This window comes from Pseudochaenichthys georgianus, chromosome 9, assembly GCF_902827115.2.
Source record: "Pseudochaenichthys georgianus chromosome 9, fPseGeo1.2, whole genome shotgun sequence".
In the NCBI taxonomy this organism is placed as follows: domain Eukaryota; kingdom Metazoa; phylum Chordata; class Actinopteri; order Perciformes; family Channichthyidae; genus Pseudochaenichthys; species Pseudochaenichthys georgianus.
In genome coordinates this window covers 33678630-33940039 of record NC_047511.1, presented here as the reverse complement: position 1 = coordinate 33940039, position 261410 = coordinate 33678630, and the positions used below count along the sequence as shown (strand labels likewise).

Here is a 261410-nt window from a genome sequence, read left to right as displayed (position 1 = left end):
TGGAATGAAACGAACGGTCCACAGTCTCTTTACCACTTCATCATAGTGTCGATCCAAATAGTATTCATCGGTAGGGAATAAACACTCGTGCTGCCTCTGACTGGGGTGATCGACTTGACATCCGTTACATGTTTCCTTTCTGTAAAGGTACACGACTCTATCCAACAGATGAACTACAACCGCTTTTACCGTGTTCAGGAATGCCGATGTCCTAATACGTTCTGTAGCATCACCCTTGGGAGCATAAGGAAAGCATGGCGAATCAATGCCTACTGTTGTTGTTGATTCCTCTGGAGACTTGGATGGAGGTTGAGGCATATCCAGCCACCCCGTGATATCAATGTCAGCCATAGCGCTGTCCAGATCTGGTGTCCAAAATGTTGGTGAGGATGGCGGTCCTGTAGGTGTTTGATCCAGGCTGCAGATCGTGGTTTTTCTCAGATCCATGGTTGCTGCTCTCTAAAAATGTCCTTGCGGGGTCCTTACTTTTTAAATGATCTGCTGAGGTGGGTGGGACTTGTTATGTTGACTGGGGGGGGGGGGGGGGGGGGGGGGGGCGGAGTCCTCTGCAAAAGTGAGGGTCTTTTTCACCAGTATAATGTCCATCGATGTCTGACTTTGACCGCTTTTAGTTTCCCAGACGGTGCCTGTCAGGACTCTTCTCCCCTCTGGTTGTGTGGGAATATCTCCTTCTTCTTCCTCCACATTGAGGGGTAAGGATGCAGGCTCTTCTTTAATCTTGCATGCTGTTTGTGTTTCTTTGTTTTTCTTTGCAAATATCTTGTACACCTCTGGTTCCACGATGGTTTCTTGATGCACTACTTCTTCCGATACAATGGTTGCTTGTAGATCTCGGGAAGACACCAGAGTTAACACAGCCCAATCTGTTGAGGTCAGTGTCCCTTTAACACTACGGGGTCCATACGTTTCTCCATTCTTCAGATTGTAGAAATGCAGTTCATTAGCCATATAGTTGAATATATAACCCCAAACATCGCCATTTTTTAGAATCCATTCTTCGTGAAGTTCTTCGGCTGTAGGCGTCTGAACCCGGCATACAAACTGCATTCGTTTCTTGATTGGAGCACCCAACGGATGGCTGTAAGTTGTTACCGGTGTCTCGCTGATTAAATTCATATCAAGACGTCTCTTGGCCATTTTCTCTCGACTTGAAAAATATTTAAGAGTGACTAAAGACGATGGCTTTTTATTTAGACAGAGGGAGAGGGTGAGGGGCGGGGAAAGTGTGTGTGTGTGTGTTCCCCCTCCTCCACCATATGTTCTCTCCCCTCATGTCCTGTCATGTCCTGTTTGCAAAAACAGAGAGGTTTAAATATATGTTTTAAAGATGCCTTACTTTTGGGATTAATTTCATGTTATTTGCAAGTATTTGTAAGTTACATTCGATACTGTATACAGGATTAACCACACAGGAAGTGGTAAGGAGGCGGGACATATATCCTAGACATATTAATTGATTGAAAACAACGGCATTTTATTTTTCTCATTTTTTTAATTTTAATTTATTTTTTATTTTTATTTTGAAAACCGGAAGCGGGGGCGGGACATCCGCCGGAAGCGGGGGCGGGACATCCGCCGGAAGCGGGGGCGGGACATCCGCCGGAAGCGGGGGCGGGACATCCGGTCGAACGAGGCGGGACTTCCGGTCGAACGAGGCGGGACTTCCGGTTTCAAAATAAAAAGGCGGGACTTCCGGTCAAATAAGGCGGGACTTCCGGTCCAAAAGGGGCGGGGCGACCTGTCACTTTTTCTGCATACTAATGAGATTGAAGTGGCATTTGTATCACTACTAGTGATTGCTGAAGGTGAGATGGATTTGAGATTTCTGTAGGTTATTGTGCGTTTTTGCTTTTGGGCGGGGATGGGGACTTTACCTTTAAGCAGAGACTCAAATAAATGTTTGCATGGTTTTTGACTCTTATCTTATTCTCATGTCTTAATTTATGCCACTTTTTACACTTAATAAAGTCGACCACTCTTCCCAGCTAGAAATGTTTGGTTCTAAAAACATTCTGAGAATGTTAGTCATTGTTCGAGGAAGGTTTTCAGCGGGAAGTTTTTGTTCGGTTCCCAGAACGATCTTCTGAAAGGTAGGATAACGTTCTCTAAATATATTCTTAAATGTTTTGGTGATAACCTTCTTCAAATGTTTTTGATAACATTGTTAGAACATTATGCCCTACTATAATTAAAACGTTTTCAGCGGGAGGTTTTATTTTGGTTTCCAGAATGTTCTTCTGAAAGATAGGATAACGTTCTCTAAAAACATTCTTAAAATGTTTTTACTAACATTGTTAGAACATTATGCCCTACTGTTTTTAAAACATTTTCAGCTGCAAGTTAGATTTGTTATGTTGCCAGAATGTTATTATTTTAAAGAAGGATAACATGGTTTATGTTAAAAAAAAGTATGCAAATGTTCTGTGGTAACAATTTACTAAAATATGTTTACATTATTAGAACATAAAGACATAATATTCCTGTAATTGTTCAATTCAAAATTCCTGGGTAAGTGGACTGACCACTGTGGTCATTAGGATGATTTTGATAGTTTACTTAACTATTGGAATTGTAAAAGGATGACTCGGAATCAGCTGGTGAAAATAACATTTGTTTATTAGAAAAGGGGAGCTGGGAGTGGAGGTTGGTTATGGAGGCAGTGGGAAACAGTTGTTCCAGGGTGGGTAGAGAGGCCTGGCTGGTCTTGGGAGTGTGGAAGGCCTTGGATTCCTCCTGGGAGAGACACAAAAATGAGTGTGAGGCAAAAGCAGGCTAAGTTGTCAAAGAATATGCTGGCAAAATGCTAGAGCGGCACGCAACAAACCCAATTGGTTAGGGGGAACAAAAGGGAAATGACATGACCAGAGTAGTATTGGTATAATTATAGGTGATTTATTTATAAAGCAAGGTGTAACAAAATGGCAGGCAGGCAGCCTGAAACAAACAAAAGGGGCCAAAAGGGCACAGGTTGACAGATAACCAAACTAAGGGAGGACTCAAAAGGCATACAGGGAAAATACATACTAATATACTAAAATAGAGAACAAAACAAAACCTCACTTCAAGAGTGGTACAACTAACAAAGGGAGTCTACACAAAACACACAGCTAAACTAAAAGGCAACAGTCACAAACTCCTAAGCTACTCGAAACACTAACTAAACTACTCTACACTCTAACTAAGCTACTCTAGACACTACTACTCACACAAGTTTAACCACAGTGAACATAATTCTATAATAGCAAGTAGCGAGAGGCGTCTGTCCACATGTCAGAGCCTCCAGAGTGATGATTGTCTGCAGCCTTTGTACTCCTCCCCAGCAGGTGTGCGCTGCGATTGGACGACGTCATTCCAATCCCCATCTTCAGAGGCGGACCAGGAGATGGGCAGCCAATGATGTTGGCGCAACCACATAGCTCATTTACATGAATACACACACACCGCTGAAAGCACTCACAGGCAGATTAATGAGCAGACAAACAGCATCCGTAACACCCCCCCCCCCCCCTTAAAACACAAACCCCACAGGTTTTGTGAACCTAAAACACTAACGAACTCTTAATAACACACACTACCATCTCAAACTCAACCTGGACAAGCATCGGCCAACACGTTCTCTGAACCCTTTAATGATGGGTGTCTACTGTGGTAATCCCGCACAATCGGAGCCCAGTGCAGGAGACGCTGATCGTGCTTGGACACGCTGGAGCAGAATATAAAGGGGTTGTGACAGTCGCAGATTGACCTTAGTGTTTGTTATAAACTGTAGGGGCAGGGGAAAGGGTTAAGGCATGTAGTTTAGATTCAAATGAAATGAGAATCTATGATGCATGTGTATTATCCTCGCAACTACAGTCGTTAAAATGTCCACTTTTATATTGGTTTGAGGGTGTGGTTCTGCAAGCCTCATTTGCATATTCACCTGTCGCGGCGCGCCCAGAGGCTTTTTAGAGGGCACGTCAACAGGATGCCAGGTGTGGTTCTCACGGGAGGAGGAAGCCTGTGTGTGGTGAATGCGGGTATTCAGCGGGATGGTTACGGTTTCTCAGCATGTGTAAAAATAGGGGAAGTAACTGAAAGTAACCGTATGTGGATATTGCATCGACCGACCTGGAAGCACGTCTCCTTGGAGAGGACGCGCACAGAGAGAGAGATATTCTCTCCGACACAGGGTGAGATCGCTCCTGTGTGCCACGCAGGACCTCGTGTTTCTTTTTTGTGTGGAATATAGCCGTAAAAGGCCTACAAACATTTCTGTTTTTGCCGCCGACGGGCGCAGGAGCAACAGTTTTTTTTCTCAATGAACAATAGCCTGGATTAGGCAGTAAAGACACTTTTTGTGTATCCCAGAGTGGACTGTTTTGTTTTGTTTGTGTTGTGTGGCTGGAAAAACTGTCAATATAATGGATCCATGCATGAAATCTGTCTCTGTTTATTTTGTTTAAAGGAGCAGATTATCCGTTTATTATTTCTGTTTACCTTTATAATCTTGTTTCATTCAAGAACCCCTTGTGCGTTTAATTAACACAACTAGTTTAGATAGTTGATCGTTACAGATGGTGGCCAGTATGGGGAATGAAATGTGATTTAAAAATCTGATATTATTTAAAGAGAACATTTTTGGAGATTTTGAAACTGCCAATTGGCATATTTTTTGTTTACTGAGACACTAAGCCTATGTGTTGAATTGTAATGATTGGATGAGAAGAGAAAAACGTGTTCTGTACTTGTGTAAAATAACCATAGTCAGGCAATGGCTTCTGAAGAAAATGTACAACAGAATATGGAAGCACAATTAGAAGAGAATGAGTCTGAAGAAGGTAGTATAGCACAGGAGAACAGTGGGCAACACCATGAGAATAGAGGTGATGCATGGATAACAAGAAGATCTATTACTGATGTTACCTCTTTGATCGGTTCTCTTTATATATCTGATGCAGAGCAGGAGGAAAGTGTAGGAGATTGGGATAATACATCTTACCAGGCATATCCTGCTCTTGCATCTTTCTCCACAGACTTGGGAACAGTTATAGAGAGAGTTAACTCCCTTGAGGCTGATTTTAGAGATTCAGTTAATAGTGCGCTAAACCGAGAAGATAGCATCAGAGGCTTCGTGAATAAGAATGTTGAAGCACTGGAGCATCATGTTATGTCAACTTTGAAAATCTTTGAAGAGAAACTGGTGGACTGTTTACAAAGGCGTGATGAAAAATGGAAGGCAGAAATCCAAAGGCTGAAGCGCGCCAGCCTCCCTGCTGTCCATAGGCCCTTTGTCAGTGCTGGTGCTAGTTTTCAGACGTCTTATGGTCGCACCACTCCAGCTCAAACACCTCTCATTAGTGCCTCTCACACCCATGCTCCTTCTCTTGGTACTGACACTCAGGTGTCCGGTCCTCATATTAGTTATCCCACTCCTAATCATTCAGTTCCCTCTGCTGGGGTTTCTGTCGGCCGAGCAGAGATTGCCAGAAGAGAACCTGATACTATTGATGCTGCGCCACACGGCAGGACATCATTCACTGACCTACTTCCGCTGGGACAACCACCAGGAGTCATTGACAACATAAACCCCATCACACCTGTAGGAGCAGTATACCGCCATCCAAGCAGTACGCCGGTGGTGTATTCAAAGCCTGTCATTCATATGGAGTTCCCCTCGTTCGGTGGTTCCAGGGAGGTTGGAGAGGTTTTGAACTTTGTAGATCGCTGTGAAACATTCTTTGAAGTTAGGCCATTAACAGATGCAGAGCTAATAGGGGCTTTATCTGGGGTTCTTAAGGGGCCAGCGCATAGTTGGTGGTGTGTAGCAAAAAGCACAGTACACAACTGGCCAGAATTCAAAGAAGCTTTTCATGCAGCTTTCCTACCTCCTGATTACCTCATGGAAGTGGAGGAGAAGTTGAGGGATATGGTGCAGGTACCCGAACAGTGTTTGAGGGATTTTGCCTATGATTACCGAGCCCTTTGTCTACGATGGAAACCCGATATCACCGAGGCGGAGTTGGTGAGGAAAATACTCAACAACTGTAATCCCAGAATAGCTGGTTGTCTTCGGGGCACTGTCAGAACCGTGGACCAACTGGTGTCAATTGGCACATTAGTGGAAAAAGATTGCACAGCTGCAAAAGAATATTGGGGGAAAGTGGATCAACAAAAAGCAAAAGAGAAATTGAACAAAAGGCCCCAGGAAAAATGGAGCGCTAAGAAACCTGCTGATATAGTGACCATGGTGCAGAGAGGGAAGAGAAATCCAGTAAGTCTCTTACATGTCCCCGTAGAGGTGAGAGGAATGCAGTGTAAAGCTGTTTTTGACACTGCATGTACATACTCCCTCATGCGACACAGCCAATGGCTGGATGTAGTCCGTAAAGGAGAGCAACTGAAGCCCAGTGAGGACCAAAGCTTTGCTTTGGCTGACGGGAAGACATGCCATGGAGCCTTAGGAAAGGTACAGCTACTCTACGGCTGGCATGAGATGATGTGGTCGCGAGAAACATACATCATCGATGACAACAACCTGGCATTCCCCATCATTCTAGGCTTGGACTTCCTTACCAAGACCTCAACCATTATCAACCTGGGAGACCGAACATATGGAGTAAAGGGGCCAAGGGATTATGTGTTCTATTCATTCCTTTCTCAACCTGCTGAGATCCCGGCAGCTCACCCCAGTGTTAGTCTCATAATAGCACTTCCGCTATCCAAGTCATTTCCTATTCAAGAAGAGACTGCCCCAGATTTTTCAGCTCATCCACCAGAGGTTAGAGAAATCTTGAAGGCTTGGCCAAAGGTGTGTTCAGGCAGTTTAGGGAAAACTAAGGTAGAAGAGCACAAGATATTTACTACAGACGAGGTTCCAGTGCGCTGCAAAGCATACAGGGTATCACCCCACAAGCGTCAGATCATAATAGACCAGGTAGAGCAGATGCTTAGGGATGGCATTATTGAACCGTCAGTCAGCCTGGGTGTCCCCAGTGGTCTTGGTGCCAAAACCTGACATGTCCCCAAGATTTTGTGTTGACTTTCGACCTCTAAATGCTAAGACTCGGCAAGATGCCTATCCTATGCCACTTATTCATGAGTTGTTGGAGTCATTGCATGGAGCCGCCTTCTTCAGTACCCTTGACCTAAAATCAGGCTACTGGCAAGTGGCAATGTCAGAGGAAAGCAAGGCCAAGACAGCAGTAATCACACCGATAGGCCTCTACCAGTTCAAGTGCATGCCATTTGGGCTGAAGAACGCCGGTGCATCTTTCCAGCGATTGATGGAAAAGGTCCTGGGAGAGCTGAGGGGAAAATTCTGCTTTGTGTATATTGATGATGTCATCATCTTTTCACCCTCACAAGAACAGCACTTCAATGATTTAAACGCTGTGATGAAGAGACTGCATGAGGCTAATTTAACACTCAATCTGAAGAAATGCCATTTCTTCCAGCAAGAGTTAAAGTTCCTTGGCCATATAGTGTCTGAGAAAGGGGTTCAGGTGGATCCAGAGAAAACACTGGCAGTGAAAGAATATCCTACTCCCACAAATATCAAGTCACTGCAACGATTTCTGGGACTTGTGGGATGGTACCACAAATTCATTTCCCACTTTGCAGATATGGCAGCTCCCTTGCATCGCCTGACAAGGAAAGCGGTGGAGTGGATATGGAGCGAAGAATGCCAGCAAAGCTTTGAACACTTGAAACAGGCTATGGTCAGCGCTCCCATCCTAACACAACCTGACCACTCAATTCCTTTTGAGGTGCACACAGACGCTAGTGACGCCGGTTTGGGTGCAGTCTTAGTCCAAGCTACGAAGGAAAGGGAGCAGGTGATAGCTTATGCTTCACGGGGATTGAGAGGAGCCGAGTGTAACTACTCCACATCAGAAAAGGAATGTCTAGCTGTTGTATGGGCTGTTGAAAAGTGGCGACATTTTCTTGAGGGAAAAGAATTCACGGTATACACAGATCATGCTGCTCTGACTTGGGCCTTCAACTGTCCGAAGACCTCTTCCCGGCTTACTAGGTGGATCTTACGACTCCAGCAATTTCAATTTAGGGTCCAATACAGAAAAGGCCTGCACAACATAGTGCCTGATGCTCTGTCCAGAGCGATTGCACATACATCCACAACTGCGTATGTTGCCTCAAACACCTCTCACTGTGCTTCTGACTTACCAACCACCCTATCAGACATACGAGAGGCCCAGGAAAGGGACCCTGAAATCAGTGACATGTCAAAACAGTCTGCTGCCAGTTGTAAGCCAGATAGGATAGGGTACACTGTGTTACAGGGTATTCTGTATCGGCGGTCTCCTGTGAGAATAGGGGGAGACAAATATCAGCTAGTGGTTCCCAAGAGTCTAGTAACATCTTTTCTGGAGTACTTCCACAACCATCCCCTGAGTGGACATCTGGGCAGACTTAAGACTCTTCTTAAGATCCTTGAGGTGGCTTGGTGGCAGTCTGTTAGGAAGGATGTGTGGGCCCATGTAAAGTGTTGCAACACCTGCCAGGCCTACAAAGCGGATAATCAAAAACCAGCGGGGTTCATGCAGCCTACCCCGGTGGAGGAGCCCTGGGAAAAGCTGGGGATTGATCTTATGGGACCATTTCCCCGCAGTAAAAAAGGCAATTGCTTTCTCCTCGTGGTTGTGGATTATTTCACAACCACGAGGAGAAAGCAATTGCCTTTTGCAGGTGTGGTTCTCACGGGAGGAGGAAGCCTGTGTGTGGTGAATGCGGGTATTCAGCGGGATGGTTACGGTTTCTCAGCATGTGTAAAAATAGGGGAAGTAACTGAAAGTAACCGTATGTGGATATTGCATCGACCGACCTGGAAGCACGTCTCCTTGGAGAGGACGCGCACAGAGAGAGAGATATTCTCTCCGACACAGGGTGAGATCGCTCCTGTGTGCCACGCAGGACCTCGTGTTTCTTTTTTGTGTGGAATATAGCCGTAAAAGGCCTACAAACATTTCTGTTTTTGCCGCCGACGGGCGCAGGAGCAACAGTTTTTTTTCTCAATGAACAATAGCCTGGATTAGGCAGTAAAGACACTTTTTGTGTATCCCAGAGTGGACTGTTTTGTTTTGTTTGTGTTGTGTGGCTGGAAAAACTGTCAATATAATGGATCCATGCATGAAATCTGTCTCTGTTTATTTTGTTTAAAGGAGCAGATTATCCGTTTATTATTTCTGTTTACCTTTATAATCTTGTTTCATTCAAGAACCCCTTGTGCGTTTAATTAACACAACTAGTTTAGATAGTTGATCGTTACAGGGTCATAACAGGCAAACATCACAATTGGCCAAAGACTGGGTCCAACATGAATCTCATTCTGTAGAGCTAACACCAACACTAGGATCCGATAAACGAGCTGACGCTCTCGGGTTACCGGGAGAGTCGGAAAGTCGAGAGGCTTGTCTGAGCCGGCGTGTTGCACTGGTTTCACGACATCCTCTCGAGGAGGAGAGGGAGCCACAATTTCTGGCTTCTCCTCGGACACAGCTTTATCTGAAGACACAGGCACAATCACAGACTCAGATAATGAGACATCAGGAACACTTTTACTCGCCTGTGCACGGGTATGGGTGATCAGACCAATACCGTTTGGCGCGGACATATTCGGCCGCTGTTCTTTACGCTTCAGAGCTGCGCAGTTGGCGATGACATGTCCAGATTGGTGACAGTAATAGCACTCTCTCTCTCCTCTCTTTCTACGTTAAAGGAATGGTCCACTCATTAGATAATTAATCAAAACTTCAGTATTTAGTGAAACGTTATGTTTAAACCATACCCTGAAGAAATCAGCGATATTCCCCGGTAAATAATGATTTTATAGCTCTTTTTTATCAAGACCTGTATATTCCGTCTGGCCGCCGCCATGTTTGCCATTTTCAGTAGTCACGTGATGGTCGTGACGTCATCCATGCGTTCACTTTGTCAACACACGGAAACATGGTGGAGTATTTCAGTTCGGACTCGTCAGCAGAGGAACAAGTTTTGACCAATGTGAAGAGATTGGATGGGGGAATTCAGCCATACATATCAGTATGACAATACGACACCCTCTGTCCTTAGTCCCTCACATCGTACAAGGAAAAACTTCCGAAGAAAACCCACAGTTTAAAGGGAACATGGGAGAAACCTCAGGGAGAGCAACAGAGGAGGGATCCCTCTCCCAGGACGGACAGACGTGCAATAGATGCCGTGTGTAAATTGAAAAGATAATACATTTGCAACATAGGTAGTCCAAATGTTTGGAAATGCATGTGTGTGTATAATGGGAAGATGATATAAGATACTATATGTATGCATGTGGTACCACCCTTGCTACCGATTCCCTCTCTAGTTTAGCATACTCAGCTTCGTTGTCCCTGGCCATAGAATCACGATTTTATGGGGCCGGAAAAAACTGGGGTAAAATACACACTAGCCGGTACTACGCTATATGGAAAGGCCATCAAAAACTGTCCTGGCCTGGACGTTAAAACGGGGCTAGCCGCTGCAATGGAAATGCGCTATAACATACCTTATTCTTACTCCGAGCACTACTTCTGCTCCTCCGTCGCTTCACACTTGCAGAGGGCGATTTCTCAACTGGCCGAACTGGTGTCCTGGTCGGTGATGACACCAGAAAGACCGATGGTACTGCATCTCCATTAAGTAATGGTTGTTCCATAAATCCCATGTTATGTTTTATCATACTCTCAGAGTAGTCGTCCGGAAATTTGAAATGTTCGCTGCATACATGAGCCTGTGAATCTCTCGGTTCGGGCCGGCCACATTTCGCTAGCCACTGCCTCTGAATGTACTTCTTATGCTTACCTTTTGGCAACAGATGGAACCGAGCATTCCGTGGATTGTTCCTATCAGAATTGTGGCAATATTTCGCGATACAGTGAGGCATATTTGAAGAGAGAAACTACAGTAAATAACATGGAGATCAACGTGTCCTCGAAAACCAAACGCATGGTTTACGTCATGTCCGGAAAATGGCGGCGCCCACAGTAGTGATGTTATTTCGGTATATAATCAGTTTAAAATCACTGATAATGTCATCGGATTAAAAAAAAAAAGAGAGAGACTGGCAGAGACTGGTCTGTTTTATCGGATGATAATTATTTAAAAATGAGTGTCATGAGCATACCATTCCTTTAAACACATTCCACGGCTCAGTAAAGGGTGCGGCTGTTACACGGCGCGATCTCTCAGTAGAGACCGGGGAAAACACAGATTTATGCATCAGCACATACTCATCGGCTAACACAGCCGCAGCAGAGAGGGAATTTACTTTTTGCTCATTCACGTACATAACAATGTGCTCAGGCAAACATTTCTTAAACTCCTCCAACATAATCAATTCCTTCAAGGAAGTATAATCTGTAGCTTTACATGAGGCAATCCATTTAGCAAAACACATTCCTTTTACGGAGCGTCCACACTACAGCTCCAAAAATAGCTTGGAGCTGGGCGTGTCTGGAGCTTGGGGATTTTATTCAAGCAACACGGCCAACAACCAATCACATGAATCTCCCGCCCCCGACATACAAAGCAAAAACCCCCGGGGATTTTATGCGAGCAATATATATATATAAACTCCCCAAACAGGCGAAAACCTACCAGTTTCCCCCACTGTCTCTGCCACCTCCCTCCATGCCTGGTTCCTACGGTTTGTATCCCGGTAGGTGAAGAGGGTCTGGTCATACAAAACCGGGTGATTCGCTACGGCGATAGTTAGTTTCTCCTCCGACTTTTTTTGAAATATAGAAATGAACGGCGGGATATCTCTCCCAGCTTAGACGCGGTTTGATTGGCTAGCGCTTCAGCTGTCAGATTTTGGGAAACGGGATTTGATTGGCTGGCGCTGGCTACTCCGGCGTCCAGGCGACCAGAAGTTGAACAATGTTCAACTTCTGGTCGCCTGGGACGCCTGAGACGCCTCGCTCTGCTACCCACAATTCAGTTTGGCGAAAAAGCGCGGCTACGTGACGTCACCCCATTGAAAGTGAATGGGCAGCTTGGAGCAGCTTGGAGCTTTCGACGCTGTCGACGCTGTAGTGTAGACGGGCCGTTACTCTGGCCAACTCCACATGAGTTTGGTGAGGACCCTTCCTAAGGTGTCTAAACTGTTGCCGGTAAGCTTCGGGAACGAATTCGTATACTCTGAGAATGGCAACCTTCACTGAGTCATACTGCAGGCTGTCCTCTAACGTGAGAGCCGCAACTGCTTCCTGAGCTTTTCCATGTAGTTTACACGTTACCATCAGAGCCCAAACTTCAGCTGGCCACCGCAACGCTGTAGCAATGCGCTCGAAGGCACCAAAATAGGCATCCACCTCAGTCTCCCTAAAGGTTGGCACTAATGATAGATGTTTACTCACGTCAAAGGCGGGTGGATGAGGGCCTACAGCCGGGACAAAAGCGCCGGATGCGTGCAGTTGCGAGTCCAACTCCAGCTGACGCAAAATGACTGCTTTGTCGGCCTCAATCTCCAGCTTCCTTATTTCCAGCTGAAAGTGCATTTGTCTGCTCTGCTCTTTGTCTGTTGCCTCCAGCTGAAGACGAGCGAGACGGACCTTTAGTTTAGCCCCCTCTCGGGAATCTGGACTGCCAGGAGACGGTGGACTATAGCGAGGCGGCGCGGACGGTGCTTTACACTGCTCGCTCCCCTTGCTGTCACTACCCTCTCCTTTAGCAAGGACATTAGGCACAGTGAGCTCAGCTTGAGCAGGCAACACCAGAGAACCCCTTTCCACCAACTCATCCACCACCAAAGCCTGTAATTCCTTTTTTTCCATTTGCCTATTCACCGCGAGACTGAAATGTTGCGCTATCTCATATAAGTCGTCTCTACGACACTGAACTAACTGCTCATGAGAAAGACAGACCAAAAACGACTCCAAATCAAAAGTTGCCATACTCAGCTAAACTGCACACAACCTTACCAAATTGTTTTCAGCAATAAAAAACCACTTATAACCCCAGGAATTAATTAATTTATCCCGGACGAGTCCCCATGTGTTACGTTGCCAATTGGCTAGGGGGAACAAAAGGGAAACGACACGACCAGAATAGTATTGGTATAATTATAGGTGATTTATTTATAAAGCAAGGTGTAACAAAATGGCAGGCAGGCAGCCTGAAACAAATAAAAGGGGCCAAAAGGGCACAGGTTGACAGATAACCAAACTAAGGGAGGACTCAAAAGGAGTCTAAAGGCATACAGGGAAAATACATACTAATATACTAAAATAGAGAACAAAACAAAACCTCACTTCAAGAGTGGTACAACTAACAAAGGGAGTACACAAAACACACAGCTAAACTAAAAGGCAACAGTCACAAACTCCTAAGCTACTCGAAACACTAACTAAACTACTCTACACTCTAACTAAGCTACTCTAGACACTAGTGATGTTACGTATTGCGCCGAGACTTCGGAGCGTGTGTCGAGTAATCCCCGAAGCTTTTTGTGAAGCATGTATCGAGGCTTGTATCGTTTTGGGCCAGTGACGTCATCGATGACAAACGAAGCCTCGCTGCCTGGCGACACCACGTGACTGCTTCAGGAAGCAATTCAGATCGGTTGAACCGTTGAACCCATACAGTCTATGGTTGAACCACAACGCTCATAATACCCATGGATGTATAACAAGAACCATATTACCCCTCCTGTACCCGGGCCCGGTGACACGATGGAATTAAGAGAGCTCAGACCCTCACTTATATAGAGGTCGGAACATGTCATATATAAATGGATGCAAGCATAAATAAATGTAGGAATAAAAACATCAATAAAAACATCAATAAATACAGGAATACATATCTTGCAGTGTTTTCAGGGAGCTTTAGTGTGTGTGCTGTGGCTCAGCTGGAAAGCAGTTGACTCACGACTGCACAATACGTATTTTTTTGTTGTTTAGAAAAGCTACAGCTAAATGAGACAATGTAGTTAATAAATGTATTCTTTGATATGGTTTAGCCTTTCTCAGGCTACAACAAGTTTATGAATATTATTAAGGAATACAAATCCCTCTTTGCAATGTTTACCAGCCTCCTTAGGCTTTTAAATCACAATCATTAAACTGGAATAAATACAATATTGTTAACATGAAAATATGATTTTATGTTCGTTGTTTAGAGTTATTCTAAGGCTTTACTCAATGGGAACTCGGTATGAGATAGATCACACTGTTGAGATGTCCAATCTGCCTGTTTTACACACTTTGACCAACAGGGGGTTTGTGTTCAAATGAAGCCCATGATGAAGCCTCATGAGATGAACCCTTTTGCGAACCAATTGGCTCGAAAGCTTCAAAGCTTCATCTCACCATCACTCTAGACCAGTGGTTCCCAAACTTTTTGTGCCCAAGGCACACCAAAGGACAAGTAAAAATCTCAAGGCACACCTATTGTGCAAAATAGCCCTTATAACACGTGTTATCACTCATATCATGTAAAATATCTGTAAATGTGCATAATTATTTACTAATGCCAAATAAAATGTGACAGACAACTATATTACTCATGAAATATTTATTAACGAAATATTTCATAAATTAATTTGAAACTGTATCAAATTAGGCTTCATCAAAGCAGCAACACACTCATTTAAACCAGACAGGTCACAACATTAAAAATGAGGCAAAGGAAACTCAGCAGAAATTCAGCACAGAGAACTGTCAATGCAAGGAAGCTGCATTGTCCATGGTCCTGAACTACAAATTATAAATGTAACATTTCAGCAATCAGCATTGAAACATGTGCTATTGTAAATATTTTTGCCGACTTACAAATTAGTGAGATACATGTGCCTGTCGGGGCGCGCAGAATGTTGTAATCCTTGGTGGCCACTCGCAAGTCCTGTTCAACAGAGAGCCGTGACCTCCTGTTGTTCTTCATGTAAACCAGAGTAGAGAAAGCCAACTCCAGAGATGGGGTCGTTACTAAAAAAATGTAATATATTACTTAAAAAAAAAAAAGTAGTAATATATTACACTACTTCGTTACCATCTACATAAAGTAACTCGTTACTTTACTCGCCAAGCACGTACGAACTGCGCATGCGTGAGTGGCAATAACTCTCCTTACCAGCAGGCGGCGGTAGTGTGTATTTATCATTCAAAACAGGCAACAACCGGAAGACAGAGAAGAAGAACTACGTGATATAAACAAAACAACAAATAGCGTGTGCGGTAGCTCCACGTTAGCATGTGTTCTTAGCAGGTGCGTGTTGAGGTGTGACGTGGTGTTTACAGCAGTGGATAACAGCTTCTGGCCTGGACACAGTTTGCACCTCACCGTCACATTCCTGTCTATTCTTCGGATGAACTCAAAATAATGGGCATACCTCCACCCCTCGAGAGTTATTGCTGACTCAGCCATGTTTATGCAGCACTGCACACGGAGATGTGGACGCGCAAGTCGTGCAGATTACGTACATATAAACCTACAAAGTACTGATATAGTAAATTAAAAAATTATTATTTCTGTGTAGTTGTATATTGCAATAATAATGTATGGTTGTCACAAAATCCCACGGCACACCCGGACTTGCCTCACGGCACACCAGTGTGCCGCGGCACACCGTTTGGGAACCACTGCTCTAGACACTAATAATCACACAAGTTTAACCAGTTAACAGAATTCTATAATAGCAAGTAGCGAGAGGCGTCTGTCCACATGTCAGAGCCTCCAGAGTGATGATTGTCCGCAGCCTTTGTACTCCTCCCCAGCAGGTGTGCGCCGGCTGTGCGCTGCGATTGGACGACGTCAATCCAATCCCCATCTTCAGAGGCGGACCAGGAGAAGGGCAGCCAATGATGTTGGCGCAACCACACAGCTCATTTACATGAACACACACACCGCTGAAAACACTCACAGGCAGATTAATGAGCAGACAAACAGCATCCGTAACACAGGGGTTTCGGGACGGGCAGTGATAGTCGGTCCATTCTTCTAAATGTCTGTCTTTGGTTTTCTAAGTGTTATTCGATCCATATGACCATAGAGATATGTGCATAAACAACAGAAACACTTGGGGTATAATGTTCGAACAATGTTATCACCAAACATTTTAAGAATGTTTTTAGAGAACGTTATTCTACCTTTCAGAAGTACATTCTAGGAACCAAAATAAAACTTCTCGATGAAACCATTCCTAGAACAATGAATGGTAACATTCTCAGAATGTTTTTAGAACCAACAATGTCTAGCTGGGAACTCAGACATGCCTACGCAAACATGCAATATCATGAATTACGTGCTTGTTTTTTTCTAAAAACGAAAATGTGGTGACATCAGATGTCTTTTAAACATCTATTTCAAACAAATGCAGCAAGTTTGTTTTTTAAAGCGCACTACAAATAAATCTGACGTTGACCATAACCGTGTTAATATTTCGCATCACAGGAACATTTTATAAAAAAATAATAACCTCCTGAAAACATTATCCAAATGTTGCTTTCAAAATGTTCTTCTTTGGTTATCAAGTAACATTGAGGGAATGTTTTATAAAGAACATCTTTAATGTGTTACCCAGCAACGTCCAAAACACATCCTTAGAATGTTGGAGGGAAAACGTTCCACCTTTGTTAACATATCATATTAAAGGAACGTTTTATAAATAAACTTTCTGTCATCTCAGGCCTCAATAACATCCTCAAAACATCCTCTGAATGTTGCAGTTAAAACGTTATGTCTTAGTTAACCTTAAACCTTATAGGAACATTATTTGAAAAAATAAACATCCTAAAAAGGTTCTTTGAACATCAGATTAAAACGTTTCTTTAAAACCTTATTAGAACCAATAGGTAACGTTAGCCAAAGTTGTGAGAACGTTCCCCGCTAGCTGGGATACCTTATCGTACCCCCTCCTCTGTGTTAAGACACACACACGCACTCTCTCTCAAAGGGTGTTGAAACTGGGATTAATTTACTCTAGTTTCACATTAAGGAAATAATTTTCTTCTGTGAATGGATTAAGGTATAACAAGGGGATTATGCTAACTGAATGAACAAAAATAATTAACTGCGAGAAAACACAGGGGGGGGATTTGCTGTTTATCCTCGAGAGGATGGCAAGCGTTGTTGTGTTGGAGCTTATTCCTGCGGAGTGAGACTGGTTTTATAAAATAAATTCAGAGGCTCAACCACACTTTCTGAAAGAGGTAAATGAGATGTGAAATTAATTCATACAGGGATTTCAAGGTGACTCAATTAAAACAGTGTTACCTGCCTTTGAGGTCAAATTCTCTTTACAATAGTAAAACAAATCTTAAAATACTGGTTTAGGACAGATACAGTTTGTAACATGTTATAATACACTCCAGCATTGAACTAAATCCAAAACTGACCATAACAACACACTCTCACTCCCTAAGCGTCCAATAGCAACGTTTGGTCAGTGTCCGTGGCGTCCAATTGTGACGCTCCTAGGCTCCTTCAGCGTCATAAAGGGACGTAAATAGCTTTCAACTGATTGCAATGTATTCCCATCTGCGTCGGGATTTGATGCTCATGGAAGCAAGGCATTCGTTTATGTCGGCTGCCCTTAAAGGTAATGTGAGCGTCCATTCCCAGGAGTAAAGGATGGCAGAAGACACTACACTACCCAGAATCCCCAGCTATCGTTTGAACTACACCATGTGCTCTGTTTGACAAACCCCGTGATAGTCCTCAAGCTCTGTGATTGGAGAGTGTGCTTCGAGGGTTAAGCCGATTCTCGAACAGCACTTGAAATGGGATGGAACCACGGCAGACTGTCCAAAACTGGATTTGAACGGGTCCACCGCGTCCCCCCCTCCCCCACCCCGTCCCCAGAACTACACATGCTGGCTATTCTGTTTCGCAACATGTTCTCTATGGCACGTCTCTACTGGGAGTTGTAGTTTTAAAAGACGTTTTCGTATTTCCCATAATAAGAAGTTGCCAGTATTAAACTGTGTACATCCCTGGAGGTTTAGGGGACAGGAAACACTCACATTTAAAACATATAATTAATAAATGGGTGAAAATTGCTTGTGCCCATAATGGGCAGTATTAATATATATACCCACACGCCAGCTAAGGTCAGAAGAGCTTTATTTAACAGCTGGTCTTATGTGTGTGACCCCTGTGATAACATTACATTACATTAATTGATAAGCCTGAAACATGCACTTGTCAAGGTTCAGAGGCACATTTTGCAAATATGGCAGTAGCCATCGATCAGCTTAAGATAAGATATACTTTATTGATCCCAAGTTGGAACATTTGCGTTACATCAGCATGTGTAACAGTTAAATATGCAGTTGTGTTTATTTGAAAATCATTTAGTATAATCACACAAATTCTGTGTTTTATATTCAACAATTCTGTGTTCTTTATTTATTGATTGTTCAATACCTGACAAGGCCGGAGATGAAATATCTACATACATCTTATAAGAGTATAATACATTATGTATAATATCAGTTAAAATAAGTGCTTCAACATAGTTAACATTGCTGGAGGTATGCACAAATATTGATAGATGTCTTGTAATGCACTATTGAGGAACCTGCAACCCAAGTTTTTCATTCAATGCAGAACTACACCACAGTTGTGTAGGCCTATATGATATGTCAATAAACCTTAGAACATCTTGAAATCTTGAACGGGATGTGCAAAATAGTCATTACATACAGTCTTTAATTAACTATTAGTAGAGAATAACGAGTAATGAATATACTTTATAGGGATCGTATTAATATCTAATAATAAAAATAATTAAATTCAATAACATGCTTTAACCACCAGGTGTCCCTTTATATCAGCTGTGCACCTTTATGGTGTAAATACAGCCTATCTACCAATTGGATCAAATATAAAAGTGAGCCGAATTAGTGTTGATACTGCAAGGAGACGTATTGTGTGAAAAGAAATGTAAGATGTTGTTTAATGGCTGATATATTTATGATCCACGTCACGTTTTCAGTTCCTCATGTTTGTCTTCTCATCAGGGCTCTATACATACAGAACTACGGCAGATATGTAATATGTAATGCAGCCGAACCGTGTATTACAATGCCATTATGTGATGACTTTCAAAGAGAAAAGCAAGCACACTCGGAATAAAGTATTATTATTATTTTTTTTAAATGTTTTCGGTCTGTTTCCGGTATTTGTTAATGACGATGTGCTGTGAGATGTGAGACTGGAATTGCACAGGGGAAAATAACGTAGGCTATCTTTAGATGCAGATTTTGTTAAACTAATATGTTTAGGCTGTGGACCAACATTGACGGGGAAGGGGGTAGCAATAAAGATAACACCATTAAACAGTTACACAACATAACAGAAATAATATCGATAGCAGCGTCCCTAGCAACCACCTTGGTAACAATGAAAACGTCGCGATTTCCTGAAGTAATCTTCGTAATAACTAGCAAACTAAAGATCTATAGGTTACTTACGTAACCCCAGTCTGAGAGTAACATGAAGTGAGATGTCTCACTATGGGATGCGCCTCATCGCGGAGCAAACAGAAGCATCAATCTCATTACGCCAATCCTGATTGGCCGGTGATTCTTGACGTCAACGTCAGGGGAAATCACCCCCTATAAGTAGCCTGCGCGACGACGCATGCGTCATTCAAAATAAGCACCTCTTCTCGCTTCACCATAGCAAGGAGGGCCGTCTGGTGAGACATCTCACTTCATGTTACTCTGAGCACTGGGGTTACGTAAGTAACCTATAGTTCTCATTCATAACACTCCGTTCGATGTCTCACTATGGGATATTGTAGCTCCCGTATTGCCAGACGAGCTTATCTCGAAGATCACCGATCAACCAGAATTTAACAGGTGGAGTCCCGACTCAACAAGGTGCCCAGCACTGCTCGGGCCACGCTTGGAGCGGAGACGTCCAGCCTGTAAAAGCGGACAAAAGTGAGTGGCGAAGACCAGCTTGCCGCTGCACAGATATCCTGGATGGAAACACCCTTGAACAAAGCCCAGGATGTAGCCAGGCCCCGAGTCGAGTGAGCCCGCAGACCCGAAGGTGCTTGCAGATTCTGACTCGTATAGGCCAAAGCAATCGCCTCCACGATCCAGTGGGATAGTCGTTGCTTAGTAACAGGCTTACCCTTGTGAGGTTTAGCCCAGGACACGAAGAGTTGGTCATTAAGACGAAGCTCTTTTGATCTGTCCATATATGTGTGCAAAGCCCGGACTGGACACAACAGATCCTGCTGCTGCTCCCCGGAGGAAACCAGCGGCGGAGGAAATGCCTCAATGTCAATCGGGGTACACGAACCAACCACCTTTGGTGTAAAGGCAGGGTTGGGTTTCAACAACACTCTCGTGTGCCCTGGGGCGAACTGAGTGCATGAGGGATGTACAGACAGTGCATAGATATCACTGACCCGTTTAGCGGATGCCAGGGCCAGTAACAGCACTGTCTTGAGTGACAGATGTTTCATGTCAGCTCCCTCCAGGGGTTTGAGCCCATTTAAAACCACTGCCAGGTCCCATAAGGGCACCAGCGACCTGGAGACAGGGAGGAGCCTGCGCGCTCCCTTCATAAAACGGCCAACCAAAGGATGTTGGCTAGCCGTCTTACCCTCAAAGCCCACATGGCATGCAGCAATAGCAGCCAGGTACACCTTGATCGTGGAAAAAGCTCTGTGTTTATCGATCATGTCCTGTAGGAATGATAAAATCACCCCGACAGGACATTGAAAAGAGATGTGTCCTTCTTGAAGGCACCACTCCTCAAACACCCTCCACTTACAGTCGTAAAGAGACCTGGTGGAGGAAGCTCTCGCACTCTGAATAGTGTTTATCATCTTCTGAGGGAGTCCCACTGTATTCAGATTGTACCACTCACGGGTCAGGCCCATAGTGCCCCGTGCTCTGGGCGTGGGTGAAGGATCGCCCCCCCCGCCTAAGACAATCTGTCCCTGCGTGGTGGGGGCTGCCCGCACAACAGCTGATATATCCCCGCCAGCCCGTATATTGCGGGCTAGGGTGGAAACATCAGAGTACATGTGTGGCGTTGCTCTTTCACTCTGGCCGGAGTTAAGGGGAACAGAACCAGGGGTGGGAACGTGTACAGAGGACCCGGAGGTCAATCGTGTACGAGTGCGTCCCTGCCTAACAGTGCGTTTAAATCGTGCATTAAAGAGAACAGCTGTCATTGAGCATTTTCTCCCTTTGCGAACAGACTTAACGCGGCTCCGCCGTAACGCACCCACAGCGGACTCCCGATCCTTGGATGAGGAGTCCAGTCTGCATAGAGTGGTGCACCCTTTGACAGTAATTCTGTCCCTAGGTGCATAACACCCGGTACTTGTGTCATTCTCAGAGAGAGGAGACGTCTGCCACTCCAAGGGATCAGTTTGGGTGCCAGTGTGTGTGACTGGAGACTACGCAATCTCCCCTGGCGGTTCATACACGATATCGTGTTGTCTATCCTCACGGGGACATGAAGTCCTCTGAGAGAAGGCAGGAAGCATTTTTGGGTGGGGAACACCGCTAAAAGCTCCGGGTAATTTACGCGTGCCCGCTGGAAGTCTCTGTTCTAGAGACCTCTCACCGGGCGACCCTCGTAAGTCCCCTGTCAGCCCGTCTGACCTGCGTCCGTGGTGACCACCTTCCGTGAAAGGACTGCACCCGTAGGCGCGTCCCGCACTGGAAAAGTCGGGTGTAGTGCCACTACGCATTTCATAATCACCAAAACTCTCCCTAAGCCGTGGCGTTCGGGGTTTAGTTTTATTATGAGGCCCATGTGGAGCGGGTGCTTTACGAGAACATTTTCCTCCGTAATCTGACTCCGCTCGGTGGGCTTTATAGATAAAACCCTTCTTTCTGGGAGAGAGAGAACCTTTCTCTCCAGAATGTGGGTTGACTCTCTCTGGGTTTGTGAAAACAGATACATTATAACTGTTTTGAGAAGCCCAGGCAGACATCGTGAGTATCTCCTGCTGTATGCTCCTTAGAGCCAGCTGGGATGTCACTCTTATGGCTCCGACCGGCACTGCGCATGTGCGTGACGGAGGTGCCTTCACAGCTCCAGCCGGTACTGCGCATGTGTGTGCCGGTGGTGCCCTCACGGCTCCAGTCGGCACTGCGCCTGCGCGTGCCGGTGGTGCCCTTAAAGCCCCGGCCGGCACTGCGCATGTGTGTGGCGGTGGCTTCACGGACCCGTCAATAATCCGTCCATGAGAGATGCCGTAGCTGCTCTTGAAAGGGGAAGGATTGACGGGCCGTTCTTTACAGCTCTAGCCGGCACTGCGTACGCACGTGGCGGTAGTGCCCTTAAAGCCCCAACCGGCACTGCGCATGCGCGTGGCGGTGGTGCCTTCACAGACCCGTTTATTATCCGCCTTTTGAGAGAGGCCGTAGCTGCTCTCAGAAGGGGATTTATGGTTAACGGACTGTTTATTGTCTTTCTTTTCATTTTTTTGAGCTGCGCCCTTGGCCGGAGCCTGGATGTGTCAGCGGAAAATGGTTTATTCAGACAGAAAGATGTGACATGTGTTTTATGCGGACTTGAGGATGACGTTGAGGCATCTCTCGAGGCGGCGGGAACACATTCACGGAGGGGAGAAGGAGGGGCTGTCACGCCGCTCGCTTCTTCTTCCTCGACTGCTGGCCGAAATTCTGGGTTGGCTGAGCCTGAGCTGCAGCCGGAACCGGAGATTTTCTCGGCCAACTTGCCCTCGTCTCCAGCCTGGGCTGGGGACTCGGGATGGGCTGCGACCTCTGCGTCTTCGGTGTTTTAAACCGAGCAGAGTTCGAGGCAGCTTGGGTGTCGTGAGTATCTCCTGCTGCATGCTCCTTAGAGCCAGCTGAGATGTCACGCTTACAGCTCCAGCCGGCACTGCGCGTGGCGGTGGTGCCTTCACAGACCCGTCAATAATCCGCCTTTTGAGAGATGCCGTTGCTGCTCTCAAAAGGGGAGAAAATTGGTTTTATTGATTTTCTATTCATTTTTTGAGCTGCGCCCTCGGCCCTCGGCCTGAAGCCTGGATGCTTCAGCGGCAAATGTTTAATGACAGAGGAATCAACCAACGTGTGACATGTGTTTGTGCGGACTTGAGGATCGCGTTTAGGCATCTCTCGAGGCGGCTGGAACACATTCACGGAGGGGAGAAGGAGGGGCTGTCACGCCGCTCGCTTCTTCTTCCTCGACTGCTGGCCGAAATTCTGGGTTGGCTGAGCCTGAGCTGCAGCCGGAACCGGAGATTTTCTCGGCCAACTTGTCTAGTCTGGCTGCAGCGCGCTGACACACGGCTTGTAGGTCCATACTGAGACAGGGCGAAGCTGGTGTGCTATCGCCGAGAGAGCAGCCATCGCTCCCGGCTTTGCAGCCTGAGCTGGTGACACGAAGACGTCGTCTTCTTGCTCATCCGAGTCAGACAGGAGGAACTCAGAGGTGTACTCTTCGTCCTCCATGTAGTCTAACTCCAGGACATCTTCCGCGGGTGAAACCATGGTGAGGTCCAGTCGGGAGCCCCAGCTTGGTATAGCGTCGGGCCCCGTTCCCGCGTTTCTTGCCGCCACCGGATCTCGGCCTGATATGGCGCGGGATTCCGGTTCTGCGGGTGCCGCTGTCGGTGAGCCCCAGACCGCAGTGAGGGGCTCCATCTCTGCGGCAGACGTCCCCGTGTCTTGATTGCCGGTCGGCGGATCAGTGGACATGAGGGTGTCCCGTCCCGACAGGTTAACTTGTTGCGCTAACCTTCGGTGGAGGCTCTTCACGGTGAGGCGGGCACAATGTCCGCACGAGCCGGGGTTGTCGATGGCCTCCTGGGCGTGTTCCAGCCCGAGGCAGGACGAACAGATCTGGTGTGAGTCTGTGCCTGACACTTTCAACCCGCAACCGCAGCGCCGAGCCTCCGAGTTCCTGACTCCTCTGGTGTGAGGGGGAGAGGCATCCATCTCGTTCGCCGTGAGGCGTGGAGAGGGTCCGCTCATGACAGGTACGTTCGAGAAAAAAATGTTTACCGATCTGTCTTTAATCCGGGGGTAAAAAGGACAGCGTGGGTCTTTTCCTCTCAAGGATATTACCTGGTATGGTAATATTCCTGTAATCCTTTTCTCCTCCGTGGAAGAGAGAAGAAAAAAGTGTCCTCGCTACCGTGGTGTCGGTAGTGAGGGAAAAAACACAAGTTAGCAACTGGTGTGTTGCTAACTTGAAGTCAAAACCTTACCTTACTCCAGAGGAAGAACGGCGAGGTTGACTATAATACTCTTCTGTGAGAGAATCGGGTAGCCGGCTAACGCCCGTCGACCGAAAATTAGCTTTGGGTTCAGTCTGTGGACTGTTAAGCTAGCCCGGCTACCGTTCGAGATGTGCTCTGAAGCGAGAAGAGGTGTTTGAATGACGCATGCGTCGTGGCGCAGGCTACTTATAGGGGGTGATTTCCCCTGACGTTGACGTCAAGAATCACCGGCCAATCAGGATTGGCGTAATGAGATTGATGCTTCTGTTTGCTCCGCGATGAGACGCATCCCATAGTGAGACATCGAACGGAGTGTTATGAATGAGAACATGTACATCCACTGCACACATAATCTGAAATAACAACTCATATTTCTCGCATCAAATGACATCAAAACGCATTTTAATGGCCAAACTAACTTTAAAATAGGCATTTTCTACCGAGAATAAAACGAATTTCGGCCATGTTTTCTTTTTCTGCAGGGAGAAATTTGAAGATCACGTGACATAGACGCCAGCCATCGGAATGAATGGTGAAAACAATAGGCTTGTTTGAGACGCGTTGCGGCTCGCCTCGAAAGTAGACGAGAGTAGCCGATCGCAGCCGGGGGAGGTCTCAAAAAGCTCGCCTGAAGTCGGACAGCTCGGAGTCGGCTTCTTCATCTTTTTCTTCTTCTCTCGGTTTTTTGGCGGATTGCAAACAGCTTGAAGGTGCATACCGCCACCTCCGGAGTCGGCTTGACTCGGTTTGCATTTATAAAGAATGCACACGTGTTTAATCGTTAATGTCAGATATGTACTAAGTAAATACATTTGTTCCTGCTCAAGATTAGATTCAACTTTATTGTTATTGCACATATTACAGGTACTGAGACAACGAAATGCAGTTTAGCTTATAACCAGGTGCAACAAGCAGTGAAGTGGAAAGTAATGTACACAATCTACAGAATAACATATAGAATGAATTGAATGATGAATAAACAGTGGGGTATGAATACACTAGATATCAGCCTGTGAGCAGTATGAACAGTGTGTATGAATATGCTAAGATATATAAAGTATGAAAACGGTAAGCAGTATAGTATAAAATATATAGATATTAATTTCATGATGATAAACATTGTGGAACAATGATGAAAAATGGGAATGGATGTGGCGACGTAAAACTGACACAAAACAACAACAAACTTTTGCCAGCCAATTGGAGAGTTTCATCAGCAGCACGTGGTAAAAACCACCAATGAGCGCTCAGCTCGAGATACCAGCGAGCCGCTTCCCATCAAGCATTTCGCTTCCGCAGCTCGTGGAGAGCAACTGCGCCGCCTCGCCTCGCTCTCAAGGCTGCGGGCGTCTTTGTCCCGCGAGATTTCAAAGTCTCATGTGGGCGAGCCTCCAGAGCAAGTCGGACAAAATGACTAACCATCATGCAACGCACTAGCAAGACGTTGATCGCAACTGCGCAGGTCTGCGCAGGTCTTGCTTGTCTCAAACAAGCCTAATAATAGAGTCTGGCTGCAGACCGCAGCAAGGAGGCGTTTCCTATAGGGGCGTTTCCTATAGTGAACGAGGGGAGCCGGTGTTGTGCCGTAGATTGGAGCCTTGCCGTAGATTGAAGCCCTGTTCGCGGGGACGCGCAAACGTGACGTCATCGCCTGTATTGAGCGTTCGTCTAGTTTAATAAGCTTTTGTCTCTCTTTTGAATGATAGATTTCCCATCAGATTAAACAGCAAACGGCTGAATAAATAATGTGCATACAATTGCGAGGAGGGTCGTTTTAAGGACACTTTTCAGATAGTCACAATCTTCGTATTGGAACAAACTTCCGTTTTTGAGTGTATAGTCCCACTCTGCTATATTCCTCCTTCCTACAGAACAGACAATGACAGGATAATAATTATGTCATTTGTCAGTATAATCCTATTTCTTAAAACCCTCTCTGTTGTTTAAGTGTCTGATAACCACGAATAGTAAGCAATCATATGACAGAAATAACATCAGACACTGTGTTATTTTCAAGCAAGCCTAAAAGATAATGTGTTCAAACTGGCTTCACTCGCTTTAATTGCTCCTTTGAATGTAATGTTCCTCTGTGGTTTCCTACTCAATACATGTTTGTATTGTAATGCCACTCATATTTTTATTGTATTTTAAGGTGACATTGAATGCTTTGAAAGGTGCCCTAAAATAAAGTGTATTATTGATCTTATATCTGTGCCTATATCACACTATTAATGTTCCTTATTTTAGAGCTGCACTGTTCTCTATAACATGTTCAGCAGAGCAGGTATTTCTCCTGCCAGATATGGCACCCCCCCCCCCCCTACAACTTTCTCCAGGACAGTCACAACGTCACCAAAATCACACTGGTGTTGCATGTTCCCCTCTAGTTTGTGCTCACCAAAGCATTTCACTCTGCGCCCTGCAGGTGAAAAACTAAAGAGGGGCTTCCATATCCGGCAGTGCCGTTGCTAGCTGCCGGATTTTGAAGCGCCCTCTGTAATTTTGGCCAGGAAAGTCACAATGTCACCAAAATCACACTGGTGTTGCCTGTTCCCCTCTAGTTTGTGCTCACAAAAGCATTTCACTCTGGGCTATAGAGGGGCTTCCAAATCCGGCAGCACCAACACCTGATCTGCCGGATTTTGAAGCCCCTCTTTAGTTTTTCACCTGCAGGGCGCAGAGTAAAATGCTTTGGTGAGCACAAACTAGAGGGGAACAGCCAGCACCAGTGTGATTTTGGTGAAGTTGTGACTATCCTGGAGAAAGATGTAGGGGGGGTTCCAAATCCGGCAGGAGAAATACCTGCTCTGAACATGTTATGGAGAACAGTGCAGATCTTCCCTATTGACACCAGGATGAACCTAGTCTAAAATAAGGAACATTAATAGTGTGATAGAAAATGATATGTAATGTAATAGAGGCACAGATATAAGATCAATAATACACTTCATTTTAGGGCACCTTTCAAAGCATTCAATGTCACCTTAAAATACAATTAAAAAAAATATGAGTGGCATTACAATACAAACATGTGTTGAGTAGTAATATATAAAAATGATATTCAAAGGAGCAATTGAAGTGAGTGAAGCCAGTTTGGACACATTATCTTTTAGGCTTGATTGAAAATAACAGTGTCTGACATGATCATGTGATATCATTACTGTTATATCATTGCTTACTATTCGTGGTTATCAGACACTTAAACAACAGAGAAGGTTTTAAGAAATAGGACTATTGACAAATCACATATTATCCTGTCATTGTCTGTTCTGTAGGAAGGAGGAATATAACAGAGTGGGACGATACACTCAAAAACGTAAGTTTATTCCAATACGAAGATTGTGACAGATCTGAAAAACGTGTCCTTAAAACGAGCCTCCTCGCAATTGTATGCACATTATTTATTCAGCCGTTTGCTGTTTAATCTGATATATAATTCAAAAGAGAGACAAAAGCTTTGAAAAGGGTGAAAAAAGCTTAGAAAACGGCGAACGCTCAAAACAGGCGATGACGTCACCTTTGCGCGTCCCCGCGAACAGGGCTTCGGCAAGGCTTCAACCTGCGGCATAAAACCGGCTCTCGCCCGCGAACGAGCCGTTTTTTGTTTTGTTTTTGCGGAGGGATCTAGATCGGCATGAAGGCACATTATGCAATGTGCAATGTGGACATTATCCCGCTTATTACACATGGCCACATTCTCAACAAAGTAACGACATGACTCCCAATAATAATTGAAATGCTTTTATGGATTTAGAAAAAGATTTTATTGATTTAAAACATAGTTTTATGTATTGATTTAAATTGACATGCATCCGCTAAGAAAAGTAGTCCGTTGTTACCGTTTGAACTAACGTAACAACGGCAGGAACTGCTTCTATAGTGTTTTTGAGGAGCTTTTTGATTACAGATTTGAAAACATCGTTGCTTGCTTTAAAAGTAGCACGATTCATTATGTCAAACCTTGAAAGATATCCCTGCCCTAATGCCAAAAGTAACTGGCAACTGAATATGTGTCGCCGTAGCTATGATGTCTATGTCTGGACCGCTGCGTAAAAAGGAGGGTTTCTGCCCCATTACTTCTCTTCTTACTTCTATAAGAATAAAACACGGAGGACGGAGATCTCTTTTTGTCCCCCTCTTCTCCCCGCTGCAGCCAGCGGATCTCAAAGCACGCTCCCCTCTCCTGCAGGGAGAAAAACTATATATACTTTATATAGATTTATACAGTAGCCCCTTTTTTTAAATACTTTTTATAGGTGTTGCCATCTGTTTTGTGTAGCGTGGTTCTACAAGCAAGTCAATGCATTCATTGGGTGGTATCAGAGAGTCTGTAAATGCAATGAAAACAATTGGCCACAGCAAATAATTTATATTAAACATGTAATTTTTACTTTTGAATACTTTAGTACAAAGGATGTCTTGAATAATTTAAGTGATATATGTGTAGGCATACACATATAAATCATTAGTCAAAACAGGGCTACATTTGATTTAATTAAAAGGTATAATATGTGGTAAACTGAAGAGCCCTTTGGGAGCCGAAAGAGCCGGCTCTTCTTGGTGAGCCAAATGATCCGGCTCACCAAGAAGAGCCGGAATTCCCATCACTAGAACAGTAGGCTTGTTTGAGACAAGCAAGACCTGCGCAGACCTGCGCAGTTGCGATCAACGTCTTGCTAGTGCGTTGCATGATGGTTAGTCATTTTGTCCGACTTGCTCTGGAGGCTCGCCCACATGAGACTTTGAAATCTCGCGGGACAAGGACGCCCGCAGCCTTGAGAGCGAGGCGAGACGAGTTGGCGCAGTTGCTCTCCACGAGCTGCGGAAGCGAAATGCTTGATGGGAAACGACTCGCTGGTATCTCGAGCTGAGCGCTCATTGGTGGTTTTTACCACGTGCTGCTGATGAAACTCTCCAATTGGCTGGCAAAAGTTTGTTGTTGTTTTGTGTCAGTTTTACGTCGCCACATCCATTCCCATTTTTCATCATTGTTCCACAATGTTTATCATCATGAAATTAATATCTATATATTTTATACTATACTGCTTACCGTTTTCATACTTTATATATCTTAGCATATTCATACACACTGTTCATACTGCTCACAGGCTGATATCTAGTGTATTCATACCCCACTGTTTATTCATCATTCAATTAATTCTATATGTTATTCTGTATATTGTGTACATTACTTTCCACTTCTCTGCTTGTTCAATCAATCAATGTTTATTTATATAGCCCAATATCACAAATGATACATTTGTCTCAGTGGTCTTCACAGTGTGTACAGAATATCAGTATGACAATACGACACCCTCTGTCCTTAGACCCTCACATCGTACAAGGAAAAACTTCCAAAGAAAACCCAGTTTAAAGGGAAAAATGGGAGAAACCTCAGGGAGAGCAACAGAGGAGGGATCCCTCTCCCAGGACGGACAGACGTGCAATAGATGCCGTGTGTAAATTGAAAAGATAATACATTTGCAACATAGGTAGTCCAAATGTTTGGAAATGCATGTGTGTATAATAGGAAGATGAATCCACGAGGATATCCATCCAGGACCTATGATCCAGGACCACAGCCACGACTCAAGATCCAGCGCTCGCGATCCAGGACACAGGACCGCAGGATCATCCATGACTCCGGATCCCAGCGTATATAGACACCAAAAAGAAAGACATTTGGGGAGGCTGGGTTAATCGGAACATGAGTGTACACGGGTATAGACAGAGAGAAGGAAGAAGTAAGATGTCCCCCGACAAACTAAGCCTATATCAGCAAAACTAGGGGCTGAATCTAATCAGCCCTAACTATAAGCTTTATCAAAAAGGAAGGTCTTAAGCGCACTCTGGTTAGAAGCTAAACTGCATTTCGTTGTCTCAGTACCTGTAATATGTGCAATAACAATAAAGTGTATCTTTAAGTTAAACCAAATCATTAAAATAAAATCTATTGTAATGTAATGATTTGGTTTAACCTTATTTATTGAATACATCATTTAAAATGGCAAGATTAAATCAAATTACATCCATGTTGTACACATCATAAAGCTTAAAGTGGCAGCTAAAGAATTAACACAGCAGCAGGTCTGTTCAATTCATGCTCATTAAGCTTCATGTGTGCGGATCTGAAGGGACTGATCATATGTAGCCTGTCCACCTATCAGTTTTGCAAACATTAAGAGGGAGGAGCATTTCTAATTATGGAACCCACTCACTGGTGTGGTTCATCATCATGACTGAATTAACAAACCTATATAAAGCAATGGAGATCACCTTTGTCTACAGTGGGTAAAATGGAATTTCCGCCATTGCAAACCCAGCCAGTCAAGCCGACTCCAACTCCGAGCTGTCCGACTTAAGACGAGCTTTTTGACACCTCCCTCGGCTGCGATCGGCTACTCTCGTCTACTTTCGAGGCGAGCCGCAATGTGTCTCAAACAAGCCTAGGCTGAAGTCGAATAGTCCATTTAGCTTAGGAACCTTCCTAAAGGAGTGAAATGACCCGGAAGTCCCTCAGTGGCAGCCATGATAAGTGCTGTTCGAATTCTCTAGAATGATGAGAATGATAGGAAAGGAGGTTTCAAACTTCCTTTATAACCTCCTTTAGCTTAGGAACCACTGGACCTCCCTAACCGACAGGAGAAGCGAAAATGCTGCCCCACAATGCCTTGCAGCCGCAGCATTTGCCGTCACTCAACAGTCGGCCGTTCACGGAAACAACCGATTATGACCGAGAAATGATATCATGAAAGTTACGGTGCGTATTAAGCATTTTAAAACGTAGGTGGTAAGTTGCCAAAGTGCTTTGTTTTGAACGTTCATCAGTATTATAATCAAAAAGAGAAATATGAACGTTAGTTTTCACTGAAGTTATCAAATAAAGTCAACATTTCAGTCTTTACTGAGCTGTGTGGGGTTTGTTCAACTTTTAAAAGATGTTTGAATGGTGATATACACAGTGATAGATGTTAAGGACTAACGTTTATAATAAATACATTTGTATTGATTTTAAGATCTTTAGTTCATACAATCATACGTAGGCCTATTGGGATCATGTGTATTAATGTGGACCGGAGGGAGAGGGGGACGAGCAGAAGTTTTACTTTCCTTTTGTATTTCAATTCCAACTTTGGTCATGAAGAATATGTTTCTCTGTTGTCCCCGTTCATAAAGCAAAGCAGCAGCATCAGAGCACGGTGCAGAGTCTCTAGATGAGTTCACAGTAGTCCCTCGTTCTTATTAAACATCCATGTTGTAGTCCGCTGTATAGAAAACTGTGGTTTCCATGGTTTCCCCACAGCAGCAGACGCACACAATGACGTCCGCTGGCGCATCATAAACACGTCGGATAGTGAAAGTGCATTCGGATTTTCTAAAGTACCGCAGTCTCTTCTCCTAAGTCCTTTTGAATTCTCCTATCCACTATCCCTTAACCCCGTGACGTTTCACTCAGAGGTCAAGGAATAGACGATAGGGTTAGAACTTAGGAGCTGATTTTTAAACTATCCGACTGCAGCCCTCGTGACTTCGTCTGGGAGGATTTATAAAAGCAGCTGGAATCCCTTAAATTGCTATTGGATAAAAAAAGTTAGGAAACGCCCCTATAGGAAACGCCCCTATAGGAAACGCCTCCTTGCTGCGGTCTGCAGCCAGACCCATCTCGCGAACGAGCCGTTTTTTGTTTTGTTTTTGCGGAGGGATCTAGATCGGCATGAAGGCACATTATGCAATGTGCAATGTGGACATTATCCGGCTTATTACACATGGCCACATTCTCAACAAAGTAACGACATGACTCCCAATAATAATTGAAATGCTTTTATGGATTTAGAAAAATATTTTATTGATTTAAAAAATAGTTTTATGTATTGATTTAAATTGACATGCATCCGCTAAGAAAAGTAGTCCGTTGTTACCGTTTGAACTAACGTAACAACGGCAGGAACTGCTTCTATAGTGTTTTTGAGGAGCTTTTTGATTACAGATTTGAAAACATCGTTGCTTGCTTTAAAAGTAGCACGATTCATTATGTCAAACCTTGAAAGATATCCCTGCCCTAATGCCAAAAGTAACTGGCAACTGAATATGTGTCGCCGTAGCTATGATGTCTATGTCTGGACCGCTGCGTAAAAAGGAGGGTTTCTGCCCCATTACTTATCTTCTTACTTCTATAAGAATAAAACACGGAGGACGGAGATCTCTTTTTGTCCCCCTCTTCTCCCCGCTGCAGCCAGCGGATCTCAAAGCACGCTCCCCTCTCCTGCAGGGAGAAAAACTATATTTATATACTTTATATAGGTTGATACAGCCCCTTTTTTTTAAATACTTTTTATAGGTGTTGCCATCTGTTTTGTGTAGCGTGGTTCTACAAGCAAGTCAATGCATTCATTGGGTGGTATCAGAGAGTTACACGGGTCTGTAAATGCAATGAAAACAATTGGCCACAGCAAATAATTTATATTAAACATGTAATTTTTACTTTTGAATACTTTAGTACAAAGGATGTCTTGAATAATTTAAGTGATATATGTGTAGGCATACACATATAAATCATTAGTCAAAACAGGGCTACATTTGATTTAATTAAAAGGTATAATATGTGGTAAACTGAAGAGCCCTTTGGGAGCCGAAAGAGCCGGCTCTTCTTGGTGAGCCAAATGATCCGGCTCACCAAGAAGAGCCGGAATTCCCATCACTAGAACAATGACTTCGTGCGAGGATTTATAAAAGCAGCTGGAATCCCTTAAGTTGCTATTGGATAAAAAAAGTTAGGAAACGCCCCTATAGGAAACGCCTCCTTGCTGCGGTCTGCAGCCAGACCCATCTCGAAAAAAACGGGGTTTGTCAAACAGAGCACACGGTGTAGTCCAAACGATAGCTGGGGATTCTGGGTAGTGTAGTGTCTTCTGCCATCCTTTACTCAGAAAAAATATTTGTTTCTCCGAATCGAAGGGGAAAAATACAAAAGCATTGCACACAATTTAAACCAATCAATGTTGTGTAATTAACAAGGATAATCTGGTGTTTTTTAGTCGATGAGTAGTGCAGATATCACTGTAAAATCAATCGACAGTAAGAGGAATACTTACTTCCGGGTGTACAATTCTCCGTTATCCAATGGGAATGGACGCTCACATTGCCTTTAAGGGCATCCGGCATAAACGAATGCCGTGCTTCCATGAGCGTCAAATCCCGACGCAGATGGGAATACATTGCAATCAGTTGAAAGCTATTTGCGTCCCTTTATGACGCTGAAGGAGCCTAGGAGCGTCACAATTGGACGCCACGGACACTGACCAAACGTCGCTATTGGACGCTTAGGGAGTGAGAGTGTGTTGACCATAAATGACCTTAACACTCACACTGATTCACCCTGCTCTCAGTTGTGTTTGTGGCACAGCAAGGTAAATCACTGTGATGGCAGCACATTAGCTGTGGAGCAGTGGTCAAGCATGTCCCATTAAGGTAATTGAATACTCAGAGAAAGTGGGTCGCCGCTGTTAATCCCAGGCTTGACCAGCTACAGGAGTGGTGCAGTACCTCAATTACCTTGACTCAGCAGAAACTGTGGAGGGTAAAGGTCAGATCACTGAGGCTGCATCACAAGATGGTCCAACGTCACGTTACAGCATGTGTTTGTCTGTTTTTCCAGATTTATTATGATCTTGGAAAGCTGGAGGCCTCATTGTCAAAGCATTCCCAGAGCCAAAAGAGCTCCATGGCTGATCTGCAATTTAAACTACTCAATGACAGGTAAGGCCATGCATTAAAGAGGAAGCTCAACCCAAACACACATAGGTTACTTGTTTATCACACTAAAGCATGTGTAAGTCTGATTTATTTGTATTTATTCCCCTTTTTCTTTCCATGGACTGACACCCATGCACAGTGGTACTTATGTAGATGAACTGCAAAATAGCTGTGATTATGAGTAAAAGTAATAATATAAATAAATAATAAAAAAGGCATCAGATGACTCACAACTAATACTGCACAAAGCAGCTTTCCTCATAGTGCACGTGGTTTATGAGGGATTTTATACTGCCAGAATATATTCAAACCTATGCAATTGAGGGAGAGGGGAAGAGGTTATAATTTCAACATTCAAGATGGTTCTCTAGTGTTACTTTTAAAACAACTGTATTGTAGAAACATCTGTGAGTATGCTGCTGGTGACTAGGATAGTCATTTTATTTTTGAATTAGCATTTCAGCAGCATTACCTAATTGATTGATTAATACCTTTTTATTCTGGCCAGATCCACATAACAAATAATAATCCAATATTTACTAATTTGGTTATCAAATACTACCCCCTGTGAGTCCTCCTGACTCATAACAAGTCTCAATCAGCAGCAATGTGAAGAACGAATCACATAGTTCTGCAATGGTAGAACAGAAACAGAGAGACATGAATGAGGAATATGCTCTATTTAGTATTGCGGTGGATCTTTTGTGGAAACCAGGTCACTGATGATGCTGGAACCAAAAGAACAGTAGATAAAATAGATGAAAAGCAACATTGTCTGTGATTCTGAGCCAGGTGGAGTAATGACAAAACAAATAGTTTGCGATATTATATCTTCTATCCATCCAGGGTGCTCCTTGTTTATTTACTCTCATGTACATCTATCCCAAAGTGGGACCTCAGAAGATTTGTTATCCATTTTGCATTTTGTTAAACTTTCAAAGTGAAACCCTAATCTCTGACCACCTAATGTATTTTAAATAATCACTATTACTAGATAAACAATTTAGTGCCTAAAAAATCTCAAACAAGACATCTGACAGCCTCTAACAATCATCTTCGACATTACACACTATACTCAATAGAAAGGCCAGACACCCACATCATAGAATACATGGCCACTGACAAAATAATCAAACCTGCTTGATAATAGGTTTCAGACAAGCTCAAAAACACGACAACAGCAAAGAATGGAGGCACACTGACCCTGTTACAATTTTAGTCACATTTTACGTGGCCAAATCAGCCGCCCTGTTGTCTAGTATTCACCGCCTTAACAACTGTCAACATTAGGTAGATTAGCCAGCCTGCGTGGAGATAACATTGAGGTATCTCTATAGCAGCAGACCTAGCTATATAATTTCTTTAGCAGCAGTCTGATTAGTCTGGCTGTTAAACACAGACACACATAAAGTCCCGACATGGGTCTCATTGATTTTCCCATTTAGCATGAATTCTTAGTATTGAGAGGAAAGTAGGTACATTTAATTGAAGTGCCAATATGTTTTTTTACATTAGAAATATTTGATGAGACACTATGCATTGTGTGTTATGGTACAATACAACGACTGCAAACAGCTAACCTATATAAATGGCAACCGGTCCAATACAACAGGGAGATTTGTTTTGCTTTACCAAAGAAACAGCGCAGTAAGATCAACATCAAGGGTTTATTTACTTTGTATGCACCATGTAAGTCTATGCGAGTATACACATATAGTTGCAGCACCTCACAACAGAGTAAAAGTGTTCTGCCTACTAAGGCTGGCACCAAGTAATTTTAAACCAAAAAATTCAACATAATGCATCCTGCTTTTTACATAAACTGGCAGAACATCAATTATTGATTTATGATGGATGATTGTTTTCACACCAGTGCTACTCCAATGCCAAGCAGCAAGCATGAGCTGTATGAAATGGGCCTTACATAAAGCCTTCTAGGTAGCCTATTTGTAAAAACCTTTCTAATTATCTAATCTTATCTACTAATGGCTTTTTCGTGTCTTGTTTGAAATAAAGAAATTCAAATTGCAGCTTCTTAACTAAGAGCCTTCTAGATTATTTCCTTTTTATTCCTGATGACTTTGCAGGATGTCAGGGGAACTGAAGGGAGCCAAGGAGCAGACCGATTATTTGAAGAAGTGGACAGAACAGCTCAATAGTTTGGCCCAGAATCATGCGGATCGCAGCCAGGAGCTCCGCACACAACTGCAGGACAAAATGGTACGGCAGCTGACAGTATGATCAACAATTTAATTCCACAATAACAACTTGCAAGTACAAACCAGGCTTTATTCAGAATAAAGTTTATCTGTAAAATGTCTCTTCATCTGTCTTTGCTATGCCCCATTTATTATACTATTAGGACCTGCAAGATATATATTTCATTGTGAGTGGTGTTAGTTCAGCAACTCTTTTCATGTTGTCACTCTTTACATTTAAAAATGATAATAAAGAGAGACAGATGGTGAGAAAGCTTCAGCTAAAGAGAGTCCTTTCTATGGGTGAGTTATTCAAGATGCCATGAGAGACATTTTTAAGCAATGATCATTAAATTGACATGAGACAGGTGCTATAATGACAGACTTAAAGTAATATACCAAAAATAAATATGGAAATTAAGTTGTAAATCTTGCATGTGTGTTTGAAGTTTTAGTTGTTATATGTTTGTTCTGTATTCAGTTAGAGGCAGAATCTAGATTAGCTGTGCGGCTACAGGCTCTGGAGGTGCGTGTGGAGCAGTTTGAGGCCCAGCAGGATCAGGCAGACCGGCGTCAGTCAGATCATCTGAAACGCTCTGAAACAAAACTGAGAATGAACTCGGTGGAGAGCAGCCTTCATCAAGAGCTGCAGCTGCTCAAACAAGAATACCACAAAGGTGGGTTAGCGCTGTCTGTACCAAGCTGTCATCAGTGGGTAAACACATATGTTCCATATACCTCAAGGAAAATGCTCACATGCAGGAAAGCTTCACAAAAGAGTCAGAAAAAGAGACAGACTGCAATTACTCATATTTTGAAGTGAACTGATTACTTGATTAAAACAGTTCATTTATTTCTCCCACAAATGAGACGCTTAATATCAATATAAGTTAACTTTATTTGAATTGTACTGACAATAAGGGCAGCAGGGCTTTTTACACAGGAGGCAACATAAGAAAGTAATTAACTCTCACATCATGTTGTTTCATTAAATGTTTGCATTGTGTACAGATACTTTTAACAATATTGAAAAGTTTGTATACTTATCCCAGGTATCTTGAACTACTTGACAGGCCAGAATAGGATGTAAATTCATACATGTTGACTCATAAGTCTTACAACAGAGGTTAACGCCTATATAAATTGTGTTTGAGCTACATCTGCTTTGTGTGGCTACCTCAAATCTAATAAACTATGGGTTATGTCATGCACAACCATCTAAGTAAGCCAGCACAGAGCTCCACTCTGCATCATTCTGCTGTTGACATCCATCCCCATCTCACTGATTTGCAAATAGGAGTCTCATTTCCCAGGAGCACAAGACCTCAAAACCTTTCCCACTATCTGTCAACCTCTCTCAGTCTCCGGCTCTTATTAAAGTGTAGACAAATACAAAAGAGGCAAAGACTCCCTGCAGTAAATAACAGCAAGAGAAAACTGCTCTCTGAATCACTGCTCTCAGTGCTAGAAAGCCATCCATCCAACACTCTATTTTAAGTATAGGATGAAAAGATGGACGGAGAGGGAATTACATGGGAGAAAAGCAATACATAATTGATGAGTGTCGTAAATATACTTGGCAAGACAGGCGTGGAGTCAAAAAGAGAAGGATAGTGATTTAATATCCCATCATTGTTGGAAAAAGTGTCCCTCCACCCCACAGAGGGACTGTAGTCCCTGGATTATACTTCTTAGAGTAGATAAAGTCATGATAATTGATGAAAAAGACATTAGGACGTAGAACTATATTAGTAACAGACAGCAGAAGAACAATAGAGAGAGCCAAACTGATTCTCTACACCCGGCTCACTTTTGAACAGGTTTCCTGTTGGTGCATGATGCCATCGAGTCCCTGAGACAGATAGGTGATATCAAATCCCGCCTTAACAAGGAGAAGCTACAGAAGGATATCAGGCACGTCTGCAGCAAGGTGGCAGAGCTCCATGACTTGTGACATTATCAACTGAAGAGGAGCTCCAATGTTCCTGTTGTATCTATACTGAGGCAGTCGTCTTAAAGTTTGACAGCATGCCAGTTAGTTAGAGTGTTAACTGTTATCTCACTGACTTATATTCACATCTTATTGAATGAGCTCTCAGCTACCTGTGCTATTGCAACATGTCATTTAATCAATCTTCACATGAATTATCACATGAGAGATATTTTCATTTAAAGTAGAAAAACCTTTTATATGTTTGAAATGTTTGGCAGCATGCGGACCTGCTTACGACAATGCATTGTGTTTCATTTTAAAAAGAGAAATGTAATCATCCATCTATTTTACTTGAACTCACCACATCTGTTTTTGTACTTTAGAAAATACAAGACTCAACCATGATTCAGCCATTTATACCTATTAACATACAAAATGATTTAAAAAAAACCGATAGGCCCTATATACTGGACACTTATCAAGGTAAAATCAAAGTTTGTGAGTATAATACATGTCTAGTTTTTACAGGTATGTTTACAAGGAATTTGCTTTGGTGTATGATGGTTCAGAGTCTGAACTTCAGACAGTATTACACTAAATTAAATATACAACACAAACAAATAAAAACAACTTAGCAAGTTAATATATGACAATGACTTTCAGAAAGGGGACATTTTATGTCGATATTGACGTTGTTGATATCTGAAGACTTGCTTTTCTGAAGTTTGCCAAAACATAGACCGTAACATCAGAAGCATGATCAGAAACAATGAAAAAGAAACCCCTGCCGAAACCAGGGATCGAACCAGGGACCTTTAGATCTTCAGTCTAACGCTCTCCCAACTGAGCTATTTCGGCTTGTCTGTCAACCTCAAAGCTTGTGACATTAAGTAATTACTATCGGACCTGTGAAATGCGTTCAAGTTAAACTATCTATGGGATTATAGGGCTTCTTATAGAAGCGTAGTCATTATTTAAACTGACGAGACGGCCCTGAATGCGAAATAAATGTCTGCTGAATGCCCTATCCAACCTAAAACTAACTTTACCGATGTTTCCCAGAAAGCCTACAACAACAGTGTCGCTCGGATTACGCGTCATCATTCTCAGCTGACTGCGACTGCAGCTCGAGACAAGAGTAGAAATGCTTGTGTGTGATTGTGTTTTGCTCAAGTAAATCTATTAAATGTGTTTCTTTCATTGCTTGCATACAATGTGTAAGCCATGTTGTGGTTAACTTGACCACTCGGTTAATCGTTTTATAACGAGCACACAACGCTGCCATGCTCAGTTGCAGACATGCAGTGGAAACCATTTTCTGTCTTTGCGTTACTTCTTAACATTACCAGAACTTCAACAACTTCATATGTCATCACAGTGGATGTGGGGAGACCAGTAGGAGATCTTAAACACTTCTGGACAAGCACTGGTTTCTGGTTGGTTAAATCAAAATTATTATTCCAGTAAAATACAGAGACAGTGGTGATCAGGAAGCACTGAGGAAGTGGACAATTTGTTGAATTAGAAAATAAAAGTGCTTATTTACACAAAGAATCCACCAGAATACCTGTTTATCTAGGTATTAGATATGTTTGTATCAATTAAGCATCTTCAATAAACCTCAGATATTATTTTAATAGGTTTTTGACTGGCAGTTTTTTTAAGGACCCACTCTGAAACTGAAATGATCTACACTTTCGTAATTAAGTAGAATATTTATTGTATTCTCAATCTATGAATGCATATCTGTGTAACATATGTATCACAAAGATAAATTGGAGGCTCTTCTTTGTCCTCAGCCCCCCGCTGCCTCACACCCAGGCCCACCAGTTTGACCTGAGCGTAGACCAGCAGCAGAACCTGGCTCATGTGGGCTCAGTCCCTCATGGAGGGATCCAGCAGGTCAGGATACACTGGATGTTGGAGCTGGTCAGTGCACAGTAAGTGAACTAGCTCACCACCTAAGTGTAGTTTAATATTTGTCTGGTTTTTAATGATGCATGTTTTTAAAGGGATATTGGAGGACAACCCCAGTACAACTTCACTAAACTGGACCAGCTGATAGATCTCTTGTGGATAAATGGACTCCGACCAGGTACCTCAACCCCAGTCTGTAAAATATCACATTATATTTGTGATGCATATTTAAAGTATTTTTTTCCCAAGATAAATGACAAAAGTATTTATTTCATAAAGAAACCTCAATGTTTTTAACCACAATGTGGCGACACATATTTTAGGTTTTGAACTCATGGGCAGTGTCTCTAACTACTTCACTGACTTTGAGGACAAGTCACAAGTGTTTGAGTGGAGAAATCTGGTTTATCTCATAGCCAAGAGGTACATCGGTGAGTGAGTGCCATTGTTTTGTCCCCATTATGTTTTATATGTAGTTTGCACGCCATGTAATCATGATCAATAAAATGACTTGGAAGTGCTATTTAAAGTGTTGAAATATCTTTCTTTAATATGAATTTAGCTATTTTTGAAACTAGGTAGAGCTTGCAAACCTAATAAAACATATTATTAGTTTCTTGTGTAATTCAACATAAAGTGTAACAATAAGTGAACTGATACACACTTAATCTGCACTCTATGACCCTGCTGCTACGTAATGTAATTGTTCTCATGTTTTATTTAATGACAGAACAGTACGGCCTGGGGACTGTCTCTCAGTGGAACTTTGAAACATGGAATGAGCCAAACAACCACGACTTTGATAATGTCAGCGTGTCAATTCAAGGTAAACCAATAATGCATCATTTTCGATTTTTTATAATCACTGTAAATCATTTATTTTGTTATAATTGTATCTCATAGATGTAATATTACTTGTGGTTATGTAACTACTATTTATTTAAAAATAATTTGGATACATTCTTTTTTGCAACTGGTTGATTGCATTTTCAGTCATAGATATTAGTCATAAATATGTTTTGCGACTTGAAAATGATATATTTGTAAAAGGTTTATCTTTTATTGTTTTTTTGTGATGAAAATGCTCACATTTCACAGATGTATTATTGCAATATTGAACTTAGAAAAAACAGACACTCCACTGCTGTGCCCATGATCAGTTCTTTTTGATAATACATCTTTTTTTAGGGTTTTTAAACTACTATGATGCCTGTTCGGAGGGTCTGCTCGCTGCCAGTAGTCTCCTAAAGTTTGGGGGTCCGGGGGACTCCTGTCATTCCCCCCCACACTCACCGTACTGCTGGGCCATGCTGCAGCACTGCTTCAACGGTACCAACTACTTCACTGGAGAGACGGGGGTCAGGATCGACTACATCGCCCTGCACAAGAAGGTGGGCTTCCCTGAAATTAAAGCATCTGAATAAAAAATGACATCTTCATTGCCCAGACTAGTTGTTATATTAATGTCCGAAAGCAAACAAATTATACAAAGGTATAGTTATGTCATTCAAATATTAAAATTCAAATCCCCTGAGTTAAGTAAAACTATATTTATTGATGCGTACACCAGCTTAATTATTGTTGACTTTGACTAACTGTTGTCGTCCTAAAGGGAGGAGGCTTCTCCTTGCCCATCCTGCAGCAGGAGATCCAGACCATGGGGGAGATCCAGGAGCGTTTCCCCCGGTTCAGCAGCCTCCCTGTTTACAACGACGAGGCCGATCCGCTGGTGGGCTGGTCCCGGCCCCAGGAGTGGAGGGCGGATGTGACCTATGCCGCGATGGTGGTGAAGGTGACGAGAGCACCATGAAAAACAACCAGTTTGAATACTGGATATTATAAATAAAGGGCATTGCAAATAATGCACGCATTTGGGTATATGCATGAATGATTAACCATCTGGAGGGCATTTATATTATTATTATGTTTTCTAAATAAGTGACAAGGATCTTTAGTGGCTGCTATTTTGGTCAAATAATTGCTGCTATTCAGTCACCTCGAAAGAGCCATACAAAAAATAAAGTGACATTCATTTTTGTTTCTTCTTTAAACAAAGTTGTGTGCCATTTGTGATGCAATTTAAAAAAAACTTGCGTCTTGACAAAATGTTACGTTATTCAAGTATGTTTATTGCCATTTCTTGCCTGTTGTTTAGCATATTTTGATGCTTTTTCAGGATCATTTTGTGACTGCAATTATTTGGACCAGGATAAATGTGTTATGAATTATTTACCCTTGCCTAGTTTCTTACATTAAGAATGTGTCTAAAAACAGAAGTACAAATATAGCACATACAGTTTGCACTACAGGGTGAAAAATAATATCATCTCTTAATTTAACTCATCTCTCTACCAGTTAAATCACACTGAACCAGTTCTCTGTCCTGCTCATCTTAACAGGTTATAAACCAGCACCAGGACCTGCTGCTGGCGGACCCAACAAGCACCATCAACTACACCCTGCTCAGCAATGACAACGCCTTCCTCAGCTACCACCCGTACCCCTTCACCCAGCGCACGCTTACCGCTCGCTTCCAGGTCAACAACACCCAGCCGCCTCACGTGCAGATCATCAGGAAGCCCGTCCTCTCCGTCATGGGCCTGCTGGCTCTGCTAGGTGACCGTCTTTTCCTAAACACTAAACACTCCTTTACCTCCATGGAAAATGTCAATAAATCAGAGAGAGGATGGTATCTTTGGATCGTATAGTTATTGTCTCATAGGAAGTTTTCTAACTAAGTCGAATGACCCAAAAGTGTCTTAGTGACAGCCATGATAACCACTTGAAATGTTCTTAATGCAAAGGAATTGTGTTATTTTCATAGAGTAATGTCTCCTAAGAAGGATGTTTTTAATTTATCCATAGGAATTGCAAGGAATTATGAGATGGCTTTATCTCCTTTACTTTCATAAAGGACCGTCCAGTGTATCCTGCACTAAAGATATGGGATAAGAGAGAAAGCATTTAAATCCCCTTACCTTAGCATTCAGATGAATAAGAGAATTATACCAGGTCTTATTGCCTAAATACCTCCGGTCTAGATTTTTACTACATGTAAAAATACCATATTACCGCAATGTTGCATCTGTTATAGTTATCTGTTCAGATATTAGATATCTATTTTTATACACATCTGTTTATACGACCTTTTCATTCATAACTTCCCATATATCCGTATACAGCATTTTATTATGTGAATTTAACTTTAGTAACCGTATTATATATTTCAAAATATAAAATACAGAATTGTTGCATTTGTATACCTTCAGTGCTAGGCTGTATCTGTGCCTATGACAATCAAGCCTTTTAAAATCTTTAAAATGTTGCTTTCTCATCTCCTCCCAGTCGTATTTGAATGTTGCCTCTTTTGTTTGTGACTCCTCTCTCAGGAGAGACGCAGGTCCTCTCTCAGGTGTTGAGCTCCGCAGGTACTAACAGCACAGTGGGAGTTCTCGCCAGCATCCACAGCCCTGTAACAGAGCGCGGCTCCGACAGCTGGCAGGCCGCCCTGCTGCTGTTCAACAGTGACGACAACAGCAGCTCCATCGACACTGATGATGTCCGCCTGTCTCTCAAGGGACTGGCTGCACAGAAGGGTGGGTTCAACTAAACTCTCTCCCCAAACAAGCAGACTGACAACCCATCTGTTCAGGCTGCAAATACATCTCTAAAAAATATAAAATGAAATACTGCTGCCTTTTAATATTATTAATAGGTTATGCGAGTTTCATTTATATAGCAAAAATAAATGATGAAATACAAATGTGCTTTACCAAAACCTTTAAACGCAAGACATTTTAAACATTTAAATAAAGTGATTATAAATTCAAGAGAATATCAATTGCAACAAGAGAATATAAAATGAAACATGGAATATAATGCAAGAATAAAACTAACAACGCTGTGAAAGATATGAACAATTATTTGATTAAATAAAAGACAGCAGCATCTTCATCTGCAGCAAGTCTTCATCCTTGATTTCAAATAAGTGATGGTTGCCATTTCTGTGAGTTGGATCCAGATTTGTGATTCATATAACTGTCCAACAGACCATGATTTCTGCAAGTTGAGTTAAATCTGAGTCCTGATTGTCATCTGTCTGTTTGCTCTGCAGGTCTTGTGTATGTTGCATATTATATTGACAACAACTTAACCAACCCGTACGGGCTGTGGCAGAGAATGGGTCGCCCCGACTTCCCCACAGCCGAGCAGTTCAGACGCCTCAGGAGCGAGCAGGTACACACCAGGGAACAATGATTCTGTAAAAATGTATGTTTATTATCATATTTATGTTTTCTTTTAATACACGTTGTGATTTATAAGTTGTTTACAGTTAAGAAACTCTGGAATTTGAAAGAAACACACTGTTTTTTTTACTCAAAATTACATATCTTTTCCCGTTATATACTATATAAATGTATATCTTTCACTGTTAGATTCTCTATTGATTTAGGTATTTACTGTTTATTTTATAATGTTGATATTTATTTACTGTTTATTTTCTGTTATTTGACTTTTCATTCATGTGCAATTCCTTGTTTACATGCTGCTGTGACTAAACAATTTCCCATATTGGGATCAATAAAGTAAATCTAAACTTATTTAATTACCTTACTTTGAAATATTTTACTATTTTAACAAAACAATGTATTCCCCTATTTATATAATACTAGAATGATAAATATCTTAACCTTGGGTAGATGGCAAGCCAGCTGTGCTCATTTATATTCTCAGTGTTGTCACCGGGTATTTCCATGTAAAAGATTCTTGCATCTTTAATCAACATGTTGAGCTCCACTTTCTGATACCGGCGCTATCTTATTAATGAGATGGTGCAGCAGAGCTGATTCCTTTGATCTATTTTTGGCTTTTCCTTCTCAGTGAGGTGCTGTGAGACATTCTTTGATCCACTAATGATTTGTCATTGTTTTCAGCACCCTCATGTGGATGGACCCCTGGAGGTTCCTGCTGGGGACACTCTGACTCTGAGAGCCAGACTCTCTCTGCCCTCCGTCCTCCTCGTACATATCTGTGCACGACCCAAAGCTGAGCCAGACCAGGTCAGTATCAACTCGCAACCACAAAGAAAAAATAAATGTGATCTTTTCCTCTTGTTTGCATGTGTTTCACAGTCCACCTTAAAGAGATCATAAAAGGTCTCTCCATAGGTTAATACTATCTTATATACAGTTAAGCATATGTCTGTGTCAATGCAAGTAAGACAAGTAAATGAGTGTTTTATGATGATTATGTTCTGAATGTTATGATAAAAGCCTGATGGATCTACGTTTTCAACAGCCAACAGACAAACACCTTCATGGTACTAAGCTGCATATTTCAAAAGAGATGAACTCTCAACTATATTTGATTTCTGTTTAGGTTAATGGGTTACGCTTCATCAGGATCACCAAGGGCCAGGTCCTGATCGTCTGGTCGGACCACTGTGTTGATTCCAAGTAGGTGACATAATTATTCCTTTATTTTTGTTTTCACTGCAAAACATGTGAAAGTATGTAACCATTTGAAGGTTCATTTTCACATAAAAATGTATATAAACGACCACACCTCAGTTACAAACCTTGTAAAAAATTGTTACCTATAGTAGTTTTGTAATAGTTTTGTACCTATGTTATCCCAAACGTTGCTAACAGTTTTCAAACCCAGATAAATCTGTAGTTTCTATTAAAGTAAGGGTGAGATTTGACTTGGTCTCCTGTAATGGTGACATATCCATCTTTGCACACGCGTCAGCACTGTGGTTGTCTTCAAGAAGCTGTGGTAAACACATTTATCAGTTTTCTCAGCAATCTTAAGCAGTTAGCTCGCAGAACCTCAATCGCCTCAAAGAAACAATGATTTGAAACATGAATCTGCTTTTTCAGTGTATTTACCAGATCTGTTGTTTTCTAGAGGAGGTTACCTCTGCGGATAATTCAGCTTCTGTACAGAAAAAACTGCGGAATGTCTGATTCTTAGCTATCGGAGAAATAAGCTGAGAAAACATTAGTGGCAACTCGGTTTGCAGTCTGATTTATTAAAAAAAAAGACACACAGTGTTGTGCGTTTTAAAAATGTTCCTTCTCATACTGCTTGCTGCATTACAGTAGATGAATAGTTAATATGTAGTATGTACTTTCAACTGGTCTGTACTTGTTATTAATGAAACTGATATTGATGAAACTGATTTGCTCGACTGTCTCTCAAATTGTAATGATTGTGTGCATTGCTTGAATTTCACTTAACAGACTATATGTGGTTTGTGTTGTGTGTCATGTTTTGCATTTTGTTTATGTATGTCTATAAGTTGTTGCTATTGTCGGGACCCCCTTGAAAACGAGATGGTGCATCTCAAGGGGTTTATCCCAATGAATAAACATTTCTATATACGTGCATGGACTAAGAACAAGAAAGCCATCGCTATGCACTTTAACTTCTCTGTTTCTTTGCAGATGCATTAAGACTTTTGAAGTGGAGTTCTCCCCAGACCACGAGGAATTCAGCAGAATTAATACTCAAAACACCATTTTCACTTCTTATGTGTATTCACCTGGTAAGGATTCCCAGGAAATGATTTCAAGATTCATGATTTCATTGACAATATTGTCAATGACTAACAACCTTTCAGAAAAATGTCTTCACCTTTTTAAAAACTAAATACCACCATATACCCTTTTGTGTTTTATAGTAGACCTGCAGGTGGGCGGTCTGTACAGAGTCCGTGCTGTGGACTACTGGGGGAGGCCCGGCCAGTACTCGCTGCCGGAGAGGTACTCAGAGGAGAAATAAACTTCTAAATAATTTTCTTAACAGTTTTCTACCATGTAAATACATTTGATAGAGATCACTGTGCTGATTGGATATGTGTTATACAGTATGGGTGCTGTGTCATCTTTGTCATCACATTGTTAGCATACATTTATCATTTATGCTCATGATCTTTGGGACAGATGATAGCAGAAAATGCGACCTATTTGTACGAAAGGGAAGAGATAAGTAATGAACTGATGACACTGTTAAAAACTGTTAGAATCAGAACAAATGTAATGGATTCATGATGATTTTGTTATCTTTTTCAAAATGTGCAATACTCTATTTTATTTATACTCTTTTATATAAATGTGGAAATATCTTTGTGCATAAGATAAGTAAAAGTTGGATCACCAAATTTAACATGGCAGTTTTTCCAAAGACACAGACAACAACTTCAAGTTTCTTTACAAAATGTATTGTCACCAATACAGAATGATAACACAGATCAGATACATGGTTGCTTATTCATCACATTACCTCAACCAATAATACTTTTCATTGAATTTTGGTAAGTACATTAGTATTAATCTTGTCATTGGCAGTGTTGATTTAATTCTTCCATGGGACATTTCATTTGATGTGTCCGAAGGCTCTGTTATGACGTTTGAACATCATAAGCATAACATCATTATTATTCTTTCTTTAAGAAGGGCTATGTCTTCATTTTGGGCAGGATGATCATCCGATATATACAGAAACTCCAGAAGAAGAAGTTTAGCAGGCTCCTGTTGAAAAAAGAGAGAGAAACAAGTGTCAGATTTATTAAAATGTAACAAATAAAATTACAAAAATATTTTCAAATTAGTTGTTAAGATCCAGAGATGAATACTTGTCCACGAAGTTAACTTTTTAAAAGCTTTTACATTCAGTCTTGTGATTTTTCTAGACTTGCCCGATTGTAATAAACCAAAAAGGTCACGTTCTTATTGTGAAGTGAGTCATTTCGAGGGCGTAGTGACAAGACATTTTTAGAATATGACAATATTAATAAGCATCCCAATAAATGGCGAGAGGTATTAAGTACAATATTGAGTTCCAAAATGTAGCACAGTAGAAGTATTAAATATAGCATAAATAGAAATACTCAATTAAAGTAGAAGTACCTCAAATGTATACTTAATTACAGGAGTTGAGTAAATGTACTGAGTTACGTACCAGTCTGCAGCACAGGTTGAAACTCGCCGACCATGCAGATTTCCTCCTGTTTTTGGCGGACGACCCTCTGGATGGCGGGGGGGAGGCCGCGGGGGTTGCGGGAGAAGAGCAGGGAGTATCCGTCGTCGCAGCTTCCATCGTCCTTCAGGGTGCGGCAAGCGTAGGTGAGGGCGTAGTTCTCGTAGTCTGTGTCAATGATCCAGTAGTTGTCACCTGAAAGAGCAGAAAACAAGAAGTTACAGTAGTCTCTGCTGTGTGAGAAAGAGACTGAGAGGATGTGTGGGTACAATCCTCTCCTCAAACTTTTTTTATATACAGTAGCAGTTATCTGACTAAAAAAGGTAACACAAAGTACATAAAGTGTTTAGGCATCAGTGGCTCAGGCCTTAGAGACTTGGCATGGGAACCTGAGGCTGGTCCTAAAGAAACATACCTCCGCTGGAAAGGTAGCTGGCCAGGCCCTGGTAGTTCATGAACATCTTGCCGGGGGACGCGGGGTCGGGCACGGAGTACTGAGCGGCCATGTCGGCGCACACCACCCAGAACCTGGAGCAAAAGAGAAATTGCACTTTTGCAAAAGGGCCTTAAAGTTGTATTTAAGTATAGTTCTTGGGTGGAAGTACTTAATTACTTTCCACCACTTAAATACCCACCCAAAGAGAGTAACTCTGCCCTTGGAGGCGGCGACCATGGTTCCATCTTCTCCGATGGTGTACTCAGCAGAGATGTTGTCCTGCAGGAACAAACCCTCAGGGTCCTTCTTCTGCAGAGCGTACCACTTTCCTGCATACTGTGGAGACAAATCATTAGGGAAAATATGTTGAGAGCCATTTCATCAGTACAATATGTATATGCACTTGAAAAAATAAGGCTTATTTTGAATGTGATCCATCCCCTCCTGACCCAGAAAACGACACAACTTCTGGCCCAGGCTCTCGTCATCTCACGCCTAGACTACTGCAACTCCCTCCTGGCTGGTCTACCTGCATGTGCCATCCGACCTCTGCAGCTCATACAGAATGCAGTTGCTCGTCTGGTCTTCAACCTTCCTAAATTTTCCCACACCACACCGCTCCTCCGCTCCCTCCACTGGCTTCCAGTAACTGCTAGAATCCACTTCAAGACACTGGTACTTGCGTACCATGCTATGAATGGATCTGGCCCTTCCTACATCCAGGACATGGTTAAACTGTGCACCCCAGCGCGTGCACTCCGCTCTGCATCAGCCAAACAGCTCGCTGCACCCTCGCTGCGAGGGGGACCCAAGTTCCCATCAGCAAAAACACGTGGGTTTGCTATCCTGGCTCCAACATGGTGGAATGAGCTCCCCATTGACATCAGGACAGCAGAAAGCTTACACACCTTCCGGCGCAAACTGAAAACTCATCTCTTTTGACTCCACTTCGAGCGATAGAATTACTAACAAATAATTACTAACAGAGCACTTATATACTAATAAGGGACTGGCTTATCTAAAGCCAGTTGAGTAGCACTTGAAATATTTTGGCTCTATGAAACCTGATGTACTTATATGATTCTGTTTTCTTCAAGTTTGTATCTTCCTTGTCGAATGCACTTATTGTAAGTCGCTTTGGATAAAAGCGTCAGCTAAATGCAATGTAATTCCTATACCCCAGATTTTAGTAAAGAATACATACATCAAGTGTATTTGAGACAAATGCTGAAACATGATTCCTTTTAGGCTAGTATTATATATATTATATTTTGAGGTAGAAGTATCCGGATTTTGTAATCTTGTTTTTGCGGGTTATGGAATGTAGGACTACACTATACCAAGATTTCTGACCTGATTAGGCCTGATCCTTTGGCACAAAAAAAGAAAATGTTGGCCTATCCAATCACTGATTTGTACCATTCCGTTTTTAATTGAAAGGTCCATAATCCTTGGGATTCATTGTTATGTAAATCTCAGTGTATGTTGTATAATAATGGAGGATAGTGCACAATATGCAACATTATATTCAATTGTTTGCGGATGATGCATTGATGTACTTTGGAGGATGTTGATCAAATTGTCCTCCTTGTTCATTTAGCTCTCTGCCCTGACCCTACAGATGAGTATACTGTAAACGGTTTTTAGTTACAGTAACTTGCACTTGAACGGATTTAAATACTTTAAAATATTTCTCTACTCACTCTTGCTGGTTCAAAGTCGGCTTTCACAGTGAAGCTGTCCACCACGCAGGAGGCCAGGCTCTGCTCCACACAGGCCAGCAGCAACATCGCCAGGGAGAACATTTGGAAGTCCATTCTGGCCAAAAAAAAGTGAGCAGATTTTAATTTAGTATGAATTTTCATTATTTTAGAGCAACTTGCTGAATCTGGCTAAAAGAAAACTCTTGCAACTCCTCATTTAGTTTGTAAAAAAAACATTTGGTCCCCACAAAGCAGCGTGTTCTTACCTGAAGTGCTGAAGAAGTTTCTGTCGCAGTCTGAGCTGTGGTGAGGAGACGCCGTGTGAGCCTTTTTATATGAGATGCTCAGACAGGCTCACTGATTATTTTCACTCCTTGAACCTAAATGCAGAGTTTAATCTGTCGCTAATCCTGTTACCAAAATCCCCTGCTAGTAAGCTGTTGAACCCTCACATTCAGCGGTGTGTGGGTTTTATGTAATTGTTTGCATGACCCTGTAATGGGATACATAACGAAGCGGTGACCTGAGCCTCAAGTCACACGTCCATGCCAAATGTTTACATGACCAAACTATGGAGCCAGAAGTGTTGTGGCATCATACCTGCTGAATAAAAAAGTGATATAGTGCAGCAGAGTGAATAATAGATTAATTAAAGATGAGATAAGATTTTATTTTGACACACCAATCTTTTCTTGGTTAAAAAAGAAAGAAAAAATGTATACATCTTTAGGTAAAATGTTCCCAAATCTCTGGAAAGTATTTAAATAAAGTACAATGCTTATGACTGGACGGTAAAGTTTTCCTTTTTTAATCTACTTTTATTCAGACATGTAAGCAAAAGGTATGTAAAAACAAAGAAAAGGAAGCATTTCCACATGTACCCACACCGGAAAAAAACAAAACAAATATGTTATGTAATATAATAGTCTGCAGAATAATGACACCCAGTCATGAGACGTCAGCTGAGGCTCAGGTGGTCACTTGCTCTGTAACGTCCCAAACGCTGCAAGAGCTTCAACATGTAATCCGCGGGGGCAAAGTGTGAATTATAGAAAAACATCTGAGTTATATTAGATGAAGTTTAAACGACTCACGCACCAGCATTGGAGCATACAAATGCCAAAGTGAGTACACTTTACAAAGGTTTAAACTAGAGTGGGGTATCTTACCTTAAAGAATGTTTGCTGCAACAGATGCATTGACAGACTTAATTTGCTTTTGCACTCAAATTGTCTCATCAGTATATTTTCCATTATTTTTCAAAGCCTTTTTGTAGATTCCTTTAATCATTTGTAAAATATTTTTCCCTCTATCATCCATTTCGTTTTTCTACTTTTCATTGACTGACTAATTTTGTCCTAACATGCAATTTGTTTAAAGTAAAAACATGCATTAGCTGATGCCTTAGTTTTTGAGTTCCATAATCTGTTGATATGGTGTATTCCAACTACTCTTACTGTAAACTACAGTAGTTGAGAGTAAGTAAACACAACTAGCATGCCAGTAAGTCTGTACTGTGTTTACAGCAGGCCCTGGCATTGTTTTTACTCTAATAATAACAACCTGTCTTCAGTATATTAGGTAAGGTCTCCAGGCTTTGACATCCGTGCAGGATGTCAAAGCCTCACCTAACCTCCTGCTCAACCTAACACGTGACATGTCAACAGTATTAACTCTGCATCTCTAATCTGAAAACAAAAGCTAGGTTTAAATGATCCAGGACACAAAGACGCACTCTTGCTTAACTGGAGGTGAGCTCGAGTTCAGCGTGTTTGGATTTGAGCCATGTCAAGTCTCCGTTAGGTGTTTAGCTGCTTGCTCGGAGAAAACACAAACATCTCCGTAAGATGTATGGTTCAGTTGGTATCTGAGCAACTATACTGTCAGCATGGACCTTCACTCTGAAAAACATAAGACCCAAAAGTGACTGCAGGAAGTATATTTAAAAAAGAAAATCCCAAACTGTATCAAACTATTGTGGGATTTTTTCGAGTGTAAATCATATAACATTTGGAAATACTTCTGCGACAGTAAAATTTGGAATTTCTTATTTAAGATATCTAGGCACTTTATCCACCAATGCTCAGAACTGAAGGAAATTATTTTTACAATCAAAGTAATTTTTCAAACTACACATACTTTTGAAGTGCAGGAATTGTGCGGTCTTTTTTTGTGATACTTGGCTCAGTGTTTGGGGCTTTGTGTTGTTTGTCAGACAAAACTAAATATGACATTACTTATAGATTTACTATATGAAATAGAATTAAATACAACTTTGATAAATGTATCTCATGTAGTTTGTGCACATTCATCTTGTATCAATATAATTAGCACTGTAATGCTTCTTACATGTTAAAATACAGAAAAATAAGTGAAGTAGATTTTTTAAATGTGAACCAGTGCTCAAAAAGATGTTGGCGAATAGGAAGCAACTGAACATTATCCAATAGCAACACGTGACAAACTTCTTAACTTAATGAAGATGGTGTTTTTCCATTTCATATCATTTTAATATAACGTCCATCATACCTGTACTGTGTCAGTGGCTTTATGGCAGGCCTATTCAAATGGCGGCCCGCGGGCCAGATGCGGCCCAGAACCAACTCCCGAGTGGCCCAGCCTCTCGTGGCCAAATTCCTACACTAGTACAGACCATGAACGCAACACTCCGCGTTGCTAGAAACCACAACGCAGCACGTTTTTTGAAAGTGCATCTAGTGGTGCTAGTAACGGTGGTCCTATGATAGCAACTCTAAAACATGTCTCTCTCAACTCTGAAGTGTAAACAAAGACAAAACGGTCATTGATCTTGTGGAGCAGATGCGCGAGTCATTGCCCAAGTCAAGCTGGACCTTTTCGCGACCGACTTGAGTACGGGTCGGATGCTGCATTTTCCGATGCTCCACAAACACATCACATCCCCGGCACAAATCACGGATGTGATGACACAGTTCATTGCGAGGTTGAAAGAGAACTTTGGTCAATTGGATGGACTTGCTCTGCCCATAGAGGTGATGGGCTTTGTCAGAGACCCCTTCACTGTTGCAATGGAGGGGGGCGTATCCACCAGAGCAAAGGAAGTGGTCCCCTCCATCGACGAGGGGAAATGTACACTGAAACTTATTGACATGCATTCATCCGTAACCGGATGCCCCAAGCGCAGCGCACTAACGGGCCAGCGAAGTTTTGGAGTGACGTCAACAAACGGCAGTTCAGAGGCGGCGCTAGGGGGTGGCTACTTGGGCTCAAGCCCCGGATGTTTTCTGAAAAGCCCCGGATGTTTCACTTAAAAAAATAAAATTAAAAAAAAATAATTTTTTTTTTTTTTTTAAATGTCTCGGGAGTAATGTGCAGTACCGGAGTCCACCAGAGAGGCAGCCGCTGCGGGACATTAGCCTGCGTACTGCGTAGCCTTCCCTGCCCTGAAGAAGAAGTGATCCTTCCTAGTGCCTGACAAGTTTTAAGCTAATAGCCTATAAAGTTATGGATATTAGAAAGTTATTTTCATCGAAGCAGGCACCACAAGCTGCAGCAGCAGCAGCAGCAGTATCAGCAGCTGACAACAATGTCATCACCAGCAGTGAAGAAATGGATGATGTTTCAGGTTTGTGAATCTAATGGTGATATCTGCACTCTGGCTGACTCAGTAAGAAGTGAAAAAGAGTGATGTACTGTAACGTTAATCTTATAGCTAGTAAACATGGAGTAACCAAGGCAAGGCAAGTTTATTTATATAGCACCTTTCAACACAAGGCAATTCAAGGTGCTTTACAAAAATGAAAGACATTCAGACAAAGGCATTTAAAAACAGTAAAAGATAATAAAAGAAACATTAAAAGAAAAAATACATGAATAAAAAGTTACAGTGCAGTTTAAGATATGAATAGTTCACACAGAAGTTCCACTTTACTGATGAACACAAAACGCAGCGACAAAAAGATAAACCACACTAAGTCAATACCCTTATATGTTAGTATGTATACAGAACATGACTAAACATTATTCTAAGATGTAATGTTAACCCTTCATACCTCAGTCTACTTTTAAGACACTAAAATAACGTATTCCAATTTTTATTTTGTTTTCGCGCGTGGAATTATACCGGCTCTCGTTTCAGTACACATAACAACGGAACCATAGCAACGGAACTGACAGGCAACACTCTGAATCCGATTGGCTGTGACTGCATCCACTCAGAGTGCCCGATTCAGAAACGTGACTCTTACACTCTTTACGTCACAAACAAAGATGGTGGATGAGAATAGATCTATAAAACGATAAGCAATGCACAGTGGATCGGAAGAGGACGGTGTGTCGACGTTGTTCGATAGCGGTGCAGTATGCTAATAGGAACACACGCCAAACATGCTAAATCACATCAGAAGGCATCACCCAGATTTGCCAATCACCGGAGCCCGGCAAAAGACAACAGCAGTTCAACAGCTGATCCCCGCTGTTTTTAAGAAGCCAATAGACATGAAAGCCGAGAGACCAAAATAAATAACGGAAGCTTTTGGCATATTTTTTCAACGACTTGAAACACTTTCTTATTATTTATGATGTAATATTTTCAAGACATTCTTTTTAGTTTTACAGCTTGATGAAATCTTTTGTTTGACATCAGCCATTATAGATACTATGGCCATCTGAGTGTGTGTGGTACTGTTTGTGGTTTGTCTTTAACTGTTTAATACAGTTAATTATTCAAAATGTTAGAGTTCCTTATTTTTAAACTGAAACTTGCACTACTGTTCAAAAGTAAATAACAACAAACCTGGAATTATGCATTTGGGACTTGTTTTTGCTTTTTCTTGTTGTACCGAACCGTACCGAACCGTGACCCCCAAACCGAGGTACGAACCGAACCGTGACTTCAGTGAACCGTTACACCCCTAGTCCCCAGTGTTCCAGGGAACTCACCAAGTGTCAGAAAACACAACCCTCTCTCTTTTCCTCCGTACCCAAATCTCTAAAAACGGGGCTGCAACGGATCTGATACAGACTGATCTTGAATTATTTTCTACGTCACAGAAGTGGTGCTCTGCTTATTGGTCAATTCTCCACCTATCAGGGGAATGTGGGGTTGGGCTACGGCCGGCTATTGCGCTGGAGACGCTGTAGTACATATGCCAGGCCTGGAAGTGGTGCTGTAGTCTGCCACAAAAGCAGCGAAGAAGACATGGTTGCCCTTCTGTTTATACTCTGCTCTGGCTCTTTCTCTCCCTCCCAGAGGCAAGCGTTTGCTCCCTCGCTGTAATTCTGTCCGGTAGTCCACCAGCAGATGACAAACACCCTCCTCTCCGGCTCTTCCAAGGAACGAGGGGACCGTGCGGCAGAGTTTCAGTTAGATTTTTATTTCGCCGGTCAACATGTCCGTTAAAGTTGAAATCTTCCGGACAAAATTAGAAAAGTGCCGGTCAAAGGTCTTCTTTGTTATTTATTGAGCTTTAAAGCAAATGAATAACGACTCTATATAAGAATAATATAAGAATAAAACACGGAGGACGGAGATCTCTTTTTCTCCCCCTCTTCTCCCCGCTGCAGCCCAGCAGCTGATCTCAGAGCATGCGCCCCTCTCCTGCAGGGGGGCGTGGTGCAGCTCACAGAATCAGCCCCCTGCAAAAACAGGGCTGGAAAGAGCAAATAGAGCGAAATGAGGCATGGCTAAAATGCAGGATCCGTTTGGTATTTTGAAAGAAAAACTATTTATATACTTTATATATGGCCCTACAATATATTGTTCAAATATAGCATGATATGTCCCCTGTAAGGTATTATTAAGGTAGGGTTAATGTTGCTCTCAAAGTGCACCAGCTTGATGCTTTTAACTTTAACTTCAATATTTAAAAAAAAATCTTCCCGGGGGGAGCATGCCCCCGGACCCCCCTAGAGGAGGCGACGACCCCCCTAAAGGATGTTTGGTCCACCCCCCACTTGTAAAAAAAATAGCACTTTACCCCTGCACCCCCCCAACAACTCCTGGGCTAAGCCCCGGATCTCCTACAATCCGCCTCTGCGGCAGTTCCCTTCGTTCAGAAATTAGCGATCTGAGTGCTCAGTATGTTTGGATCAACATACAAATGTGAGTCAAGCTTTTCACACATGAACTCAATCAAAAGTAGCACTCGCTGCTCCCTGACTGACAGCACTCTTCACCAATGTCTTAGGATTGCATTGACATCCTATGAGCCAAATATCACTGCTCTTGTTCAAAACTAAAAATGTCACTTCTCCCATTGAGAAAGTCAGCGATGACAAATCACACATGCGGTGATAGTAAGCACCTAGTTTACCATAGTAGACGTGTAGTGTAGTATTCATTCATGTTAGTTACCCTTATCCCTTGTTATGGGTTTGTGCACTGAAGGGTTTGACAGTTATTTTTGTATTTAAATGCACTTTGTAATGTGTCTGGGTCGAAAAAAATGATCTGAATATTTTACTTCTAAAGCGAACACATGTAATGCTACAACTGTGCACTTTTTTTTTTATGCACTTTGAGATGCCTCAGATTCTGTTAAATTAATGCTAATTTGTTGTGTTTTTATGCACTTTTGTTAGATGAACAATGAATACAAATGGCATGTTTTTCATCGCAGTAATATGTGTTGGTTTAAAATGTGTCATTACCCGCTTTTTACAGGCCGCTGAATGTCTGGCCCAGCTGAATTTTGTAGTTATAAAATCTGGCCCAATTGAATGTGTAATTGAATAGCCCTGCTTTATGGGAACACCAATCCAAAGGGCACAAAAAGGCAAACACCAGTGATCATTTCAATTTGTATTTATGACATTGTTTCATTACAAACACTTTATTATCGTTTGAGTGCGGTTGCATTTCAAGTATTACAATGCCGAGTTCAAGATGGTTAACTTAAAATCACTGCATCTGGCAATCCAGGGAGGGGTTGTAATATACAAGGTAACCATGAATGCATCCAGAAAACAGGAAGTGTTTGACTAAAGGCTACTAGGCTGTTGTTATTCCAGGAAGAAGAAGGGAGAGGTTGGGAATATTACATGGAGACCTTCATTTGCTTTACTTCAGGATACTTTCTTGATTTGCTGTAAGGACAGAGAAAGTGGGATTAGTACACGTAGAATGGGTTGTGCAACACCAACTGTATTATAGTGTACACTGGTATTGCCTTCACTCCCTGTTGTACAGCATGCAGGTATATGCATGTACAGACTGAACATTTTTCATGTAAAGGAAGCAGATATGGTTACCTTCGATCTCCTTGGCGATGCGAATCTTCTCCTCAAGAGCCTTTTTCTCCTCCTCTGCTATCCTCTTATCCTCAACCCCAAGAGGCTTCAGGTACTCTGTTTAAAAGAAATATACATGTATTATGGGAAATGATCTGAAGTACATATCCTGTTAATATGCACTAAGCAAGAGTTGTATATACACATATACCTGACCAAAGCCTGAATTGTCACATCCCCGTAAATAAGATGCCGCAGGAACTCAAAAGACTTTAATATTTCATTTATTTTAGAAATTGCCATGTTGCTGTGAAATCAAAAATGCAGCTAAGCTTAAGCCTACCAAGTTCATTACAATATATAACTCTTGTATTTATTTTGCAAGTTTATCATTAATCAAATGTTACCTCTTAAGTTTTCTTTTGTGTGTTTACATTATGGCAATCACTTAATGCAACTTTTACCAATATGAAAACATCATTATCTTATACACACTTAACTCTGTTTTCCTTGCATTACCTGCTATATTGACTTCACACACACAGCAGACTAGAATATATCCTCAAACTAGCGTCACTATATCCTAAATCAAGAATCCACTTCAAATCAAATTAGGACCCCAAGAATCAAAATCAATTGATGGAATCCAATCCACTGGTTTGGAGTCTAAACTCTTCTCTTTATTGTTGGATAACCTATTGTTATATTAGAGTACACAATGGTATTTTAAACTCATTGCACTGTTCCAGTAAATAATAAATAAGAACTTACCATATCTCTGTTTGCCATAGATGATGCCGGCAATCAGAGCTGAATACCTTGCGGTCTGTGAAGGACAAAACCATGCAAATGAATGCCAATGTTACATTTCCTACCAATTAAATGCATTATCAGGTGACATAATATCTACAGACCACTAGTAGCTCTTGCTTTAGAAGCTGTTGTCATCATCACTTAGTTTTGTTATAATGTTACTACACACATTGATCTCTTTACAGTGCTGCAGGAATGTATTGAGACCTTGGTCATGTCACTGGTCATGTCAAACTACACATTTAAGAGAGTTTCCAGATTGGTTAAGAGTTTCATTCTGCCAAAACAGTATCCACTGAGGAGCATTGGTTTCATTAAAATCGTATCTACTTTAACAGACTGTCCACCTGTTTACAGTATGTCACCCCCAAACAGTGGACGACAGCAAGGACAAATCGAAACGAAAACGCTAGTAACAGCTGAAATCAATAACAATTCATTTTAGGTTAACTTGGTTTAAACCAAGATAAAAGATGCCATAGTATTTATATAATGTTTTCTTATAGACTCAAGTCATTTAACCCAAGGACATTAGCAACATGTTAGCTTAAACGTTACGTCGTTTCAATTGAGACACTAAAGTGTGACTGTTAGATATCAACGTCGAGGGTGAATGCACATCACAATATACAATGCAATGAAACAAATGCATTGTTAATAAAAACACATAAATGAAAGGATTAGCTTTTGTTTACAAGCTGTTGTAAAGTTAAGACTAACGTTAGCTGCTAGCATGCTAACAGTTAGCTTAGCAGGATAGAGTGTGCTGTGTAGCTAGCGAGCTGGAATACGATTTCAAAATTAAATTACAGCAAAACATGAGTAACTTTCCTACACATTATATACTGCAAAACAAACCTTTATCAGAGGCGACACTGCAACTGGGGGAACCATCGTGGTAGAGAGACTGACAGCACCAGAGGTCACTTTACAACGGAGGAGAAGGTCTTCTTCTGTGTGAGGATTTACTGCAGCTGCGGTGCTCTTTATTGAACAACCGCCGCCTGCTGGAGGAAATGACCAACTTCAGGGGCAATTTATGGAAGGGGGCAAGGACGGAACCTGCTAAAATCAAAAAGGTAATACAAAAAATGTAACAATTGGAAGTGTTTGTGATATACGAGATTAACATAAATTGTACTGTTCTTTATATGATATTGAACATTATTACATTTACTAGATTCCTTTTCACATTCAGTTTTTTCACATTCAGTTTTTTCCTTTTCAAAGAGTCCACCAAATAAATAGTTTTTGTTTTGATGTCTTTTAAAAGTTCTTAATGTATATATTTTAGCCCTATATTTTAACTTGCCAATTCCTACCTATGGGTTTGGACAACATGTAGTAAACAGTTTATGAGGACTTCCTTCTAAAAAATAAAACATTTGAATACTTTCTTTCCAGAAACAAACAAAGATTCAGAAAACACAGTCATATATGTGACGAATTATACAATTGGTTGACATAACCCTTTAATGTTGCACTGAGGAGTTCTCCATACATTTATTCAGGGTAAACAAGCCTGGTTTCATGAGCACTTTTGTGTTTTTGTTTTATGCATCTGACTGCCATTCAGTGGTCATTTTAAAGCATTGCAAGAATGTCTACATTATTTCGCCTAGGAGTCCATCACGCTGTGTTAAAATCACCAGCAGTTATGGTGCTAAATAACTCTTTAGTATAAAACAAAGAAAGGTCCAAGGCACTGTTTTGGCAAAGGTTAAGAAGCCTTTAATCAATTTAAAACTCACGGACATGCTTGTACACGTTAAAATGTTTTTTGTGACTTTTAACCTTGTTGCTGTGGTCCTGAGTCCTGGATCCTGAGTCCTGGATCTTGAGTCCTGCCTCCTGATTCCTGGATTTCGAGTCGTGGCTGAATCGGTCTGCGGTCCTGCCAGACTCTCACCATACTACTTCCCTGATGGCTCCCACAGGATTGTTGACATCCTCGTGGATTCATCTTCTTATTAGAGACACATGCATTTCCAAACATTTGGTCTACCTATGTTGTAAATGTATTATCTCTTCAATTTACACACGGCATCTATTGCACGTCTGTCCGTCCTGGTAGAGGGATCCCTCCTCTGATGCTCTCCCTGAGGTTTCTCCCATTTTCCCCTTTAAACTGTGGGGTTTCTTTCGAAGTTTTTCCTTGTACGATGTGAGGGTCCAAGGACAGAGGGTGTCATATTGTCATATTGATATTCTGTACAAACTGTGAAGTCCACTGAGACAAATGTAACATTTGTGATATTGGGCTATATAAATAAACATTGATTGATTGATTAACCAGACCTTTTCTGAACTTCTTTACACCTTCCTTACACTGGGTTGAACTTATGGGCACTCCAGACCTTTATACTTTATATACTAGGTTGTTTCCCCTTTTTTATTAGAGGGTGAACTGGATCGGTGCACCTTTTTACACACAGATAAATGTTTTGCAATAGCAAATCTTTTCAGTGGAGTGTGCAGGTGACGGTTTAACATGGTTTAACATTAGGAGGAGAATTGAAAAGTACAGCGTTTCACAGTGCAACGTGAGACTGGCAATACAAAGCAACTTCAAATCATAATTTGTAGTCTTAACTTTTAAACATTGCAAACACATGATAAGCAGCTCCAGTTTTTGAAGATGTAGTATAGGCTTACACTTTGCACGCCCCTGAAGATCTCCTGTGTGAGAACACATGATTCAAACATTGCACCTGCAATTAAAGATTAACTCAAAGTTTGGGCTCTGGTCTATACTGGCTCTAGGTTAAGTGTATGTTTAAAAATTAGTAAGACAAAGAGTTATTTTGTAAATAAAAATCAAATTCTGTGAGAGCTGCTTTGGTGATAGTAAAGGCTTTTTCGTTAATAACCCAGTGCCCAGGACCCAGTAAAGCTTGAACTCTTCACCCAAACAGTGTGATATTGACAGCATTTAGTGTAATATGACAATTTAATACACAAATCATATTTGCTTTTTAGATATCATACATTTCAATTTTAAGTTACAAAAAAGCATCTTCCCACATTGAATGAAAATATCAAATCTAAGCAGTCACTTAATTGCAATACAATAATACACTATGTTCCTAATATCATTTATTGAGAATTACAGTATTCATTAGTATGAAAATTGACCTTATAAGTAATAATTATACAATGTTTTATATTGCATGATGATTATTGTTATACAGGGTTATCTGTGAGATTGTAATGCATTATAGAAATGGAATCATTAACAATATGTACGTGAATATTTTATGACATCAGTAAGACATATTGCAAAATCTCGGCGTTTTGACCTTCGGTCGTTTTAAAAGAAAAATACAAACTACTTTGAGAAAATGCAGAGGTGCCAATTAACTGTAATACACTTCCAGATGTGCTTCCACTGGGGATGTAACCCTCGTCTTCTGTCCCTGTTTCATCTATTCGTCCACAGCACATGCACCTTTGTTTGCACAGTTTCACAGTAAACCTTATTCCTTTATAAAAGGTCACATAAGATATCAGCATGTGTCACAGGGTCAGTTTTCAAAGCAACGGTTGAACTTTTTCACTGTCCTGTAGGTTAACCTCACCTTCCCTCTGTTCTTCGTGGAGGCTGTGTACCGATTGGACTTGAGCTTAGCGTAGTAGTCTGAGAACTTGTTGAAGAGGATGGATATGGGCAGACCGTTGAGGATGATACCAAAAGAGATGCAGATGAAAGCAAAGAAGCGACCCAGTATGGTCTCTGGGTAAATGTCTCCGTAGCCCACAGTGGAGATGCTGACCTGCAGGAAGGAGAAACATAAATAACAAACAACAGCAGCAGTGTCCTAAATATAAGACCTGTTATATATTGACCATCTAGTCAATTGGGGCATGTTCCACCTTTATGCAGAAAATTGCATTTTGTTTTATCAGACAGGTATTGACAGTAAAAAGCATGAGCAAGTAAGGAAACACTTTTTGTTTTAGGAATGTGGCATAGTTATTTTTGATAGAAAAATAGATAGCACATGGTTTTCTGGCCTAGAAACACATTTTCTTGCAGTGTAACTATAAACTATAAATATATTGTCATACTAAAGACACTTTTTCTGTATGTGGCCCACAATTAAATAAGTGTTTCCTCCTCTGCACGATACATTTTGAAAAAGTATGAACTTACAGCAGCCCACCACCATGCGTGAGGAATGCTGGTGAAGTTAGTGTTCGGCATGTCGTGCTCCACGGTGTAAACCATGGCGGAGAAGCTGAAGATGCCCATGGCGATGAAGAGGAAGAGGCAGCCCACCTGCTGGTAGCATTGACGCAGAGTGAAGCCAAACGCCCGCAGACCTGTGGAGTGTCGCGCCAGTTTCAGGATTCGAAAGATTCGCATCAGTCTCATGATGCGCAACACTTGGCCCAGCTTTCCCACCTGCGACACAGCCTGCATGTCGACCTCGTGCTTCGTGTAGTTGTCCTTGTTGTCGAAGAACTCCAGGAAGGCCTGCAGATGCTGAGGCAGGATGGCGATGAGGTCCACGGTGTTGAGCACGCTCTTGCAGAAGGATTTCAGTTTAGGGGTGGACACCAGACGCAGCAGGTACTCCATAGTGAAGAAGGCGATGCATATGGACTCAACATGTTCCCAGTACGTCTTACCACTGAGCTGACCTTTGGGAGTTATGAACTGCATCTCCTCCACTGTGTTGAGAGTCATCGCCACCAGGGAGCCCAGGACAAACAGGCTGGAGGCCACCGCCATCAGCTTGGCCTTGACGGATGAAAACGGCTTCTCCATTAGGTTCCAGATAGCTCTGCGCTGCGGGCCCAAGAACATGTCTTGAAAGAGCTCCTCGTCCTCCTCGATCTCCACTTCCGCCTCCAGCTCCCTCTGGATCTTCAGCTGCTCATTCAGCTCGTCCTGCCGCTCCTCGAAGGAGATGCGGCAGCAGCGGTTTGTGTTCTTCATCCTCACACCCCAGTAGTGGATCTCCTCCAAGAAGTCGCGTGGACACATCTCGTCCCTGATCCACAGTACGCCAGTCCTGTAGAAGCTGAAGATGTTGTGAAAGACATCAGGGTCCCTGTCGAAGAAGTACTCATTGTTGGTCATAGTGTAGTCGTCGCACAGGCCCAGCTTCAGGTTGTGGTCCGTGTATGTGGCCAGGCGCCCTATTCTGGTCGTGGGATACTTAGCTGCTGTCTTGTAAGCTATCTTGTAGATCTTCCCCCCTACATTGATGTTGATCATGTAGTTCTTCTTGGAAGGGAAAAACTGCTTTGGGGAAGTGTCCTCCACTTCGTCTTGATACTCGGCATAAATGTCATAGATGTCCCTGGTCAGCTCCGTCATAGAGGTCCATGACTTCACGCAGCTTCCCTTGTCAAGTGGATAAACAATATCTGAGGGTCTTCGATTCACCTCTGCAACTTTGTAGTTAGGGAAGAGGCTCTGTCTCCTGTTACACAAGTTGGCCGTCCTGCTGGTGCTCCCCATGATGACCCACCCCAAACTACACAGCAGACAGAGGGCTCAGACCTTCCAGCATTACTTCTGTCTAATACCCCCACCTCAGCATTGAGGACATGAGCAGCATGCCTCTTGTCCCCATTAATGTTGCTGACTGAGAGGATCCGTGTGCTTACAGGACATCTAAATACTATTATCCCCTCCTGAGCTGCCTGGCTCACGTGATGTTGTCTGTGTAAAGTATGTCAATGCATTAATTCACCCTCTTTTAAATAATAAATATTTTAAGACATGAGTTAATAGTACTTTTCTGGTGATTTTAAAGACAGAATAGACAAAAACCATTGTTGTTTTTCCTATTATTTATTTATTTTATTAATGCATAGCTACTGTGCCATACCTTAATCTTTTGCAATCCCATGCAGATTACACAAGAAAGTCAAGTGGAAAACTGTGGAAAAGACCATTGGGTGTCTTTATTCTGTGGGGAAAACTAAAACACTGTGATAATTTTCTTCCATAAAATACTGTGCAACATTTTTGTTTCAGCTAAAGTGTCTTTGTTTGAGTTGGTTTTTAATAATTTCATAATGTAATGCTTTAAGGTGCTGATACTGGAGGGGAACAAAGGGAGGTTGGTGGATAAATAAAAGAGGATAAAGGTTTAAGATTTAGCCTACTTCCTAATTCAGAGGAGGTGCAGAAATCTTCAGAGTTCAAGTGAATCAAAACCACAGACTCAGAAAATAATCTTTAGTTTTTACATTAGGATTTTACACAGTTATCATCATGATTGTGACATATTATTAACACATTAACTCAACGGCATAGAGGCATAGAGATTTAACCAGATGGAATTGGAAACATAACTTAGCTTGCAGCTGAATCCTCTTATTGGATATCAGATTATTGTCCTGATGAATTAACAGAGATGGTGTGCGGCACGGCCACAGGTCAATGACATAATGAACTATACAGTATGTACACCTTTATTTAAATTCCTGGAACCAACCACCAGGGACTAATAACATTTGGGAGTGTCTTGTTAGGTGTCAAGAGAACATAAGGGGAATTGTATTTGTCATTCAAGTCACAGGGTCACACAACACAACAAAAAAGAGGCCACAGATAAAACAATATATGTTAATATAAAATATACTGAATGAAATTATTTGTAAAGCTTCATGAACTTTTAAGTGAGGCCATTTAACTTTTTGAAAAAGAAATTAAAAAAACCTTCTCTAAGAAAAGTTGAATTAACTTCAAGAGTGCAGATTTGTCTCCCTTTCCCGTACCACACCATCACTTAGGGCTATAAGATACCAAAAACAGGGATTTTCTTTTTGATCTTGTAGCCCTAACTTTAGTGAATAATAACATATCAGGTATGTAGTCTGCATACTACATATGCTCAGGTTCAAAGTATGTGTTTAAGCCACAACAAAAGCAAACATTCGGCCTTTTGCAAATGAGATTGTCATGTCTGCCGATATCTGTTGTTTTTTATGTCTGTTCGTTTGAATCTGTGTCTATGTTGTTGTCAGTGACGTATGTCTTATCTTTTTAAATGCCTTTGTGATGTGCTGCAACCCATTTTCCCCTCGGTGCAAAAAAACAAATACTACTACTACTACTTCAACAGAATAGGTACAGTAAGGCTTATTTTTAGCCTAGCTGATTGCCAGAAATGCCTTTTGCTACTGTAGACATCTAGAACATTTTCGCTTTAAGCAAGTCAATTACTTTACAAACATCATATGTGGACAAAAAAGATTAGTCTTGCCTGTTTGGGTTTTTTTATTTACTGTAATACACAACCAGCCACCCCTGCAGTCAAGTGGTCTCCTCCAATCCAAATATTTGCAAAATAATTAATTAATTTAGATTCCTATTCAACATGTTCTCCTTTTGGACCCAGTCATAGTCATGTAAACAGGATTGTGAAACAAAGCATCAATAGATATCTTTATTGTAGGATTAACATAATCTGCTCTCAATCTCTATAGGTTTCGGTCAATTTGATTTACAGATCAAATTCAGTGCCCACAAGCTGCTTAGTAAACAGGAACTTTAATTGAAATCCTTCAAGTAGGTTTATAAAGCATCCTGCCACATACTGTACATCCTCTGGTATTTACTGCTGGAGGATCCAAACACAGATTGTTCAGTCACAATAAATGGTAACCGCCTTGACCTTTGTTGATGTAATTGCGCACATAGAAAAAAAGCACACACTTGAAATCCGTATCATTCTTATTTTGTGCGCTTCTCAGAAAGCTGCAACAAGTTAGTTTAGATGCATTTAAAAAAGTAATCTGCACATATTTTGATAATCAGTTAATCTACTTCCATATTTAAAAAAAAAATGTAAACAATTGGTGATTCAAGCTTCTCAAATATGATGATTTGTAGCTTTTCTTTATCACATCTGATTATAATCAGATTATGTTGGCGTATTACCTAAAACTAGTGCACCTTTTACTACTTTCGGAAATGTTACTATTTGTCTATTATATACATTTGGACTATCTATACTCTGACTAAAACATCTTTAATATATTTACATGTATAACATCTGTACTTTGTCAATTGTAGCATCACTCATTCTGTAGTACTTACTTACTGCACTTTCTGAAAATTATTATACTATGCACATGCACTTCTGATTAATTGCCTATAATTTTCCATCTCAGTATTCATTTGTTTTCCACTGAATGAAGTCACAGATTTTAAATGTCTATGATGAAGTTTAACCCCAGAGGAGCAGCTGAGGCTTTGGTTGGACAGCACCGATGTGTGGGTGGGAGTCTTGTGTCAGAGATAATTACTGTCATTAATTGTGCAAATAACAGCTATGGCAAAAAAAAAGCCTTGGATGAAATCCAGAGGTCTTTTTGACAATGTAGTTTAAAACCCCTAGGGATCTGTAGTTTTACTAAATATCTTGTGCTGTGTGTTTCACAGAGCCATCAAGAGCCAGATATAAATGTTTATTAGCGTTGAAAACGGTGTTGCTATTAAAGGTTTTGCTACTACCTAATACTCAGTAACAGGAGTGTAAGGGATGGGATTTTTAACAGGTTTGACATCTTTGATTTTGAAGCACTTCTCCACCATAGCAGTGAGATCACACACCCATTTAACAAGCAGCACAATACACAGGATATAAATCAACACGATAACTGCATGGCTGGGATTGAACCCATTGGCTGGGATTGAACCTATACCGACTGACTCAAAGTCAAAGTCCTCTCAGCCATATCCTATTTATGGGCTGTATTTCAGAAATGATGAAGTCATAGCCAGAATGTCCCAATCGAGATAACCATTTTGTTGATAGAATGGATTTTTTTTTTTTAAACAGGAACTAAACCTGAAGTTTGGTAAAGTTAGAAAGAAACAGAGGCTTAAATCCAGTTTTTTTAAAATGACATATTCAGGAAACCCGGCTCCACACTAGCCTTGAGTTTTTCTGGAACAAACGTGAAAAATGGATGGTTGCTACTGGTGATGAGTTTTCAAACAAATGTTTTTTTAACAATATCTTTGTGTCGCCTTGTAAATCTAATAAATGTAGAAGCCAGTCTTGTACAATTTGACTGGAATATGTACTGGTGTCCATGGCTGAAGGAGTAAATGGATGCCTAACAACCAGAGGGTTGGTGGTACACATGTGAGATAGTATTTAACTTGAGTATTTTAATTGTATGCTACTTTGTACTTCTACTCAACTACAATTCAGAGGTAAAGTGTGGACTTTTACTCCACTACATTTAATTGTACACCTTTTGCTACTTTGCAGATTGGGATTATTTAGGCCTATGTGAAATATAATCAACACTTAAAGGTGGGTACATTTGAGAAACCGGCTCGAGATACACTTTTTGTTATATTCCATGGAATGCTCTTAACATCCCGATAGCAATGAATATCTTAAGTGCTTTGACAAAAAATCCATAAAAAAATGTCATCTGTGGAAGCAGATGACTGTAAAAAGCACAACTGTAAAAAGTACTGTAAAAAGCACGACCAATCATTTTAGCCGGCCCGGCTAAAATAACTGGATGGCCTACCCTACCTGCCTGTCAGCCTTCCATCTGTGCACAAATTTATCTCGTGCCCTCATTGGTCTTCTGAATTTTCAAATTCTAGCCACTCGAGCTGGTTTCTCAAATAGTTACATAATAATAATAGTTACAGCTGAGCTGACAAATGACCCTGCAGCATACAAAGTAATTAAAATAAGCTCTATGTTTACCAGCTGTAAACACATTAATGCATCAATAATTATAATCAAAAGTGTAAAATATATATTATTAGAAAATTGACCAATCTGTTTAATTAGTACATTTTGATGCTAATACATTTGTACGTTTACTTGAGTAACATTTGCAATGCAGGACTTTTACTTGTAACTGAGTATTCCCAGACTGTGGTATTTTTTTTATTTGAGAAAAAAGTCAGAATTCTGACTTTAATCTCAGAATTCTGACTTTTCCCTCAGAACAATTTTTTTGGACTTTTTTCTCAGAATTCTGACTTTTTTCTCAGACAAAAAAAACGTCTGATATTATAGTCAGAATTCTGAGATTAAAGTCAGACAAAAAAAACAACATTTTTTTTTCAAATCCTCCCAACATTTTTTTCATTTGGCCCTAATCCTCTTCCGTACACCTCTGATAAAGAATCGAAATGTACTTTGTATAATATTCGATAAAGCTTTTCTTCCAGTCTTATTTTGAAAAGCCCAACCGGAAGTCATTTAGCGGCTAGCATCGTCTGCTAAGAAAACGCTGTTTTTTTAAAGGGAAACCAAGGTTGTTGAGGTCTGTGGTGGGCTAAGCAGGTTGAAGGTAGGTGGTCTGCTCCTTTGCGTGTACATACTGTTCCTTCTAGCGCGAGTGTTGCTTTCCATTAGCTGTCTTAAGTTTAGCGCCTTATCGCCTAGGTTAGCGGAAATCAAGACGCGGGCAAGTCAAGACAAGTGGGAAAGTGCAAGCTAACTGGCTAGCTAGGTTGAAGCTAACAAGGCTAACGGTTCCGGTAACCGTTAAGCCGGTAAACGGGAGCCTGTGCTGGGATGCTGTTCCGCTTGTTTTTCGCAGTAGCCAACTATGGATATATTTATTTCTGTATTTGTTTAAGTACATTGTCACAGTGTTATCTAATCTTACAAGTACAGGGGCGAATATTTTTCGATGAATGGCTGCGGGGGTTGGGGGTGTAATGGCTCCCCGTACAGATACGATATACACACACACACACACACACACACACACACACAAAACACATAGCATTCAAAGGCTTTATTGTCATATGCACAGTGTAGATATGGAAATTATATATTAAGTCCCTGGCTCCTCCAACAATGCAACATAAACATATATATATATATGACATAACACAACAATAACAAAAATGGAGTAAGAAGAAACTGAGTAGTAATAAGATAAATGTTGCAGAGAATGTTGGCAGTGACCAAGTCAATAAAGAGGTGTATACATGTCAAATAGAACAAGGTAAACAGAGACCGAATGTCAAGTTAAATATTGTACAGTGGAATAAATACAGCTTGTAGTAATACATATAAGTGTGAGATGCAAATGGATGAATGCTATGGCTCTTTCTCTCAGGGTAGTTGTGAATTAAAAAATAAATGTCAATATTAGTTATACTATATATCTTGCCTTCTTGAAATCTATTACATGTGCAACTGGTTTGTGAACTTTCACTAGTCATTCCTGATTAAATCTACTTTCAGAGGTGTAAGAAGTCATCTTTTTATTTCAGTTAAAGTATCAATGCTACAGTATACTCTGTCTTGCATTCATAATTGTATTCAAGTAAAAGTACAACATTTTTCCTCATCAACATATACTTAAAGTACAACAAGTACTCATTTTACAGTATGGCAGTACAATTATTACATTGTTGTATTATAATAATGAATGCATTAATGTCAATGTTGAATACATAGCTTAATTTATAATCTTACATGATTCATTAGTTGTTTTATATTCTGTATGTATTATAAATCCCTACCTGCAAAGTAGCTAGTTACTATTAATCAAAAGATTGCCTCTAACATGTAGTAAACTAAAAGTATAAAGTAGCATAACGTGAAAATACTCAACTGAAAATTGTGCTTGTACAAAAAAGTACAGTACCTGAGTAAATGTACTTGTGTTACATTCCACCACAGTCTACTGTCCGTACACTGTTGTGTGTATTTGCAAGGTTTGTTACCGTGTTGTTGTACTTTATTTTGATTGTAATAATATTTAAAAGATGTGTAGTAGCATGTCAACTCGCCGACTGTCAATGTTAACGGACAAGGTATTTTTAAATTGAAAAACGAATTGAGGAGCTGCTTTTTTGATGACTGACATCAAAACACAAAAAAGAAATGTTGAATCGTTAATCTTTACAAGTTATTTATCATCCGGTATTTTATTTTTCGCACAAAGTTATTCTATTTGAAGCAGATAAAGAATAATACCGGGCCATTTTGTAAAAACATGTGTATAGTCTCTCATGAATGCATTCACACCACATTTTTACAAGTATTAGGATCTTAAAGTGACTATTTGTCGGCTGTATCAACCCAGCAAAACACTTTTCACCTGTTGTGGTTCATCAATGTCAGGCGATTGGCTGTTTTGTGTGACCTAAAGCTGCCTGTTTTTATATTTTCTTTATGTCTTCTACCTGCTGAGATTGGCAAGCGTCACTATCTGTTGTGAACACTGTAAAACCACCTTGCTCTTGCAGTGAGTGTTATTGCCTTTGCATAGAGGGCCATATTTGACGGTACTTTAAAAGCCTTTGTAAGCACTCTTCCGCTACTTACTATATACATTCAGAAGAGTGAACATTTACTATTAAGAAGAACCTTGAGAGGAAATGGCTACACGTCAATGTTTCGTGCCGGAGAGCAACATGGAAACCTGCATGTGGACACATCATCATGCATATCTAGTCTCCGTGCTTGTTTATGTAAATTACCTGACAAGAAGAACACCATTTAAATAAAGGAATTCATCTGGAAATGTAACTCAAGGGATAACATGTACCTGTAATGTAACATTGTTGACTTGAATTGCAGATTATGGGGAAGCTTTAACCCTTTATCTTTTTTAAATAAATAGGATAACCTTTTTTTTGGCAAACTTAGAATTTCTAACTGCTTGTCCATTTATTTAATTTTTTTAAGTAAAGGTCAAAATACCCTATGTTGGCTGAAGGTTTACATTTGACGGGAAACCATGGTTACAACCAGAGCAACCTGTAAATACCCTGTCAAATATATTAACCTGTTTTAGATGAGAGTATGGAGAAAACCAAAAAAGGTTTACAAGACTCTTGCGAAACTGTGACAAAACTGGCCAGCGGCACAATCCAAATAAACTGATTAACAAAAGCTGTTGAACTGCTGCCAGATGTGATGTTGAGAGCAAACATTTGAGTACTCACTATGACTCAAGGTCTGTTTGTTTAATGATGTCCATGCAGATGGAGGAGCTTGTGTGGCAGATGGCCTTGGGACGGCACCATTCATTGTCTCCTAGAGTATGGAGGGTATCAACAATAGAGTGGTGCAGTGACGAGTCCTAAAACCCGGAAGTGAGTTAGCATTTTACCACTACCGGTTCCCTCGTCTGATTCAATGGGATTTCTCCATAGGATTTTGGAAAATAGCTGTAAATAAGGTCTGTGGTTGACACAAATTTAAGAGACGGATCACGTTTTGTTATACGACATTAAATACATGAGCAGTGACCCCACTGGTGATTTCTGAAGAAACACCCAGGATCTCCTTCAGTGGCCGTTTCCCAATCTCGAGGATGCTGGCTTGGTAGTCGCGTACTTCCAAGTCACTTCCTTCAGAAACGAAGCAAGTATGCTTCCAAGCCACGGCTTCGGAAAACGAAGAAGAATGGAATAGGCTAACAAGTGTGCCACTCTCTCTAACGGTTTCAACATAAACTGTACCGAAGATAAATACCTCACAATGTCTATCTAATTATGAACTTGCTTTACTTTCACGGAACACATTTTTGGTGATAACAAATGTAACAAAGTAACATATTTACCAACACATGTTCTACGCCACTACATACTTACTAGGGGCTTGGCCGATTATCGGGGCCGATATTCCGCATTTGACTGATTATCGGTATCGGCCTCTTTTTTTTTCAAATTGCAGATAAAACTTTGGCTCTGATGCGGCCGTTTCTCTGGCTGCAGTCACCACACGAGAAATGTCGCGCCCACAGCGCTATCTGATGGGCTATTACTGAAGTGCCAATCAACACTGAAGATTTTCCGCCAGAGAGGCGGGACCTTCTCAGATTACAGGCAGGTGCGAAAGAACGCAGACTGAAGCAAGCAGCAGTGCTGAGCGGCAGAGCCATACATGTGTTAAACCAAAGTTCAATAAACATCCCAATCCCCTCAGCTGAAGTTGCAAAAACACCACGATTTTATGATCCAATTCTATCAGTTTCCCAGTTACACAGGGATGCGGGAAGTCAGTCAGAGTTGGGGGTGCGTCCAGCGTCTCGCAGCGGAGTAACTGGTGCGGAGGGGGGCTGCGAGTGGAGCCTTGCAGTTTTTCAGGTTGATATGTGAAGCTCATTAGCTAATGTATCTAGCAAATGTTTAGCGGAATATTAGAAGTGAGGCTACTAGACTAACGTTAGGTCTACTGTAATAGCCTCACTTTTAATATTTTGCAAAACATTAGCTAGCACTAGTGTTTTGTAGTTGCTAGCAGCTTATTGGGATGTTATTCTAGATGGACAGGCATTGTTTTGATATAATAAATTAAGCATTATTGTTAGTTAAGCATGTCAGCCTGCAGCCCCACTTCTTGTCTCTCTCTAACTCATTGCAGATGGCTGCACTAAAGAAAAGGGCTCGGAGAGGAAACCAGTTGTAAGATGTTTAAAAGTTCTTTAAACATAATATATGCTTAAATGCATTTCAAAGAAGTTGTGTTGGAGTTTGTGTTGTTCTACATTTTGACACCAAGATTTTCTGATTTTACTGCAAATGTATATCGGTTCCAAATATCGGTTATCAGTCTCCTTGATTACAAATAATCGGTACCGGCCTTGAAAAAGCCATATCGGTCGATCCCTAATACTTACATTTAAATGTATGCTGCGTCGGTTCAGCCATTCTCCGCAAGGGTTTTTAAAATTGGTCCGTGCGCAAAGCATTGTGGGGATTTTAAGGACGTGAAGTCTACCCATGTGCAGCCTCGACATGTCCCCCAAACCAAGGACGCGGCCTCGGTGGAATTCCAAGTATGCTGGAGATTGGAATAGTACTTCGGCGGCACTCGATGACGTAGCATTCTTGAAATATTGGCTTGGAAGCCAGTATCCTCGAGATTGAGAAACGGCCACTGTCCTCTATTTACACGTCTTGCATGCTAGATGATGAAGATGCACCTCCCCCTGTCTCTTTTTAAGCCTCCGATTTGCTTTCTCCAAAACTTGTTGCCAAAACTGTGAAGTCCTTGCATTTCCTGAGGTCAAGTGGAAGGATCAAATACTAAGAAATTATCACATGCCTTGAAGTCATATCTGATTTCAGATGTGGGAAGTTATTAAGTACACTTATTCAAGTACTGTACTTAAGTACAATTTTGAGATATTTGTACTTTACTTGACTTTTATGCTACTTTGTTCTTCTACTCCACTACAGTCCAGAGGTAGATGGTGTACTTTTACTCCACTACATGTATGTAATACCTTTAGTAGCTTTACAGATGTGGATTAATGTGAAATATAATCCAGTCTTAAATCAGACTTTAGTTCCACCTGGAGTAAATTCACAAGCTACCCTGCAGTATACAAAGTCATTCAAACTAGCTGCACCTTTACCAGCTTTGATAACACTTTAATGATCAATCTTTATAAAACATATCATTCTGAAATGGACCAATCTGCACAATGACTACTTTTACTGTCGCTACTTTAACTACATTTTGATAATACTTTTCTAATTTTACTTGAGTAACATTTTGAATGCAGGACTTTTACTGTAACAGAGTATTCCTACACAATATCTGAGTACTTCTTCCACCTCTGTCTGATTTCAAACTCTTCCATTAACACCCTAAGTAAGTTTGTTGTAAACGAAACTGCAGCAGCTTGACCACAGAGCGTGAGCATGTTTGTATTGAACAGGTTATTAAACAGTGGAATTAAACTATTTTAAACTATTGGAAAGCGCGGAAAATGTGTGTGTATTGAGATTAACCATTAAGATGACATAAACATGAAGTCATGAACACTAACCCAGACATTAGTTGTCTAACTTGAACCTAAAACACTTGTAGCCAGTCTCTGCATTCCCCTTATTCCACAATAAGGGGAATGTCAACACGCCCGCACTCTGCTGTTCCTCAGCGCCACTCCTCCTCCCTCCCGCTGAAATTATGAATGAAAAGCGTAGTAATCATAGATAACATGGCAGGATCCGTGACAGTTTGTTTTCATCTGATTTCAAATAAACAAAGTCTTGGTTTTAAGAATATTAAACTTGTTTCGCCAAATTCAGATGATAAATACAACTTTTAAGCTTGTAAAGGCATAATTACAAGAGGCAACTTAACGTCACAGCAGACATAACAACAGCCGGTGTTTCTTGTGAGGGTTTCCCCGGGAAACAAACACAATACACACAAATGCGTCACTATTTTGCGGTATTTGAAATCATGTACGCAGCTCGCGACGTAACTAGGAGTCTAGTGGACGGTATCAGTACTACAAGTAAAACAATTACGTTGTTTATAAATTAAAGAGGGCCGCAAAAAGAGGAGGTGCGGGCCGCATGTGGCCCGCGGGCTGCCATTTGCCCATCCCTGCCTTAAATGATGACTTCTAGTGAATTTAGGGGGGGGGACCCTATAGTGCCCTGCCTCCCCTTTCTATGACAACACAATAGAGAACCGCAGTGACGCGTCCTAAAACCCGGATGTAAACTTCTTCCGGTTCCTTCGTCAAAAACGCAATGCAATTTCTCCATAGGATTTTGGAAAATAGCTCGAAATAAGGTCTGTGGTTGACACACATTTAAGAGAAGGATCACGTTTTGTTCAGCTGGATAATCTCCACATGTCTCCCCTACTTTTATAATTTTTGAATCATAAATCTAGTCGCCAAAAGCTAAATGCTAACGTTATGCTATAAACGAACTACAAGCCAGTACAGCAGCAGGGTCGCACGACTTCAACGTCACGCCAACTTAAGATCGTTTCAACTGACTTGCACTGAAACTGCACTTTGAACACTTTAAATATATTAACATTTTAAACTGTATACCCCGTTTATCTAGGCCCTTTTTGTTTTATGTATAGGCTACATGTCACACTGTGGGAAACGATATTTCTGGATGTATAACACATGTAGAATTTGTTTACAATAAAGCTGACTTTGACTTCCGCGTGCTTGCATATTTTAACAAAGCTTTTCATTTTAGCCACACTGAATTTAACTAGAAGTCATGGCTGTGTCAATTACCAGTCTGATATCGTTTTACAAAGATGACAAGAAGAATGGAGATAGAGGAGAGAACCACTACAAGTCAGGACACGTGCAGCCTCGATGAAGGTGTACTTACCGGTGTTGTCAGGGCTAGCATGAGGGACAAGGATTATAGAGTGTCGGTGAGTAGTTATAGCAAGAGTACCGTTAACCTAGAGTTAATTTATTCACATTAATTCCCATCAACAAATCCATTTTATGTGTCACATGAAATCTTTATTAGGCAAGGCAAGTTTATTTATATAGCACTTTTCAACACATGGTAATTCAAAGTGCTTTACAAAAAAATGAAAGACATTAAGAAATGGCATTTAAAACCAGTCATAAAAAGAAAAGCTAATAAAATAAACATTAAAAGAAAAAATACATGGATAAAAGTTACAGTGCAGTCTAAAATATGAATAGTTCAATTAAAAGCAGCGACAAAAAGAAAAGTATTTTTGCTGGATTTAAAAGTAGTCAGAGTTGCAGCGGACCTGCAGGTTTCTGGGAGTTTGTTCCAGATATTTGGAGCATAATAACTGAACGCTGCTTCTCCATGTTTAGTTCTGACTCTGGGGACAGAAAGCTGACCAGTCCCTGAAGACCTGAGAGATCTGGATGGTTCATAATTTAGCAGGAGGTCAGAAATGTATTTTGGGCCTAAACCATTCAGTGCTTTATAAACCAGCAGCAGTATTTTGAAATCTATTCTTTGACACACAGGAAGCCAGTGTAAAGACTTCAGAACAGGAGTGATGTGATCCACTTTCTTAGTGTTAGTGAGGACTCGAGCAGCAGTGTTCTGAATCAGCTACAGCTTTCTAATAGATGTTTTAGTGAGACCTGTGAAGACCCCATTGCAGTAGTCCAGTCTACTGAAGATAAAAGCATGGACAAGTTTTTCCAAATCCTGCTGTGACATTAGTCTTTTAATCCTAGATATGTTCTTTAGGTGATAGTAGGCTGATTTAGTAACTGTTTTAATGTGACTGTTGAAACTCAGGTCAGAGTCCATGACTACACCTATATTTCTGGCTTTATCTGTTGTTTTGAACATTGCAGACTGAAGCTCAGCGCTCACTTTTATACGTTCTGCCTTGGCTCCAAAAACCATTACCTCAGTTTTATCTTTGTTTAATTGGAGAAAGTTCTGACACATCCAGTCATTGATTTGTTCAATGCACTTACTCAGTGTTTGAATTGGAGCATCGTCTCCTGGTGAAATTGTTATGTAAATGTGTGTGTCATCCACATAGCTATGGTAACTTATTTTGTTGTTCTTCATTATCTGAGCCAGTGGTAGCATGTAGACGTTAAAGAGAAGAGGCCCCAAGATTACAAATATTACACACCAGAAAACACAGAAATATCCATGAAATAAACATACAGTAGGCTATAAACAATTAAAGGGATAATTGGGAAGGCATTACAAATGTAAATATATTTTAAATAATAAAACAATCCCACCACCACAGGTATCACTATCTACAAGAGAAGAGGGAATTCTCTCCACAAAATGTGAATGCCCATGTGGAGAATGGAAATGCAGTCATGCGGCTGCATTAGCCATCTTTGCCATCCACAGTTTCAGCTGCACTGACACCCCCTGTCAGTGGAAGAAGCCAAAGGCAGCTAAACGTACGCATTCAGTGGAGGAGCTATTTCCTCCAACCAATAACTCATTCAACCCGCTGACAAGAGAGCCCACCTCCGAAGATCGTGACTGGCTGAGGGACAGACTCGGGGGCAGGTTCTCAGGAATGTCTTGGCTTCTCTCCCCCGAGCCAGAAGAGGAACACTACAGCTTGGAAACACTTACTGTTCCTGAAATTCTCAAATCTGTTGGGCATCAGGGACGTGAGGCAATTGTGGCAAGCATGGCATTGTCTGAGGAGCAACAGAGGGCAATTCAGGTGGCTACCACTGGTCAGCGAACCAACCCAAACCGGCATTTGTTCAGGAAAGGAAGGTTGACTGGCAGCAACTTTGGAGCTGTCCTGAGGTCAAAGCGTGTGACTGCTTCCCTTATTGCCAGGGTGCTAGGGCAAAAACAGGCCCTTGATGGTGTTTTGTCTGTACAGTGGGGGACTATGAATGAATGTGAGGGCGTCAGGGCATTCACCACTGCAATCCATGAGTCAGGTTTGTGGCTCTCCCAATCAGGAGTGTTGGGGGCATCTCCAGATGGTCTGGTACAGTAGGTTCTTCCGCTGTGCTGGAGGTAAAGTGTCCCTACGGAGCCAGGGAAATGACAATTAGTGAAGCATTGAAAATCAAGGGCTTCTGTGTCAGTAAGGAAGAGAAACATTCAGCCTGCGTGAGGAGCATCCTTACTGGCACCAAGTGCAAGGTCAGCTTCACCTCACTGCAAGAAAGAAGAAGACATTAAGAAATTGTGAATCGTTTTTAATTTACATTTACTCGCCTTTGCAATGTTGTGGTTGTTAGAGTGTTAGGCTTCCTGTCAGCTCGTCTGTTGGGAAGATATAAAATATTAGTTTCATGGAAGTCACATCGTCACAAATAAGAGCATTAAGACATACAGTACATAGGCTAAAACAAAACATCTAAAGATATAACCTTGCACTTTGTCTCGTGAACATTTTCACTATTTTGACATTTTTATAGATCAAAATTGAACTAAATAAATAAAGGTAGATTAATCCATATTGAAAATAGGTGTCAGCTGCTACACTGATTATAATAGTTATATTTCTTAATTAATTAAGATATTACTGTATTGATCCCAATTGGGGAAATGTTTGTGTTGCAGCAGCATAACAAGAAAAACAAAATATAAGTTATTATATATACAAAAGTATGTTAGAGATGGAATATTAAATTGAATATAAATGTAAAATGTACATGTGATTTTACGTCCAAGAGAAGCTATGGAGCAGAGAGTTCTCTGCCAGGCAGAGGTTATTTGTTATTAGTTCAATATGTCAAACTGATTTCCCTGACTACAATCTTTAGTTACATGGTGAAACGTTATGCTGCTTGTACTAATTAGACTTATCATATAAGCCACACAGGTTTTAATAGGATGTATTCATTATCTTTACTTATGTTGCGGTCTTTTCAGCAGTGCCATCTCTAAAACGGCGATACACTACCCATCATTTTACGTGTTTACATGTGTAGGCGTAATGACGTACAACGGTCTCGACAATTTCTGTAGTCCTATTCAGCCACTCGGTAACAACCATCGTTTTTGAGACACGTAAACTCTTCAAAAATCACCAGTGGGGTCACTGCTGATGTATCTACTGTCGTAGAACAAAACGTGATTTATCTCTTAAATTTGTGTCAACCACAGACCTTATTTCGAGCTATTTTCCAAAACCCTATGGAGAAAATACATTGCTTTTTTGACGAAGGAACCGGAAGTGCTAAAAATGCTAACGTACTTCCGGGTTTTAGGACGCGTCACTGCGGTTCTCTATAGAGATTAGGGGTGTTGAATATAATCGTTTTTACGATGCATTGCGATGCGGACGTGGACGATTCGGTCTCGATGCAGTGACGGAAGATAATCGGTTATAGAGTAGTAACGTTGCTTCCTGATTTTCCGGCCGCGTCTTTACTATAACGTTTTTTCTGTCACTTTAATATCAAATCGGTCGGTGACGGAGAGATCAGGGAACAGACGTGACAGCGGCACAGCAACACCGAACACCGAGCAGTCTGCTTTATCCACCAACACAAGAACACCAGTCCAGAACCAGCAGCAGAAGGACCCGCTCTGAATCACTCCGTGTCGCTGCGGCTCAGAGACACAGACAGGGATTTATGTTTTTCAAAAATAATCGCGTTACAATCATGTCAGGTTTTTGGTGGATTTAATTAACTCTTGGATTGCAGAGTATGAATGTCCTCTAGCAATTTTCAGACGATATATATGTGTGTAAAGTTTGTGAAGGCAGGAGGAAAAAAGCTTCCGCGATCACCGTCTCCTCTCCGTTCCTCCAAGCCCCGCCCCCTCCCTGAGTGACAGGCTGATAGTGACCCGATAGAAACTTTATTATTCACTTAATCACTGAGATATAATGAAGCTAATTTAATCTCATACATTCATGGGATTTATGTAACAGTAAGACAGAGAATGTAAGTGTGCACCCACATGCAGTATTTTTGTTTGTATATGCTGTTGTAAATCCTCCTGTCTGCTGTGTTCAGACTCAAGTCCTGTGTGTGATGCCACATTCAGGACATTCAGTGTCCTTTCTTAACAGAAGGCCGTTGCTAGAAGCTGCAGCTCGACTGCAGAAGCATTAGCTTTTTGTTTTTGAGGATGGAACAACTTCACACACGGAGGCTAGACCTATACAATCCATTTATTTTGGTTTATAAATTAATGTCAAGACATTTATGTTATTGATTTCTGAAGCACTTTCTAAATAATAAAAAGAGAGTTCATATGTATTTACTGCATGTATGCATTGATGGAAAATAAGCCATGTGCAGTAATATAGAAAATTGAGGATGCAACGCATTGGTATGAATCGTGATGCACCGGGATATCGAACCGAATCGAATCGTTGACAGGATAATCGTAATCGAATCGTGAGACCAGTGAAGATGCACAGCCCTAATAGAGATAGGACCAGATGAGTCAACGGCATCTTTTCTTGGGCTTGTTTCTCCCACAGATTGACCCTCTGATATGACTCCCTGATAAATACTGCTATGTCATTGATTAGGTTGAAAAGTGTTCCACGTTCGATGACAGTTTGGGTAGTTTCAGCCAGGACAAGATTAAGAACATGAGCATAGCACCACACATGGACATGAGTGGGTGACTGGTAGGTCATCAGTGCAGAAAATCCTTTGTACCGGCCTTGCATATTGGATGCTCCATCTGTTGCATTACCTATGCACATGCCCTTGTCCAGTTTCAGATGCTCTAAGACAGGGGTGGGGAATCTTTTTCCTCTCAAGGGCCATTTCAATTTTTCCAACATCCTCCGAGGGCCGTACAAATGATTGACCTCTGCTTAAAAATACTAAAATCACAGCCCATTCATTTCGCCTTTCTTTCATGCTGTGCAAAGAAAAAGCAACCTCTTAATCCAGATATTTTACCATGACTCGTGCATGCACATGCACGGTTGTGGCATGACCACCAAGACAGAAAGATATGGACACAAGATGTGTTCAAATGTATTTAGTTTCCTATCCATGTGAACATGATTTAAGTGTGGGGGGGGGGCTAACCTCCTCTAGGGGGGTGTTCTCCCCCGGGAAGATTTTTTTTAAATGTTGAAGTTAAAAGCATCAATCTGGTGCACTTTGAGAGCAACATTAAGAGATCTATGGATACATCTCTCAACACCCATATGACACAACACCCTTTTTCTTTATGGATATTTTACAAATCACTCCCCTTTCAAACTATTCTTAATAACAACTTTTTTTTACAGTCATATAGTATTGTATACCTGTTTACTTTATTCTCTTATTTTTTATAACTATAATGATCATATAAAGATGTGCCTTTACCTCACTGGTTGTAGAAAAAGCTTCTTATATTCGTTAGCATAGCTAGCTAACTAGATGCCAATAACAACAAAGTTATTGACTGTATGACAGATGAACAGATCGCCACTGGGCTTACAACAAAAGACACAGCCACGCAAAAACTGCAGCATGTATACAGCTCCTTATGGGTACTGCAATTTGTGGAAGTGGCGGAGCGGCGTTCTGGTGCTCTCCGTCAAAACTGCATCCCTGTCAGACGAGACATATACCACGTGATGACACGTTAGGCTCGTGATGTGTTCAAGGACCCTGACCTCGGCCAGGAAAAACAGGCACTCGCTTGTTTATTTTTTTTGCGGTCCAGATTTCTTTAATTTTTTTCTTTTTTGCGTATGTTTATAAATTACCTCGAGGACCGTAGCAAATGGTCTCGCGGGCCGTATACGGCCCGGGGGCCGGAGGTTCCCCACCCCTGCTCTAAGACCTCTGAGAGCAAGTTCACAAAGTATTGTCCAGTGGATGCATGGCACTTCACTAAAGCCACAAGCCTCTCTTGCACAGTCTCATTGACATATCTTAAGATTACTGAACACTGATCCTGAGAAGTTATGTCTTGTGTTGTTTTCAGGTCCCAAAAGACCACTGTTGCCCTTATAACCAAATAAGTAAATAAACTAAATAAAACAAGCTGACAGTAATTGTTCATGAATGGTGGTTAACAAAATAATGACATTCTTTCAATGAGACAACGTATCGGAGTCCCATTAAGCTATATTTTAACTTGCCAGGGAAAACCTAAAAAATACAGCTTACTAGCTTGTAGGCTAACGAATGTTTCTCTTATAATATTTGTCTTATTAGTGCTTCATCAAAGGGATATTAATGGGTTCCAGAACTACAGAGTATCATAACCTTAATAATATTTTCCTAATTTTCTTAGCTTCTGCTTACCGCGAGTTCTCCTCCCTCTCCCCACTCGCGCTGATCTCTCTCCCTCTCGCGCTGATCTCTCTCCCTCTCATCATCTGCCTCACCACCAATATCGGCCACGGGGTGCTGAAGATGGACCTGCACCTGTACTAAACATGTTGGTTATTTTGACACAAGCGGCAGCATCAGCACGAAGGGTCTGCTTTTTTCTTGCCCGCAATTTTTATGCTCCCCCTTTTCGCTTGGCCTTCGCCTTATCCATTTCTAACTCGAACTTTTTTTTTTCTCGAAAAAAAAGGCAGTTTGGCTTCGACGGCCGGCTCACCTCCTGGGGCCGTGATTTAATGATGCACACCGAGCGGCCCAAAGGGAGAGGTGATTACAGATTTGATTGGGCCGGCCCAGTGTCAATTACTAAAAACATTTAAACAGAGGGCCAATCTACCAGTCTTATGGGCCGGGACTTCAGAAAAAAAATAATGACGTGTCGGCCCAAAATGCACATCGGCCCACCGGGAAAATGCCCGGTATGCCAGATGGCCAGTCCAGCCCTGGGTCTGGGTGAAGTCCATTCCACACTCTAACTCCGATTATGGATAAGCTGTGTGATTTGATGGTTGTTCTACAGGGCTTGCTACACAACCAGTTAGGATGCCAGGTTGGGTATTTCCTGACTGTGGTTTGGAACTGCTTTTGAATGTTAGTAGGCATTTTGTTATGGTAAATGTTGTGCATAATCAGTACTGTTTTAAGCTTAACTATATCAACACATTTGAATAGATTGAATAGACAATTCGTAATACTTTTTTTTTAGATGTTATTATTTTTTGTAGATTTGTTGCGTACGTGTTTCCCCATATTTCTGTTATAAAGAGTTCTGAGTATTTTTTCCTCGAGAATGTTCTTAGTACGATACAAAATACCTATTATTTTTGACAGTTTAGTTTGTACATAATTTATATGGTGCTTCCAGTTGAGTTTTTCATCAACAATGAGTCCTAAAAATGTACATGCACCAACTTTCTCTATCTCAGTATTGCAAATCCGTATAATACAGTCATTTCTACTCTCGGACTTTGTTTTGAATAACATGTAATTTATTTTGGCCACATTAAGGGATAATTTATTAACTGCAAACCAGTTACATAGTATTTCTAATTCTGCATTAACAATTTTAACAAGATCACCAAGATTATGATGAGAGCAGAGAATGGTGGTATCATCGGCATTTAACATCATGAAATGAAATTCAGCCAGTTATAGTCCCATTCTGCTACATTATAAAAACAAAACAACTTACAATTATTTCTTCAATGAGTCAGAGGTGTTGTCCTGTTGTGTCAGTGCAACACCTAAGGATATTTACTTATAGTATTACACAGAGAAAACGGCAAATCTCCACATTGCAGGGGCTGAAGAGAAGCATTTTTGCTATTTACATATATATATATATATATATATATATATACAGCGTTTCCCCTAGGATGGAGTCATAGCAGCGGTGCTAAGGCACGTGGGCCCAGTATAATGTGAGCGCGGAGCGCATGGAATTTTTTAGTGTGTGCGAAGTGCGCCACGCCAATTTGTTTCTATGTGTCAGCACAAGAAAGGCTCTTGAGGCCTAGTACCAGGGCCGGTTCTAGCTAATTTGCTGCCCTAGATTTTATATGTGAAGAATAAATGAAAAATCTCTACAAAAGGCAAATACACTACACAAAACAGAAACTTGTTGACATAGGTCATATCCGTCAAAATGGCTTCAAATGTATTCAGTATTGTATGAGCTTGTTTTAATTGGGGGGTGGACGTCACATCCTCTAGGGGGGGTCCGGGGGTATGCATGCACCCCCGGGAAGATTTTGTTTTAACATTTTAAAGTAAAATGCTTCAATCTGGTGCACTTTGAGCACACAATGACTGAGACCTGATCTAGGGGGTACAACTCTAAACACCCATATGAAAAAGATCGGTTTACATTTTAATAATCAAATAAGTATGTGAACATAACCAATAACCCACCATAGCCAATGACAAATACATGTCACTTATTTTTATTTTTGTTGTTCATTCATATCTTATTTGACCTAGTTAACATTTATTTATGCATATTTTTGTATCTCTCCAACTTTAAACGATATTTTTGGTTTACTGTCCTATAGTATACATTCATGGAATGATTTGAAACCTGTTTTTATTTATCCTAATCATTATAAAGGAGTGCCTTGAAAATATGTGTTCAAAACGTTTGAGACCCAGATAACTTAGACTGAAATGAACTATCTAAACACGGAGTCCTTTACCTCACTGAGCCTCTCTGTCTGACAGGAGAGCTCTCCTCCACCCTGGTTGTAGAAACATCTACTTCTTATATCCGTTTGCGCAGCTAGCACCAGATTCTAATAACAACAGTATTACCGGTACCGGTGTGCCCTATCTCCCTCGCTCGCTCTCTCGCTCCCACGCTCGCACTTTGGCTGTGAGCTGCAGGCGCCTGATAAGCCAACATCCCCCACTTTCATCACTTACAGCGCCTATCGTACAGGGCAAATGGAAAGTGTAACCGGGGTGAAAAGGGTGTTATATTTACTTAATTATGAATGTTGTTACATCAAGGCCGAAAATTAGGATGAGCGCCAATGGTCAAAAATGTTTTTTCCCTCCCAGAGCTACCAGTGCAGCGCCCCCCAGATCTGGTGCCCTATACCAAAAATCGGCTCTGCCTAGTACATACAGTGGCAATGTCTCAACATTTAGCAAAATACACCTTTATTGAACATACAGTAACACAAATACTACAAATCCACATAAACAATCAAAAATGAAAAAGGGTCGCCACTTATTATTATTTAAAAAAAAATTTTTAATGATTTTTTATTTTTTTTATTTTTTGGGTACCTAGCTGGCGCCCACTAGCAGCGGCGCGCATATTTCAGCAGCGGCGCTGCGCCGCCACTATTTGTATATAGGGGAAACACTGATGTATATATAAAATGAAGCTAATTGAACAATAACTCAATTTTCTAATAATAATAATACTTTTTAGATAGATAGGCACTTTATTGATCCCAATTTGGGAAATGTTTGCGTTGCAGCAGCGTAAAAAACACAAGTCAATATACATAAGAGAAATTAAGACACAAGAAATAAACAGTCCAAAATATTTCAGAAATAGAAATAAAATAGCATTAAAAAAGTTAAAGAATATAAAATTAAAAATATATATGCATATGGAAATACAAATGTCCAGTAACAAATATAATGCAGGATATTATTGTGTAAGAATGGATTATTCAAAAATGAAATAGAATATGAATGTAAAATGTACAGTGGGAGTTTAAGTCCAATTATTACGAGAAGCTATGGAGCAGAGAGGTCTCTGCCAGCCAGAGGTGATTTGTTCTAGAGTTACTTTCTCTGTTGATTTACTGATCTTTGCAGCGCTACTTCCTTACACAGTAACTCCTGATGTGTACAGATCAGTGCAGTTGGATTGAGTGTGTATAATATCATAATATCTAATGAGACCCTCCCCTCTCGTTGCAGGTTGCTGCTGGCTGCAGGGCCCTGTGGAGCAGAATAGCTGTGCCATTCCCCCTTTTTTCCTCTCATGTCCCCCCCTGTGTGTTTCCCTGTGTGTTAGTGACCCCACACCCCACCCGCCCCCCACCTGATCCCTCCTGTCGTGTCGCCACTCCAGCCCGAAGCCCCCCTTTCACCCCATGCTTGGAACAAAGTCCGCTCACTGCCAGCCCGATGACTGCCTGGATCGTCCTGCCTGTCAGCCTGTCTGCCTTCTCCATCACAGGGATATGGATAGTGTGAGTGTACACTTCCTGCATCACATGGGCTGTGTGAGGGCCTTCACACGTGAGCTTTTCATTTGTCACACCTGTAAGTCCAAAATAAGCTGTTGAGGAAATGACAGTAAGTATGCTGCTATAAAAACAGTTGCATCTGTTTTTCTTCTGCGGAAAGAAAATCTATTTTTTTCTTGTATTTTATTTGTCCAGTAACCTCAAGCTCTTTTATTTTGAAATTAGTTTCAGTGATGGGACAGTTTTGTAATAATTTGATTATTTAGGAAGTTGTTTAATAGTCAGTGTTTTATGATGAATAACCATCTGAACTCCTACTTTCCATTAAAGAAAAAGTACAAAGATGTTTGTGAATGCTGTCAGGAATAGTTATTTGAAAGTAAAAATATCATAATCAGCAGGTCAGAGTTATAAAATCATGAATGGACCAAGAAACCTGCAATGGGTGCAGCTCTAATCACAAGATATTCACATGATCAACAAATAAAAGACAGCGATGCATAAGGGAATGTGTCGATGCTCAGATATTCAACTGAAATCTTCACACTGTCGAGCACTATTTGAGTATTTTCACACGCTCCTGTGAACATCCTTTCACGCTGGATGACCTTTTCCCCTGAAGCCCAGTGTAATCTAGTTTCTTGATAACACTTTGTGTCATCAGGGATCAGTACCCCGTGTTTGACATTTGCCACTTCTGTGTCCTTGCCCCTCAGCTATGCCATGGCTGTGATGAATCACCATGTTTGTCCTGTGGAGAACTGGTGAGTGATTCTCCTCTCTTGATCTGATGAAAGGGGCACCAGGCCCTTATTATCCCAGATTGTGGACACAGTCTGATTCCACATCATTAGAACATGTACTGAACTAATTGTGTGTCTGCTGCAGGTCTTACAATGTAACGTGCATAGAGGAGCTGGCCCGACCAGGCTTCCCCAAGACGTGCTGCACCATCCAGGACATCCCCCTCATCAGGTCAGATATTCTTCTTCCTTTCTGCAGAACATAGAAACACATTTTGCATGAATTAGCACCTTGTTATGTTGTGGCTCTGTCAGTCATTACCCCACACTCTGCATCAACTGCATTAGTTTAATCTGCAAATAAGCCTCTAACCACGGGCAAGCACAAAAGCACTCTTGTAAAAAGGCATCATGGGACCAACTGACATTTCTTCAGTGTTTGTAGAGGAAAGGTCTCATAGATATCATCATATTCTTGAATAAGGACGCTCACGTAACTCATGAGTAATCAAAATGACTTAATTAGTTCATATTCATTCTGAATGTTCATATACTGTATGTCTTGGTAGAAGTACAGACAGATGGTAAAAGGACGGAGCTATATTTAGGTATAGGTTATACTACTACCTTTTAATACTAACAGCTGTTGTGTTTTCATTTGCTCCAGTAAATGTGGCTCCTTCCCTCCCGAAAGCTGCCTGTTCAGCTTGATCGGCAACGTCGGGGCCTTCATGGGTAAGGCATCTTTTGAACTGGAATTATAACCATGTAGTTCTGTAATTAATAGAAATGATGCGTGTGCTTGAGTTCTGTCTGTATGTAGGAATATATTTGCCATTTTGCTTATTTGCCCTGGGTTGATAATAATAATAATAATGGGTTCCATTTATAAAGCACTTCATATTTGATTTCAAATCCCGAAGTGCTACAAGTAGTGAGCATGAACAGTATAAATAAACATTACACAACACGGTAGAATTAATAAAAAAGCAATACAAAAAAATTAAATAAATAAAAGGGTGATAAAAATGTCTAGGCAAAGGCTCTTTTGAAGAGATGGGTTTTGAGGCCTTTTTTAAAAGCCTCCACGGTCTGTGGTGCTCTCATTTGGTCGGGGAGAGCATTCCACAGGCTGGGAGCAGCCGAGCAGAAGGCCCGGTCTCCCATAGTACGGAGCTTAGTCCTGGGGGGTTTGAGGAAGTTGGAGTTGCTGGAACGGGTGGTCCGCAAGGAGGTATGGGGGGTGAGGAGTTCCTTGAGGTAGGGAGGGGCAGTTCCATGGACACACTGGTGGGTGAGGACGGAGACCTTGAATTCGATCCTCAGTTCCACGGGTAGCCAGTGTAGTGCTTTAAGGATGGGGGTGATGTGTTCATATTTGCGCACCCTCATCAGGATCCTAGCAGCGCTGTTCTGAATGTATTGGAGCTTCTGGATGCTTTTGTTAGGGATCCCGATGAGGAGTGCATTGCAGTAGTCCAGCCTGGAGGAGACAAAGGCATGGACCAGCTTTTCGGCATCAGACAGAGTGAGTGTGGGGCGGAGTTTGGCGATGATGAGTTTAAATCCACTCTTATGTCTCTACAACACAATGTCAGATTATAGCTTGTCATTTTAAAGGAGACATGTCATGGCCATTTCCACTGATCATAATTCCATTGTTGAAGTCTACTAGAATAGATTTATACTGTGCAATTTTCCAAACTCACATTGGTTTCTCATACAGCATCTCTGTAAACTACGTGTATTCACTGAATTTCACTCTCTGCCTTTCACGGCTCGTTGGAGCTCCAATAGCGCCAGCCCCCACCCTCCCTGTGAGCACAGTGTGCTCTGATTGGTCGGGACGTTGTGAATCGCGCTGAGCTCCGTGGAGGTGTGGTTTCCTTGTTTAGCGATACACATCGAAACACAGCCAAACTCACCCTGAGCACACACAAAGTCACAGCCGAAGTAAAAGCAATAAGTGTGGCTTGATATTGAGTAAGACAAAGGTTGATAAACGCTGTGAGAATGGGTCTGCAGAGAGAATTTCGCCGCGATCCCAACTGCCTGTTATCAGCCTGCAGCCAGGGAGGAGAAATCAGCAGAGCTGCCTGCACTGAGTGTGTGTGTGAGGAAGTCTGTGGATTGGTCAATTTGCTGGTGGACTACCTGAGAGATATACAGCAGGAGAACACGCCGTCCACCGCGGAGAATAAACAGAAGGGCAACCATGACAACCATGCTCCGGGGTCTTCTTCGCTGCTTTTGGTGTATTTTGTGGCGGCAGCAGCGCCACTTACAGGCCTGGCATATGTACTACAGCGTTTCCAGCATTTCCAGCAGTCTAGTACGGAAGACTTTTTTGCGTTTGCGTTTTACTGTATGCGTCCTCGTGGGGCCGGGGTCTAAGCCAAACTATATCCGGTCACAGAGATCTGCTATTTTAAAGTAAGGTCAACACATATCGACCCTAAATATAGTCTATATTAAGAACGAGAAAAGTCTTAACATATATATCGTTTTTTGTAAACATATGACAAATGTGTGAGGGTGATGACGACAGAGAATCGTCCTATGTGCTGGGCTTAGCCCCGGACAGCCCCTGCCCAATTTAACCCCTGGGTATTTGTGAGGGAGCTCCTATATGGCATTACCCTGCTGAAGCTCACCAAAGTTTAATATATTTCATAGTTCAAAGTTTTGTCAATTATTTAGTTTATTGGTCAAATACTGGTTTCTAATGGTTTCTGCTGACCTTCACAGAGAGGTTGAAGTTCATGTGGAGAGGAGGCTTCAGTAGTCTGTCTGCACTCTGTTTAGTTGTGCTATATTACAATCAATATAGTAAATGTGAGGTAAAGTGTGTCGCCAATGTAACCGCTTAGAACTCGAAGTTGCGATGAGGTCTTAAAATGTATGGAAAGGGTCTTAAAAAAGGTCTTAAAAGGTACTACATTTGACTTCAGGATTCCTGCATATACCCTGCAGGGTGTACTTTGAGGGTTTTGACTCTGCAGACCGTTTACATGCATAAAAACCTTCATAACACACATGGGGACGGGTAATAACCGGAAAAGCATGACATGGGACCTTTTAAAGTTAAAACAAAAGTCATAGTATAGTATGTCATAAATACTGTGTGGACCATAGTATATATAAAGGAGCTTCAGCACGTAATTTAACATAAGACAACCATTTTCTTGTATTTACCTACTTACTGGTAGGTGGATTTTTGACCATCTGATAAAACATCCGCCTTGATGTTTCCAGTCTTTGGGCCAAGCTAGGCTTACTGTCCCGTAGCTGTAGCTTCAGTGTTCACATTTATCAGAGTGGTATTGATCTTCTCATCCAACTCTTAGCAAGACAAAGAGTTGGCATCAATGCTACAAAATCTGTAGGCTATTTTTATGTACAGCACTTTGGCTCGACCAAAAATTGTTTATAAATGTGCTATATAAATAAAACTTGATTTGATACAATGTACTGGGGCGAACGTTCTGTGACAGTTCCTTATTAAATACTGATAATCATGGAACAAACTGGTGATTTCCTCTACATTAAATAGGACTGCTGCCTTCTGTCCTTTGACACACAGCACTGACTGAGCACAGCCGAGGTGTTTGATGTCCATTACGTGTCATATTAACCTCCGTGGTGCCCACAGACGTCAGCTGAGAGGAGCTGAAGGCCTTGAAATAGCCAAGCTCTCTAATCAATAATGAATGCGGCTTCCCTTCCACTTCCCCCGGTGTCCTCTGACTCCTCTCCCCCGTGTCCCCTCCATTGCCTTCCTCCTCTGCACCTCCCCCTCCTGCCCTTTGTCATCACAAGCTTTATCACTTGCATCTCAACTGGTCTTTTCAGTCTGGATCTGTTAAAAATGTAACTTTTCTTTGTATGCATTTACTTTTTTCCAGACTTTTATGCTGCATTTCATTTTTATTTCCACATTTTATTTTTGTCTCAACTCATCTTTCTAAAGTGTATGCTTTTATTTGAGTTTTCATCCCCTACTGTTGTTAATCTGTGTTTTACTGACTTGGTGGTTCAGTGACAGGCAGCATCCTGCAGGGTTGTAGTTTTCAAACAGCGCTGCTAAACCCGTCCTGAAAAGCCCCCCCCCCCCCCATGCTACATCCGGCAGCAGAAAGAAATCTGATGGTCTTAGCTCAGCAGAATGGAGTCTCATGACAATCCTCCATCTATGTATACAACTATAAATCAGAAACGGTCATGTTTAAAGGATTTAGAAATCTGAAAAAGGTGTATAATACCTTAAAATCTCCCCTTGCAGTATGAAGACTGAAACACTCAAATCCATTTCACTACCTACAATAATTAAATCAACTGAACCATGTTGATTTAAATGTTCCATCTACTCTCTGTTTTCTTTAAAAAAACAAAGGTTAATAGTTCTATTGTGCAGTATTTTTCTCTTTTGTGTCTTGACGCGTTGTAACTGTGTGCGTGTCCTGCAGTGGTGATGGTGTGCTTCCTGCGCTACGCCCAGGTCATTGAACACAGCCACCAGTGTTGGATCAACACCAGCGCTCTGGTGTCGGGCTGCACCAACGCCGTGGGCCTGGTCATGGTGGGAAACTTCCAGGTACATATTCAACATTCAAAGTTGTTATTGTCATATGCACAAAAGCTATAGGGCAGGTTAAGCAAGTCCCAGGATCCTCCAACAATGCAACATACTACTGACATGAAGGAAAGCAAAGAAAAGAGGCACAATGGTGCAAGTCAGATGCAGCAATAAGACGTATGTTGATTAGAATTGGATCAGACAGAATGTAAAATGTCCAGTAGATCAAATCCTGATGTGTTTGAAGCTGCAATCCTTCTGATGATAGTTGTCTTGTTCTCCAGGTGGATCACGCCAAGTCTCTGCACTATGTGGGTGCGGGGGTGGCGTTCCCGGCGGGGCTGCTGTTCGTGTGCCTGCAGTGTGTGCTCACCTACCGGGTGGCATTGACCGCCCTCGACTACTGGATGGCCCATTTCAGAGTGGCTCTGGCCCTGGCGGCCATGGTCTCCCTCGTCCTCAGTATCCTTCACTTAATGTCACTAAATACATCTGTTCAAATCAACAATTATATCCTGCTCTTACTAAATTTATTTAGTACGAGCATGGATGGAGTCTTTTCCATTTAATGCTACTTTATCCTCCTCCTCTACTTCAATTCAGAGAGATATCTTCCTTTTTTACTCCAATGCAGTTATTTGTTACGTACAGTTACGCTTTACACTTAAAACATACGATGCAGTTGTAATATACTACGTATCTCCCCAGTGGTATACAGAGTTGGCCAAATGTAAATGCTCTTTCATGCATTAGTGATTGATAACACTGAAATAAAATCACTGAATTAAAATCTCTAATAATATAACACTTTGAAAAGAGTGATCCTGCATAATGAGTACCTTTTTATGTATTTGTATTTAAGTAAAGGATTAAAGTATCCCTGCTAGCAGGAGCCGTCGTTAACTCTATGGTTACAACCTGATCCAACAGAAAGAAGGGTTGAGTATGAGAGGTGTGTCCCGCCCTGTCACAGGCCGTTAGCTCAGTCCTGGCTCCACTGTGCCGTCATGGGATCACTGCTGAACATTAGAGACTCTTCTTGGTGTCCTCTCATCTCACTCCTCTAGCCTCGAGACACGGCTGCACAGAAAGAGATGATTGTCCTTCAACTTCAAGTCCGTGATAACATCTCTGCGGCCTCCCCCTCTGGTTTAACACTTACAATGCTGATGGTTCACTTTTCTCTGTGCTGCTTGCCTCTCAGTGGCTTCCAGGGCGACTGCTCCTCCTCCACCAATCAATATCCACTGCACTGATGTTAGGAGACAGGGATGAGAACCATTCAGGCTCTCAATATTATCCGACTGTCCATCAAAGGTTAATATACTGCAGTCACGTCCTCCTTTTAAACACATCGGTTTAATAGAGCTGCAAAGCCAATTTCAATTGAACTCTAATCAAAGAATGAGTTCCCATCCAGAGGTTAAGCTCCTCGTCATACATCTCATTATATCCTGGATTTATCTCATGGCATTGTTCATGTACTTCCTTCCTCTGCCTCTGTCCGGCAGTGGCTCAGTCAGTAGGGGCTTGGACTGGGAGCCGTAGGGTCGCCGGTTCAAGTCCCCGAACAGACCTAAATATTGAGAGTGGACTGGTACTTGGAGAGGTCCCAGTTCACTTCCTGGGCCCTGCCGTGGTGCCCTTGAGCAAGGGTGCGGTGGGCAGCTATTGTACGCACCCTTGCAAACTCCTAGTACTAGGATGGGTAAAATGCACCGTGTCTGCGGAGTGCAAGTATGTGTGACAATTAAAGAGGGTTTCATCCTCTAATTCTATATTTATATAAATTCAGTGACAGGAGAAGGCTCAGATTTCCCTCCTGCATGTCCCACAGATGTTTGTCCACCTTAACCCCCCCTCCTCCCAGGCGGCATCTTCTTCGTTCACGAGAGCTTCGTCCTGCAGCACGCCGCCGCCATCTGCGAGTGGGTCTTCACGGTGGACATCCTGGTCTTCTACGGCACCTTCACCTACGAGTTCGGCACCGTCACCAGCGAGACCATGATGGCGGGCCTGCAGCACTGTCTCCACCACGGCTCGGGGATCCTCATGGGCCCCAGAGCGCGGGGCTCGACACTGGGAGGGGCCACGAAAGGCCTCAAGTCCCCCGGGGGGAGCAGCACCTCCACACATCTCAACTGCACGCCAGAGAGCATAGCGATGTTGTAGCTCTGAAGCCGGAGGTGGAGGAGAGGCTCTGACATGTTTAAACATTGGACCTACACCAGGTGACCCATCTGTAATGCTGTACTATCCCTCCCTTCGTTTCCAACGGTGACGCTCGCCGCTACAGGGAAGTTTCCTGTAGCCATGTTGTAAAGAGAGGCTGAATGTGTGGAGCCATGAATGTTTTCCAAGATGGCAGTTTGATTTTTTTTTTTTTCCTGAGCGACACTTTTTCCTTTTTCTAACTTTGCATACCTGTTGTGCCCACAAAGCCCCCCCCCCCCCCCCCCCCCTCACCCCGACACTCCTTCATGAGGCCCCGATGCTTTGCGCGGCCCACCAGTTTTTGGCCTTTTGCTTATCTCTGCACGGCACACTTTTTCTGAATGAGAGAATAGCAGTTTTATGTTTTTAAATTTAGCGTAGTTAGTGGATAATATTGAATGTTTGAGAAGTGAATAGTTATGTTTTACATGCTTTAAGCATATGGCCTTTTTTTTTTTTTTCAATCAATCAACGTAATTATGTCAAATGATTCGCAAAAATATCTTTATTTCAATCGACAATATTGTTTTGATTGCACAGATGATTTTGAATGCAAATTTTGATGGTATTTTGAGTTGTTTTCCAAACGATGTATAGTTGGAGCCACTATCATTGTGGAGATCATGTGAGTGTAGGACGTTAACACAGCAGCTGTTCTGAGGTCTGCATCACTGAGAGTCTCCAAAGCCCCTCGATGACTTATTCCAGTATCGTCCCACCTGTCGCATGATTTCTTTGTATCGTTTTACATTTCATGCTGCCCTTTTTTTTTATTCCATTGACTGTCATGTCCGGTGCAATAATTGTCATCAATCATGAGATAATTTCCGCTCCGCTGGAGTGTATAATGCCTTTTTCAGTGTGTTGGGATCTTTGTTTTAGTTTGTATTTGAGTTGACACAAAGACTTTTGAAGTGACCTACATGTTATAGTAAATGGGTGATGGTAAATGTATAATCCAACTAAAAGTATAACAAAGTTGTCGCCCACATGCTGATTTGATTCCAGGCTGGACCCTTGGAAGCCGTATCTGACTTTAGAGAAAAGGTTTTCTGTTACAAAATGAGTCCTTTTTTAGGGGAAGTTCATGTATCTGATGCTTTTAGACCTCATGGCGTTACCAGGGTGACATCACAGTGTTACAAACAGACACTAATAGGTTGTAGAGTGAAGAATGTTTTTGTATGATTTCCTGTTGCCAATTTCTTTTAAAGTGATACTTAACACTAGACTGCCACAAACTACCACTGCTCAAACTAAAGCTGACCAATGCCTCCAAATTTAGATTAGGATGTTTTGTAGTCAAATGAATGAGAAGTATATTCCCTGTTAACACAGTATTCTGCCCTCTAGTACATTTGAACTATCTAACCACTGATGCCAGCAATACAGTCTTTTTTAAAGAAAGGTCACATCACCTACCTCTTTTTGTGGGTTTGATGTTCCGAGGCAAAAGTTAGACTTCCAACATGTTTCTCCATCTCACAGCGAAGAGTTAGAGAACAGTATTTAACATCGCGATGGTGGCTCTGCAATCCACAGTCCAAAGTGTCTGCATTTAAGGAAACTGTGGGTCTGCTGTTACACCGGCTGCGTAATCATGTGTCAGGTCAGTTTTCTTTACTTTCTGTGCAAATTATTTATCTCGCCATTGTTTCTGCGATTGTGTTGTTCTGCAGATCTTGCCAAAAAAGACGGGAGTCCTCTGGAGATTTGATTGGTTTTCTGTGCGTCAGCAGGAGGTGTATGAATCGTTATGGGTGCACTGTTTTAGCCTTATCCCTCGTACTGTGCCAGGGAACATGATCATATTGCTTTCTTTTTATCTCGTGTTCAGCTGTAGCCAATTTCACCAAACTGTAACAAAGTCACATGGTGTGACTGCAAATGGCAGCTTGTATGAGCCCTCACGTCAGGGCTGGATTTATTCTGTAACATCTCTTACATAACGCCATCTTCCAGAAGCCAAAACCTAACGGTGGATTTGACCTTTTTGTTTTTGTTGTCTCTCACAATGTACACCTAAGCTTTCATATGGTATCTTTGTTGGTGGGAGAATCCTATAAAGAAAGGCTGCCTGACCTGTACACACCTTGAGCTCTTCAACACAGAAACAATGTCTATTCAGAAATGTATTCATATTTCCTAAATCTTTGAAAAAGATGTTAAAGAATGGTAATGGAGTCAGACAAGACAAGTCAACACAGATTATCGTTTCCTTTTTATAAAATCTGTAAATATGTATGATTTGTCTATCATTTAGGGTATTTTCATTTGACAGAGATTTATATTCAAATATGAAATAAAAATGATAAATTATTAAATGTTTGGCATTGGTTGTTTTTTAAACTAACAAATAGCTTGTGTCAAAAAGCTCTTTATTTTTCTCATACTGCCTGTACTGAAGCACCCTTTCACCCTCTGTCTGAAACCAGAGCCCAGTCTGCTCTGATTGGTTAGCTGGCTAGCTCTGTTGTGATTGGCCTAGAGATGTCCTGCCATATAGCTTTGGGATTTTAGCCTTTTCCGACCACAACAACCTATATAGAACGCAACACAGTAAAGAAAGGGTGTCTAGCAAAGGGACACAAAGACATGGTGACTGCTTTTTTCGTCCTTTTTTTTGGAGACACATTTATAAAAAGGTATTGTATCTTATAACAAATCAATTCAAAGTGATAGTATAGTATGCATAAAATGTCCTGATCATGTCATAAAAAGTAAGTAATGACGTAACGGTACATGCTTTTAAAAATGTAATAAGGCTGGTGATGGAGTCAGAAAGAATTCAACAGATTATTTTGTTTCCTTTTTAGAAATTCTGTAAATATGTATGATTTGTCTTTCAAGGTATTTTCATTTGACAGATTTATATTCAAATATGAAATAACAATTACAAATTGTTAGATGTTTTGCATGGGTTGTTCTTCAAACACAGGCCTTTTTGTATTTTTATAAACAACAAATAACACGGTAAGTTGGTGTTTTAAACTTGACATCATACAGTACTTGTGGAATCGTTTCAGTTAACACCTGCTAACAGGGACATTTGTAAAAAACAACCTGTGGAGCAGAAAACTGAAAGGATGGCTTGCATAAACATTTACTGCTCGTTGAAAATGACAAATATATCCTGGTTCAACAGATTTTCACTAAGGAAATTGAATGGTTTAATATAAACTGCATGATGATAAAAGTAGGATCCGGTATCTTTGGAGTTCAACCCTCACAGGGGATTTAAGGTCAGGATATCTCGGCCTCTTCTGCTTCCATTTACACATTCCTACCTGTGATCTGCCTTCAAAGAGCACATGACGTGTGGAAGTGTCCACTGTTTATACTGCATTGCTGAAGTGCATTGTAAAATAAAATCTCTGAGTAGCTGATAAAAATATATTTGGGTCTTTAAATAATTCCTATTAATCAGACAAATACAGCTGTGCATTTAAAGCTCAAAGATTTATATTTAAAAGGCATAAAGCATCTGAACAGAAATGACTCAAAAAGCTTACTCATCTTAAAATATAATCACTCTAAGAAGCATTTATCCAAACTTTCAAATTATTTCAGGAAGGTCACACAAATGGCTAGCCCTGTGTTAACACCAAATGATGTTGATACATATTTGTAATATTGTATTGTATTTAGATAGCGGTGCCAGGTGTGGTGGCTTTAAAGTGTGCAGTTTTGTTGAGGGGAGATATTTGAGATTAAATGTATATATATCTGACTACAAATATAAAAGGTAAAGAAGGGTTTATTCCCCACTCATGCTTGAAATCACATTCTGTATTCAATTATTTCGGTAAAATGTCACTGTGCCACAGACTTGCACCACAGCGGAGTCTCGTCATGTGTACATGGAGCCATGGAGGTCCTCCAGCCGGTGCTCCCTCTGCCTTCTCCTCTCCTGCAGGACACAAACACACTTTGGAACCACGGACTTATGCCACATGGAGAGGCACAGCTAAAAGATGAGGATGTACCATGAAAAATAATATTCACACACTCACCTTGTCTTTTTTAAACTCCTCATACTCCGGATTATCAGTCGGTAATTCAAGCCGGCAGAGCGGACAGGAGTTAGTCTGTGGTTGCAAACATGAAAAAGATTCAAAAGGATTTCTACGTAGCCACTCAAACGTTTCCATTTACAATCAAGAATTTAACTCTGAATTAGAAAATGTGAAGCTCTACCTTTCCCAACCACGGCAGTATACATCCCGAGTGGAAAAGGTGTTTACAAGGCATCTCCCGAACGGACTCCTCCTCCTCGAACTCCAGCAAACACACAGGACACTTCAGACCTTTGTCTGTGGGAACAAAAAAACAAAAGAAAACATTGGATAAATCCCGCCCTACTTTCACCAAGCATTATCTCTCCCTCTGCCATCATCAATTCCTTCCTCTACATTCGTTACATTTAAAAACAGACATTTTGAAGTGGGGTTGTATGAGAAACATATCCATAGTCAGTGTTACCTACAGTAGCAGAGTAAAAGTCTCCAGTTTGGACGAACAGACAGTACAAAAAAAAGCAATATACTGCTTTCAAGAGGGGCAGCAGCAAACCAGAATACTAATGGATTTAAGTTTTAGTAATATATACTTTTTGAGTACTTCAACGCATTAACTTGTGGTCAGACAGCCGTTTTTCAGTCAATCTGCAAAGCCACCAGATTGATTGACAAAATCTTCACAGCAGTACATTTCTTTACTTCCAGGTCTGTTTAAAGATCTCTTATCATGCTATTTTTAGGCATATATTATGGGTCTCAGATATTACAAATATATAAAAAATATGTCTATGATGTGTTTTGCTCAAAATACGATATCCGTCTGCTCTGTTGCAGCCCTGTTAGAGCAGTGCTTCTCAAAGTGTGGTCCGTGAGCGCCCCCTAGTGGTCCGTGAGTATATTGATAACATTTCACATTTGAAATAAATACATTTAAGTTTTCCGCACTCTCACGGGAATATCTCCGCAATGGAGCGAGCTTAAGTTTAACTTTCAATTACATGATATAGCCCAGCGCAACACCTTCATCACATATGTTGCCACTTGTTTGTACTATTTTCCGGCGATTTGTAATCTGTTCTAGAAAAACGATGTGTTTTTTGATATTTGTGGAGTTAGGTGGTCCGCGAGTGTTTTTTTGTATTGGTTAAGTGGTCCTTGGTATGAAAAGGTTTGAGAAACACTGTGTTAGAGAATGGCTGATCCTCGGTCAGTAGCTGCTGGCCCCACCCCCTTTTGATCACCAGGCAAGCAGTGAGGTCTGTGACGAGCAGGCTGTCTGCTCTGCTCAGATAAAGCTAAATGCTCCTGTGATTAAATGCCATATCATGTTCCAAACCACTTCAAGGATGATTTCTGAAACAGTATGGAGCTCAAATGCTTCTTTTCTTGCAGGTTTACTACAAGGTGAGTTCCTTTTTTTATTTCCCGCTTTTTGACACATGCTCTCTCCAGTACAGGTTAGCTCTCAGTGTTATTGAGGCTTGCTAATGTAAATAAAGACCATATTATGTCCAAAATACATCGTGCATTGTTTCTGATAGCAACGTTTCTGATAGTGCTGTGGGTCCACATTGCCGATATGACATCAAATCGCCGCAAATCTCGATCAACTCCGTTGTAGCCCCGTTTTTAAAAATGTGGGTACGGAGGAAAAGAGAGAGGGTTTTGTTTTCTGACACTTTGTGAGTTCCCCGACACATGGGACACATATTTATGGTTAAAAGACATCAAGAAGTGCATTTTGCATGATAGGACACCTTTAAGTGAAAGCCACCTGCTCTAGGTAATACACTAAATATGGATAGGTACCTCATACAAGCGTACTTTCAAAACGTTAACCATCCATTTCCTTCTACTGGAGCAAAAGTGTGTCACCTGCTTGCTCTAGAGAGATGATGACCACAGTGAGCGTCTGAACAGCAGTTTTGGCCGCCGGAGGAGGAAGACGCTGGTCCCAGTCCGACAAGTCGAACGCTCCGGAGTCAAATAAGTCCAAGCCCTGCATTAAAGACCTGCACACAGACCAACACTCAATCTCAACACTGTACACTGTACACTGTACACCACACACACACACACACACACACACACACACACACACACACACACACACACACACACACACACACACACACACACACACACACACACACACACACACACACACACACACACACACACACACACACACACACACACACACACACACACTTTCTCACCTGGCCAATTCAAGCAGTGCATTCTGGCGATACTGCTCCTCGGGGTTGGTGGGCTCACAGTTGTGTTCATCAAAGTACGATGCCATCTTGATCCCACCAACGTTTGTTCTCGCATTAAGATACCTGCAGACGGACGGATACTGAAGGTTCAAGACAACTTCTTTTTCTGGCATATTCAATTGTCAAAAACATGAAAACCAAGGCTGATATTTAACATTTAGGGTTGAGAGTTTGTGAAAGTGGCCGAACTTGTGAAAGTGAAATGTTGCTATATCAATACCTGTTAACTAATGGATTGTAGACTTGTTGTGTTTTTTAAAGGTTTATTAGTAGGCCTAAATAATACATTTATGTACTAATAAACCTTTAAAAAACACAACAAGTCTTATACTTTTAGTTAGTTTATTTCACATTCATAAGTCTTTAACACATTTGAATACTTAGTCATTTATAATCAATTTCTCAGAGATATTAATACACTTGTAAAAAACGAAAGTGAAAGTGTTTCGTTACATTTATATTTCCCGTTGCCGCTGAGTAAGCTATATTGAAGGTGTTTTTATGTCATTATTTATTTATTTAATATTTTATGAGATTGACATTACTTTTCATTCACACTGAAGTCTTTAATTGTGTAAAAATAGCCAGAACCTACTGAATGGCATTGGCAAGCACAAAGTTCAATAACAGACACAAAAGGATTTGACAAAATGTGTGACATAATTTAACATGAACATATTTACTAAAAGACATTTAAGGAACATACCGACATTCATGAAACAAAAACTACAATGGTTAACTCTGAAGTGTAATGTTTGAGCAAGAACAAAGAGCCGAAGTTAAACTAAAACACTTACTAAAATATGTAATATATTAAATAGAAGCTCAAACTATAACAGATGTACCGATAAGATTAACATTGCTGTTGTTGATGTTTAAATAAAGAGACTATTTTAAAATACAGTGATAGAGGCACGGCTGCGGCTAAAGTTTGACTCTAGCATGACCTTAATCTTTATTTGATGTATAGAAATAGACATAACGTGCTTTAGCAGAGAATAAGTTAACATGTTATCATCCTTACTTTACAAATGAGCTCCTCTTACCTGACTGTTAGCAACGATAAACAAACATGTCATTCTTCTGGGTATGACTATTAACCACGTGATTTTTTTGTCCAATCACAGCAAGAGTTCGCTCCGTTTATTCTTCTTCTCTGTGTTTTATTGCGGTTGGCAAACAACAATGATGCATTACTGTCACCACCTGGTACAATGTATGTATTGCCGTTATAAATATAGTGATATTTTATGGAGTCCGTGGTTTCTCAACAAAAACAGCTGGTTTACGTTCTGATTTTACAGGTTTCTACATTCTACATTTCATACAGGTTCTACATTTATAGCGAGAAACTAAAGGCAACATTTTTCATTCTGTGGTAATTTTTTGATTTTGTTGGTCGTCCATAATACACGTTATTTAATTGTAGTGGAACAAAATATCTAAAACACACATTTAGGATTATTTTACTTAATTATTATTCTTAGTCAAATGAGCACATATTTGATATAATTACTAACAAAGAACTGCTAACAGAGCACTTATATACTAAGAAAGGACTGGCTTATCTATAGCCAGTTGAGTAGCACTTGAAATGTTTGGCTCTATGAAACCTGATGTACTTATATGATTCTGTTTTCTTCAAGGTTGTGTCTTCCTGGTCGAATGTACTTATTGTAAGTCGCTTTGGATAAAAGCGTCAGCTAAATGCAATGTAATATAATGTAATGTAATTGACGAGATAATGCCTTATTTGCATATTTAAAAAAAACATTCTAGAAAACTTGTAGTAAAAAAAATTATTTATGAAAGAAAGGTCTTTCCCATTTGATCAGTTTGAATAATGTTTGTGTTTCCATTAACTTGAGTGTAAAGTTGAGCACAAAGCATATCGCAAATAAAGCACAATATTTTTGATAGCAAAACAGAATTTATTTGCGTAATCAGACTAGAAGTGAAGAAACATTTTGTCCATTACTATTGACATTCGGAGAGAAAAGGGAAAAAAAAGTGTTCAAAGATGGTATGGCTTTGGTTAAATCACACTCCACTAAATTTATTTGAAAAGACAACTGTTACATGATATCTTAAATAGAGTGAGAACATATTTAAGGCTCTAGTATTCCCTGAACAAGACAAAAGGCACGATATATGTTTCTGTATCTGATTACATGTATACAGTAGATGCGACTCAGATGCTGAGTCATCAACAAACCACCACTTTACAGCCGACATTTTTCAGTGGACTCACAGACTAATAACATGAAAACACAACTGTGGACTATTGAACTGTAATTAGTGTACTTGCTGAAATGGCCAGTGTTATTAGACATGGTACTGAAACAATGGCACAGACAGATATAATCAGACATTACAAGCTGATTCATAGTCATTGGAATATCACAGACAAATCCTCTCGTATTTTGCACTTCTTCAAAGTGAACATTAATCAGCTTCTCAATACAGTAATGACACCAACAATATCAAAGTATCTCTGCCTTCAGCCCTCTCCCTCTGAATGAGTGGTTAACACATGCTAAGCATGCCAGTACTGCAAAATGTAGCTGCATTTGATATTTACACAAGAACTCCTCAGGATGTACCTAGAAAGAGTGCTATAGATGCACCGTACACTCCCAATACCTTTGTGTGATTCCACTTCACTGCAAAGAGACAAAGGCAATAATCTGTTTTCAGATTATTTTCTCTTTTCTTCTGTGAAAATACAAGGAATGATTTGGCAGCACAAAAACGAGAGGTTGGCTCAAACATACGTAACTCAGTGAATACTGCAGCTACTGCGGGATGGTACATTTTGAGTTTCATAATTGATGATATCAAAACAATATTCAACCAGACATGATTATCTTTGAATAAAGGGTGTATTGGACACTCTGAATTTAAAAACTGTATTCAAAGTATTTATAAAGTTAAAACTTTGTAAACTAATGATTATTTTATATGGATCAATCTTCAGATTAATTTAATAATGATTAATATTCAGTCTATAAACTGTAAGAAAAGAGTGAAAGCTCTTTAGTGATTAATGTCTATAGACTGTTGCAGCTCTGGTATCCATACGAAGAAAATGTATACACGTGTTTCTTGAGTCTGTAAAATGGTATAAACCCTAGAATCCATTTCACACATACAACATTATTGTAAATGCTGAAGAAGCATTTCCAGTATATGGACTCATGGATTTATCCTCCTGCTCTGTCACAACATGATGGGGGGGAAAGCCTTCTACCCTCCTTTGTAGTTTAATTGTTATGTTAATAAACAACTGCGGTTTTTCTCAATTGATATATTTCTGTTGTTTCTAAAATGACACGCTCAACCAGTGAGCAACAAGGTCCCACATGCAGAGCATCTGCACAGGGTTCAGTTGCACCATCTAACCACATACAAACTAAAAGGATTCACACACGGCTATTTCCTTGTTGAAGTGATCCAACACATTTCAGAGGATTAAGAAGAAAATCTTGTTGTGTGCATCTCAGTGTTGATTTATAAAAAATGTAATGTCACCTTAGTGTATCTTTTTCCCACTTCCTGACCAACTCCAAACCTAGAAGAGCTTTGAAGCCACATCGCTGTCAGTCTGAAAACAGGGACGTCTTGAAAGTATTTAAGTCTGGCAGAGAGAGTCTGCTGCTTCAACCACATGCACATTCCTAGTCCATACACACTTCCAATGTCACCCTCAGATCACAGACCACCCTCTTTGATATAAACACTATTAACCCCCCCCCCCCCCCCCCCTGTGCTAAAGATGCTCTAGACGCTGACCTCAGCCCTGACCCATAAACGCACTCTCTCTCCCTCTCCCTCCCTCCCTCCCTCTCGCTCTCTAACTGAACAGCTTGACGAAGCAGCCGTGGCAGTAGGGTTTGTCGTTCTGTTCTTTGAAGGTGCCTTTGTTGAGCTGCTTCAGGCAGAAGGCGCAGACAAAGTGCTCCGGGTGGAACTTCTTAGCCATGGCGGTGATGCAGCGCCCCGTGATGGGCTTCTGGCAGCCGGAGCAGAGCGAGCCGCGCCGCTCGTGGTAGTGCACTTCACAGTACGGCTGGCCGTCATGCTCGAAGAAACTGCCGTTCACAAACGGAGTGAAGCACTCCTGAGAAAGATAACAGAGGGCCGAGGAACATGCCGTTATTCACATACTATTGTTATTATTATTGTTACAGTGGAAACATCTTTTAGAAACAGGGTTTCTAAGAGTCTTGACGATAACACTGTCCCTAGTTGTGTGACATTACTGTGAGAGGCATTCTTTAAATGGTTAAAAGAATAAGATGTTATTGATTGTTTTACGATTTATAAAATCCTATTTCCCAAGTATTTTGAGTACATTTTTAAGATGCTTTAATACCAATAACCTGGTCTTCTCATTAATGATTTCAAAGCCTTTAGGACTTTTTTCCGCATGAAACGTTTGTGACCATGTAGGTCGGGTCAAATTGATCACTATAAACGCATTATTATAATTGTTGTCTCCGTTTCTAATGCAGATTACCATTACATTTACATTTGTATATTTATACAAAATAATACAGAAGTATAACTATTAAATGGAAATGATTAAAAGGATTTACTCAAGTATTGTGCTTGCTGTGTATAATTAAAATACACTGAAGTACCTGCTGTAAATAAAATAATATTTGAATCATCAGATCAGTGTACACGCTTTTTGATCCATATAAGCTCTTGATCACTGTACAACGTCTTTAGAGGCACTCCAGCTACACTCATGAAAACACACCAGAATGAGAGGAATAAAAGATACACACCCTGCAAACAAAACACTCAGGATGCCAAAGGCTGTTCAGCGCTGAGATGTAGTTCTCCAAAATGGCTCTGGCACAGCCGCCACATTTTGGTGCAAACATGTCAAAGTAGTCCTTCCTGCAAAAGGCTTTCCCGTCCTTTTCATGAAAGCCTTTAAAGGAGGAACAGAAACAGACAACACATCTTAATCCTTTGAACTACTATTTATGTACTGTACATATAACTCCAAAAATAAATGCCAGTACCTTCTGGGCCAAAGAAGGATCCACACTGAGCGCAGAAGAAGTGTTCGGGATGCCATGTCCTATCCAGCGCCGTCACAACTTTCTGAAAAGAGACGACAACATGTTTTGTTGGATGACTGTAATCTCCAAAGAGAAATGAGCACATGTGAACACAGCAGGGACTCACATCCAGGATGGGCCCGTTGCAGTAGTGGCAGCGTGGGGAGAACAGGTTGTGGTAATCCGTCTCGCAGTACGGCAATCCTTCACGCTCAAAGAAGTTCCTGGAGCCGATCTCCTCTTGACAGTGAGTGCACACAAAGTGTTCAGGGTGCCATGTGCGCCCCATGGCGGTCACCACCTGCACCAACAGGAGAGTGGATTGGGAATTAGGGCTGAAACTAGGGCTGGGCAAGTAATCGTATTTTAAATCGCAATTACGATTTTGGCCTGCCACAATTACGAAAATAACATAATCGAAAAAAACAATTATTTTGCTTTGCTAGGTTGTGACAGTGCACTGCATCAACACATTTGATCTAATTTATTTTGGTCTAATTTATTTTTATTTATCATATTAAAGGTGGGGTAGGTAAGTTTGAGAAACCGGCTCGAGATACACTTTTTGTTATATTCCATGGAATGCTCTTAACATCCCGATAGCAATGAATATCTTAAGTGCTTTGACAAAAAATCCATAAAAAAATGTTGATCTGTGGAAGCCATGGCGCTGTAAAAAGCACGACCAATCATTTTAGCCGGCCCGGCTAAAGTAACTGGATGGCCTACCTGCCTGTCAGCCTTCCATCTGTGCACAAACTTATCTCGTGCCCTCATTGGTCATGTGCGCGCTCGTGTGTGTTGGAGGAGGGGCTCTGTAAGGAAGTGGCAGATTTTCTCCGGTTGTGTATTTTCAAATTCTAGCGCACTCGAGCTGGTTTCTCCGAAATTACCTACCCCACCTTTAATATATGTTTAGTAGCTTGTGGAAGTGCGCTCCAAAGTATTTGCTGATCTTGTTTATTGGCATTTATTACTTTGATATTATTTATTTAAATTAAAAAATAAATGTATCATTTATTTGATCTATTTTAATATTGGTTTTTCAGTTGAATAATACGTTCAGGGTAATCAACAGTTAAAAAGATACTGTTCAAATTATTATTTGTATTTGTTTTAAAGTTCAATAAATGGATGTTTTAGTTAGTGAATAATCGTATTTAATAATCGTGATATCAATCATTGACCAATATAAATCATGATTATGATTTTTGCCATAGTCGAGCAGCCCTACCTGAAACCAAAGATACAGTTGATAATTCTAAATATTTTTTTCATGTCTATTTTTTTTAGTTTTAAACCCAATATTTATGCACACTTACAGATCAAGATAACTACAGACGTCATGAATATTTTAAGTATGACATTATTTGTAGAATAATATTCCAGTGGTGGCTGTTTAGGATGCTCATGTAAACCAAACATTTTCCATAACTTGTAAAGTTGTTTTTAAATCCAAAAGTCACATTTATTGAGGAAATATAAAAGGTCATTTTCAAAATTCAACAGATATGTTACTTTAATTAAATATTCAGCATCAATCCACTTTAAACTGTGTTTTAACTGTGGTCCAAAAACAGTTTGCTCTCTCATATGCTACACACAAAGGGTGTCTATTTCATCTATTTGAAAAGGGACATCCAGGAGCAGTATTATATTATATATCATTTTTATAACCACAAAACACCTTTATCCTCCCACATTTCATTTAGGCTGAAAAATATGATGACAGATTATAAGCTTTATTTCAAAACCTTAATAGAAGCTTCTGTACAGCCCTACTATGCAAACTCTAAACATGTTTATACAAATAACTTGTTTGTATTATTTGTCAAATCCAAACCGCATCTTACCTGTCCCACAATTGGCTTGCAGCAGGCTCCGCAGACCCCTTTAGCCACCGTCTGCACACCCAGTTTGTTGAGGTCCGACTGCAGGCTGCCCAGCATGTTGTCCAGCTTGTTGACCTGCGTCGGAGGACCACCAGGAACACCACCCTTCCCCTGGGCCATAATCTGAAACGGTTCAATTATGAAGACTGATACACACAGGAACATCACTAAAATATGTTTGAGGTAACTACGGTTAAACAGTTCAAAAGTGGAAATAAGAAGAAGGGGTAAGAGAGGGGGGTTCATGCCTGCATTGGAGGGAAGATTGGGTCATACTCAGTTTGGCAGCCTACTGACACCAGGACTTTGGGTGGAATCGGTGTGACCGGCTTCACAGGTGAAGGGGGGGGTGGGCTTTTAATAACACGTGGAGGGGGCTCTGGTTTGGGAGCAGGAGGTTCCCGAATTGGGGCTGGTGGAGGTTCTGGTTCGCGGAGATGGGGAGGAGGTGGAGGGAGTGGTGGAGGGATAGGGAAAGGCGGCTGGTGTACTATGAATGGTCGCTTGGGTTCTTCTATGATAGGAGGGCGGCGGGGGTTGGGGGGGGAGGGAGGGGGGAGCACCTTCCTCACAGGGACAGGCGACTCTAGGTGAATTATGATCTGAGAATAGAGAAAAACAGAGAAGGAGGGAACACAGAGAGCAAAGTGTGTAGAAAACTAAAAGGTGAATTCATAGTGAAATATTTGTGGTTCGGCACACTGAAGCCAACCTTGTGCACCTCGCTGCCCGCCCCCTCGGGACGGAAACGCTGAGGTTTGGACGATACGATGACGCCATCCGTCATCCACTCGTCGGACTGTTTACGTCGGCGCTCTGAGCGACCAATACCAAACTTTCCCTGAAGCTCCTCGATGAGGCGGTCCTGAGAAGAGCTCTTGTTTACAATGACGGGTCCCACCTTCCTGCGCAGGTGACCGTCTCGGAGCATGGGGTGGACGTTGGGAGTCTCCTTAGTGCGCCTAATCACTGACTTTATCTGGGAGGGAATGGTGAGCACTTTACCAAAACGTCCACACCAAACACGAAGCAGCTACAGCAGAGCTCAGAGGCAGCGGGTGAGGCAAATGCTGTTTTAATAGGCCGATGCTGTGGTCAGTGAGCTCAGAGTCACACTTCATGCACCTCTTGCATGCCTTCAACAATAAAGCCCTTACCGATCAAATCTTTTCCAGCCTTTGTAGTCACTCAAACAACCACAGCAGGGCGTGTTAGGTCCTTCACACACAACTGGTGCAACAGTGTCATGCTGAGTAGTGCTGTCCTGTCAATCAGTGGGTTATTTATAAGTGCAGTTTCAAAGCAAAAACTGTCACTACACAGAGGGTCTTCTGAGCTAGCTTGTACTCCATCAGCTTTGTTTTGACTATCAATATTCATATATATCCTTTCCTTCCTTTTTTGAGAAGCTCAAACATGATACGGTTTCTGCCCAGATCAATGTTTATCTATTACTATTGATGATGCTCAATAGTAAGGCGAATTTTTTTTTAATCAATCAATTATCTATGAAAATAAAATAGAAACTAAGAGTAAACAATGGAAGCCGGATACAGGTTTTTTGACCAAAGATAAACTGAACAAAGTTATTTTTTGCTATACACCAGAATTTAAGAATAATCCATTATTGAAATATGATATAATATTGCATAACAATTCCCTTCTCTGTGTAAAAAGGACACGTAGATAAATATTCTGGATCATGTTTCAGCTTTTCAAAAAGAAAACCCCTTGAAGCAGGGGGAGCTTCACACTCTAAAGCAAAACAATGTGAGCAAAACAAGCCCATGTGGTGTCAGGCAGGAGTGGAGATGCATACATGTCCGGAAGCAGACACTCTGTCTATAGTGGGCGTCTGCATGAGGGGCAGGTCCAGGGCCACGTCGGGGGTCCCGGGGCATGTAGACGGGGTCATGGAGCCATCCATCCAGCTGGCCTCTGTCAGCGGGGTCATGCTGCCATCTGTGTACGGCCTCTCGGTGAAAGGCGTCATGGTGCCGTCCAGCCCGTCGTGGAAGGACATGGAAAACTCCTCATCCGCCCAATCCAGATCTCCATCCCCGTTAGTGCCTCCGTCCAAAGAGCCGTCTGTGATGATGGTGTTGGTGGCGCTGGTGAAAGTCTCAGGCTGCACGCTGTTCCTGTCCAAGGGCAGGATGAGCTCCTCCTGCACCTCGAGACACTGTGCGTCCATCTTTAGCTCCTCCACCTGCGAGTTATTCTGTGCAAAACTCATGGCTAGCAGCTTGTCCAGTGCCTCGTCCAGGGTCGGATCCCCCATCGAGGGGGGCTGTGCAGGGAAGGGGCTGCTGGGGCTTTTGAAGGCCGGTGGAGCGGGGGCCTTATATTGAGAAACTGGAGATGGCGAGGATGTTTTTGAGTAAGCATGTGCAGCGACTGGGATGGGTGAAGGAGTCTTTTGAGCTGAGGGAGAAGGGGTGACGTTTTTGACAGGAGGTGGAGTGGAGAAATTCAAAACGATATCTTGAAATGAAGGACCCTCCTTGCTCGTAGGCGCAGGAGAAGAAGGGAATTGACCGACAGTATTTGAGGGCGAGACCTGCTCTACAGACGGACTGGGGGACTTGGAGGACTTGTGGTCCAGGACAGTGTTAACAGAGGTAAGGGAAGGGGTGGTGGTGGTGGTGTTGGAAGGACTTGGGCTATTTCTCATAAGGTTGGAGTTAGAGGAAGGGGCCTGAGAGAGGACTAGCAGGGACTTGGTTTGGGAGGACAGCATGGAGGCAGAGACGTCTATGATAGAGTCCTGGTCTAAGTCACTGGCTGCAGAAAGAGAGGATATAGGACTGTGGCGACAGAAACGATTTATCGACATGCCACCGTCTCCTCCGTCCTCGTCTATGTGCAGCTCAAAACCAGCAGGTGAAGAGAAAAGAGGAGAGGCACAGGTAGACGAGTGGGACAGGCTAGGAAAAGGAGAAGCCACTGGGGTGACGGAGGAAGAAACTGGAGGATGAGGAGAGGTGGAAGAAGCTGGATCCAGCAGAGAGCCCAAAGAACTGGGCTGAAGGAAAGAGAAGAAGAACAAAGGTAAGAGGGAGAGGACAGGAGAAGGGTTTGTTGATAAGGTGTTCACTCATGCGGCTTTGTACCTTAAAGTCAGACAGAGAAGCCATCAGCTCGTCTAGCTCTCTTGTTGCACAGGAAGCTGAAATTCTGGCTTGCTGCTGAGAGGGTGTGTCCAAATCACTGTGGCGGGCAGAGCAACTGTAAAATACAAATTGTGATGATTTGTAAACACATCAAAACAACAAAGCCTTAGTAAAAGCAGCACTCAAAATATCTATTGTCGAAGATTAGAATCAGTCTCAGGTTTGTTTACCTTTGGTGCAGGCAATGCATAATCAAACACTGGCTAAGTACTGCAGAAAAACAAGAACTGACTGTTTTGGTCAAAGGAGTCTGGTGCATATGTGGATATAATGTTAGAAAAGGGCTGCCGGCAAGTTAAAGTGGTGTACATTTTCTAAATATAGAGTACAACCAGCTGAGATTGACTTTTTTAGGGGGTTGAAAAATGTTTTGGTGCTGCCCCGGTCCACAGAAGGACATTGCTTAACTCCTCTGCAGTAACTCCAACTGCCATCTGCTCTAGGTATTACACGGACTATGGACAAGTACCTCATATAACCTCACTTCAAAACATAATAACTTTCCCTTTCTACAGCTTTCATAAAGGGATGTTCCCGTCCAATCTCAAAGATTTGTCGCGGCGCCCATAAAAGTATTTTTCCAACTGATTGATATGGCCTACAAAGAGCCAGAACCCATCTTTTTTTGTTTTCAACATCCAAGCAAAGCTTTCATGCACAGCAACTGAAGGAATGCAGATTGATTTTGATACAAAACATTAATGTAGTTGCACTATGCATCTATATCATAAGAAGTATCAGATCAGGACTTGAGACATCCCTACTTTTATATAAACACATGCCAATTGAGGGCCCATGTCCACATATTGCCTCTTTTTCCAGCACCAGCATCTTTTTCCAAATGTTTCCAATCAGGAGTGAGCACATTGTAAACAGAACAGCCCGTTTGTTGGGTGTTGCTGCCAATGTGACTTTTATCTCCGTATGTTGATCGTCCTCCTCCCTTGCTTTACAGCAGTGAAGCTCATTCATACAAGGTCTCAGAGCAAACGTGTTTCTCATGGTGAAAAAACAATGTCAAACAAATATATAGTAGCACCGTCTTCGTCACCGTGCCTACGTCAACCACCTCCTCCCCCTGGACGCGCACCAACACCCCCGTCACCATGCCTACCACAATCATCCGGACCAAAATGTCCTCGCCCCCCTTCAAGACTGCTGTCTCCGAAGCCTGATAAGAATGTGTGTGTAAACAACGCAAACACTGACTGATATATGCTGGGTCCAGACTCAAGGGCGTATGGCACTCTCAACTCTTTCCAGGACATGCCGGGGCCCTGCCTGCCGGTAGCTTTGCCGATATCTGTGTTGATATCCAACTTTAGTTTTATGAGTCAGGAAAGAATGCATAAGAAAGGAGGTGGAGTTGCTATTTTGTTCAATGATTCCCTTCAATGCAGGAAGACATCTTATGGGAACTTTGCTTCTTTTGAATATGTGGCCCTTCAGCTGAAATGCTCCCCTCGAGCTCTGTTCCGTGTGCAACTCGATTTTGACAGGATAACAACTGGTGACTTCTAGAATTGTGTGAGTAACATTCTGTTTTTAGACTTCTCTGTTTCAGTGTGTGTACTCTGTATAAATGCTCTGTAGTTGATCTGACTAAAATTGGGATTTTAAATCTCAAAACCGCTACAGTATCTGTCAGGCAGAAACTTGGGACAGGTAATTTGACTGAAACCTTAAAACTGAACTAACTGACTGCTAGGGTTAACTTTGATTTAAACATTTGTAGAATACTAAGAGCTTTATTGAGTAGGTGTAACTGTATTAAGGGTTAAACTCATAACTTTATAACTTAGGGTTTAATGTAATTGTAAAACCATTGGGCCACTGAAAAGACAATAACAACTCAGGAGGGAGCCAGTCTTGATTTCCTTTTGAGGGCCACCAGCTGCAGAGAGTTAACTAATTAAAGGGACGTGGCCCCACAGCTGTGAGAACTCAGCAATCAGGTGTCCATTTTAGGTAGCACTTTCCTGGAGCGTCAGACAGACGAAGACTGACAAAGACAAAGGAGTCCTGCTGGAGTAAGACTGACAAAGACAAAGGAGTCCTGCTGGAGTCACGAGGGTGGCAAAGAGGAGGCAAATCCTACTTTGATTGAGCTAAGTATCGCTGGTGTTTTATTTTATTTGGTTGTTTAGCCCCTCATGCTATAATCATGTGTATTTTCTCCATTCCTGTTTATGTGTCTTCTCGCAATTATCACTGGCCCCGTGTATCTCGTAATCGATATAACCGGCCTGCTCTCGTCTATCCCACATGCTCCACTGACATCCAACATCTAGTTTCAGGCGGCCTGTGGAACTGCCAGTCAGCTGTTCCTAAGGCTGACTTCATCTCTGGCTACGCTTCCCTGCAGTCTCTGGATTTCCTTGCCCTCACTGAGACGTGGATTACTCCATCCAACACATCCACCCCAGCAGCTCTCTCCACAGAATATTCCTTCTCCCATATACCCAGACCCACTGGCAGAGGAGGTGACACTGGTCTCCTGCTCTCTCCCAAATGGAGCTTTTCCCTCTTCAAGCTACCTAACTTCGCTCTTTCCACCTTTGAATTCCATGCCGTCACAGTAACCCATCCTCTACAACTAACCATTGTTGTTCTCTACCGTCCACCAGGCGGAGGAATTAGATAATCTCCTCTCACACATCCCTGAAACTGGCCCTCCCGCTGTACTTCTCGGAGACTTCAACCTCCAGACAGGGAGGATAGACGAACTAACATCTCTGTTAACCGCCTTTGCTTTCTCACTGTCTCCGTCCCCACCAACTCATAAAGCTGGCAATGTCCTTGATCTCATATTCTCAAGGAACTGCACTACTTCTAACCTCTCTGTAAACCCGCTCCACACCTCCGATCACTTCTTCATTTCATTCTCTCTACCCCTTTCCAAACATAAGAAACTAATCTCATCCTGCACCTGTCCGCCGTAACCTTCGTTCCCTCTCCCCCTCTACCTTTGCCTCATCGGTGCTCTCAGCCCTCCCTTCCTCTGACTCGTTCCAACTCCTACCTCCAAACTCTGCTGCAGAAACTCTCCTCTCTACTCTCTCATCCTCTCTGGACTCTCTGTCCTCTCACATCTCGGCAGGGTCGTCAGTCCCCTCCTGCTCCCTGGCTAAATGACGCACTGCTTGCTAATAGAAACGTCCTTCGGGCAGCAGAGCGGAAACAGTGGAAATCCAAACACCATGACGACCTCCTAACCTATCAGGCTCTCCTCTCCTCTTTCTCTGCTTCGATCTCTCAGGCAAAAAGCACTTTCTTTCAAGATAAGATCCAATCTTCTTATTCCAATCCTAAAAAACTATTTTCCATCTTCTCCACCCTCTTGGACCCTCCCAAAGCCCCTCCCCCCTCCTCCCTTCTGTCAAGCGACTTTGTTAACCACTTTGAAAAAAAGGTTGATGATATTCGCTCTTCTTTTTCTGACTCACCTTTACTCACCGCTGGGTCACCAGACCCTCCTTTCACCCACACACTGACCTCCTTTTCCCCTCTCTCTCCAAGTGAGGTTCTTACGCTCATTACCTCTGCCCGCCCTACCACCTGTCCTCTGGACCCTATCCCTTCAAACCTCCTTCAGACTATCGCTCCTGATATTCTACCGTTTCTCACCCATTTCATCAACACTTCTAACTTCTGGTAACTTTCCAAACAGTCTCAAGGAGGCAAGAGTAAACCCTCTCCTAAAGAAACCCACTCTCAACCCGTCTGATGTTATAAACTACAGGCCTGTCTCTCTCCTCCCGTTCCTGTCTAAAACACTTGAACGTGCGGTCTTTAAACAACTCTCCTGTTATCTCCATCAGAACAACCTTCTGGATCCGCACCAGTCTGGTTTCAAGGCAGGTCACTCCACAGAAACTGCCCTCCTTGCTGTCACTGAGGAACTGCACACGGCTAAAGCAGCCTCGCTCTCCTCTGTCATCATCCTGTTGGACCTGTCTGCTGCATTCGACATGGTGAACCATCAGATCCTCCTTCACACTCTTCAAGAACTTGGAGTTTCAGGCTCTGCACTTTCCCTCCTCACCTCATACCTCAAAGACCGCACCTACAGGGTTACTTGGAGAGGGTCGGAGTCCGACCCTTGTCAATTAACTACAGGGGTCCCTCAGGGCTCTGTTCTTGGTCCCCTCCTCTTCTCCTTGTACACAAACTTGCTCGGATCTGTCATTAGCCCGCATGGTTTTTCATACCACTGCTACGCTGACGACACTCAATTAATTCTGTCCTTTCCCCGCTCAGAGTCCCAGGTCGCCGCACGCATCTCTGCTTGTCTAGCTGACATCTCTCAGTGGATGTCTGCTCATCACCTCAAGCTCAACCTTGACAAGACTGAACTGCTTTTCCTTCCGGGAAAAGATTGTCCCACTCTTGACCTAACAATCAACATCGGCACCTCTGTTGTTTCCCCGACTCAGACTGCAAGGAATCTGGGCGTGATCCTAGATAACAACCTGTCCTTCACTGCAAACATCGCTGCTACAACCTGCTGGTGCAGATACACGCTTTACAACATCAGGAGGATATGTCCCCAGCTGACCCAGAAAGCGACGCAGGTTCTGGTCCAGGCTCTCGTTATCTCACACCTAGACTACTGCAACTTCCTCCTGGCTAGTCTACCTGTATGTGTCATCCGACCTCTGCAGCTCATCCAGAATGCAGCGGCTCGTCTGGTCTTCAACCTTCCTAAATTCTCCCACACCACGCCGCTTCTCCCACACCACGCCGCTCCTCTGCACCCTCCACTGGCTTCCGGTAACTGCTAGAATCCACTTCAAGACAATGGTACTTGCGTACCATGCTGCGAATGGATCTGGCCCTTCCTACATCCAGGACATGGTTAAACCGTACACCCCAGCACGTGCACTCCGCTCTGCATCAACAAAACGGCTCGCTACACCCTCGCTGCGAAGGGGACCCAAGTTCCCATCAGCAAAAACACGTGGGTTTGCTATCCTGGCTCCAACATGGTGGAATGAGCTCCCCATTGACATCAGGACAGCAGATAGCTTACACACCTTCCGGCGCAGACTGAAAACTCATCTCTTTCGACTCCACTTCGAGCGATAGAACTATTAACAAAGCACTTATATACTAATAAAGGACTGGCTTACCTAAAGCCAGTTGAGTAGCACTTGAAATGTTTTTGCTCTATGAAACCTGATGTACTTATATGATTCTGTTTTCTTCAAGTTTGTATTTTGTTGGTCGAACGCACTTATTGTAAGTCGCTTTGGATAAAAGCGTCAGCTAAATGTAATGTTCCTAAATATCTATAGACCACCCAAATACTGTGCAAGCTTTTTTGATGACTTTACTGAACTGCTGTCTATAGTGTGTATTGACTTTGACATCTAGTCATTGTTGGTGATTTTAACATCCATGTTGACAACCCCAAGGACAGAGGGGCTAAAGAACTGTTGTGTGTTCTTGATAACTATGGACTGACTCAGCATGTGACGGAGCCCACGCACAATAAGGGGCACACTCTGGACTTAATTATCTCAAAGGGTCTGTATATCTCTAAGGTTGTGGTGACTGATGTGACCATTCCTGTGTTTTCTTTGAGAGCTCTATTTCTGTTCACAAAGATGTTCAAAAAGAGGTAACCACAAAGCGATATTTAACTGAAAATACTAGGGAAATGTTTACTCAGAATTTTTCTTCCACACTTGCACCTGCTAACATCTCAGTAAATGAGCTAGTAGATCATTTTAATTAAAAAATTCAAAATGTTATAGATGCAATTGCTGCAACTAAGGTAAAGGAAGTGACTGGGAAGAAAATATCTCCATGGAGAAAGGCCATGACCGTGAGAACAGAGAAAAAAGAATGTCGAAAAGCTGAACGCAGGTGGCGAAAAAACAAATCTCCAGGTTCATTTTGAAATCTATAAAGAGAGACTTGGCCTTTTATAATTTGGAATTGAAAAATTTGCTCGACAGTCTTTCTTCTCTGTTATCATTGCCATAAACAAAAACAACGCACATGCCTTGTTTGATACCGTCGACAGACTAACTAACCCCCCAGTGTCAGTAGCCTCTGAATTTCTATCCACCAGGGCGTGGAATACATTTGCCTCCTTCTTCACTGACAAAATTCAGTAAATCAGACAAGCAGTCAGTGCCTCTGCATCAGGTACAGCAAATGTTTTGTCTCTGTGTCCACTTAAAATCAATTCAAACACCATGACACAATTCCATCAGATTAATGATAAAAACCTAGAGGACATTATACAACTTCTGAAATCCTTCTTCTGCTGCCTAGATATTATTCCAACAGGGTTTTTCAAAAATCTTTTTCCTTTGTTTCTATAGGTAAATACAAATCTGAGTTGACGAATATGACATGTGGGGTTCCTCACGGCTCCATCTTGGGGCCTCTTCTCTTCAACATCTCCATGCTACCTCTGGCTCAGATAATGAAAAACAACAAAATAAGTTACCATAGCTATGCGGATGACACACATTTACATAACCATTTCACCAGGAGACTATTCTCCAGTTAAAACACTGAGTAAGTGCATTGAACAAATCAATGACTGGATGTGTCAGAACTTTCTCTAATTAAACAAAGACAAAACTGAGGTAATGGTTTTTGGAGCCAAGGCAGAACGTATAAAAGTTAGCGCTGAGCTTCAGCCTGCAATGTTCAAAACAACAGATAAAGCCAGAGATCTAGGTGTAGTCATGGACTCTGACCTGAGTTTCAACAGTCACATTAAAACAATTACTAAATCAGCCTACTATCACCTAAAGAACATATCTAGGATTAAAAGACTAATGTCACAGCAGGATTTGGAAAAACTTGTCCGTGCTTTTATCTTCAGTAGACTCGACTACTGTAATGGTGTCTTTACAGGTCTCACTAACAAATCTATTAGAAAGCTGCAGCTGATTCAGAACGCTGCTGCTCGAGTCCTCACTAACACTAAGAAAGTGGATCACATCACTCCTGTTCTGAAGTCTTTACACTGGCTTCCTGTGTGTCAAAGAATAGATTTCAAAATACTGCTGCTGGTTTATAAAGATTTTAATGGTTTAGGCCCAAAATACATTTCTGACCTCCTGCTAAATTATGAACCATCCAGATCTCTCAGGTCTTCAGGGACAGGACAGCTTTCTGTCCCCAGAGTCAGAACTAAACATGGTAAAGCAGCGTTCAGTTATTATGCTCCAAACATCTGGAACAAACTCCCAGAAACCTGCAGGTCCACTGCAACTCTTAATACTTTTAAATCCAGGCTGAAGACTTTTCTTTTTGTCGCTGCTTTTAATTGAAACTGAGTCGTTGTGTTCATCAGTAAAGTGGAACTTCTGTGTGAACTATTCATATCTTAAACTGCACTGTAACTTTTTATTCATGTACTTTTTATTCATGTATTTTTTCTTTTAATGTTTCTTTTATTATCTTTTTTTTTTAAATGCCTTTGTCTGAATGTCTTTCATTTTTGTAAAGCACCTTGAATTGCCTTGTGTTGAAAGGTGCTATATAAATAAACTTGCCTTGCCTAGCACAAACAGATGATCAAATCCAGGGGGGCAATGCTAGTCCTTCTTACAACTACTGTCACAGTTTGACGAGATATTGGTTTCATAGAAACAATAAAAAAGTGCCCAAAGGTCTTCTTCATGAAACGCTGGAAGGAGGCTCTATCCAGCTCCTTTCTGCCAGATGAAGGTGCTCTGTGGACTCAGGCCCTAAGAGTGAAGAGTGTACCTGGGTGAAGGCACTGAGCCCTCCAGCTCGTCCAGCAGACTCTCCATGCTGGGTCGGGCCTCCTCCAGCCTCGTGCCGTTCCTCTTGGGTTTCTCCTGAAGGGGAGGGCTCACCCTGATGTCAGGGGCGCCGCCGTTCTCGTAGTGCGTGATGCTGCAGGACGGTAAGGGTGGAGCGGCCTCTTCTGTGGACACATGACGGTACAATTAATCCTGCTCACTACAAACAGAAGTGATAAAGCCGAGGGCGTCTGTGTTTACCTGTGGTGGGGAATGAAGGGGAGCTCTGTTGCACCGCGTTGAGTTCCAGCAGCAGCCTGTCGAGCTCGGACAGGTTACTGCCCATGGCAGAGGTCATGGCTGCTGTTGACGAGTCCGAGGACTTCTGTTTGTTTGGAAAACTAAGGAGGAGACAGACAAACAACTTTTTATGGTAGCTACAGCTGAAAGAGAATGACAGAGGATACACACAATTCTATACACAAAAGCATTCAAGTGTGCAAATGTTACCTGTACACGTGGTCCTCTTCAATGTGAGACAATGAAGGGCTGCTGCTGTCCCTGGACCAGCTCTTCTGGGCTGAACCTAATGACTGCAGAGGACACATCTGTCATACAGACTGACAAACGAGCTGTTAACGGTGTACACTGAACATCCTGGCTGCGTTTTGTGCCTGTCAAATGTACAAGCATTCAATGGTTCGTTCTCACTTGATTCATCAACTTCAACACCACTTTAAAAGTGGCCAGCGATGTTTTCAAACCATAAGGTCAGACTTCGGCAAAGAAAATTGCATCTTTTATATAGCAGACAAAAATCATACTCCTTTTTACTACATTTTCCCCACATCTACAAAGTCTTATCTTGTGTTATGTCACTTCCTCTCGTGCTTGTTAAGCACTTCACTTTAAACAATCCTGTTTGTTAAAAAGTTCATGTAGAAAGATCGTTTCTACTATAGAGACCTACATGTTGAGAGGAGTGGGGGGAGTCCTGCTGATCGATCAGGGACCCGTTCAGAGCCTCGGCTGAGGGTGGCGGAGGGACTGGAGGTGGAACAGACACATCCTGGTAGGAGTGTCCTCCGGTGGGAATGGAGTAGGGAGTCTCCTCAGGAAAGAACACCGGACGCTTTGCGATGTAAGACGTAGTGGATTCCAGGTCCGCCAGCAACGCATCTGAAAGATTAGAAAGGTTTTGTTGCCAGGTGTACTTACAACTAGGAGAAATAAAGTACCACGAAAATACACATTAGGTCCCAATTAACATGATGCTGGTCAAATAACTACGCATACTTGTATTTCTCAATTTAATTTATAAAGCAAAATCACAAACAGTCTTCATGGTATTGGAGCTTGCCAGAGGAAAACTATCCTTAACTGTTTGTGACATACTTCAACCTGCGAACATGGTTGTGCTGGAGATCAATTCATTCTTTATTGGGGTTGTTGGAAGCTCTGAGGCGACTACCGACTGTGGTGTTGGCTGTAAAATGACAATGGCAGCCTGTCTGAGTCAATCTCTCATTCCAACTTGTCTCTAAAAAAAGCTTTTCCTCAGCAACGATCGTTCAACAGAAAGGTTAGGACCTGTCACCATCACAGCATGGCACACTGCATCACCGAGCCAAACTTCATACATGAACACATTAGGATTCATGAAATATCCCTCGCAAATCCCCAACATACTTTTACCATCAGTACACTACACACTCAAAATACGACCCTGCTGACAGTGAGAGCTCCCTGTCTGTGAGCTTCATCCGTCATTTCTAAATCTTATACAGTACCCGTGTAAATTATTCAGGACTCAACAAGAAGATGAATTTAATGTTGGTTCATAAAAAACATGTCTCTCTGAACTGTAAAAATGGGCAATGTACATGGAACAAAAAGAGAGACAAAAGCCAAAAAAAATAAAAGGGTTTATAGGGGCAAGTAAAAAAAACTAAACATTAACATCATTGACCCCCGAAGAATTTCTTCAAATAGTCCCGTGAGAATCAGTGTGAACTTAACAAGAGAGTCTGATAAGAACAAAAAGTGTTTCTGAATCTAGGCCTGGGTTTGGGGGGGGGGGGATGTGAAGCAAAATAGACTCTTACATCACACTATCCATCCATCCTCAACCCGTCCAGAATAGACCGCAATCGCCCGCCTGCATACTGTTACACTACAGAGGCTTGGCACAGATACAGTCCGTTTCATGAGATCTCTGCACTTTGAAACTTAGATCAGCAGAGATTCAGGCTCGAAAAAAGTAACCAGATGGTTGCTCAGATCTATAAACAGGCTGCCAAAATATCAATTAGTAAAAAATGGTTGCCTTACATTTTAAATCTGTTTAATGTGTAAAAACATAGGAATTATTTCAAAAGACAATATAAATCTGCAAATAGAATACATGTAATTCTTGAGGTTTCGAAACATATAAATACAAAAATAATAGAAGTGGGACTTTGGTGAAGAGATGATGGAATCCCACTGTAAATCAGTAGCTAAGTACGTATTTAACTTGACACTTAAGAGCCTAAGCTGATAATCAGTTAGAGACATGGAACAAGTCTAACTTCACACCAGTGAAAGCTCATGAAGCAGTTGCTCATTGATTATTGAAACTGGCAGACACTACCTTCACAATAAGGTAACCATAAAAAAAACATATGTATATATCAGTATATCTGGATAATTAAGTGACCCTCTCAGGCTTACGATAGACTAGATACATCATGTAAACATAAAAACATCACAAGAATAAAGCAAATCCCAGTTCTCTAGGTAAAAAAACTAAAGCTATGTTTTGTACTCACATTATTGCTTCGTATCTGTAATATCTTTCAAACAGAATGTGTGTATATATATATATATATATATATATATATATATATATATATATATATATGTGTGTGTGTGTGTGTGTGTGTGTGTGTGTGTGTGTGTGTGTGTGTGTGTGTGTGTGTGTGTGTGTGTGTGTGTGTGTGTGTGTGTGTGTGTGTGTGTGTGTGTGTGTGAAGCAGACAGCAGCACAGACAAAGATGGTGTGAGAAACAGTGTGACAGCATGTTGCCAGTCTACTGGGTCCGGGGGGAGTGGTTTCAGAGCCAAAATTGGGTGACAGTACATTAAGAGTGCTGCAGGGATGACGTATTGTTGTAGGCCAACCGAGGAGTTAGCTTAGCGCCTGTGCTAGATAACCCAATGGGATTTTTTCATTTGATATTGGACAGTTGCAGAGAATAAACTCTGTGGCAAACAAACTTCAACAATATTGAAATAGTTTTTATTAATTCAGCGTAGGTTATAAAGATAATACTACTGTGGCGCGATGTTAACCACAGCAGGCTTAAGGGGGACTGGCATTCGGTGTGTAACGTCATCTCATTTAGCCACTTTGCTTGAAAATTCACATGTGGGATATTCATTTACCAACATCTGTTATGTTGTAGAACAAAGCTGACAATATTGTGTTGACCAAAGACCTTATTTCAGGCATCTAACCAAAAGGTGCAATTACGCAAACTTATTTCCAGGTTTTATATTTTTGGTATCTTCAAAGTGCACCTCTTATAAACTAGGGATGCACGATAATTATCGGCCCGATAATTATCGGTCCGATATTAGGAATTATGACGTCATCCCGATAAACCCGATACCAGTATTAATAGCAATAATATACAATATATTTTTTGGGTACAAAAAAAAGAAAAAATACTGCGGTGTGGGTGGATTGGGATGAGGAGCGCTTGTTTTTCACTCGGCTCCTCCCGTTTTGCCAGTACTGTGGTATTAGTGGTTTAGGAAGAGGGTAGTTCTTCACAAATCCAGCGCTCCCTAATACTTCGAACCTGATCAGTCACCTGAAACATCGCCATCGCTACATCGTGTGTTAAAAGCGTACGAAGACAATAATACAATACAGTGTGTGTGTGTGTGTGTGTGTGTGTGTGTGTGTGTGTGTGTGTGTGTGTGTGTGTGTGTGTGTGTGTGTGTGTGTGTGTGTGTGTGTGTGTGTGTGTGTGTGTGTGTGTGTGTGTGTGCGTGCGCGCGCTGGAGCTATGTGCAACTCAAGGCATATGCTCGAACCGGAGCTGCCTGGAAGCTGCAATCATGTTGCACTATCCGTGCTGACTGTTCGTATAATGTCCCGCTGTCTGGCTTCCTGCATAAAGTCAAGTGCTCGGCGCAGTTGTGGCGAAATGTCGCTCCTCTGTTTTCATTTAAACAGCTCCTTATATCCGTTAGCGCAGCTAGCTAGCACCAGATGCTAACAACAACAATGCACGTAAGGTCTCTCTCTCTCGGGCCACACATACACACACCCTCCCGGTCCTCCCGATGGCCAGTCGGTGCCTGCCGGTGAGCGTGGAAGTGTGGTCTGCCACAAGCGGGCGGCAGGAGCGGGGCTGTCAGCATCAGCTTGTAGATGGTATTTTAAACTCGATGCGCTCTGAAACTACAGGGCGGCCAAGGAAAAAAAATACACATGCGTTAATCGCGTTCAAATAATTAGTGGCGTAAATCTTTTTTTATTATCGGTTATCGGTATCGGTCTTGAGAAGCAGGAAGGTATCGGTTTCAAAAACCCAATATCGTGCATCCCTATTATAAACACTGAAAAACTGCCGGATAAAATAACTCTCACCCTCAAATATGCATTTATAAATAAATAGGGCCAGCAGGATTGTAACTTTATATTAAGTTAGACTTATGTCTTGTGTTAAATTGGCTCCAAATGGAAACAATTGCAACCTAATATATGTTCAAATCAGATGAGCTGGGATAAGGTTACAAGTAAAGTGTGATAAACTGGAGACTCTCAATAGTCTCTCCTACCACTCTTCATCCAAGTCAACAGTCTGCAAAACGAGACCCTGACCGTGAAGCTAAATGTTTAAGTCATGAAGTTTGACATAAACCACATGGGAGCACACACGCCTATTTAAAGCGGTAAGCTCAGCGAGTTGCCCCGTCTGTGCAAATGTGCTGAAATATCATGACAAGCTCAAAATAATCTGCACCTGGTGCTGACATGCTGAACAAGGTCTCACTGAAGTTGACTTTGTCGCTCGTAAAACAAAGACCCCGCATAGAAAAGATACCACAACTGGTTATAGGTCAAAGGTCAGTCATATAAAACACAGTGTAGGATTTAGATTTTCTCGTGTAGCATAAAAGATCTTAAAGGCTGTCAAATGAAAAATAAAAAAAGGATCAGGAAAGACTAATTATGGCAATGGATTCCTAGAAGGTCTTTCATGGCCTTGACAGAGAGGACAGCCGTACTGCCGGAAGCCATCCAAAATACTTGGAGACTTTGGAACTTGTACTATAAAAGGTCTATCTGCTCCCTTCTCCCACCTGCTGATACTACACATATACGTCATGTTCATGCACAGCTAGATGCATTGTTTAAACGATAATGTCTAATGCAGTATGCCTATTCATTCATGCTGGAAGACAAAGAGCTACAGTGTGTTCCAATACCGCTTCGGGTAGATATATTGTGTTTTTGTTTGTAGAATAATTGGACATTCGCAGTGACATGTGTGGTGTATATGTGTTGTTCAGCCCTTCATTGTCAGTGAACGTGACTTAAATGGGGATCAAGAGTTGCCCTACACAGGGGCTTTGAAGAAGATATATGTATTAGAGCTGAAACAATCAATAATTGAATCGATCAGATGCTGAACAGAAAATGTATCGCGTAAGTCATATCAATAATGAACTAAATAAAATGAAATAATAAAATAAAAAATGTCAAGCGAGCATTCTCCTGTTCCGGCTATAGCATGTGCTGCTTATAAACTAAATATCTTTGGGTTTTACACTGATAGTAGGACAAACAGTCATCTGAAGGTGTCACATGGGCTTCACATAATTGTGATAATGTGTTAGTCAAATCAGTAGATTAAGCATTAGTATTATTAATGTTAGTTGTGGCCCTAATATGGATGAAGCTTACTGTATCCATCATTGGGGGTTGCACCATACTCAATTCTGCCATTTCTATATCAGGATAAGGAAAGATTAAAACGAGTTAGAGAAGACCTGCCAGCCACACTTTTAAATTTAGCATCAGGAAGAAATATTTATAAATCCCAAATTTACAGCTCACATCCTTTTTTAGTTTTTGACGCAGCGCGCATGCACACGCACGCACACACTAATGAATGCAGGACATAGAAGGATAAAGGTTGAAGTTGCTCCTGAAATTGTCTTGCCTCCATCGTTTCCCCTGAGGGGGGCAGCATTGCGCATGACATGAGGACGGACTACAAGTCTTAGTCAGTCCTGGATACGTTTGGTCCAGGCAGAGCTAGAATCATTAAGAATGCAAACGAGCACGGTAAGCCAAGTCACAGGCTAATCTTTTCCATTTCAGACAGGGGGGGTAGGAGCCACAATGGACAAAGTCCAATTCTGCTCCAACAGCATCCTGACTCAATAGTTCCTTGTGTACAAGGTGTGGAGGAATAAAACAGTCAACAAAAAAATATATGATTGGGTACTAATAATACAAGATGGATTCATGAGACGTCTGTCAAACAATAGCACAGTAGCTCACTCTGTCAGGGGAACCATCTGCGGTCACACTGTGGTATAGTCTTCATTACGCTCAACAAACAACTCAAGCTATGTGGATATGTACACATTCTTGTGGCAGTGGGTACATGTACAGTCCTGCTTATGCACGCCCCCCCACCCACCCAAGGCCCTGCCACAGTCCTGCAGTGTTTATCAGATGGGAGCGAAGGTGCATGGGGAATTCCACACATTCCTCTGTCCGCTTCTGAGGGGGAAAAGCAATCGGGCAGGGACACAGGGAAGGTGGCTCTGGGAAGGCTGCATACATACATTTGCTCTAATCCAGGAAAAAGGCATAAACCTGGAAACAATGGTCTGTAATAAATTCTACACATCAGAACAGATTCCTTTAATACTGAAGGAGCCTGCGGGATGTGCTCAAACACCAAACACCATCTGTCAGAAAATGAAAATAATATGTTGACAATTACAGGACCAGAATCGCTAACTACAGCGTGCTTTGAATTCCAGGGTAAGGGAGATGTCAATGTTTTTACTGCCCATTTCCCACAGTGTGGAGTACAATGCAGGCTGGCTAGGAGAGGTGGGGGGCGCGGGGGGAGCAGTGCTGGCTAATCTTTTCTATTAACATGTGGGCAATGATGATGGGCCTCCAGGGTCCACAGCTCACCTGTTTATAGCCAGGGAGCAAAAGAGCAGAACTGGCCAGAGCCCCTCAACGAAACCCTACCCCACCAGGCCAGCCCGACGCGATATTTATATCAAACAAGACAGACAGGGGCCAGGAGGAGGGGGAGATACCAGTGAGACAGGCAGGGGAGGCTGGGTAGAAAGAGACCAGGGACAGAACAAACTGAGAGAATATGGACAAACAGCAAACAGACCAAGAGAAATATTGAAATGTTAAGGCTTCGAGATGGCCACCTGTTGGACGCACTAGACATGGGACATTGTGTAAATGTTCATGTTACGATAATTCTGGCCAAATTAATTGCATTTATGATTTTCCTAATTGAATCAGGTTATCTTCGGTTAAGTAGGACTTTTTTTGTGTGAACATCCTTTTTAGTAGAAAATAAACTCACTAAATAAGGTAAATCATACATCGTCACAAGTTCTCCTTGAATAAATAAAGTACCCATATTGAAAAAGCTACGTCTGTTAGGACAGGAAAATAATTCCTGTAATACTCACCCCCTGCTCTATTATTCAATTCTCTATCATGATAGCTTTTTCAACTCCCTCATGTGAGGATATCCATGATGTAATACTCCATACTCCAACATGTAAACTAACCACAATCAACTTGTGTTACTTACTTTACGGCGATCCACAATGAAGTGACACACAGTCCCACCCAGACAAAGGATGAGTGTAATGCGGTGTAATGGCAAACCATCCGAAAGAAAGACAGAAGCATCTTAGGGTGATTACTTCAAAATAAACACACCTAAAAATACTCTGCCAAGCAACCCTTTAACTGAAAGATGACACGCTTCTAGAGAGAACGCTGGACTCAAAATAAAAGCACTTCCCCACAGCCCAGTAAATCAGATGACAGGGGAAAGTCTAAAGACTGATGTAGCACCCAGTCACTGAGGACACATTCATCGCCACGCATGTGTGACGACCGTATGTCAGCGAGAACTCAGAAGGCTTTTGTGCCATTAGAGAGGGTGAGGAAGACCCTCAACGAAAGGCCATCTTGTCTCTAATACTGAATGAAAACACCCAACACACAAGACATGCTCCAAAATCATTCTATAGAAGTGCAGAACATTAGAAAGCAAAGACCTGATGGATGAATGTGTCTACACTGCCCACTCAGCATACGGCTACAACTATGAATTAGTATCCTTACCAACTAATATGTTCATTATTTTCTTGGCTGGATAAAATGCCAGTAAATAGTAGAAACTTTTTTTATTTGGCCAACCAACAGTCCACAACCAAATGCTATTAAGTTTAATATCAACGAAGACTAAGAGAACAAGCAAATATTCACATTTGAGAAGTCACTTCACAATGTTAGGGCCTTTTGGCCTGAAGTAAATAACATCAATAATGTATCATTTAAGAAACACAGCGATTATTAAGATTGTTTTTAATGATTCCACAAATGTCTGCCATATTTTAAATTACTTTAGAGTTTTGGACTTACCAACGCTCTTATTGGAGTTGGTATGGAATTATTTGGATCACACGACCAGTGGCGTTTTATATGTACAAAAGTGGTGGGGCACAAAAAACTTAGATGTCTATAGATGCAGATGACACACAAATGTACGTAACAATTTCACCAGGAGACTATGCTCCAATTCAAACACTGAGTAAGTGCATTGAACAAATCAATGACTGGATGTGTCAGAACTTTCTCCAATTAAACAAAGATAAAACTGAGGTAATGGTTTTTAGAGCCAAGGCAGAACGTATAAAAGTGAGCGCTGAGCTTCTGTCTGCAATGTTCAAAACAACAGATAAAGCCAGAAATCTAGGTGTAGTCATGGACTCTGACCTGAGTTTCAACAGTCACATTAAAACAGTTACTAAATCAGCCTACTATCACCTAAAGAACATATCTAGGATTAAAAGACTAATGTCACAGCAGGATTTGGAAAAACTTGTCCATGCTTTTATCTTCAGTAGACTCGACTACTGCAATGGTGTCTTCACAGGTCTCACTAAAAAATCTATTAGGAAGCTGCAGCTGATTCAGAACACTGCTGCTCGAGTCCTCACTAACACTAAGAAAGTGGATCACATCACTCCTGTTCTGAAGTCTTAACACTGGCTTCCTGTGTGTCAAAGAATAGATTTCAAAATACTGCTGCTGGTTTATAAAGCACTGAATGGTTTAGGCCCAAAATACATTTCTGACCTCCTGCTAAATTATGAACCATCCAGATATCTCAGGTCTTCAGGGACTGGTCAGCTTTCTGTCCCCAGAGTCAGAACTAAACATGGAGAAGCAGCGTTCAGTTATTATGCTCCAAATATCTGGAACAAACTCCCAGAAACCTGCAGGTCCGCTGCAACTCTTACTACTTTTAAATCCAGGCTGAAGACTTTTCTTTTTGTCGCTGCTTTTAATTGAACTATTCATATCTTAGACTGCACTGTAACTTTTATCCATGTACTTTTTCTTTTAATGTTTAATTGAACTATTCATATTTTAGACTGCACTGTAACTTTTATCCATGTATTTTTTCTTTTAATGTTTATTTTATTAGCTTTTCTTTTTAATGACTGATTTTAAATGCCATTTTCTTAATGTCTTTCATTTTTTGTAAAGCACTTTGAATTGCCTTGTGTTGAAATGTGCTTTTTAAATAAACTTGCCTTGCCTTGCCTATAGCTTCTGCAGTGAGGTTCATGGCTGGTGAGGCACTGGCACTGACTCTTCAGGTTTACAAATATTATATTTTGACCTAAATCAAAATATAATATTATTTTCAAAAGCTTCAATTAATTTTAAACGGACAGTTCAACAAAAGGATACCCAAAAAATGTAATTTTATCATTTAAATGTTGAATTGTTCTCTCTTAGTAAGATCCCATTTTCAATAAAATTGCAGTCTTACCTTGACTTGAAGATTAAGTCCATTTGCCTATCCTTCTGGACAAAAATCTCTATTACTTTTTTGTAAAAGTCCTCCTTATGTTCTTGTAGTTTCAAAAGTCTATCATAAATCTAATCTAATCAATAGATTTATGATTCGAAAATTATAAAAGTAGGGTAGACATGTGGATATTATCCGGCTGAACAAAACGTGCATTTATCTAACAGCTACGTTTCCCACAGATCTTATTTGGAGCTATTTTCTAAAATCCTATGGAGAAATCTCATTGCTTTTTTTGTCGAGGGAAGCCATGCGCAGCTTACTTCCGGGTTTTAGGACGCCTCACTTCAGCTCTCTCTCCTCCTCTTCACACACCACACTTTTCGCGGCACACATACTTACAGCCAATCAGCTCTGAATTATGTGAGATGACGTATGGTGGGGATGGCAGCTCAATGCCCCTATGGTCATTATTTTTTTGCCACACACATTAAATAGGAAAATATTCTGAGCAGGCGCAGTGTAGTTTTTACAGTCACCGTTCACTTAGACCAGGGGTCTTCAAGTAAAATTCAACGAGGTCCAGTTAGAGAAAATCTCCCCATGCAAAGGTCCGGAACATCAAAATGTCTAAGTTGCTTCATGAATTAGTGTGATATATTGAAGTGACCTGTACCTTTATCAACGTCTGCATGTAATCAACAACTGACTGCCAATCAAATAAAGAAAGTACAATTCAAAAACAACAATATTTATTGTCAATTAACATTACTTAAATACTGTGGATATGTGTAATGTTTAAATATTGAAGTTAAATGCATCAATGTGGTGCACTTTGAGAGCAACATTAAGAGATCTATGGATACATCTCTCAACACCCATATGAAACAGAACTGTAGCATATTTTCCTTTTAGGATATTTTACAAATCACTCCCCTTTTAAACTCTATTCTTGTTATTTTTAACAACTTTTTTGTTGCTGTCATATAGTATTTTATACCTGTTTTTCATTTAGTCTCATTAATAACTATAATGATCATATCAAGGTGTGCCTTAACCTCACTGAGCTGAGGTTATTTGAGCCTCTCAGGAGAGAGCTCTCTTCCACCTGTATAAATTCGTTAGCATAGCTAGCTAACCAGATGCTAATAACAACAGATCGCCACTGTGTTTACAACTAAAGACACAGCCACGCAAACACTGCGGCATGTGTACGGCTCCTTATGGGTATTGCAATATTTTAAGGGCTGGAGCGGCGTTCCGGTGCTCAGCACTCCTTTTCGTGTTGTGTTCATGAACCTGTCCTTGGCCAGGAAAAACAGGTACTCGCTTGTTTAATTATTTTTGCGGTCTAGATTTCTTCTTCTTTTTTGAAGTGAGAAATTGTCCGTCTGTCGGACTGACTCCCTCCCCCCCACCCCCAAAACGAAAACTCTTCGGTTCTCCACGAATTACACAAGTCACCCAAATCAGCGTTAAAAAAGCGGGAGGTGCCGAATAATCCCTTATTAATGTATTGATTATAGCTCCGGGTCCGTGTAGGTCGGCGTCTGGGTCCGGATCCGGACCGCGGTCCGCCTGTTGCCGACCCCTGACTTAGACAGTCAGAGGCAGGGGCAGGATCGGGTTTTGTCCCACATGGCTCTAAACAGCTCAATAGGCACACACTGTATACACTAATTAGAAGAACACAGACTAAAACAGCAATGTACAGACGAATCAGATGATTAAACATGATCTTAAAATATATTTTTTATTTATTTTTTGCATTTTGTTGTAATCATTATTTGTAATACTTTCTGCTGCTGACACTAGGTGGGGCTGTGCCCCACCTGCCCCTAATGACCAGTCGCCACTGCACACGACACAGAAACAATTCTACGCATCCACCACTGGAAGCTAACTCGACAAATGGTTTCGAGTATGAGATAATCAATTCGATATATTCGTTATTCAGTTCATTCTCCCAGGTAGATTATTTGACCAAAGTGAGCTTCCCTGCCCCACTAACTCAGAGCTTCCCTGTAGTCCATGCCTTGGGGTGTCCCCAGCTTGAGTAACGCTAGAAAGATCCAGCAGGGACTCTCAGATTCCTACTACATTACCCAGATCTGATAATACTGGAAAATAATCTGCATTGTTCTTCGAGCCAAGTTACTAGGCCAGGGTAAAAGGAAAGCTTGGAAGCAGCGTAAAAAGAGGAAGCAAGTGGAGGGGTGCTGCAAGTGAACCCACAATGTGCTACATCAGCATTTAGTAAAGAAAGCCGTGTTCTGGCAGCCGGATCACACACTGAAGGCCCAAGGCTGCCCACTCTACCAGCCTTTGGCCTCCAGCTCTGACTCTGCTGTTCATTGTTTTTCTCCTCTGTTTCCTCAGGATGTGGGGCAGGGTCTGTTGCCTAAGCGATGAGGTCAGCCATGCGGCCTTCTCTTCCCCAGACCCAGGACAGGATGGGTGTGGAGCTCGGCAACAAGACTGATTTACAGTCAGCAGCTTCCCTCTGGCGGAGCAGGCGAGCCCGCTGGTTAGAGTAGGTATGCACTAACCTTGCAGCGCTCATTGGGTGATGAAAGCTGCTGTGGTAACACTAACTCTGTGTTGCTGCTACTGCCGCCGACTCACCAGGACACAGAAAGCACTTCAGACCTTCTAAGATCTTTCGGTATGCTGTGCAAATGCTGTAAACATTTAAGACCATGCTGCCTCTATAACAGCCAGCTTATACTCCTGCCTGGAGGATAAGGGCTCCCTTTGCAAGGTGATCAACTGACAGTAAAACTAACAAGACTGCAGTGTGTTTACATAAGCCACGTTTAGCAGGTGCTGCTGTGTGTTTCTGCCTACCTAGCTATCTCCCGTAGGTCACATGAGCATTGTAAGCTGCACATTAGAGCCGAGTGTCTCACACGGCAGACATCAAAATGGAAAAGGTTAACACCAGTTGGACATGATTGTTGTATGATTCAATACAAGGCAGTATATCAAATAAATATATATTTTACAACTAAACCCTCTTCAGTTATGACCACCTAGGGCTTATGGCAAAAATCATAATCGCGATTATTTGGGTCAATAATTGATATCACTATTATTAAAAACGATTATCCATTTACTTTGAAAACATCAATTTATTGAAAAAAAAATGTGTAGTATGTTTTTAACAGTTGATTACCCAGAACTTAAAGTGTAATTCAATTGAAAAACCAATACAAAAAATTATATTTTTTTAAATAAATAATAATTAAAGAAAAAAAAAAAAATCGTTTTATTTCGATTATGTTGTTTTCATAACCGTTGCAAGCCAACATCGTAATTGCGATTAAAATACGATTAATTGAGCAGCCCTATGACCTCTCCAGTCACTGTTAACCTGCAGACATGACGCAGGGCCTCCACAGCCCAGTGAGGTCAGTCTGCCTGAATCTCACACAATCCTGAGGAATTCACAGAGAGCGGGGATAAGCTTCAAACCCAACAAACATGAAACACAGGAGCAGGACAAACCAAAGGACAGTGTGTCACATGTGGTCTTAACTTGAAAAGGGCCACATCAGCCAGAGCAGTGAAGCTCGGCCTGGCTGCCACCTGGTCTGAATTGTGAAAGACTGATGAGAGGAAACCTGTGGAAAACTCTGACTCAGACTGGAGGAGGGTTCACACCATGCTGAGGGAATTCCCTTCCTCGAGTGTTAAGCAACGTGGGCAGATCAATATACACGGGAGATGGAAAGAGTGGAGTCTGATCAGGTTTCCAAACATGTAGACTTGTCAGTCATCATGAGCCTCAACACATGGACGTGTGGGAGGGGCGCTTGTTAGCTGGGGGGTTACTGGAAGTGCAGTTAACCACAGTCAGAAAGTATTAACAAAGATTGAACATGGTTTAATATTGCATATGTATGGAGGATATGGTAGGGCTTTACCACATAATGTAGACAAGACATTTTAAACCTTAACAGTCAGCAATTGTACTTCCTGGCTCCGTCCTCATCAGGCTACCAGCCCTTAAGTTCAAGATGTTTTTAATATACTATAAGTGTCTGTAGGGATAAAGAACACTTGTAGACCATCCGGATATATAAAAGGATATTTTTCTTGTATTTGTATTTTTGCAGAACATCACCTTTGTAGCAAACAAACATTCATAATATTTACATCAATCATTAGCAAGGTAATCCCCACGGTCTCATGGCTTCATGTCAAAGTAGAGGAAATGTCTCATGTTTGGCATGATGACGTTTGTTTTCCCTGACAACCTCTGTTATCTTATTTAGCCACATTTTCTAAGATGCTTAAAAAGGTTCGAAATTCCCAATTGGGGCATTTCCTGATATGTCGTAGAACAAAACAAATCACATCTTTTAGACTTGTGTTAATCACAGACTTTACTTCCAGCATCTAACCAGAAAGTCTATAAATGTGCTGGTATGAGTCTGAGAGTATTGGTACGAGGTGAGTCCTGACCAAGGGAGTATTTGGCCTTGGAAACGGACACACAGTGAAGTTTCACATTCCTCAGCAGCCTCGCCCCTCCATCAGTTCACGCTGCTTCAGTGAGACTACGGGCTCCCTCTCCAACAACAATACGCCCTTTCAGTAGCCGATAGCAGCCAGAGCATCTAATAAGTATTCTCAGATCGGGCCAAACTCAAAATACGTCCCATCATCTCTCCACTTAAACAATTCAGCAAATCCACTTTACTGTCTTTCTGCTCTGGGAGTACAATGGGAGTATTCCCTGCAAATACCTGACATAAGTAGTGAATTGTTATGGTAAATATAGCAAGCAAGATGACCAGCTGGTGAAAAGTATAAAAACCAGAATTAGAAGTTCAGAGGTTTGGTGCCAAAGGTCAAATGAGGCACACAAAATAGAAAGAGCTGATAGACTGCACGGAGCTACAAGCAATTTGGGGAAATAACCAAACATGATCAGAGGCGATCTTCCATTCTAAACTATCTGACTTTTTTGTAGTAATAATAAATCAGTGAGTTCTTTTTTGCTTGTGGACTAGTCAGTCCCTTTACATATAATTAACAATTATAAATAAATAAAAAAGCAGGTTGTGCAGCATGACGGCTTCTAATTCAAGGTCTGTGATGCATGGACATAGATGTGGCAAAGTTACACCAATATTTTACATTCTGCCTTGCAGCAAAAATCTAAGCGATATCAGCACGGTGTCAGGAACAATCATTATTACCACTGTTTCAGCTTCTGCAGAAAGTTGACAGTATTTTGCACACAATACATTTATGATATCATTACATTATTGTCACATTAAATTTAAAAGGAGGAGTGTTTTTCTAAATGTAGTGTTGTTTAGCTTGTAATTCTCTGAGAGATTATTAAGCAATCTAACCTATAGTAATATTCTATATTGTTGTTATTGTGTACTACTATGACTTTCAGTCTGGGCTGTAAGATAAACATAGTGGCCTAAAAACAACAATAGTTACTCTTAACTTGTAATGGAGTAGAAGTATAAAGTAGAAGGAAACTGCAATACTGAAGAGAAGTCAAAGTATAAAGTAGAAGTACTGATTCAGCATCCTGTTTCAGAACAATAGATATTGATTTATAATTGATACAATAATGGTTTTTCTATACTGAATATACTGTTGTCTAGCTAATTCATGTCACTAGTTCATGTCAAGTTTTATCGTAAAATACAATAAAATATGATAGATAATATTTGTTGATCTGATTCTTTAAAGTAAAAAATCTTGTCAGATAAAAGTAGTAGACTAGAGCAAAGATAACTTAAATAAATAAGACTTTAGTTATACGTGGAGTAACATTCACAAGCTACCCTGCAGCATACAAAGTAATTCAATATATCTGCACCTTTACCAGCTTTGATAAACACATCAATAATTATAATCAAAACATATAATATATTATTCTGAAATGGGCCAATTTGCATGAATTCTTTGACTTTTGGTATATTTTGAGGCCAATACTTTTGTACTTTTACTGAAGTAACCTTTTAAATGCAAGACTTTTACTTGTAACAGAGAATTCCTACATAATCTACTACTTCTACCACCTGTGGATTGTAGTAAAGTATCAATAGCCCCATCAGACTGGCTCACTGTGTGCTGCACTGGGCAGTCTAAAAGGGGGAGGCCTGTTGACTCCACCACTTCAAAGCTGGAAGGAATAGCCTGGGGGCAAAAGTTGAGGAGGTAATATTGAAGCTCTGTGTCAAAATGTCAGCCAAACATCTCCTCCCTCTGGCACTTGCAAAATAACGTCTTTTTAAATGTGCGTAGAAACGTTACTCACGTTCTAAACCGTTAGAGAGGTAGAGTTTAAAAGGAGGAGGTTGTAACGGCTAATGACGTCAAACCGCTACTACGATTTGTAGAAAAGTCAAAAAATGGTCAATTGTAGGCTACCACAGAGACCCAGAAACGTGACTTTTCAACATTAAATCTCAGCATACCTCAACTTGTCCACCCTTGACTGTAAACAAAAACAACAAAAGTGTTTTAAAAAGAATGTAATGACTTACCTAAATCGTCCATGGTGGCTGCCTGGCTTTGGCCTGAGTCAGTTTTATGTTTGAGCTCCTCAACTGTTTACGAAGTCTGATTTTTCCTCCAAACTTCACCGCTGACGCGCTGCACTGGAAGTTTTGTCAGGGTAGATCTCGTGAACGCGCTGCGATATGTGCATGTGTACTTTACGAGAGCGCGCACTGTGACTGAGGTGGAGTGATGAGCGACACCTAGCGGCCAGAAGCTGTAGATGGATGGATGGATAGATAGACAAGCTACAGTTGCAAATTGCAATGATTCTGAAATGGGATGTTGCATGCAGAATGACCACTTTTACTTTTTGTTTATTTTCATGGTACTTCATTTGTACTTTTACATAAGTAGAATTTCAAATAGAGGACTTTGTCTGAGTACTTCACTAAGGATTTTAATAAATATGTTTGCCACCTTTTTACTTCCATTCCCCAATATTTGAGATGGAACCTTTTACTGTACAACATTTATGACAGTACTTCCTTATCACATAGATAGATAGAAGTTTTTCTGCTGGCTCCCAGACATCAACTCGTAGATTTCATGAGATTAATGACTGAATCCAAATCAAGAAAAAATTGGAGGAACACTTAGATATGAGACAATGCATTTATTAAATATAGTTCATAAAACACCTTTGAATGAGACCATAACGGGCATCACCTCTTCCCCGGAGATCAGTGAAGAAGAAGCAACGCATAAAGAAATGTAACATGCCATTAGTGAGAGCTTTCATTAATGTTGAACATTCACAACCAGCTCACTTCAAAAACAACAAAGCTGGTCATCCTTGTCTCAGCTCCTCACTTAGCATGTGTGTGTAAATATGAAGTATTTGGAAATCCAGGTGATGCTTCTATCCAATAACCCCATGATGAAAATGACCTGAAGAACTCAACATGGCACAAAGCTTTACAGACAAATTATCCTGTTATGTGTGTAATACAGAAAGCAATGAAACAATTTAACACCTTTATAACCACTGGAAAATGTGTCTCCACAGTATCTCAATGATCCCTGGTTATAAACTGTGAATAGGTTGTGCGTCGTGTGAAGATGCTCATTCTTATAACAAAATATACCATGCATAACTTTCAATAAATATTAAATGGATGATGAATGAAAGAAAAACAGTTGACTTTCTATTCTTCCTCTTATGTTAAAGACAAAAAACATGGTTTATTCTAAAAGTAAAAATCCCTCCAGTCTTTGGTTAATAATACAGTTGCTATCTGTGGTCAGAAGTGGACTGCTTTCAGCTTCCTCTCCTCCTTCTCAGTGAAGGGCTGCTGAGTGAGGATCTTGTCGTGCAGGCGGTGGTGTTTGCCGATGCCCAGCTTCGGCAGCCCTCGGTTCAGACCCTCCAGCAGCACGCAGGATTTGCACAGACTCTGGCTGGAGATGTAGCCGCAGCGTTGGCAGGTTCCCTGCACCGGCATCTTCACCCCGTCCCGCACAGACAGGTTCTCCCCGGAGTGGATGATGTCCATTATAGAGCTAGGCCTGACGCTCTCCAGGTCCTTCAGAAAGGTCCTCGCATGGCCACGATAAGCATTGGGGGAGTAGATACATTCAGTGGAAAAGTAGTCCAACTTCTTAAAGTAAGCGTACAGAACAATTTCTTTCTCATATGCATATTTGAGGGGCTTGCAGCGCGGCACGACCCCATCACCCTCGCTGGATGTGGAGATGGCCGTGCAGCGGCGCAGACGAGCTATGTCCCCTCGCAAGACGTTCATCACAACAGTCTCCGCGATGTCATCAGCATTGTGACCTGGGATAAACACAATAACACAATATTTAATCTTTGACATTAAAAGAACATTATGTCATTTTTTTTGCCACTAGGGGTCTAATTTAAAACAGCACAAAAAGGCATATATAATAACACCAAAACAGGAGATCGAAATAAATCATATTGCCTTGATTCAAATGTCTCTAGATTTGAAAACTAGTGGAAACATTTGGTATAAAGATCAAAACTCAAAAAATGATATACCAGCTGTTTATAGATATATTTGGAAATGTCACGTATTATATCTTTAGTCCTAGCTCTTCTTAGTCACATTTCAAAGTGGAAATTCTTGCATTCACAGTAAGTACAGTGTTTCCCATACATTGATTTATTTGTGGTGGGCCGCCACAATTAAATATCGTCCGCCACAAATGGATCTCATAGAAAAATCTTTTTTTTAATAATTTTGGTGGTCTAATAATGGATAGTGAGGTGGGCTGATGACCGGAAGGTTGCGAGTTCAAATCCCGCCTGGAACACCACTACTAGTGTGCCCTTGAGTAAGGCACTTAGCCCTCAGTTACTCCAGGGAGAATGTCCCTGTAATTGGTCATTGTAAGTCGCTTTGGAATAAGGCATTGTAATTTTACAATGCCTAAATTGTAAATTATATTTTTGGGAGAATAAACCCCACAGATCCTCAACTCCGGTGTGTCTCACTCATTAACAACGCAACACAGAGCAACAAGAACGTTGTCTACAGTAGCCATGAACTTGCATGTGGGGGGGGGGGTGGATGCGTGGGCCACCCGAATAGGTTAAGGGACCTTTGGCTTTTCTTGCCAGGGGGGGTGGGGGGGTGCCCCCACAAATAGAATCAAATACTGTGGGAAACACTGAAGTAATAGTTCTTGGAGTTACCTGTACATATCTTGTCCACTTTCAGCATGAGGGCTCCTCTGTCGAGCGCCTGCCTTCTGAACACGCCGCAGAAGGTGCAGTTATTCTTCCGTCCCACCTGCTTCACTATAGCGTCCATAGTCCAGCCATACAGCTCCTCATACGACACAATCTTCAGCGGCAGCTCATACTGTTGCTGATTCCTCTTCACTGTCTCCAAGGAGTCATCTCTGTAACCTGAGATACCCTCGTCCACCGAGAGAAGCATGAGTTCAAGGCCGTAGTTGAATCTCTCATTAAGGAGCTTCATGACATGTGCGAGCACTGTGGAGTCCTTTCCACCCGAGGCAGCAATCCCTACAATTTCCCCATGTTTGAACAGATTTGCTGTCACGATGGTCTGATGCACCTCTTCCTCGAAGGCCCAGAAGAAACACGCCTTGCACAGCGAGTGGCCGGTTTTCGGACGTTTCAGCACAGCACGCTTGTCACCACAGCTACTGCAGAGGACAGGCATCTTGACTGTGGGAGGAGGTTATGGTAAAACATGTTCAAAATTAGTTAAACAGATATTTCAATCTCTCACATAAAGTGCAATCTTACAAAACTCTAGTGACCCAAAGGTTTTAGTGTCAAGGACGTTTTTCTTATACATATATTTTGCTTTCATCCAAGTAATCTTACACTGTTGTTAAATCTGTATTTAGTTTACAAAATGTGTCCGTTGTTTGTTGATCAGCTTTTGTTATAACATTAAGAAGCCATTGCCCCGGATGTGAACTGCTAAATATGTTGGCACTTTTATAATTTACATTATATATAGTTTACTTTCAGTAACGTTTTTATTTTAGTTCTGTCAAATGCAACCGCACATATTCTGCTTTATTGTTATTTTCCTTTCTTGATTTGTGATATAAATGTTCCTGACTGAAATGTTAATAAAATACAGACAACAACAATACAGTTTAGTTTAAAAGGGAGGAAGTCACTGAGAAACTTGTACATTGTCCCATAGGTTTATGGGACAATGTATTTGAGGCATGCCGAATATAAGAGTTGAACAAAACGATTAATAAAACCTCTTTGAACAATTACACAGTAATGTATTTTGGCAACCAGCATAGCTAGTTTACTTGTCAGTTTGTAAGCTTAATAAGATATACAATACAACAAAAATTAGTACAGAAAACCCCTATAATTAAAGCAGATGGTGTTATAAGCTAACTGGTTTCATAACATGATTACATGAACAGGTCTAAATTAGCTAGCTAGCCGTGTAAAGCTTATAAGTCACATTTACATTAGGTAAAATAATCATACCAACGTTTCCGATTAACCGAAGTCTGAAGTGAGAATGTAGCGATGAAGTGTACTTGAAAAATACAGCTTTTCTTACTCAAACAACGTAAGAATTACAGGGCTATGAGTTAAAGTAGCATGTTGTTTCATCATGTGTCGTTTGCTCTTCTTCGCTGGAAAACCGGAAGTGACGTCACCTGCGTTTGCCCCTTCAGCACAACGTAGCGGTCGGAATTGCCCAGTGCACAAACTGCAATTAAAATGGGTTTCCAGGTACATTTATAGATCATTTTAATGACATAATCAGAGGTGTTAAAGAGTTAACTACATTTGTTCAGGTACTATACTTAAGCACAAGTTTGAGGGACTTTACCAGAGTATTTCCATGTTTTGCTACTTTGTACTTCTACTCCACTTCAACTCACAGGTAGGCTAAATCGTGTACTTTTACTCCACTACATTTATTTTATACCTTTATCTACTTTGCAGATTTAGATTAATTATATAACATTTAATCAGCTACACCTGGAGTAAATCCACAAGCTACCCTGCAGTATACAAAGGAATTAAAACTAGTTCCACCTTTACCAGCTTTGATAACACTTTAATGCATCAATAATAATATTCAATATATATTGTCGGGGAAACTTCTGTAGCAATTGGAAACAGAGACACGAGGAGAGCTGGAGCTTTGATGGCAAACACTGACGGTTTATTTGGAGGACATGTCACGGGCCACGGTTTGACCACACGGTAAGATGCCACAATCAATTCTGAAGAACCTTCCTGTAGTTCCAGGTTTTAACTAGTTGAGTGTAATAATCAACCCCGAGAAGAATGTGTTCCAGGTGTCCCACAACAATAACTATCTCTGACCGAGAATTGCCCGGTCATAAACTGGTAACAACAACTAAATGCTAGGGCAGCCCCCCCTTAAGGGAGATAACGGCTGCCCAAGGTTGGGCATCTGCGTCAGAGGGCAAAAGGCAATCATGTATACAGAATTATACCCTAACATATATAATAATATAATTCTGCAATTGGGCGGTCATTCCTGCTCTTTGGTAGTTCTACTTTTACTTAAATACACAATCTGAGTAGGAGACCAGGGACAGTTGCAACACTTTTTGGGTTTTTCCCCAATAAGTAAAAAACCATTTACAATAGGATAGCCATTTTGCTATATTATACATTATCAATATGTCAGCTACTGAAACAATGTATTTAAGATGTTTTTATTAAATAAGTACAGGTTGGAAAATGTATTTTTTTTTTAACTCAACTGTTACAACTGTCCTTGTGTACAGGGACCGTTGTAACACATGCCAGGCACGGTTGTAACATGTTAATAACGGTTACCTTTTTCACACTACATGACAACAAATAGGGAAAGCTGTCAAATTCTAAGGCAACAAGATTTGAATGGGGTTTCACACATCCTCCAACACACAATGAACAATGAACAGGATAACAGATAACACACACAGCATCATCCTCTGTGAAGGATTAAACTCTTCTGAGAGGTGCTTCTACCTTAACTATGTAGACCTGCCTCCTTTGAGCTGAGACCATAATATAAATCAGCTGCCTCCATCAGGTAGTCTCTCAAAAGCATCTCCTGCTCTGTTGAGAACACCTTCTTTGGTGTCCAGTAGCCTACTCTTCGGGGTGTTTGTGATCCCTGACTCTCCAACCTCAGCCTCTTTGTATGGAACCGGTACAGGGGGACATGGCATATATCCAGGGACTTTGCCACTTCCCTGAATGATTTGCCCTTCTCAACTTCATTTGAGGCCCTCTGCAGCAGAGCAAGTGGCACTCCCCTGTCTGTCTTCCTCTTCTGACATTTGGCATACTGTAAACACACACACACACACACACACACACACACACACACACACACACACACACACACACACACACACACACACACACACACACACACACACTTTAGGCCTACTGTATAGTATTATATTCTGTTTATTTTTACAGTGACAATGCACACCATTCAACAATACAACTGTTTGCTTGAATGAACAATTGATCATTCAAGCAAATGAGCCATCATTGTAAATGTGCCATGTTACAACCGTCCCGTTACAACCGTCCCAGGACCACCAGTCTTGCTTCCACCCCCTGTGAACCTGCCTGATTGCTAGCTTGACCCATATGTAGCTAGTTATATTTGTAGCTTACAAAACAGTGATTCTAATAATACTAGTTTGGATTCCTAGACATTTGAACTCAAGACAGTATCCAAAAAATACATCATATAATTGTAGTTAATATTTTACCTCAGAAACACACTTTTGCTGATATCTTACGTGAAAAATTCAAACGTGGCTCCTTTTTTTCTCAGCGATCTTACCATCTAACTGCGCATGTGCAGAGTGAGTTTCATCACTCTAGCTTGTTTGTGATTGGAGATATTGAAGGTGTTATAACCGACCTGTGTTACAACTGTCCCTGGTCTCCCTACTTCTTCCATAATGAACGTAACTTTAATTGGCAAAGACACATAGATACATCATACAACACAGTCAAATTTAAGCAATAAGGTTTTATTAGTTTGCTTGAAAGAACGTCACTACTGCAACAGCTGCAATAGATATCAAAATGCTTTAAGGTGTAAATGAAGGACAAAGGGGGGGGGGGGGGGAGCCAGGTTCAATGACAGGAAAGAGTCACTAGCTTAGTTGACGGGTTTGAAAGCACCCCTCTGATGCCACTGCATGTCTCTGACGCGCCGGACAGACTGGATCTGAGGGGTCTCGGCTCCGAACTCAGAGCTATCCTTATACTCCCCCTTCTCAAACAGGTACTGATAGCCTCTGTAGCCTGGATACTGATATCCCACCCAACTGGAGCACAGAGAGAGAAAATAGATCAGAGTTATAGGTAAGAAGAGACATTCAGTTGGTAATTTTCAGTATGACATAACATCTGTATCCGATGGACTCACGTGCCACTCTGCACCCGGACAGAGGAGACCTTCTCCTGGTAGCCGTGTGCGTGAAAGCTGGGGACATCATCATCTATGATTTCTATCTTCTTCCCTGCAAAGCTGGGGTTCTCGTAAAGGACAATCTTGTGCTCCTGGCTGTCCTGTAAGCGAGGAGAAAAGTATTCACAAAGTGGATAACTTATTAGAGGAATACTTCACCAATAAATTGGCTGTTTGTATCAATTTTAGAATCTGTGAATGTTGATCTCGCAGGCCTCCATGGTGAATGAAGAGTCAAAAAACAAAGAAAGGTCTTGATGAAATAGATGTTTTGTTTAACAGCAAAAGCATATCAAAACATCTGTTTGAAAAAGCTCATAAAACTTGTGTGGTATAATCAGTCTTATTGATCATAATGTATGCTCAATGTGCATTTTCACTATAAACTTACTTTAAAGCACTTCTGCATAAACAGACCCACTCTAATACAGGCATGCAGGTAAGAAGTGTTTTAAAAGGAAGGTTTCAGCAAAAATGAAGGACTTGATTTATAATGCACCAGCTGTATGAGTTTGTAAAAATATGTTTTGTTAAAGTTCTGCTGTTCAGTTTTTAAAACGCTGCGCCTGTTTCCTTCAATTCATCTCAAACTTTCTCTGTGTTTTGAGTCTTCGTTCACCTGGTAGGCATGTCCTCTTCAGGAATTCAAGTAAGCATGGGGAATAAAATAAAACTGTGTGGGACAACTGGCGGATATACTAATATATTTTTTAACGTTAGTTTGTATGTTTGTTACCACTTTAATCGGGCGGAAAGCAAGAATGGTGTCGCTGCGCCTGCTGTTGGTCCAGGAATCCCAGCGAGGATACTCCCCCTTCTCATACACATACTGCTCCCCCTTACAGTTGGCCTGCTCGTATCCCACCCATCTGTGCGTGAGGAGAAAGAGAGAGATGGTTGAGTGAAAAACAGTCAAAAGAACACATTTAGTCGTTACATTACTGGTAATTTTACTCCCTTATATCATCCTAAATCACTGGAGCTGCCATGGCATGACGACTTGTCAATAGGTCAATTCACAGAGAAACATTTGAATAATCTTCAACATATTTTTCCATTCAGCAATGTCAGAAATTGATATTTTTAACCCTATCAAAGTGCTTTTTTTGAGAAACTATTACACAAATATTTATATACTATATAAGTTCACAGTTTTTTAAAAGGTTTTAGTCTCTGTCTGTCTTTGTGCCACACTCACGGTCCACACAGCACCAGTATGGAGCCCACTTTCTCCACGCCTGCTTCCTGGACATTGTTGCAGGGACCAGTCAGCTCATGGCAGCGTCCCTGGAAGTTTTCCTGTTCATAGATAACCAGCTGTGCACCAAAGAGAGAAAAGGGGAAGCATTTTTGTGAATTTCTGGTCTCTAATTTTAAGATCTGTTTCCAATTATGTTTGGAGGAGGCAATGATCCAGAACAAGAAGTTCTTGCTCCGAGGAGGAAGTTGTAAATTGTTTTGTAATCTCATTTCCTCCCACCTTAAATGCACTGGTGCCTGGCTGCTGCTGCTTGGATGCAGGGTTCTGGTGATCTGCGGCCATGGTGAATAGATCAGTAATCGTGAAACTGCAAAAAAAAAATACAATTAGTTTATCCATGGATGTCTACATGATTTCTAAATGTTTACATTTAAAATGCAAGTAGGTCAAACTCCTGCTAAACCCACTTTCATATATTTAGTTTCATAATGATTTACCCTTTCAAATGCATGCAAAAATGAACATCACTCTTCCTCAAAAAGTAACTTCATATTCTTCTCACACAAAATTACAATACTGCAACATGGAAAAGAGTTTGTAGCAATGACAAATAAAAACACAGTATTACAATGAAAACAAATACAGATACACTTTAGAGGAAATACAGTGCTACGGACATGAAGCTCTTACCAGTACCTGTCTGTGCCAGTTTGCCAGTGTGTTGTGATGGCACGAGGAGCTCAATATATACGGGACGCCCAGGGGTTGAAACTCTGCCAACAGTACCCACTGTGTGCACACCGGCTGCAGGTCGGCCTGCCATAGGCCCAGGGCACTGAGATGAGGGGTGACCATGTAGCCTCCCCCCCCCTCCACCCCGGGGGGTCACACCCCCACAAAGTTATTTCATTAGTTGTCGTTTTGTGCAGCCAGTCATTGTTCGATATCCACACGAATCAGCACAAACAGTGCCAAGAGTCCCGCACCTACAATGAGAGCCGGAGAGAGAGAGATGATTGTACAAAATCTGTGTACAGTGCTGAAGAGACTGAATAACAATCCAAAAACAATGCTAACTGTTTCCACAGGAGTCGGTTTATTTGATTTATAATTCACTATTAAGGGTTTAATGTCAACATGTGTTGCCTCTGCTGTTTAAAAACTCCAAAGCATTTTTGTTACCAACCTGTTTACTATATGCTGCCTTTCTCCTGTTTGCAGTAACAGAGTTTAGTGTCCATTACATTAAACGAGATTAATTAGCTGCTTTAGTTTTATATTTATTCATCATTTTGCATTACCAGTATTTCATTTGAACATTTGATGAGACTTCATATGTTGTTTACTACCTGGAGCTCTTTATTTATTCTAGTGCCCCATTTATTTAAAAATGTTTGTTTTATCATTATCTTTTTGATATTTTATTACAATACTTTTTGATATTTTATTTCATTTTCATTTTGTATTATTTAATTATCTGATTGTTTTTTACTGCCTCATTGCAGTCATGAAATGTTTTAATTATTTGTCCAACATCATTTTGATATTTATTGTATTAGATAGGGACAATGCAATTACATAAAACTGATGCTTTACAATAAAAACCTTTCATAAAGACTTACAAACATCGACGATTGATACACCTTTCTTCTGCTGGGCCGAAGAAAACAACTATTTGTATGGAGAAATAGAGTACTATTATAATTAAGTAAAGAGCTATAGCCCCTCTCTCCACATCTGCTGGTGCTTCAGGCAGTGAGTCTAAAATAACATCTCTTTATAAAGAAATAACCACCTGTGTAGCTCCAGGCGTGTTAAACTGACCTTGCACTGACCCAAGTGAAGAAGTACAAAGAGAAACATGAAACATGTGGAAAAACAGATCTCAGTTGCCATTTGTTCTTAAAGCTGTGCTTGCCTTTCAAAAACAAGTCTGTTGGCAACTCATACAGATCTAACAAGTATTAACAGAGTATTAAATAATCAACACATTGATTATGTAAAACCCAAACTCAATGTAATATGTTTTACCTTATGTAATATTTGTATTTATTTATTAAAGAAGGGATAATGCACATTCATTAACATGAGCACGTGAGTCAATGTGCCAGATTTAGCCATAGAGGCTCATCTCCATCTGCAGTCCCTGGCAGGTAGATGGCATGAGAAAAGAAAACATACAAAAGCACAGAAAAACACACACATACCCTCATTGTGTAATAATCTGCTGCACAGCCTGAACAAAAATGTATAATAATTATAAAATGATTAAAAAATGTGCTAATTACAAAATGGGAGATTTGCACTCTTTCTATGTCATAGATTGATTCTGTTATCTTTAATGGCAATATTTTCCCACTCATTTCGTCCTGATGCCGATACCAAAATGTGGGAATATACACTGTATACTGAGATCATTTAAAGCCTTTGTGTGCCAATATCATTGTGCATACTTATATATATATAGCATACCGTTTTTTGAGGGTACTGTCAAAGTATTTAAGGTTGCTAAATCAATTTGTTGCAACTTATTTGAGCAAATCTGAACAAGGATCTGGGTTTTAGAGCGCATGCCAACAAGGCTTCATGAAAACAACGGATTTAAATTCAGGAAAATCACACTGCAACTAACAAATACTCCAAAATACACATTGAAATTAGAATATTTCAGAAATCCACAAATCAGTATGAGGACCCTTGAACTAAAATCTTCAATGAGAGCTTCATCTTCATTAGTAAACTACAGATGTGCTCACAGCTGCATGTTGTTTTTGCAAGCTTTCATTACTGGCATGTGAGAACAAGTATAGTAGAGCACTGCAGGAGACACATGGAGCTGTTCTGTGTCACTATTATCTCAAATTTTAATAGTGTTGCCATATAACATCAACATCTGCTAAATAAAAGCCTGAATGTTCAATGTAATGTCTTAAGAATCATACAAAGTAATCATGTCTGCAGATGACCAAAACTATACTTTATTGTAGACTAATATGTGCAGGAGTTCATCAGTTCCTAATGTTAACTTGTTCACTCGCCATGAACCACTAAATGATGATGACTATCAGAGAGAATGCAGTGCACTCTGTTTTAATAGGAAGCATGAATAAAGTATGACATCAGCTCACTTGCTGTAAAGCAGATGCGTCTCCACATATTTGCTGAATAAGTCATGTGCTCCAGAGATGCACGAGGCTTTGAGATGTGTGACTACAATGTAGACAACAAGCAGAGAAAGTGGCACACATGACTTGAGAGTTTTACGCATGGTGGAGAGAAACAAAGTACATTTAATGAAGTATTGTACTTAAATAATATTCATACATACTTGTACTTTACTTAAGTATTTCTATTTATGTTACTTATACTACTGCTCCACTTCATTTTGGAGGAAAATATTGTACTTTTTAACCCACTACACTCATAGTTACTAGTTACTTTGTACATATAAACACATTCGTTGCTTTTATGATAAGATGTAGCACGGTACTACGGAAGTACCTTGTATCTCAAAAGTTACTAAACTAAAATTGGCTTAACATGACAGACACAATATTTGTATTGTAAACCACTACGAAAAGAAGAATTCTGCAAACTTACTTTTACTTTTAAAACTGAAATGTATATATATATATATATATTTAACCTTGGTCACATATCTGTATATATGTTCATTCACCTCGTCAGAGTTATAACTCATGTTATTTATATTCATAATGTTACTACATGTTTATTCATATTTGTATTTTTATTCTTATTATACCATGTGTACTATCTGTGTTTCTCTCTTATTATGTTGCTGCTATAACACCTGCATTTCCCTACAGGGATCTATAAATGTCCATCTTATCTTATCTTAAAGAACATTAACCCAAGAATAATTCTGCACTTGTACTCAAGTAACACTTTGAATTCAGGCTTTGTACTTGTAATGGAGTATTTTAAGATCATGGTAATTCTACTTAAGTCAAGGATCTGAGTCCTTCCAAAACTTGTTTTACTTTACAGATTTCCCAATGTGTTAATGCCTCAGTTTCATTGACTGAAAAGCAAACAATCAGCAACAAGCAGCTCCAGGTCAAACATCTTTTATTCGCCAGTGAAACATACATGGCACTCCTCATGGGCACACGCGTTTGCCAAGGTCAGGTTAAGGCACTGTCGGCAGCGTAGGGAGGGGGGTACTGGGTGGTGGAGGTAGGGGGGTCCTGCTCAGTTGGCTCCAGCTGTGGCAGGAGGTGCAGGAGGTGCAGGAGGTGCTGGGGTAGGGTCGGGGTCGGGGCCAGGGGCCGGGGCGGGGGCGGGGGCGGGGGCCGGGGCGGGGGCCGGGGCCGGGGCCGGGTCTGTGGCAACGAAGCAGCCCTTCTTGTGCCACTGCATGTCCCTCACACGTCGGACAGACTGGATCTGAGGGTCCGGGGCATTCCAGTCGTTCCAGTGTTTGAAGTCTCCTCTCTCGAAGATGAACTGGCGCCCCCTGTATCCGGGGTAGAGGTAGCCCACCCATCTGCAGGGAGGGAAAACAGAGAGCAGGTCTCATAAGACAATAAAGCAAGGCTACCTCAAAGCCAGATTTAATAATGTATTTTTTACCAGGCATTGTTTGAATACTAGAGTCAGTCTAGGCATTGTGTCATTTGCCTGTTTTTAGGGTTTTTGTGAGTATACTAAGGGGTGTAAGGTAACAAAGACAATTCAAAGTCCTTTACGTGGTGAAAAAGTATAAGTTTACCTGTCCCTTACAAGTAAACGCATTAAACAGTTATTTGCTTTGGGTAGGTAAAATAGAAAACTAGACAATGAAAGTGGGGATTTAGTGAAGGTCTTACGTTCCGTTAAGTGCCTTCACACTTGCCACACGGTCCTGAAAACCGTGTCCCCACAAACTGGGCACATCATCGTCAACAATCTCCATCTTTCTACCGGTGAATCCTGGGTTCTCGAACAGGTGCAGCTTGTGTTCAGCACCGTCCTGTAGAGGAGAAACAGACACAGGCATCTTACAAATGTCTCCAGTGTGTTAAAACAATGATGTTTGGCGTGCAGCTCACATGACTCTTATTATTGACTCTTTCAATAACCCTGAACAATTTGTATATACATTTTACTATCACTCTCAACCTCATGCATACTTGTACAATGTACATAGAATCCTATTTTTATATTGTATTAGAAGTAGGTTGGTCTACTACAATGTATTCAAACTGTATATTTTATATATATTTATTAGATTTTTAAATCATGTGCAATGCCTTGTTTACATGCTGTTCCAATGGGTTTCCAATTTGGTACCAATAAAGTCCATCTAATCTAATTCAATATGCATTTCCTGAAATGTTGCCTGACAGGAAATAATTGCTCATTATCGGTGCAAGATTAAGTCAATGGGTAGAAAAATAATAACCAACCTTTTTGATGATATGTGATAACTGATGAAAAGTAATTATTCATGAAGAAATGTCAGGAAATGCTGTTTTCAGCCTCTGGTTTATATCATGTTAAACTGAATATTAACAATTGACATTTAAAGACCTTAGATGGGGATGGACATTTGTCCCTATATTCTGACATTTGAAATGCCAAACGATGAATCCAATAGAAAACAATAGGCAGATTAATGGATAATCTAAGTGTTTGTGTAAAAAGAGTCAGTTTTGTATTATACTGTTCACCCACCACTTTGAGTGGCCTTAGAGAGAAGAGGGAGTAGCTGTTCTGACTGTTGGTCCAGGTGTCCCAGCGCGGATACTCGCCCTTCTCCAGAATGAACTGCTCCCCTGTGAAGCCATGCCGATCGTAACCCGCCCAGCTGAGAGGGGAGAAATGGGAAAAGAGGAGCTTTATTTTGCCTGACACATAACATTACATTTTGCTGTCGCTTTCATTCAAAGCGACTTCAAATGAACCATGAAGATACAAATTCAAAACAGCAAGAATCATCAGCTTCAAAACAGCCAAACCAATGTCAGTGCTGATACAATTACAAGTGATATGGGAAACTGTATTCTTACTACTAAGGCAGGGCAATATATGGATATTAAATCGGTATTGTAATGAGACACAACTTCTTAGATTTTGGATATTGTAATATGGTTGACTATTTTGTACTTTTAAAGGCTGTGTAGGCATTTTGTACTTTACTTTACAGTAAAGGAATGTCATTTTCTTTCTAATTTGTAGATTTGTCTTTAACCTTAAGTCCTTATATCCACAGTACTGATGATTATTTATTAAAACATCCCATTGTCTAAATATGTTGTATCAAAGCACAAATAAGCCACCCAACAACATTGTTATCGATATCAAGGTTATATCAAATGATTGTGATATTTGATTTACTCCACATCGCCCAACCATACTTACAGTGTATACATATGTTTGGACCAGTACTTACGGTCCGGACTCGACTATCACAGATCCGACTTTCTGCAGTCCCTTCTCCATCACATCTTTACACTCTACAGAAAACTCCGCCTTGCAGCCCTGGAAGTTTTCAAACTCAAACAGAAACACCTGGAAGACAAAAAGCTGCAGATTCACTCCCTGTTTAACAACAAGTCAGTGTCCATGAGGTGTGGTTTGGATATAGGCCTGCATAAAGGGGCTAATATTGATCCTAAAGAAGTGATTTTACTTGACCAAACAGTGGGGGGGTAAGTATTCAAATCCTTGAATTATAATACACTAAAATACTCTGTTAGTCTGTTAGTTAAATCCTGCATTTAACGTGTTACTTAAGTGAAATATGTAAAGGTTACATTTCACCACTGCCAAAGAGATAATCCAAAATACCCACTTACAGCAACATGTATTCTTATGTGTGTTCACCAGGTCACATTGATTTATTTATTTTTTTAACTAAGGAGATTTTGATCCTATAGTAAGACATTTTGGTTCCTTCCCTGACCAAACCAGGTTTCCAGCCTTGCACAGATTCTGTTTCTCAGCACCTTATACGAGGCTCCAGCTCCTCCCTGGCTCTTCCCTGCCGCCTGCTGCTCTGAGGCACTCTGCTGCTCCGACATCCTCCTGATCCACTGCTCATCCACTTTGTGCCAGCAGCAAACACACAGGCAATGCACCATCCATCATGCATGCATGTTCAGGGACGGAAACACAGACAGGAGGAAAAAAGCTCAATGTCAAGATTACAATGTATGATTCAAGTAGTGGATTGTATTATTGTAAGGATAATCATTAACTGAATAGGACACAAAAGATGATATCATCCCTTAAAGTATGTCCATGATACTAAAATCATCCAAACCTTGGTCTCCACTTGTTGCAGCACCATCTAACTCCATTGCATTGGATGTATTACTTCGCCTGTGTCCACAGTGAGCTTTTTACCTGGGTATGTCTGCTAGGAAGTGGTACTGTCCCTCTTTGTTCGGTGTCACTTGCTGTATGGTGGGGTTGAGCCATTAAAGGGAAGAGACAGGGGGGTATTTATGGTTTATTTCTGGCCACAACAGCAGAAAAGGGGGAGCTGTTGATACAGCAAGTCTGTCGCTCACATTGTGTCCGTAACGCTGCCTCTCAATAGGCAGCTGTGTTGGCACGCGCTGCCCTGCCTGTCCGCCCGCTGCCAGCGAGCACTGTGTGCGGGCACGGGGAAAGAGAGCCAAGAGGATTCAGCAAACAGCCCCGCTCAGCACAAACACACACACACACACACACACACACACACACACACACACACACACACACACACACACACACACACACACACACACACACACACACACACACACACACACACACACACACACACACACACACACACCATGTATACATCACTTCAGGGGACATTACATTGACTTACATGCATTTCCTGGAGACTTATCCTAACCTTAACCATAACCAACACATGCCTAACCCTTACCCTTAACCTTACCCTTACCCTAAACCTAACCAAGTCTTCACCCTAATGATTCCCCTTATGGGGACCTCCAATTTGTCCCCATAAGGGAAGCCAGTCTCCACACGTGACTGTGTAAACAGATTTAGGTCCCCACTAGTATAGTAATGCTAGACCACACACACACACACACACACACACACACACACACACACACACACACACACACACACACACACACACACACACACACACACACACACACACACACACACACACACCACTTCAGGGGACATTGCATTGACTTACATGCATTTCCTAGAGACTTATCCTAACCTTAACCATAACCAACACATGCCTAACCCTAACCTAACCAAGTCTTCACCCTAAAATGAATGATTCCCCTCCAATTTGTCCCCATAAGGGAGGCGAGTCCCCACACGTGACTATGTAAACAGATGTAGGTCCCCACAAGTATAGTAATGCTAGCACGCACGCACGCGCGCGCGCACACACACACACATTCCTCTTAACCCAAATGTAGGTTAGTGGTATCACAGGATTCACTGTGTAGTAAATCTGTGAATTGTGAAATCATTTATAATAAGGGTATCGGTAGAAAATATAAAACCCTTATAATAATTCTGACAGTCAAGTTGTTTTTGTCGAGCCTTTTGTCTCGTTTCTGGCAAATAATTACACCGCATGAAAAATATTTGTTTTAAATTCCCCGATTAATTTATTCTGACCTCTTTTGACCTCAAAGTAAGACTTTCCGTAAGTTGTTTGAACAAAAAATAGTTTCACATGTTACCATCCCTGAGGAATACCTACAGTGGCCTAAACATGTTGGCTTTTTAATAACTAAACCTTAACAATACAATCTATTTAATATATCTTCCTTGTGGTTTCCTTTCCTAAAATGTTTCTGGAGGAGGTTGAGTGTCTGAATCAACTTCCTGTTTTTTCCAAAAGCACCTGATACATGCTAATCTACACTTGAGTATACCGAGTAACCAATCTTTCCTAAAACGATAGAACTTTTAGTTTTTTTTTTAAATATCCACAAGGTAAAACTCTGCCAGAAAAACTCTAGACCAATGTTTAACTCAAGTACATTTTATTAAGAATGTATTCACTTTAGGACACTGGCCAGTACAACACAGTGCAATATACATCTTTACTTTCAAATAAAAAAAAAAAGGACAAAAAATAAACCCTCACATTTTTATGACAAAGTAAAAGGTCACGTACATAGAAACCAGGGACAATCCCCCCCAGAGGACTTCGACACATTCACTTGCATGAGAAAATCTCCAACAACACAGGAGACCAGACGAGAGGCAGAGGTCAGTGCCGTAGTGCGTCGAGTGACAAAGTGCTTTATAGAAGCGCAGCAGCAGGAGGAGGATTACAGTAAAGGCGGAAAGCAGGTGCAAATGTTCATATGCTTTTAGGAGTTTCATAGAGTGATTTAAACAAAGTAGAGAACAAATAATCCCTCCACTGGAGCACCCAACACTTTCAGTTTGACAGCAAAGATTGTGCATGCACATTAAAGGGGACACAATTCCACATTTTGTTTGAAAAACAACAAGCATTGTCAAATCAGAATTTAGGAGTGTGTGAGGGCTAAAATCTGAAAGTATGGCTTTTAGTAAACGCTACAATCATTGTGGGAAGACAGGCTGATTAGTGTTTCTCTTTTATAAAAGTATTTGTGCTGATAAGGAGTGTGCATGATTGACAGATGCAAAGTCCCCCGTCTCTCCTACACAAAAAACAAAAATATATTTAAACAAAAACATATGTACAAGATGCAGCAACTCTGACACTGTTAGGGTTGTGTGGAGTGTAACAAAGTCTATTGTAGTGATGCAACACAAAACTAGTTCTCTGTTAAATCAATCATAATACAAATAACATCTCCTGATTACAGATGTTAACAAGATTTACACTAGCAATAAAGTCAGCAGTGATTTGTTCTTTATGTTCAAGAAGGAGATCATTAGCGTCTGAAATGACGTCCTATGGCAATGCTTGTGTGACGCCCCTCAACATACTGATAACACACATTATGTTACGACCTGTACACACAAGTCAGGTCAGGAAACTAACACAGACATCTTGACGAGGATTTTCTGGATTGTCCTCCAGTGTGTGATGAAGCTCGTAGAGGAAAAAGTGTTGCGTGGTCCCACAAGTCAAACATTTCTTAACTTTTTGCTTAATACATCTGCAACGGTTCGTATAGACAGCACGATTTTGATGATCAATTCATCGTTAAAGCAACTTTTACGCAAAAATGTCAGAAAATTATATTTTAACCTCTCAAATGTGGACAATACTTGCTTTGCTTTATTATAACTGAATATCTTTGGGTTTTTGACAAAAAAAACAAGACATTTACATCACCATGGACAGAGTGCACAGCCATCTTTCGACCAAACAATGAACCAATCAATCTAGATAATAATCAACAGATGAATCGATCATGAAAATAATCATCAGTTGCAGCACTATTGCCAATAATCTCTCCCTCCCCTCCTGTCTCCTCCTGGTCCCCCAGCTTCCACCGGTTCAAGCATGAAATGGATGAAGTAGAGCAGCACGATGTTTTTGTTTCTTCTCCTCCTTGCTTGTTTTATTCTTTTTCCAAAAGAAAGAGACTCTCCGTAAAAAAAAAAGGCACCATGCACATTATAAACCCAGATGGGAAGAGAATAAAAAAAAAACAAAAAAAAGGTCAGCAGCTGTAGATTCCGCTCTCCTACTCTCCAAAGTTAAGGCTTCTGTTTCGTATAGATTCATCTGATAAGGCCACCTAAAGGGGGTCGAGTGAGGATAACAGGTGTTAATATTTAGGTCTTTTTTGTTAAATACACATTGAAAGATGGGGAGACATTTCAAAAGCTAACTCACCTCATTAATATCTTAGCTTTCATTTTCATACTGACTCAAACGCTTCTTGGACTTCAGCTCTTTCAACCACTGCGGTGAGTCCTCCTCGCTGCACAGAGAGGAGACAAACGTCAAACAGAGAACTGGAATACAAGGCTTAGTGGTTCATGTTAAACTTCAAACCTGAGGGTAAAAAGCTCAATTAGCAGTGCGATTATTGAGTTTATTGTTTCAATCCTGTGTGAAGTTTAAAGTAAAAACACATTTTTTTCCAGAATATAAAAAGAGAGCACAGAGAATGCATCGAGTGGTAAAATGAAATGTTTTGTTATCAATACAATTTTGCACAGTAAATACAAAAACAAAATCCAACCAAACCCTTTTTACAGTACTACGGCTTCCACAGATGACTTTTTTTTATGGATTTTTTGTCAAAGCACTTAAGATATTCATTGCTATCTGGGTTGTTAAGAGCATTCCATGGAATATAACAAAAAGTGTATCTCGAGCCGGTTTCTCAAACTTACCTACCCCACCTTTAAGAATTTACAAAATGAGAAACGTTCTGCCAGCATTGCTCTCTTATTTGCAGCATTTCTTCTATAATAATAACAAATGAATGCAACCAAACCTTTCCCTTTATGAGTTTGTGCACAGAGCCTCAGGAAGAGAGCTTTAGTTAACGAAGACATTTGATTACCACTGATGTGTGAACCATTATCTCGGGCTAAAGCAAAGAAACCCTCGCTCTGTCCAATTTGATTCCTATCTCCCCCGTTCTGGTCTTCTCTGCAAAGAAAACAAGTTTTATATGAATAATTGAGCTTACCCATTCTCTTTCCCACCAGCTGGGGGCAGTACTCGCGCTGCCCGGGGGAGAAAGGGGGACTTGGGAGAGCGAGAGAGTTGTGAAGGAGAGGGAGTGGATCCGTCCATCTGACCGTCAGATTCGCCCCTCCTCCTCAGATTGGCCTGACAAGAGGAATGGGACAGATTTAGGTACATTAATTCATAATAAGATGTTATGACATAGTGAGTAGGTGAATAAACAAAGAATTTGACCCTGGTATTTTGTTGCTATAAATGTACACATAAATAACATACAGTTAAAAACGATGACCATAAACATTTGACTACTAAGTATAGATTTAAATATCCTCAGAGTAGGAGAACAGAAACGGAGCTAAAAACAAAAACAGAGAACAGGAGACCACAACACTGAGGCTGCTATCCACTGCGCCATTTTGGATATCTGAGAAATGATTCGAAGGTATTGACAGAACAGTTTAATATAGATATTAGCTTATCTTGTAAATGTTGAGGCTCACCTTTAAAGCTGAAGGGTCCATCCCGGTGAACAGGGGGATCCTCTGCGGCTGAGAGGAGACGGCAGGGCCGGCCTCGGCTCCTCTGGCCCGCTCCTCAGAGTCAGCGTCCTTGCTCTCAACCTTCGCCTCTGTCATGGGGAAAATATATATTTTTATATCACACAGAATACTAAAACGGCACATTTGCAACTGCATCTTTTTTAATTGGCTGCACTCACATGACAAACATGAGCTGCTTTTTCACTTCTTTCTTTGTGTTTTTAGCTATATTGCTGCTACGTTTAAAACACAAATGCATTTTGCAGTACATTTTTATTGCACATTAAACTTGTTTCCTGGCAACAATTTGAAATGCTCTTTTGTTTGTTTGTCAGGTAAAGGTTTAGTTGAGAATAGGAATCCTGAATATAAAGCGTGGTCCCTTGATCTTCTTGTGTTAGTGCTCACCTGTGGAGTCTCTGTAGAGCCAGTCGTCCGTGGCTCCTCCATCGGCCGGGGACAGCGCTACTGTCTGATGGGCGGCTCTGGAGGGGCGGGCCCTAGGGGCGCGCTTCTTCACCAGGTGAGCTCTGGAGCGCAGGGCGCTGGTGTCTAACAGAACGGTCGGGACCTGGATGTCCAAACAGAGAGAAATACATAGGAGATTAGGTTGAACTTCTAAAAATTGGAAAAGAAAATGCAAAAATGTGTGCCGTACAGTATGCATTATCACAGCCCAAAGCTCAACAAAGAGAAAAAGCCAAACATGTCTCTAGTGAAGCGCACAGGGTTAAAACAGCAGCAGACATTAGCTGGGGTTAACACTTACATCAGGGAAAGGGAGCGGCTGGCTCTCAGATGTTGACTGAGGAACGCCGTCCGGAGCGTCGCTATCAAACCGTGAGCCGGGATCAGCTAGCATGTGCGGGGGGGTGGGCTTCCTTGGTGAGGGGCTCAGATTACTGTCTGAACTGGGAGTGGCAGGACTGAGGCTGAAGTTAAGAAGAGAAAAATTATAAAACAAATGTGTGGTTGCTTTAACCGCAGGTACAATCCCTTGTACAATCAAATAGAGCCCGAGTCATTTATTGCTTCTGTTGGCAAACAAAGATGTAGCTGACGCACCTAAAAACAGGGGTAAAGGTGAAACAAGAAGGATGGACATAAATATATTTATATTATATATAAAACACACTACATCTTATTTTTATTTTTACAAATTTGATATAATCTCTGTTCTTCTTGTTGTTGGTTAACGATGTGATGATATTTTCTGACCACAGGGGGTCAGTGAAGTAACAGAGAAGTCATTATCCGCCATTCCTCCATAGCTAGAAAGATAAACAAAGACTGTGGTAGTTTGTTCAACACTTTAACCGGAGCATAAACAATGACAGAAGATGGCGTATACATTTGACTGCCTTCAGGTTAACTTTCAGAAGGAGGTATTTTCATTCTTTGTTTTCTTTAAGCTTGCATAGCAAAACATTGATGTAAAAATGAAAAACTTGTTAATTTGTATTTAGTTTGAGACATAGACTTTAGTGTATATCGACTAAGTTTAGTCACATTTTTAAAGGGCACTAATCTGGATACAAAAATCGCAATAAATAAACATGAGGATATTTCCCCGAACACCATGGCTGTGTTTTCATTTTCGCAATTGACGATTTTGGGTGGTTTTGGAATATTGACTTGTGTTGTGTACTTAAAAACACACTGAAAACAAATAAAAACAAATGAAGCACCAGACAAAATGAAAACGGTGTGTTCACCTGTCATCAGTGCGCAGTCCTGTCTCCCAGGTGCCATACTGACTGTCAGTGTCTCGGACGGGTGTTCCCGAGTCCTCCTCCTCACCACTGACACTCTGCTTCTGCTGCACCTGGGAGAGAGAAGAGGAGAACAATTATTAATTATTGAGGAGGAATCAAACTGGTTCTAAGTTATATAACAGACTAGCTTGAGAGACGCCAGCAGCTGCTCTCACTTGACATTCAGAAAATACTCTCGGAGTAAATCTCTAGGAATTCAAGCCGAGAAGTCACTGTGAACAACGATGGACCAAAGGTTTTTCTTAAGGGATGAGGTGTGGTTCACCCTGTTGATAAGTGTGATGCCATCTTTTAAAATGCTGTGATTGGTTATTAAAAAAACAAAAACTATAATAAAATAAATTGTAGCTAAACTACAAATACAGATCTACGCATACTGTTAATACTGCCGTACTATATTTGTATTATACATCCATTGCATTATGTGCACATTTCCCCCTCCAAGCAGTGGTTTAGAATTTGATCTGAACTAAATGATAAAACATTTTGTTGTTAAAAAAAAAGATGAACTTGCACACTAGGCTATTTTAATAGTTTTTGTATTATTCGCTTGCGGCAGAGGGAAAGCTGGTTCACCTTTCATCAATTCATGCCATTGCCTATATAAGCAGCGGCCTTAGTTGCCATGTACAACTAGAATGCACTTGCAAAAGTGAATGCGCTTATGGAGACATTTTTGTACAAAATAAATAAAAACTTCATACAACTGCAGGATATTTGATAAGTTTCGTAAATATTTGCAAAAAGTTGATTTACATTATCATTGCTAAGTGAAGCCATTATAGTATGTGGTCAATAGAGCCAGCAGTTGAACAGTAATGAAAGGTCAAGGGATGAGTTAATGGAGACCAGAGCGGGGACACTAACGGAGACGGGAGGGGGGGGGGTGATTGACTCGGTGTGTGTTTGCTGTGTACTGAACCATGCCGCTTTTAATGAGGCTGGTACAGAGGACATACTGTCTCAATAGAAACACGGCATGAACTGACAAGCCTGGCCTATATAGGGAAAAGACAATAGAAAATCCTTCTGTCCTCAGATGTTGCCGAAGGAGTGGAGGGAGAAACGTGATACACCTGGCTCTGATGTTGACCGGTCTGTAAACGGTGAGGAGGGTTCACTTCATGTTTATGTGAGGAGTAGATCACAGTTCTCATTCTTAGAGCTTCATGAATGCCTTCCTTGTTTTCTTTGTGAATGTGAGAGCAGAGATACAAGAGCACTTCAAAAAGAGCACAGCAGAGACATTGAGGAGCGATACATTTGGATTGTGAGACCATAAGATTGCTAAAGAGAAGGAAAAAAACAGCAGTTCAGGATGTCCTTTATCAACTAAGCCTTTCCGGACAAGAACAAAGAAAACAGAGAACAGTGAGAATGGCTCCCTGTGTCGGAAAAAAACACTTCTTCTCAAGTTCATCCTCTTCTCAAGGATTTGTAGCACTCACACTTTTCATGTTGACACCACGGGGTCACACCACTTACCCTAAAATACACACACTTCACAGTGCTGCTGCCACTGACAACGAAGAAACCTCTCCTCCAAATCAGACTGGAGGTGGAACATACAGAAACACTAGCAACGTACTTCACTTATCTAGTGATCTTCGGGTTGATTAAATGCTAATTCAGCTAGATTAGTAGGTCCTCTCATAGATGAGGCTACAAATAAAGATGTATACAAACGATTATAGAAACATTAGCGAGTTATTAATTCACTTACAAATCAACAGAAGCTATGGATCAATAACACAGGCATTGTGTTGATGCTGATCCAACAAAAGCAGCATTTCATGAAGCTTTTACAATAATGGTGTGTTCAATAGATCGTGGCCCAGTAGGAAATCTTAACGTGTTCATTCTGATCTAGAGGCCTAAAGGCACCCAGTATTCTTAAAAACAGCATGACTGTTAATAGCTGTGTATGTTCCTCAATGTTATACATAGAACATCTGGTTGTCAATTTTTTAAGACTTGAGGCTTGATTAGCGCTATTTTAATAAAGCCATGTTGTTGCTCTAATAATCGGATAAATATGTGGGTACGGCCGCACATTTTCAAAAAGTTTCTTCTGAAATGGATTCAAAATGTTACTCTTGGTGGTGCAAACAAAGCGAGTAAAGTTGATGACTTTGTCTTCGTCGACGGAAGCAGCCACCTCAGTTCCAATGTATAAAAGTGTGGGGCAGTCACTTATTAGTATGTGCAATGCTGTTTGTCCTGTTGCATTATGTGATGTGCCTTTTATGTATATCCACGTTTATAGTGTATTGTGGTTTAAGTTATTGAAAGCTGTAGTTTTTTTGTATCACACTGAATCATGTCAAAGAGTTAAACATTCGCTAACTACAAACTATCTGTGCAGCAAATCAGTTTCAAGCTCTGTATTTGAACTTGTCCCAGTCAAATGAAAAGACATTTCAATGTGTTTCTCTTAAAGCTGACTGGCCCTCTAACATGGTCTGAAAACTCCTTTCTGACAGAGTGCTGTGGACAGTTTCTGCATTTTTCAGAACCAGAATGCTTATTTAATGCAGAAATAGACAAAGTGTGCTGAGGTATAAAGGGGGGGGGGGGGGGGCTTTGAACTTAGATCCAGCTGGAAACCTCAGCATTATGTCATCCCTCTGTCATCTAGCAGTTGTCGTAAACTGCTATTACTGCTGTCAAAATGCCAAACAATCTTAAAACCCATCTATCGTGTGTGTGTGTGTGTGTGTGTGTGTGTGTGTGTGTGTGTGTGTGTGTGTGTGTGTGTGTGTGTGTGTGTGTGTGTGTGTGTGTGTGTGTGTGTGTGTGTGTGTGTGTGTGTGTGTGTGTGTGTGTGTGTGTGTGTGTGTGTGTGTGTGTGTGTGTGTCTCAACCTAAAACACACCCTCACCTGATCAGCATAGAGGACAAACACTGACTTTGCTGGAACTTGTTGAAAAGAGGCGCCACTACACAAGCTCTTTCTCAATACCATGTATTATTCAGTAAAAGAGTGGTTTGTAACAGCCTCAGTACTGAACCTCAATAGAACTCTTTTTACGTTCTCTGTTGGTATAGTATGCATTAATCTACAGACAGTGCCAGTTCAGAAAGGTTTCTTTGCCAAAGAATAACCACAATTCCTTTAAAGCTCTTCTGAATGGACTCTCACAGGCTCAGCTATCAACCACACACATGGATAATATGGGTCACAGTAAGGCATACTGACCCAACAGGTCCAATAGCAATGATTAATAGCTGTCAGGATGAAGGCTGTTACTTAATAACATTAGCCATAGCCAGCTTTCCAGAGACAGGAAGGGTGTGTCGGGGGAAACGACATAACAAAGAGCGGATGAATGGAAGGATGAAGGAGAGAAAGGCTTGATCACTAAATGGGGTTGACTGACAATCTGAGGAAGAAGGGGCTGGAACGAGGCCTTGGAAACTACTATTTGATAACACACTGATCGACGATACACTCACACAGGGTGGAGGAAATGCGGCCTATGGATTGCTCCAACCACAACAGTTAAAAAGGAAACATGGGTGTTCTTTGAAAAGGGAAGGGCTCTGCAGTAAAGCACCTAACAGATGGTCTTACATCAGAGCAGAGAAAACAGAGTGAGCAGCTACTGGAGATATAATCATTTGTTTACATAAACACAGCCTCCAATAACCCAGTTACCTGCACTGTCAAAGAATGTTATTTGGGATTTCAATCAGTGCTGCAGTCTAACAGTGTGTACTGTTTGTGATTCAGACCTCACAAACAACAGAAATATTAGTTGAAGCATTAGTTTGCATGTTTTGAAATAGGGTTGTATGAGGTACTTCCATAGTCAGTATGTTACCAACAGTAGATCGGGAGTTACTGCATGAGAGAAAACAATACATGTAGTGCTTGCTCAAAATGTATGATGGCCTGAAAGAAAGGCTGACCCATTAAAAAAAAAGCTCATTCAGTTTCATTCCACGCCAAGAGATTATTTGTATCGCTTTGTCTTGAGAGAGCTCACAGTCTGATTGGGAAATAAACCATTATCTCTGTCCTCGCCAAAGCCAGACTCCATTAAAAACGTGTGAGGGGATGCGTGACTTTGGGAAATACGAACCAACCAAAGCAACACAATAAGACACAAACTCACCAATGTTGTTTTTTTCCAATGGATTCAGGTGGCTTTGTAAGAAGTGAACATGTTAGTTTGAAAGGCAGTCTCTTGGCAAGGCAAAGCGATGGGTATATTCTAAATATAGCACACACCTAAACTGATACATCAAGGTGGGCCTTTCTCTTAGGTTGCTAAAATATGTTTAACACGTCCACAGCAGTACCTTGCTTTGCTGTAATACCTTCTTCTCACACCGGGGTTGTTGTGTTGACCGTCATCAACTGTGGGCAATACATTTTGGCTATGGGTAAGTACCTAACAGCTCCATTTCAAAACATCCAAACTATCCTTTTAAGGTGTTTACATAGCTCAGTATTGCACCTTAAATCAACGTATAGCTGTTGTGGCTGTCACTATGCTCATAATCTTGGTTTGAGCTTATTCAGGATAAATAGGATGTGACAGGACAACATTTAATACTGTTAGACTATTAACAGCCATGACAATACTTCCAACCACAGCATTATACATGCAGTGTGCCACCACTCCCGATTCTCCAGTGCTCTGTTCTCATCATTCTAGCTCGGGTGGAGTGGGAAAAATGCTCTGCGTGCACTTAAGCACACAGTAGTAATCAATATCAACATCCTACAGATATTCCAAACAACTGCTCCCGCGAGCACTGATCTCATGTCAACAAATGGGCATTCTCGCCGCATGTCAGCGGACTCACATTAAGAGGAAGTCTGCTGGGCAAACGCAACAGCACTGTGTTATTCTTTCATTACACAACTGGTTTGTACAGACTCAGGATTTATGCCTCACAAAGCGTCTAATCTAAGAGAGAAATAATGTAAAAACCTGACTTGGCTTAAGAATTTGACTCGGAGAGCATTGGACCTGACTTAAAGGATTAATCTCTTTTCTATCCAGCCTGGTGTTTGTTTTTCTGGTTGTTGCCAATATGAAGATTGTTTGAGTTTAAAGTTGTTCTCAACAACCAGATTGATGGATCACACACACACACACACACACACACACACACACACACACACACACACACACACACACACACACACACACACACACACACACACACACACACACACACACACACACACACACACACACACACACACACACACACACACACACACACACACACACACACACACACACACACACACACACACACACACACACACACACACACACACACACACACACACACACACACACACACACACACACACACACACACACACACACACACACGACATTTGAAGTAGAGCTTTTGTCCTGTCACTGGATCCCTCCAAATTGAACCTACAGCTCTGATTGGTTTAGCTTGACAATAATCTTTAAACATACTAATCCCAAATGTATTACGGCCACTGTAAATATCTTCTGAAAGGTATTAGTCATCGTTTGCCACCAGGTTAATATCCATCTTTATATACTTATAAAGCCATACGAAGACAATATCATTAAGCACCAATTAAAAGTTAGATTTGGTAACAATCAACTCCCAATATAATAAAAACGTTCAACATTTGAAATTGAACAACCATATTGCCTGGATTTCTGGTATTGCTTTTACTGCATGGCACAGGCAATTCATCACAACTAATCATAACACAATGAATAACTTTGAACTGTCATACACACCTTAGGATTGATATGATCTGCTATACCAGCCAAAGCTTTTCAAAGTGATCTAATGCCAAACACAGCATATCAGCCACAGAATCTATTGTTCTCCATCGGCATCTGTGAATGTTGCTGGATTTTTTAGTATTCAAACAGCAATCAAATAACGCCTTTAAATACTTCATAATCATGAACATACCTAAATATAGCTAAACTACTAACTCAACATAATATATACAGATTGGCATGGCTAAGTGAGTTCAAGTTCGACTAAGTATGCTGAGAAAATGTAGATATGCTAATGAATTGTCAGGTATACTCAATAGATAATCTGTTAACAACTAAAGACATAGCAGAAGAGTTCAATTGTTAAATCTCAAGGCTGTGACAAATCCTCTATAATGTATATATAGGGAGACAGTATCCAGTGTCATGATGCATTAACCCACATCATAGTTCAGACAAAATAAACCTTTTCCATAGAAACATATCCATCTTTGGATATGCAATGCTGTTTTAACACTTTTCTGCTAAGGGACAAGCTGGTAGAACTAATATCCGGATCTCCTGCCAACTCACTTTGATTTACTGGCTACTGGCCATTACCAGTCAGTCATTACTGACCTCTTACTGTCATTCATCCACTTAACATCGGCCCAGTGGGGAGGCATGTTACCCCCAGAGACCAGAACCATAGTTGAGGATGTCTTACTAAAGACATGCCTACACAACTGACAGCAACACAGACGTCATGAAAACACTTCTTATCTACAGGAGTTGTGGACTCATTAAGGGTGTTGCACAGCAAACAGGCGTGACCTAAAGATAGGCACCACTTCACTGCAATGTATCCGTATCCCTACATGGATTTCTAAATCTGTCCTTTATATAGAGCGTGGACCAGGATTGAGATCAGGGCAGGGATAAGGGATAGGAAGCCTAGCAATCAGATTTGTGTCTACTTTAAGAGTTTTGGCAATACATATGCTATCATTTCTAATGACTTGTCCTGACAGTCCTCTAGTCCTAATTTTACCACTCATGTCAGGCAACATAATGACCTGAAGAACCAGTTTAACGACAGTGTTGCTTGGCAAACAGAGCGTAACAACAGCTTTGCTAAACAAAGGGCGACAGACAAAAAAAGATTTACATTGTGCCAAGGACAACATAAGATGGAGAAGTGCTGAAAGCCTAGAAAGAGATGGATGGGAGTAGCGAGGCAGATGCATACGTTCTTTACATGTTTGGCTTGAGACCAAATAGTTGACGAACAGGCAGCTGTTCACACAGTCGCATTACAGAACTGCATGGACATTGCTGCAAAATGACTTGAATTCCACTTGTTCTTTATTTAACTTCAGAAGAAGTCAAAGGGATGCAGTTCATACATATAGATGACTGACTACGGGTCACTTAAAGTAACATACCACACTGAAGCCTGAACAGTACATCTGAAATGGAATGTCAGCTTCATCTGATCTACTCTCTTATTGTCCTTTAAAGAGACCACCAAACTTTCTCAAACGAATATCGGCCATTTGGATCAACCAACCTGATAACATGCAGTAATAAACCATAGAAAAGTTAACAGAAAATAAAAGGCAAATCATTCACCATACAAAACATTAAGATGCAAAGCCAAAGCGCATTGTGTCAATGTGCACCAAACTAAAAGGAAATTGCATTTTGTAGTTCCTATAATTTTGCCTTTTGTTTGTTATTTAAAAAAGTTATTGATTGGGTAGGTGACATTGAAGAAGCTAGCAAGAGTAAGCTAGATTTTAAACATTATCCAACCGGGAAACACAACACGATGCTACACGTTTTTTCCCAATGCAAGTAGCTAGCAGCACTAGCTCCAAAGTTGGCAACAAAACTTTGCAGGCCTCCCTCTACAGCCACTCCCCAAAAAATATAATTCCGATTGTAATCAACAAATGTTGCTATTGTTAGTACTCACAACTATCAAATAACTATTAAAGCTATCCAATTCAGCTGATGTAAACAGTATTTCAACAAATAACCAATATTTTCTAAAACACATTCCCCACCCTAGCTTTAATTGCTGTCGGGATATTAAGATCTAAATTAACTTGAACTCACATCATACGGATACTACTGATACTGACCACAAACATGATTATTTGTGATGGGCATCGGAGGTGAAATGCGCTACTGGAGCTTCCCTTGTGTGTTTCAACTTGAAATGTGTGTCTTACAGAAGTGGGGGTGTTGGGTGCGGTGCGTCTGCGTAAGGACAGACGTTGCTGGCTGCGCAGAGAGAACCTGCGTATGGACTCCCTGCTGCGGGACGCCAGTGAGCGCAGGGAGTTGGTCCTCTTAAAGTCCCCGGTCCCGTCCTCTCCACGGCCGCCCCTCTCCATCGGGTTGGACAGAAAGCCGAGTGCCCCGTGCAGAGAGCGACGAACATTTCCCACCCATCCTGACATCTGAGTCTGGGCCACTGAAAGCTTGTCCCCCATATACTCCATCACAACCCAGTACTGTCAAATCTAGCTGTGTCAAAAAGTCTGAACTGAGCTGTGACTCTTGTTATCACAGCAGCAGGAAATCATTAGAGTCCAGTTATGCTGTTGAGGTAAAAGTCCTGGACGGTGTCGTAGGTATTCAGTGTTGCTGGGTCAATACTGCAGCAGTGAGGAAGGTGACACAGAGAACAATTCAACTCAGCGAGCCCAATGTTGTGATGATGTTGGCGTATGCTGCTTACAGCACTGCAGCAATAAATGGCAGTCAGTCACAGATTGTTAGAGTCCCGAGCCTCTCCTTAGTTTCACTTCTAAATGGTCTTTCTGCAGTGCAGTCCCACTGGAGCCGTCAGGACTCTATTTCAACTCATCACTGTCGGGGCTCCAGCCTGTCGGTCTGAACTGAATTGTGAAGCTTTCATACGTCTATTTTAAATGCACACAAGATATGTTAGCTATGATGTGGCACACCACCGAGTGGTCACGTAAAGGTTATCTAAGGCCAGCACTAACTATTAGTAATGCAGGACACTACTCTATGAGAGACAAATGCTGAGCTATCTACCAACAGGTTTCACATCCATGTTTTCCTGGCTTCAGGTATTCCAAGTACTAAGTCAAGTAGTATAATCAAAGAAACACATCCTCAACTAAACCTTTTGGTTTGGCATTACAATTCAGTTATCTATTTCTGTCATGCAAGTCCACTGTGCCAGCAATACTGAGTATGAGATTGTCCAGGTGTGAGCTTCTCTGTCCTGATCCCAGTTTCAATTACAGCTGACCTGACAGCTGTCCCAGAGCCAACGATAATGCACTTTCTCAAAAACAAGGCAAGGGTTAAAAGTTGAAAAAGCCATCCATCCAACAAGGTTACATTTTCAAGGTGTCCGATACTGTGCTATCCTCTGGCAAAAAGCTTTGGGAAGAAATGGTGCAGGACAGCCGGTGGCAAAGGGAAAGCTGCTGTAGTCATTCGTATTCCATAAGAAAAACCAGAGGGCAACCAACGCAGTGCCAAAAAGAGGAAACAGCAGAGAGCACTGTGGGGGGGGGAAGTTAAATCCAGAGGGGAAAAGAGAAGGACAGAGAAAATGTTTCTCTCCTCGCCTTTTTCTGCAGGTATGGGCAGGTAGGAGAAAATGCGTCAGCACTGTGCTGCTCTCTGTAACCAGCGCTATAGGACTCAACGTCAAGGAGAAACTGAGTGAAGAGAGAGAGTGTGGAACAGAGTGAGGGAGGGAGAATGGGAGGTCCCTGATTCAGAGCGGGAGGGAGAGGGGAGGGTGATATATGTTCTGCGGTGCTCTATTGCTCCAGCCTGATTTCAGTTGCAGAGCAACGCAGGGAAGTGTCCCAGTCAGGAAACAGAGAGGCAGTGGAAACAAATGCAGAGGGATGAGACAGAAAACACATATTGCATGTGTGCAAAATGCAATTGCAATGTTATTACAACTCCTTTCAAAACAGAAAGAGAAAGCCAGGGAGAAAATGGGGATGACACATTCAGATAGGAATGAGCACAAGTGCAAGATCAAGTTAAGAGTCATCTATAAATAGAAAGATTGGAGATGCAAGAGGGAAGAGTGAAAAGACAGGTGTGGCTCTACCAGTGTCGCAGGCTCATCAACCAGTTTGTCCGCACAGTGTAGACATAAGCAAGAATCACAACAGTCAAGTGTTTGTTAAAGTCAGACGCATGCAAATAGCACTACAGACTAGAAAACCCTCCCTAGCCTGAATAAAGCCACAGCAGGCGACTCCAGAGTCAGACGCACTTCAGAGTTACACTCAGAGAAGGCTGGGACTCATGAGGAGCTCCACAGAGCTGAATCCCTGTCCATGCATGCCCCCTACAGGTAATCTGATTAACTTTGCTTTGAAGTGCTGTGCTAAAGGCAATCTGCTGCGAGGTTCTCAGTTTCCAGCGGCTCACAAACTGACCTCTCTCGTGTGCTGCTCTGTCGGAAAATGGCTTCTTCTTTCTGGGTACTACAAAAGACAAAGTGACACAGCCTGAAAAAAGCTAAAATACTCCTAATAAAGTTCAGGAAGTATCGGATGCAGCCATATTACTTTATTGTAGCAGGTGGTACAAAATATAAAATGCTTTAATATAAAACTTTTAATCGATAATGAAAACAATCACTACTTGAAACATTTTGCTCAAATTCTATCGTTTTTTTAATCATCCAAATGTTAGAACATACCAAGGCCACATCGAAATATCACGTCATGATTATTTCTGGCCAAATTGTTATGAACGATATTATCCTACTAACCCCTGCATAAATAAAGCATTATAATTAAAGATAGCGAAATTCAGTATATCTCTAATTTTAGCATTTGATAATTACTGTATTTTTACAGAATCAGGCTTGTTTTTTTACTTTTGTACCATTACAGTGACAAAGACAAGTTATTTTGCAGACCTATCTTACTACTGCTCCCATCTCTATACTATTCCCCCTCCTAATACTGAGCGTCACTGACTGGGAAGTGAGTCATGGCTGCTCATCACTTCCCCCTTTCGGATGACATCACCAATCTGTGCGCAGAAACCCAACCGGCAAAAACACAAAGAAGCTGAAATCGGATGCAGCAAATAGTCCATATGATATCTTCCTATATTATATAAAATAATCTTACAGAGAAACATCTGAAATGAGAGAAGTCACTCACCCAGAAGCCGTGTGGAGGCAGGCAGCAGGACCACACGTACAGCACAGCTCTCAGCCCGGTGCCCATCGCTGCTCTGCCCCTCTCCACAGCCTCAGACCCTCACACTAAAACTATGAGGTCACCTCATAAATATGACCTCATCCGTGTGAGATCACCAGTAAACTCAACGTAGGGGAATTTACAATATTGTATATCTGTCGACGCTGATAGATTTCTAAATTAAACCCGATGCCAAATAAAGATTATTTTACGATTTAGCAGAAACTTATATCTAAAAAACTAAATAAAACATTTTAATTACCTGCTACTATCCTAGAAGTATTGCCACTCTAAGATGAAACAATGACTATAGCTAGTCGATCAACATGAAATGAATCTTCAATTCTCATTTTCAGAGGGTTAATGGTTTAAGTCAAGTTTTTTGGTTCTACCTGGTCTATCTGGTTTGGGTAAATAATGATAATGATTAATGATAATCAGTGCATATTTTAGTCGAAAATGGACTCTGGTCCCAAATTTGAAGAAATCCCTCAAGGCAATCCAGGAGGTGTCCTACAGATTTTTTTTTTTTCGCATTCTTTGTCTTTACTTGATGAAGTGTATAGTGGCAGACTGGAAACAGGAACTGAGTCTCACGTAACACATCTAAATCACAACTAAAGTCCCATGGGTAGAAACAAACCGGGACGTGGAGTTATGTGGCGTGTGCCATAACCATTCTACCACCAAAGTCTGTGAATATGTACAGTACATATTGTTTTGCCTCCTTAGCAGATAAACAAAGAACACAAGAACAGCAGACAGGAATGAGGAACAACTCGCACTGACACCAGGTGAAGCTGAAAAACAGCCACTAGATGGTGGTAGTGAACTTAAACTCACAGTTACTGAATCTGAGGTCTTTGTCACGCAGTGTGCAATTATGAGACACAATCAACTATACTTCTGGTTTCATATTGTATGCCCTCCACCTGGGCCTACAATTATAGTCTCAATGACAAAGAGCCAGCCGAGCCCAACCCTAGATATTTATAGACTCTATTCATGATTGAACAGATGATATATTGGTGTAGGTAAAGGTTGTTGGTGCAAATATGAAGACACATTTTCCATGATTTAAAAATATAAGAAACAGATGTAAACTACAAAGTCAAAAGTTAGAAAAAACGGATATGAGGAAAATCAGCTCAAAGGACTACTGTTACTGTGACACATATGTGACATGTCTGCTTATCTGCGTGGCCCTTGATCATTACAAGCCATTTCACTTCACAGCTTTCCCTGAGCCTGATGACAAGCCTCTGATAAGCGAGCACTGAGGACAGGTACTCATTAACCATTTGGCTAATCCAATCCTGAATTACAGGCCTGGGATGGGTGGAGGTGTGCTGCCATCAACATTAGTCACAACTATAAGCCATGGAGACACAGCAGCACTCGGCTGTCACGCATCTACCTGCATTCGTCCACTTTCTCCTACCTTCAATACAATGGTTCTGGAAAATAATAAGTAGCATGACAAATATTTAATAGAATGTTTTAATCAGTTACTAATAATGATGTTGGTGATAATGTGCAATGATTTAAAATCAAAATTCAGTTAATTTTTTTACCATTAAACTTATTTATTTTACTTTCGTACTTCATGTTTGCACTGTCCCTTTGCTGCTGTAACACTAACATTTCCCCTTTACAGGACCATTACAATATTATCTAATCTTTCTTTCCTTCCTTAAACAGACAAATTGTTTTGTACTACATTCAATGTGTTGAAGTTGCAACAAAACAAATCAAAAGATTTTTGAAAAAAACAAGTTTATCTCATCCTATCAATTTACAAAGGTTTTACAACCAAACATATTATGTTGTGTAAAAAGATCAAATAGAATACAACATGAATACTGTTGCTCTGTTTGAATTCAAGTTAAAATAATTACATTTTAATAAAAGTTCAAGTTTAGCACTTTTAAGGACATTCCTCAAAATACAGTATATACTCCTTTCTAACCGTTTACACTATGTTTTGTTAGGAAGTTAAACAGGTTATTTATTTCCCTCCCTGATATCTCTTTTATTTTGATTTGAAAACAGTATTTATTTAAGTTCCTGGAAACGCTGAATTTAACAAGACTATACTTGAACACATTCTGATAACGTTATTATTTACCTTCACCCAATTTTCTTTTTACAGAGTAGAGCCATCCTGCAGCTCTATAGAACCTTGCTCCACCAGCTGGTAAGGTCTACTGTTAACTAACTCTCTAGCTTATAAGAATAAGGTATTTACAGAGCATTAACTGGGAGTCAACACGTTTTCTATATCGTCCATGGCACTATGGGAAACAGTTACTCTCAATCCCAAATGCTGTTAAGGCTCACTATGGTACCCGAAATTCTATAGGAAATAACGATTACCGCCATATTTTTCGAAATGCTGGCATCGACTTGTCGCCAAAGTATTGTTCCTTTGGAGAACTAACAAAATGAAAAGTACACTTCTAAAGCAACCTACTGACACTTAAGACAATTATCCAGTACAAACTCAAGTACACACACACACACACCTCGCTGTCTCCACAGAGCCGTGTGAAAACAGTGATTATAATAAAGAGCTCACATCCAACCATCGCTCTGAAGCAGAGACTCAGACAGCGGTCTCTCCTCTCAGCGAGTTGAGCTGTTTGAGGCGCAGGACTCACCCAGTCTTTGTCCTCCAGCTCTCGGTGTGCACTGCGACTCCTCATCCTGGAAAGACTTCCCTCCACAGCGCTGATTGAAGGAGCTGATCGCCGAGAAACACTGCGAGACCGCATCCTGTTCAACTCCTAGCACATAAACAGGAACCGCAGTCAACTTCATATCTCCATACACATGTTACCTGAAGGCTATTCATAACCATGCTGGGTGCTGCAGTGTATTGAGGCAGGTGGCTTTGTTGGGAACCATGGTCACTTCACAAGTGGGTAGAAACTATTTCCTTTTCTATTAATGACTTCTTAAAAGTTGATTTAGTACACAAATGTAGGCTACACACTCAATAAACATCACTATTATCTGTTGTATTGTGTTGCACTGTTGGAGGAGCCTGTGACCTAAGCATTTCATTGTCATAACTACACTGTAGTAGGGCTGCACGATATATCGTGTCGTGACGATAGTCTCGATATGCTCATGCGCAATATTCACATTGCGTGGATATTTTTTTTAGGACTTGCGATATTAAGTAGGCAAATTAACTCAAACACGTCATGTTACAATTATTTTGCTGCTTGCTACAAAAAGGAAAACTTGCACGGCTCTCATGTCAGGGGTACTTGAGTGAGTGACATGCAGGCTCTGCATGAACAGCAAACCACCAATCAAAATCAAATCTCCAAAGCAAACGGACCCGGTGATTAAAGGTAAAAACACTGAATAAAGTAGTTTCATGTGTTTCTCCAGGGCAGTTGGGCGCTGCTAACCGAGCTAGCTCAGCTTGTTGCTCTGATAACTTAAGATCCAGACGTCCGTGACTAAAATCCTTCATCCGGTTAAATATAGTTAAAAAAATACCAATTGTATAGCATTACATTTCAGGAAAGGATGGTTTGGGGGGGGGGAAAAAAATCGCAATGTCAGTTTTTTCCAATATCGTGCAGCCCTACACTGTAGCTATGTACATATGACAATAAAAGCCTTGAATCCTATAAGTCATCACTGTATTGAATCAGGCATTTTAACATAATCCTAATAAACCTTTAGGGAAAGACCACGGTTTCCTTTAGATTTCTATCTGATTAGCATTGGTGGCTATTTGTGTTATAGGGATGCCCGATAGTGATGTCATCAATGACAGTGTTGAAAAGCCGATCCTTCCTTTCGCTCAGGAAACATCAATGAGAGAGCAAATATGGGTGGATAAAAGAATTCTGTTCTGCTTCAAGCACAGGTCTCCCTTTATTTATATTTTTATATATATGTGTATAGGCTTACCCTACTTTAAAAGGCTGCTGCTGATTTAACACACTAAAAAAGAAATGCTAAGTAACTTGTACTTTAGATTTAGTGCCAGGTTTTTTAAACAGTGGGCAAAAAACAATATCGCCCAAAATAGTTTAACTTCCGTTATATCAAAATGTAAACTATTTTCCATAAGAAATGAGTAATCCTTGCCTCTGATAGTATTTCATTGCTATCTCACCTGCGATCCTTGTGATCTCCTGTGGACGCAGACGTCCACCTGTCCGCTTGGAGGCTGGGGCTGTCTGGGCAGCCAGATCTGCTCTGCAGGAGCGCTGCTGGGGCTCCCGCCTGGAGGGCACACACCTGGAGGGCCCACACCTGGAGAGCCTCCACTCCTGGACGGTGTCCGGGAGAGAGAGGCCAGGTGAAGCAGCTCCTCCTGCCCCGCAGACCTGATCCTCTGTGGGGCCAGGAGCCGCTCCTCCTTGCCGACGTGTTTTCTGGGTTCAGGTTTGTCCGCAGACGTCTCAACAGGCCGCAGCTCCCACGGGTCCTGAGGAGACGTCGTCCATATTGGACTCGTTATACCTCCTGAAGTCTGTGGTGGCCCCCTCCAGATAACGTCTACATTGGGTGTGGGCTGCGACCTAGCTCCAAATGCAGCGTCTACACCCTGAATACCAGAGACAGGAAACAAGTCTTTCCTGGGGGAAACTAGAGCTGGGGACGTGAAAGAGTCTATGTCAAGGATGGCAGATCTGTAAGACTCTTCTGCTCTCGGGGATGGCTCCTTCCATCGCGTTGCGAGGTCACTGCGCTGTGGAGATGCCTTAGAAAAGGAGTCATTCCTCCGCACAGAGTCCAGATCCAACACTTTAGGTCTGAGATGTGAAGACTCCAACCTCCCTCTCTCCTGTTCCTCTTTCTTCTGTCTCTCTTTCAGTCGCTGCCTCTCTGCATCTTGCTGTTTGGCTATCTGTCTCATTTTCTCTGCCTCGTCCCTCTCCGTCCCCTCCATCCTCTCCCTCAGTCTGCGTTTCTCCATCTCTATAATCTGTTGTCTAACCCTCTCTGCCTGCTTTTGCTTCTCCAACTCCACGAGCTGTCTTCTCTCCATCTCCTGCTTCCTCAGCCTTTCCTTCTCCACTTCCCGTTGTCTCAGCCTTTGGTTTTCTAATTCCTGCCTCTCAAAATCGAGTTGTCTTTGTCTCTCCCTTTCTAAATCTCTTTGTCTCTGCCTCTCCACCTCTCTCTGCTTCTCCCTCTCCATCTCTTTCTGACGCTCCCTTTCCATCTCCCATTGTCGTTCCCTTTCTCTCTCAAGCTCCTTCATTCTTAACATCTCCTGTTCTAAAGCCATCTGTTTCAGTTTCTCTGTCTTTTCTCTATCCATCTTCTCTCTAAGGCTCTGCTTCTCCATCTCCAACACCAGCTGCCTCTCCCTTTCTCTTTGCTTCAGTTTTTCAAACTCTAAGAGCTGCAGTGTCTCCTGCTCCTTGATTCTCCCCAGCTCCTCCATTATTTCTTTCTCCCTTTGGATTTCCAGGAGCTGTCTCTCCTTGTCCAGCTCTCTCTGCCTCTCTAATTCACGCCGTTTTTCCTTCTCATGTTTCCGTTGTCTTTCTTGTTCCAGTTCTCCTAGTCTTGCGCTCTCTACTTCTTGCAGCTTTTGTTTCTGTTGAAGCTCCAACTGGTGTTGCCTTTCCAGTTGACGTTGTTTCTCCTCAAAGTCCCGAATCTCCTTCTCATAGGCTTTCTGTCTTTGCCTTTCAAATTCTCTTTGCATTTCTCTCTCCTTCAATCGTGCAAATTCTAAATGGGCTTCTTTCTCCATTTCCAGACGTCTCTGTCTTTCCCTCTCAAGTGCTTTCATTTTTGCCATGTGTCTTTCCGTCTCCTTTTTTAATTCTCTTTTGTTTTCAACTTCCATAATGTCATCCGCCATCCCTCCATCGTACGCCGTTCTGATCTCCCTGTGCGACATGTGGCTCCTCGTCTTCAAGTCGTCACCTTGATCTTGAGAGTTTACCATAGCTGCATCTAATGAAGGATTCCTTCTCATCTGATTAACCTTTCCTTGAGAGCTGCCTGGTGAAGACCGCACAGAGAAATCATCAAACGGCACAGTCATGTCACCTAGATGTACGTCTACAGGAGAAGCTGGCTCCTGTAATTGTCCCGTCAGAGCAAAGTAGGTTGCCCTGGGCTTTGGCTGTTCTTCTGTTTTCATACGTTTAGGAGCTGCAGCCACTTCCTCCTGTTCTGCCTCTTCCTGTCTGTCCTGATCCAAAGCCACATGTGATGTGTTTGGCATCCCAATCTCTGTACTCGCCTCTTGTTCGAGACCTGTAGCGCTCCATTTATTCAAAGCTCCGATCCTCAGATATCGAGGCTGTTGTTCCTGCATCTCAGCCACAGCTGGTTCCCCTTGTGCTGTGCTCTCTGGCCCGGGCCTGTTCCCCTCTGAGCGCCTGGAGCGAAGCGTCATGGCCTTATTCTCCCAAAGAGCTGATGGGATGTTCTCACTCACCACCCTGCTCTCTTCCACTGCCTGCACCGTGTCAAAGGCGTGCAACACCCTCATAGGACTTGATGGGGACAACGGCTCCCTGTAAGTGGCATTCACCAGAGTTCCTTCATCTTCAGCATTTCCTCTATGAAACGACGGGCTGCTGAGCGAATCATCCGCCTTGTCTTCCTCCACCATGAACACACTGTGCCTCTCCAGAACATTTTCAAACAAGGATGCTCTGACTGTCTGCACGTCACTGCCGGGACCAGGCATGGGGGGCTTTCTAAGCTGCTCCTCTGAGTCCTTTAGGTCCACAAACGTCTTCTGGTCACTGGGGGTGATTGCTGACTCTTCAATCTAAGGAAAGTCAGAGATATCATGTCAATTAATAAAGTATATTAGCAAATTGGTCACTTGTTTGCATTTAAGAATCATGCTTTTCCCTTTCAAACTTCTTCCAAATGTAAACACTGTTGGACAAATATGGAAACACCTGACAGAAATAATCATTAAAAACTAATTAATGACATGACATTATAGGAGAAAACCGAGTCCTTAAATGAGTTACTTATTAAGATAACAACTGTCAGGGTCCAAGCGATACCCCCGTGTTCTCTGTTGGCCTCATAACAGTGGGTGTGGTGCAGAGGTGGCAATGAAAGCATCTCCGTGTTGACCTTTTCCCACTGATCTCCTCTCTGTGTGTTTCATAACAGGCAGCCACGGGGGATGATTCATGTGCCGGCTGTCTCAGGTTACACAGCTTTGAATCAAGACAATTATTTTTCTGCAATGTCCCATTCCCTCTTGGGATTTTGTCTTTTCAACACAGAGAGACAAGGGGTCAACAGCAAATGTAAACACTTGTATTAACCTGTGTGTCTCGATTATATAAGTTACTAAGAAAGTCTCTGTCTATAAATGTTCATACAATTACATATATTTCTCTACATTTTAACCATTTTGAATATTCTAACCAACTTCAATCTACTTTTAACAAACTTTAATTAACTTTTAACCCTTTAAATGCATGTGTTACAACTCAACATTTGAATTATTTATTGTACACCAAATCTTATAGGGAATATTATTTTACCATCTGGGATATGTTAAAAATGAGAAACAACATTGATTGTCATTCTTTGCATCAAACACAAAGAGCAGCAATATCTGAAGGAAAATTCAGAACAAAATACATTTAAAATGGTAAATAAAATGTAATTTTGAAGCCAAACTCTAGATTCAATGAATGCATGATTGCAAGTCTTTATTTTAACGGTTTACATGGGGACATTCTTCTGCTTAAGGGTGTGAGTGGCTGTATTTTTACCATAAAGTTTATCAAAGACAGGTTATAGGAGATGAGGTTGAACAAAACAAACACCACTGCCAAAACTTAGGTTATATGCGTTAACACAGCCAGAATGATCTGATATTCAAACGTAAAAAGCCATTTCCCCATGTATTACCAAAACATGCCGATAGTAAATGGCACACCATATTGCTTATTATGGAAACTTCCATCTTGTTCAATCTACTTTCTATTGGCCTTGGTTGTTGGATTTATTTTGGCAAAGAGATGACATGTTTTCAGGAGAGAATGTGGGCAGCACTTAAATGGGAGATTGTTTCTCATTCACATTTGCCCGTTAAACACAGACCGACCCCGACAGAAACGAGTTTCTACGAAGCTTAGTCCCTTTTCTTACCCTCCTCTGAGGATCTCTGCTGATCTCATGGTGCTCTGTCGCCTCACTTGGGGAAACACTGCCAATGTCTGGCGACTTCTCGGATGAGAACCTGATGAGCATACATCACACGAGACAAAAAGCCATGCATGACAATGGAACTCGAGGACAAAGACATGGGACAAAAGCATGCTGAAGAGAAAATAGGAGCAGCTCTTACCTTTTAGTGAGGTCAAGGGGCAAGGGGCGGGGCCTAATCAGAGGTGGTTTCACAGCGGGGCTCTGAGTCGGTGTTGTGTCCTCCGTCAGCTGCTTGATGAGCCGTTTGACCCCCACTGCTGGTTCAGTTTCAGGGACTGTCAGCACCGGAGAGAGAGGATCTGACTCTTGGCCTGTGGCACCTGGCCCAGGAGAGGAGGACGAATCGAGGAGGAGACTGATTCTCGACTTGACGCTAACGGCACGCTTCTCCTCATCAGTCTCTTTCGCAGTCATTTCTTCGGTCTTTTTATTGCTTTGGTCTAAAACAGCAGGCTGATCTACACCATCAGTACTGTGTGGTGGGGGGCTCTTCGGGGGTTTCTCCTGCTCTCTCTTCTGTGGCAGTGGCTTCTCCTCTGGAGTGTTTTCCTTAGTGTTTGCTTTGGGAGATTTACGGTGCAGAGACAGACCGATAGACTCAAACTTGGATGTTAGATCGGCTGAGAGTGGTCTTCTTGCCCAGCGAGGGGCAGGAGCTGGAGTCTCCGTCTCGGTTGGACTGTCAAGGAAAAGGACCGACACAGGTCTGGGCCTGGAGCCTCGGGGCTGCGGTCGCATTTGCACTGCTTTCTCTGGCTTAGCTTTTTCTTTTTCTTCCTCCTCCTGCCCTACCTGAATGAGAAAACCCATGGACTTGGCTCTGGTAATGGAGGAGCCACCTTTACTGGATGGCGTCCAGTCCTTTGCATTTTCATTTTTAGTGGTTCCAGACCACTCTGCAGCTGGAAGTTGTTTAAGGCTCTTGGAATAGGCCAAGCTTGACAAACTGGATTTGCGCCTCTCTCTCACATTCTCTCTCTCTGCTGTTATAGGAGGAAAGGGTTTGCTCAGATCTCCAGGGTCAAGAGGAGGAGCCGGTTTAAATGGCTGGACTATTGGCTTGGTTGTTTGTCCACTGTTCAACGTATTAGATGTTTTAAAGAAGGTAGAGGCGGGTCGGTTGAGGTTGGTTGACACTGGCCTGGGTTTGCTAGGGGCAACTGGTTGCTGTGGTTTTGCCTTGCTTGGAAGCTCTGAATTGTGCCCAGCCAGGCGAGTGGACTCTGGCCGGGGCCTGGCTTGGGGCTTAGGAGCAAGTATGGGCTTAATGGTGGGGTTCCTCTCCAGGGCGAAAGGTTTAGGAGTGAGCCGTGGCTTGGGAATCGGGCCAGGCTTGTTAGGTTCAGGAGGGATGATATGGGACTGGTTGATGGAAGTGATCTCAATGAGACTCTTATTGCTGGAGTCAGTAAGGGGACTCAGGTGGAGTCGTCCTCCACCCACCGTCCTCCCTACTTCCCCAGTCTGAACCTCCACCTGAGCAGCCATCATCGTCAACAGCACCTTCAAAATGTAAAAGAAAAAAAGTCTAACAGCACAACAAAACTGATTTCTGCTGATTTGTATTATTAGCTTCAAAGCACTCGCACTATCTAGCCATTACTGTGGACTTTGTCTCGGGAGTGTCTTAAAGCGACACAACTATACACATGAGTGAGAAAGATATTTACACAAGGTTATCTCACTTTAATGCAGGTTATAGTGCACTTGTGAGTTAAATATGGGGTGATATAATTAATCAATTACTTTTTTGTCATCCATATTCGCATTGATAGACCTGACCAGTCACAGTAGAAAAGCACAATACAAAGTAATACAATGAAATGCTTTACACAAAATTAAATAAAACTCTGCAGACTCAACCGGATATTCAGGAAGTGCTCACTGGAAGTCTCTCAAGTCACAATTTTGATTCATTAATCAATCAATAACCTATGATTTCCTTTAAAAAGAACTGTCTTCAGAACTTTTTTTGACTTTGACTTGAAGACAAATGTGGACTCATCATAGCAGAAAGAGAACAGCTGGACTTAATAACATTAACGACAGCTCAGGAGAATCATTACTGTTAATTAATTACACCTGTGCTTTATCTTTACCAACATATTGTTATGAAAAAATACTTTTGTTCCAGCACCTTTTTCATAATCATACATTTCGGCTGTGACGGCTATTTGAATTTGTTGCTTTAGTTTTGCATACACTATATTTGTTTGGCAACACACTTTGTTTATTCTTCCAGGAAATGTTTTAATGCAGGATGCACTCAATTTGTCTTGTTTATTAATATATACAAAAAAGCTATGTGATGCCTTAATATGGTAGATGTTTTAGCCTAAGTAGTGAGCCGGTCTGTGTAGCTTTAAGGCAGATCCCGAGACATGGGAGGGGCCGGACAACTGTACAATGTCATTGTTTTCATTTTCATGTTGTTGTAACACAGGCAAATCAGGCTCCACTGAAAATCACACCAGACTGCCTTTCAGCTCCTCCCCTAATGAACTTTCAAATGTTTGTCTTACACTGACTCTACAATGTCAAAGACGGAGTAGTCAAATAAGAGATAACTTGAGATCCTCTGACTCTTTTAACACACTACGACAATCAGTTGTATCATTTGTTTCCATAGTGAAAACAAAGATAGAAAACAAGCACTTATGTGTGAGCCCTTTAGAAACCCCTTCACAAATGGTAATGCTTTCCACATGTTGCTGTGCAGACCAGCAACAGTTGGTTCTGGAAAAATAACATGCTGGATCCAGCTGCTGCGAGGTAGACCCCAGTAAATATCTTACCTGACTCGATGTCAACCGTCTGCTGTCGAGCTCTGGCTTTTGTAGTAACCAGCCAGCGATGTCATATCACAGGAGATGAAGGAGCCTAAGAGGAACACACTTTGTGTCAACAAGCTTTAACTCATCAAGACTGCTGTGATTCAGGCTGTGGAAGAGAAATCACAGCAGAGCAGCTACAGGGTTGTCCAAATACTGTGGTCTTCTCACGCCTCCACACAGAAGCAAATTGATGATAATGTTTACTCTGACACAGGCATACCTGAGTAAATATAGTCACACCCTTACATTTCGAGCTTATGCCCAGACAAACAGAACAACAAGGTGCATGAAGAAAGTCATTATCTGAATGCTGCTATATGTTTACCTTTTCATCTTCTACTATTTGCATTATGGCTTCTATCACTGCCGGCCGCCTGCCATCACTCACTGCTAAATATATCTATGTCAATTAAATCTGTGAAAGTTTCTATAATACTGTAATGGGAACTGCCAATTGATATAAGTCACTGGTTTATGCCTGCTCTTTTTTTACATACATCAACTTATAAGTTATACTGTTTAATAGCTCTCAAATGGACCTTATGGACCACTGTGCTAGGTCACTGAAAATGTTTACCAGAGGGCATGCATTGTTTTTTTTCTTCTGCTTCTTACATCTATGTGAAATGCTATAGAATTTTTAAAACTGACTCGGTAGCACCAAACAGTAGAAATATGAAATAAATGTTATGCAACCTTTATCCATAGGTATGTTTTATTTGGGACCAGAAATGATATGTATTTATTCTAAGGAAACTCAAATGTTGGCAGGTGATCTGACATCTTTTCCTGCCACAGGCAACCTTTACTAGGCAATGCGTAAAAAAATGGAGAATTATACAGAAGAAAAACCGACTTTTGATTTCCTAACAAAAATAATAAGTTGATAAGTAGATGTTGGCAGGGAACCCTTTGCAAAGATGGAATGTTAAACATTCACTGTGTCTGATGGTGGACAGCACAGCAGGGATTAGGAAAGTATCCGCCTTTTATAACATAAAACATATGAGTATTCCTCACGAGACGAATTACTGAAGCTATAAAAGGGAACAAGTCCAATATCTTAACTTCAAGCAGGATTTGTATGTAGAATACTCAAAACATTTAGCAGTGTGGAGAGTGGAGAGCTGAGCTCAAAATGTTACCAGCAAAATATATCAAGCCAGTAACCTGGTTTAGCCAGTTATACAGATGTCCTGACATAGACAATGCAGCTTAAAGAGGAAGTACAGTCACTCACTCGACAAAACATATTTAAGGATTAATAAACAATCCACAAATATGTTTTATAACCTCAGATGTCTTCTGACGTCAAGGACATGACTGCTTCATTTTATTTAACACTTTAATAATTGTGTTTCTTTGTACTTTTCTTATCTATGTGTGTGATTCTTCCTTTACTGATAATGACTTGTTGCTCTTCTTTGTATTGAATTAGGTTAACGTTTACTGGAAAGTATGTTGTTACAGTTGTAAGTGTCCTCATCTAAAAACACCACGATGAGCCTTTAAGGCTTCTTGTCTCCCGTTGCATATTTATGTATTGTCTTGTGTACGACTTTTTTAAGGGCTATTAATAATAAAAATAACGACTTGATTCAGTAGATTAAGGGAAGGGAAATAAAGTGGTCTCAAACAGGGGAAAGCATAATTAAACATGTGTGTAAATGTGTTAATCAAAAGATGCAATGTATGCCTGTGAAATGTCCAACCTGATACAAGCAGATCAATTACGTTGTGTTTTTAAGAACAATCATTATTCTATGAAATCTCAATTATGTTAAGGAGGTGGTTGATAGGTGGCTGTTAAATAAAAAACCTTTACTAGATCTATAATAGCCATTTCCATTAACATCTGTCTCTCATTCTGCAACAAGTGTGAGCTCTACCTCCTGTCCCGTGCGCTCACCTCACATTAAAACTCCTCGTATCGTGCACAGTACCCGGTCCATTTAGCAAACCACAGAGTTGGCCTGCACAGAAAAGAGGTGCATTTAAAGCATAACAACCATCCTGAAGTAGAGAAGTACTGAAAAAGTGTCCGAACAAACCAATTACACAGGAAAGGTAAACTGCATCAACAGCTTGCTGGCTAGCAACAGTAAGCTAACAACTCAAGACTCGCAAAATGGAAACACTGCTGTCTGATAGAAACCAAAGACAACTTACCGGGATGAAAAAGTCCTCCGTTTTGCCTTTTCTCGCGTCGAAACAACTTCAAAGACAGTTTATATATTCCTACTTAGAATAGTTATTATATTACCCGTCGTCGTGACAGTAGGATAATACAGAGGTTAGCGGAGAAGCTAACTTTAGCTGGTTTACTTAGCTCGCCGACGGGCAGGCTATCCCGTCTCAGGTTACAGTGTTGTTGACACCAGACAGCGTCAACGAGTGGTTACTTAGCCTCTGAAGAGAAGTCAAGTACGTAAACATAACGTAAAAGAGTTCCGGTTAATCCTTTCGAAATAAAACACAAACTCAACTGAGTATGGCAGCCAAACGCTTTCGAAGTAGTATTTTAGTGTTAATAAAAGATGTTATCACAACTAGTTATCACAACTAAGGAGTCAGATTTAATCTCAAGGAAGGAATGTGAGTAGAAGTGATAAAAGAAGTTATGGAATCTTTAATCAAGTAAAAGCAACATTACTGCAGTGTTGATATTATATAACAAAAACATTTTTTTTTAAAAGGTAATTTGGATTATAATTTGTGATGCATTTATGTGTTGATTACTTGGATGTTGCAGCTGGTAAAGAAAGCCTTTTACTTTTTTTTAAACTGTATTTAATTACTGCCAGCTAGCTTGTCCATTTCACCAAATGTAAATGTACATTTGTCAACAAAGGAGTCACAATGTATCTCCGTGAGAACATTTGTTGGTAAAAGTACAAAGATCATTTACTCAAGTAAAAGTAACAATAGCCTACTTAAGTGTATAACAACTATGTTTACATTTTCTTATTTGAGTAATAGAACAAAAGTATGAGCATCAAAATGTACTTAAATTCCCAAAAGTGTATTAACTTAATCTGCACACTGGCCCATTGCATAAGATATTAAAATATATTTGATTAAATCGGTGAATTAATGTGTTATTCACTACTACTGTTAACTACTTTAATAAGGTGGAGAATGGTTCCAATTGCTTTTTGTACTGCAGTTTAGCGTAATCTATACTTAAACTGTTTCATTTGAATACTTAATGTAGTAACCTAGTTTATCAAAAAGAATGTAGTCAAGAAGCCTACAATATTTAGTAGAAGTATAACATCATATAATTACTCAAGTAAAGAATAAGTACTTAACATTCTACTTAAGTACAATAGTTAATTTTCACAACTGTTAGCCACAGTATCACTCGTGCAACGTGTGTATTTTAAAAGCTAATCACTGACTTCCGGGATGAATTGGATCTTAATGTGGATAACTTGACGCATCTGTTGCTTGACACTACATTGGATAATGCGATTTGGAGAGAACGATCCCATTTCAGCTACTATAGAAATAATGTGTCACTTTCAAGAGAAACCATACCTTCAAACCTTCTGACTAACCATTTATGAACTTAGTTAGAATAAAGCGTTGGCTAATGCCTGTTATAATTAACAGACATGTTGTCATATAAATAAGGATACCCATATAATTCATATAATTAAATTAGCACCAATAAATCTACACTAATCATTCAATGGTCATTCACAGAAAAATCATTTCCAATTAAAAAAATTAATTCATCTTTAAAGAAGTTTTTCGTGCAAAAAAATCTTGATTCCAGCCAATGAGATGTCATACTTTCCGATTCATATCATATTTAAATGACCATCTTTGGGTTGTCGACTGACAATGCAAGAGATGTAAAGACATCATGTTGGACTTGCAAAGTGTGATGACCATTTTTCTGATATTTTATAGAAACAACAATTAATGAAGATAATCTTAATTTAAACCATATAAAAAAATATGTATAAGGCACCATTTAAAAAACCATATGCTTAGTTTGTATGTCATCTTAGTATAAATTAGGCATTCAATGTATACAACGTGGACCCTGGGCTGATATAACTTTATGACAAAGATTATACATCTTTTGCATCATTGGGTATGTTTAAACATGCATTATCATCTCACTTTCAACTGGTCTGTACTTGTTATTAATGAAACTGATATTGATTAAACTGATTTGCTTGACTGTCTCAAATTGTAATGATTGTGTGCATTGCTTGAATGTTACTTAACAGACTGTATGTGGTTTGTCTTGTGTGTCATGTTTTGCATTTTGTCTGTAAGTTGTTGCTATTGTCGGGACCCCCTTGAAAACGAGATGGTGCATCTCAAGGGGTTTATCCCAATGAATAACAATTTCTATATAATATACTGGTTGTCAGGACTGCCCCCATGTGGAGAGAACTAAATACTGCATACAAAATATGGAAGCACCTGTCCTGATGGAGACTTCCATTTGTTGACCTTACCAAACCAGAACCTTTATTAGCCTTGGCACTAAGAGCAGCATTAAACAGTCAGTTTCTTTATTGTGCATAATGGTTTATTCATTTTATCGGACGACTTATGTCCACTAGCCTTTAAACTTGCTCAAACTTAAAAAGCTCATTACAGAACCCTCAAACCAAAACATATTCAATCCACTTTTCTTCAAAGCATTTGTTGGATGTCAGCAATTCATTAGCTTCAAACCTTTTCAACACTGAAATCAAGCTAGGGAAATACAAGTTAAAAATGAGTAAACCTTTAAGTTGACAGGAGAAAACTAAAAAGAAAGTATAGGATATACTGGAGTTTTGTTGAACCAACAGATCTAATCTCTTCAATACAATACTGTGTTTTCACTTCCTCACAAATGGTATTTTATGTATTCATGTTGTTGAAAATACCAGGGCATTGATTTCCCTTCTAAAATCTCTGTTCCTTGAATGGTGATGAAGTACTAGCCAACACTGAGAGGTATGTTTCCATTTAATCTAAGAGGAAATTCCAAATGAATGTCTGAGCACTGAGTATCTTGGAAAGATTTGTAAAAAGGTGCACCGTACCTGCAGCTGGCTGACTGCTACTGTAATATCAAGCACCCAGATTTATCTCATCAATGTAACTCATGGAACCTAGATGCTCAGGGTCTACTACTTGAAAGTTTGACATCATACAGAAACAACTGCATCAGCAAGTCACCCTGAAGCCATGTAAAGCTTGTTTTATTTCTCCCTTTACTTAGCATCTGAACCTAAATGTAACCCAAAAGTTTGCTTTGTGAAAGAGGGCGCTGAAAAGCTTTGACCTTCCGGAAAATGTATATAAATTAAACTGATGACAACGAGAGAATAACTAAAAGCAGCATGAACTTTAGCTACGTACTGAAAACTTTTTTTCAATAGCTTGTAGCTCCAAGAAAGATCTGTATGAAATTAAAACAAGCATAAGGAAGATCAACTCAAGACAAATATGGTTGAATAAACTTCAGTGTTGTCTACTTTGTGTGAACCATGGATGTGCTGAATAGAAGTTTCTGCTTTTTCTTCTTCTTCTTTCCTCCTTTCTCATCTGAAAGACAACCAAGGGGCGAGTGTTAAACAAATACTTGAATTGCAGAAAGGCTATTTATTGGATAAAGTGAATTGATAGATGCCAGACCTGGGACGACCACATGTTGTGGAGGAGAGTCCATCTGCAGGAGAGCCGTCTCGAAGGCCTGGCTGAAGGAGTTCTGGAAGCTGGGCACCGGGACGCGGTCGGACCCGTCGCTCTCTACGTCGCTGTCTGCTGCCGGAGGGGCGAGCAGCTCTACATGGAACAACACAACACTGATGTCAGGAAGCCCTCAGGGAGTTACACTGCTAAAAACTGGCTTTACAGGAAATACAGTGCATTGAACTCAGCTCCAGTTACGACGTCCACATACCTGTCAGTATGTGCAACATGTACCAACTCACACAAGCACATATGCAAGAACAAAGCTATCTTAAGTGTATTATGTTTTAAACAGCTGTATAACAGACCGTTTAAAAGTGAACCACTGTTACTTGCAAATGAACAGATATTAATAACGATATACTACTTAAATACAACACATTGCTTGTTGAATAAGAACAAATAAGTTACAAATTAATCATTTAACTCTGCACAAAAGACAACAAATAAACTACAGTTAGATTCCAAATTACGGTTTTCTATTGATTCCAAAAATGAGTTTTGAAGATGACACTGAAATATAAAAAAAAATAACAATATACAAGTTGCAGCTATGACTGATTCTGTTGCTGTTACTTAAATGGTTTCAATGATTTTCTGGCAGAATGCTGCAGCCCACTATCAAGATCGTTTCTTAGTGTAGATTTATATATGAAGGTACTACAATGTTGATAGAAAAGTAATGTCCACAAATCCAGAGAACTTATACTTTTGTATTGACATATCAATTTTAACAAGAGATGGCACTAAAATAACCTAAACTTGCAGGACACATATGATGCAAGTATTGCAAGCTTGCTACTTTTGCCGTCTAAATTGTGAATCTACCTTTCTTTGGAGCGTTCCAGGGCCCAGCATCACCTCTGGCTTTCCCATCTCTGAGCATCTATACAGGACACAGGAGCATTTCCTTTATTTAGATGATGAGCTACAACATTAGCACTTCAGATGGGTGATGCATTTCCCCGATATGACAAATGCAGTCTAAATAAATGATGTTGCCAACTAGGTATTTGTATATTTTCTATACACACCTGTGCAAAGGACATACAGTTGGAGTCATCCTCCAAGCTACCCACAACAGGCGAAGAGCTTTGCCCATTCAGACTTGGGAATCTCATCCCATCTAAAACAACAAAAGGGATGTTTAACTCACAATACTGCTGAAACATAGGCCATAAACAGCCAGAGGTCACATGTATAGCTCTGAACAATACACTGCAGAGGAAGGAGACGCTCTTACCAGAGGAAGGACTGGTGCTGAGGGGTGACGGGGGGGCAAATGAGAAGTCAGGCTGCATTAGGAAGCTGCTGTTGTGAGGAGGAGACCCGAATGCTGGGAAATGTTGAAGGTTCTCCAATCCGATATGCACCTCAGGATCTGTTTAACATACAGAGCAAATACAGTTACAGCCTCCGGTCCAGATAACGCTCCAATTTATTTATATATATTTCTGGAAGTATGACTCCAGTTGTGACCTGCACATCTGTACTTACATTTACCCTGCTTCTTGTTCTCCTCGATTTCAATTCGCTTCTCTCTGCGCTTCTCATCCCTCACTTTCTTCTGCCTCAGGCGCTTTCTCTTCTCCAAGTCATCTAGTGGTTTGGGAGGAAATCAACAATCAACACTTTCAATCTATGTCACCTTCTTCCTGTAATTAACAATTCTATAGACATCACATTTATTCTCACCTGCAAATGTATCTAGAGTCTCTTTGGACACAGTTGGCGGCTCCAGGGCTAACTCACAGATACTGAACTCGCACGTGAGCGGCAGATGAGCCAGGTAGCGATGCCGACGGCGGATATCCTGCAACAGTTAAAGTTACGACATAAGCAAATCAACAGAATACTTGTCACAGTAGATTTATTTCAGAAAATGTCTCTGCTGAAACAGCTAAATAAACTGATCTGATTATTATGTGTTTTGTGTCTCTTTGTGTGGCTGACCTCAGTGACTTGGTGTCCCACTATCTCCACCACTGTGGCAGTGATGGAGTCCGGACTGGCCTCCAAGCTGCCGTATTCACGCAACAGACAGCGTACATTCACAGGATGCAGGAACATCTGCTGGCAGTCATCAGCTGGAGAAGAAACATGGGCGAGGGAGAAAAAAAAAAAGTTAGAGTCAACACTGAAACTTAACCGTGAGTGAAAAGAACAACAACTTTTTACACAGCTGATAAAAACAGGCTTCCAATCTAATATGTAAAATATTTTCCAACTATGTATGTTCATGTTACTTGATTCTGGGTTCTACTAAGCAAATGCAGGATTTGTCTGAAATCTTCAGTACGTTTTTATGTTAGAAAATTGTTTTATGTTGAAAATCAGTGTCCTAAAAAAGGGAAAATGTTCTCATAGGAACCAGAAATGAGCCATGATGATGGCTGAGTCAAGAGATTAGGGTACCACCCCAGTGTTTCCCCTATATACATTCAGCAGCGGCGCTGCACCACTGCTGAATGTATGCGCACCGCTGTTACGGGGCGCCAGCCAGGTACCAAAACAAAACCATTATTATTATTTTTGTATACATTAAAATAATAATCCGCAGAGCCTCTGTGAGCGAGCGAGACAGAGCACACCTTTATCTATTTAATATAGTTGTAAAAAATAAAAGAAATCATTCCAATGTGTACTATAGGACAGTACAAAAAACAGTTTAAAAGAGGAGTGATTAGTAAAAATATGCATAAAGAAGAAAAAGAAAGAATACTAACTAGGTAAAAAAACTCATCTCTTTCGACTCCACTTCGAGCGATAGAATTACTAACAAAGAACTGCTAACAGAGCACTTATATACTAATAAAAGGACTGGCTTATCTATAGCCAGTTGAGTAGCACTTGAAATGTTTGGCTCTATGAAACCTGATGTACTTATATGATTCTGTTTTCTTCAAGGTTGTATCTTCCTGGTCGAATGTACTTATTGTAAGTCGCTTTGGATAAAAGCGTCAGCTAAATGTAATGTAATGAAAGGTAAGATAAGAATAAACAAGTTGAAATGATTTGTTATTGGTTGTGATCATATTCTAAAGATGTTTGGATTATTGAAAAGTATACAGCTCCCTTTCATCTGAGTGTTGAGAGCTGTATCCATCAATTCATTTTGTGCTCAAAGTGCACCAGATTGATGCTTTTAACTTCAACATTAAAAAAAAAAACCTCGAGGATGTGAGGTCCACCCCAAAATAAAGCAGTTTAAAATAATTAAATTGCATACATTATTTTGATTGTTTGTGGATGTGTAGTATTTGTGTTACTGTATGTTCAATAAAGGTGATTTAGCAAAATGCACCTGTAGAGCCTCAAGAGCCTTTCTTGTGCTGGCAGAAACATGGAAACAAGTGCGGGGCGCACTTCGCACACACTAAAAAACTTCCACGCGCTCCGCGCTCAAATTTTGCTGGGCCCGCGTGACTTAGCACCGCTGCTATGACTCCATCCTAGGGGAAACACTGCACCCCACCTTGGTAAAAATAGTAGTAGGGTCCATGCACCACGCTGGTGGAAGGGCGGCCTGAATCTGCCTGTTTGGCAGGGATCTCCTCTTCAGGCTGGGGCTCTGGGGCTTCATCCATCATAGCCTCCGGAGGTTCCTCCAGGACATTCTCCAAAATACTTTCAGGGAAGCCTGGCAGCTCTTCCTCGGCCTCCTGTGGGACCTCCGGCACTTCTGAGACCTCCGCATCACCCTCAAACTCTGCAACCTCGTCATCAAATGCAGAGGTGTACTGCAGCACAGGCTACAGAAGGAAGAGACATCTCTTACTAAACAGAAGAACCCAAATATTCTCATATAAAAGTAGAAAGCTACAATGTTGAGAAAGAACATGCAAGTAAAATAATTTCCCATTACTCATAGATACTACTGCTGTCAAAGAAGAATGTTGAAAGGACTGTTTTTAGACTCACCTTGGCGATGCTGGAAATAGTAACCACTTCGTCCATAGGAGAAGGGTCTTCCAGAGTCAGAGAGGAAAGGTCAAGCCGGTTTCTCACATGTGCCTTCTGCTGCTTCAGCAGCATTTCCTCTCGCTCCTAAACCATAAAAACATACATTAAAAAAAATACGCATATCAAAAGAATTCAGCCAGGACCCAGATAAATAATTTTAGAGCGGGCTTTCAATGGATATGGGATCTAACAGAAAATATAACGTGACTTCATAAAAAATATCTGTCTGCATCCATGTATGGTTTTATTCTGATTCATAAAGAAGGTTTCATATTCCACCTGGAGACACGTAATAGAAAATAACATTGATTTCACATTAAGCGGCATTGCAAAAAAATATATTATTTGCCATCATCAGAGGTGTTTTTGCTCATGTTGTATATTTTGAATGCAGTGATGTCATCCAGTGAACCTTTTGTGTATGTGCTGTCATTTGCTTAACAGTTTCCTGTCAGAGAGGCATGCAGGTTTAGTTACCTGCAGGAGACACTGTGCGCTCTGGATGAAGCAGCCCTGGGCGTCCCCCTCCTGGCTGAGCTGAGCCTGCAGGGCAGCCTTCTCCTCGGCCACCAGGCTCAGGACCTGCGTCGGGGAGGTCAGCAGCAGCTTGGAGTACGGGCTAAGACACACATCTAGAAAACACACACCATCGCACGGTGAGTAGGAAGTAAGAGAACCATCCCCTTTAGGAGAGTATTTTACACTTCAAGTAATATAAACCAACTTGTCTGAGGATATTAAAATGTCTGTATGGTGCTTTAGAGTTACTTTGAGCCATATAAAATAACTTTGAAGACTGTGACACCATAGGACGTCACTGATCTCCTTCATAAACAAAAAGGTGGCTTTCTCTCACCTCCAAAGCGAACAGGCTCCTCCACCTTCACCCACTGAGAGCTAGGCATGGCCACCAGAGCCCCCTTCTCTCTCCGCATCAGGCGCATGGTGATTACATCACCAGCAACATACTGCCTGGTCTCCATAGCAACAACACTGCAACAAGAAACTGATTGTTAAAAGTCACTCTCGCAGAATTTAACTACACCAAGAGAATCAAAACTGCGTCAATGGGAAGGCTTCACTGGTTTGCTTGTTAACCCTTTTCATGTATTCTCTCCTACTCTTGCCTGATAACCAATACGAGTGAATAGATGTATATTTTGTGCTCATGGGTAAAATGGCTAAATATAGGTGATACATTCCCTTACCATTTCAATTAGACAAGTATGCCTTTCTGTTTATAGCAATGAACGCAGGGTTAATAATATACAGTGATAACTTCTATTCATATATCTGTCACTTAATTAGTCCCTCTTTTAAACTCTCAAACCAGTTAGTGATTGTTGGAATGTGGAAAGTTAAAAAGGTTAATCGAGGGTGTTTTATGGCAATCAGCAAGGTATAATTACTCTTTTTGTCAAAGGAGACTGGTGGCTTTGAGAAGTGCGAATCTACTGAATGTTTTTCCATTTAATAAATGAATACAGGTTCCCAAATCCCTCTTTATTTTGTTTTTTATATGTTCAATACGTGTGTCACATTGCAAAAATTAACATGTCTACCATCACTTACAATCAGAGCTGGAGCCGATTAATAATTGTGACTACAACAGATTGCAGATTGTAACTTTTGCATTAAAGAATCAATACAGTTGTTAGTGTTTGTTCGTCCAGTGGGAGGGTGGCTTTAGTTAGTCTAAAAGGCTTTTATTGACTTACCTCTTCAGGTCAGCGGTGCTTACTGCCTCATAGCAGATGGGGCACTTGGACCAGCTCTTGTCACCAATAGAGAGGTAGTGCAGCATGCACGGCCAGCAGAAGATGTGTCCGCACTTGGTGATGCGGGCGGTCAGAGGAGGGTAGAGGCAGATCGGGCAAGACGGCACCTCATGACTGTAGATACGCTGTAGACGAACACAAATGGATTGGCTTCACGTGCATTAGTATATAAATGAATGTAGGCTTTATTTCCAATACACACATCTTAAAAGAGGACATATTCTCACCACTTGCTGCACACAGTCCCAGTTGACCAGAGTGTCTGGATCAGTGAAGTGACCCTTGTAGTCCTGGTCATCAGACACCACGAACTGGCAACTGAAACACACAACATTTGGTGATGCCAAAGGCTAAGTGTCTAAGGTAGGAATGCAAAGGTGGATTGGCCAATCGGCAAATAAGGTGTGTATTTGTTTTACATACTTGGCCTGCAGAAAGAGCTCCTTGTTGAAGGGCTTGTGCTTGTGGCCCCATTTGTTTCGGCGGCCCCAACCAGAGTTGCCTCCCTCTCCGAAGCCACCGAAACCTCCACGAGGTTCAAAGGTAAAGTTCAGCAGATGGTTGAGGCTAACTTTTTTAGGTCCAGCAAACTGAGCCGGGCTAAAGTCTGCCCGGCAGGTCTCTGCTACCTGTGGAGGCAGAGGTGGGTATAATTCTGTCAACCAAGTTCAAGCTTTAAAGTGTTTTCTTTTATGACTTGCTCCTTAAAATGTTGTTGTTTTTTAGTAATAAAGAATACCAACCTCCTCACGTCGTCCTCCACCTGCAAAGCCATATTGTTTTCCGCCACCTCTCTGGGCGGGTCTCTTGTCAAAGCTTTTGCTTTTCTGTGAATTGGTGTGACGAGGGCCTTGAAAACTTTCGGTTTTTGGAATAGCAGGCTCATGCTTGCGGCTGTAGCGCTTGGAGCCTCCATTATTTTTACTTTCTGAAAAATAACATTAAAATGCATTAGAGGCAGGAATACACTAATATTATGATATAATATAACATCTTCATTTGGCTGATGGAAACCAGAAAGTGCTGGAAGAAAAATGTAATATGGGGTACTTTGTAACCTGACGTCATGCAGGTGCGTCAATTTACCTAATAATCTAATATTAATAATTAATAATAATTCCTTATATTTATTATAGCGCTTTTCCAGATGCTCAAAGCGCTTCACAAATACACATTACACATACATGCAATGGTCATGTACTGTGGACAATACCCACAGGAGCAAGTTCAAGTGAAGTGTCTTGCCCAAGGACACAACGGCCTGACGCAGTGGCGGCAGGAGCGGGTTTCGTACTGGAGTTCCCCAGCACCCCCCTTGATCTGATGATCAGATGCACAGACTACTGCGCCACCCGTCCCGACTACTAATATCGTTAGTGTAATGGGTCAAAGTTAGGCTTTTGTTACTCTTTCACACAAATAAGTGTGCTTATGGGCAACCCACACACAGTATATTGCAGAATATAACACCATTTAATTAAAAGTAACAAAGATAAACCTTCTTGTTATGCATTTTCTAGCTTCATGATAGAGTGTTCACGATTTTGATTTAAGGCAAGGAACAACTTTCACTAAAAAGGACCTAATTGAGAAATGGAAGTGATTTAAAAAAGTCTGCATGAACTTATTTAATCGTGTAGAAAACTGCAGGCACGGTCACATATTCGGGTTGATGTGTTCATTAAACATCTATGTTAGTAAGGATGTAGGATGTAAGTATGCAGAAGTTGATAAAGGACAGCGATAAAGGACAGCGTCTCTGCATCAATGCTTACGACAACTGTGGAGAATACGAACAGGTAAATACACTGTTGTGTGCAGATGTTAGCTGTTCTTCTGCCTGTTACAAGGCCAAATGTTTTGACAGCGACGTCAGCCACACTCTGAGCCACACCAGATAAACAATCTCTGCGCTACTGCTAGGCCCCAGCAGGCCACAGTGTGTCCATATTATGTCAGACTTCCAGTGACATCAACATTGTGGAGGGTTTTCACCTGTTTTGGGTTTAGAATCGCCCGGTGTCGGGCCTGTGGAGCTGGACCGGGGCGGAACCTTGCTGTTGGTGCTGCTGTTGGGGTTTTTCTCCATGTTTGTCTCCGTGAAGTCCGCGGTACAGGGGCCGAGCTGCGGGTAGAGAGCCGCCGAGCTTTCCCGAACACGGGAAAACAAAGGGGGAAAGCGGGCTGTGAGTGCGGGTCAGGCGACGAAGGCCCTGGTGCATTTCTGTCAAACGCGGAGAACCCATTACGGCGACATATTGACAATAAACAATCCGAGAAAAAAGAAGAGACACGATTTCGGCGTCTCAAGTTATGGAGGTTGCGGGTGGAGAGGACGAAAGATCAACACGCGGGGCCAACACCCCCCGAGTTTAGGTTGTTTACTCGGTAAGGGAAACAAAATGCCCTTAACAAGGCGGCAGATGTTTTCCAAATGCTGGAAAACACAACAATTGGGAGATTTTCACCCAAAAAATATATCCGTTAGGGAGCTTCTACTAATGGCGACGGATCGCCAGATAGAAACCTGAGAGACCCGGATGTTTCTTGTACAGTTTGCAACGCTGTCTAGTACAGTCCCCGCTAAGCATTGTGGGGAATGTAGTTATAAAAGTTTCGGCTTTTGGTACAAAAAACAAACATGGGTAAATAGATAAAGGAGAAATTAACGAGGTATTTATTTAACCACTGGTGCCACATAACTTAGTATATTTACTCAAATACTGTACTTTAATACAATTCTGAGGTACTTGTAATTTAATTTAGTATTTCCATTTATTATTTTGCTGTTTTGTAATTCTACTCTACTACAATTCAGAAGTTAGTTGTGTACTTTTACTCCACTACATTACCTAGTTCCTTTGCTGATATGGATTAATGATAAACAATATTATCAACACTGCTACTCAGCAGTAAATAAAATAAAACTTGATAAAAACATACATCAGATTATAATGAAAACATAAAATACATGATTCGGAAATTGACCAATCTGCATAGCGAGTACTTTAAGTATATTAAGATGCAAATACTTTTGTACTTTTACTTGACTAACATTTTTAAAGCAGGACTTTTACTTGTAAAAGAGTATTCTTACACTTTGTTTTTAACCCATGTAAGAGTACTACTAATACCACAGTGTTTAAGTATTTGGACTTGGGTATAGGTCCTGCATTCAAAATGTACTTTTTACCTGGCTGGAGTAAAACAAAAAACATTCTCCTTACATGGTTTGATGCAGTATTGCCAATATTGTTAAAGGTTATGCAATATCGAAATAATCTAAATGTCTGTGCAGCCTTCAGAACATATTTGTACCATTCGTTTTATGCAATAATTCTTTTGACAGCATACAACATCATCAAAAACAGTGCTTTTATTTATACAAAAAAAAAACTTGAGCACAAAACAGTATAAATAAGTTAATTAAAACACAAAAACTCTGCAGGGGTTACCTCTGTGCCTCTATTGAAGACAGGCATACAGTCAGTCAGTTTTCTTGGGTATCAAATGTGCTGAGCAGCTGCAGCGAACAGTTTTTCCACAGAGGTGGGTATGCATTTCCTTATATGCTTAAATGTCCCGTAACAAAAAAAGTGAGTGAAGTCACTCTTCTTCTTCTTCTTCTTCTTCATCATCGTCATCTTTTTCACTCTCTAATTCATCTTCAAATGCCACCTTGTTTCCTCTTGTTAGAGTGCAGTTCAGAATTGCTTTCTGGATCTCTTGTTTTTCTTCTACAAATAAAAAAAAAGGAAACCGGTCAAATAAATGTTTTATTTTTGAATTTTGAATGGCTTGAAGTTAATTGCAGTAGACTCTGATAAAGTCAAACTGCAATTGAAAATTCAACAGATGAAGCGAAGTGAAATGCTTCAATACATCTGGTAAAACAGATTCATTTTCAACACCGTTGTTAATCACGATTTTAGTAGATGATTAGTTAAAAATCACATGAACAGATAAATAAATGGAACTCTACTGACTCTCATTGCAGAGTTCAGTATGAATGACATCAGATAGAATTGCAAAAAATCCCGTACCTTCATTTTTACATTTAGGGATCATTCGATGGAGCTGCTGGGTGTTGTATCGGATCAGAAACTTCTGACATGTTCTTATTGTTCCTGGAAAACAAAACACAATTAACAAGTGTATATAATAAAAGGTATATCTAATCATTATAAAAAACGAGTGTCCATGTTTTAACTTACCTCCCACATGCAAACAGTTCAGAAAACATGGAATTTTCTGCCCACGAGTTTCGATACAGGTGATGAAAGGCAATGCAGACCAGAGGAGTCTGTAACATCTCTTGGGGAAACGCAGGAATACCATTCCAGTATGAGCATTCAGATATTTCACTAAAAATACATAAAATACAGAGAAGACTCAAAGCTCAGTCAACACAAAGCTACAATATCCTACAATGTTTTCCTCTACATCAAAGAAAAAGTGACGAAGCTGAGAACTTGTAATGCAAAAACGTACAATATGTTCATTGTGCATGATAGAATAATTGTAAAATGATTTCTTAGTTTGTGCAATTTTGTTTTGAACAGGAATCATTGCTTGAATTGTACAGCACTGAGTTGGTAACCAAACCCTATTTTCTGTAATACACACACATTGTATACAGTTGAGGTGCATGTTGGTTTAATGTTGCAGGACATCTAATGTGTTATGTTCAGTGGTATAAAGTAACTAAGTAAATTAACTTAAGCACAGTACTTAAGTAAACATTTTAAATACTCTTTCTTTACTTAAGTTTTAGAGTATTGAAATAACCTACTTTGTATTTTTACCCCACTATAATTCAGAGGTACACTTTTTCTTCTACTAAAGTTTACCTTTAGTAACTTTGCAGATTTTGATTAATAGTGTTAGGATATAAACAACACTCAAAAATACTTTAGTCACACCTGGATTAAAACTCACAAGCTATCCTGCAGTATACAAAGTCATTCAAACTAGCTGGACTTTTACCAACATTGATAAGTGATAAGTGAACACATTAATGCATCAATATTTATAATCAAAACATATCATATATTATTCTGAAATTAGCCGATCTGCATTCTTTCATTTGAGTAACATTTTGAATGCATGACTTTTACTTGTAACAGAGTATTCCTGCTCTTTGGTACTTTTACTGAAGTACAATATCTGAGTAGTCTACTTGTCCCACCTCGGGTTATGTTTTTTAAAAAGTAAAGATTTTAAAACCCTTACCAGAGAATCTGATGCTGCAGAGAGCAGCCCCATAGTCTCCGTGCATGCGGGCCACTGCTGCCCTCACTGCCGCTGCCACAGCTCGGTCATCCAGTAGCAACAGGCGGGCCCTGTCTGTCACGTTGATTTCGCACAGTAAATACCTGCAGGCAGAAGACCACCCGTCAGAAAGTGGATTGAGAGCACATAAAAAGCGTTACAATGGTAAATGAATAGCACGTTTTACCTGGACTTGACACGAACCATCCCTCTCTTCTTCCGTGGCGAACTTCCGTCAACAAAACGATCTACCACCAGCTTGCACTAGAGCGCCACGTGCTGGAGGTTAGAGGCGATGCTGGGTGTACTTGATAATAGACACTGGGCCGCACGATTTCAGATGTGTCTATTCATATACAGTCTATGGTCTATTCATCAACACACTTTCTAATGGGAATATTGGTTGTACTTTATTTATTTTAGATTAACGCAAATTTATACTTTTACTCCACTACTTTTATTAAGCAGCTTTAGTTACTTTTCAGATTTTGCATGTATGAAGAAGATACGACCTTGAGAGCCTTGAAAGGCGCCTTCATAAATAAAATGTATTATTATTATTATTATAATAAACTTTTGATATACTGCATCTCTAACATTAAACTAGTGGAATAACTGATAATATACTGTATATTATTATTAGACATACTGTTTATATGTCTATATATACTGTATGTATATATTTATTTATCACATATAGAGGACCTTTCGCTGCAGATGTAGTACTTGTTATACTTTACATATACTTTGGTGACAATACGTGTGTACTTTTATTTAAGAATGTAGAACGTTGACTTGTTATGGAGTATTTTGACATGAATGTATTGCTACTTTTATGCCAGTAATTTCACATATATGATTATGAAAAGGGCCTTTATGCACAACCAATACTTTTACTTACTTTACGTATATTTTGATGCCAATACTTTTGTACTTTTACATGAGTAAGACTTTAAATGTACTTTCACTTGTAACAGAGTACTTTTACAAGTAAGTATTAATACTTTTTCTAAAGTAAAATATCTAAATACTTCTTCCACCTCTGCTCACAATGCAACCAACCGGGTCATTTTGTTAGTAAGTGGTGGGGACAATTTCTCCAGATTTAACATCAGCATAGCAAAAGACAAAATATATCCCTCCCCTGGGTGTTGAACCTCGAACACCTGCATGAAGAACCAATGCATAGACCTCTGGACCACCAATGTGTTTTTAAAATAATGAACGGCCAATTATAAGTCTTGCTGTGATGTGATTTGGAGGGAATTTGTACCTTTATGCACATAACCAGTACACAGGTATGGAGGACAGAACATGACATGAGTACAAAATAAATACAGAAATAAACACAAGAGAAAATTAATAAATATGGAAATATTAATGGATAAATAAATAAATAAAAGTTGAGAATAAAACAGAACATACATTATATATCTTTAATGTATTCTACATGTATTTTCACTTACATTTATATATTTATTAATTTCTACATTTATATATTTCATCATTTCTGTGTGCGTGTTTCACAAAATGTTACTTACTGCCTTGTATTATGTGGATACGACAACATTTGTAACAAATGTACTTTCAATTGCTCTGAACATTTCAATAAGTGCAGGTATCTTTAAGTCTTTGAGTTTCTATCATATTTTATTTCACTTCCTCTGACCAGTCCCACTTTTATTTGGAAGCGTTGTGTCAAGTTGTACACAGTGCAAAGAGAGACACCACACCATGACTTTTCTCTCTTCAATACATATTTTTCAAGGCTTACAGCACCGGTAATTTCCGGCGTATTCATGTTCTGTATAAACTGTAAAGCCCCCTGAGACAAAAGTATAATTTGTGATATTGGGCTGAATAAATGCACTTTGATTGACTTTGATTGATTGATTTGGCGCAAGAAGTACACTTCACTCCAGAGCCATCAAGAGCCAGATATAAATGTTTATTAGCGTCAAAAATGGTGTTGCTAATAAAGGTTTTTCTACTACCTAAAACTCAGTAACAGGAGTGTAAGGGATGGGATTTCTAACAGGTCATCTCCACTATAGCAGTGAGAACACACACACACATATTAACAAGCAGCACAATACACACTAGGATAAATCAACATGAGAATTGCATTTCTGGGATTTAACCCACCACCTTCTGACTCAAAGACAACAGCTCTTCCTCTCAGCCACAGCCTAATTATGGGCTGTTGTTCAGAAATTACGAATTGTTGTTAGAATGGAGTTTTTTTTAATGGGAAAAAAACCCTGAAGTTTGGTAAAGTTTGAAAGAAACAGAGGCTTAAGTCCAGTTTTTTCCCCACACGTCCTGGGGGGTATATTGCGAAGCAGGATTTTCGCTTAGCCGGCTAAATTCAGGGAAAACTCCGGCTTTCCGGTCATCCGAAGCTGGTTCTCTTTTTAGCAGGCTAGATCTCCATGGTAATATATGCTAAGCAGCTAACCTGGTCGGGACCAGGTTAGGTTGCAGGCTAAGAGCTCAACTCAGTGAAAGCACCGCCTGCTGACCAATCAGAGCTCAGTGTGCGGAGTTTAAAGCGATCAAGTCAGATTACAGGAGAAAGGAAATACAGAAAAACTGCCGTTGCAGGAAAGACGGCCGGCAAAAATCACCGACTGTGTGAACGTGAACATGAATAGAATATCACCTCCATCTTCAGAGCAATCTGACGATTATAACATTAGCGTTAAGAAAGCTTACTTAAATATCGGCCACAACATAAGTAACCGGATCAGAGTACATTAAGTACAGTCCGCGGCATATCACTTCATAATGTATCATATATCTCCTTATCTGAGTCAGCTGAGCCGTATTTGGCCGTGCAACACTCACTGTGTCACATACTGTATGCAGAAGTATTATTTTAAGCAACACATAAGTTGACGAAACACTCGAGACAAATGTAATTGAAGTCAGATCGTGTTTTAGACGGGGCAGTGATATCATAAACCTGTTAATGTACGCATTCAAACACTTTTTCTTTTGCCAGCTGTATTCACCTTGCAGGTGCAGCTCTGAGGCTTTGATCCTGGATAAAGTGTTTAAGTCATGGATGTTTAAAGTTTAACTTCTTCATTTTTGACTAGTATTAAAGTTCACTTTTCATTCAGGAAGTATGACGCTGTGCTGTCAGTACGCTTCTCCATGTTTGTGATTGGTCGAATGCTCCAAATACTACCCCTTTCATGGGAACGCGCACCTAACTAGATAGGACACGGCTGGCTTGAGCGATCCACTTGATAACCAGCGTCGTAGTACAGTTTAGCGAGAGCGTGTATGTTTTGGATTAGGCCAACCGGCTAACTCAAACATATCCAGGTTAGGTTGAACCAGCTTCGTAGCATAGGCCCCTGGTAGCCTTGGGGGTTTCTGGAACAGATGTGAAAAATGGATGGTTACTACTGGCGATGAGTTCAAACAACAACAATAACAATATCTTTGTGTCGCCTTGTAACCCTAAGAAACGTAGAAGCCAATCCTGTCAAATTTGACTGGAATATACTGGTGCCTTTTCTTTGGCTGAAGGGGTAAATGGAGGCCTAACAACCAAAGGGTTGGTGGTTTGCCTCCCAGCATGGCAAAGTGAAGTGGGAGACGCCCCTCCCCCACACCTCCGAGGGACCTGAAAAGAAAATTGGCCAAAAAAATTATAATAATAATTCAATCATAAAAAATGTAGGGATATTTAATTCACTAAAACTAAAAGGCCCAAACAAATAAATATGAAATAATACTAATTATTATTTACTTATTATTATTTTATATTTATATTATTAAGTGATACAAATAAGAATTAATTACATTACTTTTCAGAAACATTTAAAAAACAAATTGTATATTGAATTAAAAAATGTTTTGCAAAAAAATAAATTTAAATAACAATTACAATATTGGTTTATAAATGGGGACAACGATTTCTGTTTGCTGCTTTAAGAAAGAAACATGCACAAAGGTACAGGACTTTTTATGTTTTAATTTCTTTTATGATCTTTGTGAGTTTTTATGTGTTGTGTTTATGTGTTTTATGTGTTTATGTTGTGTCCTTGCCAGCCTAAAGGGGACACCCCCTACCTCCGAGGGACAAAAAAAGAAGCGCAAATGACGCCTATGAATACAATCCATTTAAACCCATGATTTAAACCAAGAAACGGGACGTCCCGGTCTTTAAACAGTTCGCACCCTTTCGGTAACTATGACAATCTCCGTCCTTCTCATCCAATCAAAACCATACGTTTTTGTCTCTCAAACACGTTATACGCCATCTTGAAAACACACCAGCAGTTTGTTAAAACGCTTTCAAACAAAAAAAAAAAGGACAAACCACAACAACTTTTTTTTTCGCAGCGTTAGTGTCCGTTATGAATGGTTCACGAAACAAACCGGCACCGACAGTCAGTAAGAGTCAGACGGAGACAGAACCCGGCTCGGAGGCGAGGGAGAGAAAGAGCGGTGGAGGAATGCTGAAGAAGCTGAAGTCAAGGCGCAATCAGCCGGACAAGTGGCCTGTGGTCACCGAGGATGAACTGCGGGCTATGGGGAAAGATATTACCCCAGACAATGTCCTGGGTCTCCGGGCAGTCACGGAGGGTGAGTTATGAAAGCATTGTCTTCGTTAAAGCCGGTAAAATAACACTGCTGTACTGGTATCATTTTACCCTATGCTAACGGTGGCTAAGTGAAGAGTCAGACCTGTTGACTTCTTAGTTCACTCATTTCCTGAATCACATTGTTAGTTAGTTAATTTGTCACACAGGTTACTTTATGTCTAAGTTAACTATGTTTTGTGTTGTGAAGTGCATATTTCCTATTTGTTGATAACCAACAAAGTAGGAGATTTCCAAGGAATTTGGAGCCCCCCCAGATGGGATTTGTTCAGAGCCCCCTGTCCTTAAAGCTGTATTTAAGGATTTATTTAGCTAACTGGAAAATATAAACTGATCAACTACTGTCATGTGAAGTAGTCATGGCTCATGTTTAAAAATACAACAACAAATCTAATTAATTTGCACATATACTTCTTAAACAACAAATGCAGGTGTATTCACTAAAAGCTATGTTTTTTGGTCACTAGTGCAGCTTTAAGTAATGGATTCGGATGTTGTTGCCTTTTAATCACCTGGAACAGTCACTTTACACGAGTAAATGCACTATGAGTCAAACACCAGTGTTTGGTATTGGAAACCCAGGCTACCAAAGTTGCAGCAAATGCTTAACGCCTTCCATTGTTTTTAGCCTTTTCCCCGGACCAGACAACAATGGCATTACTTCCCTTCTTTCTCACAAGACTTGACTGAATAGCCGTGAGCCTGCGCAGTTGAATTATTCACCACCACTGCAAGGTGCAGGAACCAAAAAAAAGATACTCAGACCCTAGTTTTTCCTTGAGTGCTGGCTCTATTGTCAAAGTAAGGGCGAACCTTTGTGGATCAAAGCTTTGTGACTTTCCTCATGTAGGTATTAGTTAAGCTAATTAAATATCAACGAATTGCCTCTGTTTGCTAGTGTAGTTCTGAAACTATAGGTCTGATAGTCCTTTGTTAAAAAATAATCACAAAGTTCTTTAATAATAGGTTAACTTTTAAAGAGAAAAAAAGAAAATACACCCGTTTTTAGCCTTTTTAAAAATCGAGATTTCATGTTTTTCTCTGTATGATATCATATTAAAGGGGATATGTTTGTTTTTGGACTGGCAAAATAAGGCATTTAAAGACATAACCTCTGAACTCAAAAACTAAGATGGACTTTTTTTACTTTCTTTTTATATTTTAAGAGACTTAAATTATGAATCTAACAAAAAGCCTTACTAATGGTTGCTTGCTCCCTATAAGACTATTGAACTCCTCTACTGAATGTCTGTTTCTCTGAAGTACCTCTTTTATTTCATATTCCAGACTATCTGTGCAAACCTGAAGATAATATCTACAGCATTGACTTCACACGTTTCAAAATCCGAGACCTGGAAACGGGAACGGTGCTGTTTGAGATTGCCAAACCTCCTAACAGCGGTAAGTGACACATTTACATCTGCCTCTTGAAGATTCAACCATTCACAAAACTCACACAGTCTTGTTCATGGAGATTTGTTTCACTCAACATGATTCTTGTGCAGCCAAACTTCTGTATAGTTATTGATTGTCACTGGAAAGCTAGCCCTTGCTAAAAGGACCATTAGGGAGAAACATGTGTACAGACCATAGACTGTACTGTAGATGCAGACACAGTGATTGTGCTCAGTTATAGCCCAGAGGTGTTTTCCTGTCAGTAAAGCACAGTATGACCAAGCATGAGTACCACAGTCTTTCCATACAGTCTGCTTTGTATATGGATCTTACCCTATTGTCATATGCTCTTCCTGGGTCGGTTTTACCTCTTAAAAATGTCAACATATTGAAATTGCATTATTTTTTACTATTAAGTTCATTTAATAAAAATGTAGATTTTAGAAATCTTCTTGATTGATATCTTTTGACATTGCTCTTGCACATCACTGATAATAATAGTGCATCATCTGCATGACCACATATTTTCAGCCCAGTTTCTCCTAGTTTTGTTGCCTATCCTGTGATTATTTCATGTAGGACAGCTTAACATGTTTTCTGTTTTAGGTCCTCTGGACGGTGAAGAGGAGAGTGGGGATGTAGACACCAGCGCGGGGCGTTTTGTGCGATATCAGTTTACACCGGCCTTCCTGAAACTGTGCACTGTTGGTGCAACGTAAGTCAATTAAGCATAACGCTCTAAATTGTAATAGCTGCATGCATAATAATCAGACCTTAAAGTGCAAAACTGAATTGTGAATGTTGTCTTTCTTGTTTCTGTTTTCTAAACCTCAGTGTGGAGTTCACCGTGGGAGACCGGCCAATTAACAGCTTCCGTATGATTGAGAGGCATTACTTCCAGGGACGCCTCCTAAAGAACTTTGACTTTGACTTTGGCTTTTGCATTCCCAACAGCCGCAACACATGTGAACACATTTATGAGTTTCCACAGCTTCCAGATGACCTCAGTGAGTTTATTTTTCCTCAGCCAATAATGTTAATGCTGTTGCAGGCATGTAAGCGTTGCCATATTGGAAATGCATAGCTATCAAACTGGTGTCATAACCTTGAGAGTGAAATTTATAAAAAATACATACTTAAAAGACTTTTCGGCATGCCGCACGACTGGAAGACAGTTTTTTGTTACTGCCTTCATTTAAGGCCATAAGCTAAATTCATAAAATAAATAACTGGGTTCCCCCGGTAGATTCTAAGTTATCACCAATGCACATTTTCTTAAAATGAGCGACAGGAGAAGAGATGCGTAAACACAGCCGTAGGATCCATACTTTGCTCCCAGGAAATGAATTAAAATAGGACATTACAGACTCAAACCAACTACGGTACTAATTGTAAGTGTCACAAATGGTGGAATAATTAAATTATCTGTAAGGCTTTGTTGGCAGTCTGATGGTCTCACATTGTACAGTGGGCAAAATGATCTTACATATGACAATTATCACACATCTGGAACAGTGTACTGTATACATATTTATACCTTTATAGTTCATATCTTGATCTTTGTTGAAATATTCTTCTTCCTTCTCTCCCTGTCAGTTCGCCTCATGGTGGCGCACCCTTACGAGACCAGATCGGACAGTTTCTACTTTGTGGACAACAAACTCATCATGCACAACAAGGCGGACTATGCCTACAACGGCGGTCTGTAATACCTGAAGGGGAGAAATATTTGCAATATTCAGAGGGGGATTGCTTTCATCGCATTACAACCATCTAAAAGCTTTCTTTGGTGGCGGGGGGGGGCAGAAGTCATATTCTCTTTGTGAACATTCCTCCAAACGTGACAACATTCTTCACAATGGACCACATCTGCCTCCGTACAAAATCATGGATCCGTTCATCAGTACCTCATTGACCTCAGCTTCTGGGACTCCGAGGAATGTTCTGTCAAAGATGTGTTTTGTCAAATCTGACTCTTTGCTCTGTCTTTTGGTTTGTCATTCAAATATCATGTAACATTTTTGCCTTAAGTTTCTTGCCGTCTCTGCTGGAAAGGGACACTTTGAATCACAGACCTCTCATGGAAAAGCCTATAGGTTGTGTCAGTTATAACTCCATTTGCTTTAGTATATAGATGTTATCAGTTGATGTTTATTTGAACTACCTTTCGCTAGTGAGAATTGTGTTTCCCATATGGAAGAACGAGCATTAACTAGACGTTTTACAGTATTGTTAGTCAAGGATGATTATGTAGCACTAGGTGACATTGTTTGAGTTTCATTCTTGCTTAAATATCTCCTATCAGTTGTGAGCCATCTGGACTGTTTAGGTCAGATATTTAAGATAGGTGTTAATTTGACGAGGTACATTAAATTGACCAATCTCGTCTTAAGTAGAAGTTTCTTTTTGTTGAAGATAAGCATGAGCTCTTTTCATAATGTTAGGTGCAATATTTACCCTGCTAAAATCTGTTAAACTTTTCGTGGCATAATTCGCTGTCAGTTGGGAATCTAGTATTTGTTATATCAAACTCTGCACACTTGAAAACACAAAAAGGTAAATATATCAACTTATTTGAGTTATTAGACTTGCTTTACATGCCATCCATTGCTAAAACAGCTCTGAAAACAGTTTGAAACGGTTATTTAAATAAATGTATTATGTAAACAAATTACACATTGAGTTAGGTTAGTTGAAAGCTATAATATTAAGTTTAATAAAAAATAATAGCTTCAACTTAATACTATTGCTTTAAATGTACCTAATACAATTATGTGGAACCTGTTGACATAATACATTTAATTAAAATCCATTTAAAAAAAATCTGTGAGTTTAGTCTTCCCACGTTATTGTACTCCACAAAGCACACGTCTTTAATAACTTGATGTCTGTCTTCCTGGTTTATTTGGCACAATAGTATACTACAAATCCAACTCTTTTTGAGCAGAATTTGTCTAGCAGTGTGTTATACCTTTTAAACGGGTCGCTGTGTGTATCTTCTGCTGCTCTGAGCTCAGGTTCTCAATCTACTAATATAATAATATAAATAAATAAAGCACAAAGCAGGACAATACAGAGTGATGTTCCTTGGTAGTTGATCTTTTTTTTTTTTTTTTAATAAGGCAGCAGGACACACAGTATAGTTGACCTGTTTTAAGGACGATACCGGTGGTTTTGCATATTGTTGGCCATTCACTACAAATGTTGAATGTCTATTAGTTACAACTGTACAATGTAATTGAAATTGTACAACAACCGTAATCCTATTTTAGCAGTTTTAATTTGCAATTAGAGCTGCAATGTACCATTACTTGTTAATTATTTTCTAAATGTAAGAAAATATTGCTTTGATTAGCTGGTTCCATTTTTTTCCTTTTCTTTCGGTACAGTCAGTCAGGTGTTTTAGTGGCTGTCTGAAATGCAGAAAATAACACCTTGCAAATGGTCAGCATTGCTTTAATTCTATTATGCAATGTATTTAAATCATGCAAAACCACTGGAACAGTCTGGAAGTAATTTCCAAAACTCAAAAGCTCTTCTCACTGTACTTTGTAACATGACTCCATGTGCCTTATATATCCAGGTGTTCATTGTTAAGTTGTTTATTGTGTAAGGAACAAAACGGCATTAAGCTGAAGGAAAGATAATTCATCTCCGACGTCTTGCAGTACTGCCTTTTGTAAAACAGGTGTCTTACAGCCTGCGTTGAGTCATTTTGTATAATCTTATTTTATCTTTGGGATTTTAATGTTTGAAGCATCAGTGACAACTCATGATGTAGCCCATTAATAACTCAAACAAGTGTTATATCAGGCACACACTTTAAACAGCTGAAGCTTTTACTCAATGACCCAATACCACCTCAATTTATTTGACAATTGGACTCAATGGATGTATCTCAGTTGGTCTGCTGGTTAGCAGCACTGGTGTTGCTATGCCAAACAGTATCGGTCAGCGGCATGTTATTGTAAAAAATGAAAATGCCTTGAGAAGAGGTTCCAATTTGTGTTACTAGACTGTCTGGATCAATGTATGGATCATATTTGTAACCCGTTGCATAGACCCCTCCTTTTATATTGTCTCATTTTACAAGTGATAAACTCATGTTCATTCAAATTTATTGTAAATAAAAATATTAGACTGAAAAACATTGAAAAGCTGGTGTTTATTTTAAATAGATTATCAGGGAGTGTGGGAAACTTTTGTCTTTGTTTATCTAGATTAAATCAGCTGTATTGGTCCCTTCAAATCATACTGACATTCTTAAATCTTGTATCATTTGTAAAAGTTGTGAATATTAATTCATAGTCTTAAAATGAATGTCAGAAATTTAAAATGGAAAATGTATGACATTGTTTTCATTCTTTTTATGGAATGAACATTATTGCACAGCTTGTGGTTTTGTCCCTGTAAATACAATAAAGAAATTGCCTTGACTTTTTGTTTAAAAAAAGTTGGTTTGTCGAAGTTGTATGAAGAAAGTGATGTATAAAGACACAAATAGCCAGTTTCTGTCAACACAGTTCCCGTTTGACAAACAGACTACATTACCCAGAATGCTCAGCTCAAAACACCAGCGGCACGTGTTTGAGCATGGCGGCCAGAGCTAAGAAGATAGTTGGTGTTTCTGAAGACTCCAGCAGCAGTGAAGATGAAGTGTTGAGAAGATGTCAGGAGGCCGTTTGGGAAACACGAAGTGACACGAAGAAAGGTAAAGGTGTTCCTGTTATGTTAGTAGTGAGAGGCGAAGTGGACAGAGAGAAAACTCCTGTAGGAATACGACATTAGCCTGGTGAGAAACCCACCTCTGATTTAAATACAGAGGTGGTAGTAATGAAACGTTGGCTTAAGTGAGTCGAAATTTCAGAAATATATATTTTTATTGCACTTCACTACTCATTAACTTGCTTTAACTTCTTGCAGCATGCTTGTTTTAACCTTCAGCGCTAATGTAGACACAGTATTTATTAAATGCATGTTACCTGATGATGACTGCTGCTATCTGTGTTTTAGATGGGGGCAATGTGCAACAGTCAAAACGGTAAGCCTTTTATACATGTATATTTAAGTTATAAGAGCTAGTGTATTGGATTGTTTATCTCCACTTCAGCTATTAAGGTTAAATACTCCAAATGTCCCAGCTATAGCTATATTATCAACGTGCAACCAGGGCAAACAATTAGCACCATTTACCAACCAAATGCTCTTGATATATAAAAAGGACTGGGGGGTTTGCATAACTTACCAGCCCAATACACAATGATTTTCTGGTTAAATTACAAAACTTAATTTTGGACATATGCCGCTTCTCTTTAGTGAATGGTCCAATGACAGAGTTTCATACAAAATATTCAATCAATCAATAATCATAAATCAAGTAAGTTTGAATATTGTCTTGTTGTGCAACAGAATTGTTGTCGCTGACCATGATCACGATGGCAACGAGCTCCAGGTCACCCAAGGGTTTCGAACACACGTCGCCAAAAAGTTAGGAAATCTTCTCGACAGGTATGTAGTTTGACTTCTCGGCATTTTCATATCAATGTGAGGCAAAGATCCATATATTTGAAAACTTAACATATATTGTCCCCTTTCCTGCCAGTCGCTTTACAGAGATGAAAACTGAATCCTGTGCGGAGTCAGCAAAATGTGATGATGATGATGAGGGTAAATGTTCTCTTTATTTTGGTACCTACTGCTTTTCAGGGTATACTGCTATTTTTAAATGCATGCCCATCCATATGTTTTCTTTTGTTTCTTTCCTTTTCTAGGATTTCTTCTGTTTTCTACATCAGTCCCGGGACAGGCAGCTGTAGAAGCCCCAGCCCCTGTGAGGCGGCGGCCTATCTCCAGCTCAAGGTTCTTATTACATTTTAAAATGTCATTTATTTGTATAGTCCTTAAAGGTTTAGTTTCAAAGTGTCTTTGTACAAGGGACTTATCTAAAATCGTTGTGTTACCTACTGTACATTGAGGTTGGCACGCCCACGGTTTGGAGAAACGAGCGTGAGTGACTGCACAGAGGCATAGCAATGTACTGCTGAAACAACACGTATTTTAGCCTACTAATAAAAAAGCCTCACTTACAGTAGGTGATTTAAAAGTCTGGAGTCTGATATCTTTGAAGAGAGCACAGGTAGCATCTTCAGAAATGGTTGTCTGACGGCAAGGAACATTATTGTCAATATAGCATACACATAAACTGTTTTTTAGGTGAGGCCTTTAACACCAACAAACTAATAGAACAAGGTAGCATTAGACCAATAACCGCCTTTTTTTGCTTATTAAAAATACAGTTTGTTGACTCTGGTCAGTTCCTGTCTCAAATATATATTTTTTGCTTCCATGCCGGAATTTCTCCCTGCTCCCCAAACTGGGGACTTGCCAACCTCCGTCTACTGTAACAGATACACTGACTATAAACAAGCACCTTCTACAACCTGACTTAAAAACATCCTAACTATCTTTGTAACTCATATATTTCTCTGTTGGTGACAGTGACACTGACAGTGAGATGGAAATGAGGCTGCGGGAGGCGGCAGTGTCTATCAAAGATCTCTTGCCCTCTTTTTCGCTGCCCTCTACACTCTCCACGCCCTCATCTGAGCTTCCCTGCTCAGAAAATATAAAGGAAAAGAAAAACGTGGTAGAGGAAAAGGAGAACCATATTGTTAAAAAGAAGAAGAAAAAGAGGAAACGGAAACGGAAACAAGAGAAGAGTGAGCAGGTAGACTCTGCAGGTTCTCCTGTTAATGATGAGCACGGGAACTCTGGGCAGGAACACACGCAGGTCAAAGTGAAGCGGAAAAAGAAGCGACACACAGAGGAAGAAGTATGATGTGAATTTCTTTTGACTTATCCTTCACTGTTTTGGGATGTTCGTTATCCAGTCCCTCACAAGCTTGAAATATATATATCCCAAAACATTTTGAATATGTTTTAGGAAGCTGTGTGTTTAAGAACATTCATCATTTACACAACAGTAAAACTGTATCTGAACAAAAAAACATTTTTCATTAATAAATCTTTTCATACCAATCCATGCTTATTCTTGAAATAATCTTTATTTGACTGAAAGAAGTCTGAAAAAGCATTTCAAAGCAGTGACATAAAAAAATGCAGGCAACACCCAATTTACAAGTTACAACTTAATTGACAAATTATGAAAGTCACTATACACTTCAATGAAAATACATTTCGGTGTGGATTTTTCAGTTGATTGTTGTATCGAAGGTTAATCTTCTCTAATGTCAATCCTTGTTCGTATTACAGTGGTTTCGGAGAGTCTTTAAAAGCATCAAAACTGAGTCGTCCCTGTGGCCCCTGACTCCAGGTATTTTTCTGGAAATGTACAGCAGAGGTAGCCTTCTACCTAAAACACTGTCTCGCTGCAGCACTTCTACTGCGCAGTGGAGACCATTTGTGTAGGGATGTAGGAGCTGATGTCTGTTGGTGAAGGTGAGAGGAGGAGAGACTGATGACTTGCTGTCGTCTGAGAAGCAGGATACAGCTCTAGGCTCTCGGATGAAGCTGTTAACAAAATAAATACATAGAAATGTTGTTTAACTCAGCTTAAAATCATGGAAGAGGATTAGGGCCATATGTGAACAAATGTAACAGAGTTCAAAGTCAGACATTATTAAATGTTCTCCAATTGATCCAATCAGATTAAGCCCAGCTTGATTGTGTCATGCTAAAAGTGACTCCAAATGTTAAGGAGTAACCTTGTTGTGTACCTGGCACAGGTGTTTGTGGCTGCATATGTCGAGAGTCTTCTTGTAAAGGAGAGTTTGTAAGTTCCTCAGGATCTGCTGTTAGAATCTATCAAAGAAAAGAAAAACAGACACATTTTGTAACCAAAATATTATTATCCGTGCTTCTTTGCAGTCAGGTTGTATGAAGTATTTATCTATAATCAGTGTCAAATCAACAGTAGCCTAATCAACAGTAGCCTATCGTCACACAAGTAGCGGCAATACACATTTTATCCGCCTAAAAAAACAACTATATTAGTTTAGGTGATGCCCTTATCAATCCTTTTTGACAACCAACACTCCATTAAGGGAACAGTCATTTTGTGCAGAAAATGGGGGTTGCTCATTTGCTGCTGCCTCTATCTTTTAAGTCACACAATACAACCCAAACAAACGCACAGCTAGAGGTCTCCTGTGTTTTGCCAGGTAAAATGACTGTTTTTGTCAATGGAGGCTGGTGGCTTTGAGGAGAGCATAGATGGTCAGCTTCAGTTCCCTGATGGAAATGGCTGTCTAACAATAGCTTCAGGCGGTAAATATATTCTATATATAGCGTTTAGGTAAACTGATATATTTATTTGTTTAGATGCGCCTTTATTTTGCTGCTTCCTCCCTCCACAGAAGAACATTGCTTTAACTTCCAAGCAATATCTTCTTTCAGTTTCTCCAAACTTGGAATGTCCTGACTGTCATTCACTGTGGGTACTTCACTGACTGTAGTACCTCATCCAATTTAATAAAAACAAATATCCCTTGAAACTTCCTGAACCCCTAGACTCAGTTACCTGTCTGACAGCAGTGAGGCTGGTCAGCGTCCCCAGGCTGCTGCCCTCAGTGATCACCATGGCTTGGGACAGCAGACTGGATGGTACTGAGTGGTACTGGGGCGAATCGGACTTGTTGTACACTGTAATGAGGATCACATGGTCAAACTTATCTCAACATTACACATAAACTCTTATCAGATTGTTGCTGTGATCTTACTGTGGCATGGCAGTTGCGCCATGGTTGCCATGAAGGGGCTGGCCCCCATGTGGCTCTGGAGCTGGTGTGATATGTGCTGCTGGGGAGAGCCGTGAAGCTGCTGCTGGAACGAGATTGGCTGGAGAGTGGTGAACCCGCCCCCCATGTTGTTGATAACAGGCATGCTCTTGGGCTGCCCAGAGGCTAAACCTGTGAATCGTAAAGCACTGTTTTCAGGTTGTTTTTTTTAGACATGCATGATGATATTGTCATGTCATTGGTATATGCAGTTAAAGTCCTACAATTAAATATAGGTTACATAATAAAGAAAATGACACTTTTATTGTGTGCATTCAATGGAAAATACATCTGCAGTGTGGAAAAATATACCTCATATTTAAGTCTGATTTATAGTAAGGCCCCATCAGTTCATCGGGCTCTTTCATTGGACTTAAAATTAGGGTTTTTTCTAGGACTGAAGCGGCTTTGGTGTTTTCACATCGCTTGAATGTTACAAGTTTGTTTGAGTCATAAAAGTGCAGCCAGGTGTGGATTCAGGTGGTCAGCAGCAGCTAGTCAATTTGTGTGGGGCCTCCCTTACTGTTACCCCCACCCCTACACATTCAGCGAACAATGGCATATACACGCATCAGGGCAGCCTTTACTTCTGTAGATTTTGTTTTGTTGCATTGTGCTTTTTTTTGCTCTGCGATCCCATTATCTGACATTTTGCCAATAGCTGTCGATGAGCTGTCAACTACTATTTGATAACCAATTTGACCTTATAGAAAAACAGCCACTTACAGCCATACACAAGTATATTGTGTATAAATCGAGGTCTGAGTGTAGTTCAGATTAACCCTACTTTTACGTTGTTTTGTTACGCCAGGGGTTCCTATTTTTTATATTCATTAATCAAAGTTAATATATTATTTAGTTTAAGCATCTGCATGTAAAGCATTAATACTCATTTGGAGAAGGCATCATTAAATGCAAAGGCAATTGAAGCCAAGTGTTAGCAAAAATGTAATATCTTGCATCGCTGTAAATGTTTTTTTATATTCTATCAGAAAATAAACTAGAGCTCCAATGTTACCAATGAGAAGCGAGGACTCCCCCAGGCTCATGACGCTGGGCAGTGAGGCCATGATGAGGCCCTGGGAGGAAGCGGTGGAGGCAGACAGGCTGTGCAGCGAGGTCAGAGTGCTTACAGGAGGCAGAGGGCCTCCGCTGGACACCTGAGGGCAAAGGACAGCGTGGTCAGGATGGCAGCAGTGTATACAGGTAGTTTACTATCTAAACTAGCACCTGGACACCAGCCCTCACCAGTTTGGGGTTGTGCGTCTCCAGGAGTGTGTGGCTGGGCTCCAGTTGTACAGGGCTGACCACCAGACGTCCCACTATCTCCCCCACGCTCCCCCGTGCAGAGCTCATCGCGTCACACAGGATCTGCTGGCTGTATTTCATACCTGGAAAACAAGAAGTCAGGCCCCACAACACTGACAGGGGTTATATTAAAATGTAAGTAAGCGCATTTAGTCAAGTAATGAGTTTTTCCGGTTTGAGCGCTACAATTCGGAGGCAAATATTTTACTAAGTTAATATGGAAACATTAGTCCCTAGTTCCTTGCAGATTTAGATTTGAATAAAAAACATAAATCAAAACATACGCTTAATAATGAATGAATAGCCCTTCATATATGAAGGGCTATTCATTTTGTTAAATGGTAGATGATGATGATGATGATACGTTGTACTTGAGCATATTTAAGGTTTTAAATACGTAACAGTATTTCCAGACTGTTTTTAAGGCTTTTCCTAAAATATAATATCTGAGCACTTTTTCCAACACTGCATTGGTTGATTTGCAAATGGCAGCATAAGGGAACTGAGAAATATGAGCATATGAACCAGAACCTGTACAGTCATGTCTCCAAGGGTCTGATGGTTGTACACCATGGGATCAAAAAGAAAATACATCCTGTATAGGCAAGTCTAATCTCGATCCTGCTTCCTCTTTCAGTTTAGATTTCACTCTTGAATTTCAATGTGTACTCTCTTCCAACCCTGTTAGTGTGTTACCATGCTCTGGACTCGGGATGTTGAGGTGAGAGGAGGAGGCAGATTGGTTGGGGAAAGGTGTGTCGAGAGCCAGTTTGTTGCGAAAGGCCTCCTCTTTGCGGCGGTTTGCAAACCAGTTGTACACTCGGACCTCGGTGACCAGGTTAGAGCCCAGGCCGGCGAGCTGCGAGGACGACACTCCCCTCTGATGGCACTCTGCCCTGAGGGAGGCACAGCACACTGTTACATGGATTTTATTTTGAAGGCAGGGCTACGTTAGAGAAGTAAAAGAAAATGACCACTCTCCCCTAGAAAGAAATATTTGTCTTATTGACTTTATTTTCTACACATGAAAATGATTACAGTAATAAACTCAATGCTTTTCAATTAAAGTAAGGATTCCTCTCCAGAACAGAATCACACCTCTTAAGAAAGAGGGTTTCTTTCTATGTATTCATATGTATCAACAAATGGATGGTGAAGGGTTGCTGCCTTAATAAATAGGAAGGCATTATCTCCTTTCCTTTGGTAAAGGATGGTCCAGTGCACACTATGCTACCAGTTATTGTGGCCTAGGGAATTCACAAAAAACAATTTGATGATGTCGACTTAAAATACATTAAATAACAATGCGTTTAATGAAATCTATTTAACTATGTTATTGTGGGTTTTGTTTTGTTTTGTTTGTTAATGGTAAATGATTTGCACTCAAAATACTTGAGAAGGTAAAGAGAAGGTCTGTAACCATACATGTGCAAAAACAATACAATAATTATACTCATAGTGAGATTTAAGATTTAAAGAAAAGTATATATAAATGGCACAAACTTGGATTGTGGCTAATTCAGTCCTTATATCTATTGTTTGAAAGGAATTGATCAGATGCCAGGCTTTAAGTGGGTTTAATAATCATATTGCAAGGCTGGCCTTGCTCGTTCTTTTGGTCTTGTTGGGTGAAGCATCAAAACTGTTTAAAAAAATCAGATATATTTGAATAATCCTGTTTTGTCCTTGTACCATCACTAAGGCTCACCTGTTACAATCCTCCACTAACCCCTCTCTCTCCTCCTTGCTGGGGTTCTTCTGTCGCTCGTAGGCGTGGAAGAGGATCTGCAGGGAGGCTGGACCCCATTTAAACCTGTTCCTCCGTCCTTTCCTTGTTTCCTCTCCTTGCTCCTCTGCAGATCCAAGGCCATGTTTGGCATTGGTAAATTCTGAAAGGTAATTCATTTTCACTTTTTCACACCTCTCTTTCAGTATTTCACTTGATGCATGTTTATAGTAGAAAGAAGACCACCTGCAGCTCGTCCTTGTACTCACGCTGGCTGATCTCGCACTGCTTCTTGACGTACCAGGTGTACAGAGACGCTCTCTTCTGGTTCTTCATGGGCGTGCCTTTGTTGAGGTGCTGGGAGAGATGGGACTGGTTGAGCCCTGTGGATTCCACCACCTCCCTCTGAGGGAGGTTGTGCTGCTGCATGTAGCTTTTCACAATTTTAGCAACGTGCCAGGGGTCCTCCCTGTTTGAAAGAATGTATCTTATTTTTGTGTGTTCTTGCCCACCTTTATATTATTGTGTATCCTTTCCACTTTGTAGTTTATTTAATTTTCGTTTATATACCGTTACCCTTTCCGTTATATTTCTGGGTTAACACTTTCTAGTCGAGTGCTAAACGGTTCTTCACAACATTGGACATAAAGCGTGGTCATTTAGAGGGAAGTAGAGAGAGGCTTATTGACAGAGAGAGATAAGGGAAAGCACACAGGGGCGAAGTCCAGCACTGGAGGGGAAACACGTGTAAAAGGTTTATGAAGCCTAATTTAACGCTTTTAACCGTCAGGTAAGCAGCAGATAAATACACAATACTACAAAAAAACTCTCTGACTGGAATTCAGCACACACACAGTATTTTGATATTGGGTTGAACCATATTAAAAAAAAGATTGTAAAGAGAGTCGAGTGAGAGTTTTAATACTTTAATAAAAAAAACTCACATCTCAGTAAAGTGTCCCAATAAAATACATGCTCAGTATATTCTAAATATCATAAAACATCCCTAAAAATATGTAAAAATATCCCTCATGCCTTTATGTAAACATGGCCTCACATGACCAGCCCTACTCCATTAATCTTCACCTAAGCATGTAGCTTATTTATTAAGAAATGGTTGGAGAATAATGATGGGGGTGGGTAATTAGTAACTAGCAAAGGAGGAACCCTCTTTAAATTCGCTTCACAAGCCAGTATGCAGAGAGAGAGGCAGATAAGCAGGCAGAAGGAGAGTGGATAAAGAGGGAAAAGGAGCAAAGAAGAATACAAAACTAAAAGTGCAGTTTTGATAAAAGAGAAGAACGGGGGGAATCAAAAATAAGCAAGGTATTTTTTAAATTTGACCACGCACAGACGAATTGCTGGGCAAAAATAGCATTTTAAGGTGTTTTTTTTTAATCAGTGGATCTTCCAGAGCCGTGCTGGGATCTACTCACTGCAGTAGCCGGTCCACTTCAGTCCTCAGTTTGGCCGCCTCCTCAGGGGAAAGCTTCTCCAGCTCTCGGAATATAGGTGGTGGGAAATCCATTTCTCCTTCCTCTGAGCTCTCTCCATCCCCCCTCTCGCCCCTCTCGGTGCCAGTACTCGCCCTGTCTCGCTCCAGTTCCCCTACGGCTTGGACCAGGACGTCCCGGGACAGGCCAGATCCCAGCAGGGCCCAGATCAGCTGCTCCTGAAGGGCGGTCAAACTGCGCGGCTTGGCCTCGGCCCGCTCCTCTATCCTCTCTTCCATTGCTCTGATGCCTTACCTCGCTGCCGCCACGCAAACAAACACTGGTCTCATGTGCACTGCCACGCTCAAACACAGGCAGCGTTGGGCCTCATTATATTAACAGTCCCTCAGATACAGATACTTTAATTTTACCAGTGTTGAATTTCCTCCCGATGTGTCCTGAGCTGCCTGGTTTTGGCTCTCCACCTGCTGTTTTGCTTTTCAAAGGTCAATATTCTTCTTCTTTTTACCCTCCCTATTCACCCCCTCCTCCTTTCATGGGCCCTGTGAACTTTGTCCCCACTGCCTCAGTCCCCAACAGTGACCAAAGTGCAATTTAACAACAATAAATAAACGTGAGGGGATGTTAGAGTTGCATGAAGGGCTGCAGAGGCTCCTCTCACAGCCGACAAGTAAAGAAAACATAACAGAAAAGTTGTGTGGTGCTATGTAAATATTTCAAATTTTTCACAGTGAAACCATCTTTTGGGACACAGAGAGAAGCTCCTCTTAACCATCTGTTTGCATCATGGATATGATGCAAACTTTAATGATGAAGCATGTAGTGGGAAAGTAATAATTAACACACATATGAAATGTATATTAACTGAGCATAAACATGGCCTGATCTTGTCCTGCAGGCCACTAGAGAGCGCTGCTGTGTCATGTTTACATGTGCGCGACCCAGTTTCAGGATGTGTCCCCAGACCAAAGTTAGTTCACATTGGGGGCCGTTGTGTTCACGGTGTTGCTGAGTGGAGAATGAGCTCAATCACTCAGTGGAGAACAGCATTTTGACAGCTTGTATGGTATTGAAAGTAAAAGTACTTGTTCTACCAGAAAAAAAGACTGTGATATATTATTATTGATTATATTTGACAACTTTCTTCATTTGTATTCTAAATGTATCTTTTGTTATGTATTTTTACTTTTTGTATTGTTATATATGAGTTATATATTACTTATTTCACAGTAACTATTTTCACTATGTGTTTATGTTGGTTTTATAAACTTTTTCTATTTTAGTTTAAATGATTTGACCACATCAGTAATTTACATAATAGACCTTTAAACAGGACTTGTGCTCATATACACAGTTATATTCCACCTATGGTTACAAATATGTTTGTACTTTTTAATGGTTTACTTTTCTTACCTGTCTGGAGTGGATACTTTCTTGTTAAGCACGTTATAATCTCAGTCTATGTAAACAACCAATATTACCCATACATTATATTTTGTTTGTCTATTTGCTCACCTGTAATCACCTTGATATTGGTGATTGTTAATAGTTTAACTATGAATGTCTTTGGTTTTTACTTTAATGCATTAGCGTGGAGCAGTCACAATGTAAATATAATAGAAATAATGTGCAGTTTATTTCGGTGATTTAGTGGTAGGCAAATGTAAGGGATTTGTTTGCTGCACCCACAGGTGCTTTTAAACCCTTTTTTTCCCCTTTCCAGATTCAATTCTATATCTTTGATCCACCCTGTTGTGTTTTGTTAAAGAAAGTTGGCAGGAATGATAAGTTGGAAGTGGACTGGGAAAGGAACGAGGGCGAACTGAAAGGGAGAAAACCTTTGAGAGTTAATGTAGTCCTTTATCTTTCTCTCTCTTTCAGTGTAAAACGCTCACTTTCTCTGCCTGTATCACCTTATACCATTCTCAGGTTCAGCCTATCAGCACCTTTTTGTGTGGAGCTCCTGTTACCCCACCCCACCCTTGGGAAGATGGCATTATACTGTATTTGGAAGGGTAACAGAGCTCCCTCTATCTCCCTGAGACATGCCACTGACCTGTAATTAAGTCCCATTGTTCCATTCAGAGGAAACTCCTCACCAAAACGGACAGAGGGCAATGTGTGTGGATTTCCAACAGCTCAGATACCGCTGTGACTAATGCTCCACCACACAAGCTGGGTTTATCAAAATGGACCACATGCAGCACACATTAGGGCTCCTGCATTTCCCCTCTCCAGAGAACTCAAAGCTATGTTGATTGATAATGAGATACAATCCACACTGTCCATCTCTCATTAGTGAGCCTTTGCTGGCTGTGTTCTCTCTCCGTCTCTTCCTCGCCTCTCCCCCCCTTCCCCACCATTCAACCCCATTGATCATGCATGCAGAAATTTAACACACCCCTTAATTCCTGTCCAAATAGCCCCTGTCCCACTTCCAGAGCTTCAGCTGCTCATCTGCAGAGGTAGAGTTGGCCTGTGTGTGCAGGCAGGACACTGGATGAGGATCAAATCTGTGCTGGACACGATCTAACTACAAGTTTTATTTACTTAAGTTTTTCCATTTTATGCAAACTTTAAACTTCTACGATACTTAATGTATAGGCAAATATTTTTGCTTTTTATTCCTACATGTATTTGTTAACTTTAGTTACTCTGAAGAATCAGATTAATGATAGAATATATAATCGACCTATGATAATACGTGGTAATCCCTTGCTAAATTATATTTTATTCCCTTGAGGACATAGTAATAAGAATACCACCTGTACTATTAAAGTGAAGAACATGTTAATGCATGCATCATTTTTAATCCAATAATAAACCCACTGTGAAGAATGAGTATATTACTTTAAAATATGTACGATATAGTACTTTTGTATTCTTATGCTTGCACTTCTGCTTAAGGTTTTGAATGCACACCTTTTACTTGTACTATGTAGTATAATACTTATGTAAAAGATATACTGCACCACTGGAGTATTTGATTGTCCTTGTATATCTGTGCACCCTAGCATTTCACACTCAGAGATTGTAGGGTGTCTGGGATTATGACTGTGTGTATTTTGGAGACGTATCTAGCACTAAAAAGTCTCCAGACTTTCTAACCTCTGCAACATAACTTTAAAACCATGGGTAGAACAGCATCCATTTTACATTCACAATGAGTCAAATCTGTTGTTGTCTCTGAGTTGCTCAGCCTATTGATTGTCCCTAACTTTGGTCACCAGGTCACATGTTGAGTCAGTGTTGAGAAGATTAGCCAGAGCTGGCTTTGCTACCAATTAAATACTTAAACCCCAGCAATGAATGAGCACACAGCACTCAAAACCTCCTGTTTCACCACACCGCATAAGCCGGTTTGTAATATGGAAGTTGTATTCAGAATAGTATTCAATAGATATTTCACGAGAGATACAGTAGCAGTACCAGAATGTTAAAATACTCTGTTATGAGTAATTCAGAATCGGGTTTATTGCCAAGTACATTTTCTCTTACCAGGAATTTGCTTTTGGGAATTAGTGAATAACATAAACATAGTGAGAGAAATTAAAGTTATACATAGAAAAGTATTCAACAACTGGAGAAAAATCCAATAAAATAAGAAAAAGTACTAAAGAACATTATGTACACGAAGCATGAATATAGAAAAGAAAAAAAATCTTACAAATTGCTATTACAAATTATACACATTAATACCTCAATGTTGCAGCATGTAATGTGGGGCTTGTTTGTATGACCTATTATATTGCTGTGTAGCCTTACCTGTGATAATACATCATTAGTTGATGTAGTTTGTAATGCCATTTAAAATCTGCAAAGTATTTTTAGTTATCAAAAAGTGTATTGGAGTTAAAATTACAATATTTGCCTCTAAAGTATTGGGGTAGGTGTATAGAGTAGGACATGAACTAAAATTAGAAGTCTAAAAACTGAAGAGTATTTGTACACAATTTGTCATAGATTTCTGGCACTTCATTGTAAACGTTTATCTTTTATTTAAGTCCTCCCAAAACAGATCATATTCAGAATGCAAATTAGTTATTGAAAGAAAGGCAAGGGCAAATTACTATTCGACAGGCAAAGGGGAATTCTCAAAAACTATGGAAAACCATTGACAAACTTATTGGAAAAGATCACTAAAAAAATTATAATACTGAGCTTATGATAAACGGAACCCTACAACAGGATAGCCTAGCCGTGGCCAACCATTTTAATACTTTCTTTATTGAGTCTGTTTCAGAATTGGCCCACAGTTTCAATGTAACAGAACCGCTTCTTGCATTAGCTGACGATACAAAAGTGCTCAAACTCAACTGTACAAATGAGACTAAAGTGAATAATATAATTTCCACCTTATCAAATTCTAAGGCTAAAGATCACTGGGGACTAGACACAGTATTTATAAAACATAAAAAGGACTTAGCTAGCTCCATCACCTATATTACAAATCAATCATTAAAAGATAATACATTTCCATCAGTTCTTAAAACTGCTATTGTAACACCAATTCAGAAAGAAGTAGGTAACTATTAGACCCATCAGCATTCTACCTGTTGTGTCCAAAGTAGTTGAAAAAGTAGTCGCGGAGCAGCTGGTGTCATACCTAAGCTACAACAACCTACTCCATCCTATGCAGTTTGGTTTTAGGACCAATTATTCTACTGAGACTGCATGCTGCTATTTAGTGGAAGGAATCGAGGCTAAATTAGACAAAGGAGGGATAGCTGGAGCAGTGTTCCTTGATCTGCGAAAAGCATTTGACACAGTAAACCATACCAAACTTTTATCAAAACTCAACAATTTCAACCTGTCAGTTAGCACAATACAATGTGTCAGGTCTTATTTAGCTGGTCGTTCTCAATGTGTCCGTATAAATGATAAACTGTCAGAAACTAAGCCATGCTCAATCGGAGTGCCACAAGGCTCAATTCTTGGACCGCTGTTGTTCAGCATATATATTAATGATCTCCCATCTGTTTGTGAGGATGTGGACATCCAGATGTATGCTGACGACATGGTGGTTTACACTCTAAACTCTCGTCGACGCTGCACAAAGTTGCTCAATGGTTAAATGACTCGTGTCTTACTTTAAACACTAACAAAACAGTGACAATGTATTTCACGAATAAGAAAAAAACAACCACGCATCCACAGCTTCGTGTGAATGGTAAAATAATTGAAAACGTCAATGAGGTCAAATACTTGGGAGTGATCTTGGATGACAATTTGACTTTTGAAAGCCATATTAGAAGCATGACTAGAAAGCTGAAATATAACTTTTTCAAATTTAAAGGCAAGTTTATTTACATAGCACCTTTCAGCACCAGGCAATTCAAGGTGCTTTACAAAAATGAATGACATTCAGACAAAGGCATTTAAAAACAGTAAAAGATAATAAAAGAAACATTAAAACAAAAACAAAAAATGAAAGACATTAAGAAAATGGCATTTAAAATCAGTCATTAAAAAGAAAAGCTAATAAAATAAACATTAAAAGATAAAAGTTACAGTGCAGTCTAAGATATGAATAGTTCAATTATTTCGGTTCTTGATTTTTAATTTATTCACAGAACCTCCCTTTGGAATTCCGAACATTTCCGTCCCGATTGTTAATTTAGATTTGTTTTCACCATGTTATGCTCGCATGACATCCACAATCGGACCCTCAGGAGGGTGTACTAGCCCCCTACTCTGCTTTGCGTTCCATAACAAAGTCTTTAAGTGTTACCTGAACTCCCCGTGTTAAAAAAAAAACATATTAGGAACTCATTAACCATAGAAGCATCGAAAACCTTTTTGCATGCCATGATACTATCACATTTTCACTATTGTATAACCTGCTGGTCCCAAGCAACTAAGACTGCTATGACACCACTTGAGGTTCTTTATAAACAAGCCTTAAAAGTTATGGATAGAAAGTCATTAAAACACCATCATTGCAATATACTGTCCAAATACAAACTTTTCAGTTTTGATAGTCTTGTTCTACTTTCCCGAGTTCGATTGTTATTCAGAATCATTCACAATTCTACAACACCACCGTTGAGGGGCTTTTTTCAGTTTCGCCGTGAGCAGAGTTGCAGAAACTCCAGATCTTCATCAAATGCAGATCTAACCATCCCTCTTAGGCGCACTGCCTTTGGACGATCAGCATTTTCGTTTACGGCCATCAAGCACTGGAATACTCTTCCAGTTGAACTTAAAACCTGTAGCCTACTGATTTTAACTCGTTTTCCTATGGTGGGAAAAAAATGATATTAAGCAACCAGTCATGCCAACATTAATTACACTGTAATCTGAGTTTTTTTTATTTGAACTGTATTGTCATACTATATCTTAGATATTTTATTTAAGTGTATTTGAAGTGTACTAAGTATTATGTTCGTAACCTGAATTTAAATCAGGCTTTGTAATTATTTGAGTGACCGAGATCATGTAAGTGTATTTCAAGTGTACTATGTATTAATTTATTGAGCTGTACTTAAATCAGGTTTTAAAATTGTTTGACTGATAGAGATCATGCAATGTTATTATTTGTTTATTGATTGTTATGAACCTGTCTGAGGACCACAGATGGAAATGAGCTATTAGCTATAATCTGGCATATTGCATCTCTTCTCTTTGCTAAGATTAATGTTTTTGTATGCATGGTCTTTCTATAAATAAATACAAAAACAAATTGTATTTTTGGAATTGTAAAGTGTGCTTGTTAACACTTTATCCAAACTAGGACGGACAGACATTGTGTCAAGTTAGTCAACATTGGCGATATGGGACAGGAACTGCTGCCTTCATAATAAAGGCTTAATGTTTGTCGCTTAAAGGTCCCATGTCATGGCCATTTCTACTGATCATATTTCCATTGTTGAGGTACTAGAATAGATTTATATTGTGCAATTTTTCAAAATCACATTGGTTTCTCATACAGCGTCTCTGTATGTGTATTCACCAGGTATTCACTCTCTGTCCTAAATGGCTTGTTGGAGCTCCTGCCACCCCCTCCCTGTGAGCCAGTGTGCTCTGATTGATCGGGACGTTGCGAGGCTCGTTGCTGCCCACTGCTGCTGCGAGGAGCGGACAGGTTTCCAGGTCGGCGATACAGCGAGAACAAGCTAAACTCATCCTGAGCACAAACATTCACAGCCGAAGTAAAAACAATAAGTGTGGCTTGATATTGTGTAAGAAAAAGGTTTATAACGCTGCGAGAATGTGTCTGGGGAGAGCATTTCTCCGCGATCCCAACTCGTCTATTACCAGCGTTTACCAGCCAAGGGATCCTGGTGTGTGAGGTGCTCTGCAGATTGGTCCATTTGGGCCAATCCGGTCATTTGTTGTTGATTTGGGTGTTCGTATTGAGGTATTGTTTTAATTTCTTATGATGTTTTTGTTGTCATGATCCCATATGACATTACATAGATGTTTGTTAGTGTGTTTACTCTGAATTAATTAGCTGTTTGTAAAAAGAAAAGTGGTTTATTATTGTTTTATTACGCTATTTTAAAAAATATATATATATTATTAGCTTAAATTACTTAAAAAGGCTATGCTTTGGATCTGATCGAATGTATATATTTCTGAAATGACTCACCCAGATCTTACCTTGATTAACTTACCTTGATTAAAGCTGGTCATTTTCAACTCGAATGTAGTTTGAAAAGGCACTTAGTGCATTCCCTGTTCTAAAAAGCCACTCAAAACACTGTCAATGTAAGACATTCTTATTTGTTAAGTATGCAGCAAGGTTGCATGGCTTAAAGTAAAGAGTATAGGACCAGAGCATTTAGAACGGCAACAACTGTTCATTTCATTGTATGCTCATAAGCAGGGTCGGCGTCATGGGGGGTCATTCGCGGGCCATGTCCCCCCAAATGAGTCACTGTGCCCCCCCAAAGCAGGGTGGGCAAGCCTTGCCACTTTGCCGTTTTTTTTTTTTTAAATCATATAAGTGAAAACGTTTCCACTAAAGGTTTTTTGTGTGAAATACGTCAGAAAAAAAGAATACAAATATAAAACACAGCCTGAGCTGTGCTCACTGCTGCTCTCTGATTGGTGTGTTGCTTGACCAATGACCCCCGACCTTTGTTTTGTTATCATTACGTGGCTGTGTGTTTAGATGAAAGCCCGGTGGCGATCTGTTCATCTGTTACACTGATTATACAGTAAAGCCATCGAAAATAATATGATATACAGTACAGTACAGTACAAGTAGCCTACTTCTGGGTCTCTGTGTTTCATTCAAGCTCGGCTCTGTGTGTGTGTGGCACGAGCGCATTTTGTGAGTGCGCAAGCGGTAACGTGGAATGTTGATGTTAGCATCTGGTTAGCTAGCTATGCTAACGGATATAAAGAGCTGTTTCTACACCAAGGTGGAGGACAGTCCTCTCCTGTCAGACTGAGAGGATCGTATAACCTCAGCTCAATGAGGTAAGGACTCTCTCAGTGTTTAGATAGTTCACTTTAGTGTAGGTTATCTCAGTGGGTCTCAAACGGTTTGGTCACCATTTATGTAAACAAGTATTTGCGAGGAATACCTTTATATGATCATTATAGTTATTAAAGAATAAGAGAATAAATAAAAAACGGGTATGAAATACTATAGGACAGTAACACAAGAATACAGGTTAAAAGGAGAGTGATTAGTAAAATATCCATAAAGAAAAAGTAAATCTGTGTACAGTTCTGTTTCATATGAATGCTGAGAGATGTAGGCTATCCATAGATCTCCTAATGTTGCTCTCAAAGTGCACCAGATTGATGCTTTTAACTTCAATATTTTTAAAATAATCTTCCCGGGGGAGCGCCCCCAGACCCTCCTAGAGGAGGTTAGGTCCACACAGAGATGGGGTCGTTACTAAAAAAAAGTAATATATTACATATTACATAATACTTTAAAAAAAAAAAGTAATATATTACACTACATTACAACTCGTTACTTTACTCGTTACTTTACTCGCAGGGCCGGCCCGCCCCTCCCTGCATCCTGAATGTTTTCCTATCTGACCATGGCTGTCCTCTGTCTCCTGCTATCTGTATATTTTGCGCAGTATATCTCTGCTCACGCTGTTGTGTCGGCGTGTTCTCCTGCGTGTTGGCCATGTGTTGCACTGGAACCAGACTTCAGCCGAGCACGTACGAACTGCGCATGCGTGAGTGGCAATAACTCTCCTTACCAGCAGGCGGCGGTCGTGTGTATTCATCATTCAAAACAGGCAACAACCGGAAAACAGAGAAGAAGAACAGAATACGTGATATAAACAAACAACAAATAGCTGTGCGTTAGCTTCACCTTAGTATGTGTTCTTTGCAGGTGTTTGATGAGGTTTGATTATGACTGATTTTAGTAAGTAACGCGTGTCGGGGCAATGTTAGTAACTGTAGTGTGATTACTGAATTATAAAAGTAGCCCGTTACACTACTCCTACCGACAAAAGTAATATTATTACAGTAACGCGTTACACCCAACTCTGGGTCCACACCCACCTGTAACATGTTCACATGGATAGGATACTAAATACATTTGCACCCTTTTAATATGGTGGCCTATGTCCTTATATGTTTCTGTTTTGGTGGTCGTGCCACAACCGTGCATGTATGCACAAATCATAGGTGCGCTATAAAATAGCACTACACCCTGCAATGTGTGTGAAAGACAATAGACTTTACAGCATGTTTTTTGAAGTTGCGTTGGTGTTTGTGTGTTGGTCGTTGACGGCAGTGTGTGCCCCCCCTTTGTAAATGATTGCCCCCCCATTCGATGTGTTCTAGAGCCGACCCTGCTCATGAGCATTTGTCTGATACCATATGTGCGATTGTGACAATTGGTTCCCAAATTTCAGCTAATCAGTTATCTAGCCGATTTTATTGGACCTCATTTGGCTAACTTAAATATTTTAGCAACAAAGAATAAAAAAGTTTTAATTCTGCATGCATTCATGCCCATGCAAGTCAGTGTATGCAGGACTGTCTGTCACTTTTTATAAACATCTAAACATAAACATTTATTAAATACTAATATTTTATTAATGAATTCCAACTTGTAAAATTCCAAATGTATTTCAATATTGTATTTTGGTTTTGACCTTAAAACCTGATAAATGATCCACACTTTAATAACAATTGTGATCCTTTTTCTTTCATTTATCAATTAACAATGTATTTGTTATTTAGTAGGGGCTATATGTTTATAAGGCTTCTTACCTCCTGCACAACGTTTTACTTTCCTAAACTCTTAGTGTCATTTTACTTGTTGTAGGCTATATGCATCTACATGCATGTGTGCAAATAAACACAACACAATATAATATTCTTTCACACTTTTTGAACATGTTAGATAATTGTCCCTCTGTATCATCATTATGTAGTACTGATACAATTTATTTTCTCTGTATAGTAAACAGCTGGTAAGACTGCTTTAGCTCCTGTGGAATACCTTCCTCCAGGTTTTATTTTTGAAAGGCTACACCGGAAGCGGTGCTTTCTAGCTCCATCTTGCTCGCGCGGTGTCGGGATGAGGGAGCGACAGCAGCGGCACCGATTGACTGGAGGAGGAGGAGTCTGTCCCAGCCTGCATCTGGCCCGCTCCCCTCTCTGTCACCCCGGGCCAAACCCGCCCCATCGTCCCTCACTCACTCTCCGCCTGTTCCCCCGTACGGCTCGGCTCGGACACACGCAGGCAGCACTTACGCACAACACACGGACACGCAATGGAGACGGAAGGGAGCCAGAGCAGCCTGTCCAGCACGGACTCCCCCCACGACCCCTGGTAACTAGTAAACTAACTTTAAAAAAACAAAACTTAAATTGGGTATTCTGTAGAGGGACTTTGGTCTGCACCCACACACACACAAATACACGCACCCACAAACACGCGTATATACACACACGCACCCACAAACACAAACACACATATACACACGCACACACACACACACACACACACACACACACACACACACACACACACACACACACACACACACACACACACACACACACACACACACACACACACACACACACACCTCCACACTTCCACACAGAGCGCCTTCATGCAAAATCAGAGATGATACACTCTCAAATTACCTTCAGGATTACTTTCAAAACCTCTTTAACACGTTTGTCTTAGTGTGTATACTCTTCTCTTTTAGACCCCACTAACGAATATGCAAATACGATTTATTTTATTTTTTCCACAGCAAAATGTTCATAGGTGGACTCAGCTGGCAAACAACACAAGGTAAATCTTTTTTTCCACCAGTTGCTAGCTCTAACAAAATGCCACTATGTCTTCAAAAATCCTGGCATGGGTCGGATGGAACTAAAAGAAAGTTATTTGAGAAGCTGTATTTCTTAATAGTCCTGCTTGCGTACATTGAATTTGTTTATTTGTTTTCTAGTTCTTTTACTTTTTAAAAAAAGTTTTTAATTTGGATCCTGCACCAGAATGAATGCACCCATTGAGAACTACCATAGAATGAATGAGTGATTCTTAAAAAGATAATTACAAAGGCTGAATTTGATTAATTGGCTTGTAATAAGGAGTTTCAATTATAATTATTATTAACTTTAAAAAAAAAAATCAGTCTTTATCATTTTAAGTCTGATTGAAAAATGAATGAACTTTCGTGTGGGAAATCTCAGCAGAGTGAAAACGTTGTACGGTGTAAATCTTCATCAAAAAGTTTGCATTTCCTTTTACTTCCTTTAACTTCTTGTTCTATAAATTCACGTCTTCTCCCCACCGTTTTTGGTTTCTCAGAGGGTCTGAAGGAGTACTTCTGCAAGTACGGCGAGGTGAAGGAGTGTATGGTGATGCGAGATCCAGTTACTAAGCGCTCGAGGTGAGAGAGCTGTGCGGTTGAAAGTTATCTGACCTCCGTGATTCCTCTCTGCTCATCATAACGTATCATTACATGTCAACATCGGTTCCTCTGTCATTAATACCCCCCCCCCCCCTCCACCCCTGGTGTCTGCAGAGGGTTTGGATTCGTCACCTTTGTTGATCAGGCCGGTGTGGATAAAGTTTTGGCCCAAACCAGGCACGAGTTGGACTCAAAAACAGTGAGTTCTCTGTATTTACTTTCCACCAGCAGCTAATCCCATTGCTCAGTGTTTAATTAGTGGATTTCCCATTGCTTGTATGTTTACTAAGGTTCCACTACACCAATGTTTTTCTCAAATCATGTCCGCTGCTGCACCTCAGATGTGAGCACTTTACGTGATTCAGTCAGCGGTCGACAGACGAGACACATGGAAGAGTTTGCTCTGCAGGGGAAGAAAATGTCACCCAGTGTCAATTTCCATAAAAACAAGAGGGGAGCGGGACAGGATTGCTCTCAGTGCCACTCTTTGATTTATTCTCTAGGAACTCAAACTTCCTTTCTGCTTTTTTTTTTAACGGTCCCAAGGGATAGAATTGACCCCCAGGAAAAAGAAAAGTTTCTAAATGGAGCAAAAGCAACCTGAAACCATCAAGGTGTGAATTGTGAAAGCAGTTTCCTGTTGATCCTCAGGAAGAATATAACTGTAGCGATGATGAAGCCAGGCCTTTTCACCTATGTGAATGTAACTTTAAAATGCATTAATTGCCTGTGTGTGTGTGTGTGTGTGTGTGTGTGTGTGTGTGTGTGTGTGTGTGTGTGTGTGTGTGTGTGTGTGTGTGTGTGTGTGTGTGTGTGTGTGTGTGTGTGTGTGTGTGTGTGTGTGTGTGTGTGTGTGTGTGTGTGTGTGTGTGTGTGTGTGTGTGTGTGTGTGTGTGTGTGTGTGTGTGTGTGTGTGTGTGTGTGTGTGTGTGTGTGTGTGTCTTTTTGTCAGTAATGAATGTGGGCCGGTCGGGAACAATGTGGCCCGTTGGTCGCCATAGGGACCAACTGCCCCCGCCTCTCTCTCTCCTCTGTGGGAGTGGTGATGGCCGCTGGTTAGTCACTGTATTGAAATGAGGGGAAGCTATTTCTTCTTTCCCCTTTTGTGCTCTGCACGATGCACCTTCCTCCAAATCTTTGGAGGATAAGTGCTGGAAAAGGAAATGGAGAGGGAGGTAAAAAAGCAGTATGTTTGCTGTAGAAATTAAAGGAAATTATTATAGATCGAAAATTAGGAGATGTTAGAAAAGAGAAGACGAACTGAATCTGTGTATTTGTTTTTTGTTGGTTTCCCCAGAGCCATACTGCTATAGTGTCACTTGCAGGCACAACAGCTATGACAAGTAGCGGCATCATGGTTGGACGCCACTAACTCGCCATGGGGTTTGTTTCCATAGTGACCCCCCCCCCCTCCAACATACCCTTCACAGTTGAAGAATGGCTCTGTCACAAAAGAAAAAAGGAAGATAACAATGCACATCGTTTACAATCATTTCTGGGGCACTAAAGAAATCATGGCACAGTAAGTGGAGGCCATGATACTGACAGTTTATCCTCACGCTGCCTCTATTGATGGGAAACTTATAACGTTTATACTAAGACTCAAGAGATGCCGATTCCCCTCTTTTTTAATTTGAGTTTCCTCCTCTTAAGTTGTGTTAAATGTGCGCAGCCTCGTGGGCCGTGGCAGGGCCCCTTGTGGCTGGTTGTGTGTGTCTGTGGTATTTTTTGGTGGGGGCAGCCTCAGAGAGTGTGTGTTTGGCATGGAGAGGGCTCAGTGATCAGCCACAGGGGTTGGATGGTGAGTAGAGTAGGCCTTTTTAGACGGCTCACCCTGCCCCCTCTCCCTCTCCCTTCTCTCATGCTAACAGGTTATCCTGTTAGAGAGGGAGAGAAAAGTTCTCCAGTGGCAACAGAAAGAATGTGCCGTGCTGTGACCGACTGAACCTCTCCGGCACTGGAATTAACAGAGCTTTGCACGGCCCAGAGGCTAAAGAGCAAATACAGTGCTGCAGAGGAATTTATTAGTTCTTATTGTGTTGCAGGACAGATTCCCCTGGTTTTGACCAGTGGATTTTACTGTGATTTACGTAACTGCCCTTTTGGGAGCCCACCCGTCTTCCTGCTATCTGTAAAGTTAGTGACGGCCGATGCTAACTGCACCTTTTGTGGGACAAAGTTTCCATTCAATCGCAGCTCCAAGGTGCACGGCGGAGTGGCTAACAACAAAGTCACTCAGCTCTTTGCCGAGTTGCATCAGGCTCCCGTTAACCATTTCCATGCTGACCTGGAAAGAGGGGAGAGGGGGGAAGGCAGAATAACCCCATTGGTGATTAGTATGGCTCTCCTAACTAATAGGATTGGAGTCAACAAGCTTGAGTTGTTCCTCAGAGATGTTGAGTGCGGCCCAATCGGCGTGTTTCGTTAAGTGTGTTGCCAGCTCAGGCTGTGACAGGCAGCGCGCTCGACCAACTGTTGCAAAGCTGGGATGCAGTTGCTCAAAAGGGGATTGTCCTGATTTCCTAAACCTCTCTTGGAATTACGTTCAGCCTCTTCCCTGTTACCTTGCTGTGAGTACAGCGGGGTCAGGCCACTGACACCTTGAAGCGACTTCACCTGTCTTTATATAGGAGAAAGGTTGTTTTTTTATGTAAAAAAACCCTCCAGACATCTTTTATGACATAGAAAATGCTTAGAAATTATTTATTGTGTCTGATATGGTTCTCCTACAAAAAATGAACAACCTGATTTGCTTCTCCCTCACTTTAAAATCTAGAAGCTACGAATATAATTTACTGTAATGCTGGACACAATATGTATCACACTTCACAAAATAACATATTTTTGTTTTGATTTTCCATGTCACAACTTGCAGACTGTGCAGCGATTGGCTGCCAGACTAGTCACAAATCATGCATGTCAATAACGTTTTTAAAGGAATACTTCATCTACAAAATTACGATTTTATGACTACGACTACTTGACCCGTGTTACCTTGAATTATTCCCAAAAATGTGCCTTTTTCCATGCCTAAATGCTCAACAAAAACATTTAAGTAAATAGTGGCAGTGAATTATATTTAAAAAACTGTTTCAACTTTCACACAACAGTATAATCCTATAAACAGTACTACACTTCATGTGTTTTGGAAGTAGTGAGCATACAACTCATAAATGGGACTTGGATTGTACTGCAAGAGTTGCAAGACATTTTTGAATAGTATTACATTTGTAGTTTTACTTAAATTCTTCAACTCTTTCAAATCTCTATATATATATTTTTATTTTCTTCATCCGCCATGAATCCACGCAAGAGAATGATAGCTTGCTTCATGAATTTTTTTAATGCAAATAGTCATTTGGGGGGCGAAGTACTCCTTTAAACTCAGGTTTTAGGTAAGTACAAAGACTTCCCCCTCAAACAGCCTTATAGTGTCAAACCCTGCACAGTGAAGCTCAAACATCCGGGTAAAGAAAATGTTTTGGAGTGGAGCGGACTTTAAATATTTGACTTTGCTATGATCAACCTTTTTTTTCCTCCACGAAACACTTTACCTGTATAACGTCCACAATTTCCTCCCCATGGATGTGCTGCCATGTGTTTGATTTTGTTTGTTTGTGTGTGTGTCTTGTTTGTTTTTGAATGTGCACAGGAGTGTTGGACATCAGGAGGGTTGGTGACCGGAGGTGACTATCAGAGTAGTCTAGCCACCATAGACACTAAACAGTAGACTCTGCATCTGATCCTCCAGTCTTAGCCTATAGTCTTCTCACTCTGCTCTCTAGAACAAAAGAAGGAAGAAAAAAAGACAAAGCTTGCGGTGATGTCAACTTTTGTGTCTGGTAAACGCATGTGGTTTACCATAGAGGCTCTCTAGCTCTCTACTGTAGTTCAACTCTACCCTCTCATGGTTACGGACTAATCTTAGCGCTGTACTGTCTCACCATCTGTTAGTGTAACAGCAGTACAGCGTGGTGTAGTCTAGTTGTTTTCTAGCTCTATTAGACCAGCATAGACTAATATAGAGGTCTCAAATTCCAGTTTTACAGCCTGTCTATGATTGCATCCTCATGGCATTGTGTGGGTCTCTCTCCAATCGTAACCGTGGTGACATTCAGTGGGCTCCACCACGTTGTGTTTAAATTGTTTTTTTGATCATGTGGTTGTAGTGTTAGGTAGAGGTGGGGGACTAGAGCCTAACGATCCAAACCCAAGTCAGACACACTTGAGGACTTGAGGCTTACTTGACCCTGACAAAAAGACCCGACTTGACTTTGATTTTGTATTCAGGACTTGACACAGATTATTTTGAGAGTTGTTTCTTCGAAAAGAAAAGGCAGCCTGTCTGAGCCTACCAATTTTCTCTATGTATCTATTTGTGAGACACCAAAAGATTCACAACCCTTTATATCTAGGACAAGGTTGACAAGCAGTCCAGAATTGTATATAAAATGTGAGCTAATTTACAATTGATGCATGGTGTTTTATGTATGCCAAGCTTCCCTTTAACTTTTTCTACATAGAAATTATTTAATTAAGTTGTATTACATTGACTTTTGGACGGTTATAAATTGTGGTAGATCATCAGAATTTAATTTGCTTTGACTTGTCTTGCTTGAGTTACAGCAGAGATTTGACTTCTCACCACTAACTTGGGACTTGGGGCTTGAGACTGTGAGGTTAGGATTCATGACCCGCCTGTGACTTGCACGTGCATGACATACTCCCACCTCTGGTGTTAGGATTAATATCAAAAAGTGTTTTTTCCTGGGTGTAAACGTAAGGAGCAGCAGCAGGGCAGAGGACGATCCGGATCACCTGAAAGCGTGCAGGAGGATGAATGATCCCTGTTGTTCAAAACTTCAGAGGGAGGCAAAAACAAACAAACACAAACAAACAAAATGTGGGTGAATCTTGCTGTCAGTGTGGTTCGATTGACAGCTCCCTCTCTCCTCTGTCTCCCTCCTCGGTCCTCTCTCTCTCTTTCGGACACGCTTGTCCTCTCTCTCGCGCGGGGCTCTCCCCACCGAGGTGAGGCGTGTTTGTGATTGTAGAGCCCGTGTGAGATTCCAGGAGATCACATGTCACACGGTGGTGACGAGTAAGGCAGAGGTCCACTGGACATTCCCAGGCCTTCCACCTGAGCACAACTGCAACACACACACACACACACACACACACACACACACACACACACACACACACACACACACACACACACACACACACACACACACACACACACACACACACACACACACACACACACAGGTTTACATGTACATTTCTTACTTCGTTCATATACTGAACTACAAACACAAAGCAAGCATACTTATAAATAATGTCGGGGGGGATAGTGCACACATTCAGATTGATGCACACACACAATATGTTTTCTAATTCTTTATCCAATGGAGAATAGACTGTGGATTTGATGTCCTTCAGATTTTCGTTCACAATAAAAAGTGGTGTCATTCTGTTTTCCAGCGCAACAAGGCCTGAACATCGTAACATCGGTGCTGCAGGGTTTCTGTGGGTCCTTAAAAAGTTTCAAATGTACATTTCTGAAATGTAATCTCAAACTAACTTCGCATCAGATGTTATGATCAAAAGTGTTTTTGTTTCGGTACCAAAGCAGCCAGCCACTGGTTTAGCAGGTGCATTTACTGGAACATTATACTGTATTGTTCAATGTGATAGTGACATGTTAATCTGTCCCTACTGAAAGTATTATTGAACTGGTTGTAAACTAATTTTCATTTATGCCAGTATTACTGTGAAATATTTACTATTTGTTCACTTAAATTGACGTTTTCTAAACCTGCAGAAATCCTGTTGCTTTGATTTAGGATTGGTGCGAGGTCAGGAGGAGGATAGCATGGATATAGGACACCTTCATTATTGAGATGTTAAAGAATGAAAGATGAGTGTGTGATGTTTGATCACACCGAAGGAAGGCTTCTCTTTCATGAAACAACACTAACCCGTCCTCTCTTTCTCTGTATTCTCCCTGCAGATCGACCCAAAGGTGGCTTTCCCTCGCAGAGCTCAGCCCAAGGTGAGTCTAAGAAAGATTCTTCTTGTTTTAGCTAGTTTCATTTCAATCTCTTGTAGGCTAATATGCCTCGTTATCTAAACACGAATCACTAAACCGTTGTGTAAAACATTCACAACTTTAAAGAGACACTGATTATTTTTCAAGTACACTGTGTGCTGATCTTCGTCTGTTTTGTCTCCAATAACAACAATAACAGTGTGAAATAAAAAAGGATATCTTACAGCTTGAAGCAATACAGAGTGCATAAGGAAGGGAAGTGATTAATTGTCATCAATGCCAATTATTGATACTTCTTATTGGTCCGAAATTCTAACCGATATCCTTATTGATTCCTGATTTAAAAAAATGAAGTGACACATGTAATCATTGAATGTGTCTGTGTTATATTAAACATAATTACAATCATTGAAAACTTTTAGGATTTTTTTTCAAGCATCTCCTTTGAAAACAAACTTAATTAATAATAAAACAAAATTAATAAAAAGTAATAAAGCTTCTATAGCACCTTTTATTGAATTATAGCTAATAAGGTGACGTTTTTCCTCATCTAAGCGAGGTTCTAACGAGAAGATAATGACTTTTGTACTTCTGGGGGCAGTGTTGTTGAAGTGTAGTAAAGATTACAGCAACAGTGAGCACTACTGTGTCACTGAGTCATAGACATTTGACACTTATAATGCAACATATCTATTCCAAAGTATTAGAGTAGTGTTCTGTAGGGTTATAACCAACAATAATGTTCATTGTCCATTCATCTACCAATAAATCATTTGATCGATAAAATGTCAAAAAAAGTAAATTCCAGTTTTTCAAATCCAAGTTGGCGTCTTGTTTTGTCAGTGCAACACCCAAAGATATTCTGTTCAGTGTTAAACAAAAAGAGAAAAGCAGGATGTTTCCATATTTAAGGTTGAAAACAAAATGTTCTCAAGTTTTGCATAAACAAATACTTCTATCATTAATCCATTATAGAAATAGTTTCTGATTATTTGATCGATTGTTTCACCCCCATGAGAGTGACTTACAACTGTGTATAATTTACAGTGTCTTTAAGAATATAAATCACATTTCAGACCATTTTGAGCTTCTGTCCTAGTAGATATATTATTAAACCAAAAATGTAAAAACTAGAATACAGTAGGAAAACAAATGTAAAATGTGTGCCTTTCCTCTTACAGTTAGTGACTCGAACCAAGAAGATCTTTGTGGGCGGTCTGTCCGTGAACACGACCATCGAGGACGTGAAACAGTACTTCGACCAGTTTGGGAAGGTGAGTGATGTTTAGAAGAGGTAAAACGGAGGTAAAACTGTCACACTGCGGTGGGAAAGAAGAGCAATATTGATCCGAGTGGATGAGGATAATGTTTGTCGGGTTATAACAGACAATTACAAAAAAACAGCTTAGAAACACACAAAATGGTACCACATCCCACCGGCTCAAGCGAGTTATTCAACAGAAATTCTCTGAGAAAAACTTTGTAGTCGGGCGACCGCCTTGAAGTGAAGGGGTTACTGCGAGGAGGAGGAGGAGGAGGAGGAGGAGGAGGAGGAGGAGGAGGAGGAGGAGGAGGAGGCTTGGAGAGGGAAGGGAAAAATAACGAGGCTGAGAGGCTCCGGGAGCAGCAGGCGAAGTTAGGGGGACGAGAGGGGAGGGGGGAAGAAAAGTTTTGTAGTGAGTGTGTGGTGATGGTGAGGAAGGAGGAGGGATTATCAGAATCTGAATTAATCTGATGTAACAGCTGCTCCTACCCACAACCCCCTCCTGGCCCGTTACCGTGGTGACCCGGCTTGCCCATTGTCCCCGAGTAATTCTGCGGGTAAGGGGTTTTTGTTCTGAAGGAGGAGGGATGAGGTGGTGTTTGGGGGTGTTAGTACGAGTGTGTGTGAGTGTGTGTGTCGGGTGGGGGTCCAACTCACCCCCAATAACTGCGACTTAAGCTCCAAAACCGGCAAACTTCTTCATCTCATCTTCATGCATTTTATGTTTTTTTTTTAAATTTCCTAAATAAAGTTTTTTTTCCAAGTTTTTGAGGCAGAGAATAGATGATGGGCTGACAAAGGTTCCGACATGCAAGGGAGGCCTGATTGAGAGAGGCTTGCGGAGGCATACGAGAGGGAACTGGGGCAAAGATGGGGTTTTGAGGGAGGGGGGTTACGGGGGCCATTATGCCTCCATACAAAGCTGGGCAAATATTTTGTTAGTTTGTTCAGAAGTTATCTGCATACTGGAAGTTTCTGGATTGTTCACACGCTCCTAAATTTGTCTTTAAACGTAAAAATAAACATCAATGATAATATGTGTGCAAGGGGAGTAGTGCTGCACCTCAATACTATTTATATTGTCGATTAACTGGTTAGTTTCTTGGTTTATAAAATATCAGAAACAGGTGTTTTTCCAAGCCCTAGTAGCATTATCAAATGGGTTTTTATGCCCACATCTTAAGTATATTCACATAACTGTCATATAGGAGTAAATAGACAGGAACAAATACATTTAACAAGCTGAAATCAGAGAATTTTGACTTTTCTGGTTCTTAAAAAAACATTTTAACTGATAATTGATTCTCCAAACCCTGCAACGACTTAATTGAATGTGTTGTTTTGTTCACAACTTATTAGTATGTGAATATTCTGTAGTAGAACAGTAAACCATATTTAGCCTTTTTTTTATTATTATTATTATGTAAACTACTACTAGATTCTCAAAGCAAAGTTACAGTATAATTTAATAGTTCACAACCATATTGATTATTCTTTGCACTCTACAAGTGAGGTTTGGTTGATCTTGTAGGAAACAAATGATACAAATAAATACATCCTAAAACGTTTTACAGTATAACGCAGGTGCACAATCTTCACCTCCAGCCTTTGAAACTTTTCAAAGTCAAACGATAAGGTTCAGTTTTAGCCGCCGCGTTTCCGACTGCTGTGACACTTTATTTTCAGTGCCAAAGGTTTGGCCTCGAGTTTCGCCGTGCTCCCTCCTCAATCATAACGTCTAGATGAATTTTGCCGAGAGAGATATCGAGGGATGGACGGTGAAATGTGGGCTCCAGCCATCCATGGAAGTTCCTGATTAGACTGCCTCACTGGACCTTTTGTGTCCCGTCCTGGGGAGGACAAAGGAGCGCGGAGAGGGATGGGCAGGGGATAACAGGGAAGATGAGAGGTGGGAAAAAAAAGAATAAGAGGGAATATTGTCTGGCGGGATTGTCCTAGTGTTTAAAATATCAACCAATGATGTGCAATTAACTCAATGCACAGTGTTTAATGCAAACCACGGGCGTTGTTGAGATGTTTTGATTGCATCCTCCAGGGGGATAGGTTGTTCACGATGGGATTGAGTTTCCTCTGTCAGCTCAAATGTAAATCTCTAGCATGAATCACAAAGTGCATTCTTCACTTTTGCTCCTTACAATTGCTTGTTTAAAAATGTGGCAACCTTAGAACGTTTTAAATCGCGTTTCTGCAGAGATAGAGCCGACCATTTTGCAGGTCTTGTTCAAATGTCAGGCTCGGAGGAAGCAGTGACTTACTTGAGAGGCATCAGAGTAACAGGTCCCCTTTCACACTGACACTCCTCACTCACCTTTGACCTTTCTGTAGGAAAACTGCCCTTGGGGGTCCACACTCGCACACTCACGCTCTGCTACTATGACAAATTATTCAGTGGACTATATCCAGTAAACTTATTATAGACCGAGAGCACAGATTAATTTACCAAATGTTTTTTCGGGACCTCTGTGTGCGGACTGGAGCATAAACATGTCAGCTTTTTACAAGAGAGAGGGGGGGAGAAGAGAAAAAAATAACTGCTGATAGTAGGTCAACTTTGACATAAGAAACTGTGTGTGTGTGAGGAATAGACACCTGTGTCTTCGCTCTATAAAGGGAGGCTGGGCCGGAGGGAGAGGTCAAAGGGAGAAGAGGAGGAGGAATTATGGCTGACTGTGCCAACAAACAAAGCCTGCAGGCCTCTTTGTTCTGCCTCTTCTTTTGTCTCTCTTCTTTCTCCTCCCTTTCCACTTTGACCCAATCTTTTATTTTTTTCTCCTCTCCTCTCTTACAGGACTCTGTGTGCTCTCTCTTTCACCATATCTCCACCTGTCGCTATTCCTCTTGCTATCAGCTCTCCCCTCTCATCGAGTCTCCACCTGCCCACACAGGATTCACCTTCCCGCTCGTGACTGGCTCCTTTTTTTCTTTTTCTGTGCCTTTTCTCTCTTTGCGGCACTCTTTGTCTCACTGGCACTCTCCCACTATTCATAAAGCATATTTGATGTTGGCTCTTTTATATGGACTTTTTGTACAGTTGCCATGGGAATGTCAAACTTTGGAGTGGAGAAAGGCTCACTGTGAGAGGGATTTTGACCAGGGCAGCAAACACAATTTCCAACTTTTCATACCACCCATTATGTCTGTTAGTCATATACAGCTGCAGGGATTGTTGTACAGTATTTCTTCATATTTCCCTCCTCCTTGTAACCTGTCGCTCAGCCCCCTCCCTTCCTCCTCCTCCCCCTCCTTTCTGTCCATCTGTTGCTGAGCCTCCCGGTGGAACTTGAGAAGGGCTGAGGTCAGGCAATATGTCGCGTGGCAAGAGACAGAGTGCCGCTTTTTAAAAAAAACTGTTGTTTGTCTCCCCTCAGGTCGACGATGCCATGCTCATGTTCGACAAGACCACCAACAGACACAGAGGTGAGTCAGGGGGACCCGACTTCCTGTTACCTGCGTCTGTCCTTCTCTCTTCGTCGATTTGCTCCTCTTCCTCCAGTCCTTCCAGGGTATCTATTGATCCCCCTCCACCCCCTGCAGGCCTCCTTCCTGTGGGCTGAGCTGGAGGAGAGGAACGGGGCTAGTCTAATTAGCCAGTCGGTTAATCTGGATCAGGATAAAGCCTCCTTAAGCACCTCCTCCCCACCCTGGGACTGATCGATTATGACAGCCTACCAGCTTTGCCCCGGCCTTCTGGCCAGGAAGGGGAGGAAGCAAGGATGAGTGCAGAGTAGCAGAATTGAAATAGGGTAAAGGGGGGCTAACGTGTTAAGCGGCTATTAAAGCGCTGATTACTAGAGACTATTAGCTGTACTGCTGCACAGAAAGGCCCTACTGTCTAAATCCACTGTACTGAGTCAAGTTCTCTTACTAATAAACTCTGGAAGGGCAATGTATTTGAGATTAGATATTGTCATTGTCCCGAGGGTTTATAAACAAACATGTGGAAGCAGCTTTCAGCTTCTATGCTCCACAAATCTAGAATACACCTCTAAAGCATCTGAAATCTGCCCCAACTTCCCCTACTGCTTTTCCGAAGTCCTTTAAAGACATTTCACTGCTATACTTCTGCACTTCTTGCAAAATCTGCCGTATTTCCAATTTCTCTCTTTTTTATAACCATGTCATTTGTTTTGTGTGTTAGTGCTTTTAAAATGAACTCTTAATTGCCCTTGTGTCTGAGATGAGCTTTATACATAAACTTAGTATCTTTCCCTGATTTTAAATGACATGCATGTCAGTAAACTGATTTAGCTGCCCATACTGTGCTAGCTGTTCTATTATTAGTTATTTGGATAATATATTCACATAAGATTATGTATCAAGAATTTCATTGTGTAAATATTTTGTGAAGGCCCCAATAGTCAACTGAACAATATGTAGGTCGAGGTATTCAATAAAATGTATCGTAATGTTTGATTTTCTCTTTATTGCTTCACCATATTATATTTTCCTCGCTAGGGTTCGGATTTGTGACGTTTGAAAACGAGGATGTGGTCGAGAAAGTCTGCGAGATCCACTTCCATGAGATCAACAACAAAATGGTTAGCATATTACAAGAACAAGCACTCTAATAGCACCATATTGTGTAGATGCTCGAGGCACTGATTTCTGTTTTTGTTTGGAAACAGGTGGAGTGTAAGAAAGCTCAGCCCAAGGAGGTGATGTCCCCCACGGGCTCAGCCAGGGGGCGCTCTCGTGTGATGCCCTATGGGATGGACGCCTTCATGCTGGGCATCGGTATGCTAGGTAAGCTAGTATTGATCGTCACAGGAAAGATGAGCGGCTGCATACAATAAGTATTCCTGCACTAAGGCCGCAGCTGTTTCAAAGGTCACACGGGGCCTCATGGGGGGGAAACTGACCGCTCCCACCCTCCGCCATGCAGCCCCGATTATTAAGACCTCAGTGACGTAGAAATAAAAAGCCTACTGCTTCCTAAAAACTGATATACGTAGTGATTTATAGTTGTAATTACTTGCTGCTAAACATACTATATTGAAACTAGTCAGTAGTTGGATACATTAGAGCAGGGTTAATATCAATAAAACAAAATATGTTCTTCAAAATATTTGTTTCAATAACTAAGATAAACTGAAAAGTTCCATATAATCTAACCACTAAAATAAATCCTTTAATATCAACAGTTTTCTTATAACTTAAATATTCAAGGGTTAATTTGACGACGATAAAACTAAAATGTCCCATACTTTAGTCAACTAAATCTTAAAAATAAACTAAAATGTTAACAAAAACAAATATTGCTGACAGAATTTAAAATACTTTTCCCCATCAAATTATCTTTTTGTTATGAAAGTTTATATTTCTCCTTTTGATCAGTAATTAAGTATTCTACTTCCATAACATGTTGGCACATACAAGTGATGACAAGTAGTTACATTTCCCATAATGCAACCCTTCAAACCTCCTTATTCCTATTTGAAGCAGGCTTTTCTGTTAAAAATTATCTTGGTCTCTTTCCCATACCAGGATCATGGTACCACCTACTGTTTAATCTGAGAACGGCACCTTTCTCTTCAGCATTTCATTGCTTTCAATAGATATGTTAAGCGTTTTTAAATACTTAATTAGTTACGCAATCTTTCAGTAGTTATGATCTTGGATCACAGGTTTTGGTCTTGTTTTAATGTTACAAGTTCACACACTGAACTTTTTTTGAATGTTGCTCTTTCTTTCTCTTTCAGTTCTTGATGTTGTGATATCTAACAGTGTTTTCTTTTTTTTTCTTTCTCAGGTTATCCAGGTTTCCAGACGGCCACCTACACCAGCCGGAGCTACGCTGGCATCACTCCTGGATATACCTTCCAGTATCCGGGTAAACACACACATTTTCTGCTCCTCATTCACATGTTTTTATCAGATTATTTAAGAAACAGAAACACAGCCATATTTAGTTAGCAGGTGCATGTTGATTATTAAAGGTGACATGTCATGCTTTTCCGGTTATTACCCGTCCCCTTGTGTGTTATGAAGGTTTTTATGCATGTAAACGGTGTGCAGAGTCAAAACTCTCAAAGTACACCCTGTAGCGAGTAAAACTCTAACACAGAGAAGAACTCCCCAAAACGCCTCGTTGGTGAAACGTCATCATCCATTTGATTCTTCCGGGTACATCAGGACGTCATGTTGTAACCGGAACGAAATGGACCAATCCGTGGAGCCGTTACGTTAAGTGCGCGGAGCCGTTACGTTAAGCCCCCGCTGATTGGTCCAAATTGACCAATCCACGGACTTCCTCACACACACACGCAGCTCAGCTGATGTCTCCTCCGGGCTGCTGCTGATAACAGACAGTTGGGATCGCGGCGAAATTCTCTCTGCAGACCCATTCTCACAGCGTTTATCAACCTTTTTCTTACTCAATATCAAGCCACACTTATTGTTTTTACTTCGGCTGTGACTTTGTGTGTGCTCAGGGTGAGTTTGGCTGTGTTTCGCTGTGTATCGCTAAACAAGGAAATCACACCTCCACGGAGCTCAGCGCGATTCACAACGTGAAACAATCGGACGTTGTGAATCACCCCGAGCACACACAAAGTCTCAGCCGAAGTAAAAACAATAAGTGTGGCTTGATATTGAGAAGAAAAAGGTTGATGAACGCTGTGAGAATGCGATCGCAACTGTCTGTTATCAGCAGCAGCCCGGAGGAGACATCAGCTGAGCTGCGTGTGTGTGTGAGGAAGTCTGTGGATTGGTCAATCGGAGCACACTGGGCTCACAGGGAGGGGGGCAAGAGCTCCAACGAGCCGTTTAGTGGAGAGAGTGAATACACGTAGTTTACAGAGATGCTGTATGCGAAACAATGTGAGTTTGGAAAATTGCAGAGTATTTTTCTATTGTAATATCCCTCAACAATGGTATTATGATCAGTAGAAAGGACCATGACATGTGACCTTTAAGACTTAAAGGTACATAAAAGTGCTAGATTTGGATTCAGTTTGCCTGAAATCCTCCTTGTGTCCCTTGAAACGTACAGTATACATACCCATACATACACTGTGTTAAGGGTATAGAAAGGAATGAAAGTTGTGCTTGTTGTAGGTAAATAATCCTAAATGACATGCATCAATGTCTTTTTTTCTTTGCTGCAGAATCTAACAAATACTGATGTTAAAAATCACGTATTCTTGTAAGCTAGATGTGACATCCCATGTCTTTTAAACCCATGCACACATAAAAAAAAAAGTCATCAGCCTTGCATCACCAGCACTTTTAGGCACTGCGATGTTTTGAGTTAAATGCTAACAGCTACACGCTAGCAGGTCATATTTAAAAAGATCACAGTTTAGCATGTTAGCATGCTAATATTTGCTATCGATCTGGTTCAAATTAGTGATGGAGGATCCAATATAATCAAAGAAAAGAGAAAACATTGTTCCTTCAAAACTATTTTTGAAATTCCCATGGCACGATTGTGTCCCATTTTCTGTCAAGCACTGAAAAACAAGAGCACCTAAACATGATTAATTAAGCACTTTGAAGTAAAAGTCCGCTGTGTTGACCTGACAGTAGACGTCGGAAATACAGACATGTGTCCATAGAAACCCAAAAAACTGCTTGTAAATATCAAGGACTGGAGTAGTTTAGCTTAATGTGTGTGTGTGTGTGTGTGTGTGTGTGTGTGTGTGTGTGTGTGTGTGTGTGTGTGTGTGTGTGTGTGTGTGTGTGTGTGTGTGTGTGTGTGTGTGTGTGTGTGTGTGTGTGTGTGTGTGTGTGTGTGTGTGTGTGTGTGTGTGTGTGTGTGTGTGTGTGTGTGTGTGTGTGTGTGTGTGTGTGTGTGTGTGTGTGTGTTTCGTATGCATGTTAGCATGGCAGTGTATGATATGAATCTTTCAGTTAATCCAAAAGTAGATGCTTTGCATATTAATGTTGATTGTAAGACACAATTGTAACATTTGCTGTATTTCTTGCCATTTAATACGGATTTTTTAACACCACTTTATTGAATATAAAGCATTTTTCCATCCTTTAATTCCTGTTTGCATCCCTTAAAGCTTGTGTATTCCAATATGTGCTCTCTCCATATGGCGTGTCGAGGTGATTTCCTCCCTCTATGTGTGTGTTTGGTTGGTGTGTGTCTCAACAGCGCTCTGATGTTTCTGTTTTAGAGTTCCACTTAGAGAGGACTCCCCTTCTGACTTCACCCCATCCCCCTGAGCTCACAGGTCAGTCCGTCCCTCCCCTGGATTTTACAAGCAGCATGTTGTCAGTCTGCTACACTTCACTCTCCGGTCTGCATGTTTGTGTTTGACAGTCCTCCTCGCTCTCTGAAGGCAGGAGGGCTGACAGTAGTGAGGAAGGTTTCACTTTAACGCCTCGCGGCAGTGACCTCAACTTTCTTTGTCATCATAACAAACACTCTCTGCTTGCATGTACAATAATAACATATGCAGTGACGTATCTGCCACTACATTATAACACCACTCCTAACAGTTTTTACATTCATTATTTATCCATCTTTGTTTCTTGTAGTTTATTGTTTAACCTGCCCATTCTGCTGCACTGTTAGTATAACTATGTTTATTGTATATTTTGTAACTCTGGCACAAGACTTTCCTTGGGGATAAATACATCTTATCTTACCTTATCTTATGATCAACATCTGAATGAGGTCACTGAACTAAGTTGTGTTATTAGTTAGATTTTATGTGTTTGTACTGCAAGACATCTAACTCAGATCTTTGCCCCTTTGTCTCTTTAGCCATTCCTCTGACAGCATATGGACCAATGGCAGCAGCAGCAGCGGCAGCAGCAGTAGTTAGAGGTATGCAATAATAATCGACACATACAAATAATTAGGGGCCTCTTGAATAATTTTTTTTCTTTCATGAAACACTACTGAAAATCGCAATAAGATTGTTATGGGGAATTATTTTGGCCGTGGTCTGGTGAAAATCTGATGTTGTGTCAACCCTAATTGGGTTTTAATAACACATAACATAACACAGCGAATAAGTCGTGACACATAAGGTTATTATAAAACATTACATGTTATTTAGCTGGTGTTTCATCCAAAGCAACTTACATACACTTTAACAGCGTATAATACATGCCTACAGGAGCAATCTGGGGTTCAGTATTTTGCCCTGTGGGATCAAACCACTGACCCTCTGATTTGGAGATGAGTGCATTTGACGCCTGAACCACAGCCTCCTCTAATATCAAATAGAAAAATGCACAGTAGAAAATATTAACTATTTTTCTACATGTTCATATGTACTCCCATTTAAAAAGATGGTTACATACACACACCTGTCAAGAAAATCTGAAAGTTGTTTTATTTGACTTTTAGGCTCTACCCCGTCTCGTACAGCTGGATTTTTAGGTACGAGCAGCCCGGGGCCGATGGCCGACCTTTATGGGAGTGGTCAGGAGTCGGCAGTCAGCAGTTACCTCAGCGCCGCAAGCCCCGCCCCCAACGCTGGATTCGGCCACGGTTTGGGGGTAAGACAAGAAAACCTCTCTAATGTTTAGTCTAGGAACTTCCAGCTTTGTGTTAGACACGTTTCTGTCCCTTTTTCAAATTGTTTAGGGCATAAGATTACATATTATAGGTTATTATGTAGTTCTGGTACATCATGCCATGTTGCTGTTCACCTTTAATATTATATTTAAGTATCTAAAGGCAATTGTTTAACATGATGGGAAATAGACTTGTTTGCGTTCTTGCTAAATGTAAAAGTAAGAAGTAAGCTATGCTAAAATTGCTTTTTTAGTTTTACATTCAAAGCTTCTTTTAAAGATTTTTAATGAAGCTTTGAAACAAAAAAATACATCTTCAAACAAAAAGTGGTTTAATCAAATAAAATGTTTACTCTCTTTCTTAAGTTGACATTGAATGCTTCCAAACTGGCCTTTTCTTGGCATTTCTCTATAGTTGTTGTTAGGATTAAAGTGATTAAGTGCCATCAAATGCAGATTTTTTATGACGTCAGAGCTGAGATAGATTATTTGTTGTTGGGTTTATATAAATGCAATTGTAGGTGCTTCTAGATTGCTTTAAACCACCCTGTTAATACAGGTGTTTGTCTCCCTTTGTGTGCAGCAACCAGGAGACAAAAAAGTGAAATAGGTGTTTTTCAAAGGCTCAACGCCAACAAATCTGAATTAAAGCAGAGTATTTTGTTGTATATAAACAGGTCATCCCAACACCCCTGAAATATATATAATACAAATAGTAGAATACTATGATATTAGTGTAGCCTAAGATTTATCTGTAGCTGTGCAGCAATACTGAGGTTAAACATGATGAATACACTTTTAATCCCTTTATTTCCCCAAAAATATTTGCTCTAAAGTTGTCGTCAGCATTAATACTGTTTTTTGTTGTTGTATCTACCACCATGTGAAAAAAAAGAACATTACTTGCATATTTTACCAATATCAATGTCTGTCTATGTTTGCATTTGTGTGCCTTATTTGTATTTGTGAAATGTGTGACCTTGTTCTAAAGTTGCATGAGAAATAGTGGATGAAAACTCATATATTGATGTACCTGTGTTTCTCAGCTGTGTGCCGTCATGACTCCGGGTGTGTGCAGTTATTCTTTCAACAAAACACTGTAGCAGCTCACTTCAGTAAATTCAGATTTTCCTAAAAAAAAAAAGTTGAAACTGTAGTCTGAGAACAACATTTTAAAACTTGTATTCTTGCTCCCACAGGGCCCTTTGATCGCTACGGCCTTCACTAACGGCTATCACTGAGACGTGAGTCATCATCTTGTTCTTACATTATATTTCATTTACCCAAAGCGGCTTAGGGTAGGTGCAATCAACCATTAGGACACATATTCAGGAAAGCAAAAATCCAGCATGTACATAAGATTCAAATTAACCCAATGATTAAAGTGTAGTTGCATTCAAGTAACCCAAATATTTGTTAGTGCTACAGACAGATATCAGAAGGTTCTTTAGATTTTATTTCCAAGTTGTGGTCCAAACCACTTGGTTTGCAGTCTGGGACAGAGGATGTGTAAACTCTTTTTGCCGTTCTGATATCAATGTGTAGCTCATTACATCAAATAAGACTTATTTAAAACATATAAGACTGCCCTATCGGGACTCACCTGGGATTAGGGTGGGGCAATATGGAGAAAATCAATTGCCACAATATTCCTGATCAAATATCTCGATATGTGTATTGCAACGATATTGTAGGATTGAGCCATAGTGCTTAGGGCTATACAATATGATAACGTCGATGTTCTGATATGAGACGAGATACCATCTTATATTTTGGTTGTCAGAATGTCTCAATACAGCATTACTGTTTTCTTTTTCTCAATTAAAATGGGACATTTCAGTAAAGTGATACTTCCACACTAAGCATTTACATTCAAATCGCTGATAATTTTGTATTAAAAACTAAATATTTTAAGAAAGCATCAATAGTCTACCCTATACCTCGATATAGAGGTATTTTGTCAACATTTTTCTGAATTTTTTTTCATGATCAGAAATCTAGTCTGTCTCATATCAAGATATTTGTATAATAATTATGTAATGCACAGCGCTACCTGGGAATAATTTGAGTGTTTTTTTGGTGCAGAGCTGCAGACAAAGAGCTGGTGGGAGTTGAAGCTGCTCTGGAGCTGATCTGCCCAGGTCTCTGCCCCCCTGTCGGGCGGAGCAGCTGAACTTCCACCCGGTGTCAGCCTGCCACCCTGCTGACGCCTCACTAAACTCCACCTCCTGAGGGGAAAAAAGAAAAAAACTTCATAAAAGGAGCGAAAAGTCACTTAATGTAATAGCAACACATACAGATGCTGTATTTTTTTAGTCTTTTTTTTTTCTGTTGTTATGTTTCACCTTACTGTTTTTGTTGTTGTGATGGTTGTTTCTTTATCTGTTTTGTTTTATTGGGTTGTATTTGAACCTGATCTATCTGAGATAAGAGGAGAAAAAATAAATCTCCAGGATCTGTAATTTGTACTGGAAAAACTGTATATTTGTCAGTAGTTCATACTGAATTTTAACAAAACATTTGTGATTAATACTATTTCTTGAAAATGTGTCACAAAGTGTATATCTTGGTAGGTGTTTAACAAAGACTTGTTACACTAATAATGGTCAAATGTCATTAGTTGCAGTTACATATTAGGCCTACATGAGCTGTATAATTGTAAAATATTGTAAATACGACTCTGGTTTGGGGGGGGGGCTCCGCTAAAGTTTGTTTTGTGGGAGGTGGGAGGCTTTTTGAGGAATAATAATACGATTGCTTTTTTCATCAAAGCGTATGTGTTGGAAAGCTTGACTGTTACGTATCATAGTTTCACATGAAGGTCAAAAACATGTCAGTATGTTTGTCAATATTAAACCAGCCACATACTGTATTTCTCTCCAGGCATTTTATAAAGGATGTGTCATTTCAATCTGTGTTAAAACACCTTGAGTTCAGCAGGAGAGAGGCTGCAACAACACTTTTACTTTTTGGGGATGCGTGTGAAAATGCTCCTCTTTCAGAAGGGGAAATTAAAACGTGCTGATTTATTACTTTGTCATATTGCTGTTTTAACTGTGATTTTCAATATGTGATGATTGTTTGTGAAGGAAAATGAAGGAGTAGTGTGCAGGAGCGGTCGAGCAGAGCGAAATCTGTATTGACTGCTCCGCTCTGCAGGTTGTGTTGATGTTTGCGTGACATATGGTCTTATACACATTGGTTTCCAATGTGCCATGTGCTGTTTTATTGGGGCGGATGGTACCTCAGTTTCAAATGTGAAATTGTAATCTGACTTTTTTGTATTATTACATTAACATCAAGTGTGGATGGTTGCACCTTTTTAGAAGGTGGCTTTCCTACAGGAAAGGAGGGGGTCTAATTAACTCATCTACCCTCAAATCAATCACTACATATCCACTGGATGTCACAGACTGTAGCAATGTGACAGCTTTTTTTAGACCAAAACCATTATGTTCAGAGCTACTAGGACTTTGCACTGGCCGATCACGATACATGTGTTTTCCTTCGAACGTTAGAAGCGTAAGAACAAAGCACTCTCGATCTACGAAGTACCAGGTTTCTCATTTTGATACACTCGCTCACACTGCTGCGGGCTACCACGGTAGTTCATACTTTGATGCTGTTTTCACTGAAAAATAACAATCTTGTCAACACTGTAACATTTTTTGATTTTCTTTTTCCTGTCATGTTTATTCCTTTGAAAAAAAAACCTTTTTAAAATTCCTAATAAATTATTTTAAAACATTCCATTCATGCGTACTGTTTGACCTTTTTGAACTTTTTTGCTCTTAATGTGTACTCGATATATATTCAAACTATACTAAATAAAACATATCTCACATATTGGTGCAAAATTATAAATAATGTCTATGAATTATTTATATATTTCTAATTAAAATCAAATTTACTACACGTTTTTCAATGAAAAAATACTTATTTGTAAAAAAAAGTAAATTTTAAAACTTAAATAAAATGTTACTAAATTATTGAAAACCTTTCTTAAACTACATTTTCTATTAAAATACTAATTTTCCACATTATAAAAGAGAACTAAATAAAGGAATTATTATACTTCAAAGAAACCAATATACATTTGTACTAAATTATAATCATATATTTTCTACGATATAAAACCCACCTATATTTTCCATTTGTTCCCCTTTTTTCTGACACTGTTTCAAAGCACCAGCAGGACTCCCTCAGTCTCTGCAGGCTGATTTCTCTCTTCCATCATCACTGCTCCACTGCCTCCACCTCCTCTCCCCCAGTCTCTCACCCCTGGTGCCTCACCCCGTGCCTCGCCTCCACGCTCTCAATGTCCCGGCGGCCGGTCATGAGGTCCTCGCTGTATGGGAGCGCCAACCATGTGAAATATGGGGAGGCTCCGATGATCCCCCCTCTGAGGGACTGCCTCTGCCTCACCATGTTCACCTGTTTCTGGAAACAGGTGTTTGTAACTGTGCTGTTAACATCCCAATGTCCCCGCACATCGTGGAATAAAATATATTTGTTGCTTATCTGTTCACTTGTTCAAGAAAGAAGAACAATTTAAACAAAGATACACAGACTTATTCTATTCTATTCTAAATGACAGGGTTTCGAAAGATACCAAATAGTTAATTTGGGGAGGGATCTATTTAAATTATGCACAATTTTCATTTCATGCATTGGGAAGACATCAGAAACATTGAGTTGTATTTCAAAACAATAATTATAAGGGCTAAAGGTCTTCAAAAGTCAGTAGATGTATTATTATTACTGGTAATCATCAATCCAAAAGGGAAAGAGTGACCATTCCTTACACTGAAATACTGCTGACTCTTTATCATGAGTGTTTACAGTTGCAGGCTCTATAATCACATGAAACAGGAGAGCCGTGAGAACACCTCTGAGAAATCAGTGTGATATGGCAGGAGGACGCTCTCCTACTGAGAAACTATGCTGACTTCAGCTTTACCTGCCTCTTACATACAACATTACATTTTATGAATCCAAAAGCCAAAAGACTTTTGGGTAATTTCCCTTTTTACTGCCAAAAAAGTATTTGATTTAATTTTTTGGAGTCCTAAAGATGTCAAATGATCCAAAAAGACACAGAAGCAAAGATAAGAGGAGAATTAAAAAAACATAAATTTTATTTTGTAAAGGAAAGGTTTTTTGTTTTGTTCTATCCTGATAAATATGTATTTACAGTGTGACCCATTGTGGAGCTGCGGCCCCTTATTTTGTGAACCACTGATTCAAGCTGCTGCCTTTTTTTAAATTATTTAAAAGGATTAAGTGTGTTTACAGATGTCTTTTGTTTCTCTTGATTCTGAAATAAACCAGAGGGATCCAGAACATTTGAATGGGGTGGAAAAGGGGGACAAGAGGTCATGTATATGACAAACATCATATGTGTAATTCATGGCACAATTCAAACGGGATTGAAAGATACATGTTCTCTCTCCATTGACTTCAATACATAATTTTTCCAAAATAAGGTCCCATGGACCGGAAGTAGATGGGCGTGACTTCGCCTCTCTATGCTCTACTGTCCCCCTGTTGGTCCGCCCCTGGAATGATTGGTTTCAAAGTTACAGTTCTTATCTGTCTTTTTTCAAAGTAACCAACAAAAAAACAACCAACTTTCTGACCGTTTTTCGAAATCATGTTTCAAGTAGGCCTAGTTTAAGTATTTGGCGACACTCGGGTTAAACTTTAACTCTCCCTGAGCTCGAGGACAGGAGGCGGAAGAGGTGTGTTTTCTCTACTAAACACACAACAAAGCGAGGTTGCCTCTAAATGGCGAAAACACACAAAGAGCAGCAGACCTCAGGAGATTAGCAGGAAAAGTAAAGGTAGGGAATAAGGACAAGGGAAGAGCACAAATAAAACTCGAGTGACTTTTTGTGTCTGCGGGACCGTGAACGCACCTCCGTCTGAATGCTGTTGAGGAAACTTCTGAAGTTAAAAGACGGGAACAGCGACAAAAAACGCGTTTACAACCAGAAATCAAAGACACCAAAGACCTCTGTTTGATAAAATACATGCAATCAAACCTCATCTGTTAAGATTTAGGTAAGTATTTGCATTGTCTGATTATTATAAATAGATACAGCAATATATGCTGCTAACATTTGTTTCAAGTGGTCATTTGACACAGGTCTAGGTCTAGTGGTCCTCCTCAGCTGACTGTGTGTGTGTGTGTGTGTGTGTGTGTGTGTGTGTGTGTGTGTGTGTGTGTGTGTGTGTGTGTGTGTGTGTGTGTGTGTGTGTGTGTGTGTGTGTGTGTGTGTGTGTGTGTGTGTGTGTGTGTGTGTGTGTGTGTGTGTGTGTGTGTGTGTGTGTGTGTGTGTGTGTGTGTGTGTGTGTGTGTGTGTGTGTGTGTGTGTGTGTGTGTGTGTGTGTGTGTGTGTGTGTGTGTGTGTGTGTGTGTGTGTGTGTGTGTGTGTGTGCGTGCGTGTGTTGTGTTCAGTGTCTGATGCCAGCAAGATGGGGAACAGCAGCAGCGACAGGTCCGGGAGTCAGGGTGAGAGGTCAGACAGGGAGCAGGGAGGCAAGGAGGCCCGTCCCAACATCCTGATGGACAGCTCAGAGGACGCAGACCTGTTCCAGAGAGAAGATACAAAGGTACACAGGTGGAAGAAGTACTCAGATCTTAAGTAAAAGTAGAAGTACCAGAGTGTAGGAATACTCTGTTAAGTACAATTCCTGCATGTATGTTACTCAGGTAAAACTACAAAAGTATTAGCATCAAAATATACTTAAAGTAGCAACAGTCTAAGTACTCATTATGCAGATCGGCCCATCCCAAAAATAATATATGATATGTTTTATTATACTTATTGATGTTGTGTTTATCAAAGCTGGTAAAGGTGCAGCTAGTTTTAATGACTTTGTATACTGCAGGGTAGCTTGTACATTTTACTCCAGATGTAACTAAGGTCCTATTTAAGTGTTTATATTTCACATCATTAATCCAAATTAAAGTATCTATAGGTGTTAAATAATTGTTGAGGAGTATTTTTGCAGATACACTTCATTGCTGAAAACTAGTGGGGAAGAAGTAGAATACAAATTAAATACCAGTAAAGTACAAATCCCTGACAATTGTACTTAAGTACAGTACTTGAGTATATGTACTTGGTTACTTTACACCACTGCAAATATGTTGTACCTGTAAGAACCTGGCTGTATGTTATTAAACCTTTAAATAAATAACACATTTTCAAATATCTATAACATTGGACCTCTGTGTGTTTTGCAGATTTCAGTTCCATGCTACCTATTTTATATCTGCACATCTTTTCCACTTTCAATTATGTTCCCATAATCGTTCCAATTATCTCTTGTGAGGATTGTGCACAAAACTAGCTGAAAATCAAAGAGTTTGCAAGAAATAAATATTTTTATAGCATTAAAAACACACACACCACTAAACTGCTTCTTCAGCTGCCTCTGTTCAGAGATGAAATGTTGTTATGGTCCATGTGATCTCATTATTAACATGGCAAAAATACATTGATATCATGCCGTCCAGGCTCCAGAGGAAATCCAGGAGTTTCTGGCCTGGCAGCACGACCTGGAGAGCGAAAGCAAGAGTCCAACTCAGGCCAGACCGACTGTGTTCAGGTGGACGGGGGCCGCCAAGGAGGTCTTTGTGTCGGGATCCTTCAACAACTGGGCCACCAAGATCCCTCTCAACAAGAGGTAGTGTGACTCAGGGTTTGTAATCCTGGATTTGTTTGCTATGATAGAAATATAACACGTGGTTTCCTTTTTAAACGCAGTCAAAAAAACTTTGTAGCTATTGTGGATCTACCGGAGGGAGAGCACCAGTACAAGTTCTCTGTAGACGGGCAGTGGACCCTGGACCCTACTGCGGTGAGTGGAGGTTTTAAAGTAGCCCGCCTTTTTGTTTAATATATAATAATACAACATGACGAAATCATAGATCACCATGATATTTTGTATAAATAATCATGAGTAATGGGGATTTATTGACTAAGCGGGTAAAGGTAAATAATAGAACTGCTAGAAAATGCAGATAGATCATGAAAATGACATCACTTCACCTTCAAAACCAGAAAAAACATAACTTACAATATCAAAAATCTAAGATGATAGCTTTTTCCCATATCAAAATATCAATAAATTGCCCAGCCCTACATTATAAATAACCGTTTTACTTGTACTTTTCAATGTTTGTAGAAATGCCCTTTCCACTATCTAAAGGGTCTGTATCACATTACTCTTTTTGTATAGGCTGTGACGACGTCTAAAACTGGCACAGTGAATAATGTCATCCAGGTGAAGACGACTGACTTTGAAGTCTTTGACGCTCTCAGGATCGACTCAGAGGACACTGAAGATATCTCAGGTATAAATTCATTTAGAACTACTTTTAGACTATTCAGATCTTATTACAAAGTTATTTCATTTGCTTTAAATATAGAAAGTATGCCATTAGAGAACAAATACATTGTGTTACTCTTAATCTGCTGCAGTAAACCTTGAACAATGAATTTGTACTGGCTAAGCAAACCTTTCCTTTATTTTAAATGGCAGACCGAAATGTGGTGAACAAAGTAAGATATCAAGGTCACAACATCAATATTGATCTATGGGATCATGATGATTTGTTGCAAAATGTATGCAGAAGCTAGTATGCTGGCACGTTAATTTCAAGTGGGTCAGATGGTTTTAAAACAGCCCTCTTTAAAGCTAATGTACTCCACTCTATATAGCACAGATCTAGTACAGGTATATTAAATACTTAAATTAAGATTTAGATAACCATTTTTTATATTTCAGAATAAAGTTCTAGCTCCCATATTGTGCAAGTCAAATGTTTATGACTTTTATTGTTTCTATTTTTTGTATGCTGTCATGAGAAATGTTATGTAAAATGTATGTGTCATTGTTTTTAAATAATGCTCTCATAACTGAGCCAACACAAAGTGACACAATGTATTGCTATTGTTACCTTAATCATCTTTTTATGTTATTGTGTGGGAGAGAAACTCCTTTTTGTTAGGATACTTTGGGATTTTAGCCTTTGCAGACCGTTTACATGCACAAAAACCTATACAACACACAGAGAAGCATTATAGAAAAGCACAAGATGGCCCCTTTAATCATTTTGTACTGAAATGGACCAATGTGTGGGAAATAAAGTTGAATTGAAATTGATTTTATATTATTATTTTGTATCTATGGCTGGGTTTAATCAGTTTTGTGTGTGACTCCTTCCCCAGACTTGTCCAGTTCTCCTCCTGGCCCGTACCTACAGGAAGCGTATGTGATAAAGCCCGAAGACAAGATCAAATATCCTCCCATCTTACCCCCCCACCTGCTGCAGGTGCTGCTCAACAAGGACACAAGCATCTCTGTGAGTACACGCTCCATGAAGGACACGTTTCTCTCTTGTAACGATACTTTCAGATTAAAGGTCTCATGTCATGGCCATTTCTACTGATCATAATAATAATAATAATTCCATTGAGGTCTACTAGAATAGATGTACATTGTTCAATGTTCCAAAATCACATTGGTTTCTCATACAGCATCTCTGTATAGTATGTGTATTCACTCTGTCCTTCAGCTCTTGCCCCCCCCCCCCCCCTCCATATGAGCCCACTGTGCTCTGATGTGTGTTTATGTGTTACAATGGCGTTTTGTTAGCAACCAGAAAATGACACCAGTAATGACAAACAGATGAGAATGCTGCGTGGGGTCTGGGTGCCGTGTTGGCGGGACATTGCGGGGCTCGCTGCTGCTCGAGATGCGGACAGTGTGAGCTGGCATCGTTTCCTGGTTGCTGCGTGGGGTCTGCGAGACACCGAAACTCAGCCTGAGCACACACACACTAACTCTTTCGCGGTGTCATGCTGTCTCAGGCTGAGAAATCCGCGGAGCTGCTGCTGAGAAAATACAAGGCTGAGTGTGTGTGTGAGGAGCTCCACGGATTGGTCCATTTGGACACTATACTCAGGAAGAAAAAAATGGAAAAAGAAAAATCTCCAACGAGGCGTTCTGGGGCAGCATAGACAGGTATTTTCTGTGTTAAGAGTTTTACTCGCTGCAGGGTGTACTTTGAGGGTTTGTGACTCTGCAGACCGTTTACATGCAGAGAAAGCTACATAACACACAAGGGGACGGGTAATAACCGGAAAAGCATGACATGGAACCTTTAAGTCAAATTGTTCCTCTTTCTGAATCTCCCTCAGTGTGACCCGACGCTGCTTCCAGAGCCAAACCACGTGATGCTCAATCACCTGTATGCCCTCTCCATCAAGGTAACAAATCCTGCTGTGGCGTGTTTATTATTATTACTTATAAGTTATCCTCAATTAAAATGTAACTTTATTAATGTTCAATGAGCTAAAATTAGAAGGGAGTACAATCAAATGTACTGCCATTTGACTTAAAACATAAACAATTGAAATAGATGGTCCGTACATCACAGTTACTTACAACAAATACCTACACTAACAAGAGAAGGAAAGGAATACAAATACATAATTCACCGTCAAAGCCCCGCATTACCTTCCTCGCATCTGTTTATTCTTCCTTTATCCATATTTTTTACCTGGAAAAAATATTCAAACAACCCTTTAAATCAGGGGTGTCAAACTCAATTTCATCGCGGGCCACATTTGCATAAAGGTTGCACTCAAAGGGCCGGTTGTAACTATATAAATATATAATATATATATAAAATGTGTTATATTACATTATTGCCTCTGAATAGTCATTAACTACGCCTGAAAGCAGAAGTCTCTTCAGTGTGCATGTCACAAAACGAGATGCATTGTGGGACATGTAGTTTATGGGAAACCTGCTTCTGTAAAGTGGCATGTAACCGTATAATAAACGTATTATATTCTTTGCAAGCTCTTGCGGGGCCACATAAAATGAAGTCGCGGGCCGGATTTGGCCCCCGGGCCTTGAGTTTGACACCCCTGCTTTAAATGATATTGTAGAGAATTCCATGATGTGACCCCAACCTCTGAATGCAAAGCTGCTTTTAAAGTAGTCTGTGCATAATATAATTAAAGATTCCCTCCTCCCTCACAGCAAGACCAAGGGGAAATGATGCATGAACTCCCGATGCATTAAACACAGAATGGGGTTTAATCAAACCGTCATATACATGTTATTGATCACCATAAAGAGACCCTAATATTTGATCCTGCATTTCAAGCATTTGTCATACAACATGCATCAAATGTCGGACAACAAATAAGTGTATGACTTTATTTTGAAAGGACCAAAATCAGTGATTGTATACTATAATATCTTAATTTGAATCTAAAACGTTATATCGGATTTCCCTTATTTTCTGTTGTTAAGCAAACTATAATTATTTCATCATACAAACTGTTTTTGCTGTGGGTCGCATTTTACAATTATTATTGTACAATTATACAATTTCCAATTACATCTATATGTAAAGTCAATTAATTTGTGTTTAAGCCTCATTCAAAAACCCTTGTTGTCCTTGTCTCTTAGGACGGGGTGATGGTCCTCAGTGCAACGCACCGATACAAGAAGAAGTATGTGACCACTCTTCTTTACAAGCCCATATAACACAGAGCCGTGATCCAGACTCTTATTTTGAAATGCTCATTAAGCTGTTGTTGTTCACAGCTGTTGCTTTGATTATTGTATTTGTAAATACCTTCCTGATATCGATTTAAAACATTTGCTTAATCTACTTTAACCATGCTGTACTCTCAAATTTGGAAAATATTTTAAAGTTGAACTTGATGCTGAATGTTTGTCAATGTATGATCTAGCAGTAACAACCTACAGCTTCCTTTCTTATGAAGACCGAAGTATCTATAAACCAACATCTCCAAAAGACAGAGCAGCAAGTGGATGTTCTCTTATAGATATATTTTCATTCTTACCTCAATTGACCTAAATATGTCAATAGATTTGTATTTGATAAAGAGACCAAACACTTAATGCATAAGTGGAAATCATACTGATGCTTTTGTACAAAATCAAGCTCCTTTTACTCCAATTTGTGTGTAAATCTTTATAAAATAATTAAAAAATCATACATGTTCTCACGTTGGTGTTTGTGTGTTTGTGGGTTGTATAACTCAGTTGACACAGTGGACTTTGGAGTCCAGGTTCTTGTTCTCAGGCTTGTACGTGCTCTGAGCAAAGCAGTGAGCCGCCACCCGGTCGCACTCACACACCGCAGCCTGGCACTTGTTGTTGATAGCTGCAGAGAAAGAAAAAGTCATGAAACTGACAAATAGCTTCTCAAACATAAAGCTCAAATCACTCAAACGTTATCACTGACTCTGAAAGTGCTGTAAAATGGGAGGGCATTTGTTTGCAGTGTAGGGATTCCACGGCTGTGTAATACCTAAATATAGCCGTTTAAATATTGTTTTTTCACACACACGCTCAAACATCATTTTCTGATTGCATACTGTCAAATGTCCTATCCAAACAAGTGTTGAGCCTTACTGAAGTTGAGTTAGGGCTGCAATAATGTAATTATAGTTTAATTGGCCAATTATTTGTTGGGTTAATCGTTTGGTCTTTGTCAGAAGATGGAGATAAATGTCCAACTCAGATTCTGAAAGTCCGAAGTGATATCTTTAAAGAAAACCAAATAACCAGCGTTTATTAGAAAACATCTACTTTTGACATCTTTGCACGTAACAATTATTCGCTTATCAGAACAGTAGGCAATTATTTGAACATCCTTGGTCTAATCGCTGTGTTTGTTGTTTAGTCTGATACCTGAGCAGGTCACCGTCTTATTTGAGCAGGTGAAATCATAAGCAAGTAAATAGGGAAGGTCAGCTAACGCCGTGCATCCAGGAGCCTTTCTGCTGGATGCATAGCAGTTGTCATGAACTTTACAGCAGCTGAGAACACAGAAGGAAAGGAGAAAACAACATTAATCCTAACCAAAATGACTTTTTAAAATTATGAGTGGAAGACAAAACGGCTGCTGCTTGCTTACGCATCCACTTCATCTATAGGGGCTCCCTTCCCCCCGAAGCCGCACCAGCAGCCGTAGTCGTTGTACTTCAAGGGGCTTGTGCCGGGCTGAGCGCAGCTGACCATATTCCCAAACTGCCATATGGCTCTGGGCAGCAGCGCGCCACTGGCCACACAAGCTACGAGAGACGAGAGACAAATACACATGATTGTCAGGAAATAATTTGCCCTTTGACGCAGATGCCCAGCCTTGGACAGCCGCTATGTCCCTTAGGGAGGGGCTGTACTAGCATTGTGTTGTGGTTACCAGTTTATGACCGACCGGGCAACTCTCGGTCAGAGATAGTTATTGTTGGACCTGGAACACATCCTTCTCAGGGTGTAGATGACCCCGAGCCATAACCGACAACTAAAGTTGATTCAGTGTCCTCAGCGGTTTAGTCCATCTATTGAAGAATGTTGATTATTACACTCCAAACTAGTTCAAACCTCGAACTACAGGAGAGTTCTTCAGAATTGATCTGGCATCTCAACCTGTGTCAACTCGTGGCCCTTTGACATGTCTTGTGAATTCTCCGGCCGAAGCTCCAAATAAACCGTCAGTGTTTGCCATCAAAGCTCCAGCTCTCCTCGTGTCTCTGAGTCCTGTTTCCAATTGCTACAGAAGTTTCCCTCACAGATGAACAAATAGAAGAGAAGAGATTTACAACAGTAATACTGTTTAACTGCTTAACAGAGATTAAATCCTGGCTGAGCCAAAACTTCCTCACCCTCAATGAGAGCAAGACCGAGGTAATCTTTTTTGGACCCCAACCAATAGTCTCCCCGGTTGATATTCTGGGCTCCCGCAATAAAAATATCCTCCCCTCTGTTATGAACCTTGGAGTGACCTTTAACAGCGCCTTTAAAATTTGATAAGCAGGTTAGCACTGTAGTCAAGACCTGCTTTTTCAAAATACGACTATTGGCTAAGACCAAGTCATTTTTATCTTTTAAAGACCTAGAAAGGGTTATTAATGCCTTTGTTACCTCGAGACTGGATTACTGCAATGCGCTGTATGTGGGTATGGATCAGGCCTCAATTAGACGCCTCCAGCTAGTTCATAATGCAGCTGCACTCACTGGCCATAAAAAGCGCGACCATATCACCCCAATTCTGGCTTCATTGCACTGGCTTCCAGTTCGGTTCAGAATAGATTTTAAACTCCTTTTATTTGTTTTCAAAGCCCTAAATGGGCTGGCTCCTGCCTATATAGCCGAACTCCTCCATCGCTATACCCCAGGCAGAGCCTTAAGGTCGGCTGATCAGCTGCTGTTGATAGTGCCTAAGACCAGGCTTAAAACCCGAGGGCATCGAGCTTTCGCAGCGGCTGGCCCTAGGCTCTGGAATACTTTGCCCCTCCATGTGAGGTCGGCCCAGACCCTGGGGGTTTTTAAATCAACACTTAAAACTCACTTTTTCTCTCTGGCTTTTGTTTAATTATTTATTCATTCATTTATTTAGTTCTTTATTTATTTATTTAGTTCTTTATTTTAATATTTATAACAGAGGATTTCATAAAGTATTTTTAAAATAGTTTATACATTATTCGAATATAGGAATAGTAGATAGGATTACTTAAAATATAGTACCTTATATTTCATCTTTTTTTTTTCTCTTTAGACCCTTGTGGTTTATTCTTAAAAACCCTTACCCACCCCCCCCCTCCCCTTTAAACTGTGGGTTTTCTCTGGAAGTTTTTCCTTGTACGATGTGAGGGTCTAAGGACAGAGGGTGTCGTTTTTCTCATACTGATATTCTGAACAATCTGTGCTGTTGTATTTGCTGTAAAGTGTCTCTACTGTAGGCTATTTTTATTATATGTACAGCACTTTGGCTCGACCAAAAATCGTTTATAAATGTGCTATATAAATAAAACTTGATTTGATTGATTTGATACAGAATTAATTTTGTATTTAAATAATTGATCCACCCACAAAGGCTACACGTTCCAACCCCCTTTTTGTGACTTAAAATTAATAAACTAATGTGAAAACCAGATATCCATAAATATTTAATTAATCTATTTTTTTGATAGGAAATATGCAATTTCACATAGATCCAATAAAGACCATAATAATAGTACTTTAATAGTGTTGTTATGACCCTGGGTCATTAGGTCATTTGTGTATGGATATTTTCCCTCCTCCTGTGATAGTCTGTGTGTGGCTATGTGTGGGTGCTTCTCAATGTCGAGGAAAGCTGCTCTCGAGCCACTATTTCAAGGATACTACGTCATTGAGTGCCGCCGAAGGACTGTTGTTAAATTATTATTTAATAAAAGAAATGAGGTGCTGCACGATTAGTTATTACCTATATAGCTAATGTTCAACTCTTGTCTATGGTTGGGCTAAATGTGCAGTGCAATTACAATATTATACAGCTTTCTATTTTATAACATTACAATACACTACAATGTAGAAATACATTGTACAGACACTAAAATAAGGTAATACATGTACAAATGTGTCTCTACAATGTGGGGCTTTACAGTTGCCGGCGTCTACCATGCTCTTGTTACAATCTTGTTTTGGATATATTTGGAAAGAGGCTCCAAGATTCCTCAGTAGAAGAAAAAAAAACATAAAAGAGTACTATAGATATTTACACAAGCCTATTTACAATAAGTGTTAGTTTTTAAAGAGTGGTACAAAGTGTCTTACCGGTGAGAAGCAGCAGAAGAGCCGTCAGCTTCATGGCTGCAGTCAGAAGAACGTCAACTTTGGTGCAGCCGGTTATTTATATGAAGCTCAGCACAAGTTCTTTCAGGAAGACTGGGTAGCCATATATCCATGGTATTTATACATTCACTCCGCAGCTGCATATAATCAGCTCATCACGGGCGTTCACCTCATTCTCCAGCAGCCAATCACTGTGCTGCAGCCAAACTTTAACCCCGGTACCGGGGGCCTCCTGCAATATCTTGCAGAAAACAGTGTCTGAGGGCATGTTCATTTAATAAACTATGAATGTTTTATATCCATGTAACGGGAAGAAACTCATCTAACTGATCATTTTAATTTGTGAGCCTCTGAATTACCAACGAGCGAAAAATACTAACAGATGACTGCACCGAAATTCACTCACACAACCTTATTATTTATCTTTGCTGCACATCTCAACCCATCGTTTCACATCGTGAGGAGACACAGAATCGATGGGTCATTATCACTCAATGATACGAACTCTCGGAGATAATAACAAGAACACACATCAAAACATATAGAGCTAGTTAGCTAAAAACGGCAAAATGGCTCACTTGTGGGGTAGTCAGGTCAAAAGTGGTCTTCAATGGCATTAAAACGATAAAAAAAACGATGCTGAAATTAATCCATAGGTTAATCCAATGTGTCTGTGTCACTTTGAATGATTTCTGATAATCCATGAGCAATAAATCATCTTTTTGGTTTTGAGATGTCAAACCTAGAGACAGCTTCGCTCTGGAGCAAAACTGCTTGCGCGAAGACGCCATCTTTTTTTAAAACATGTGTGTGCGGGGAGATTCCACTTCGATTCTATTTCCTCTAACGGTCAGAAAGAGATTATGTCACATGTCAAAATCGAACAAGGGAGGCCAGAGATAAGGAAAATCCACCCAAATGGCCCCAGAAGAGGTTTCTTTTTGCTAAATCTGTCTAAAAGGTCAAATATCACTTGTTTTGCATCAATCTTGATACAGGGTACTTATTATATGTTGTACTTTGGATTTCTAAAGCTTTTAGTTCACTAACCCATCATCCAAGGTTAGTTTTCACTATAAATACAACATTTTTTTGGACGGACATTATAATTTACAGTTTTTTACCATGTTCAATCCGAATTTTCTTTAAAATAAAAAACATCTATATTGATTCTGACTTTTCTACATCCAACACACAGGTTTATCATTACTTTGAGAAAAAGATTATTAATTTAACCCTTTTAGAAGGGAAGATATGGTCATTTGTTCTGGGAATGTCATTTTCGAACCTGAGACCTGAAAAACAGGCTCAGGGTTTAACAGTATGGTTCTCCTCTCTCCTGCAGTCAGCTGTGATTTCAGGTTTTCATGCTGCCGCCCGCCTCCTCCCCATCCACCTCCTTTTATCATATCCAGTGCCAGGAGAGTTAATCCAAAGACCTCATCAGACCTCCTCTTCATCACATCTCCTCATCAAATCCAGATCTTCAGCATCATCACCAGTGTCTAGAACCCGAGGGGTATGCTCACGGCTGCATTTCCCCCTTTAGATTTACGATGTCAGGATCGGGGTCTAATAGCCAAAGACTTAACATTTATCATATGACATGTGTCAATAATGTTCTGAAGTCTCTCCTGATTGAAATGACAGGAGGTGAGAAAAACTAGAAAAGCAGATAAGAAGGCGGTAGCTTTAAATAGGACTTACTTTCAGGTTTGAACATCAGTGCTCTGTGTTAACACATTCAATAACAAGTGTAACAGTTTGCAAATAGTACATAATCAGTCTCTCAGACCTCCATGAAATGTCTTCCTTGAGACCAGTGTAAAGAAAAAATCAACAATACACAACTAGGGGTGAATCTTCTACATTTTTGTTTTTGTCAAACACAATTTGTGCAGATAATGCCTCATAACATTTCAGAAAACATTTATTCCAAATAACATGACAACATTTGATTTTTTTAAATGACTAATTTCAGTATTTTTCTGATTTATGGAGTGATCAAAAGAGATACCAAAACTTGCTAATGCATATTAGCATATAAAAGAAAAATGCTTGGAAGTTCAAACCCAGCTATTTCTACGGAAAAGATTGAGGAGAAAAAAATGTGTTTATTATTATTATTAAAGGACCTATTCTCCCCTCCCAGTTTAACCTGTAGATTATATTTACAATTTATCTTCGATCCATCCCCATATTCTACACATTTCCTGATCAAATGATCTATTTCTGTTCTCTCTGTATACTCTGTCCTTACTCAAGTTTTCCATTTCCTTACATAGAAGTTGATTTAAGATAACCTTGCAACACACAGCTGTGTAAATAGCTCTCACTTTCAACAGAGTTCCCACGACTTTCCACTGGAAGTGTCACAGAAAGAAACAATATATTGTAGTGCTCTTTGTAAAATGTAAGTCATTATTAATTCATAAAATCACTTTGGCTATAGAAACATCAAACTTTAACTTAAACTTTGTATGAAGGAAAATATATTTGTTACAGTGTCAACAATCTGTGTCCACCAATGACTACACTCCTGTGTGCATACATGTTGCATAATGTAGAATAAGAGATAGGTGACTCTTGGGAATTGCCCAAAAAGGGACCATCTCTATCGGTCAGGGTTAATGGAAAGCTTTAGCTCTGCACTGCACATCTTCCATCACACCATCACACATAATGCAATAACTGTAACCATTCTCACACATACACACACTTTTATATGCACTTTAAATACTATTTTTTATATCAATATTTTTAACTATTTATTCCCCCGTATGATTGTATGTTGTCTGTCCTATTGCCGTGTTTTTTAGTGTTATGTATTTGTTTGTATTTTTTGCACACCGGGACAGAGTTACACTCTGAATCTCGTTATACTCTGTGTATAATGACAATAAAAGGCTTTAACTTAACTTTTTTTAGCTGCAAGAGGAATCCGACCCATTCATCCTAATGCGCAGCCTCCCAGACTGTGAGTATTTAGAAATAGAAAAACAATACATTTTTTCATCCTCAGGAGCCATTTAGATTTCATGGTGGCTTTATCTGAGAGTTCTCCAAAGTGTCCACAGTGCCTTTTAACTGCTCTGTGTGGCAGGTCCGGTCATACCTCTCCACATGTCTGTAACAATTAGTACTGTGCAGAAATAGATACTTTGATATACCTATTATAATGTATGTATTATATGATTTAACCACGTACTGTCTAAGTGACATTATGAATGAGAAAACCTTTTTTTTTAAATTCATTTTGTTTTGTTGATTATCTGGGTTATAAATATTGTGTTGTTTCAGTGCCCAAGGAAACACATA

The 261410-nt window shown here is 40.8% G+C and overlaps 18 protein-coding genes and 1 non-coding gene across 32 annotated transcripts; 6 read left to right on the top strand and 13 right to left on the bottom strand.

The window, feature by feature from the left end:
* Positions 1-38871: 38871 nt before the first annotated feature.
* On the bottom strand, positions 38872-38944 carry trnaf-gaa (transfer RNA phenylalanine (anticodon GAA)). Its single transcript has one exon. It is a non-coding gene; the product is annotated as a tRNA-Phe (tRNA).
* A 257-nt stretch (positions 38945-39201) lies between these two features.
* idua (alpha-L-iduronidase) lies at positions 39202-49267 on the top strand. Of its 2 annotated transcripts, XM_034091985.2 has the most exons (15): positions 39202-39522; positions 39886-40026; positions 40099-40181; positions 40327-40434; positions 40734-40829; positions 41192-41394; positions 41616-41795; positions 42403-42619; positions 43393-43599; positions 44118-44239; positions 44938-45063; positions 45383-45459; positions 46453-46553; positions 46689-46770; positions 48876-49267. In XM_034091985.2, exons 1-15 carry the CDS (start codon positions 39386-39388, stop codon positions 48919-48921), a joined length of 1926 nt encoding a protein of 641 aa, XP_033947876.1. In that variant the 5' UTR covers positions 39202-39385; the 3' UTR covers positions 48922-49267. The 2 variants fall into 2 exon arrangements, with proteins under 2 accessions (XP_033947876.1, XP_033947878.1); XM_034091987.1 differs by lacking the exon at positions 48876-49267 and having other exon boundaries at positions 46689-47168.
* LOC117453113 (purpurin-like) lies at positions 47452-55547 on the bottom strand. The gene is made up of 6 exons (XM_071204398.1): positions 54900-55547; positions 50126-50240; positions 48622-48758; positions 48402-48514; positions 47969-48181; positions 47452-47538 (listed from the first exon to the last, which is right to left on the bottom strand). Exons 1-6 carry the CDS (start codon positions 54911-54913, stop codon positions 47528-47530), a joined length of 603 nt encoding a protein of 200 aa, XP_071060499.1. The 5' UTR covers positions 54914-55547; the 3' UTR covers positions 47452-47527.
* A 1617-nt stretch (positions 55548-57164) lies between these two features.
* On the bottom strand, positions 57165-63485 carry LOC117452609 (potassium voltage-gated channel subfamily V member 2-like). The gene is made up of 5 exons (XM_034091319.1): positions 62301-63485; positions 61726-61920; positions 58106-58160; positions 57356-57451; positions 57165-57190 (listed from the first exon to the last, which is right to left on the bottom strand). The coding sequence occupies exons 1-5, from the start codon at positions 63471-63473 to the stop codon at positions 57165-57167; spliced, it is 1545 nt and encodes a 514-aa protein (XP_033947210.1). The 5' UTR covers positions 63474-63485.
* A 4881-nt stretch (positions 63486-68366) lies between these two features.
* Positions 68367-93116, top strand: LOC117452168 (transmembrane protein 150A-like). Its single transcript, XM_034090647.2, has 8 exons — positions 68367-68443; positions 85085-85359; positions 86073-86120; positions 86245-86331; positions 86767-86834; positions 90566-90693; positions 90960-91137; positions 92546-93116. Exons 2-8 carry the CDS (start codon positions 85295-85297, stop codon positions 92845-92847), a joined length of 876 nt encoding a protein of 291 aa, XP_033946538.1. The 5' UTR covers positions 68367-68443; positions 85085-85294; the 3' UTR covers positions 92848-93116.
* Positions 93117-96628: 3512 nt separating this feature from the next.
* rnf181 (ring finger protein 181) lies at positions 96629-100325 on the bottom strand. 2 transcript variants are annotated; one of them, XM_034090645.2, is made up of 6 exons: positions 100234-100325; positions 99128-99250; positions 98784-98920; positions 97087-97202; positions 96903-96977; positions 96629-96799 (listed from the first exon to the last, which is right to left on the bottom strand). In XM_034090645.2, the coding sequence occupies exons 2-6, from the start codon at positions 99211-99213 to the stop codon at positions 96740-96742; spliced, it is 474 nt and encodes a 157-aa protein (XP_033946536.1). In that variant the 5' UTR covers positions 99214-99250; positions 100234-100325; the 3' UTR covers positions 96629-96739. The 2 variants fall into 2 exon arrangements, with proteins under 2 accessions (XP_033946536.1, XP_033946537.1); XM_034090646.2 differs by having other exon boundaries at positions 100212-100270.
* Positions 100326-103005: 2680 nt separating this feature from the next.
* On the bottom strand, positions 103006-133826 carry pxnb (paxillin b). Of its 3 annotated transcripts, none has more exons than XM_034091652.2 (14): positions 133691-133826; positions 118034-118242; positions 117574-117656; positions 117325-117464; positions 117065-117248; positions 109268-109382; positions 107974-109179; positions 106867-107133; positions 106403-106756; positions 106116-106277; positions 104390-104563; positions 104224-104305; positions 103981-104129; positions 103006-103307 (listed from the first exon to the last, which is right to left on the bottom strand). In XM_034091652.2, the coding sequence occupies exons 1-14, from the start codon at positions 133701-133703 to the stop codon at positions 103041-103043; spliced, it is 3405 nt and encodes a 1134-aa protein (XP_033947543.1). In that variant the 5' UTR covers positions 133704-133826; the 3' UTR covers positions 103006-103040. The 3 variants fall into 3 exon arrangements, with proteins under 3 accessions (XP_033947543.1, XP_033947545.1, XP_033947548.1); XM_034091654.1 differs by having other exon boundaries at positions 117065-117245; XM_034091657.2 differs by lacking the exons at positions 106403-106756; positions 106867-107133; positions 107974-109179 and having other exon boundaries at positions 103007-103307; positions 117065-117245.
* A 478-nt stretch (positions 133827-134304) lies between these two features.
* On the bottom strand, positions 134305-137865 carry ctu1 (cytosolic thiouridylase subunit 1 homolog (S. pombe)). Of its 2 annotated transcripts, none has more exons than XM_034091858.2 (3): positions 137665-137865; positions 136366-136866; positions 134305-135483 (listed from the first exon to the last, which is right to left on the bottom strand). In XM_034091858.2, exons 2-3 carry the CDS (start codon positions 136859-136861, stop codon positions 134948-134950), a joined length of 1032 nt encoding a protein of 343 aa, XP_033947749.1. In that variant the 5' UTR covers positions 136862-136866; positions 137665-137865; the 3' UTR covers positions 134305-134947. The 2 variants fall into 2 exon arrangements, with proteins under 2 accessions (XP_033947749.1, XP_033947750.1); XM_034091859.2 differs by having other exon boundaries at positions 137669-137865.
* Positions 137866-140225: 2360 nt separating this feature from the next.
* On the bottom strand, positions 140226-142566 carry crybb2 (crystallin, beta B2). 2 transcript variants are annotated; one of them, XM_034091861.1, is made up of 6 exons: positions 142545-142566; positions 142128-142215; positions 141846-141964; positions 141384-141516; positions 140606-140748; positions 140226-140504 (listed from the first exon to the last, which is right to left on the bottom strand). In XM_034091861.1, the coding sequence occupies exons 2-6, from the start codon at positions 142188-142190 to the stop codon at positions 140336-140338; spliced, it is 627 nt and encodes a 208-aa protein (XP_033947752.1). In that variant the 5' UTR covers positions 142191-142215; positions 142545-142566; the 3' UTR covers positions 140226-140335. The 2 variants fall into 2 exon arrangements, with proteins under 2 accessions (XP_033947752.1, XP_033947751.1); XM_034091860.1 differs by having other exon boundaries at positions 142539-142551.
* A 3494-nt stretch (positions 142567-146060) lies between these two features.
* On the bottom strand, positions 146061-149258 carry LOC117452953 (beta-crystallin B3-like). Of its 2 annotated transcripts, none has more exons than XM_034091780.1 (6): positions 149199-149258; positions 148799-148896; positions 148243-148361; positions 147525-147657; positions 146678-146820; positions 146061-146355 (listed from the first exon to the last, which is right to left on the bottom strand). In XM_034091780.1, the coding sequence occupies exons 2-6, from the start codon at positions 148871-148873 to the stop codon at positions 146061-146063; spliced, it is 765 nt and encodes a 254-aa protein (XP_033947671.1). In that variant the 5' UTR covers positions 148874-148896; positions 149199-149258. The 2 variants fall into 2 exon arrangements, with proteins under 2 accessions (XP_033947671.1, XP_033947670.1); XM_034091779.1 differs by having other exon boundaries at positions 149116-149227.
* Positions 149259-150812: 1554 nt separating this feature from the next.
* LOC117452067 (uncharacterized protein KIAA1671) lies at positions 150813-180090 on the bottom strand. Of its 2 annotated transcripts, XM_034090515.1 has the most exons (14): positions 179885-180090; positions 179625-179688; positions 177677-177761; positions 175021-176384; positions 174822-174912; positions 170839-173469; positions 169358-169483; positions 155693-155802; positions 154747-154909; positions 154386-154548; positions 153939-154066; positions 153440-153582; positions 152632-152719; positions 150813-152533 (listed from the first exon to the last, which is right to left on the bottom strand). In XM_034090515.1, exons 4-13 carry the CDS (start codon positions 176370-176372, stop codon positions 152644-152646), a joined length of 4983 nt encoding a protein of 1660 aa, XP_033946406.1. In that variant the 5' UTR covers positions 176373-176384; positions 177677-177761; positions 179625-179688; positions 179885-180090; the 3' UTR covers positions 150813-152533; positions 152632-152643. The 2 variants fall into 2 exon arrangements, with proteins under 2 accessions (XP_033946406.1, XP_033946405.1); XM_034090514.1 differs by lacking the exon at positions 179625-179688.
* A 2144-nt stretch (positions 180091-182234) lies between these two features.
* Positions 182235-191706, bottom strand: rnf10 (ring finger protein 10). Its single transcript, XM_034090886.2, has 17 exons — positions 191161-191706; positions 189909-190093; positions 189589-189794; positions 189393-189483; positions 189106-189290; positions 188244-188380; positions 187865-188019; positions 187346-187471; positions 186900-187176; positions 185378-185511; positions 185120-185237; positions 184922-185023; positions 184668-184805; positions 184459-184550; positions 184253-184310; positions 183368-183517; positions 182235-183277 (listed from the first exon to the last, which is right to left on the bottom strand). The coding sequence occupies exons 1-17, from the start codon at positions 191252-191254 to the stop codon at positions 183204-183206; spliced, it is 2322 nt and encodes a 773-aa protein (XP_033946777.1). The 5' UTR covers positions 191255-191706; the 3' UTR covers positions 182235-183203.
* An 820-nt stretch (positions 191707-192526) lies between these two features.
* On the bottom strand, positions 192527-194743 carry pop5 (POP5 homolog, ribonuclease P/MRP subunit). Its single transcript, XM_034091610.1, has 5 exons — positions 194624-194743; positions 194398-194540; positions 193380-193529; positions 193209-193292; positions 192527-192902 (listed from the first exon to the last, which is right to left on the bottom strand). The coding sequence occupies exons 1-5, from the start codon at positions 194641-194643 to the stop codon at positions 192772-192774; spliced, it is 528 nt and encodes a 175-aa protein (XP_033947501.1). The 5' UTR covers positions 194644-194743; the 3' UTR covers positions 192527-192771.
* Positions 194744-198698: 3955 nt separating this feature from the next.
* On the top strand, positions 198699-204886 carry unc119b (unc-119 lipid binding chaperone B). Its single transcript, XM_034091494.1, has 5 exons — positions 198699-199038; positions 200343-200456; positions 201057-201165; positions 201285-201457; positions 202047-204886. The coding sequence occupies exons 1-5, from the start codon at positions 198810-198812 to the stop codon at positions 202157-202159; spliced, it is 738 nt and encodes a 245-aa protein (XP_033947385.1). The 5' UTR covers positions 198699-198809; the 3' UTR covers positions 202160-204886.
* Positions 204887-204995: 109 nt separating this feature from the next.
* On the top strand, positions 204996-207471 carry c9h12orf43 (chromosome 9 C12orf43 homolog). The gene is made up of 6 exons (XM_034091318.2): positions 204996-205161; positions 205464-205491; positions 205860-205958; positions 206053-206117; positions 206222-206309; positions 206949-207471. Exons 1-6 carry the CDS (start codon positions 205044-205046, stop codon positions 207286-207288), a joined length of 738 nt encoding a protein of 245 aa, XP_033947209.2. The 5' UTR covers positions 204996-205043; the 3' UTR covers positions 207289-207471.
* Positions 207472-207495: 24 nt separating this feature from the next.
* On the bottom strand, positions 207496-214866 carry hnf1a (HNF1 homeobox a). Of its 2 annotated transcripts, none has more exons than XM_034091502.2 (10): positions 213716-214866; positions 212549-212748; positions 212262-212442; positions 211250-211449; positions 210494-210636; positions 210264-210405; positions 209189-209377; positions 208990-209111; positions 208187-208271; positions 207496-207980 (listed from the first exon to the last, which is right to left on the bottom strand). In XM_034091502.2, exons 1-10 carry the CDS (start codon positions 214009-214011, stop codon positions 207850-207852), a joined length of 1689 nt encoding a protein of 562 aa, XP_033947393.1. In that variant the 5' UTR covers positions 214012-214866; the 3' UTR covers positions 207496-207849. The 2 variants fall into 2 exon arrangements, with proteins under 2 accessions (XP_033947393.1, XP_033947392.1); XM_034091501.2 differs by having other exon boundaries at positions 210494-210666; positions 213716-214864.
* A 9391-nt stretch (positions 214867-224257) lies between these two features.
* Positions 224258-246164, top strand: msi1b (musashi RNA binding protein 1b). 5 transcript variants are annotated; one of them, XR_004552805.2, is made up of 16 exons: positions 224258-224498; positions 224932-224972; positions 225495-225576; positions 225712-225796; positions 231614-231655; positions 232834-232926; positions 236306-236354; positions 237393-237475; positions 237563-237680; positions 238687-238767; positions 241061-241117; positions 241654-241716; positions 242266-242396; positions 243461-243529; positions 243614-243658; positions 244500-246164. XR_004552805.2 is itself a non-coding variant. In XM_034091679.2 (16 exons), exons 1-15 carry the CDS (start codon positions 224440-224442, stop codon positions 243640-243642), a joined length of 1056 nt encoding a protein of 351 aa, XP_033947570.1. In that variant the 5' UTR covers positions 224259-224439; the 3' UTR covers positions 243643-243658; positions 244500-246164. The 5 variants fall into 5 exon arrangements, 3 of the variants coding, with proteins under 3 accessions (XP_033947571.1, XP_033947570.1, XP_033947572.1); XR_004552804.2 differs by having other exon boundaries at positions 242245-242396; XM_034091679.2 differs by having other exon boundaries at positions 224259-224498; positions 242245-242396; positions 243461-243482.
* A 1779-nt stretch (positions 246165-247943) lies between these two features.
* prkab1b (protein kinase, AMP-activated, beta 1 non-catalytic subunit, b) lies at positions 247944-254479 on the top strand. Its single transcript, XM_034091628.2, has 8 exons — positions 247944-248477; positions 248875-249029; positions 249940-250109; positions 250190-250283; positions 250665-250779; positions 251657-251790; positions 252629-252697; positions 253914-254479. Exons 2-8 carry the CDS (start codon positions 248892-248894, stop codon positions 253989-253991), a joined length of 798 nt encoding a protein of 265 aa, XP_033947519.1. The 5' UTR covers positions 247944-248477; positions 248875-248891; the 3' UTR covers positions 253992-254479.
* Positions 254480-254512: 33 nt separating this feature from the next.
* Positions 254513-258192, bottom strand: pla2g1b (phospholipase A2, group IB (pancreas)). Its single transcript, XM_034091633.2, has 4 exons — positions 258075-258192; positions 255394-255550; positions 255168-255295; positions 254513-254637 (listed from the first exon to the last, which is right to left on the bottom strand). The coding sequence occupies exons 1-4, from the start codon at positions 258106-258108 to the stop codon at positions 254513-254515; spliced, it is 444 nt and encodes a 147-aa protein (XP_033947524.1). The 5' UTR covers positions 258109-258192.
* Positions 258193-261410: the final 3218 nt, after the last annotated feature.

Bases quoted from the DNA above. Each gene is read 5' to 3' on its own strand.
- idua (XM_034091985.2), top strand. From the start codon at position 39,386: ATGCAGTGGAAACCATTTTCTGTCTTTGCGTTACTTCTTAACATTACC. The intron at 45,064-45,382 runs GTCAGTATCAAC...ATTTCTGTTTAG, and splicing joins CCAAAGCTGAGCCAGACCAG to GTTAATGGGTTACGCTTCAT. The intron at 46,771-48,875 runs GTACTCAGAGGA...CTCCTGACCCAG, and splicing joins CAGTACTCGCTGCCGGAGAG to AAAACGACACAACTTCTGGC.
- LOC117453113 (XM_071204398.1), bottom strand. The intron at 48,759-50,125 runs GTGAGTAGAGAA...TTGTCTCCACAG, and splicing joins CCGACTTTGAACCAGCAAGA to TATGCAGGAAAGTGGTACGC. The intron at 48,182-48,401 runs GTATGTTTCTTT...CTGCTCTTTCAG, and splicing joins CAGCTACCTTTCCAGCGGAG to GTGACAACTACTGGATCATT.
- LOC117452609 (XM_034091319.1), bottom strand. From the start codon at position 63,473: ATGACGGAGCTGACCAGGGACATCTATGACATTTATGCCGAGTATCAA. The intron at 58,161-61,725 runs GTGAGGTTAACC...TGTCCTTCACAG, and splicing joins CCACGAAGAACAGAGGGAAG to ACCGCAAGGTATTCAGCTCT. The intron at 57,452-58,105 runs GTAAGTTCTTAT...TCTTTTAAACAG, and splicing joins CTATGGCAAACAGAGATATG to AGTACCTGAAGCCTCTTGGG.
- LOC117452168 (XM_034090647.2), top strand. From the start codon at position 85,295: ATGACTGCCTGGATCGTCCTGCCTGTCAGCCTGTCTGCCTTCTCCATC. The intron at 85,360-86,072 runs GTGAGTGTACAC...CTTGCCCCTCAG, and splicing joins ATCACAGGGATATGGATAGT to CTATGCCATGGCTGTGATGA. The intron at 86,121-86,244 runs GTGAGTGATTCT...TGTCTGCTGCAG, and splicing joins GTTTGTCCTGTGGAGAACTG to GTCTTACAATGTAACGTGCA.
- rnf181 (XM_034090645.2), bottom strand. From the start codon at position 99,213: ATGGCATCGTACTTTGATGAACACAACTGTGAGCCCACCAACCCCGAG. The intron at 97,203-98,783 runs GTGACACACTTT...TTGTTCCCACAG, and splicing joins CATCTCTCTAGAGCAAGCAG to ACAAAGGTCTGAAGTGTCCT. The intron at 96,978-97,086 runs GTAGAGCTTCAC...TTGCAACCACAG, and splicing joins TACTGCCGTGGTTGGGAAAG to ACTAACTCCTGTCCGCTCTG.
- pxnb (XM_034091652.2), bottom strand. The intron at 104,564-106,115 runs GTAAGATGCGGT...CTGTTGGTGCAG, and splicing joins GCAAGCCAATTGTGGGACAG to GTGGTGACCGCCATGGGGCG. The intron at 103,308-103,980 runs GTGTGTATCTTT...TATCTTTCTCAG, and splicing joins CTGAGTGTTTTGTTTGCAGG to GAGTGCTTCACTCCGTTTGT.
- ctu1 (XM_034091858.2), bottom strand. From the start codon at position 136,861: ATGCCTGTCCTCTGCAGTAGCTGTGGTGACAAGCGTGCTGTGCTGAAA. The intron at 135,484-136,365 runs GTAACTCCAAGA...TGTTTATCCCAG, and splicing joins AGTGGACAAGATATGTACAG to GTCACAATGCTGATGACATC.
- crybb2 (XM_034091861.1), bottom strand. From the start codon at position 142,190: ATGGCCGCAGATCACCAGAACCCTGCATCCAAGCAGCAGCAGCCAGGC. The intron at 141,517-141,845 runs GTGAGTGTGGCA...CCTCACGCACAG, and splicing joins ATACTGGTGCTGTGTGGACC to ATGGGTGGGATACGAGCAGG. The intron at 140,505-140,605 runs GTGAGTCCATCG...TCTGTGCTCCAG, and splicing joins GTCCGGGTGCAGAGTGGCAC to TTGGGTGGGATATCAGTATC.
- LOC117452953 (XM_034091779.1), bottom strand. From the start codon at position 149,152: ATGGAGTTAGATGGTGCTGCAACAAGTGGAGACCAAG. The intron at 148,362-148,798 runs GTGCTGAGAAAC...TTTGTCTTCCAG, and splicing joins GAGCTGGAGCCTCGTATAAG to GTGTTTCTGTTTGAGTTTGA. The intron at 146,821-147,524 runs GTGGGTGAACAG...TCTCCTCTACAG, and splicing joins CTCTAAGGCCACTCAAAGTG to GACGGTGCTGAACACAAGCT.
- LOC117452067 (XM_034090515.1), bottom strand. From the start codon at position 176,372: ATGATGGCTGCTCAGGTGGAGGTTCAGACTGGGGAAGTAGGGAGGACG. The intron at 174,913-175,020 runs GTAAGAGCTGCT...TATGCTCATCAG, and splicing joins CCCCTTGACCTCACTAAAAG to GTTCTCATCCGAGAAGTCGC. The intron at 153,583-153,938 runs GTGAGCCTCAAC...TCCTCTTGTCAG, and splicing joins TGGACCCTTCAGCTTTAAAG to GCCAATCTGAGGAGGAGGGG.
- rnf10 (XM_034090886.2), bottom strand. From the start codon at position 191,254: ATGGAGAAAAACCCCAACAGCAGCACCAACAGCAAGGTTCCGCCCCGG. The intron at 189,795-189,908 runs GTTGGTATTCTT...CTGCCTCCACAG, and splicing joins GTGGAGGACGACGTGAGGAG to GTAGCAGAGACCTGCCGGGC. The intron at 184,806-184,921 runs GTAAGTACAGAT...TATGTTAAACAG, and splicing joins GAACAAGAAGCAGGGTAAAT to ATCCTGAGGTGCATATCGGA.
- pop5 (XM_034091610.1), bottom strand. From the start codon at position 194,643: ATGGTTCGTGTCAAGTCCAG. The intron at 193,293-193,379 runs GTAAGTTAAAAC...TTTGTTTTCCAG, and splicing joins GAACTGTTTGCATGTGGGAG to GAACAATAAGAACATGTCAG. The intron at 192,903-193,208 runs GTACGGGATTTT...TTTTATTTGTAG, and splicing joins CCCTAAATGTAAAAATGAAG to AAGAAAAACAAGAGATCCAG.
- unc119b (XM_034091494.1), top strand. From the start codon at position 198,810: ATGAATGGTTCACGAAACAAACCGGCACCGACAGTCAGTAAGAGTCAG. The intron at 200,457-201,056 runs GTAAGTGACACA...TTTCTGTTTTAG, and splicing joins TGCCAAACCTCCTAACAGCG to GTCCTCTGGACGGTGAAGAG. The intron at 201,166-201,284 runs GTAAGTCAATTA...TCTAAACCTCAG, and splicing joins CTGTGCACTGTTGGTGCAAC to TGTGGAGTTCACCGTGGGAG.
- c9h12orf43 (XM_034091318.2), top strand. From the start codon at position 205,044: ATGGCGGCCAGAGCTAAGAAGATAGTTGGTGTTTCTGAAGACTCCAGC. The intron at 205,492-205,859 runs GTAAGCCTTTTA...GTTGTGCAACAG, and splicing joins AATGTGCAACAGTCAAAACG to AATTGTTGTCGCTGACCATG. The intron at 205,959-206,052 runs GTATGTAGTTTG...CTTTCCTGCCAG, and splicing joins TTAGGAAATCTTCTCGACAG to TCGCTTTACAGAGATGAAAA.
- hnf1a (XM_034091501.2), bottom strand. From the start codon at position 214,011: ATGGAAGAGAGGATAGAGGAGCGGGCCGAGGCCAAGCCGCGCAGTTTG. The intron at 209,378-210,263 runs GTAACATTGGAG...TACGATTCACAG, and splicing joins GGAGTCCTCGCTTCTCATTG to GTTTAGCCTCTGGGCAGCCC. The intron at 209,112-209,188 runs GTAAGATCACAG...TCCTCATTACAG, and splicing joins GGCGCAACTGCCATGCCACA to TGTACAACAAGTCCGATTCG.
- msi1b (XM_034091679.2), top strand. From the start codon at position 224,440: ATGGAGACGGAAGGGAGCCAGAGCAGCCTGTCCAGCACGGACTCCCCC. The intron at 231,656-232,833 runs GTGAGTCTAAGA...TTCCTCTTACAG, and splicing joins CTCGCAGAGCTCAGCCCAAG to TTAGTGACTCGAACCAAGAA. The intron at 241,118-241,653 runs GTCAGTCCGTCC...TTGTCTCTTTAG, and splicing joins CCATCCCCCTGAGCTCACAG to CCATTCCTCTGACAGCATAT.
- prkab1b (XM_034091628.2), top strand. From the start codon at position 248,892: ATGGGGAACAGCAGCAGCGACAGGTCCGGGAGTCAGGGTGAGAGGTCA. The intron at 249,030-249,939 runs GTACACAGGTGG...CATGCCGTCCAG, and splicing joins TCCAGAGAGAAGATACAAAG to GCTCCAGAGGAAATCCAGGA. The intron at 250,284-250,664 runs GTGAGTGGAGGT...CTTTTTGTATAG, and splicing joins GGACCCTGGACCCTACTGCG to GCTGTGACGACGTCTAAAAC.
- pla2g1b (XM_034091633.2), bottom strand. From the start codon at position 258,108: ATGAAGCTGACGGCTCTTCTGCTGCTTCTCACCG. The intron at 255,551-258,074 runs GTAAGACACTTT...CGTCTCTCGTAG, and splicing joins TCTTCTGCTGCTTCTCACCG to CTTGTGTGGCCAGTGGCGCG. The intron at 255,296-255,393 runs GTAAGCAAGCAG...CTGTGTTCTCAG, and splicing joins CCTATAGATGAAGTGGATGC to CTGCTGTAAAGTTCATGACA.